Raw genomic sequence first — 284,736 nt, forward strand, 5'->3', positions numbered from 1 at the left:
CTTGCAAAATCAAATAAAATCTAAATAATAGTTTAAGAAAAAGGACATCCAATATTATTTGTATTGTTTGTACAAACAATGTTGGTGATATTTTAAGATTTTGTATTTTATATAAGATAATCTATTATTATTTTTGTTTTAAGATTTTGTATTTTATATAAGATAATCTATTATTATTTTTGTTTTTTGAACTTAGACATAATATAAAAAGTTGTATATTTATACTCATAGAAATTGGTTTTTATTGAGTTTAATAATGTAAATTTTAATTATTGTTAATGTGAATACACGCATAGCATGTTTCCTATGTCTTCTCGATCTGATCTTGCATCAGGTCCTTCATGTGATCTTATGATCATATAAAACGGTAAACAAAACACATTAAATTTAAATAATCACATACGAAAATATCATTAGAAGTTAACCACTTACCTTTAACTTCGATTGTTTTAGAAAACTCTCGGTGTAATCAGCTCCCCAAAAAAATATGTTCTAGTTACTCTCGCTCAGACCATCAGCCATCCATGGACACGACCATAAAACATGGTTTAAAGTTATATTTCCATCGTCATCATCATCATCATCATCATCATCATCATCATTATCATCATCATCATCATTCTCACCAACCTGTCTTCTCCTCTCAATCTTGTCAAGTTCCTCTAAAGAACCCAACAATAAAGTGTTATCTTCATGGACCCGGAAAGAGCTTTGAAAGAGACCTCAATGAGTTGTGTAGACGTTATTTGATATCACAATTGCCAAAGGTAACATTTTGAAACAATCTATACACTTGGAGTATAGCGTTGGACCCTACTCATCACTGTATCTGTCACATGTCTCTTTTCAAGAAATCAAGTTAGATATGAAACTTTCAATTTCTAAAATATTCTCACTCAAACATTTTAGTTGATGCGAATCTTAATGATCTTTTTAAAAAATGCTACTATTCAGTAGTTGTACAATTTTTTTTCAAATAATTTCAATTCACTATTATAAATATTAAAAATGTATGAACCAAAAGAGCTTATTGAAACAAATAGAATGCAAACACATGAAATTGTCTCGAGTATAGTTAAAAAAATTAGTGTATGAACGCATTAAATGTTAAACGATTGTGAAGGCGACACGTCAGCAAATTTAGAAAATCTAGTGTGAATGCATTAATTACGAATGCATCTCTTTTAATATATAGGGGATAATAAATATAAAATAACTTTCACAGAGATTTTATGTAGAGTAGTTATTCAAACAATATTACTAGGTGATTGTCCGCAAATTTTTGGTAGCTAACTTTAACATATTTTATTTATTAATACTTTTAAGTTTTTGAATATGATTTATGTAGTATTTAGTTAAATTTTCTTAACATCTTTTACAAATCAATATTTCATTAAATTGTTTTATAACATTATTGTTAGAACATATATATATATATTATTTAAATCTAAAACATCAACTAATGTGACAAATAGACTCACACTTGCAACTAAAGTATAAACACACAAAAAATTATTAAGAAGAAATAAAACAATATATATGTGAATTCTGTTGATTTAATAAAAAGTTAAGACTATAAAAAATTTCATAAATTTAGGAATATAGTTTTATTCATCATATTCTTCGTATTTTTATGATTTAGGTAATTTTCCGGGTTACTTTCTTTTAAATAAAATCAAAACAATTTTTTTTTTGTTTTTGAGATTTTGAAAAAGTTTTTGAAAATGATGAACTTGTAAGAAATTGATTCTGATTCTGATTGATAACATTTAAAACCTCTTAGGAAGGAAACTATACAATTATAAATAATACATACAATATTTACAAATTTTAAAATTTATGAATTATTTCTCAGAAGTTTTTGAATCGGTAGAAATATTTTCATAAATCTTTATCAATAGTTTCATAAATCCAAATGTTTTTATAACTCAAGAAAATAATTTGTTATCAATGATCAATAATTTAAAATCTTAACTTTAAATAATTTTATAAAGATTTATAAATATTTTGTAAACTCCTATAAATAATTTTATAAAGATTTTCAAAACTTCTATGATGATTTTATAATTTTTTGTAAACTCCTATAAATAACGAGAAATTATTCTTTATAAATGGTTTTATAAATATTTATAACATTTTGTATAGATCTTTATATATTGATTTGTAAGCTCTTATTAATGATATAATAATCATTATTGATGATTTAAAACCTAAAAATGATTACCAAATATTTATATATTTATATACTATTATATATCTGGTATAAATCATTACTAATGAATCAATATAAATGAATTTAAGTTTTTTTTTTAAATATATTAATTATCACAGATGATTTTAAACTATTTTAAATAATTAATAAACTCGTTATATGATGAACCAGTAGTTATTATAATATTTTTTAATTAAAATTATATGTTTTATATATGTATATCATGACTTATATAAAAAATAGAGTTTTTACGATTGTTTATAATAGAAAAATAAAGCTAGTATATTAGTTTTAGTAACAAGTTTTTAACAACATACTTCATATAATTTATAAATAGACAATTAATGAAAAACGAAATGATGAAGTATTAGATAGAATTTTCATAGTTGATACTATAAATGATTATGCATAAAACTATGTAAATAGTTTGGCAACTAACATTAATTGATCTGTGATTTTCTTTTTTAGATTCGATTAAAATAAATAAAAATTAAAAATTATCGACCAATGAAATTATAAGGACTTTTTCAGATTGCCATGACACGTTAGCAGAAGCCAATAAAATGACTTCTCATAGGATTAATACATGATCATTGCTAATATTTGCCCCTACTATTACATGGCAATTACATTTTTTTCCATCGTGTTTTCAAAGAAATCTTTACCCTTAGTTAAAGGTAGAATAATAATTCGCCAAATAATTTAACCACGTTGTGGTGGTCTAGTGGTCTCCACTAGAGGAGGAGTGCTCTGATGGTCCAGGCCAGGGTTCAACTCCCCCGGATATGGGTCCATGCTTACGATCCATTTGAATATCCGGGAGATGGTCTATCTGTGGGCTGCACCTCCCACCCGGAGGTTAGGTCTGTGTCTTTAATAGACCCGGGTTTAACAAAAAAATAATAATTCGCCAAATAAACTATCAAGTAACAACACAGACCGTAGATGGTGGGACCCCGTTTTCTCTCATTTTCTTTCAACCTTCTATCTAAAAAGTTTCACAAAAAAGCAAATCGTGATAAAGGGCCGGTGGTTCGACCACCGCCGGTCACCTCTTTTTCTTTTGTTTTTTGTTTTATGTAAATATCTGTTTAGTTTTTCGGCTTAGTCTGAACTCCTATTCCGTCTGCGGATGTTTTCTTCGGTTTAGCCGATCTAGATCATCGCTAGGCGATGTTTTTTGTGGTGTTTTCATATAATATTCCTATACTCTCTGGGCTTATATAAGATTCCGGCTGTTTCTTTGGGTTTTCATCTCCTCCTATGGTCATCCTCAATCTCTATCACTGAATGATATCAATCTTTGATACTAAAAAACTAAGCAAAGTTTTCAGAAAGTATAGAGTTTTGAGCTTTGCAGATTAACCTTTCCGGTTTTTGTTTCAACTTAAGAAAAGCCAAAGTTTGTTTCCAACAAATGTTTTGGCAATAGCTGGAGCTAAATCGATGAAGGTATTTGGAATTCTTCACATCCAAAGGAAGAGATCGGAGATTGAAGGAGCAGAGGCGCGAAGGAGAGTATTGATCTCAGATTCATTGAAAAGATGCTTGCTGATTATGAAAGAGGAAGAAACAGAAGAGATTGACAGGACAGGTCTTTCCGGTGGCTTCAGGTTGACGGCGTCGATGGCTCTGGTTCATGACGTCAGCGACTATTGTTCGAAGCATGGAAGACACGTGTTACCACGTGTAGCAAGTACAAGAAGCTGCTAGGGTTATCTAGATTTTGGGCTTTTCTCTCTATTTGGCTCTAATCTTTATGTTTTCTTCCAGTGAACCTATTTCAATGTAATCTGGATCTCTGTAGAAGCCCTATGGGCTCTTTCTTATGAATGGAAGTTTGTTGACAAAAAAAAAGATGGTGGGACCCCTAGCCATACCACGTTAGAGTAAATAATAATGGGAAAATTCCATAAAAATATCCGAACTAAATTTTGTTAAGCTTTTTAATACCCAAACTTTTTCACTACCCAGTTTAATACCCCAACTAATTATTTTACTCAATTTAATATCCAAACTTTTAAAATTGTGTCCACTTTAATACCCAAACTTTATTTATTTTAATAAAAATACTAATAAGTTTCAAATAAACGTTTAAAAAATCTCTAAAATTTACAAATAAACTCAGAAAATTCTAATTTTTTTGGCGTTTGAGAAATAAAAATAACTAAATAGTGTAAAATATTAAATTTTGTAATAAAATTTCTAAGTTTTAAATATTGTATTTAGTTTGTTTTCTAAAATCAAAAACGAAATTTATTTTTATCATTAAAATTCATTTATTTTTTGAAAAAAATAAATTTTCCATGGTTTATCTACCTTCTTTTCTAAATCTTAAAATAAAACTAGAATTTTTAATATTTTTTTCTTAGATTTTTTGAGATTTTATTAAGTTTTGTTTGAAACTTTTTAGTATTTTTATTTAAATAAATAAAGTTTGGGTATTAAAGTGAGTACAATGTTAAAAGTTTGGATATTAAAATGAGCAAAATAATTAGTTGGGATATTAAACTGGGTAGTGAAAAAATTTGGGTATTAAAAAGCTTAACAAAATTTAGTTCGGGTATTTTTATGGAATTTTCCCAATAATAATTGGTTTCTATTTTTTTGGTGAATCTATTATGGTTTTTATTATTATTGGTTTAACTAAGTGATTTTTCCGTGCTCATACACTAGTATAAATATTTATAAGGTAAGCATACAATAATTATTCATTTCTATTTACTTTTAGTCAAAAATTAATTTATAATTTATATGCATAATTTCATTAATAATATTATATTATTTTAATTAGAAATATGATCTTAGATATGTTATATCTAGTCGGTTGTGTTTTTTACAGTCGATTTAGTGATCAGTTAGATAAATTGGATATTTGGATTGCATATATTTCTCTGAATTCAACAATAACACTTTTTTATTTTAAATATATTAAAATTATTATTATTATTATTTTTCTTATTTACATTTACGTTGGTTGTTGCTTTGATATGTAAATATATTTGAAGAAGATTATGTATAGATATATGTGGTTAGATGAAATAAAAAATAAACTAAAGTGTCTAATTCCAAACTACATAAATTAATATAATGATAATACTCTAGAGTCTCATGCATATATATAAATTTTATAAAAGAACTAAATTGTAACAGTTGGTTAATATTTTATTTTCATTTGTAAATATGTTTTGAGTTTTCCTATAATTTACATTTAAAAAATAAATTATTATTATAAAATTATATAGTCTTATTGTAGTTAAATATATGATTTTAAATATAACATATATTATATAATCTTATTATAGTTAAAGAATCTCTGACGATTTCCACGGACAAAATTTTAATGAAATCCTCACAGATAATTTCTGACGAAATTCCGATGGACAAAATTCGATAAAATAATAGGATAATAATATTTAGAATTTTTTTTTTGCTAAATATATGATCTCATTAAAATTATAAATTAATAATTAATAATTATGATGTATATGAATTTTATATATAAACAAGTAAAGTATTTTATTGTTTATTAATCTTAAAATGAATCACATCTCTAATTTTTATTTTTTTTCATTTCAGTAATTTGGTGTTACTTTATTCGACATACATAAATGTATCAAACAATATTATTATAATATTGCGAAATAAAATATCCTTTCCTTCTTTTAAATAAAAAACATATTTAAAGTATAAGTCAAAAAATAGAATTGTTATTTAAATTAATAACTCTGTAAATTAATAAATTATAATAGAAAATATTAATTTATAAGGTTTTTATTTGTTTTGTTAACGAGAAGAAAAGGAAATTCGAGAGGAATTTTCCTTTTAGTTTTTGTCCTTGAATTGTTAAAATACATTCCAACGGTTAAGATGCATCCAATAAATATAAATGAACAACACGAGATCAAGTGCTTCGCGGAGTACGATAACTATTGTCTTCCTCTCTTCTAAAGGGTTGTTTTAGGGCTCGCTTACTGCGCTACACGGCTTTTAGGCGGCTGCCTCTTCTTTCTTCTTCTTCGCCTCGAACGTCTTTTAGGGTTTCGAATTTTTCTCGGCAATGGACCCTTACGGAACGGAATCAGTCGTGGATGAGGAGGAGAACCACGAGGTGAAACCATCCGAAGATCATGTTGAGGACGATGACGACAAATCTCAGCCTCAATCTGGCGGTGGCATCGATAGCGCTGGGTAAGCTTCTAGATTCAATAATTAGGATTTGGCTATTTTCTCAAATTGAGATAAGATAATTCAATTAGGGTTTTCAAAATTAATGATAGGGAAGTAGAAAAAGATTTGAACTTTATATCGATGCTGTTACTGATCGGTGAAATTAGGGCTAAGTTCTTCGTTTTACCCTTTAGAGAAATCTGGAGTGGACAAGGATTTAAGTTTAGTCCTGTTTATACATAGTGAAATTAGTCTTACTTATACGATGTTTTGTGGAATTTGTAGAAAGATATTTGTTGGAGGTTTAGCCAGGGAGACAACTTCAGGTTAGCTCTTTTTTGTGTCTGGTTGCCCACTTTTGTTAAAAGAGGTTTAGCTCTCTCGTTATTGTGTTCAAAGTTCAATACTTTATAACTCTTTTGTTTTTTTTAATCTGTTTGTGCAGCTGACTTCGTCAAGCATTTTGAGAAGTATGGAGAGATTACAGATTCTGTGATTATGAAGGATAGGAAAACTGGACAGCCCCGAGGGTTTGGTTTTGTTACTTATGCTGATTCCTCTGTGGTCGACAAACTTATCCAGGACAATCACATTATTAACGGGAAGCAGGTTAATATTTAGCTAACAAGCCTAAGTCTGTGTTCTTAAGTTGCGTCTTACAGTGAAATAACGTTTGATTCTTCTTTTTTTGGGCTGTTCAGGTTGAGATTAAGCGGACGATACCGAGAGGATCCATGAGCTCTAACGAGATCAAAACCAAGAAGATATTTGTTGGTGGAATCCCTTCAACTGTTGATGATGGTAAGACACCAGTCTTTTCTAACTTATTCATTTCTCTCATGTGATTCTAATGATCATGTCTATCTGTGAAGTAACTAATCTGGTGATTGGGGTATATGTAGATGAGTTTAAGGAGTTCTTTATGCAATTTGGAGAGCTGAAGGAACACCAGATTATGCGTGATCACGCAACTGGAAGATCCCGTGGGTTCGGCTTTGTTACATATGAAAGTGAAGACATGGTTGATCTCCTCTTGGCAAAAGGGAACAGAATTGAGCTCGCAGGGACTCAGGTAACAAAATGTTGTTGAGAGTCTAAGGCTTTTGTAGCTAAATCAGAACACTCGCATATCTCCCTCTGACATTGTTGTATTGTCTTATATAGGTAGAGATAAAGAAGGCAGAGCCGAAGAAACCAAACTCGGTAACAACCCCTTCAAGGCGGTTTGGTGACTCACGCTCCAACTTTGGCGGAGGTTATGGAGATGGTTATGGTGGAGGACCCGGCGGAGGATACGGTGGTCCAGATGGTCCTTACAAATCTGGTGGCTATGGAGGTGGCCGGTCTGGTGGCTATGGAGGGTACGGAGGAGAGTTTGGCGGGTATGGCGGCGGTGGATATGGTGGTGGTGTTGGACCTTATAGAGGAGGAGAACCTCCACTTGGGTACTCTGGTCGTTATGGAGGAGGAGCCGGTGGTGGTTACAACAGAGGTGGTTACGGCATGGGAGCTGGAGGAGGAGGGTACGGTGGTGGACCTGGAGATATGTATGGCGCTCCGTACGGTGAGCCAGCAGGTGGTTATGGTGGACCAAGTGGGAGTTACGGAGGTGGATACGGGAGCGGTGGTGGGTATGGTGGAGGAGGCTATAGAGGGAGCGGTGGTGGGTATGAGATGGGTGGTACTGGAGTTGGAGGCGGAGGAGGTTACCCTGCTGGCGGTGGAGGAGGTTACCCTGGTGCTGGAGGAGGAGGAGGAAGTAGAGGAGGGTATGGAGGTTCGGGACGATACCATCCTTATGGAAGGTAGAAAGTTCCATAAAAGCTTTCAATCTTCTTTTACTTGTTTGTTTCTGTCATGTATTGGTTATCAAGAATGATAGCTAGAGAGTAATACTGTATGGGTGAGAGAAGAGGCTTATAGGGTTTGATTCCCAGAGATTAGTTTTAATACATTCATAGATAATTGCCAGATTATTCTTTTTTTTTTTTTTTTTTTTTGCTTAGAACAAGACTTTGTGGCAACTAGATTTAGCTTGGCTGTCGAGTTTTGATTCCAATCTTACCAGTTAGACGTTTGTTTGTATTGTTGCGAATTTTTAAGAAGAAACCTTCTATGTCAATCCGAAGGTTTATGACTGTCGTCTTCTTCTTCCTTTTAAGTGAGAACCACAAATTAACCAAATAATATCTGGTGGTCAATCAATCATCTGCCTCGATTGTTTTTCGTGTTCCATTTTACGCTTCTTCCCCGGAAATTTCACCAAGCCAACTTTTCATCATCGCTTTGATTATCATCTCTCTCTGTGGCTCATTTCTTATCTCTGTTACATTAGCAGCATTTTGTGGGTTTGAGAAACAGAGATTACGGAGATGGCAACTCTAGTTGCATCTAACATCGTCTGCATCGGAAAAGTAACGATTCTCAGAAGCGAGTTTAATTGCAATCAATCCCTTTTTTTTTTAAATTGTCTTTCTGATTATTAGGTTGTTTGAAAAATGGAGAGATGTGCAGGTAGAGAGGAGATTGAAAATAGATTGCAGAAAGAAAGAGAAAGGAGGAAGAGATCATCAAAGCATTTCTCCTTATAAAGTCATTGAAATTACTCCCCCACCTAAATCTCTCGGCGTTCGTTGCCTTCCTCATGTCTGTCTCTCTCTCTCTGTCTTCTTCTTCTTCTTTGAATTGAGAATCTCAAGTCAAATTAATTTGATGGGAAAAAACTGTGTGATTTTGCAGAATCTTCAGTGCGGAGAGAACGTAATGATAGAAGGTCAAACGTACACAATCTCGGCGGTAACTCATCGATATCAGCTCCGGAAAGGTAAGTACGAGCCTAGTGAGCGACGCCTTGATGTTCTCTCCGCCGCTAGATACGTTTTAAACCTTTATTTCGACAATTTGCTCCAAAACTCTTGACCCCCTTTCCTTACATTTCCTTTTCCCTGAACATTAGTGTAATAAGGAACCTGTACGACGATGATGGATACTTGTTGTCATGATCTTGGTAATATTAATCCTTGGTAATATGATCTTGGTAATATAAATCCTTTAAAAAAAATGATCTTGGTAATATGATAGAATGTATTTATTGTTCATGCTAATCACTACAGAGTTACAAGAATTCTCAAGAGCTTGACCAAAGAGACAATGAATCAATCTCTCGCCTCTTGAGTCTAACTCACTCCTCAACTTTTATCCTTTTGTTTCTGATGCATTTTAAAACCAAGGGTAGAATGAACAATTAAACCAAACCGATTCGAATTAATTAAATGCACAATCAGGTTGACCAATCCGGTTAAGCTCAACATCAGATGAACTTTGTCACACCTCGATCAACACATATATCAACCTTAGAGATTAAGTGAAACTATACAGCCTCCGTGCCTTAGTCACGCAGAAAGCCAGGGAAAGATAACAGGGATGCGAATCGTTCGTGCTAGCTCCCCGATATATTACCTACTTTTTGCTGATGATAACCTGTTCTTTTGTAAGGCGGAACCCCGTGAATGTGAAAAAGTAATGAAAGTAGTCAAGAGATATGGAAAAACATCAGGCCAGTGTATCAATTTTGATAAATCCTCCTTACTCTTTGGTAAAAGGATCCCAGCGACTGAGCGACAAATAATTAAAGATACACTTGGTATTCAAAATGAAGAAGGAATGGGATCATACTTAGGAATTCCAGAGGATATAAGTGGATCCAAGTGCAAACTATTTGCTTTCTTAAAGGATAAGTTATCTCATAGAGTGAATGGGTAGACGGGAAGATTGCTCTCGAAAGGAGGAAAAGAAGTGTTGATAAAATCGATCTTATTGGCATTACCGACATACGTTATGTCCAGTTTCTTGCTTCCACTAGAGATATGTGAGAACCTTGCAAGTGCCATAGCACAATTTTGGTGGAGTTCTAATCCGCCAAAAAGAGGGATTCACTGGGCCACATGGGACAAGATGTGTGCACCTAGAGAGAAAGGAGGAATAGGCTTTCGCATGATCCATGAATTCAATTTGCCACTCTTAGTGAAACAACTTTGGCGTTTAGTTCAATTCCCAGATTCATTGGTGGCCAGAGTTTTATGTGTGGACGAGTATCACTGCGGCAAGAAAGCTTCTTTTATTGGGAATTAGGAACAAGGTCCACTCAGGATATGAAGTTAAGGTTTGGCAGGATCCATGGATCCCATCGATACCCGCTAGACCAGCTAGGGCCAGGGTCCCAGTTGTGAATCCGAACATGTTAGTCAGTGATCTCATTGATTTTCAGACGAAGGAATGGGATGACCAACTATTGGAGCAGTATGTAGATCAGGAGGACATTCCGATGATTCAGAGTTTGGCCATAAGCCCTACTCATAAACGTGATACATTCTGCTGGAGTTATACTAAGAATGGTCAATATACGGTCAAATCTGGTTACTGGGTAGCTATGAATATTTTGAGAACCAATGAAGAGATACAAGTCTTATAATCCAGTATTACCAAACTTCAGGCCTTTGCCTGGACAGTGAATGCACCTCAGAAGATTCGTCACTTTATTTGGCAATTGATTACATGACAGATAGCAGTTACAAGAAATCTTACACGACGCAACATGAGATGCGATAATTATTGTCCAAGATGTGCAGAACCAGAAGAGACTGCTACTCATGCAATATTTGAATGCCCACCTGCATTGCAAGTATGGACTTCATCATCTCCTCCATCTAATCCTCAGATGTTTCCTCTCCCAAGTGTCTATGCTAATATAGATTATCTGTTCTGGAGGAAGAATAGTATCATTGAGCCAGAAAATGATCGAAATCCGTACCCTTGGATAATATGGTATATCTGGAAAGGTAGGAATGACAAGTTATTTAGAGGGATAGATAGGGATCCAGTAGAGCTAGTCAGGTATGCAGAGGCTGAATGTCAAGCTTGGCATAATGCAAGGGAGACGATACCGAACTCTAAAGTGGAACAAAGCTCAAATCAAACTCAAGTCTTAAGCTTGAATGACATTTGTATGGTGGACGGCTCATGGACCTCTACTGATCGTTTTACCGGAATAGGATGGGTTTGGAAAGATAGTATGGGAAAGATCCAATTAATGGGGACGAGAAATTTGAGGAGACGAGAATCATCACTACACTCAGAACTCGAAGCTCTAAAATGGGCAATGGAGACAATGCTGCAACACTCGGACTGCCAAAGATTTGGGACAGACTGCAAGGATCTTATTGCAATGATAATGGAGCCACAGGCATGGCCAACTTTTTCTACGGAGCTAGAAATGATAAACACCTTGAAGATATGCTTTAGGGATTTCTCCATTCATTATATCCCAAGAAACCAAAATGTAGTAGCTGATTCGTTAGCTAGGACTGCTCGTACTTTCCATTGTTCTCTTTGTTACTTTGGTTGTTCTATTCCGGTCTGGTTACCCAGACCACCTCAAGTTTGAGTAATAGAATGGCCTTTCGATGTTTAAAAAAAAAAAAAAAAAAAACAGCCTCCCTGCATGATTCAGTCCGAGCAATCCTAACAAGACTTTTTTAATTTCTGCTCTGCGTGTGGTCATGACAACTAATAAATTAATAGCAAACAATTGAGACGTTCGCCAGGTCGTTTGACAAGTTCATCGTGAACTATATAATTACGAAATGTATGTAGCCAAGAATTTATGCCAAATCCAAATATGTTAAATTTTCAATCTTTGTAACTATGATTTAATTATATTTATCACCAGTGGTATAGAATAGATGTTTAAGCTGACATCATCACCAGACAATTAGCTTGCAGGAAAAATAATATAATACAACCGTTGACAAACGTGGCATATTTTTAACTAAATCAACTGTCTGTCACTAAACAATTAGATGACGAACGAGTCGCTTTGCACGATTCCGTCTGTCAAGTAGAGTTTACATCACCAACCTGTCTTGTCACAAAATGTGGGACCCGTACTCGTGTGTGCGCCTCGAGACGTGTTCGAACGATCGAATATTAAACGTTGAAGTTGCACTGCGTCCTCCATTTTCGAATCAGCTTCTTCTTCTTCAGTCCCCCCCTCTCTCTCTCTCTCTTTTGACAAATGACGAACGTTGAGAATATGAGCTCAGTTCCGGCGTCGGAAGACACGGAGTTCGGGTTCAAGAGGCCGGAGATGTACAGTACCAACATCGCTAACTCCATCACTTCGTACGGTCGCCATGTTTTCGTTCTGTACAAGACTCCTGAAGCTTGGATCTCGCACGTCGAAGAGGAAGGTTTGCCTCAGAGGTTCGCCACGTTGCTCAAGGATCGCAAATCTGATCTCCCTGTTCAGGTATATACACGAACGAACATTAGATTCGCTATTTTCAAAAGTATACACGTCTTTGATCTGACTTTAGGCGTTTTGATCTGATGTAGACGAAGCTGAATGTATGCGAAGGTGGCGGATCCGATGGAGATGTGTTGATTTTTCCGGATATGGTCAGATACAAGTGAGCTATCCTCTTCTAGGTTTTGATTCTCAGTATTAAACAGTTGACTAAAAGAAACTCGATTGACTCGTATTAAGGTTTCTGAAAAGTGGAAATTACATAAGCTTAGATTCTCCATTTATTGCTCTGCTTTCAGATATGAATTTATTAAGCCTGACGTCCGGGTTTTCGGTAGGATTAGAGTTGGTTCTTATTGGGTAGATGAGTTTTGATTTCAAATATATCCAATTCAGTTCCTGTTCCGTACGGGGTCCGTTATATTCTGTTCTAAAAATATCATTATATTCTTTTTTTTTTGTTTTTTGTTATTCAAAATTCGTCAAATTTACACGGATATATGTATAGTAACCAATTTTTTTCAAAATTATGAAAATTTAAAATTTGATATTTTAAATTTCATACAAAAATAATGAAGATTTTTTTTTACAAATAAAATTTTATTACAAATAAAAGAGAACATATATATCCAGAGTTTGAGAAAGTATTTTGGATCGGTTCTGGTTAGCATTTTTTGAGTCTATCTAAAATGCTCAGGCTTATGGTTGATTCTAAACGCTTGCTTTTATGCTCAAAAGGGGGATTCAGGACACAGAAGTGGAAAGTTTCTTTGAAGACGTGCTTGTGAATGGGAAGCCATGGAAGTCCGGGAGAGAAGAAAAGATATCTGGAACATTTGTGTTCGTGTGTACTCACGCTAGTCGAGACAAGAGATGTGGTGTTTGTGGACCGGTCATCTTAGAGAGGTTCAAGCAGGAGATTGGCTCCCGTGGACTATCAGACCAAATCTCTCTCAGGCGATGCTCTCACGTTGGACAGCACAAGTATGCTGGTAATATAATAATTTTCAGTCCTGATTCAGCTGGAAAGATCTCTGGCAACTGGTAAGTAAAATGTTTGGACAAGATGTAAAGAAACTGACAATGTTAAAGGAGGTTTATGCATCATCACATGCTTAACTTTAAATGTAGGTATGGGTATGTAACTCCTGATGATGTACCTGAATTGCTTGACCAGCATATTGCAAAAGGAGAAATCATTCAAAGGATTTGGAGGTATAGGTTTCAAACTCATGATCTTTTGGTTTGGGTTACATATATTTACTCTGACATACAAAACTCAAATATTTGTTTTTTTTTTCTGTTTCAGGGGACAAATGGGCTTACCCGGAGGTGTAACTGAGAAAGAGCATGAACAGAGAGTGGTGCCAAACGGTAACCCTGTAGTTGAGAAATTCACTGGAGGATGTTGCCAAGGAACAAACGGCAGCGTTTCGTGTTGCCAAGCCGAAACCCCGAAGCCAGAGCCAGTCAAGAAAGAAGGAAAGTGCGCCATATGGTTTCAGCCTCTTGACAAAGAAGAGATGTATCTTGGAGCAGCCGTGGTTGGAGCCGTTGCAACTATCGCCATGATTGGTTACACCTTTTTCAAGAGGTCAGGATAAATACCACCTAACCTTACTCTTCTTACTTGGCTATTTGATTCAAATAGAAGTTTTGTTTATGTTTTTTTATCTGTCATTTCATACCTTTTAAGAAACATACCAAACTTTTTGGTTTCTGGGAGTTTTTTTTTAATTCTCTTCCCTTATGTAGTTTTCATTTTCTTCCACGTTGTGTTTGTTGTTGTTCTTTCTATTTTGTGGTTTGGTGAAAATCTTGATGATGAGCCATATCGTATCTGAATGATATATTTCTTTGATATGGGGCAATTTCTTGGAACTTCAATAAAACTTTGATTTGGTTTAATGGACTGGTTCGTGTGTTGTTTGAGTTTGATTTGGTTCGTCATGGAACCTAGTTATTGTCATTCGATTGTACCGCATAGTTCATGTCTATGATTGGTGGAGAGGTCATGCTTCAAAATCAGTAATATCCTCTAGACTATATTTGAGAATTGATTTGTATATGTGTCATCAGTACAATTGTTCTCAACAAAAAAAGATGACATGGCTTTAAAAAAATATGACATGGCATCGATCTAATTGTGACATGTAAAATTTTATATATTAAGATTTATATTTTTGGTAAGATTTTTTAAATATGGTAATGACTATTTTCTATATACGGATTCATATTTTTGCAAAGTTTCGTAATATAGTAATAACTAATAAATTTTATATCAAAAATATTATTTTTCTACAAGTATCCAATTTGGTAATATTTTAGAAATATGGTAATAATAATAAGTAATTACTTTTCTATATCTATTAAAATAATATAATTATATATATATAAATAATAATTCCGAATTTAATTTTTTATCAATTTATGATTCATTTTTTTATTATCAAAATAAGTGTAGTTATAATTATATATTTATCAACTTATATATGTTATTCATATTAATGTATATATTTATTAGAAATACATATAAGATGACATCGATCAAATTGTGAGATGTAAAATTTTCTATATTAAGATTTATGTTTTTGGTAAGATTTCTTAAATATGGTAATGGCTATTTTCTATATACGGATTCATATTTTTGGCAAAATTTTGTAATATAATAATAACTAATAAATTTTATATCAAAAATATTATTTTCTACAAGTATCCAATTTGGTAAGATTTTAGAAATATGGTAATACTAATAAATAATAACTTTTCTATATCTATTAAAATAATATAATTATATATATAAATAATAATTCCGAATTTAATTTTTTCATCAATTTATGAATCATATTTTTATTATCAAAATAAGTGTAGTTATAATTGTATATTTATCAACTTGTATATTATTTATATTACTGTATATATTTATTAGAAATAATTAAAAATAAAACTTAACTGAATAAAATATAATATGAATAAAATAACTCTATAAATTTTTAATTATTATTATTACAATTTAAATAAAATAAAATTATAAAGTTAAAGTAAACTTGAGTAAATCAAACTAAAAAATTACATTATGGTTTTATTTTTTAACTAATAAAATTTAAATAGTGAAAATTGATAATTTGTTTATATAAAATATTTTTAAAATTTTTATATCTGCGCATGGCGCAGGAAAACTCCTAGTGGAATAAGAAAAGAAAAATATATGCCTAGTTTGAAAATTCTGCAACTCTTTATAGACACTAGAGTTTTTGTCCGCGCTACGCGCGGAAAATAGGTTTAAACAATTTATTTTTAGGATCGAGGTATTATAATAATATTAAGAATTTATTTGGTAAGTTTAACTAAGTTTTGATTGGATGTAGACCTTTTTAAAAGTTTTTTAATAGTTGGATATATAAATTTTCTGAAGAAATAGGTGAAAATAGATTTGGATGTACTTATTAAAGCTGAAGCATAATACATTACTTGGTGAGATATGAAGAAAAGGAAAAAAGACGTTAGAATTTTTTTTCTCTATAGCTTTGATCTGTCTTTATTTTTTTGTTTCGTTGAGTACGTGAAATTGCGGTTAAGATAATTCTTTCGTTGAAATTGTATTCGTCCTTTGAAGTGCTTGATGTATTTGATTGAATTGTCAAAGTAAAATCTTGTTGCAAGAGATTCTCACCGTCTTACGCGCAATTTATATATTTAAAATTCAATATGTTTAGGTGAACTGTTGTATTTTATATTATATTTAATTTTAATTTTTAGTATAATTAATGTGAAATGTTTTTTATTTTGGATGTGGACTAAATCATATTGATTGAAAAATATATATTGTATCATAAATAAATGAATAGGAAGAAAATAGTTCTCTAATAATGCACTGAAATATCATTAAAATCATGTTATTAATATGAATGTTCTGATAAAAAGATTATGTTATTAATGTAAAATCAATTTCTGAATACTGGATACTTTTTAATATGTTTGCTGGTGTAAAATTAAATTTAGTAAACTAAATTTTAATAATTTGTAACATAAAATGAATTAGAAGTATATAAACTAAAGTATGGAGGTAGTTGACAAAAGAAAAGAATAAGGGATTGGTTAAGCAAATCAAACTAAACATTGTTCTGGTTTTTTGTTTTAATTAAATATTTCGGGCTACATGTATATTTCAGTTTGAGTTTGGTTAAAATCATATAAATCAAAAAGTATATAATGGTTATTGGTTTGTTTTTAGTTAAAGCAAAGTAAAAATAATTTAAAGATAGTAGTGAGAAATTATGATATGAGAATATCGATATTAAAGTATGAGAATATAAAGTAAATATCAAATAACAAAAATAGTATATAAATAAATATATTAAATTATAATAACATAATATTTGATGTTATATTTCTTTGGATTCTTTATTTATCATATGGAAATGTTAAATTATGATTGGTTAATTTTTGATATTGACACCATCGTCTTTCGTATAAAAGTTTGACATAAAAATTTGACATATCTATTAGGACAAAATAGTGATTGTTTGATTAATTTTTGTTTCTTCCTTTTTACTTTAGGATATTTTCTGTTTACTAAAATGAAAATGTTGTTTTATATATTATTCTTCCTCAAATGCTATGTGATCATTTTTTAGTGTTCTGCACATATTACTCATTATTCATGTTTTGTCTATTTCAATTATTTCATAAACTTTTACTATTTGTGGTTTCTGTTTGGTTTGTGGTTAGTTTTTCATTTTTTGATGTTTTGTTTGCATAATGTTATCTTTTATAGATTCTAGTTTATTATGAGTGAATGCTGAAATGATATATAGAAATGGTGCGCTATTGATTACTTTTTGTTTTGTTTTGTTTTGTTTTGTCTATAGTTAATAAATTTTAGGGGGTGTATTATTTTGATAGATATTAAGTGTATTAATTATTTTTCTTCAACTTTTTTTTCAAGGAACTGATACAACTATTAAATGCAGTTTTTTCATATGTTGCTTAATTTTATTTTAATTTTCTATTTTGTACCACTATTTGTTATATTGAGTAAGGTTCTTATTCAGTTATCATATTTTATTATTTTTGATTTTAAATGTATTCTTTTCTGTCACCTTTAAATATATTTTATCATAGTGTTTATCGATTTAAATAAAACAATATATTTTAAAGTGATTCATCATTATCTTAGATGATTTAATTTATTTGATATATACAGAAGCATATTTATTTTTAAAAATATATTTTTATTATGCATTTTAAGTTTTAACATATGCAAGTTAATTATGACGACCACACCCTACACACCTTGATAAAAAGACGTCAGTTTGGTAACTGAGACTGAGCGTCCATCGACGGAGTACTTGAGAGCTTTTGAAGGGAATAAGACGTCACGGCTAAAGGAATTCTGGCGAGAATGATGCTCTGATGAAAGTTGTGGCAAGGAAGGAGGAGAAACATAAATGTCAGATTCTTAATCAAAGAAAGATACAACACATTTTGAGAGAGCAAGAAGGAAAATAAGACTGTGCATATGTGTGGTAGATTTTCATGGGATGGTAATCACCATACAGATTTAGTTATTGTTCTTCTTTGAAACTTTTATTTCAAAGACACTACCAACCCTTCCAGAAGGCACATGAACATCCTGCTGGAAGAAATAAGTTTATTATCCCGACAAATTTTAGTGTTCCCATTGACGACAGATTCGACCACTCACTTCCTCCGGAGATTCAATATCTTGAGTAGGCGTAGGAGGAAAGCATTTAGACTTCTTCTTCTTCTTTTTCGAGTTATCCAAAGTAAATGAAGCCTCCGAGTTATTGTTTGAGAGATTAGTGAAATCTTCTTCTTCGTTGAGAATGGAAGTCGATACTTGTTGTCCTTGTGTGATGAGAAGATTCTGAGGTTGAAATCCAACACACATTAATTTGTGATAGATTCCTTGAACTGTAAGTGAAAATTCAATCAACTTGAACAAAGTGTTCAATCTCATGTCCCATATTAAATATACAGAAGTTATAAAAACTAACATGCAAGTCAAATTCTGTATCCAGTGAAGATGACCCTTGCTCCTTTTGTATCTTTGAAATCTATGAAGAACTGATCAACCAACCCTTTTCTTTGAAGACCCACGATCAAAATAGTGCCCACATGTTTCCAGAAGGATGATAGCCATCCTGACACGGAAGAAATATCAGAGCGAATCCAGCACCTCTTGCTAACATCATAAAATTTCTACAACAGTCAATCAGTAAGACATAAGGAAGACTGAATATTAAACTTACACCAATGATCCTTCAGTGTATAAAGCAACCCGTAACATAAGTCAGAAACACACCAGTTTAGAACAACATATCATATCTGTGAAGAAATAAGATATACCTTGAGATTCCAGTAATATAAATCATGATACTAATCATATCCAAATCTCATTACATCCTGAATAAATTGACTTTTTAAATGACAATAACATTGTTTTGTGACCAAAAACAATTGACAATGACATTACAGAAGAAAACAATCTAGTACGAAGATGAAGACAAATATCTAATTTTTAGTGATTTCAGATTAGCTGATCATCGTTGAAGAACAAATCAGCCGGGACCTTTGCTGTGCATTTCGATGTTTCGTTAGCCATGAATATGGTGGGTTTTGAGTATCATGTATGTGGAGGTGAGGAGCAGGGAGAGTCGCGACTATTATATATATAGTGTAAGACTGTGGGATTCGAAGAGTTCGGTTGACTGAGTTACAATAATAAAGAGCTTTGATGGTTCAGAGTATGGACGTAAAGGCGGAGATGCAGAACGACTGTGGCAAGGGTTTGCGTTGGACGATGAGGAAAACGAAGCGAAATATCTCGTTAAGCTGGGATGAGTGGATGTCAAAAAAAAATACATATAAGCTTAGCTGGGCCACGAACAGGCCTTATTAGTTATCTGTGAGATTAAACTCGTTAGGTAAATGTGAATTGGAAGATTAGCTGTGACGTGTCACTTTGGTTGGTCTAGAATATCTCAAAATTAGTCCCTTTTATGGTTTAGAGAACGCAACGTTTATGGTCTTCAAAATGCAGTGGTAACAGGCCGTAAACAATAGAAGCCCAAAGTGATATAATGCAGATGACATGGATGATTGTTGAAATACTACTGGCTGATTTTTACATCCTACGTGGACACATTAAGAGAGCTTTATATTTGGCTTTTAGTATAGTACTGATATATTAAGAAAAAAAAATGTTTCATACCAAAGCTAAAACCGAAATTAGGAAAAAAGAAAGCCCAAGAACATTGGCATTAAGAAAAAGCAATAAAATGTATAAATTATTAAAAATAAAAGAAATGTGTATTTTGAAAATTCTCTAACTCAAAAGTATGTAACTAATAATTATAAAAATTTTAAAAGACAAAAAATTTAATACTAAAGTAAATAACGAAATTAGGAATAACTGCATTAAGAAGAAACAATAACAAATATATAAATTATAAAAGGAAACAAATGTATATTTGAAAATTATCTTTACTCTAATGGATATAATCAAGAATAAGCCATGTGAATATCAAAAGGTATTTAAGCCGGCTTGTTATGAGGAAACAAACAACATATGCGGAGGAAGAGATGGATGAGATTACATGAGGGGAATGGTTTGGTTGTACAAAACAGGGCTGAGTTTCATTTTTTTGTCAATGTATTGCCTTTTTCTAATGACACATTCAAATTGCTTCCTATTAAATTGCTTGCCTTTCAATTTCTCTGATTACATTATTTTCTATTAGTTTGGTTGTCTTTTGGTACATGGGAATATGACACCAAACGAGTCTGCAAAAGAAGTTAATAAGAGAATAAATATGTCTTCGTGTTTTGTTCATTTCACTTGATTGTGGCAGATATTTCTTCAACCTCAGATAGCATATATCTCTAAGGATTCTGAAAACAATGAAAACGTTGTGGTAGATGAAGTTAGTACGGGTTTTCATGTAATTTTCCCGAGTGGTTTCGATGATCGTAGATGCCTTAATCTAAGAAAACAGCATAATAACCTAATCTTGTTTTAGTGTGTATATGGTTAGTAACTGGGTTGATGTTTACTTTGATTAGTTTTATGCAGAGTAATCATCTCAAAGATAAATTCACAAAAATAGTTGTTGAATGTGTAAACAACAAATCACCAATGAAGATGATTGTTAACAAGACGCATACTACTAATATTGTAAGATATATTCTCATGCACATTCACTAGTAGTGCCCTCATCATCTGGTTTTTGTTTAATCTGGTATTAACACATAAGACTGATGAGAAGTCGAATCATAATCCACGTCATGCTAAAGAAAGAGACAATACAAGTTATGGAACAATAAGTATAACACTTTTTGCGGCCAACAACCCACTAAAAAGTAAGAATCTGTGAAAAATATCTGAAGAATGTTGAATGAGAAAACAATGAAATCGAGTTCAACATAGTTGTGACGAATATCCAGTAATCATAATCTATAAATAATTTTGTTGAAACATTAATAAGATTTAATTTAGGGGTAATGTAATATCTCACTATATGATTAGAAAATGGATGTTTATTCTAACATTTCCACTAGTAGAAAAAATTGCTATATGTACGATCAAATTTTGTAGCAATGAACTGATTTTCGTAGCGAAATGGCTGACTTGCTACCAAATGCTATGGAAATTGAATCGTAGCTATAGCATCGTAGCAAAATCGAAAAATCGAAACAAGATATTACCTTTTTGCCACGACAATTTAGTAGCAAATATTGCTATGTTTTTGCCATGAAATATTTGTGGCTAATTTAGCTACGAAATTAAACATTGCTAAAACATGTCTATTTAAAAAATAGTATAAATAAATAAATTACAAAATAAGAAAATTATTAGAAAAGTATATTTTATATATCAAATTGGTTTACAAAATTTAAAATGATTTATCGAACTATTAAGAAATAAAATCGGTTTAGCATACTAAACCAAATTAAAATAAATATCCTAATCTAAACCTAATGTGCCAAATAGCTTCTTCGTCTTTAACATTCAAGCCGGCTCTGCTCATGACCCACCACTGCTGCCTCCTCCATCAATCTCCTCTGCCTCCTTCATCAATCTCATGTGCCTCCTCCATCAAGGAGTTTTTTGTAATATTTACTTATGTAATGCTAATATGTTTATCCATCTATTCAATTCAACATATATTTGCACAATATTTACATCACATAACTCGTTTTTCATACTTTATAAGATAAAACCATAATATTCATTGTGACTGATCAGGCACATTCATTTGGAGAATTTATAATATTTCAATCCTTGAAAGTTGGTTATGATTCATGAACACTACCTAATATTGAGAATTTTCATAACCATTCTTTAAGTGGTGCCATCTTTTTATTACAAACCCATATAACAAATAATTGGACAAAATAAATATAATCCAATAAACTAAAGCCTATGGCCAGAAGAGCACAATCTTTCTACTTGTGAAACTAACCTAACACGCTGAGAAAAGAATTTCTGTGGAGGAAGAAGACGGCTAAAGCCATGAAAAAGGAAGCTAAAGCAGAAACATGAAGAAAATTTATGTGGAGAAAGAAGACGGCTAAAGCCATGAAAGAAGAAACTAAAGCAGAAACAGGAAGAGACAATGAAACCCTAAAAAAGGTATGAAAGAAGAATCGAACCTATCAATAAATTGACTAAAAAACTAGCTTATAGCCAACTGAACCAACTAATATTTTGTTAAATCTATCTTATTAAAACAGAAGTACACATATAGAATACCTCTTAGTTTTCAGTGTTATTTACAATTGCATGCCACTGAGAATTAAATTGAATTTCCTATTTTAATGCTTGTCTTTTTCAGTTATATTAATGTGTTTCTTTTTTTTTCCTATTTTAATGCTTGTCTTTTTCAGTTAGATTAATGTGTTTTTTTTTTCTATTCTATTTTAATGTTTGTCTTTTTAGTTAGATTAATGTATTTTGTTTTTTATTCTTCAACAATTAGTGATATTTTAAAAGTTTTCTTTTTTTTGTCAACTTAAAGTTGTCTAAACTATTTTAAAATATAAAAATTTGTCAAAAAATAAACATATAAATAGATAAACAATAATCAAACACCAAAAATATTTAAGATATATATTTATTCTCCATCCAAATATTGAAGTTCAACCTGTTTATTAATTTTTAATTTAGGTATTTTGGTTTACATTACTCAAATTTATATGTTTTGAGAAATTTAAAATATATATAAATTTTGAAAATTTTAAAATAATTCAAACGGGTTATCCATATTCGAACCGAACCCGCAAATACCTGAATCAAATCGAAACCAAAATTTATAAATATTTGAATGTTGCTGAAATCTTTAAACTCGGAAATCTCAAACCCAAATAGATTTTAACTTAATCAGTGGATATCCAAATACACATCCCTAACTTAGTAAATGTAAAATGATCAAATATTATAAATACATTATTTACTATAAATAAATAAAAATTAAAACAGAAAATTAATATCCGTGCGGTTGCACGGATCAAGATCTAGTTGGTCCTTAAAATATACTTATCTACACCAACTTTGAAACACATGTTTGATGGGCTTGTATTCAGGCACAGACCTGCTTTTGTGCCTCCTCCATAAAAGATTCCTTGTAATATTTACTTATGTAATGTTAAATACGTTTATCTATTCAATTCAATAAATAATTTGTCACAATATTTACATCACCTAACTCGTTTTTCATATTTTATAACATAAAATCATAAGATCCATTGTGATCAGGCTCACTGGTTTGGAGAATTTATAATATTTCGATCCTTAAAAACTGGTTATGAGTCATGAACAGTACCTCCGCTTTATGATTAAGAATCTGATCTCCATAACCATTCTTTTTGAGTGGTACCACTTTTTTATTACAAACCCATATAGCAAATAATTGAACCAAATAAATAAAGCCCAACAAACTTAAGTCTATGGCCCAGAATATCACAATCTTTCTATCCGTGAAACTTAACCTAACGCTGAGAAAAGAGTTCCGTTCCTGTGCTGTGGAGGAAGAACGAAGACGGCTAACATGAAAGAGGTAACTACAAGCAGAAACAGGAAGAGGAAGAGGCAACGAAATAGTAAAGAAGAGCCTTGCGAGTCACCCAAGAATAAAAACAACGACAAAAAAATGCAAAGAGATACCAAAAACGATGGAGGATCTTCAGCTCTGTCGAAACGACCTAAACCTTCCAACTTTCTCGACACGGTTCTCTCTCTTCCCTCACTCTCTTCTGTCTCTGTATCTTACATTTGATTGCCCTCTTGTCTTGAATGTTATACGAAAAATCTGCAGCTTCGAGAGAAACTATCAGGTGGGAACTTCAGGAGGCTCAATGAGAAGCTCTACACTTGCTCGTACGTTTACGGATTTCATTTCTCTCCGACAACTTTCCTTCAGTTTCAATAATCTTTTGTTTTTTTTCTCAGTGGAAAAGAAGCTTTAGACTATTTTAATGAAGATCCAACCTTGTTTGATATGGTAAACTCCCCCAAAAAAGAAAACAAGAATGTCATAATTGATCAATAACGAGTAATTGATTCTGTTTTTTTTGTTGTTGTTTTAGTATCATACAGGTTATCAGCAACAAATGACAAACTGGCCTGAGCTTCCTGTTAACTCCATTATCAATTGGTTATCGTCTAAAAGCTCTTCTTTAGTTGTCGCTGATTTTGGCTGTGGTGAGAATATTATATCTTATCCCCTGTGTTTTGCCTTTTCTGAAGTTGCTTTTACTTGGTTTATAAATCTGTTTACCTTTTATTTTTTTTTGGGTTATCAGGTGATGCAAGGATTGCAAAGAGTGTGAAGAACAAAGTTTTCTCCTTTGATCTTGTCTCAAAGGACCCATCTGTTATTGCCTGCGATATGTCTAATGTACGTTCAAATCCATTTATTTTATTTTTTCTTCAGTCTCGACTTTAATTGGTGTTTTTTTTGGTGTGTTCTTGGTTAGACTCCACTTGAGTCTTCATCAGTAGATGTTGCTGTTTTCTGTCTTTCATTAATGGGAACAAACTATTCTAGTTTCATCAAAGAGGCACATCGTGTTCTTCGTCCAAGGTATCTGCTTTCTTTCCCTAGAGCCTTCTTCATAGTTTTTATTTAAGACATTCCTTGGGTGTGTTCAACAGTGGTTGGCTTCTTATAGCGGAAGTCAAAAGCAGGTTTGATCCAAACAATGGAGGCGCAGATCCAAAAGACTTTGTGAAAGCAGTTTCTGACCTTGGATTTACCTCGTCTTTAAAGGTAAAATCTTTTATATTTACTTTTCTACTCTTCTTTTCTGAAGTTTCAACCCATTTCGTGCTTTATGCAGGACTTCTCGAACAAGATGTTCATCTTACTGCATTTTAAGAAGAAGGTTAGTAAAGAAAAGTTTCATTTAGATTCGGTTAGTCTCTGAGATTGGATCTGCGGTTTAAATATGTAACATTTTCTTTTGATTGTGCTTGTATAGGAGAAGCCGAATTCAAATAAGAAGAAAATCGAGTGGCCTGAGTTGAAAGCATGTTTATATAAACGTCGATGATGGGTTTATATGCTGCAAGATCACACACACTAAGAGTATGTTTCAGTCACTTTCTGCTGGGTTTATATGATGGAGGGTCACACTAAGAGTGTCTCTCCAATGTTGTTATTATCTAGACATTAGTGTTTCACCGTTCTTTATGAAGTTTTGTAAGAGTGAATCAGTCACATTGGTCTTTGAATTAAAAATGTTTTAGAATTTTGTTACACGAAGCTGTTTGGGCTGAGTTCTTAATCACCATGGGCTTTAATTGGGCCTAACCTGAATATGACACCCGACGCCAACGTGTACTATCTACACAATAATGGAGTCCAAATCAAGATTTTAATAGGGACCAAACTTATCTCTCAATTCACCATTTTCCAACATGATAGAAAAAACAAAAGAAGTGAAATAAAATATATATCGGTATTTTTTTAGTTGTTAATTACAACCATATGATCTCCTTTGAAAAGTACCAAAAGGACTGATCGTTATTCTTATATATATATGAGTTGCTCAGAAACAAGTAAAATTGAAAAAGGGTCCACATTTCTCACCCCACCGACGAATTTTTATTTCTCTTTTTGGACCACCATCTTTTATTACATGTACAATCTTTTTTGTCCTTTTGTCAATCAATCAAATGAGTGTTGGTTGTTGAAGAAAAACCATAAATAAAATACTTTGTTTTGTTTCTTTCTTTAAAAAGAGAAAGACTTGTTTCACTGCTCTGACGATCTAGGAAACTTCCTTTTTTATAATTAATTTGACTTTTGCCCGGTTTAAGATTTGTGTAAGTCCGGTCCTTTGGGTCAATTTCGGTGATTTCATTTGGTTTATGCCGACCAACAAAAACATGGAGAGAGACAAAGACAAAAAGAGATGAGATTTCTTGTCACTTTACTTGCACATAAAAAGCGAACATCTTTCGATCATTCAATCTTCTTGTCCTAAACTTATTGAAATCCAAAAAAAAAAGTTAAATAAATTCATATAAATCTCAAACTCCAACATAAAAAAAAGTAGGACTATTAATCATCAAGTTTTGACCACTTCTCTCCATCTGGGTTTCATCTTCAGTTCCCTTTTTTGTCAACTCAACTTCACCACCAAAGAGAGAGAGATCCCTTTTTCTCTTTGCTATTCAAAAAATTGAGATTGTTGTTTCTTTCTCAAGTCTTTTTATTTTTTTTTGTTACATTTATGGACGTCTCTTGATTTCGCTTTATAGTCCCCTCCCCTCTCTAAAAGCATTTTTGTTTGTTTCTGATTTGTACCAAGAATGATTGATCATCTAAAGAGTTTCGATTTGACAGGTTTCTAACTATAAAAAAAAAAGATCATCAAAATCTTAAAATCTTTTTTGGAAATGGGATCTGGAACTGGGTTTTACTCAGATCAATTGGATCCTAAATGGGTCGTCGATCCTCAGCATCTCTTTGTTGGTCCCAAGATTGGTGAAGGATCTCATGCCAAAATCTATGAAGGAAAGTAAGTTCATTATCTGAGTTTTTGACTTCAGTTATTGTTTCTCATTTTTCATGGAGTTTGATCTTCTTGGACTGGTTCTTGAACTTGTTTTAGGTATAAAAACAAAACAGTTGCTATAAAGATTATTAAAAAGGGAGAATCTCCAGAAGAGATTGCTAAAAGAGATAGCAGATTTGCGAGAGAGGTCTCTATGTTGTCCAGAGTTCAACACAAGAACTTGGTCAAGGTTTCAGCTTCTTTCTTTCTTGCTAAACAATGAGTATGGTTAGAGACAACACTACAAACGTTTCTGATTCAGTTTTTGTGTGCAGTTCATTGGAGCTTGCAAAGAACCGATCATGGTTATAGTCACTGAGCTTTTACTAGGCGGTACATTGCGTAAATACCTCGTGAGTTTGCGTCCAGGGCGTTTGGACACGCGTTTAGCTGTTGGGTTTGCTCTTGACATTGCTCGTGCAATGGAGTGTTTACACTCTCATGGAATCATTCATCGTGATCTCAAACCAGGTTACACAGTGTTAAAAACCAATACTACACTTTCAAGACTTTCTAAATTAAAAAAAAAGTTATTAATCTTTTTGGATTTTGCAGAGAACTTGATCTTGACAGCAGATTACAAGACTGTTAAACTAGCGGATTTCGGTTTAGCTAGAGAAGAATCACTAACCGAGATGATGACTGCAGAAACTGGTACTTATCGTTGGATGGCTCCTGAGGTACTAACCCATATGCACCATGCTGAAATATATATATTTTTTTCGTATTCTGCATAATTTGCTTAATCCCAAATTATGGTTTAATTTTAACAGCTTTATAGCACGGTCACGTTGAGGCAAGGTGAGAAAAAACACTATAACCATAAGGTAGATGCGTACAGCTTCGCCATCGTCTTGTGGGAGCTTATCCACAACAAGTTACCTTTTGAGGGAATGTCAAATCTCCAAGCTGCTTACGCTGCTGCATTCAAGGTTTTTGATTCTTTATTTATTTATTTATTTATTTATTTTTGATCAAATTTGATTCTTTATTTTCAAATTTCAAAAGTTTGAACCGTTTGTTTGTTGATTCCTACTGCTTGGTTCTTAACTTTGATTCTTGATTTGCGACTGTTTTGTTCTTGAATGTCAACCATTTTGAGTCTCGATGTTCAGCTGTATGTTTCTTGATACCAAGATTTGGTTTCTTGATTTGGAAACCTTTTGATTCTTGATCCTCAAACTTTCTATATTACCGGTGAAACTGGTTGTGTTTAACTAGATTTTTTGTTTGTTTTTACATTTTCTGGTTATTAGAACGTGAGGCCGAGCGCAGATGATTTACCGGAGGATTTAGCAACGATAGTAACATCTTGCTGGAGAGAAGATCCAAACGACAGACCAAACTTCACAGAGATTATTCAACTTCTCTTACACTACCTCTCCACGATCTCAGCACCTGAGCTTGTTCCTCCCTCAATCAAACGTGTTTTCTCATCAGAAAACACCGTTCTGCCACCAGAATCACCGGGAACTTGCTCACTGATGGCTGTTAGAGACGGAGATCAGATTACCACGGACGCAAACTCGCCGGAGAAAGAAGCTAGAGGAAGCTTCTTCTTCTGCTGCTAATTTAGATGATGATTGTTTTATTGGTTATAAAGAGAATTGAGAGACTGGTTTGAAAAAAAAATGTTCTTTATGATAAAAGATACAAAACCAACAGACTTGATGATCTCATACCAAACATATAGACTTAGATTGTATACCAACCTTGGAATCGTGCATCTTAGTATCTCTTTGGAAAAAAACTACTTAGATTGTATACCAACCTTGGAATCATGCATCTTAGTATCTCTTTGGAAAAAACTTGACCTAGATTGGTCAACAGATAACTGAGACACCTTTTCAAACATTGGGATTCATTTACTCAAGAAATAAAACATCTGAAAACATTAAACACTAAAAAAAAAAAGAATCAGCTAATTCATTTGCAATAATAAAAACTTATCTTCATGCTTGTAAAAATAAAAAAAACTTTACCTCCACAGTTTCATAAGTCAAGTTCAAAATCTGAACGTTTTTCAAACCATTAATCAGATTCATGGGATTGAAAGTATCTCCATGTTCGTATTGCCAGAAACCTTCCTCATACACATACAGAGATTGAGTTTAGCTTCAACAAGGAAACCGAGATTAACAGTTAGATATTCCTTGGGAACAAAGTCATAATACTCCAAGTAGGTGAGAGCAGGAATATCGAAGGAAGCCCATGTTGTCATACTCATAAGCAAGACCCCGGGGATCATCTAAATCAACTACAAGCAGAAGCGAACAGCAGAGATTTGTAGAAAATGGTGGTTAGATGGGCGATGAAGAATCTGATTAACGGTGATTGAATGGGGATAGGATATACATTAGTTTACAGAAACTTCCATCTTCGAAGCGAATTTGACGAGGAGGAGCTCTAAGCAGAGGCCAAGTAATACCCTAAAATGTATGGTAGCAAAATATCTTGGATTAAGGGAACTGAGTCAACTGCCGGGTATCGAACCCGGGAATACTTACCACTATACTACAACGACTTTGTTGTATCCTAACTGTTTTAAATATATGAAGAATATTAAATTCTCCTACATCTATTCTATTAATTTTCCAGCATAACCAATTGATATTTGCTGTGTCCATTTAAAATATAATTGAATTTAAATATAACTGCATCTATACTAATATTAGAGCATCTCCAACCCCACTCCGTAATTTACTCCAAATTGAGAAATGAAGTTGAAATTGGAGTGGAAAATGGAGTGATGACCAAAAAATAAAAGCATTACTCCATTGATTCTTGATTTGTGACGGTTTCATATTCTTGAATTTTAAAATCTTTTGAAATATTGATTTCCACCTTAATGATTCCAAGGTTTGTTTTTACATTTTTCGGTTAGAACGTGAGGCCGAGCGCAGATGATTTACCGGAGGATTTAGCAATGATAGTAACATCTTGCTGGAAAGAAAGATCCAAACGACAGACCAAACTTCACAGAGTTTATCCAACTTCTCTTCAGCACCTAATTAAGCTTGTTACTCCATCAGAAAACGCAGTGCTGGCACCAGATTCGCCTGGAACTTGCTCATTGATGGCTGTTAGAGACGTAGATCAGCTAAATAGTACTACGGACGCAAAATCGCCGGAGAAAAAAAAGTAGAGGAAGCTTCTTTTTCTGCTGCTAATTTAGATGATGATGATGGTGATTGTTTTATACTTTTATTGGTTTATAGAAGGGAAATGAGAGACCTTGACAAAAAAATAAAAAAAAAATAGAAGGGAAATGAGAAAAAGTGGTTTGAAAAATGTAATGAATGATAAATGTATCAATTTGGTGAAAGATTACAGCTTCGAATTATTGTTATAAATTTGTTGAAATTATTATGTATAGTTTTGTTGTGTTTTTCAATTACCAGCAGATATGAAGAAACAAAACATACAAAGGACTAAATTATATCCTAATGACAAAATCCTTGTTGAACCAACATAGATCATGTTTTTAACTTCCAACATAATTAACCAAAAAGTAGGAAACATTAGAGTTTGCTCCCTGGTAAAAACTCGACCTGGATTTTGCACTTGGGCGAAGCTCTGGGAAGCATCAGCAGGTCAGCCATGATTTGCAGCTTTGCTTTAGTTGATGTCGCACGAGCACGAACCTCCACCAGCTCGAGACATGACAACTTCCTCAAGAAATACTTCATTTGTTTCAAATCGTTGACATCACCATTGTAGCTGTTTATATTTAGGACCTTCACTGAACAAGACAATGAGAAATAATACTCTGATAGGCAGTCGCAAACCAATTTATCTCCAACGTGGAATTCCTTAGAAAAAAAAACAAATATTGAAAATATTCACAAATTACAAAAATTGGGATTCAAGACAGCAAAGTAACTTTAGTTATATATAATATACCTCGATGCTGAGAGACTTTAGATTTGGAAGTTTCTCCATTACAATCGTTAAACAGAAACTTTGACGAGGAGGAACTCTAAGCAAAGGCCAAGTAATATATATATATATATATATATACTAGGACAGGCCCGCCCTAACAGGCGGAATGTTACGTTGAAAATAATTGAAATAATTAGAGTAAATATTTAATATAAATCTTGATTAACTTAGAAGTTAAATACTACTTTAGTTTTGTATTTGTTTTTATATTTTTTGAAGTCTATAAAAACCCTGATATTTTGATAATTAGTTATGTTTTTTTCTCCTTGGGGTGGCTTTACATCAGTTCTTGCTTAGAATTCATGTTGTTGTACTGTGAGTACCCCTATTTAAAACTGAAATTGACTATTTATTTTCTATAAAGTACCAGTAATTTTTGGGTGAGTTCGTTTCATCTCTGAAATTGACTATTTAATTATCAGCCGTCATTTTGTTTTGTCAAGTAATTACTAATATCTAAATGTTAAGAAATCTATAAATTAAATTATGCTCTGAAGCAACTATAATATCCAGACTTATCACTAAATTGTTCAATGTGATTAGTTCTCCTTAATGGATTTTTTTTAAATAAAAACGTTGCCTAATTGTAAACACATAACTGGAGTAAACGTTCCGTTACACATAATGAATATTGTAATAATATTCTTTTACTACCTGTATATTTTTTAGAGATCATGTGATGTTGAATATTGTTTAAACATTTTAAACTCCTTTAGTGGAGCAGAGGACGTCCAGCGTGGTGTTTCGCGTGCATGTGAAGTTAGCTAAGACATGAACCATTATATGATTGATATACAATCTGACCGTTAATGACCCAAACACAAAGTCATTAGTGTGTTTAAATAGAAAATAGTAGTCTTTAAATTTGGTCAGTCACATTATAACATAAAGTATTTGAATAGATCACAAATCACATTATGTGATTTGTGCCGGAATGTTTAATCACTACTGGGCAACGATGAAACACCAGCGGCTTGGACGTTGTACATGTTTATCTATTTATCAACTGCACCTATTTACAAAAAGACTGTGGCCCGCAAGGTCAGGTGAATCGCGGCTGATCAGACTGGCCCGTAGATTATTAGCAAGAGACACCAAGTAATGCTCTCCGTTCCACTCCACCGTCTCGATTCCTACTTGACAAAGCCAAGGCAAAATCTAGTAAACATATACTTAAACCTAAAGGATATCATGAAATAATAAGCATTCAAAAATTCGAAGATGCATCCTTTAGCTCTAGAATAATTGGTACCTGGTACTATCTCAGTATTTAGGCCAGAGATGCAGCAGGTAGGTGCTGTAGCTGAGGTGATGCAGACATGAAAAATGAAAGCATCAACTTCGTCTATGCATTTCCTTGATTCTAGAAGTTGATGACCAGCAGAATAGTCATTGTCATTGGTACTGTCCTGCAGAGCTTCTTCTAGACCAGAGCCTAACCACCAATCCACACACTCGTCTAAAACAGCAGCCAACACAGTAGACGATGACGGATGATATAATAGAATCAATGGTTTATATAGTCTCGTCGAAATTTTCAGGATTTTCGCTACTCTGTAAATTTCTCCCAATGACAGAACCAAGCTCTTCCCTGTTTAACACATAATTAGTCAAAGGTTGATGAAAACGGGCGTAATACAAAGAGATTAATGTGATAATAATGGTCGGCACCTTGAGGTTTAGCTAGGATTTATTCTTGAACATCATTTCGAATCACCTGTTCCCAAATAGATGCAGCATGCCGTAAGTTATTGAGCGCAGGTCCTAGCAATGACTAACCAAGTTGTAGTGTATTTCGTTTGTTGCTCATATGAACCCAAGTTAAGGACCTTCAGGGTCAACATGTCATGTTTGAGGAGTTCCATCGTTGATTTCCAGTCTTTCTCTGCCTATGAAAAAATCATGTTTTAATTATTTCTTCCGAGTAAATATTTTACACTTAAGAATTGAAGGGTACAGAGAAGGTCGAACAGAACTTAACTAACAACAATCTCTGTCTGGAGATCTTCTGAATCAACTATTCGAAACTTTGGCTCTTGGAGAACTTTGTAAAGTTCAGTAATGCCAGATGATCTAGCTTGGAGACTTTCTACATTGACCCCACCAATAAAAACATCATTTTCAGCATGTTCTGCAGATCCTAGATGTGAAAACACCATTAAATTAGCAACGCTTATCTGTGAAGAGCATGCCCATGTTAAGCTTAATTGTAGAAGCAAGTTTCCCCTGTTTTTGTTTCCTTATCAAAATATATGCGTCCCAGACGTTGCCTTGATGAACAAACGACCTAAGTATTAAAGTAAATAGCTACATAATGTGATCTCCATAGTACCAGATAACATCATACGGATAGAGCAAGATAGTACCTCCGACCATCTTCGGGTTTATGTTTGTGGCAACAATCACCTTTGGATCAACATGCATGTCTTCAAGTTTTTTGTGCAACACAACAGCCTGAGTGTCAAATAAACTTAGAGTAAGCGACACATCACTGCAAGTTTAAAGGAAAAAAATCAAGTTATAATCACCAATCAACACTATCAAAATCTAGCAAGTTACAAAAAAACAAAAAACGAAAAAAAACAAATAATAATAATAGCAAACTCTTAACAGAAGTGATCTCACCTACAATGTCTACGGAAATGGAGAGTAATATCAGACGTCTCATGAATAAACCGCTACGAACCTATAAAACCCAAAGCCCATAATAAAACTATTGAATTAGCCATAACAACACAATTTCAGTAAGTCGACAGAGATAGGAATAGATGATGGGTTCGATAGGTGAAGCACTCACATATATATACGGATCTGACACCGTCTCCGAGTAAAGAACGCCTTATTCAAGATCGCGGAGTGGGCGATTGAATGAAGAGAAATTAAGACGAACTATAACTCCGCCCGTTTCATACATGGTGAAGCAAATCAATCGTCACTCGTTGCCGGCGCAGGAGAAGGGAGGAAGACGCATCATATCGGCCCAGTGTAAGGGTCGGAAGCTTAAAGCCCGACGGACACAGAATCAAGAAAGCCCATATACCAATGTTTTAAATGAAACGATGCGTTTAAGTAGAATGAACACGTGTCAACCTGTCGGAAGCTGAGTTTATGAACTGTCATCTGATGTGGCTTCATGGGAGGGATGAAAACAGTTTTTTATATATAAAGATATACATATCTCCTTCAAAGCCCTAAAGTGTATCGTAACAAAAATATCTTGCATTAATAATAAAGGGCACTGACAAATACCAAAATAACTAGCGCCGTTGCCGGAGATCGAACCCGGGTCACCCGGGTGACAGGCGGGAATACTTACCACTATACTACAACGACTTTGTTGTTAAAGTTAACAGTTACATGTCTATTGTCTTATGGTTACGATAAGGTTGATGCGTACAGCTTCGCCATTGTCTTATGGGAGCTTATCCACAAGTTACCTTTTGAGGAATGTCAAATCTCCAAGCTGCTTATGCTGCTGCATTCAAGGTTTTGATTCTTTGTTTTCAAATTTCAAAAGTTTGAATCGTTTGTTTCTTGATTCCTACTGTTTTGTTATTGAATGTCAACCGTTTGAGTCTTGATGTTCAACTGTTTGATTCTTGATTCCACGAACTGGTTTCTTTATTTGGAAACCTTTTGATTCTTGAACCCACCATTTGGATTCTTGATTTTCAAACCTTTTATATGACCGGTGAAACTGGTTGTGCTTAACAAGATTGTTTGTTTGTTAATGTACATTTTCCGGTTAGAACGTGAGGCCGAGTGCAGATGATTTACGGGCGGATTTAGCAGCGATAGTAACATCTTGCTGGAGAGAAGATCCAAACGACAGACCAAACTTCACAGAGATTATTCAACTTCTCTGACATTACCTCTCCACGATTTCAGCACCTGAGCTTGTTCCTCCGTCAATCAAGCATGTTTTCTCATCAGAAAACACTGTGCTGCCACCAGAATCACCGGGAACTTGCTCATTGATGGCTGTTAGAGACGGAGATCAGATTACTACAGACGCAAACTCGCCGGAGAAAGAAGGTAGAGGAAGCTTCTTTTTCTGCTGCTAATTTAGATGATGATGATGATAGAAGGGAAATGAGAGAACCTGGTTCGAAAGTTTAATGATTGATAAACATATTAATTTGGTGAATGATTAGAGCTTAGAGTTATTGTTACAAATTATAATTTTGTTGAAATTATGTATATTTTGTTATGTTTTTCAGTTATCACCATATATGAAGAAAACAAAACAAACAAGGTCTTAATGTCAACAAACATTGTATCCTAATGACAAATCCTAGCTTGAACCAACATAGATAATAATGTATCCAACTTCCAACATACTTAACCAAAAGTAGAAAACATTAGAGTTTGCTCCCCCTAGTAACTCTTATGGTAAAAACTTGACCTGGATTTTGCACTTGGACGAAGCTCTGGGAAGCATTAGAATGTCGGCCATGAGATTAACAGTTAGATACTCCTTGGGAACGTAGTCAGAGTACTCCAAGTAGGTTAGAGCAGGAGTATCGAAGCTAAGGGTGTCAAACTCATGGGTGAGACACCGAGAATCGACTCTTACGTTCTCCTCGTCAGTTTCATCATAAGAAAACCACTCCCTACGTCGAATAGTGAGCCTACGAAGGGTTGTGCTAGAGACTGTGGAGCACCAGTTCCACCGTTCAAACTCGACACCATCCATCACCAACTCCTCCAGCACAGGGGAGCGAGAAAGAATCGTCTTAAACGAGCAGCAACGACCGAAGAACCGAACAGAGTCGAGAAAGAGAGACTTGAGAGCTGGAAGAAAAACATCCGGAGGGAGAAGAGCTTCGATGACAAAACCAGACTCTAGTCTCATGGTGGAAACTGTCTCGCAGGTAAAAACATCATGAGGCAGTGAATAATGTCCTTTCTTGGGAACTTTGATGTGGAGCTCAAGAACCAAAACACCACTACGGTTCACCACGTGGCGGAGACACCGGTTGATAAGGTCTTCGTACCGAGGTTTATGTGTGCATTTGAGTGAGAATGTCCTGACACGAGAGCTTACGGGTAGAGCCAATACTTAGCGAGCCGTTGAAACGAAGAGAGAGTACGCCACCGTTTCGAGAGGAGAGTAGCGAAAGCAGCTTCCTTTGCGGAGAGGAAGGAACCAATGTGGTGAAGAATCTCATCTGGTAGACTACTTTTCAACAGAATCCCTTTTGCACTACTAATAAGAAGAAGAAACTCGATTCTAAGACTTTAAATCAACCAGAATCACTCACAAGGTAAGCTGAAGCGAACACCATAACTGAAATAGTGGTAGCGGCGACCTTACTGAACCGAAGTTTCCATTTTTTAAAGAGAATTGTGAGCAATCTTCAAAATCAAAACCCTCAAACGCAGAGCAGAGAAATATCTTGAAATTTGGGGAATGTCAAAAAGTTTCGCCGTTGCCGGGGATCGAACCCGGGTCACCCGCGTGACAGGCGGGAATACTTACCACTATACTACAACGACTTCGTTGTTATTCTTAACAGTTTCATTAGTTTTATCCAGTGTTACATTCTTTGATAAAGATATAAAACAAGATGAACATGTTACTATTGAGGAAGTGTCTGGCTGGGTTGCGTGGAAGTTTCATCGGACGTCCCGCTTTATAATCGGAATTGGAATTTTGTGAAATTTTGTGGCATTTCGCTTCCAAAACGTTTCTAAAATATTATCTTTAAAAACACGTTGAAAGCTTACAATTCCGTTTTGGAATTATACTTATGTTTTCTAAGATACAATATTATAAATCAATAAAAGATAAAATTATAGTTTTTAATTTATATAAAATCCAAAACTTAATAGTAACGAAATGAAATGGAGAGAATATATATATGCAAATATTAAAACTAATACTATAAATTATCTTTATGTATTGAGTTTTTTTTTAGATATAGCATATATTCTTATATTGTGTCAGTTATTTATGAAATACTTAAAATAATTAATATAATAATTTATTTAAATTTATTTTATGTGTATTTTCACAGTTTTAATATGAAATCATTTCAAAAGTATTATAAATGAATAAATGATTTATTTTAAATTTAAATCATATAATTTTTTAGTCCTAAGTTAAATAAAAATGTCTTATATATATATATTTATGGATATACGCTTCAACACATATTCGATTCTTAATTTTAAAAAAAAAAATTCGCTTCCACGCTTCTATACTCTTTCGCTTTCATGTATCCGCTTCCGTTTCCATGTAACATAGGTCATACGTGTATACACAAAGAATCAAACCAATACATGAGAATAGAAAGTAAATATTTGTTTAGTAAATGGGGGATGATACAAAGCAAAATCAAATCTTCCTAAACATAAATGAGAAATTGCCAAAAATATCATTTTCATAGTACCACTTTTCATGTTTACACTAACCACTTTTACCACTACTTTTAATGAAGGGTCTAGATTTAAAGGTTTAGGATTTTGGGTTTAGATTTGATGTTTTAGGGTTTAAGGTATATAGTTTAGGGTTTAGAGTTTAAGATTTAGGGTTTAGAGTTAAGGATTTAGGGTTTATAGTTTAGACTGTAGGGTTTAGGGTTAGGATATTGAATTTAGGGTATATAGTTTAGGGTTTAGGGTTTAGAGTTGAAGATTTTGGGTTTAGGGTTTAGAATTGGAGGTTTAGGAATTAGAATTTGGGATTAGAATTTTGAAAAACATATAAAAACAAAGATATAAGAGTCTTTATCATTTTAATAAATAAGGTATTATTGAAAATGTGTCTTTAGTGGTGGTAAAGATGAATAATGATACCTTGAAAGTAGTATTTTTGAAAATTCCCCAACATAAATTTATATCTCTGCCACAAATATTTGTTACATTCAGTTGACTTGAAATTGGATGCTTGAGGAAACCTTCGAGTGATTTTCGGATTTAACCATCACTAAAGGGAATAAATTACCAGAAATGGAAACTCAAAATCAGGCAAAAATAAATTCGGAGGATTCGAAATTGGCGATATTTTTTTTTCTTTTTCTTTTCTGGTCAAGAAATTGGCGATATTTCACCGATGGTTCTTTATTTATAATCAGATTGTGATTTATTATACTAGCCACTAATCGCAAGAGTCTCGTCTCACTGTTTCCGTTTCTTTTGGTTTCCTGGTTGGTTCATCATACGGTTATCTCGCGGAATCTCGGTTTGTTACCACTTTAACAATGTCGCAGATTAGAGGAAACAGTGTCAAACCGATGCTCAGAATTAGAGTTCCATGCTTTGATAACTCGGATATAATCAGAAGTTTGAACAAAACTCTGATCGGTAGGATAACGAATCCTGAGACTCAAAATGTTGGATCAATAGTTTCAGTGATGCCCAAAATCTGGAAACTAGATGATGGTCGAGTAACCGGTTCGGATTTGGGTTTGGGAAGGTTCCGGCTTGATTTCAAAAGAGAAGAAGATATTCTTGAAGTGCTCAAAACAGAGTCTTTCAGTTTTAACCAATGGATGGTGTCGATTGTAAGATGGGAACCGGCTGTATACAAAAACCACCCGTGTGATATAACGTTTTGGGTCAGTCTCGTTGGTGTCCCTAGGCATTGGTGGGAAGATCGGGTTTTGAGGAGAATAGGGGACGAGCTTGGTACGGTTCGAGAAGTTGATGAAGTCAATGCCATGGTTAAAGTGACTGTCAATGGTACTAAACCATTGTGCTTTGAAATACCAGTTCGATTCGAAACCAGTGGAGAGGAGGTGGATGTGAAGGTGGAGTATGAGAAGCTTTCTGGTTATTGTTCGACATGTTTTCGTCTTTCTCATGACAAAGAATCTTGCCCTGAAAGCGACTTGCGCAAAGAAGTTGAGGAAGAGAAAGATTTGAAGATGCATGCAACTATTTGCATGAATGATTGAACCACGTAAACCGTCAAAAGTTTGTTAACCCGGCTCGTCACCGGTAATAGATGGATTAAGCAAATCGTCACTTTCTTTTTAATCGTTAGTATGTATTGCTCAATAACGAGAGTTATCACCCATCTCTCGAATTTTCATATTTCCCTTTGCTTGAAGGAATTACGATTCCATTTTCTTCTCACTCGTATTGTTTCCTGTTTAAGAAATAAAACCTGTTTAATAAGATTGGCAGTTTTAGTTTGCCATTTTACAATTCGTGTGTTCTTAATTATTATTACATCAAGCGCTTAACTGTTCACATTAATGATTTACGAATATTGGATAGAAATCACCACATGACAGACAGTATTCTACTTTCTAAATTATAGTATAAGATTACGAAAAACATCCGCATGATGTCCCATGGTCAAGTCAAGGCCTCAAGGGTTAAGAAAGCAAGGTAAGAGCGAAGTAGAAGTAAATAAAAGTAGGAGTTACATCAAAGTAACGGTAATATCAAAATTACGGTGTAGGAGAACCATAAAGAAGAATGAGTGGACGTACGTGGTCTTCACACTTTACCGTTTCAGGCATGCGGAACAGTTGTAAGTGAAACTTGTTGCATATTCGCCGTATGCATGACACACGTGGAAGGCCAAAACCATGAATTATGCAAGAGGTTGATTATAATCTGATGAATTAGTGCATTTCAAAGCTGCACCAATCAGATCAGGGTCGCAATCCGAGCAGGTGGTTTCTTTTAACGCAATGATTGGTTGTTGGTTATGACTCGGATGCTTCGACAGTACATTGTCGAGAAGACATTGTAACTTTGATATTCTTGATATGTTATTTGAGAGGTTTTTTTATTGTAATTAGCTTATGACTTCTTTGAGAATCCTAAAAGCTAACTCACTCAAAGGTATCATCAATTAGCTTCTTATGGCATTAAAATGTTTGGATCTTCAACATGTTGAAAACAGATACTAAATAACAAAAACTCTGCTGAATCAAAACTTTATTTCGCAGATTCTTTGTTCAAGGCAGACCAAAACTTTGTAAAAAAAATCTATGTACTTTTAACCACAACGAACTTTCCAGTTAAAATGCTAAGAAAACCCAAGTTGATAAATTGTGGGTGCTAAGTTTTTTTTTGCTCCTTGCCAGTTCCTAACATACTCACAACTTTGGGACAAGGGATAAAAGAGTATGTGATATGTACCTCTACTACTACTTAGCTTCCTAGTTTCCTCGCACTTTTCACCGCGGCCACATAGAAATGCAGTCTCCAAAGCATTACGTTATCCTGAAACAAACATGTTTTCAAAGTTTTGTTATAATCATATGATTGGACCATCTGATCAAGAAATCTATGTCAGATTTTTTTGATAACTTACTTCCTCCTCCAAGTTGACTGTGACCTCATCAGAAAATTCTTTCCCCGAAGCTACATAGTGGTCTTTGATGATGTCAGCTACGCGTTTCAGATTTCCTCCAGGAAGCTCCTTGATTGATCTCTGAAGATCTCTCTTCTCGTCCCAGCTCATAGGTCTTCGAAAAAGAGTTAAAAAGACAACACATTAGTAACCATTTATGAAAAGAATGTCAAGGAAGGGAGTGAGGGAGAGATTACGGTAAAAGACTGCATTTTATACCTGCATGAAGTGGCCACATCGTCAAGAAGTTTCTTCGCTTGCTGCTGCATGTTGTTCAGCTAGCAAAGCAAAGAGAAACGCATAAATTTTGTGCTTCAGACAAGATATGGATGTAGCTATGCTACAGAAGAAGGAAAGATGGTTAGAGCATTACGCTGGCAAGTACATCATCCGTATGTTTCTTCACTATTTCATTGAAAAGACCAGGATCAGACTTCAAAAGTAACTGTACATCTTCCTTCACCTAAGGGAACAAATGTGAGGAACAAAAGGGACTTCATAAGCATCTATGGGATGAAAAAAAGCAAGAAACCGTAGCGGTCTCTCACCTCTTCATTAGTTACTGAGATTGATGGTTTTGTGTTGCTCAATTGAGACATTAGCTGCATGCTGCGAGCACGCGACTGCATCTGCAAAACAAACTCCAAAATATTAATGCCTCTCCTCTGAAATACAAAGCGAAGCATCAACAACAACAACAACACCAGATGTGGATTTTTGGAACAGAGTTGAGTGTTGTACCTCATCAACCCCAGGAAGGAGATCTTTCACGCACTGCCTTAACAAAGCTTTCAACTTGTCTCTTTTTGGACTTGAGATGCCAGCTCCTATAATTTCAGTAGAAGGCTTCGTAGTGTCCCCATCTTCATGAAGAGGGATCCTCTCTTCTTGAAACAAGAGCTCTGCGATTTGATCTCTGTAGCAACCCAAAAAGTTAGGTCCAATTGTGCTGCTATCCATTGAAGGAGGCGCTTCGTCCGCTGATCTTTTCGTCATAGCTGTGGACAACAAAAATCTCAAAAGTCTCAGACAAAAGCCACATGTAGCAAAATAAGAAACTCATCCTGTTGAGAGTTGACATTTGAAAGCAGCACAACCAAAATTCCTAGCGAGGCTACCATGAAAGTCCAAGAGAAGTCTTTTGATGAGAAGCAAGATTTTTTTGCAGTTTTAGGATCAATCAATGGACCAGGTTTTGCAGTTATACTAAATCTACATACATTATATTGTTCTTGTGTATGGATCAAAACATAAACACATAACTCTTCCCTAGAACCGAATAAATCATCAGCTGAATAGTTTCTTGAACCTGAGACCAACTGCCATTAGCAAGAGATATATCCAAATCATTGAATTTGGGGATGGACTTAAGCACCTATGAAAGAATGTAAAAAAAAATGCTCAAATCATATTATGGTCCCTGAGGGGAGAAAAGAGGCACAGAAAGCGTAATGTAGTAACCCTGATCGTGACCATAAGATAAGCATACGATTCAAAACCTATAATATTCAACATCTTAGCAAAACGAAAGTAAGAGAGATCATATACCAAATCATAGAAACAAGGGATGGACTTTAAACGCCATTAAAGACCGATCGAGAAAGAAAAAAAGGATCAAATCCTAAGGTCCTGAGGGTAAAGAGAAGCATATAAACCCTAATGCAGCAAGACTTTCTTTCACCATAACTTAAAAGAAGAAGCATGCAAATAAGTGTCACTACTCATCCATCAACTTCACAAGCGTAACAAACTCAAACAGATCAAAATCCACCATGAAACAGCATAATAGAATACAGAAACCGCTATCGATTTTCGAGCATCGCAATCGATACATAACGCGATTTCCAAATCGCCATTGACGAATAGCGAGTTTTTTTTTTTTTTTTTTGGTTACGGGTGCTGCTGAGACGAAAGAGAAGAAAAAAGAAGCGAGAAGGAGAGACTCACTGAGTGTTGAATCGGAGAGAGAGAGAGGACTCAGGAGATTGGAATCGGAGACGAGGAGAAAAAGAGAAAGTGAACTTTTACAGTTATGATGATGTCAGTGCAAAACAAATGCAAAGAGAGATACGAATTCTTCTCTCTCTCTCTCTCCAATTTGTTATTTGTTTCCACTCATTGGGCAAAGTCTCTCTTTTTCCTCTCCTCCATGGTCTCTTCTTCTGCGAGTTTGACTGCGTGACGTTATATTGTTTACGAATAAAACTGCGTGGCGTTTTTCGTGGTGGAGGTTGTCTTACTTACACGTGGAGCCTCCAAAATAAGCTACGTCTTTGTACATTACATGTCTAGTGTTTTTTATTTATTTGTCACAAGGTTGGTGGTACGCAGTACATGTTTAGGCATTCGGCGCTCCATGTTTTTGAGCTTTATTCCGTAACTATGATTGATTGTGTTTAGTTTTTTTTCTTCAAATTTCGGTTAGTTTCGATTCTATTTTTTATAGCGTTAAACCGTTACTTCCAACCCCGAGCAGTATTTTGACCATATTTTGAAATTGTACATTGCCCGCACAGGGTGCGGACCGGTCACCTAGTAGTAATTATTTCAGTTTTGGCTATTCCGTTTCTTCGATTTTATTTAAACAAAACTATTCAGTTTAAAAAAAAAAAAAAATCTGCTTAAATTTATTATATTAAAATAGAAATCACAACATCTATTTATGTGTGATATTTTTTTAAATGGACTATCACTAGAAAGTCATGTTTTATTTATTTTCTAATAATATTTTGGTATCATTACTAAATTTCCTCATATATTATCAACAATAATATGTTGTTAAAAAAAATATTATCCACTATAATAACTATTTCTCTATAAAAACGGACAGAAGCCTTTAAACTTTACTTTTATATTTCTTGATCCGTGCATTTCAATTATTTGAAAACACATGTATACAAAACATAAATACAAGATACACATTAAAAATAAAATAAAAAATAAAAATATCACACACTATTTCTTGACCCGCATTTCAATCTTCTATTTCTTTGTTTAGGTCAAATAGTTAAATAACTTAGTTGTTAATATTATTAATATATTTAGTTAATATATATAATTAGATAATCACTTTGTTTTTTTGGTTCAGTTCGGTTTAAAAACATACCAAATCGAACCATTTGGACTGACAAAAACTTTAACCAAATGGTTTGGACATATATTTTTGTTTGGTTTTGGTTGGTTTGAGTTTAGTTGGATCAGTTCGGTTTGGTTTGTTTCGGTTCTTTTGCCCACTCTATTATTGGTGTATTTATAAGATGTAAATTTTTTTAATAGATAAGATTTATATATTGCATGTGAACTATAAAATTGTTTGTGTTAGGAAATATTATATTAAACAGTTAGTAATATGATAAATAATATAATTATTTATGTAAAAATAGTTATGTGTGTTAAATTAAAATAATCACTCGCACAGTTGTACGGGTTAAGATCTAGTGTTAGTTAAACTTAAATAATTTGGAATAAAATTTGATGAGTACGACCAGTTTAGTTTGAAAATTTTGATATAATTCAAAATAAACTGGTATAGTTTGATTAAAAAAACATAAAACAGTAATAAACAAATTACCAAATTAATTAACTAACTAACATGTGAATTGCGTTTGTGAATCTTTCAAAAATAGCAAACAAACCCAGCAGTTCTGATTACAAAATTGAAAATACGACTGTGTTCCATCAAGCCAAGCCATTAAGCTTTGGATTTGGACCAAAATTTAGGATAACCAGGACCCTCTAAACAATCTAGAAGCTTCTAGTCAACAGTAACCATAAAAGAAAAACACAAAACGTTTAACCTCTACATCATAGAAGAAATACTCTTTCGCAGATGAATGGGACCATCAATAGAAATCAGGCTTTTGTGGTCACGGTAATGAACTATGTCATCAGGTTTAAGACGACCTATGCAGATTTGGTGAACCGTTGAAAACAGCGGAAACATCTCCAACCATCCACGATGGTCCAGAGTCTCATACACCTCTCTTGCCGTCAAAACACCCTTCAGTAAGCAATCAGACAAAAATAAACAGGTTAAACAGATACTAGTAACTAAGCCTATAGGTTCCCTTTAAGGAAACTTATGTATATATTTGGTGTCAAGTCTACCTGTAGCTTTTGCCCTTTTAGCATCTCTGCTTCAAGCTCATCAAAAGACCTGTTACGTTTACATATAACATCAATACACTAACTAGAAGCATTTAAAGTGAACCAGAGGTCACATTTGATCAACAAAAAGTTAAAACCTTTTTCCTCCGCTTCGGGCAAATGCTTCCGCAACTCGTCGGTTTCTTCCTCCCACTGTGATGGTAATTGAAACAATAGTCAAAAGGGGAATCACTGTAATGGTAAAGATAATTAGGGTTTTGTTCAGTCCTTACAGCAAGTTGTTATGACATCTGCTACACCGCAGCTCTCAAAGAAAGTACTGTCCTTAACAGATGGAAACAGAAGCTTGGAGAGTGCTTTCATCTCTCTTAGACCAATCCTCATGATTGCAGCCTAGATATGTTTGTAAATTATAAAAGTTATTAGCTTCAGGAACTACTCAAGCCTCTTTAAAGTAAACACTTCATTTGAACTACTTACCTTTGTGTTATTACCCATGTCCAAACCATCAACGAAACCCGTTGCAATAGCCACTATATTCTTCAACGTCCCACACAACTCTACTCCTTCAACATCATGTACCTATTTTTAACACAAATCCTCATTGTTACCTGACCAAACTCTATATGAGAAACATTTGCCAAATTCATGAGAAGAAGCATGAAAATTTCTTACCGGTGTGACCATAAAATAGGGAGTACTAAACAACTGAACCCATTTTTCAGCTATATCTCTACTCCCTCCATACCCCACCGTTGCTTCACTAAACTTCTCCATAGCAATCTGTATCATTGTTACTGCAGTATTAGTCACAGGAAATGTGAAACCAGAATGTATTGGATCATTTAAAGGATGATAAAAATTCCATGTTAAGAACCTCGTTTGCGATGTTAGCGCCCATAAGAACACAACAGTTGATACCGAGTTCCTTGGAGATGAGACTTGAGATCAAACAGGGACCTTCCTTCTTCACTTCCATTCCTTTGACAAGAGATATAGCCTCAACCTCTCCTGAAATCTTTCCCTTTAGTTGTTTGCATATACCATCCATGAACTGATGCGGTGTAACGAAAACCAACATGTTTGCTTCCTTCACTGCATTGGTTTAAACTCAACATTTTCAAGAATGTAAATGGATCATGTAAAAGGGTAGAGGCTCATCACAAACCTGCATTTTCAAGGTCAGGATCCGCAACAACATTTCTTCCTAGCGTAATCCCGGGAAGGTACTTAGCATTTTCCTAATCAAGAAACAAAGAATATAGTTACAGAAACGACCAAGCATCGAACAGGAGCGAGATCATCCCTTCTCCTTACATTGGTCTTGTTGATGACATTAGTGAGCTTTTCACCATTTGGTAGGACTTCCTCAAACACCCACATCCTCACTTCATCTGAAACGTATTGGGTTTTAATCAAAAGATTCATCAAACCATTGGCACATTACAATCATTAAAACTGAAAAATTCTGTATGCATGAAAGATTCAAATTCTATATATATATTGATATACATGAATGATGAAAACAACATTAAGATGACACAATATACCATGAAATGAAGGAAGCTTGAGGGCATTAGAAGCAATGAGCTTAGCAGCGACGCTTCCCCAACTCCCACTTCCGACGACGGTAACCCTAGATTTCGGATCACGACATTCACCATTTGCATGATCTTGTCGGGATTTCTGGAGGGAATGAGACATAGCGGAGAGGACAAACGAGAAAAGGAATGGGAAGGAGAAGAGGGAAGGAGGAAGATAGAGAAGAGTGAGGAACGGATTCGCATGAAAGATAGGAGATTGAGAGAGGTGACACGTTATAGAGAGAGACACGTACGTGTAGTAACAGCAATGCTTCCAATTCTATAAGGCCTTCAATGGTTTGATAAATTCAACACCCTACTTTTTAGTTTTAAATATTACACATCACTTTTTCTTTTTCCACATAGTTATTCATTAAAATTAATTAAATTATAGTAAAAATGTTTGTTTTTTGTTTTGTATCCAAATCAAACAATATTAGTATCTTATTTTAGAATATACTCCCTCCGTTTCTTAAAGAGTGTCGTTGTGACATTTTTCACACAGATTAAGAAAGTTGTTGAAATATATGTAAATTGTAATTAATTTTACCTCTTTGACCAATAGTATTTTAGATAAATAAAATTATTTATAAAATCAATGCAGTTTGCAATTAATTTTCAGCTGAAAGTTAGTATAATTTACATTGGAATTGTAAAGTGACACTCTTTGTGTAACAAGAAAATGAGCTTAGAGTGACACTTATTATGAAACAGAGGGAGTAAAAGTTAAGAACTTTTGATATAAAACAAATAAAAATTAGATTTATTTACTATACAAAATGACTTATAAACAACTAGGATGAAAAATAGATCAGTTATTTGGCCACTTAGGAAATAGCAGACAGTATAAATTTAATAATATTAATAAAGTTGAGTTAAACGAGAAAATTGAGAGATTTTCATTTAAAATATCATTTGAAAATTTAGAGCTTTATGATTAATCAAAAACGTTAAGAGTTTTTATTATTTAATTATTTTAAAAGTTCCAACTAAAACTAATTCATAGTTTTTATACATAGTGACAAATAAACATTGACTTTCTCAAAAAAAATATTCTATGACTCATAGCATCATTATTGGTAAAACTCTAAGCCAATCACCTAATATTTAATAAATAAAAATAAAAGAAATTAAGTTGGATATACTTCCTCCATCCCACTTTAAGTGGTGTTTTAGGATTTTTATTTTGTCCCGTTTTAAGTGATGATCTCACTAATCTAGGTAGAATTTAATATGATTTGAATTTTATGACCAATTATAAAATACTGTACTTTTTTATTATTGGTTAAATTAGTTTTATTTAATGTATTTTTATGTTACCAAGATAAACTATATAAAACTATGTGTTTTCTTAATTTATGTGCAATAACCTAAAACATCACATAAAGTGGACAGAGGGAGTACTAAAGAAGCAAAATTAGCAAAATACTTTGTTCATGTTTAGACCATTATGCACTTTTTATTAAATTCAAAACACATGTATTCTCCTTTTTTTTTGTTCAAACATAGGCCTAAGGCCTTTCATTCATTTAAATTAAAATAGATGGGTTCATATGGCCCAAAGGGCTTGCTTTGCCAACATATCAGCAGTAGCGTTTTCTAAACGAGGAATGAAAAAGAAAGAGATCGACTTGAATGATGCAGTTAGAGAGTAGATATCCATTAAGACTCCAAAGATCTCCATCTTCATCTCCTTCCTTCTGATTTTGTTGATGAGGGCTTGAGAGTCTGAGTGTATCGAGATTGACTCCAATCCGCGTGAGAGAGCAAAGTTTATGGCTGAGAGGACAGCCAAGGTTTCTGCCATTAGGGGCGAAGAAACAAAGTTCGCTGTCGCTGCATGTTGTGAAACCGAGATCAGATCATCAACGACCCAACCTAATCCTGCTTCACCCGTTGTGGAGTTCCATGCTGCATCCGTGAAGATAGTGCATCGATCGGGTTCTCTAGGGTTAGGTTCTGATCTGATCAAAGATCTCGGCGGTTTTGGCGTTTTGGACGGTTGGGCTAGTGCTCATTCTCTTGCGTCTGATAAGACTCGCTGGATTGTTTCTTCTGGTGAGAGGCTCCTTTTCTCGAAGATGAGTTGGTTCCTTGATTTCCAGAGGGTCCAGCAAATCCAAGCTGATAGTGTACCTGCTTCGAGACCTATTGGTGGTAGAGAAGGTAACTTTCTCGCTTTTTCCCATCCCTCTTGAAATGTATTGAAGCTTTGGGTATTGAGTTCAGTCGCTGTAGGGGCTAATTCCCATACTTTCTCCGCATAGGGGCAATGGAAGAGTAGGTGCGATACTGATTCCACTGCATTGCATCTTGCACAGAGGGGAGAGACTGGTATGTTTCTGATCGCGAATTGTTCTCCTACCGGTAGAGCATCATGTAAGGATTTCCAAATAAAGATCTTGACTTTCTCCATTGTTTTGATGTTCCAGACATTGGGCAGCCATTGGATTTGGTCAGACTGTGCTGGTGGCATAGTGTTTGCAGCTTTCTCTGTTAGGGATATGTAACCTGACTTTGTGGAGTACTCGCCTGAAGGGTTCTTAAGCCAAACCAAGGTATCAATAACTCTTGTTTTTCTTAGTTTGATGTTTAGGATTTGCTTCTTGTGAAACGGTAGTATTGCCTCAATTTTCTCTATATCCCAATCGCAGGAGGTTGGGGAGATGAGTTCCGATACTCTGAGGTGTTGTAGAGAAGCTGGAGCAGGTCCAAATGGTCTCTGCTGTTCATTATGCGATAGCCAGGGATCATTCCATAGATTAATCTCTTCCCCCGAACCTATCATCCATCCCAGTTGCTGAGTGAGTAGGTCTCTGCCTACCAAAACACTTCTCCAACCGTGAGATGCTGACGAAGTAGGTTGTACCTCGAGGAAAGCCTCAGTATGACAGTATTTGCCAAGGAGAGTTCGCGCCAGTAAGCATGTCGGGTTCTTTATGATACGCCAACCTATCTTCGCTAATAGGGCGTCATTGAATGAGGTAATTTCTTTAAAACCCAAGCCTCCTTTGCTCTTTGGCTTAGCCATTTTATCCCACGAGATCCAAGAGATCTTTCTTTTCCCCGGTTCCGAATCCCACCAGAATCTTGTTAGTTTAGACTTTATATTTGCGCAAACTGACTGGGGAATTTTGAAACATGACATAGCATGGGAGGACATAGGGGCTAGGACACTCTTTGCCATGATCATTTTGCCTGCATTCGAGAGAAATTTTGAGGACCAGCTAGCAGCTTTCTGTTGAATCCTATCAACCACCGACGCGAAGAGATCTTTATTGCTCCTGCCGAAGTGTTCTGGCAGTCCCAGGTACTTCCCGACTCCTCCCTCTTTTTCTATACCTAAGATAGTTTTCATATGAGCTCGTACCTCTGGCTTAATTCTTTTGGAGAAGAAGATCGATGACTTTTGCTTGTTGATTAACTGACCCGACACCGCTTCATAAGTTGTTAGTAAAGCTTTCAATGACTCTGCATTTTTCCCATTTGCCTTGCAGAAAAACATTGTATCATCAGCGAAAAGGAGATGATTGAGGCGTGGGCAGTGAGTGGCAATGGAGATCCCTTTCATTAGCCCTTTAGATTGCGCATCAAGGCAGAGCCCCGTCAGAACTTCAGAGCATAGGATGAAGAGGTAAGGGGACAGGGGATCACCCTGCCTAATCCCCCTTCCTGGTTTAACACATCCCCTCGTAGCTCCATTTATGATAAAAGTATAGCTAACTGTAGTGATACATTCCATGAGCCAACTGATTAGGATAGGATGGAAATTCATCTTCTCGAGCACCAAGCGAATGAAATCCCATTCAAGCCTATCGTAGGCTTTACTCATATCAGTTTTAATTGCCATAGAGTAGTGCTTTTCTGCTTTGGAGTTTTTCAAGTAGTGTAGCACCTCGTGAGTTATGAGCACATTATCTGAGATAGTCCTTTTAGGAACAAACGCTGATTGTGTCTCTGAAATGAGTGATTGCAGGATAGGTTGGAGACGTTTGGATAGCAGCTTGGATATGGTTTTGTAGTACACATTGCAGAGGGCGATGGGACGGTAATCAGCCGTCGTTTTAGCTCCTATGCTTTTGGGAATCAACCTCACTTATGTCTCATTTATGGTTCTCGGCATGCAGCCGGAGTTGAAGAAATTTTGGATTTCTCGGATGATATCATTGCCCACAACATTCCAGTTGGACTGAAAGAAGCAAGCAGAAAAGCCGTCTGGCCCTGGAGCCTTCTTCGAGTGTATAGAGAAGAGGGCTATTCTGATTTCTTCTGCTGAAGGTATCGATATCAGCCTCTCATTCTGTTCTTCTGCTGAAGATATTCTCCTACAATGCTATGTGATCCTATGATAGATTTGTTGTCAGAAATAAGAAGATATCACTATGTATATCTTGGTACAGTTACTAAACTTATTTTATACTTTTTTTGTAACACTACACTTATTTTATACAAAATACTGAAAAGGTAAAAATGAAAATTCTTTATTCACATATCTAAAAAATAGCTTTGTGTGTTCAAGAGACATCTTCTCCAACGAAAAGACATCCGCCCGAATCTTATGTAAATATCAACTCGATATAATTTTTTTATTTTTGCTAATTTCTAATTTTTTCCCTAGTTTGATCTCGTTTTTCTGTAAGTGTGAACTTTATTACCTTTTTATCTTTGCTAATTTCCAGTTTTCTTCCCAATTTTTTTTCTCACAATTTCACGTTCATGTTTCACTTATTTTTTTTTGTTTCTTCATATAGTAGAAGTAAAATATGAGACTTGGTTTATGTTCATCAGGGAACCAATATGAATCTCTTGGAGAGTTCATGAGTGTCACCAGTTTTCGAAAATTCATGAGTGACACCAGTCAAATAGTGTGCAACAATCTATTGTAGTGATTTCAACCATGGAAACTGAGTATATGGCATTTAGAAAAGCAGCTAAGTTACGAAAACGGTTTGGGTATAAATACTTGTATCTGAGTTGGGTGTTGATCAATGAGGTGTTTAATTACACCTTGATAGCCAAAGTTCAAGGTATGGGGGCTTTCAACCTTCAGAGTTCAGTGTACGGTATACTTTTTAAGATTAGGAAAAATACCTTTGGTGAGATAAAAATATTTTCCTAGAAAGAAAAAAAATCCAATTTTGAAACTAATACAAATAAAGATCAAAAGTTATAAATTTAATTATTATCATAATCAAAATACAAACCATTAATAGAATTTGTCTCAATTTTGTTTTACTCTCTTTAAATTCTTTGTTTTCCACTTTTCCCTAAGGTTTTCATTCGTGTTTGCTTACAACATTATCAATATGTAAATGAGTTTGCATCAAGGGGAACTGCTAATTCTAAGGGAAACTAATCTACGCATAAAATTATTGCATGCCCGGCCATTTGACCACCACTTACACGCATACCATGTTTAACCGAGTTACGCATGAAAATATTGGCATAGTCGTCTCACAAAATATAGAGTTGATCGTCTCATATTATATATCTGACATGTTCATATCCTGCCCATGGATATAAATAGAATTATTAGTTTTTTTTCTCCGCCAATTTGACAATTTCTACCTGTTCTCCGTTTGACATTACTGGTTTAATAAACTCTCAATTCAAAGTTGTCACTTAACAAGAAAACAAAACTAATAAACGCTACAAATATCAATGAACCTAATTCTAAAAACTGCGAAAACAGTATACAAGAAAAAGAACAGCTATTGACTCAAACTAACAAAACGAACACCTAGTTTTCAGTTACCAACCGATCTCCTAATAGCTTTTATAAATTCCCAATTTATTTTCCCTTTCTTTTTCATTTCATTTCATTTTCTCAATCGATCTCGCTCAATCTCGTAGAGAAACCTTACATACTAAACCACAGAGAGCTGCATCAAATTTTGTCTTTTTGTCGTGTACCTCTCATACACGCATACACTCACGTATTATACAAGTATACGTAAACTTATATATATATGGCTCCACGTTTGGCTTTCATATTCCTTCTCATAGGTTTTGCTTTAGCCGGTGGAAGTTACGCGGCCGATTCATCTTCACCTTCTCCACCGACCACAACGTCAACCACCACTGTAAAATCCCCCCCAGTGACTCCCGTCGGGAATAACTCAACGGACGGTACAGATTACTCAGATTACGAAGTCCCTGTAGATCTTGCGCCGGGAGGAGTCGAGGTCGTGGAAGATTATGCGCCGTTCGATACTGGTATAGGAGTTGATGAGCTTTCACAACCTGAAGAGGATTTAAAAAGTAAGGGAGATCCCGAGGCTACGAACTCGGCTTCTTCTTTTTCTTCTCCATCCTACTTTTTCTTTGTTGTTGTTGCTGGATTATTTTTATTTTGAGGCTTCGAAACGGTGTCGCTCTCATCTCACATTAGGCTAATCATTTAATTCCTCTGTTTCACTAGTATCATTTTATCTTTTAAAATTTGTTTTATCGTTAAACGTTTTCAGTGCACATATTTAATAAATTTTACAAGTTTTACCTCTATTTTTAATTTATTAACTAATAAAACTAAATAAAATTATATTAAAGAAGAGAATCATATATATAATTGAAAAAAAGACTAGGATAGCACCAAACCAAATTTTTTGTCACAAAAATAGCATCACAAGGAGAAAAATGACCAAAAGAAGTTTTATAGAAGCGTAAATATGCATTTATAACCTTTGAGTTAATTAATCTAAAACTTAGGGTTTAGAGTTAAGGAGTGAAGTTTTAGGAATGTGTTCAAATTTTTAAAAATAAAAAATTAAAATTAAAATTTTCAAAATAAAAAGGTGCTATTTTGGTCATTTTATTTTTTGAGTGCTATTTTTGTGACAAAAACTTAAAAATGTGTTATTTTAGAAAATTGTTTCTGATGTTGCTGGTTCTAGTATGGCTTAGTGATATTCCCTTCAGGGTTGGGACTACTCAAGACATTTGCTCCTTAGGTCAGCTCCATTGATATCGAATTCTTTCGGAAAGATGAAAGGAATAGACTCGTGGACATATATGGGTTTTAGGCTCTCTTTATGTCTTTGTTTTATTTTGTTTGGTTTATGTTCTTTGTCTTTGGTTTCTTATCGACACTATTTATCTCAATTTTCTTCGAGTTCAACCCTAAACTTTTTAATTTATATACTAAAATGTTTTATTTTATATAACATTTCGTATGCATGCATCTATCGAAAACATCCTAGACTTGTAAGTCTTTAAAAGACAACCTCTTAGTATATATATCGATTGTTCAACCCTAAACTTTAGATATTCAAAACAATCTTACCTTTTTTATTTTTTTATTTTCGAAATAAAGAATTTCTTATCTTAAATATACTATTACTAGGTAGAGACATGCGCCTTGCGCATGGTAAAATTACTGTCTTAACAAAAAAAAATCATAATTTTTTTAAAAAATATAGTTTCTAAATTCTCTTATAAAGCGTGAAATACCAAAACGCAATGACATGGACTAATATGTACAAAATTTCTGCCCGATTTATAATTCTATATAACTTATTAATCTAATGACTGTAGAAGAAATTCTTAGAAAGATAAACTATACAGATTTATACATAAAGCGAATCTCGCTGATTATCAATTTTCTCAATTGATTGATATTTAATTAAAATAAAAATTCAGAGTTATTTTACATGTGTCGACATTTCTCAGAAATACAAAACTGATGTAGGCTGGGAGAAAGATGAATAAAAAATAAAGTTTTGGTGAGCAGATCATTTCACTCCAATACTCCCTTCAATTATTATCAAAGAAATCCCAGCTTGACATCAGGTTAGCATCCTTTTTGGTTATGACCTATGTAATATTTTGTACTGGTCCATCATAGTAGGACTTCAAATCCCCAACAAAATGATCAATAGTAGTCATTTTAAACTTTAGCAAAAAAAAATCTTACAAAGAGACAATAAATAGTGTACAATTCAGATGAATGCAGTATGATATATAGGCCTTAGTATATATAGTGTTCTATAATGGCTATCAGCCCTAATCCTACATAATTTCAGCCAAAAATTTAGTTATTTACAAATTAAATGAATACTCGATCTTGCAGACCGAAACTTGCTCTTCAATCAAAGTAATCGAACAATTAATCCAATAAATTCCTTTAATGTTTGATCAAGTATTAAAAAGCGAATATATGATCTGAATAAATGGCAGATTAAATTTTCGTAGGTTTGAGTTGTAGAGCAAGAAAACGCAGTTAACTAAGCACAAAATATAAACGGTATATTTTTAATAAATGAGATTCACATTTATTAGAGGACATAACTAAAACTTATCTCATATGAAACCAAAACTTATACCAATTTTAATGGTGATTGAATACTATATATTTGAATAGAGCATGTGTATCTTTTAATTGCCGATCAATTTTCTTAGATTAAATCTAGGTAATTTCCTCTTAATTGATAGATTAAAGGCTATAGATCTTAAGACTTACATCACAAAATATAAACGGTATATTTTTAATAAATGAGATTCACATTTATTAGAGGATATAACTAAAACTTGTCTTATATGAAACCAAAACTTATACCGATTCTAATGGTGATTGAATACTATATATTTGAATAGACCAGGTGTATTCTTTAATTGCCGATCAATTTTCCTAGATAAATCTAGGTAATTTCCTCTTAATTGATAGATTAAAGGCTATAGATCTTAAGACTTGCATGAACAGTGAATGTAGCCATTTTCAAACGTCATTTTGATGTAGGATCATACTGCAAACATCATATGCATACATATTAGAAGTAAGACACATTACCTAAATGATAGTCATCATACGACAAAACATAGTGAACACATATATGGTAAAAACTTGTTTTGTAAGGAATCAATATTTTTCACAAAAATAGAGAGAGAGAGAGAGAGAGAGAGAGAGAGAGAGAGAGAGAGAGAGAGAGAGAGAGAGAGAGAGAGAGAGAGAGAGAGAGAGAGAGAGAGAGCCATAGAGAGAGAGCCATAGAGAGAGCCATAGAGAGATAAACAAAATGAGTTCGAGAGTAAAATGCAAAGAAAGAAATATAGAACAAGTTTGATTACACAAAAAATTTACGTACATAATAATTTGATTATATATTAATAATATTTATACATAAAACCTATGCAAAGAAATATATAAGTGTGATTACACAAATATTTACGTACATATAATTTGATTAGATATTAATAATATTTATTTTACTCGAATTAGATATTATACACAAAATCAGTTCTTCTTACATGGTTCAACGAATACAGCCAAGTTCTGTGGAATCTTTACATATTTGAAGTCAATGACCTACGAGGAAGATATGTTATTATACAAAAATCATGCATGTGAAAATCAAATTGTATAATAATAATTATATCTTTATACGCAAGTTCTTGCAAATGAATCAGAGTAAGATAAATCACACAAGTGATATGTATAAACTATTGAGACTATAGAAAAAGAAGTTTATGGACAAGCTTTTCAAACCTCAACAGTTAAGGATTTGTATAGACATCGAGCCATTCTCACTCCCACAAATGATGAAGTGGATAACATAAATGATTACATGCTTTCGCAGTTGCCATGTAACATGTTTTGTGTTTACTCTTATGTTCCAGTAAATTTTTACATGTCACTAAAATAAATGATTTACATATGTTTCTATCTCAGTGACGTCTATGCCGTAAAATCAGCACCACCGAGATTAAACACAAAAAAAAACACACAAAACCCAAATTCCAAACTATATATATACTTTCTAATATTTTCGAAAAATTACTGATCTAACCATCTCATTCCGCGCAAGGCGCGGGTTACTACCTAGTTGATAGATTAAAGGCTATAGATCTTAAGACTTGCATGAACAGTGAATGTAGCCATTTTCAAACGTCATTTTGATGTAGGATCATATTGCAAACATCATATGCATACATATTAGAAGAAAGACACATTACCTAAATGATAGTCATCATACGACAAAACATAGTGAACACATATATGGTAAAAAACTTGTTTTGTAAGGAATCAATATTTTTCGCAAAAATATAGAACATAATAAAAAAATTTAATGATAGTACTTGGCTTAACATTTTCATAACAACAATAGAAAATTGTGTCTAAGATGTGTCTTTCTTCTATTTTGAAAGACTGAATCTTTGCTGTGCATTCTTATAGCAAAGAATGTTTTAAATATAACACTAATAAAAAAATTGTATGAGAAATGATCCGTGCCATGCAGTTTAAACATATAATGTTTGCAAGACCTTACATAGAGTGTATTACATATAACAGTAATAAAAGAATTTGTATGAGTATTTTTTTTTTAAAGATTCTTGAAAACTTTGTTTGCAAGAATATAAAACAAATAAATGGTATTATGATTTTGGTTTGATGTTTCATCTATTCATAAATTTATGATCTGACTTATTCAGACTTATTCAGATTTATCTTGAATATGTTTGGGTTTGATGTGTCATCTGTTCATCAAGACCATTGGTCCAATTTTTAAATATAATAATCATTCTTCTTTCTTCTCTTTAATTAAAAATCTGAATTATAGGTTTATGTCGATGACTTCTGAACATTTCTCTGAATTAACTAAAAATAACTCACCGTTTGTTAATTTTCAGAAAAAAAACTCACAATTTGTTTTATTTTCGTGAGGCTGATGACTAACGATGACATGAGTTACAGAATGTTAAGAAAGCATGCATATAATAGTAATGTTGTTGATAATCAGGTGTAGAAGACCCCATAAAAACTATGCAAAAATACTTACAAAATAAGCATCATCAAATTTAATACAATATGGTAGTCCAATGGCAAATTTAGTAAATAGCCTAGTTATTAAAGAGTTAAGGTCAAAAGAATAAGAGAAAGTTTCTCATGATGACACATATGCAAAATGGTACACTTGTAAATAATTTATCTTTGTAAGATTATTTTTTTATTTTGCTTCTACTTTAATAATAAGGGGATTCAAGATGGTTATCTAGTTCAAAAGCCACGTCTTAGAATCGACACCGTGTTGTTGACCACCTATGTATTTTGGAATTAATACATCTTCTGGTATGTATCTTGACATGTGCAAACAACTTCTTAAACCAGTCGATAATGTTTTTTAATTATACGGTGTATATTCTTTTTTTTTTATCAAGTACGGTGTATATTCTAAGGAGATTTGTAGAACCTTTGCTCATTGTACTTTTCAGTTAGTTCTAAAATATTTGTGCTTTAAATAACAAAAAAGGAGTATTTAACTTTAAATTAACTATATTATAGTGCTCGTTTTGGTACTTCAACTACCACTTTATAGACAATTTGCTTTTGCGTTGTCGGCTTGCACGCGTGCGATATAATATTTGTACAGTTAACTTTCATTCATTTGAACCATATTATAATGAAAAAAGAACACAAATGATTGTTTCAAAAAAAAAGAACACAAATAATTATAACACAGAAGTTATTAATCTATATTATTAAAACAAAAACACTACAACTTCTTCTAGGTGGATTTTAAAGTTGTATCTTATGTAATTAATGCTATATTAATCTATTTATTATTAGACATATCTTTTTATAAATAATTAATATCAACAATTACCATAATTTTTTACTTCTTACCTTATTATTATATCTACTACGTATGTTTCCTTATATTGCATATATTTTACTATAAGCTATATACATCCACTAGCATATTATACTATAAGATAGAATATTAATAATACATCTACTAACATATAATACTATACGACAGATTACTAATAATACAATATATTATCTGTATTCATTAACTTGCATCTATCAATATTAGCAATACTATAAAGACGATTAACTCTATACTTTGAACTTATAAACCATGATATACTAATCTATAACAAAAATGATATTACTGTTACAAATTAGTTTTTATAAATTATATATAGCAGCAATTTGTTATATAAGATAATTTAATCAAGACCCAAATCTTTTTTTTCCTGTTCAGAAAAAAAGAAACCTACGAATATATACCATTAAGTTAGCCAAAAATCTTCCGAATAAATAGTAAATCTCACCAACCCAAAAAATAAATTAAAAATATAACAAAAGATATTATGTTTGTAATTTAGCTCACTGGGTCGGGTATAAATCTGTTCATTTCAGGTATGAGTTCTTCGAGTTCTCAACATTTGGATCTAAGTATGTATTTGATTTTTTTTTGTTCAGGTTGATTTTTTTTTGTTTCGGATCATTCTAACTTTTTTATATTATAAATCTTAAATAATATACAATATGTATATAAAATATGTGAATCAAAAGATAAATCCGGGCAGGCGCGCGGATGATGATCTAGTTAGTTGTAAAAGCATATTAACCATACATCTTCTCTAACCTACAAATAATTAGACCGATGTCTATCAGTCTATGTCACTCTGTGTACGTGTTAATTAATATATAGTATTTATATTATCATTTATAGTTAGGCATGGGAGAGATAGGTTCGTTCCGTTCAATCCTATAGTTCAGATAGTTCAATAATTCGGTTAGAGAAAATTATACTGAAAGTGACCAATTTTGGTTAGGATATGGTTTAGTTTGAATAATTTGGGATTTGCCATTTTTACCAAATCAAACACAATTTATTTATTTTTGTTACAATTAGATTAAAGTTAGATAAATTCAGTTACATTTAGATAAACTAGTTACTTCAATTAGTCCATTTCTTCAATTTTAAATTGAAGTATTTTTACTTAAAGTTGAGTATATAGCGGTATAAACTGATTTATGTTGGAAATAGATTGAAAATATCATTTAACTGATTGGTCTGAATGAACCCAACCAAACCAATATTTGATGCCAAATAAATAAATTCTTACTGTAATAATAGTTACTAGAATAGATGTCATTTGAAAAAAAAAAATGCTATATAGGGATATGGTTTGGTATATAAACCAATTAAGCCGATATACTAGTATAATTATATATAAATTATATAATATAATTAATAATATAAATATATTTTATTTACTGATATGATCTTCTTATTTAAAATGTTAATTTTAGTAATTTAGTATTTTATATTTTTCATTTTTATTAAATTAAATAAAACATAACTTTTACTCTTTTGTTGACAAGTATGTGTGCTAATATTTAGTTAATTATAATATGATGGATTACTAATTTTTATTATTTTCATTCTGTAAAAACTATTATTTTTATTAACTTAATATGTTTACTAATTATTTTAAATAATAAAATAAAATAAAATAAAAATGTCTATTTAATTACCAAAATATTTTCATGTTATATAAAAGCTGATATCTAATCATATGAATTAAAATTCATTCATATTATAAAAGATTAATAAATTTATTATTTTTGGTATAAAACCGAATAAACTGAAAAATCAGTGGTATATAGACCAAACAAAACCAAAGAAAAATGTTGTAATATGGTAATTACTTTTTATAAATCGAAATAACGAAAAAACCAAAAAACTGAACTGATATTCAGATTGAATATCTCGACACGCAGTAATTGAATTTTGAAGTCATATGATTATTAGGAATTATGACCAATATAACATTAAACACGACTAATATCCAAAAATATAGTTTCTTAATTAATGTACTAAGCTTTCTGAACTATAAACTTACTCAATTACTAGGTGTTTTCCTGTATCATGTGCAATAATAAAATTTTAAATTTAACATATTTAAAATAAAATTATATTAATATTCAAGATTTTATATTATTTTACCAATATTGTAGTATAAATTTTGCTTTAATTGAACATAAAATTAAGATAAAATAATAATTAAAAAAAATTAAATTATACTTAAGAATAGATATGTATATATTTAAAATTATAATCTTACATAGATTTTTATCTATTTCTTTTGGAAAAATATATTAAATAAAATTAATTAAAATTGATATAAATCTATATAATTATAAAAAATTACAAATGAACAGTATTTTTAGAATCTTTAAATATATATATAAAAAGTTAATAATATTACGGTTAAGCATTTATATTTTTTTAAAAAACTGTAAAACAATTTGAAAATACTTTTTACTAATAAAATTTTATAACTATAAATCATATGTCACATTTTTAAAATATTTTTAAATTATTTATTGTCATATTTGAATAGATTTACTTTAATGGTTATGTATAATGTATTTCTATATTATAAAAAGTTTACAAAAATATAAATAAACATTAAATGTAATTGCCCAAGTCACATTTTTTGTTAATCCATGTCATCATTTAATATGACATGTCACATTTATTTGGTCAAGAAGATTATGTAGATGATGTGTTAAAATCAATTGGCAAATAATGTATAGGGAATATGATGTGGTTATGAGTTATGACTCAATATCTTTGGAATCATATTTACGAAATTATACAGTTTTTAATTTTATCGCTAATGATTAATAAAATATTGATTTCACAGTGAAATGCTGAAACTTGCATACATCGAATGTCCTAAGTTACTTCCTTAAAAATAATGTATGTTATTTTTTATAAATCATCAATACAACTACAAGAACCAGTAAAATATATAAACAAAAGTTTTTGAAAATTCTCTTATATATTAAATGAGAAATCATTTTATTGACTTCTGCTAGACGTGTCACTCATACAGACAGTCTGAGTAAAATCCTTATAATTTCATTGGTCGATGATTTTTAATTTTTGTTTATTTTAATCAAATCTAAAAAGTGAAATCATAGAATCAATTAATGGTAGTTGCCAAACTATTTATATAGTTTTATACATAATCATTTATAGTATCATTAATAAGAGCTTACAAATCAATATATAAAGATCTATACAAAATGTTATAAATATTTATAAAACTATTTATAAAGAAAAATTTCTCATTATTTATAGGAGTTTACAAAATGTTTATGATGGTTAATTGGTTTTAAATCATCACAGAAGTTTTAAAAATCTTTACAAAATTATTTATAGGAGTTTACAAACTATTTATAAAATCTTTATAAAATTATTTAAAGTTAAGATTTTAAATTATTGATCATTGATAACAAATTATTTTCTTGAGTTATAAAACCATTTTTAGAATTTATGAAACTATTTATAAATATTTATGAAACTATTAATAAGGATTCTAAAACTTCTGAGAAATAATTCATAAAATTTAAAATTTGTAAATATTTTATGTATTATTTATAATTGTATAGTTTCCTTTTTAAGAGGTTTTAAATGTTATCAAATCAGAATCAATCGCAAAATATTATTTTCTTACAAGTTCATCATTTTAAAAAACTTTTTCAAAATCTCAAAAACAAAAATAAAATTGTTTTGATTTTATCTAAAAGAAAGTAACCAGAAAAATTACATCAATCATAAAAAATCCAAAGAATATTATGAATAAAAGTATATTCCTAAATTTATGAAATTTTATATATTCTTAACTTTTTATTAAATCAACAGAATTCATATATATATATATATTGCTTTGTTTCTTCTTAATAATTTTTTGTGTGTTTATACTTTAATTGCAAGTGTGAGTCTATTTATCACATTAGTTAATATTTTGGATTTTAATAATTTTTACTAGATTTTGATCCGTGTTTTCAAAGCGTGGATGTGTTTTCCTCTAAAAATTTCTTTTAAAATTATAATAATTTATATCGACATCTTGAATTATTATAATTTTCCATTTAAAAAGTATTTAATATAAGCATTTAATTATTATAATGTAGCTAAATTTTGGAATATACTATAAGAATTAGATAATCCTGGAAATATTGTTGATAGCATATTTGCGAAAAGTATATTAATTACATATGTATGTTTATTATATAAATATTATATAATTTGGTCAAAAAATGTATGCTAACCATCATCAACTTTGATGTTTCCAGGAGCAATATTTATTTAAGGTGCAAGAAATCAGTAGATGAAATGGACAGTGGTAGTTAGGGAATAAATTGGATTTAAAATGTGGGTTTACGTTACTCATTTCTGGTTAAACATACCAGTCCTATTGAAGAACTTTTGCATTTGTTATGATTTATACCGTATGGGCATACACTCAAGATAATCCAACTTAATTAACCAATAGCATGTGCCTACACTCAAAATAATTAAAACAAAATCGGTAAGCTTATAAATAACGTAAATACCCTTAATGAACTTATCGAATTATATTGAAATCAGTAGAAAAAAGTGACAGGTTAAGATAAAAAAAGCTATAGGATTCTGCTTTAATAGTATAGATGGACAGAAATTTGATCTACAAACCAATTAAATTATATGTATATATGTTCTAACAATAATGTTATAAAACATTTTAATGAAATATTGATTTGTAAAAGATATAAAAATATTTAACTAAATACTACATAAATCCTATTTAAAAATTTTAAAAGTATTAATAAATAAAATATGTTTAAAATTAGCTACCAAAAATTCAATTTAGATTTTAAAATATTAAAATATATTATCGCATGTTGAAAACACAAAATATTATATTATATCAAAATTTGTACCCGCAAATTTGCGGGCAACCACCTAGTATATATCGATTTGGTAACCATGTCTTGGACAATTCTTATAGTTTAGCAACAAAAAATTATAACATGTAAGGTCTTTTAGTGTTAGATTCTTAGGGTTAGATTTTAGATTAGTTTTTTCTTTGTTTAATGGACCTAAACTTACATATCAATGTTGATAATTTATACTTTACATATTTTGGTATTTGATACAGTAATTAACTGAGACTTTTTGGTTATCAAGTATACTTTAAGGTTCAAAGTTTGTCTTTTAGGATATAGTAGACGTGTAATAGAATACACTCAGTTTTAGGGTATATTAACGTCTTTTGTGGTCTACTAGGATTTAGGAGTACAAAAAAATTATTACATTAAATTTACTTTTTATGAAAAATTTCAAATCATATATTAAAATTATTACAATAATTAAAAAATTCTAAATTTGTAAATTATTATTAAAAATAAAGAATAAATAAAAAATTTAGTACACTTATTTGTAAGCTACCAAACCGGAAAAAGTTTTCAGATTAGAAATATCAAAATAATTTTAATTAATTTTATTTTTTGTATGAATAAATTCAAATGATAGTCTTCAAACTAATATTCAAAAACTGTAAGAAAGTATATTAAAATTATTAAAAAATAAAGAATAAACAACTATAATGAAATTACTATAGTAGATTTCCAAAAAGTCTACTAAGTAGACATACAATAAAGTTTACTCCAAAATTTTAATTTAGTAGATTTCAAAAGAAGTGTCGTAAAGTTTAATATAGTTACAATTTTGTCTTCATTTATAAATGAAATTCACACTATCTTTCTATAAAATGAGAAATTGCCAAAAATACCATTTTCATAGTACCACTTTTCATGTTTACACTAACCACTTTTACCACTACTTTTAATGAAGGGTTTAGATTTGAACGTTTAGGATTTAGGGTTTAGATTTTATGTTTTAGGGTTTAGATTTGATGTTTTAGGGTTTAGGGTATAAAGTTTAGGGTTTAGAGTTGAGGATTTAGGGTTTATAGTTGAGGTTTCAGGGTTTAGGGTTTAGGATATTTAATTTAGGGTATATAGTTTAGGGTTTAGGGTTTAGAGTTGAAGATTTAGGGTTTAGGGTTTAGAATTGGAGGTTTAGGATTTAGAATTTTGGATTAAAATTTTGAAAAGCATATAAAAACAAAGATATAAGAGTCTTTAACATTTTAATAAATAAGGTATTTTTGAAAATATGTACTTAGTGGTGGTAAAGATGAATAATGGTACTTTCAAAGTGGTATTTTTGAAAATTCCCCATATAAAATGGATGCACAAGTTTCTAGCATCCTCCCACTCTAAAATTCTCTTCCTTCTCTCTAAAACTCCTCTTTCATTTCTCTCTAAATTCTTTGAATGTGAAGAAATTTTTTTGTTTACTTCGTTAATTTTTCTCATGTCTTTTTCACAATATTATTTTGTCTTTGTAGGTATTATCTATCACTCATGGTTTTCATCTAAATATGTAAGTTTTAAATCTATAGTTTTTAAATCTTTATTTTAAGTTTATAGTAAAATAAAGTTATAGAATTAAACTATATGTATTTATTTTGCTACTATTTTATCTTATAAATTCTTTTTTTGAAGATTTTTTCAGATTTAAAGCTATTTTCACTTGAATTAGCTTTAACTTTTAAGTATACTTCATTAGAAGTCTACTTTAAAGTAGACTTCATTAGGAGATTCTCCACCTCCGCCGCAGAGAAGAACCAGAGATGAACTGGAAGAGAAGAAGATAGGAAGAGAGAAGATTCAAAGGAGGGGCTCTGGCAACCGCCTAAGAGGATGCGATGGCACCGGAGAAAATGACCTAGGGTTTTGAAAAACTAGAGAGATGTTTGATAGAAATATTTAGAGTGAGAGGTATGTTCCTCTTACTCGACAATCCACTTGATGCAGTTCCAGGAAATGAAGTATTGTTTTTGTAAGGCGTGATTGACAGATTATTAACGTAAGCATTATACTCGTTATTATCCAATTAACATTTATTTCAAAAGCATTTAGAAAAGCATTTACAAGATGCTAATGCTCTCCAAATGATATTTATTCAATGCTCTCATATACAGTTTTTGGTAGAGCATTTGGAGTTAGAATATATAAAAATTTAAAAATAATTATATATAATAAATTTTATTTCTATTTAATAATATAAAAATATGTTCTTAATGAAAATTATATATATTTTTAAAAAATTTGTGATTAAATATTTTTAAATTTTCAAAAAGAACAATATCTCACATTTAAAATATAATATAAATTATATAATTACACATATCATTCATTATTTTTAATAAAAACATAACATAATATATATCTAGATATTATGTATGGTAAAATAAACATATCTATATTATTCAGAAATAAATAAATTATATATCATATATTAATTTTTATGATAATATTATATATGAACCATTTACTGCTCTACCAATAAATAAATAATGATAATTTATATATAAATATATAATTTATTCATTTTATTTAATAATATGAAAAATTATATTTATATCAAAAATAAATTTCATATTTAAAATAAATTTCATATTTTAAATAAATTTTACATTTGTTTATTTTTATATAATAATATTTCATATTTAAAATTTAATTTGATTTATATAATTAAATAAGATTCATAATTTTAATAACAAATATATTATTAATATATATTGTAATGTAATATATATTATTTTAAAATAAATATATTATATACTAATTTTTATGATAATTTTAAAATTGTATACTGATACTGATTTACCAATCACTTTATAAAATTTTTTAATGAGAGTATACATCTTTTGCATCATACTGTCACTGTTTTTTCATCAGTTGTACCAATCGATGCCGTAAAATGAGAAAAATGATGTTAATGGAATGTTTGAGCTTAAAGAGTTAAAAATGGTTTTTCACGGTGGTTGGAGAAATTGATGATAGTGATATTATTGTAAATAAAAAGAAATATTTATGGTGTTTAAGATTTTTTTGTCATTTTCAAAAAAATAATCATAATGGCATTTTTATAAATATTTGAAAAACCTAAAGATCGTATGGAAAGATCATAGCAAAATATTGTTGACAAAAAAGGGTTACTTTGCATTTGACTTCAATTCTTGAGTCCTTTTCGCAAAACACCCTATATTTGATAACATGTAATTTTTTTCGGTAAAGACCCTGAATAGAATAGATGATGTAGATATTGATTATTTGACCCCGTAAAGCGAGAGAGAGAGAGATAAGGTAGAGAGATAAAGTAGATCTGGTTTGGGTTCGGTGTACGGCCGGCGCGTGAGCGATCGTGCCGTCGCCGGAGCCCCTCCTTTCCCGTTAGTGTGTTGCCTCCTTGCTTCTCCTTCGAGTCTTCTCCCCTACCGTCTTGTCTAAGCTCTGGTCCTGTATTTATCGTTCGTCTTTGTCTCGCGGAGGTGAACGACATCAACGGTGGCTCTGCGTCTGGAGTCAAGGGGCGGCAGTGTGGAGGGGCCTGGCGTGGTGAAGTCGACTTGTCAAGTATCCGGTGAAGATCTTTCTTGCCGTTCAGTTTTTGGCTCAGAGATGGTGGGTTTGGCTTTCTGGTTTTGATTTCAGCTACGGTGCAAACAGTGGATGTCAATGGTGCGATTGTGTGTGCTTGTTGTGGGGATGCGTGGTTAGCGCAAGAGGTCAACACCTTTGAGAAGACTCAGGTCTGTTTCGCTGTTATCTCTGTGGTTTAGAGTCCTTCTCCTGGTTTTGGAATAAGTGTTCTTTCCGGATTGTCTTATGTCTCTCTTGTCCTCGGTGGCTTCGGTGAATGGAAGCTTTTTAAATAGGTAGAAGCTGTTGACTCTCCGAGGAAGGTTCAGTTGAGAAGGAAGATTAATTTCCAAGCGTTTGTCTGTTTGCTTCTTTGTCGGTATATGGTGTTTGGCGTGTGTGTTCTGGTTTGGTTCCTTGGACTGAAGGTTCAGGTTATCTTGGTCTTCATTGTGAAAGTCATTGCATTGCTGTTTCTTACTGGTGCTGCTTGCGGCAAGTTGTCCGGCTCGTCAAACCCCGAAGTCTTATCTCTATTCTCTTCTTTACGGTTTGTGTTCGAAGACTGGATGCAAGAGTCAAGGTTAATATGTGTTTCTAGTAGTTTTTGTATGACACCCGTTGTTTGGGTTTGAGCTTCCCATGTGTGGGCTATAAGCTTCCGGGGATGTTAACGTGTTTCCTGTCGGATTTAGTTGTTCAGTCTTGTGTGTGTGTTCATCTTGTATGTTCCTCTGTTTCATCAATCAAAACTAGTTGGGAAAAAAAAGAATAGATGATGTAAGCTTTGAAACTAATTTTAAATTATGTATTTTATAACTAACCATTCGATATCTATATATATATATATATATATATATGTATATATGTTGAAATTACTATTAAAATGTAGTTTATTTTATCAATATAAATTAAACCAATGATTTTTGGAAAGTGGACAAAAATAAATCATTAGTCTTAAGTCTAAACTACTTATTTATTGGGAGACGAATTTTCCTGTCCCAGAATGAAAGAATGAGAAACATCCACAACCTCTAATATTTTAGGGTTTCCAACATCTCTTCAAACGTAACTCCCACAGAATGAAAGATCATTTCAACCTTAACATCAATTATTCTGAGTTAAAAGAATAATCAATTATATATTTGTTTTCCATGTTTTCCATGGTATATAATACGTTTTTGCGAAAACAGAAAATATTACATCACATTCTGAAACTGAAAACTATAATAGTATCGTGTATGCAAATACTTCTGCACTCAGAAACTATGATCTTCAAACATATAATTAATCACTCAATTCAAACCCTAACAAATGTGAGACAATATAACAAACTAACAAACATAAGAGCACAATTAACGCTGTCTTTAAAGACATCTATTAACATTAAACCAAATAAAAAAATAAAAAAAAGGAAGGAAAGCGTAGACACGCCTCTTGCGTAATGACCGCGAAGGCTTGTCTCTTAGTGCCACACGTCGAAATATCAGTGGCCAGTTGATCGGTTACGCGTAAAACGCGATCAACTCTGTTTCTCATTCTCTCTCTCTCTCTCTCTCTCTCTCTCTCTCTCTCTCTCTCTCTCTCTCTCTCTCTCTCTCTCTCTCTCTCTCTCGAAAGGTCTCTCTCGACGAAAGGCGATTTGCCGTCTCCATCGATTGATCTTGTCGTCTCCGTCGGTGTACCTTATCGGCGACGCCTCTTTCTCTGTCTCGCTCTCTCTTGGTGGTTCTCTGTCTTGGTAGTTCTCGCTCTCTCTATCTCTCTCTCTCGGTGGTTCTCGGCTTCTCTCTCTCTCGGTGGGTGTCCTCGAGGCGACGAAGCTCTCCTTCGGTGGCTCAGATCGGAGACGTCTCCTTCGGTGTCTCTTATCGGCGACGGAGCTCTCCTTCTGAGGCTCTAATCGGTGACGTCTTAATTGAAAGGTAAGCGGTGGTTTGTTTTTTTCTTGATTATGCATGTCTTAATCATGCATATTCTTAGTCTGATCAGTGGTTTTCTATGTAGTTTGTAGGTACTCTTCAAACCGGTATCTCGGTGGGACTTCTCGTTGAAGCTTTCTCTCGGTGGCTCACCTCAAATCGAAAGGTAAACCGGAACTTCTCTTGTTTCATTCTCTGTTTAAAAATAAAACAGTTTTGATGTTGATATGTTCGATTGATTTGGTTTGTTAATTAAGATGTTAATTAATAAAATGGATAGATCAAATATGATATGTTTGTAAGTTTGTTTCAATTAAGACTGATGGATCAATGTTTATTTGCTCTGTTTCTAACCTTGTTTTGTTTCTGTTCTTTGAGGAGTACAAAGAGGAGTACATTTGGTGGTAGGCCGAGAAGCAAGAGGAGTACATTTGGTGGAGCAAAACAGGTAAAAGTCTTCTTCTTTTGAAGTGATAACTAGGTTGTAGTTAATGTTTTGCTTAGTTGTAGGTTATGGTTGTGTTAGTAATAACTAGGTTTAATGGTTGAAGTGTAATAACTAGGTTTAATAAATTGATTCTCTTGTCAGGGTGGAGGATCAAGCTGAAGATCGAGTAAAGGTTCAATGGTTCAGAGGATCAACTTAAACACACTGCACAAATTAGGTTGGTGTTACTCTCTCTTCTCGTTAAAGAATTGGTGTAGGTTGTGGTTAGAATTAAATAGTCTAAAGCCATGGTTAAAGTAAGGATATGGTTGTGATAAATAGAAGTGATGGCTACCTATAATTGTTAAAGCTTAGTGTGATTAACGTAGTAGATATATATCAAATCTATAATTGTTAAACTCATGAATGCATCTGAACGCACTTCCCTCCTTCTCTTCCTTCTCGGCCTTCTATAAACTCACATTCCTCCTTCTCTTTATTTTCATCCCCTTCATATTCCTTCTCAACATCTCCCCGATGGATTTTAATTCAAGCCAGTCTTCTGGCTTTTTAGACTTACTAAACAGTCAACAACCACCTATCAATGAAAACCCAACTCAGTTTCTGAGTTTTCAACCTTCTCCAGAACTTGGAGGATCTGGATCAGGTGCTGAAATTGGTGAGGACCGTAAGCAAAGGTCGAAGTGGTCAACTGCTGAAGACCTCGTCCTCATCAGTGCATGGTTGAACACCTCCAAAGATCCAATAGTTGGGAATGAGCAAAAGGCTGGAACATTTTGGTCGAGGATAACCATTTATTACAATGCAAGTCCCAATGTCGTTGGTTTGGCTAAGAGAGAGCTAATGCAGTGCAAGCAAAGGTGGGGGAAGATAAATGATGGTGTCTGCAAGTTTGTCGGATGCTATGACATTGCAACAAAACATAGGACCAGTGGGCAGAGTGAAGATGATGTTCTGAAGAATGCACATGCCCTATTCATCAACAATTACAAGGTGAAGTTCGCATTGGAGCATGCCTGGAGGGAGCTTAGGAATGAGCGGAAATGGCGTGGAACTTCTGGAAGTACTCAGCAAAGCTCAGGTTCAAAACGAAAGAGGGTCCCGGAAGATCAATCTTTTCAGTCATCAGCATCTATGCCCAGTGTCAATGTAGAGAAAGAAACAAGGCCTATCGGTGTTAAGGCAGCCAAGGCAGCAGCAAAGGCGAAGGGTAAAAAGTCGTTGACTGAAGCAAGCAGCAACCTCCAAGAGGTGTTAACTTTAAAGGATAAAGTTAACAAGAGCAAACTGCTTGACAGTTTATATGCCAGAATAGAGCCACTAACTGAATTAGAAGTGGCGCTTAAGGAGAAACTGATAACTGAAATGTTATCTATGTAATATTCTAAACTATCAATGATATAAATTGATGTGTATTTCTCTATTTTTATCTATGCTTAATGATCAAGTGAATGTGTTAAATTATCTCTATGTGTATTTCTTTTAAAGTGTCAATGTTTAAATGATATGTCTGTTGTGTTTTTGAATTTCAGGGATCAACTAACCCACATCAACTAACACCTCTCCCACAACAAGTTGATGTTGCATCACCTGAAGTAGAAGTGGTGGAGATATCAGATGAAGAAGAAGTGGTGGAGATATCAGATGAAGAAGAAGAGGATATGGTGGAGTTATCACACGAAGAATACATGCGCAATATGGACAAATACAAGGCTTTGAGGTCTGGAATCAAGCTAGAGGAAGGAGAATCCTCACGGACTACATGAAGACAGCTTGTGTCTTGTCTTGTTTATGTTGTTTCTGTTGTGAATTGTCTTGTTATTTCTGTTGTGTCACTGACTTTAGTGTTGTCTCTTTATGTCACGGACAGGTAGAGGAAAGACAATCCTATGGCTTTTTATGTCACGGACTTTAGTGTTGTTGTTGTATTTGCCTCTTCTCAAACTCTATTTATATCTATCTTTCATATTCATCATCTCTCCATCGTAAGAACAACATACTCTATTTATACTTTCTCACCTTACTCATCTTTTACTCTTTTAAACATCAAAGCCATCTTTTTCTCATCAAGTTATTTCTTTAATCACTATATATGGCTTCTTCTTCTCAAAATACATTAGAAGCATCTTTTGATAATAAAATTGAAGAGCTCTTTGAGCGACATTGTGAGGAAGCCATTGAGAATTTAACCACTCTCACTATTCAAGAAGAACGAAAAAAAGAAAAAAACGAGTTCAGATCGAAATACATCGTGAAGAGGGCGATGTCCGTTTATGGCATGATTATTTTAGTGAAAATCCTACCTACGGTCATAACATATTCCGCCGACGATTCAGAATGAACAAGCCATTGTTCATGAAAATTGTTCATCGACTCTCAACCGAAGTTGAATTCTTTCGACAAAAGGTAGATGCTCTCGGAAGGCGTAGTCTCTCTCCACTACAGAAGTGTACAGCAGCTATTCGTGTTTTGGCATATGGTTCTGCGGCTGATGCTGTTGACGAATACCTCCGACTCGGTGACACCACAGCTCGGTCATGTGTGGAACATTTTGTGGAAGGAATAATATATTTATTCGGCGATGAGTATCGAAGAAGACCAACACCGGATGATCTTCATCGTCTACTTTATGTTGGTGAAGAACGTGGATTTCCCGGGATGATAGGAAGCATCGACTGTATGCATTGGAAGTGGAAGAATTGTCCTACCGCTTGGAAAGGTCAATATTCACGTGGTTCGGGAAAACCCACAATTGTTTTAGAGGCGGTTGCTTCGTATGGTCTATGGATATGGCATGCGTTTTCTGGATCTCCAAGTACCTTAAATGATATCAATGTTCTTGATCGCTCTCCTGTTTTTGAGGACATACGAGATGGTCAAGCTCCGCAAGTCACTTTCTCTGTCAATGGAAGAGAGTATCATTTGGCTTACTATCTCACCGACGGTATCTATCCGAGATGGGCAACTTTTATCCAATCTATTTCACTACCACAAGAACCAAAAGCGGCTTTATTTGCTAAAAAACAAGAAGCATATCGAAAAGATGTCGAGCGTGCTTTTGGAGTCTTGCAAGCTCGTTTTGCCATTGTTAAAAATCCAGCACTTTTTTGGGATGAAGACAAAATTGGAAAGATTATGCGAGCATGTATCATACTCCATAACATGATAGTAGAAAACGAACGAGGTCAATCCACTCAATATAATCTTTTAGAGTTCCGAGAAGGAGAAGACACCGGAAGTTCACATGTCGATTACACGTTTTCTATAGAACGAGAAACAGATATCGGAAATATAATGGATGCTGAAACTAGCATTCGTGATAGTCAAATGCATGAACAACTAAAAGCTGATTTGGTCGAACATGTATGGAATAAATTCAGACATGAGTATCCCAGCAACTGAGCTCATATGTTTCTTTCAAATTTCCCACCTTTAATTTACTAATTTTTGTTTTAATGTGGTTTATCTATGTTTAAAATATTTCTTTTTAATATGTTCTAATTAATAAATATTTTCTTTTTGAAAAAATAATTTAATTTTTTTTTTAATGTTAAGAACTCTAAATTAAGAACCTTGCATTGGAGCTGAAAAATTAAGTGTCTCTTAACTACAACCTCTTAATCATCATTAATTACTTAAAAATTGTTAAGAGTCACATTTTAACTCTTAGGGTTAATCATGCTCTAATACTAGCTCCTACTAAGAAATTATCCCATTTCTCTTTCAAATAGATTAGAGCTAATTAATCGATTGATTAATCAAATAATAAAGTAAGGAATCAAATTAGGCAGTAATTGGGAAGTGAAGAAAGACGAAGAAGTTTCAACTCCCTAAAAGCAGGATCTTGTAATAAAAAGACTTTGTCCCCATCCCCAACACCTATCATGTGTAAGTATTCTCTGTCTTCTCTTTCTTTCCCTTTGAACAAGAGTCTCTGCTCTATTGGCTCAATTCCACTCTTTATTGCTATCATCATCTTCAATTCACCTGGAAATGAAAATAGTCATAAACAAGTGATCGTTTGTATCAAAAGACGAACCAATTAATTTACAGCCAAACTAGAACAAATTTTTGTTTATTTATATCTTTGGTCAAACAGTCACTATCTTTTATGCTAAACTGAAAATATATATTAATCTGACACTGAACCAAATAACAGGATGACTACACAACTCATTGTATAGTCATCCTGTTTTTTGAACAAAAATGTAGCATGCTTATAGGAAAATAAAAAGAAATATATGATTCTTCATATAAGGTATTCTAAAATACAAAATGTTAATAGTTGTATTTTGAAAAGATAAAAAGTCAACTAGTTCAAATAATAGCATAAGTAAAAATGTTGCAATATATTATAGCTAGTCTTACTCTTACTACTTTTATGCCTACATGCAGAAAGTCAAGTGTTAAATTTTATACTTTAAAATTTAATACAGTTCTACCTGGAAAATATTATGCTTAGTGAATACTTAGTTGTTTAAGCTGGCTTCGACAAAAGCAACAACAACAGAAATATACCCTATCATTTTTTCAACAACAGAAGTATGCATGTGCTTCATCAAAATGTTTAATTTTAATATCCGAGTCCGAACATATATATATAGATGAACATATATACGTTCTTGTGTAGTTATTACCGAAAGTGGAGTTTGCATCAATGGAGATTTCATATGAAAGCTGAGAAACAGTGGAGACTTTAAGGCTGATTAAATCGTCAGTGTTGGAATCTTCTGATCTCTTCTGAACCAGCATCCCTCCAGGTCTCATCTCCCATTTTATAGTGTTATTGTTACATGATGATGATGATGATGATGATGATGATGATGATGATGATGATGATGATGATGATGATGATGATGACCTCTTGTTGTTGCTACTGCTTGTCCCAATTCTTCCACACCCAAACCCAATGCAAAACCTCTTTGGCATTAGCTTTCCCATTCTCTCTCTTTCTTTCTTTTGCTTACGAGAAGAAGAGAGACGTGATGTCTTATATTTATAGAAAAATAAGGTTTGGTACACACTTAATAAATATTCTAAGAAAATCATATGTTTGGAAAAGTAAATAAAGAAAAAGAACGTATAATCGTTTTAGTTATTTAATTTGCCCAAAAGACTTGTTAAAGTTATAAAATAATAGTTCAAATACTCTTTTATTTAATTAGTTCATTTTTCTTTCTTGTGGGTTCTCTTTCTCTAGGCTTCTTAAAACATTTTCAATGGTACACCAAAATTCAGAGTAACTCTAGTTTAGAATAAAATATAAAGTAAGTTTTTGTGTTTCACTGGAGATGCTCTTATGATTTTCTTCTTCCAGTCAAACATCAAGGTGTAAATTCTTGAAAAAAATATTATACAACATCTACATTTCATATATAGCTAACGTATGGTGAATCGGTGATTGGTGAATGATATCCAGTTCATTAGAATCAGAGTTCGTTTTTTGCTCAGTTTAGTTAATTACTGTTTTGAAAATAGAATTTCACGAAACTGAAACCATAGTCGAGTACGTACAATAGTTCATGTCAATTATGTATGGGAAAACAGTGTTCATGACTATTTTCATTTCTTATACTTACCTAGCTAGAAGAACAGTGGTTAAATCTAGTGTCTTTAACTCAACTGTAGTTGTTTTTAAAGACAATTCGAGAAGCTGCTCCTAAAAGTGCAAAAACAAAAACAAACAGAAAAGAAAGTCATACACTGTCAACTATTTTTGTAATTAAGGTATAAGATTCTTCAAGATCATCTTCTTTCCCGGAATTTGATTACCATTATATGACCTTCCTCTCTTTGTCCGTTTTGCGTGGTTTTGTTGTAATTCAGGAGTCAAATATCTTTGTGATTGATTTGTAGTCTATGACATCATGATGATCAAAAACAACCCTAGTGTCCATAAAGGAATCTAATTGTCTAAGAGAAATGATGACTACCAAACTCCCTTTTTTTCTGTGGTGATCTGTACAACTTCAACCTCTAAAGTTTCAGTTGTATAACTTTTTAGCAAGACTAGAAACACCAGGGTTACCCATTAGTTTAGATTACTCATAGTATATAGTGATACTCGGTTCCAATAATTTATAAATCGAAAAATCTGAACCAAAACCGACGAATATACCTAATTAGCTGTGCTTAAAATACTATTGAAAATGGCTGTGAAAATTCTTCTATTATTTCCTTGTTAAAGGTAAAAATGTAAATTCACAACTTTCCATCCACTTTATAAACCTATAAACTATAATTCGTGTCCTGTCGTAGTAAAGCGTGTGGATTCTTGTGTTAGTTAATAAGGCGTTGTTAGGTGAATAAAATCTTTTATATTTTATCTTCCTCTAAAGATGTCCCTTGAGGTTTACTTTACGATGGAGAAGGTCAGTTCTGTTAACCTTTAGGGTATCAACCCACGTGGGTCGAAAATTCATAAATATTACGATTTTGTTACTATATTGACTTGATTTAAAATCAATTATCAACTTTTGTAATCAATTAAAATTTTAAATTTAAACATATTTTTTAGTTAGTAAATTCTAAAATCTCTGCAGTATACCTTGAGTTTTGATTTTAGACATTTGTTCATAGATAGGAATCTACCGTGAATTATTTGAAATCATTTAAAATACAAAGAAATTTCAAATCCTTTGAAATTGAATAACACTAGATTTTTTTAATACAACTATAATTTTTTTAAAAGATTAAATTTTTAATTTGTATTTAGTTTGGTTGTTATCTTAGATTTGTAATCATCTTTTAGTAAGTTTATGTATAATTCAATATATGTTCTTTGAGAATCAAATGAAAATTAAACTATAGTGTTGATCAAGTCAAAGATACATAAAATTCTAGTTTTACAATTTATTTTGGTAGTTATAATATTATTTGAACAAAATAGACTGATAGTAAAAAAATATTTTCATTCTATAATAGTTACTATCTTTCTTAAAATCAATTTAAAAGGATACTATTTCATATTTAAAAATAAATACAATAATTTTTTTTAGAAAACTATTTTGAGAAATCATGTTATATAAACTATTAAGTTATTTAGAACATTAAAATAAATGCCAAAATATTTTCTTCTGAATTATTTTTGAGAAATCATGTTATATAAGTTCAATTTTAAGAAATATTTATATCATTTATGAAGTACAAATATAGATAAATTGTAAATCACAATTTAAAAAAATCATTTTGAAAAACATAAGTAAAATATCTCAGTAATATTCATTTTCTAAGTTATAATTTATGTTATTTAAATTATTTTTATTCCTTTAAGAAAAGAGCATGATATAAAGAAAATATTTTTTATATTATGTTATTTAGGTTTACGCTTTAGAAGGAATATTATTTTTCATATCAATTTTTTTAAAAAAAAATTTAAATTTTGTAGTTATTTCCTTTAGTAAATTTTATTTGGAAATAATAAAGAAAAGGAATCTAAAACTAAAAAAATATAATAGTGGCAATTAGATATAATATATGTAGTTCATTAAAAGTGATTTTGTAATTAACCTTCATAACAAATTAATAGTGCAACCTGTAAGAAAATGACTTCTCAAATAATATTAAATTAAAATAAATGCCAAACTATTTAAAAATTTACCAAAAATATCCAGTAGTATTATTTCTATATCATTTTTAGTTCATTAAATATATTTATTTTTATGTTGTTTAAATTCTTTAGTCCTTTGATATAAATAAAACACTTTTGCTACTTTTAAAATGTATATTGTGTTATTTAAGATTATGCTTTAGAAGGAATATTATTTTTAATTTCAAAATTATTTTTTGTGAACTTTATTTTTTTGAAATCATATTATGTATAATATTTTTGTGCTTTTAAATTTTATATTAATTTCTTTAATATTGTTTTTGGGGAAGAATATAAAGAATAAAAACTAAAAATAAAATTAAAAATAATATATATATAAACATTTTGGTTCATTAAATGTATTTATATATTTAACTGTGTTAAGAATTAGTGTTAGTTTGGCACATAGGAAAGTGATTTTTAGATAATGGGGATGATTGGTTAAGTTGTAACTGTAAAAAAATTACTTTAGATTTTAGTCTGTAGAATATTTTGTTTAGTTTTAAGGAATGTTGTTTTAAAATTTGTTACACCTGAAAAAATAGAGCTTTAGAAAATAAGGCTTTTGAAGCTATTTTTTAGTTTTGGTTGTAACTTTAGTTTTTTGGTTGTAGATTTAAAAAATCAATATAAAACATGATTGATGATATTTAGAGCGGTAGACAAAAATTAAAGTTAAAGTCATTTTCTACAGTACAATCGATCACCCCAATATAATAGAGATTTCAAATAACACTAATACTAATCTTTTTATTTTTATTTAATCATTGCAATGTACAAAACTAAAAGCCTTCAAATGTAAGGAAATCTACGAAAAGTATATGTTATAAATGTCAACATGATACATATGGATATACAACTCATTATAACCTTTCAGTTTCATGCTTTGTAAAGATAACACGTATAGAATTATATATAAACACATATTTATATAGTTAACAATAATATATATATCAGGTGTATCTAAATTTACTTTTCCAATTCATTACATGCCATGTTCTTTACTTCTTTTTTTTTTGAACGCTGATTTATTATGACAGTGCAACTATAAAAAATATTACATAGACAATTCGACAACCGACAATACTATCTGTCTTATGAGATCTACGCCTACACTACAAGAAAACATCGGTATTCTGAGGGACATTCCGAGAGAAAATGAATTCCTCGGAATTTCTGACAAAATACCGAGGGAATACCGAGGAAATGCGAAACTTGGTTTCCTCGGTATTTCCTCGGAAAATACCGACGAAATTCCGAGAAAAGTCAAGTTTGTCGGAATATTCTTATGGATTTCCGACGAAACCGTCTTCCTCGGAAAAAACCGACGAACTTCTGAGAAAATTTTATAACCGTTAGAGAGCCGTTTGGAGATTTTTAATATTCCGAGGAAATTCCGAGGAAGTAGCCGTTAGCGTCGGAATTTCCTCGGAATTTCCTCGGTCTGTCGCCAGGATTTCATCTATAAATACAACCACCCATCTTCCTCTTCATTCACTCCATTTCTTCATCTTCCCTCCTACTATCTTTACATACGAATTTGATTGAAAAAAATATGTCTTCTTCAAATTATTTTCTTTCTTGGATCGATCGACCTCATTTGGATCCGAACACGAGATTGCTTACGGAAGAATACCAACGAGGTATAACCGAATTCATGGGGTTAGTTCGCCAACTACCGGAAGCAGAAACATGTATGTTAAGATGTCCTTACTCTAATTGTAAAAATAGAAAGGTTATTAAAGAGTGGGATGTTTGGACTCATCTTTTATTGAGTGGGTTTACACGAAGTTACAAAATTTGGTATCATCATGGGGAAACTGATTATGAACATTGTAGTACTAGCGAACCTCAGCCGGCGGTTAGATTAGAAGAACCAATTAGAACGATGTAGATTATGGTGTAGGTACTGAGCAGATGGTAAATGATCATTTTAGAGGGAAAGATTTACCCAATGCAGAAGCTAGGAAATTTTATGATATGTTGGATGCTGGAAAGCAACCATTGTACGAAGGTTGCAGAGATGGTCATTCAGCTTTATCGTCTGCTACAAGACTGATGGGCATTAAAACAGATTATAACTTGGCTGAAGATTGTGTGGATGCGATTGCTGATTTTGTAAAAGGTATTCTACCTGAGGATAATGTAGCTCCAGGTTCATACTACGAGGTTCAGAAACTCGTAGCTGGTGTTGGTTTATCTTATCAGGTCATAGATGTATGCAGCGATAACTGCATGATTTATTGGAGGGCGGATGACCAGCGGGTTACATGCAAATTTTGTGGGAAGCCTCGTTATAAAGATACGGGTGGAAGAGTTCCAGTTCCATATAAAAGGATGTGGTATTTGCCTTTGACGGAAAGGTTGCAGAGGTTGTATCTTTCTGAACGCACAGCGCAACGAATGAGATGGCATGCGAAGCACTCAACAGATGGTGAGATTAGACATCCTTCAGATGCAAAAGCGTGGAAGCATTTCCAATCAAAGTATTCCGACTTTGCGTATGAGAGAAGAAATGTCTACCTTGGATTATGTACTGATGGTTTCAGCCCGTATGGCAAAAGTGGAAGACAATATTCTCTATGGCCAGTCATTGTTACACCATACAACTTACCCCCAAACTTGTGCTTGCGACGAGAGTTTTTGTTTCTCTCCATTCTCGTTCCCGGACCAGAGCATCCTAAGAGATCACTTGATGTGTTTCTTCAACCACTAATATATGAATTGCAACAACTATGGGCTGAAGGTGCTGAAACATACGATATTTCGTGTAAAGAAAACTTTCAAATGCGGGCAGTACTAATGTGGACAATAAGTGATTTTCCAGCATATGGTATGTTATCTGGATGCACAACGCATGGAAGGCTATCATGTCCATATTGTCAAGATAACAATGATGCTTTCCAACTAAAACACGGAAGGAAAACGTGTTGGTTTGACTGTCACAGGAGATTCCTACCACCTGATCATCCATATCGTAGGAGTAGGAATTTGTTTACGAAGAACAAGAGGGTGTTTGACAGTCCACCTGCGGAAATTAGTGGGAAAGGTTTGAAGACACAACTAAGAGATTTTGGTGCAGAAAAGACGCCAGACGTCGGTGGATATGAGCGTTTTCCGGTAGATGCTGTTGGAAACCTACATAACTGGCACAAAAAAGTATATTCTGGGATCTGCCATACTGGGAGGATCATTTGCTAAGGCATAATTTAGATGTCATGCATATTGAGAAGAACTTTTTTGACAATCTTATGAACACGATCCTTAACGTTCAAGGTAAAACAAAGGATAACTTGAAGTCAAGACTGGATTTAGTCGATATATGTGCTCGTTCAGAACTTCATGTTGATGAGAATGGTAGGGCACCTTTTCCCATATACCGACTTGATGCAGAAGGAAAAGATGCGTTCTTTGATTGGATTTCAAACGATGTGGAACTTCCAGACGGTTACGCATCTAATTTGCGTAACTGTATCGACAGAAAGGAAGGAAAGTTTATTGGCTTAAAAAGTCACGATTGCCATGTGTTGATGCAGCGCCTCCTTCCGTTTGCCTTCAAGGAACTATTACCACGAAATGTTCATAAAGCAATTGCAGGGATAAGTGTTTTTTTCCGCGATTTATGCACGAGATCAGTGACTCTTGAAGGTATTGAAAATTTGAAGACTAACATAGCCGTGATTCAGTGCAACCTTGAGAAGATATTTCCTCCCTCATTTTTTGATGTTATGGAGCATCTTGTTATTCACCTGGCAAGAGAATTGGAACTTGGTGGTCCTGTGCAGTATAGATGGATGTATCTGTATTAGCGGTATATGTTCCATTTGAAGAAGATGGTGAAAAATTTAAGTAGGGTGGAAGGTTTTATAGTCGCACAGATGATCAATGAAGAAATTTCAAACTTTGCCGAGTACTACTTTCCAGCAGAAGTTCAAACCAAAAACAGAAAACCTGCTCGGCATAATGATAGAGGCGAACGGGCAACATATCATGTTACGGTTCCAGACATTTTCAGAGATGTTGGACGACTTAGCGGAAAACCAAAGGACCGTCGACTTAATGAGCAGGAGCGCAATCATTTGCAAACATATTTGCTCACCAACTGCGAAGATGTTCTTCAATATGAGAGGTAAATAAATTAGCTTACAATTTTTTATTTTAACAAGTTCAAATTTAAATCTTAATTAATTACATTATCGTCATCATATGTACAGGATTTTCATGGCACAAAAGCGGTTTGAATATATATACGCCACAGAGGAGGAACTAGAAGAAATGAAGCAGAGAGAATTTGCTGGATGGATGCTTACTTATGTGAGTGCCTTAAACAAATTAAAATATCATTTATCACATATTTATACTAATTCACATTTATTGATATAACCTATATATATGTGCTATTAATGGGTGTCTGCTGGTTTGGCCAGAGGTGAAACATTTGACGATTGGATACGCGAGATGGTGGTTGGACCAAAATATGTTGTGAAGTCATATCCGAGATTTTGTACTCGAGGATATGCATTCACAACTCAAAAGAGGAGACGTTCGAGAACGACCTATGATGCTGGCGTTTGTTCTGCATCAGGAGATGATGTATACTACGGAAACATACATGAGATTATGGAAATCCAGTATTTGGGCATGGTTGGATTGCGGTGTACTATTTTCTATTGTGATTGCCGACAACACTCCAGATCGAGGTGTGAGAACATATGCATTTGGTGTTACATCAGTAAATTCGAGGCGAAAGCTGCAATATTATGATCCTTTCATTCTTGCTTCTCAGGCCGATCAGGTAATGATTCAGAATGATTCATCATCATATGTATTAATTTACAATTTTACTAATAATTTTTTAAATGTTACAGGTTTGTTATATCAAGTACCCCCGGGTTAGGAACAGAGATGATCCATGGGTAACTGTTACAAGACTCAACCCGAGAGGCCGAGTTCAGGGAAGTTCTGAGCTGAAAGACCCATTACAACCAAGCACATCCGCCAACTTAAGTGCAGCCGAAGATTTAGCTGGAGTTGGCCTTGTAGTCGATTTAACCGACTTCGGAGACGAAGCCGTCATTCACGTAGAGGATGAACCAGAGATTGGAGAGTTTCACCAAGATTCAGATTCAGATTCATCTGGTGATGATGACTCGGAAACAGATTAGCATAGATTTTTTTTTTTTTAATTGGAATACCTAGGAAATTCCGACGGATATAAGGTTTTCCTCGGTATTTCCTCGGAATATACTTTGTAGATTTAGGGGTTTGATGCTAGAGTCTTGTTCCTCGGAATATTCCGAGGAAATACCAAGGAAAACAAGGGTTTGCTCGGAAATTCTCGTTTTTTCCTCGGAATTCCGTCGGAAATTTCCGAGGAAATTCCGAGGAAATAGGGGGTTTTAACGAATAACACGTATATAACCTTTATTAAGTGTCTTAAGCAGATTATGAAGTAAAAAATTGATGTTTTATCCGATAAAACCAACTTTTACGATTGCATGAACGAAAACCACACAACATAAGATAAACACTTATACACTTTAATAAACGGTAAACGGAATACTTACGATTATTTTTGAAATTTTGTTATTTCATGGATGATGATCATCTATACAAAAAATCCTCAATGGTATGCATTACATTTGTATAAGAAATGATATCGGGCAAAAAAATCGATTTTTGAAACCCCAAACCCTGTTTCCTCAGAATATTTTCATTTACCCGGGCAACTTAGCCGCCAACTATTTTCGTGAAAATTAAATTAATGGTTTCCGAGGAAATACCGAGAGAAATCATTATTTTTTCCGAGGAAATTCCGACGGACTTTTTCCGTCGGACCCCTCATAATATTAGGTCTGGCGATCTCTTCTTCCCCATTTCTCTCTTCCTCTCTTCTCGCGAACTCCGCCGCATCTCTCTTCTCCTCCATCGATTTCCGGCGAATCAAACCCCAATCTCCTCAATTTCATTCCTCAATCATGTAAGGACCCTATCCCTCTCTTTTTTCTTCAAAAATCGAGTTTGTTTATGGTGTGTAATGATTTTTGTAGCTTTTTGTTAGGGTGAATGGTAGAGTAGTGTATTGAGAGTTTGAGTATGGTTTTAGGGTTTAGGATTGTGATTATTTGTTGTATTCAATTGATTTGGAATTTTTTTAAAGTTTTTATTAATTTTGTGGTTATAAAAATCGAATTAATAATTATGTATATATAATATGAAAACGTTTTTTGTATATAAAATCTATTTTTGTGATTAAAACAATTTTTTATTGATTAAAACTATTATTTGTAATTATTAAACATTTTTATTGATTAAAACTATTATTTGTAATTATTAAACATTTTTATTGATTAAAACTATTATTTGTAATTATTAAACAATTTTTTATTGATTAAAACTATTATTTGTAATTATTAAACATTTTTATTGATTAAAACTATTATTTGTAATTATTAAACATTTTTATTGATTAAAACTATTATTTGTAATTATTAAACATTTTTATTGATTAAAACTATTATTTGTAATTATTAAACATTTTTATTGATTAAAACTATTATTTGTAATTATTAAACAATTTTTTATTGATTAAAACTATTATTTGTAATTATTAAACATTTTTATTGATTAAAACTATTATTTGTAATTATTAAACATTTTTTATTGATTAAAACTATTATTTGTAATTATTAAACATTTTTTATTGATTAAAACTATTATTTGTAATTATTAAACATTTTTATTGATTAAAACTATTATTTATAGTTATTAAACATTTTTATTGATTAAAACTATTATTTGTAATTATTAAACAATTTTTTATTGATTAAAACTTTTATTTGTAATTATTAAACTGTTTACAGGTCTTATGATGATGAGCCCCTGCCTCCACTTCGACCTCGTCGTTCTTTATCACGAGGTCTTGGTGGTTCGGGGAGCCACTCTCGGGGTTCGTCCAGCCAACCTCGGGAATCCGCATCGCCACACAGCTCCTACCATACATCTCCCTCAGCTGCACCCGTTCCCACTTCTCCAGTCGTTCCGGGAGTGATGACTATTAAGGAGTTGGTTCGACAGCCCGGTCGTGACCATCTTCCTTATCTCACTCAGTATCCATGTGGTCATGGTCAAACATGGTAATTAAACGTCTTTTTTTCCATTACAATTTAATTCAGTATTAATAATTTGTTCCTAACATTAGGTTCGACCGATCCTCGAACGGGATCAGCACATGGATCGACGGTATGATGTACTCGTCCCTCGACAAGGGATATCGGACTTTCACGGAATTTCCTTACAGTTTGCAGCAGCTGTGGTTTCGTCAGTTTGCGGTAAGTATTCTATTTTTTTTTATATTTTTAATCATTAATATAAAATTTCTACTAATTGTATTTTTTTCAGCAAGAATTCAACTGGAATCCCGATGATACGCTGTTTATCTATAACAGCTTCGTCCATAAAGTTATGGACAACTATGGGAAGCAGATCCACGAGTGGAAGAAGAAGTGGCTAGTGAACAAGGTAAAATTTAATTTATTAAACAATTTTTTATTTATTAAACTATTTTATTTATTTAGTTAACTATTATCTATTTTTTTATTTATTAAAAGGTTCTGAAATCGATCAACACCAAGGTTTGGGAGGACTTGTGTGTTCATTGGAATAAGGAAGAGACGAAAGAAATTTCCTCCACCAACTCCACCAACCGCAAGAGCGATCGTAAAGGGAAAGGCATCTATAAGCACAACTTGGGTGCCCAGTCTATTGCCACTCTGGCGGATCGCATGGTAAGTTCAGTCTCTTTTTCTTCAATTATTTAAGTTTTGAAATTTTATTTTTTGTGTATTTCTTCTAATTACTAATGTTTAATTTATTTTTTTCAAGGCGGAACAAAATGATGGCGAGCCGGTTGATGATTACGAATTTTCCGAAGGAATTCCGAGGAACATTGAAATTCCGAGGAAATGTTTCCGACGGCTGAAATCCTCGGTATTTCCTCGGAATACCGTTATTCCGAGGAAATACCGAGGATTTCAGCCGTCGGTATACCGCTGTTTTCTTGTAGTGCTAATTGCATTATCTGAACCGTACTAGGAAGATTCACTCCTGACCGGATTTACTTGTACCATGTTGAAGATCTCTTGTACATCTTTATTTAGTTATCTGCATTAATAAATCACTCTCCCTGAAACCTGAAACATGAATTTCCTGTAATCTCCAAAAAATTCTAAACTATGCAATTTTTTGGAGATTACGGGAAATTCATGTTTCAGGTTTCAACATCATACATGCGAAATTCAACATTGCATAGTCTAGAATTTTTTATTTCCTTTCATACATGCGAAATTCTTAAGAAACCAGGTCAACATCATAAAATTACGATTACATGCAGTGTTAATATCACTAATTGACCTCTGGTTTCCAGACAACCTATGATCAACCTTAAGTAACAGAAATATTCTTTTGAAAAAAAAAATTAATTGCCCTAAAAGAAAACTAACTAACTGTGGTTTTGAGATTCTCACGAAAGCAATAAAGAGAAATGAAATCTTAGTCTCTTGGTCAAAAGACAGATATGACAGAAGATACACCACGCAGGTCGATATATCTGGTTCGAATTCCTAGAATCGTATATTACTGATATATCGTAAAATCTAAAACATACGACGGGATAACAACATACTCTAAAGTTATTTAAGAGTACATTATATTCTCTAAAATAACTCGTTCTTTCAAAACAGGAAGAGATTCCAGTTTTTCGAATCATACCAGAGGTCACACAAATTATTATATTAGCAAACTAAAGGAAGAGTACAAGAGTTTTTAATGCAGGAACGTTATGCGTGAGTAATTGGAGAATGTAAGAAGAAGAAAATCAATGTCTCATGTTTAAAAGTTAACAAACTTATAAAATATCTAGTGCGGTATAAATTTAAAGGGCAGCTGTTTATTGTAGGTGTGCGATATAACATATAGTTCCATTAACTTTTTGTTGTCCAAGTAGGTTTTTCGTTTTCAAAATGTTTGTAGAATTAAATCAGTATTGTGTTTCCATGTGTTTGTTTCACTATAATTAAGCTAGGTTGCTCGGAAGCGTCATCAGACATCTGCTTCCCGCTTCGAAACTGGAATCGAAATCAGAACCTTATGAAAACTTACGGAATCTCGATTTCAAAATGCTTCTAAAATATTTTCTTTAAAAACATGTTGGAAACTTATGATTCCGTTTTGGAATCACGCTTCCGTTTTTAAGACACAATGTTATAAATCAATAAAAAATATAAGATCATAGTTTTTAATTTATATAAAATCTAAAATTTAATATTAATAAAATAAAAAGAATAGAAATATACAACTATTAAAACTAATACTATGAATTATCATTATGTATTGAGATTTTTATTAAAGATATAGCATATATTCAAATATATTGTGTTATGAAGTACTAAAAGTAATTAATATAATAATTTATTTAAACTTATTTTATATGTATTTTCACAGTTTTTAATATGAAATCATTTCAAAATTATTATAAATGAACAAATGATTATTTTAAATTTAAATCATATAACTTTTAGTCCTAGATTTTATAAAAATCTTATATTCTAATATATATATATATATATATATATATATATTTATGGATTTACGTTTCCAATACGCATCTGTTTCCTAATTTTTTTAAAAATATATTTTTTTTTGAAACTGAATTTTTTTAAAATATTATTTTTGCGTTTTCATACGTTTCCGTTTCCACGTACCTGTTTCCGCTTCTATTTCCATGTAACATAGTAATTAAATTGCAGGTAATAAAATGATCATTATTTACAGTAAGATTTTAAAAGAACTATAAATACTACTCCGATACTAAAACCTAAGATCAGCCGCAAATAATTAAAAAGGGGACGTGGGAAATATAGAGTATGCAACATAAACTATTTCTTGCTGCACAAATAACTATATATCGTTTTTTAATTAAAATGTGCATGAAAATAAAGTATCGGTTGGAACACAAGGCAGATTCTTGTACGGTTCCCAACAGATTCGCTCATGCGGTCTTGCTCTTTTATCGCTATACATAAACAGGTTTGAGGTATAGTCTCCATCTGATGGACGTTAGGTTCTAGTTTGGGCTGGATATGGTTTATGTCTAGACTTATTAGTTAGAAGATTGTCTTGTTATGAAACTGGTTGGGCCTAGGCCCAGTTAAACAAAAGGACGTTACTAACTTACTATACAAGTAGGACGAGAAGAGTTTAGATAATAAAATAATTAAATATATTTTTTTGGCGGTCACTCAAGGAGATTACAATGAAGATGAGTGACAATGAAAATGTTTGCAGAATCAGTATTAATCATATGAAGTTCATGGAAGATGAGAGAGTTTGAAAACCACTACACTAGTATACAGTCTCGTCTTAAACTATTTCATAGCCTTGGCGAAATGTGAAATATGACCCTTTTACAAACATTTCTTCAACTTTTCTTCATTCTATTGCTTTGACCGTAATTAATTCTTCAACGAGTATTGCGTACACTCTTTTTTCATGACCTGAAACAATTAGAAAAAGAAGTATCAATTCTTTAAAAACGAAAAGACAATCACATAAAACATTTTTTTCTAACTTTAGTTGATGGAAATCATTAATAACTAATTCAAAATTCATGTTCTCCAAGACTTCTTTTTCAATGCATAAAATTGCTAAACCGTTCAATCTTTCTTGTGACATTGATGATCTCAAATAAGTTTTCAACAATTTTAGTTTAGAATAACATCTTTCAGCTGATGCAACTGTCAAATGTGTGGTTAGTAAAATTCGGTAAGCAATATCAACATTTGGATAACAACCCATAGCTTTTACCAACTCAAGAACCTGAATCGGTATTATTGCTTCATCGGACAAACTCCCCTGCAACATTCTTAACTCAGAAAAGATCATCTAAATCAACATCTGACGAATCGTCATCAGAAAATGTTTTATAAAAAATTAGTGCAACTTTTTCTTAATTTAACAACATCAAGTGATTTTATCTTCACTGAATTATATAAAAAACCAAAAACATTTCCAAATGTTCCCATTTCTTCAAATCTATCATTCAATGAAGTGACTGCCATATCCACAACAACAAGAAAATAATTGATTTTAAAAATCATCTTCAGATGTTTGAATTACTTCATTATGATAAGTTTCATCAAACTGTTTTTTTCTAAAACATGGACGCTTTTTGGAAAATATAGCATCAATATCCATCTCATGAGCAAGATTTTTAGCCATGTTCATACTAGACCTAAATCCATAATTTCTATATTTCTCAAAAAAGACATCACACCTTTTACTTGTTTCATGGCATTATCAATACATATGGTTTTATCTTGTAATTTCTTACTTATCATATTAATAGCAAATTAATTGTCGTACCAAATAACAATACCAAGCAAAAAATCAAAAATTTCAAGTGCATCAATCACGATTTTGGTTTCACTTTTTGAAATAGCATCATCACAAAAAATCAAAAATTTCTTACTTACCATATTACACTTTTTATTCGACTCTTCCATCTAGTATTAGACAAACTTTTTACTGTAAAACATGAAATATGCTTAAGTAAAATATCCCATCTTTTTGTAGAGCTCGAAAATAAAGTGTAAATGAGTCGCACAATCCCAAAAGAAAAAGCAGCTTTCATACAAGAATGTGCCATATCACTAACAACAAGATTCAAGCTATGACAAACACATGACATAAACAATGCTTTTGAATTAATTTCAAGCAATCGTTTTTGAACTCCTTGGTGTTTTCCTTTCATATTAGAACTATTATCATAACCTTGTCCCCTCACATTTAATATCAAGATCAAGAGACTTAAGAGCAGTTTGTAATTCATTAAACAAGCCTAGTCCCGATGTATCATCTACTTTAAAAAAACTCTAAGAAATACTCCTCAATTCTAATATTTTTATCTGACATGACATATTCACACATCGTACAATTATACTCATTTGCTCTTGATGACTCACGTCTGGTGTACAATCAAGGATAACAGAAAATATTCTGCTTCCTTAATAATACTTGTGATAGAAAATCTGACCTTGTATGCGAGAAGAGAAATTAGCTCGTTTTGAATGTTATGATCAAGATAGTGGTGATGTACCCCATGAATTTGGATGTGTCTTATATGATCCTGCATAATCACATCAAATTCAGCAATCATCTCAATCATTCTTAAAAAAATACTGTTACAATCTTGGTAAAGGTTCTCATTTGATCCTCGAAACGCTAAATTTCTTTTTGAAAGACATTTCACTACACAATTATTCTAATATAAAACTTGTCTCCAGCGTTATTTTTCTTTTGCAATCTCTTGTTGAAATTCTTTATCAAGTGTTAAATTATTTTGCTATCTAATTTTGAATTCATTCCAGGTTCTCATGTTAGCCATATGCTCCTCACTTTTTTCATGACCTTAGTCTATCACCAATACGTTTGCAATCTCTTAATCCTTCATTTGCTAATAAATTTATGTTTCCATGAGATTTAAACAACTTACAACAAAAACAGTAAAGTTTATCAACATGATTTGAGTAAATTAACCATTTTCTATCTACTGTCTCCCCATTACACAACTTTTTTAAATAATGCCTATATGCAAACTGCCTTTTTGTTTTTTCATCAATAGGAAATTCAAGATTCATGTCTCTTTTTGTTTCTTTTTCAATCAACAAATCCCTTGTTTTACTATCAAGATTATTCTAGGATCATAGATATCAAAAGGAAGAATCGATGGCTCATCAATATCAATATTTTCAAAATTAGGCGGATTTGACTCTTTTCATGAGATTCAACATTAGCTTCTGCTCTAGAACTCTCACTATTTGTGCTTTTTTCTTAACAAACTTATCTAAAGCCCCTCTTTGAATTTCTACAAATTGTTCATCACGTTTTCTTTTTTTTTCTCTGATCATTTCCAGACACCATCTCTTTTTAAAATAAGAGAACAAAGTCACCTGGATTTGATGAGTCCAAAGTACTTAACGAAACCCACCAACAAAAGTTTTAGAACTGCATAAAAATGGGTTCAAAATAGTTATTAAAAATTTCTGAAACAATAAACTAAAAGACAAATATAATTGATTAAACATATCTCTAAGGAAAAAAGGATTTCACTAACAGATTGATGAATATAATTTTACTTTTTGGTTTGTGATTTGTGTTACTAACCCAGGCTCACCGTTTCAGTTCTTGTGCTTCTTTTATTTTGTGAACGGCAAAGTGAATAATGATGAAAGTACAAAATTCTTATTGTTTTGTCTTTTGATAAATAGATTAGGTTTACTTAATTATGGGTTTTAAAGCAACAGACTAAGCCTTTTATTGATAATCTAACAAGTTGGAATGGACCTATACAACAGTACAGAAAAAATTATAGACCTATGAACCCATGTCAAATGCTCATGTTGCCATGGGTAAGAGCCGAGCCTGCTATTATATTTAGAGACCATCCAAAATATCTGCGATAAGCCATACTAGGAATATTTCCAATGTAACATTTTTTTCTTTAAAATAGAGTAAAATAGAATATAGAATTAAATGCTCAAATCTTAATCTATTTTCACTTCATAATAGGTATAAACAAACAAAACATAAATTATTCGTGGTGAAAAATAGAGTAGAGATAGAATATTTATTTTACTTCATACTCTATTTCACTCCATTTTAGAATAGAAAACAGAGTTGGGTTGACTATGCTCACGACAGACTCAAAAAGTAGAACATCTGTGCAATAATAGACTTCTGTTTTTCTCAAAGGTTTATAAACTTATTTTCAGATATATATTAATGTAAATCATTAAGATTTTTTTTTCTTTTAAAATTCTGATGAGTCTACTAATTGAAATATTGACTTGAGAACTATAGAATATTTGAAAACATTGCAGTCATATTCTAAAGGTATGAATGGCAACATACAAAGTAACTATGGGATAACTATAGTGAAATTTCAATAGTAATAAATTTTTATATAGGTACATATATATAAATATGTAGATATTTTTATTATCCCATTTATATTATTTTAGGAGCATTACTAGAAACTAACCTTAAGTTCATGTGTCATTATCAAAATTGTCATTACTTACGTGGGAGCTCTGGAGTTATACTCATACTATGTAATTAAAAACCATCTTCTCACTAGACTAATTACATACACTGCCATTACTCATTAAAATGTAGCTTATAATAATGTTTGAACATGTAATAAAACTCGTCTATATATGACTGCTATAGTTAAGGCGGGTCAAACTTAACCGATCCGAGTACGAAGAGGAACAATGCACCGTGCAGCAGATGAACATATCATTTAGCTACGAGTACGAAGATGAATTGTCAAACAGATCATATATTGCTTTAAAAAAAAATTGAATATAATAGATTTATGAATTGAAAAGTATTCAATTCAATAATTTTAAAAATATTGTGACAGATATTTGTTGAACAGATCATTTAATTTTGTGACAGACTAAGTGAAAACATTTTAGATCAGATTCAAAAATAATTAATCTCGAACATGTAATATATTGCTTTAAAAAATATTTATAACAAAGCTATTAGTGAAAATATTAAACTAAGAACTTTTTAAAAGCAATTTTTTGTTAATATTTTAATACTTCGATCATGATCAAATTATGCATAAATCATCTTTTACTATGTGAGAGGAAAACAAATGAAAGAGTTATGTACGTACTACAATATACTACATTGGAATATTTTTTTTTTTAATATTTACACCACTCATAAAACTATGCAATATTTGAAACTACATATATGTTCAAAATTATTAGTCTCAATTAGAATAGCAATTAAAATCGACAATGATTTAGGAAAATACTTAAAATATCCGTAAACAAATGCATAATCTTTGATTATGTCTTTCTTTCCACGCAAAATATGTATTCAATTCATTGATTGATTTTACAAACGCATCAATCAAATCTAAAATTTTAGAGTCAGGTTTGGAATCAATTCATAATCTTTACTAATTGAATTTTTAAAACCATCAAGTAATTTCCCTCGATTATAGTCGCTGAGAAACATGTTTCCATATACAATTCGAGATCCAAATTTTGCGTAATTTGAGCTGCGTTTTTTATTACAACATGTGTTAAGAAAAGTTTTAAAGTAAATTGTATCGCAGGTTTGGTAATATTAGTTAGTAAATATTTACTATAATTTTGGTGATTTGTGTTCATCATTAAAATCCCAAACATACAGCATTACATATATAAATACGCAGTGTCTTCAACACATTTTTTCACCATATCACTCTTTCCGAATCATCATTAACAAAACCAGAAATACACTAGGAAAACATAATTGGCGAACTTCTCTTACAGATTCACTTCCACGAACTTTACTTCAATCACACAAAACAAATAACACAATGATACACTAAAAATGAATCCTTTCTACTGTCAAGTTAACAATTGTGATTATAGTACTTTCAATTCCAGAGGACCAGTCTACACTTTACTTTTATGAGCTTGATATTGAGCTAAGAAGAAGATTAAGTTTTGATTTCAAGAGTGACGTGAAGAACAAGTAAAAAGCTCAAGTAATGAATTCGATTTAAAGGAAGTTATGAATGAGAGTGTTCTCAATCACAACCAAGCAGTTATTCAGGTTCGATGCAGTCCTATCTAGACTCGGAGAACTGGCTAGAACAACACACTGTTGTGTAGTTGTTCCTTTCACCGATCAGACTCAGCTCCTAAAATGTCGCTTGGTCTGAGATCTGATGGTGAACTTTATTGAATGATTCTGATTTGTTCACAGTGCACCTTAACATCTACTTTCGCGTGGCTAAGAATGCAATGTTCATTCATGCAAGATCTAGCAACCTATGACACTTTTGATGCATAGGTTAACCTAAGATCAGACGCTAGATGATCAGTTTAGCGCAAGCATTAAACAATGAATGAATTAAGATTTACTCAATGATAACCTATCTATGCTCAGTTGCGATATGCACTCTATCACCCTAGATCAATAGTCGACTACTCAATCATGATGCAGTGAATAACAACAGATAAAACTACAATACTCATGATCCGATTAAGAAGATAAAAACTAGGGTTCAAGTTGTTCTTCTCTATGAAAGAAGTGAAGCCGTCGCCCTTACAAAAGCTTAAATCCAAAAGTATGAAACTTGTCTTGTAAAACTAGCGTAGAATAAAATAAAAGGATAAGTCGCATTTTATATAGAGGCGCCATTAAGTAGAAAAGAGATTAGAGTAATTGGGTCATAATTCCCGAATTAGGAGTTTCCTTATTCGTCGGGAACAACCTTAGGACCGTTCCGCCTGGCTGTTCCGCTTGAGAACAGTCTCGGGACTGTTCTCCTTGAGTGTTCTCCGCAGGATTGCTCCAAAAGGACATATTTTCTTCATGCACCTTCTCTTAACTCTTCTACCAACTCCAGACCTGTAAAAGATCAAAAAGGATTAGACTGACACGGAGTAGAGACTTATATCAAATGAAAACATATATACAATGATGTGAGAAACACCATATATCACACAACTTTTAAAAAGCATCAAAGCATACTTTATTTACATGTCCACACTTTCGTTGAATCCCTTAACATGGATAATATGTAATATTTGTGTCTATGATTTTTACTTTTATAACAACTATATATTCAATATTATAATTTCTTTAACTGTATTCACCTTGCGAATGGTGCAAGTTATCACCTTTGGCAAGGCACATGTTAACTACATGATAAACGATGTAGTTTGTAAACATTTTGGTAGTTCCATTGTTTAAAAAAATCTATAAGAGATTCCTCCATAAAAAAATAAGTTAAAAATTTAAGGGAAATTTATTAAAATAGAATAAAAATTCACCATCTCTATCTCTATAGTATAATACAAACATTATTTTTGTCCTTATAGGGGAAAACGTCCATTTAATACCCAACATATTGTGATATGTTCAATTCATATCCGACTTATATGGTCGTATTAAAATGTACCTTGATTTTGGAAAGTTTCAAATAACATATCTAATGTTTGTTTTTGGGCAAATCATACCCAATCGTTACATCAGTTGTCATATCATTTAATTTTGTTAACATGAATGTTACGTCAGCTAATTTTGCTGACGAGAATGCTATGTGTATATTTTTAAAATAGTTGTTTTATAAAAATGTTTTTGTTTTTTTTTTTTTTTTAATTATTTAGTAAAATTAACTAAAATTAATTAAATGATTAAATTTTAATCTTATATAAGAGATATGTTTGTAAATGTTTTGAGCATATCACAATACGTCCTAATAAAAGTTATATATGTGTTATAATAATTCAAATTCAGTGCTAATATTACAATTGTGTTACTGTTGATTAATCATGATTATGTTCACTTAAAGAATTATGATATGTTAATATAAATTCGATAAAATGTAAATAAAATACTCTCCAAATGTAAGAATATGTTATTTACATACACACAACTAATATCGGTGGACTGCTTGGGTATGTTCAAATGTAAATACCATACGGTGGAGGTTGTCTTAAGACAACCGCACGCCAATATTTTGTTTGCAAAAGATTTGCCCCAATAAAACAGATCAAACCAAATCAACTAGTTGAACAACAATAGTCTTCTTTCTGAATACTTTAATTAAAAGAATGAAAGGTTCCGTATACATCATAGAAAAAGCTCTACACACCTTCTTGTTCAAAATACAAATTCTTGATCTATTTAAATACTTTAGTTTGAAAGTTTATTGGCTGTCATATTCAGTTTGATGTTTAAAAATAAAGTTCTTAATAATATTTGTAAAACTCTAACACCATAACTCTTCCTTGCTTTATACTATTATCTGATTAATAATTGAATTATAATAATAAATAAAAAACAATAATAGTGTGATTCAACAAAGTGTGTGTCGCTTAAGTGTCATTTGTTCATTGTCGTTTTCTCGTTTGCCTCTCTCAAAAGATAACGTACCCCAAGCAAAAACCATATTAGAGTTTGGCAGACAATGTACGACCTACAATGTACGTACCCCAAGCAAAAACCACATGGATATCATGTACACAACAATCAATGACGGTGAAGAAACACAAAATATTGAAAATGATGAACACGATGAAAATAATATTTCCAGAGAAAAAAGAAATCAGAAACTGGGACATATATACAAATAATTCGTGATCATATTGCTGAACAAATATGAGCTGCAAATCAATGTATACCTCGACGTCGTTATTAAACTCTACTGCAATCTTAACATTTATTTTCTATTGTGAAAATAATATTTTTATATATGTATTGTAATGTTCTTCCAATTATTTTATATATTATAATTTAACGTAATGTACATTTTTTTACATTTTTACAATTTAATAGTTATTCATTTACTTTTTTTTATTCTTTTTTTACTCTAATCCACTACCAATCACAATTTTTTTTCTTCTATTATCCTTTACTCTAATTTTCATCTTAATTTTCCTCCCAGTTATTTCGTTTTTATTTACTCTCATTTACTTTAATACTTACCAATCATATCCTATATAAATATCATTTCAAAAGGCTAATTAAGCTGTTGATGAAATGACACTTGACAAAAAGTATCTAAAGTTTTCTTTTTCACTTCTTTAAAAACATTTTATCATAAAACTCACATACGTGTCTTAAGTTTGAACGGTGAAGGTTGTCTTCAGACAACCGTACGTCAATATTTTATCTGCAAAAGATTTTCCCCACTAAAACAGATCAACTAGTTGAACAACAATAGTCTTCTTTCTAGATACTTTAATTAAAAGAATTGAAAGGTTTTTTTTTTTTTTGGTTAAAAAAAAGGTCGAACCCGGGTCAATGATGACACAATACAAATTCTTGATCTATTTAAATACTTTAATTTTAAAGTTTATTGGTTGTCATATTCGGTTTGATGTTAAAAAATAAAGTTCATAATCTATTTTATTAAAACAGAAACATTTTGTTGGACCTAACATTTATTTTGTAAGTTTTTAAATTAAATACACATTTATACTTTATAGTTAAACCTACATTAAATCACTAATGTTCCTTTCTTTATACTACTATCCATGTTTCCAAACAATATACTTATTTCTTTATACTACTATCAATGTTTCCAAACAATATATTTTATATACTACTATCAATGTTTCTAAACAATACAATAATTAATCTTAGTTATTTTATATCCATAATTTTCTCTTTAAATTTTTTTAGAAACGTAATAATTTCATAAATTGCAAATAATGAACTTTAAAATTTGGATTATAAGATTACAAATTATGAAACTATTACAATTTAAATCAAATTAGATTACATATCGGTCATCCATTAGTTCAATCGATTAGTCTCGGGTTTTAGTGATCTTTTAATATGAATATTTTAAAAACCTAAATTGAATTGTTAGATCTCTGAATTAACCGGTATAATCACAATCGGGTTGAATTTAAAAACATTGATTTAAATGCAAAAATATTTTAGATACATACTCTTTAAAAGTTACCAAAATATTTTTTAAGTTATTAATAAAAATTTTCATCTTAAAATATTCCGCGCTTCCAAAACGCGGATAAAGATCTAGTAATATTTGTAAAACTCAACCATACCTTTTTGTTGCTTTATGCCATTATCTGATTAATAATTGAATTATAATAATAAATAAAAACAATAATAGTGTGATTTAACAAAGTGTGTGTCGCTTAAGTTTCATTTGTTCATTGTCGTTTTCTCGTGTGCTTCTCTCAAAAAATATAAACGAGGAAATTAATTATTCGTGTTTTGTTGTTTCCCGTTAATTTTGTTTGCTTAATTGTGTTTGGTAGGGTTTACTCGTAGAGAACACGGTCTTCTTAACCTTAACAAAATCCCATGTGACACTCTCTCTCTCGATTATTTCGTGTCTTGTTCTTAAAAATCCTCGGAGGATACAAAGATTACTTCTTGTCGTTTCTGTGACAGTTTGTCTCTTTCTCTCTCTCCTTTACCGTTTCCTCTGATTCTTTAGGGTTCGTAATCGACATTTTGACCGGTAATTAACTGTGTAATGTTTTTTTTTGTAGAGAAGGAGAAGAAGAAAGTTGAATGGAGCCTCCAAGGGGAATCTTGTCATCTCTGTGGCAATTCATACTCTTCATTCCTTATTTCACTGGCTTACTCCTTCTCGGTGTTCTTAAAGGTATCAATCAACTCTCCGTTACAGATTTATTGTGTGGTTCGGTCCATTCATGGATTTGACTTAGTAACGTGATGTTGACTGACCTGATGATTTGGCTGCTTATTCTCTTTAATTGTCAATCTAAAGAGTCTCTTTCATTCATTAAGTGCATCTTCTACATTCACTTGAAATTAGAAGCAAGTTTCACCAAGTTTAGGGTTCTTCAATTCCAAAAAGTTCCAAACTACTGTCTATCTAAGAGAGTGACTTAGTAAATGATCGTTTCCTTACTCATTCTCTGTTTGGTTAGGAATCGTTTTCTGCCCGATTATATGCATCATTGTGGCTATTGGAAACTCTGCAATCATCTTAGGCCTTTTACCTGCTCATGCGTTTTGGACTCTCTACTCCATAACGAGGTTAGCTTCCTCTCTTGCTTTTCTCCACAAATATTTATATTCTTACTGGAGGAAATTGTAAAGTAGTATCTTTTGTTTTGGTTTCAGTGCTAAACAGTTAGGTCCAATCTTGAAGCTCTTCCTGTGCTTATGCCTTCCTCTCGGCATCATCCTCTGGCTTGTGGTTAGCATCGTAGGAAGCATCCTAGGAGGAGCTTTGTATGGCTTTCTTTCCCCAATCTTCGCCACTTTCGACGCTGTTGGCGCAGGAAAGTCTAATCCCTTCTTCCATTGCTTTTACGTAAGTTCATTTTCTTATTCCCTAAGCTTTTTTGTGAATCATTTGTTAAACCATTTATTCTGTATTGTTTTAGGATGGGACTTGGAGCAGTGTTAAAGGCAGCTTCACCGTTGTCTGCGACTTTAGAGATGTTTGCTTCCACTCCTACTTTTCCTTTATGGATGATCTTAGAACCTCTAGCGCCGATCATCATCACTACTATGAAATAAGGTCTGCTATACACAACTCTTATTATGTTTTTTTTTCCTTACAGTTTGTAACTTAGAATTATGTCTCAGGTTACTGCAAATTCCAGGGGCTGTGATAGCTGCGGTTCTTGGAATTCTTGTTGACTTCCCAATGATTTCACTCATAGCATTGTTTAAAAGCCCCTACATGCTGTTCAAAGGATGGCGCCGTTTGTTTCATGATCTCATTGGACGTGAAGGTCCTTTCTTGGAGACCATGTGTGTCCCTATCGCTGGCCTTGTCATCTTGCTCTGGCCTTTAGGTGTTGTGGGAGCCGTTCTAGGATCTGTTGTCTCTAGTGTCTTCCTTGGTGCTTATGCCGGTGTAGTCTCATATCAGGTTTGTTATTATCATCAAAAACCATCTGGTTGATTTTGAGAAATAAGTCTTTTGTGATTGTTTCTTCTTTGTCTCAACACACACAGGAATCTTCGTTTTACTTTGGCCTCTGCTATGTAGTTGCTTCTGTGTCGATTTACGATGAGTATAGCAATGATGTTCTTGACATGCCTGAAGGTTCTTGCTTTCCCAGGTTTTGTGTTTCTGTCCATTCATTTTACTTAATGAACATCTCTTGTCTCTCTGGACTCTAGAAACTTGTTTCTTTTCTTAAAACAGGCCAAAGTATAGAAGTAAGGAAGAGGAAGGTGGTACAGGTGGTCTTTCAAGACTAAACTCTTTCAAGACAACTCCATCAAGAGGAGGATCAAACAGAGGCGGCCCAATGGTTGACCTTAAGCCACTTGATGTAACTCTCTCTCTCTCTCTCTCTCTCTCTCTCTCTCTCTTTATTCAACATCTTTGGTTATTAAACTTGAAATCGTTGTTTGCAGCTTCTGGAAGCTCTCTTTGTGGAGTGTAGGCAGCACGGAGAGATTATGGTAACGAAAGGGATCATAAACTCAAAGGACATAGAGGAAGCAAAGTCTAGCAAAGGCAGTCAAGTCATCAGCATTGGCTTACCTGCTTATTCTCTTCTCCACGAGCTTCTACGCTCTATCAAATCCAACTCCACCGGTTTGTTACTTGGTGACGGTAGAACAGAGATAACAACAAGGAACCGACCAAAAGACACCTTCTTTGATTGGTTTCTGAATCCGTTTCTCATCCTTAAAGACCAGATTGAAGCAGCTAACCTGTCTGAAGAAGAAGAAGATTATCTGGGAAAGCTGGTATTGCTGTTTGGAGATTCAGAGAGACTTAAAAGCTCTGAATCTCCTCCTTTGACAGAGTTAAGAAAAGCTGAACTTGACGCCTTTGCTCGCAGGTAAAAATTGTAAAATGAAACTTCATTAACAAGTAAATGAATATTGTTTTGGTTTAATCATTTGTGTGTTTTTGGTTTTAAAAAGGCTTCAAGGATTGACCAAATCAGTGTCAAGATATCCAACGTTCAGAAGACATTTTGTGGAGCTGGTCAAGAAACTATCTAATGATCTAGACAAGAAACATGACCGGTTTGAAGGAGGCGGTTCAAGACCGGTTAAGAAAAAACCGGTTACTCGGATTTTCAGCCAGAAATCGTTCAAGAAAAAGACGACTAGTAGTAGCAATGGGTCTGATCAAGATTCTTCACCAAACCGTGGCTTAAGAGACGTTGATATTGTGTAAGTAGTAGTACTAAGTAAAGTGAACAGGAATTAGATCGAAACGACAGTTTGTTTCTTAGCTCTGTAATGATACACTTTATACAGATTCATTGTATATGAAACTGTTTTCAATGATCTAACAATTTGATATTACAAATGTTGAAAGACTCGGCTTTTCTTGATCATGTTCCTCAGAAACAGCAGAACCGTTTCTTCTGCAAAAGAATAGCAAAAAAACGTTTTTTTAACTTTTAGTCCTCGTATTTTTGGAAAGTAACGGATAAAGGCTAATGTTTTTTTGGTGCAAACTTAGTCCTACATATTGACAATTTGTTAAAAAGGAATGTTACCGTAGGTTCGTCTTGCCCTTTGTTGTTGTTATCACGGCGTTGCGACGGAGCACGACCACTAGCGTTTGTCTTCTTGTCGTCTCGAGCTTTAGCGAATATAACGGTGAATCCTTCGGCTGATGCTGGATCGTTCACGTCCCATTCTCCAAATTTTGGTAATGGTCGATCTTGTTGTTGTCTTTGTTGATTATTCTGAATTTTTTGAGATATTCATAAATAAACAATTGATTTTCTCAACAAACTTAATACAAAAACATTACAAGAAAATGAAAATTTCTAAAGACTATGGCGATTTGGATGTTAAAACGTAATTTGTGTTTGGATAAAAATGTGAAATTGTAAAATAACAAAGATCTTACCGATGCCATTCAACGATTTGTGCAAAAGATGAGATTTAGGACAAGAGATGATCTTCAGACAATGTGATTATCTTCTGCTTTTTGATTTTGGATGTTCTTTATTTAATAAACGCTTTGCTTACGTTTTTGTTTGTTTGATAGCGGATTTAATCAATGTTAAATCAGAAACAATGAGCGTTTTCTAAGGTTTAAATATAGGGAACGTTGTTTTTATTGTTGCAACTTGAAACTAAATCGTTTACAAAAAAAAAAAAACTTGAAACTAAAAGCACACGAGAAAACGGCTTGTATTGTTTGTCTTCTGTATCGAAACGGGACGTGTTCTCGTTCTTTTACTGATTGTTTATGTTAGACGATAAATTCATCGACTCAGATACTGCCACGTGTCGAATTGTTCTTGCACACTTCTCAACGCAGCACGCGCGTTTCAGAACATATCCGTTAGATTTTAGCAATATTTTGAAAACCGGACCGAACACCGATTTGATGAAGCTACTGGTTGACTGGTTAAACTGGTTAGACTGGTTTAACCGGTCGAACTAGGTTTTTATTTATATAAAAATGTATATAATTATATATTTATACTATATAATTTTACTTCTACATATAATACTTTCTCTATTCTTTTTTTATTAATCTATACTATTATTTATTAAGTGATTTTGCTTACTTGTCATGTTTTCCATGATTTTAGCTAATTTTGCTTATATGTCATGTTTTTATTAAGTTTAAGCTAAATTATCATTGATTTATTATTTGTTTTAGCTGAGTCACTAATTTATTAATTTAAAAAAATAGCTTTGATGAATCTTGTATATAAATAAAAACAAATTTTATTTTATTAATATTAAATTTATATGCTATACTAGTTTTTCTTATTTTTCATATTTTTATTAGGTTTTAGACTTTTAGATAGGTTATTAATTTATTATTAGTTTCTAACTATTCACTAATTTATTAGTTGAAATAATACCCTTACTGAATTTATATATAAATAAAAACGAATTTTATTTTAATGATATAGAGTTTATATGTTATATGCTATATTAAATAATTGATTACAAAATAATATTATAGAATAAAAAAGATAATTTATATATATATATATATATATTGTGTACCTATCTGAAAACAATATTTTTACTATAAAAGTTAAAAAATATTAAGATACAAAAAAAATTATAGTTAAATATTAGGCAATCAAAAAAAGTATAAATATATTTTCAAACTATTTCTAAGATATGAGTGTTTTAAAAAAGCTTAACACAATAATAAGTATATATTTTGATAAAAGCATAGTTGACATATATAAATATTTTGATGTTTAATTCAACTATTTAAAAACATAAATAATAATTTATTATGCTGATTTTAGATTAATAATACATAAATTAATAAGTATTTATAATAAATTTATGCCCGCATGTGCGGGCAAAACACCTAGTTCAAAATAAACAACAAAAATAAATCTGATTACTATATAAACTAAAAATTAAAATTAAAAAACAAATGATTTACAGCTAAAACAATCATATTTATTTATTTTTACAACTAACATTTCAAATTTTAAGAATATGGTAAAATAAAAATAGTATATGAGAGTCAAACATATATTTTCACATTTTTTCTTAGAAAAATAAAAAATCAATTAAATAGTGATAGTTGAAACTAATTATAAAATATTAAATTTTAGCTAGTAATAATTAAAAACACTTAACTATATGTTAATTTTTAAGAACCGGGTTTTAAAACTAAACCGGGTCACCGGTTTTATCGGGTTTTAGCCGATTTTACTGGTTTTTATCAAATCCGGGTTTTAAACCGAACCGGATTCGACTTCTTCAGCGAGTCACGGTTGGACCGGTTTGACCGGCCGGTCCAATCCGGTTTTCAAAACACTAGATTTTAGTACTGACTAGTCTTAAGCGGTATTCATAAACGATAAGGATTAATTTGCCTTTGTTCAATGGTTATCATCAATTTTCAACTAATCATCAATAGTTAATTAATTAAATTCTTAGCATCTTGATCACGATTCAGATTGCATCTTATTATGGCATATAGTTCTCTGTATAGTTCTCTGTATAGTTTGGTTAATAGCTGATCGTACACTAGTACATATAAATTGGTCTACTTAGATGAGTTATGTATATGTAAGCTGACTTTGTACATTTGAGATTAATTACTGAAAATAATGATGTTTACTCATATGGTATCAGAGCATAAATATTTTATTTTCTAACAATTTTCCGTTTTATTTTTTCGTCGTCGTTCACCATCGTATTTCACCAAAATCATCTCGTTCACCTCTGTTTCATTTCGATTTGCAGGCTTCATCATCTTCCTTGTGCAATTTCAACTTGACTAAGCTTTAATCCAAGAGTTTTGAGTTTTTTTATATCAATGGGAAACACAATTGCAAATCTCGCTACGTCGTTTTTAGCCAATTTTCCCAGAATGCGATTATCCTTCGTCTCCAACTGCGCGTGGCGTGCCTTCTGGCTCTCATCCATCGCGAGACACTCACGGAGTTCAGGATTGTAACATTCCTCTTCGCTCGATCACTTCTTCTCAATCAATTGATTTGAGGTATCTAATTCTCATGACAATATCCATTCGCCTTTATCATCTTCATAGTTCTGATCATCCTGATTTAGTTCTAGTTGGAGAACCTTTGAATGGAAATAATTATGGCGTTTGGATCATTGCCATGACAACTAGTCTTGAAGCTAAGAATAAGTTCGGTTCAGACGAAAAAATATATATGAGATTATCTTCAGAATACGCATCCAGAAAGGGGACAAACTGCCTGAAAATGCAGTTTGAAAATTTTAGAAATCTTTGTATGGTCTTAAACAAATCTCTCGTCAATGGTTTCTCAAATTCTCAATGATTCTTGATTAGCTCTTGCACCTCTCACCGCACCTCTAACAAGTTTAAAAGCTCTGTTTCTGGTATCTGGTATCTGGATTATGGATCAAAAGATTGCTTTGATGTTGAAAAAAAAAAGACTGCTTTGAAAAAAAAGATAAAAAGATAAAACACGAACATATATATAAAAACAACAACAAGAAGTGTTATACCATGTGGCTCTGGTTAATTACACGCTCACATAAACTGATAAAAGCCTAAGACTCCTGAAGTTACAGTTTTGCAGATAATTAGATTTCACAAAATAGAGAAATCAAAATGGCCTATTAGCTCAGTTGGTTAGAGCGTCGTGCTAATAACGCGAAGGTCACAGGTTCGAAACCTGTATAGGCCAGATTTTATAACTTTTTAGAAAATTTCTATTACACCTTCACCAACGTATTCCATCATCACGGTTTTTTAGTATATAGCATAATGGGCTTAGCATCAAAACCGCATTAGAGTTAGCTTCAAAACAAGCATTGCATCCTGAGCAGGAAATATGTACAATGTACAATAAACCGTCATATTTGCCTCTGCAAATCGCCTTTGTAATTAACTCGACACCAAGTTTCTCTTTTAACTGAAGCTGTATAGAACTCAGTAACAACAAATCGCCTTTGTAACTGAAGCAACAACAAACTTTTTTTCTTTTTGAAGCAACAACAAACTTGTATATAGACATAGTGAGTTAGCTTCTCTTTTAACTGCCAAAACCAAGAGAGAGTCTCTGTTACATCAAAAGGTCTTTGATTGTTCGTACTTCTACTACCTCTGCTTAAGACCAGATCCATTGCTTCATAAGGAATAATAGTGGATTGAGATTATAATTTGTATGTATAACAATGTTACTTGCTCTGAAACAAATAAGGAAAACGTCTTTTAAAATAAAGAATACAGCTTGGTTTCATTCACTACTGGATATACTGATAATACAATATCATGTACAGCAGACCAAATAGAAAAGTATAAGCGAAGCAACATATCCAACGGTCTTGCTCTGTACAAACCCACCAAATCATAACTCCCAATATCAACCATACATAACTGACTCTACTCAAGAACAAATTCCCAAGGCCGGCAAAATTGCAGACTTGTCGACCTTTAGAGACTGTTTCCACGGTTTTACATTGTATCTTCTTATTTCCGTTTTTGTTATTGTCGTTGTTCTTGTTTTTGTTACTGCACTCCACACGCAGAGTGGTGGTTTAAGGGGCTTATCAATGCTCAGAGGAGACATGAGATGCTTTGATGACATCCACGACTTCAGGGATGCAAGAAAAGGTGCAACCATAAACAACTTGAGACCAGCGAATCCACTTTCAAGCCCATCAAGCCGATGCCATGCGATCTGACTGATCTCCTTCTTCGTTTGCGGTGCAAAAGCTGTGTCATCTCTCACGCCAACCACAATGTAAAGCCGCACTCTTTTCTTTCCTTCGAATGTGAACTCGATGTATTCTTCTTTCTTAAGCATCTTCGATACATCAAACCCTGTCTCCTCAAGGACTTCGCGTATAGCACAAACATCATCTTCTTCGTTCGTATTCTTCTTCCCTCGTGGAAAGCTCCACCTGGATGATCGTTTCCATCCCTTGACCAGCAAGCAACGTTCGTATGTCTCGTCAAGGATAATCGCACCAGCGACCGGGACTCGAGACTTGTAAGCGAAAAAGTCGCTCAATATCTTATCCATGTTTGCAGCGTAAGGTCTCAACACATCAGAGTTGTTGAATAAGAGACAAGTAAACTCTCTCAAAGACAGCGACTTTAGGGTTTGGTCGTTTTCGACGACATTATCTTCGTAGTACCAGTGAGCGTTCTCTACAAGAAACATGAGTCGATTCAAAGACTGCTTTTCTTCCTCGGGGCCGTTCAAAACAAATCGACTGTAAAGATCGTCAAGAACTTTCTTCGACGGGAGTCTCGACATTGTTTTTCTTAGTGCCACACGGGTTCTTCTTACAACTCTCGAGAATCAGATTTTTTTTTTGTTGTATGAGAGAAGTAGTAGAGAACGAGTGCTAGCTCTTTGGCTGTATATTTATACTTTTTTTAACATCTGATATTTGTTTAGAAAATCTTTTTTCCTTTTTTAGGCGTCTTTTCCTTTTCAGAAAAAGGATATTTGAGAAAATCCAAAGATTTCCTCACACGTGCGAGATCGAGCCGTGTTGTTTTCTGGTCTCGCTCTTCTTGAATCTTGATCCTTGGCCAATTTTGACAAAACCCAAGATTTCCTTACACGTGTCAGACTTAGAGCCATTCACCGAACCAATTTGATGGTGAGAAGAAACAACACGACGCCTTTGATGTTTCCTGTTCTCTCTCTTCTCGAACCTTGGCCTTTTTTTTCTGTGATCTCTCTCGGTTTCTTTATGTTCGTGATTAGTTTATTTCCGTCGGACCTGTGTTTATGTACATGCAATCAGCTCTTGCATAATGGACAGGACAACGCACTGTACCTGATATTTTATGATAAGAAAAAACATCAATGCCTGCATTGTAAGAGTACTACTAGTGCACAATTTTCTCCTAATTTTTTAAAAAAGATTCTATGATTTTCCTTTTGTTTTCTTAAAACCAAATCTTGTGATTTTCATTGTTTTGTAACAATAACCAACCTGCATAGAGATGGTAAGTTGGTTATTCTCTTAACTGAAGCTGTGTTTGGAAGTGAAACTTTGATTAAACATACAAAGAGAAGTTGGAATCAATTGAGAAGAAGTGGAAGCAAGGAAGCTTGCCATACAAGAAGAAGAACAAAGAAGAAGCACAAGAAACAAATGAGCAAAAGAAGAAGAAGAAACGTGGAGTGTAAGAAGGAAAGGAAAGAGAACAACTAAAAGAAGAATAAGAGCGAAGAAAAAGTTCACGTACAAGAAGAAAGTCACTTGACGTTGGTTACAACAAATAAAGAAGGTAAGTAGCTCATTTCGATATTGACCATGTTTAAATTGACTCCAAACTCCTCACAAACCATAACTCCAAGGTGCTCAACAGTTTTGCTTGTGTCCAAAATAAGTAATCTACTTCCATTTTTTTATCAATATGAAATTTTCAACCGTTTCTTCCCGATGATTTCTAAAAACCAGAATAGATATAGATGTGCATTTTTAAAGATTTGATTGGCAAAAGTTTGGGAGAACTATGAAAAGGAGAAGAAGCCACAAGTTTTTTTCTAAACAGTGGTTGGCAATGATCAAAATTTAAAAAAAAAAAATAAAAAAGATTTAATAGATTTAGGTAATATTTTGTGACAGTTATTTCCTAGATTTTCAGATTTGGTTATGAATCCGGTAGAACGTACTTTCTACAACCGGTAGAATATGGATGAAGAGGTAGATAGTGAATATAGAGAAAGTAGACAAATGAGAATTTAGAAGAAAATATATTTTTCGAAGGAAGACATAAGAACATTTATTAGGGCTTATGATCTACCAGTTATTCAGACAAGAATATAAAATATAGATTATGTACTCTATCATAGTAGATTTAAATGTGTTTGGTGTATTTCGCATTCTACCATGTTTAGGTCGTTGTGGTTGTAGTAGATTGCATAATTTGAAACACCGTAGATGGTAGATCTGATATATTTACACCTTTAGACCATTTTTCAAATTGTTATTCCAAATATTTTTTTTACAAATTTTTTTTTATATATACACATACTTGAGTACTTCATGTTTCATATTTTTTTTTTATTTTTTGGTTTTCTAAATTAATTTATATGAATTTTTATAACTTGAAAAGGTAGTAGAAGTTCAAAAGTGGAAAAAAAAATTAATTTTGTTCCAAGGTTAGGTTTTTAGTTCTCTTTTCCCAAATTTTCCATTTTAGATCTCATTTTGGATTCAAATCATTTCGAGTTCGGTAAATAATATTTTGGTTAAAATATTTCTTACAGCCAGTTAAAAATAAACATGAAAGTAAATATTGAAAATATTCATGTAGGTTTCAAAAACTCATTTCATATATTTTCCGATCAGCTTTTGAAAAAAAGATCCGTTTGAATCACGTTTTTCAATTTTGATTTCGAATTCAGTTACAAATGCCCATACCTAGTGCTGGTGCTTGTCCAAGGGATTGAGGTATGGAGACAGATCGCAGACACTAAGCAACTTGAGAAATCTGTTTAAGTTTAACCAACAAACTCAAACCACACAGCACACCCACTGGAATCTCATTCACTAATGTGTGTTTTCATTCTAATAAATGTGCAAGCAACTCTGACTTTAGATTCATTCTTGTATTGATGTAACCCTTACAATCGTCAATTCTACAAACAGATAAGCTCAGAGAGAAGCTTTATTTTTGGAATAACTGAAAAGGTATTTGAGCAAAATAGAGTTATGATCAGTTCTGACGGGACAGAGCAAGAAACACGGTAGCCGCTGAGATTTGAACTTTGAGATCAGCAATATCAATATCATGCCCACCTTCCACTAGTCCCCACTTGTCCACCTGCTCGAAACGTGGGAAGAAGATTAGATACATTAGAAGCAAAAGGCTATATAATGTTTAGCAAGAGAGTGATAAAAAACAAACCTGTAAATCTTCTTCGAGTCTAATCAATTTAATTGCATCATCGATCTGCAACTTCCCACAGTAGACGCCAAGAGCAATTACTACAGAGTGCGCTGATGCTTCAAGCGCATCGATGCTGGCGAGTTCACCATCATTTGTCTTCTTAAGAAGATCCTCTACTGCTTTCACTAGCTTATCATCTTGTTTTCCTCCAAAGATGCTCGAATACACTTTGGGTTTGATCCCAAACTCTGATTCTACCCACTCGAGTAAAGGATCAATCCTCTCCACCTGAACCTCTGCAAAAGGCACACAAGCGACATAAGTTTATAAACTCCAAGTTCGTGGAGTTGAAGAGAAAGTGTTAAATATACCATGGACGTCACTAGTAAGATCGTTATCTTCAGGCGCTCGGAAAAAGACGAGATCTTGATGTAACTTTCTTAATAGATGCTCAAAAATCTTTGGGCGTGTAAGAGGAACTCTTTCAAGTGCCGTACATGCTAGTTTCATCAGCGGCATTGTGAATGGTCTGATTCCTTCTGCTAGCTACACACGATCATTATTGCATTCATACCAAGTCAGTCACCGCACAAACACTAAGTAGAATGACAAAAGAAAATGAGCAGAAAAAAAGGCCAGGCCTAATGCTTTAACCATCTCATGAACCAAAATCACTTCCACTAATCCAACTTTCAACCTATTGATCACATATAGAACTCAAAGCATTAGAGATTCTAAAGAACAATAGATTATGAAAAACAGCAGTTCTCAGCTTTACTTTTGTTTAAACAATGAAGAATTATTGATCAAACCACACTTTCCACTAATCCAATTTTCAAGCTATTGATCATATTACAGAACTCAGATCACAAAACCCTGAAGCAGATCAAACATTAGAGACTTAAAAGAACTCTAGATTACAAGTAATTTCAGCTAAATTCTATCAAATACTAAAACCTCTAATTTGTTGTTCATTGACAGAAAGATCTCAGCTTTAGGTTGAATAAGCAACGAACAGATCCAATTACAAGGACTCAAGCTAAATCCTAACAAACCCATCACCGATTAGCTCCAGAGCACTAGATACAATCCTTAGAGAAGCGAAAGAGACCGACTTTCGAAAAAGAACAAAAACCTGATACTCCCACTCAGCTGCAATGGCCTTAGCGAGAGCCAAAGAAGGAAGCTTGAGAGGTCTCTTCGAAGGAGTTTTAAGCGTTCTGTAATCGAGCATCACGGTCCATCCATTCCCATCGTCGGCCTCTCTCGTCGTCACCTTCTTGTAAAACCTCTTCCCCACGATCGACCCCGTCATGAAAGACGTCGGCATCGTCACCGAGTCGGAATCGCTGTTGTTCCGGCGAGCGTTGGGAGCTTTCACGAGGATGGGTTTCTCGTTCTCCTCGTCGAAAGTGAACGAAGAGGACGAGGAGGGAGAAGGTTCCGATGAGTGACCATCGGAATCGGGTTTACGAGCGGCGGATACTGTGCAGAATGATCGAGCACGGAGGACTCTAGCTGAATTAAAGGCTCTTCCGATTAACATCGCCGCCATTGATCCTCGTTGTCCGGTGGTGGCTTTGACCCGACGAAAATGGAACTCTCTCTCTCTCTCTCACCTCTTGCTTAGGGTTCTAGATCAGAGAGAATCAGAGATGTAGATCGAGTAAAACGTCATCGTATTAACGGAAGTGATAAACCTCTAGACCGGTCATAGTTTGAAAAACCGAGTCAAACCAAATGCTATGGTCGAAACCGAACCAAAATTTGATTACAAATACAAACCAAATGATGGTTCAAAATTTTTTTTTTCCGTTGCATGTTCTCTGCCATTTTTTGAACATGACAAATGTTTATTGTTATAGCTCCATTAAGGTCTTCATGACATGCATCAAGTAGTAAGTACATTCCACAGTCTGGAAAGATATCAAACACTTTTTTGGTCAGATACCCATTCAATAAAATCAAATTCTTATCAATAAAAAGTTGTTCCAAAAATACCTCTATGTCTGATCTATGTAAAAGAAAATAACAACTGGGTTCTTAACTTACATTTGCAAGAGAATCTAAATGAACATTTTCGCTAAATGGAATATTGATAATTACTGAAACGCTTCAAACCATTATGGAATAGACGAAAAACATTATGGAATAGACGATAATTACTGAAACGCTTCAAACGCTTCAAAAATTTGCATCAGAACGGAACTTTTTTTTTGAAAAGTTCCGTTCTGATGCAAATTTTTTTTTTTATCATCAAGTCAAGCATCGAACAGAGATAAAAGAAATTAATGTCTAGTATGGGCTAAAATCCGTTTTTTTTTTGGGTTTTTAAATTGGGGATAAGGAAAAAAGAAGTTGTTCGGGCCAAGGCGCCATCGAACATAGCCGTGAAAACCGTCAGGTTCACAAGATAATCATCAGTTTTAAACCCATCACGCCAAGATCGTGGGACTTAAATGTCAGAGTCTCCAGGATCCTGACACGTCATCAAATGGGACCCATAATTTTGCAAGTGTTTGTGCTTCTCTCATACTTTTCATTCAACGTTTAAGCTTTTTTTCTCAATCATCAATCTCCCTCCCTCCTCCTCCTCACAACAAATTTAGAAGCAAAAAAAAAAAAAAAAAGTCGAAACCGATCTATGGCATCGTGGAATTCGATTCCGCTAGAAATCTCGTACGAGGTCGTGGGATGGATCGCGTTTGCGTCTTGGTCCATTAGCTTCTACCCTCAGCTGATTCTCAATTTCCGCAGGAAAAGGTAAACCCTTTTTTACCTCCTCGTGATTTGTGTTCGTTTTTTGAAACTGAAATTGAAATTGGATTTCTCTTTCTCTTTCAGTGTGGTTGGATTGAACTTCGACTTCGTGCTGTTGAATTTGACGAAGCACTCGTCGTATATGATCTACAACGTCTGCCTCTACTTCAGCCCCTTCATTCAAAAACAGTACTTTGACACTTACGGCGATCAAGAGGTCTTGTTCCCTTTTTCTTCTCCAATTAAACTCTCTCTTCCTTTTTTTTTAGTGAAATTAAATCATTTTTTTTTCTCATTTATTTATTTATTTGCAGATGATACCTGTGGCTGCCAATGATGTTGCCTTCTCAATCCATGCTGTTGTTCTCACAGCTCTTACCCTCTTCCAGATCTTTATCTATGAAGTTTGTTTGTTTTCCATTCTCTTCTTTCTTTCTTTCTTTCTTTATCATCCTGATGGTTTGGTTTCTGTGTGTGACGTGTTAATAGCGTGGACCTCAGAAAGTATCAAGATTTGCTACTGTTCTTGTCGTTCTTGTCTGGGGCTTTGCAGCTATCTGTTTCTTTATTGCTTTACCTTCACACTCTTGGCTCTGGCTCATTACCATCTTCAAGTATATCCTCTTACTCCCTGCATCTCTTTTAATGCTAATAATGTCTGACACTTTCTGTATGGTTTACTGTTATATAGCTCGATTCAGGTTGGCATGACATGCGTCAAGTACATTCCACAGGCTAAGATGAACTTTACTAGGAAGAGCACAGTCGGGTGGAGCATTGGGAACATTCTTCTCGATTTTGGTGGAGGACTCGCTAACTATCTGCAGATGGTTATTCAATCTATTGACCAAAGTAACAATCTTCTCTTCCATCCATCATTAGCTTTTTGTTGGTTACCCAAAAATAAACTAAAACATTATCGTCTTTGTTCCAGATTCATGGGTAAATTTTTATGGGAACATTGGAAAGACTCTTCTCTCACTCGTAAGAAAAATCAATCAGTACCCTTCTTCTTCTTTTTTTTTGGATTCTTCCTCTTTAACTGTTCTCTGTTTGTCTCTACTAATAACTCTCTCTCTCTCTCATATCTTTGTGCAGATCTCAATATTTTTCGATATCCTCTTCATGTTTCAACATTATGTCTTGTACCCTGAGAAGAAATCCTCAAAATCTCCGGAAACTGGTGAGGAACCCAATGAACCTCTCATAGATCCTCCTCATGAACATGTTTAGAATCAAAGTCACACAAAACCCTTCCTTCTTAGTTCTACAGCCTTCCCTTTGCACAAAGAAAAAGTAAAAAAACTCTTCCGACTTGTAGTTTATCCACATGTTGTTGTCTTATTATTTGAATAATTTCAGTGTATCATGTATTAGAAACAACGAATATGTAATACTATCTTGAGTTTCTTGTAAGAATATTACTGTCCATCAAACATTAAAGATGAGATGAATGTCCACAACTGGTTTTCTTTACGATTTTCATCTATCAAATAAGTTTTGTGAGAATCTTTCTTGTCCTAGAGACTATTTTGTAATCTTGTAATATTAGTTGTTGGATCACTAATTATAAAAGGTTTTAGCTCTATATTTAAAAATATACAGTTGGCAAAAAGAAGATATATATATATATACCTCTTCTGCAAGAATAAAAAGACTCCAATAATTGTTATAGTGGAAGTTATCTACACAACTCACTTAGATTAGGTCCACAAGTTAACACTTTTTTGGGGTATTGTCTTTTGACTTTTTAGAGTATTCCGTGTCCCGCAAGCATATTCCTAAGGACCTATTCTTATTATATCATTCAAGCAACCTTTTTATCATCTTGTTCACCTCTTTCTTTCTTCTTCTTCTGTGTAGTAAAAGGTCTCATCAATAACCTCCAGAGATGAAGCGTGAAGGCAAGCAACACGGTATGGTTAGAACCTACAGGATCCTGCCTCCGTCTCTGAATCCAAGACCGCAAGCCAAGTTGGTCAACCCTTTGACCTGTCGTCCAACCGCCGGGCTATTCACCAAAGTGTCATCTAAGCCGACCAATCACTCCAAGTTCACCGGAAAATGTGGCCAGGCAAGGTGCCTTGAGTGCCATATGCATCCCATCACCAAGTCCAAAGTCAAAAGTAAAGGCTCTTCTAAGGTGAGATCAAATGATATCACTTACAAGATGCTGACCTGGCAGGTTGCTTCTGGTGGGCACAGACCCGGCTTGAATCTTTCCGGGTTCTCGGCTACTGGACTTCTTGATCTTATGTCTGATGATTATGGTTATGATCATGATTATGAATCTGATGAAGAAGAAGAAGAAGAGGAAGAAGAATACACAGGATGTGTTGTAGAGGAAATAGTGAATATACAGAGTGATGGTGATGGTGAAAAGGAAGAAGATGGGTCTCTTGATGATGATGTTGATGATGATGATGATGGAAGGATGAGCTTTTGTGATGTGGGGGTGATGATGATGGTTGATCATGTGGAAGTATTTGATGAAGGATGGTGTTTGGTTGAAGAAATGATGACTTAACTGATCTCTTTGATTTATTCCCCCAAATCATTGTATTTCCTTTTGCTTTTGTAAATTGTTTTAATAAATTTGGGGATGAATGATTATTATCTATGTAAATGTGATTTATTATTTAAAATCAAAAACTATGATTTGTAATTATAATAACTTCTGTAAAGTTGAAACATTTACTCTTAACAACTCTCAAACTTATATCCTGCAATCACATCTCAATGAACAACAACAACACAAACAAACATATTTTAGCTACTGTACACTCAAAGATTCTATTTTCTTTTACCATACTTGAATCCTGAGGACAAATCTTTAAGGCCAATAGAGAAGAGTCTATCTTTGTTCTCAGAGATTCCTCCTCTGTGTTTTGGTTGGCCCTTCTGTTTCCCTGACCATCTCAGGGTTGAAGCAAAGACATAGAAACGGTCTGGTTGGTTTCTTTTCAGTCTTTCTCTGAAAGAACAACACAACTAATGTCAGTCGTCACATTACATTACAAATAGAAATGAGAAAATGTTTCATTCTTCTAATTGATTTGTTGAAATCGAAATTTTACCTTCGAGTTTTGACTTTGAGCTTTAGTGTTTCCCATCAAAAGCCTACCATCACAAAAGAGTTACACAATTAGGAACAAGAACATCATCCACTCAAATGCAATTTGACACAAGAAGAGAAAAAAACAAAACGGGGCTTACTTCAAGAAACTAAATCTTGGACGAACTGATTTTTCCTTCTTCTTGATTGAATTTTCACTGCAAGATTTAACATAAAACAAATCAGATACACAGGACAAGTTCATTAAAGAAGACAACAATCAAAGTTCACCTTGTTTTCTGTATGATAACAAGCTCCATTGCGTTGTCTTGAGTTTCTGATGTAAACACCGACGAGTTCTTGATTACTGATTTTCTCTCTTCTTCTTTTTCTCCAACACAAGAGCTCTCGTTCAACACATCTATATCCTCTCTGGGATTCTCCTTCTGTTCCATTTCATCAAGCACTTCAACAACAGCACGTTGTCTTTCCGGTTCTTCTTCTTCATCATCTTTCTCAATACTCAACACCGACAACTCTTCTTCACTAGCTAGTTCATTTTCACAGCTCTCTTCTTCTTCCTTAACCAGATCTTTAGTCAATGTCTCCAAAGTGTTCAGCAACACCGCAACGCTTTCTGGTTGCTTTGAGTCATCGTCATCTGAGGAAGCTTTTGCTTTCTTGGCTTCTGCAATTTTCTTGTAATGAGCGTCAAAGAAAGCTTTCTTCTGAGCAACAGATCCAGGCTGAGAGTATTTCTCTGCTTCATCGACATACTTGTTGTGCGAGAAACTTGACCATTTTCCCCATTCAAGATTCTCTGTCGTGAATCTCCCAAAGGAGACTGATTGGCTAAGCGCACGATTCGTATTATCCTGCAATCCAACAAAGCATTAGCTAAAGCGCAAGCACAAACTCAGAAAGTTTCAGTGAATTAATAGGAAGATTCATACAAAAACATTCACAAATTTTTCCTCTCATAATCTATCCATAAATTTAATAATTTTCTTTATTCAAAACTGTCCGGGAAACATCCAAATTTACCCGGAAATTTTGTTATTCAGGAGGAAACAAATGAATCATAGAAAGGAAAGAAACTACTAACCTGATGAGATACATTACGAGAAAGAGGAGGAGCTCCGAACGAATATGAATGAAACAGAACTGCAGATTCACCCATTCCCAATCCTCTAAAGATTCTCTGAAAAATTGTTTTCTTCTTTTATGTAAGCCAAAACGGCTAATAGAATTCGAACGTTCGGAAAACAAGTTTTTAGATGTTGAAAATCTGTTTTGTTCAAAAATGGGTCCCACGAAACAGAAATAAAAATTTAAAACTCGAAACCCAACTTTGAGGTGATGATTGTTTTCCTAGTTTTTAGATTTTGGTTTCTGAATTTTGGTTTTTGGTTTTTAGATTTTGGTTTCTAGTTTTTAGTTTTTGATTTTTGTTTTTTGATTTTGGAGTAGATTTTGGTTTTTGGAGAATCATGAATGGCTGTTTTAGATTTTTTTTTAGTTTTTGGTTTTTGATTTTAAAATTGGTAAAATGAATTATTAATAATAGTAAAAAATTATTGAGAAAAATAATAAAATAGAAAAACTATCATCAAAACAGTCATCAAATTATTTTAATACAACAACTACAAATACAAAATAGAACTTTCAAAATCACATATTAATGCAGAAAATTTATAATACATATATTTATTAATAGTAACTAAATAGATTCAATTGTATGTGTAGAATTTTACTATATATGAATTAGTTTCATATAAAAATTAGAATAAAATACATATATAACTTCAAATTTTTTATAAATATTCATAAAGTTGTATATATAAGTCTACACATATGGTAAAGTAAATAAATAATAATAACTTTTTTCAAAACTAATATAATAATTAATATTTAATTTTTCAAAATAACAATCTAAATCTACACATATTGTATAATAAATAATAATATTTTTTAAAAAAAACTAACAGATTAATTCTATTTTTAGAACAATGACAGAAGAATAAAAATTATATTATTCAGCTATTGTATATAAATTTATAGCGAAATTTTAAAAATCCAAAATTAATTAAAAGTGTAACAAATTTACTGTAAAAATTATGTTACAAATATTGATTAAAAGATAACAAATTCAATTGCTTATAAAAGTAGTGTAGTTAAAACCTACACAAGTTTTTTTTTTACTAAAATTCTAAGGTTTATGTGTATTTTGTCTGTGTTCCGTAGAGAAAACCAAGAAAATGTAGATTTTAGATTTTAGGAAGAAAGTAGTGATAAGAGCCAAAAACTAGTTTCCCTAAAAAATAGGAAATCTATTTGATCAAAATCATGATTGGACAAAAAACAGTTTTTGGAAAATCAAAAACCAAAAACCATTTTAAAAACTACAAACAATCAAAGCATGAGTTTTTTTTTTTTTTTTTGCTTTTTGCTAACAACCTCAACTTTGAGTTCCTATTAGGAATCTATAGAAAAATTGTAAAACTGTGCTCAAATTATTAACCTAAAAGTTTAACCAAATACAATTATTTCTGCTCTGGTTGTTAACATGAAGTGGTTGAGAATTCAAACAAATGGGCAAACGATAGTTTCTGGTGATAAAAGAATTAAAAAGTGATTTTTCTTTGGAAACTCTGTACTTTTTAAACTGAATTATGAGAGCAATTCTAATGGAAGTCTCTTATTAAAAGTGCCTATTTTGATCCAAACAATTTCAGTTGTACCAAATACTAGATGAACAAATGATCAATCTTGAATACGATATAAATTTAACTATAATTCAAAAAAAAATTACCTTAACTTTTTAAAACGTGCCAAAATCTACATTGACTATAACAAAAGTTAGTTAACCGTTAAAAATAAAACGACTTCATTTTAATTAAATTCTTCTTTTCTAAATATACTAATTTCGAGACTCGAACCCGTGCACCTGAACTGAACCTGTGCACTCGAACCGTTCAAAATAGACACTCTAAGCCACTAGAATAGAGAAAATGTTTGATATAGTTACAAATTTGAAATTATATATACTACTATACTTATTCCATCTTCTCTAATTAAAACTCTAGTCATAATTATTTCTGATTTGTATAAAATATATTAACATGTTTTCTAATTATCATATCTTTAATGAATTTATTTTATACTATAATATAAATAATAAACTATTTTAAATTATAAAAATTAATATACTTAAATTTTTGGAATTATATGTAAAATTTTCTTATACAAATTATTTTAGTTTTTTAAACCTTGAATGTTAAATTTTATTTTAAACATTATTATAATATACTTGTGATATTTTGTTCAAAATGATAATTGTGTTAAAAGGTCTTTTACCTATCTTTCAATGAAATATTTTGCTCAAAATATTAGACACATTAAACAAGAACTAAAATATATAAAAACATAAAATATGTAGTATATTGTATTAATTTTGAACAAGAAAAATTACCATTCAAGTTTTAAAATATTAAAATAATTTATATGATAAAAGTTTATAAATATTCAAAAATTTAAGTATATTTAATTTTGTATAATTTAAATTATTTTATTATTTATGTTTTAGTATGACATAAGTTTATTATAGACTAGGTGATTTTCACATGCTCATGCACATATATAAATATTTACAAAATACATTATAATAATTTTATAATATTTTTATTTTAATTTTTAATTAATATGCATCGTTTATCTTAAATATTATTATTTTATTTTAATGAGATATATAATTTTGGATAAATAATATCTCATCTGTTTGGTTATTATTTGGATAGATTGGATATCATGTGCTTTTTTGATTCAACCATAATATTTTTGTTCTACATAAAAATTTGATTATTTTTTATTTGCATTTTATTTGATTCTTGTCTTAAATCTCTAAATATATTCTAATTGTTGTGAATGTGTGTATTATTAATGTCGAATATGAGCTCCTTATATAGAGAGTTACAATGTCTGAAACCCTAATGGGCCGGTTACAAGATGAGCCACTAATGGGTCAAAGCCTAGTAAGTATCTTTTGGATAAACATCCATCTGAACCAGTCGGTTCATAACACTTCCCCTGGATGTTGAATCCATCTTGAGTTCGCCAGATACCAAATCTTTTTTGGGCTCGTGATACACTTTACCAATTACTTAGTGTTGCCTCATTAAAACCTTACCAGGAAAACCCAGTGGGACAAAACCATGGTTAAGGAAAAAGAGTACAACATGTATCACTTCCCCTGATTTGTACCTCCGTATATGATCTTGAGGTTGGCGCATGAGTAGACTGGTGGGAATTTTATGGACGCCAAGTCTCTGAGCTGGTCTTCATAATGTGCACGTCCTGGACTGATAGGAAGGTCTCATGGACGTGGTGCTGATGTAGACATGGTGAAGAAGTCGGTTGACATGTCTTTGGTTGGACTCGTACTTCTTCATATTTGTTTTCCAACGTGTGCATACTTCTTGTTTGAGAACTATCCATGTATGAATCCAATTTATAACCTGTATCATAATCAAAAACAAAACCAAGCAAACACATCTTTGGGTTTGGTTAGTATAAAATAATCTCAAACATTAGTAAAAGGATATTTCAATCCTGTCCCATTGCCTTTATATTTAGAAATAACATAAGCTTAGTTCAATGCTTATGTTCGGATGTGTGTAACAAACACATTAAGGCAAGGCGCCAATGGCACTTTGGCAAGGGACATGTATGGCTTTATTTCCAATGTCTCATGGTTTGATCATTTAACAACATACTAGATTTTGACCCGCCCTTAAAAAGGGCGGGTATATTTTTTGTTGGAAATTATTTTACGTAATAAAAATTATGATTTTTGATAAATTATATATTTTAATTTTTTTATGAAATTTATCTTAAATTTACTTATATGACTTATTTTTGTTATTTTCAATATAACTAAATTTTAGAAGACTCAATAATAATTCTAACCCGTAATATGATTTTATTTATTTAAACCGAAGTTAAACTTATTTTACACTGACTTTTTAATTTAAATAAAATATTTTATATCTTCAACACTCTTGTATTGAAAAATTCATTTGTGCGTTGAAAATATAATCTATAAGTTTATTAAATTTAGTTTATATGATTTAGTTTTTATTTTAAATGAAACTATTTTTTAAGGAGTTGAGATAATTCAGACCCGTATTATGATTTTGTTGATTTAATCATTTGTTATTTCAATTTGATTTTATTTTGAGGTTTCATTTAATAAATGCTTTCAAATAATTAATAATGTGAAATATTTTTTGGAAAAATATGGTGCAAACATTTAGGAAACAAAATTTTCAAAAAAGTTAAGAAATAAATTATTTAAATGCTCTTTAATGTAATTGCAAAATAATGACTTTTGATTGATTACAAATAATGCTGGAGAAAAGATACATGCAATTTTTGTAATTACTTAGAAATTTCAGAGGCAGATTCATAAACAGTCATCTGTTTTAATAGTATAAATAAAATAATTTATAAATACATAAAATATATAAACATATTTGAAATTAAAATAATTTTTTATAAAAAAAGTCTTACGCCATTGTTGTTTATTTCTATAGTTTGACCCATGGCCGTATAAATATTTGCTTTCACTTCAATTTTTTTCTTTGTTCTAATGATAATATCTATCTATATATATATATATGTGTGTGTGTGTAAATTAATATGTATTACATAATTGTTAGTATATCATTTTAAAACAAATTTTTTATTTATTACTTTAAATAATTATATTATGTGATTTTAATCGTCTATTATATCATAGTGTATTATATAAAAATCTAATATTTATAACTAATTGGACTTTTATTATAAAAGTGTTATACTAACAATTTATAAATAAAATATTTTATATTTTATTTATATGATATATAGATTGATTTTGATGTGTGATTTTTATTTTATTATTTTTATTAATAAATATTGAAAATATTAAATGTTAACAAAAAATCTATAAAGAAATTTATTTTGGTTAAGATTCATTCTATTAAAGAAATCTATTATTTAAATTAGGAAAAGACATTAAATACTTAAATCTATCATTTAAATAAGGAAAAGACAAAATTCTCTACTATTTTTGTTACCAAACAAAATTTAATTTTTTTTTAAGATTTCTATCCCTATTACCAAACAAAAGCTTAAAGTACTTCTTCTTTAATAAGATAGATATGATCATACTGCACTTTGAAATTATTTAGATGTATAGTATTAAGTTTAAACTTAACTATAGTTTCACTTGTGAATATTTACATCCGGATGTGCCTTGAGTCTTTTCTAGACCAAGGAAATATGTCTCTGTCCAATCTAGGATCAAAGGATCCGTGACCTATCTCAGATGGTCTCATGACCATGTTCCTTCTTAGAATAAAATGGGTCAGTACTCGGACCAAGTGAAAACCATTCGACCATGAGTCTTGCATTGGCTTGTATCCGGACTAAGGCACAACTTTCTTGTCGTTCTTATGACCAAATGGGTCTATGTACAGATATATAGACTATGGGACTATGTTACCATACAGTGAGGCGAGCCATAGACTTTATAGTAAGCATTTAGGATCAATGAACCTTATAAGCTTCACATAATGGTTCATACCTATCGTTTTGACATCTTTAATCTATGCTTTATTTGATGCACAAGGATTTCATCTTTAAGTATATTTAAGATACTCACTTTGTAGTCCCAAACAATCTTTGTTTGTCCCAAATTTAATCTTTCCCAAAACATTCATTTCAATGCTTTCTTTAGATAGTCTTTTGGGAAGTGTCTCCAGAGGTTCCTAGGATATTTTCTTTAGATCAAAATATTCTTGTATACTCTAGTTCTCGAGAACTTTGTTGCATTAGACAACTCTATATCCTCTGAGACTTATATATATTTTCCAGTGGACTTATATAATCAGGCAGTTTACATCCTTGAACCGCAAGTATAAGTTTTTCTTATGTGCCAGACTTATCGAGGAATCTCAATGTTTGTTGCATCCACCATAAGGAGCTTATCTCCTTTTAATTGATTCCTGGTCTTTGTGATAATCCTTGTGCACATGACTATGCTTAATATTATGCATATGGTCGTGCCTTACATTAACTGTATCTCGCCATAGAAATTTCTTTCACAAAGACTGTTTTCTGTCCAACTGGTTTAGCATCTAGAGGTGTCCGTACTTATGGGACCTATCCTCCCTTAACTCCACGTCTACTTTCTTATTTGTTCTTAATCTCATATGTTTGAATGCATTCATGTGGACGTGGGTTTCATGATCCTCATTGATCTCATGATCTCAAGTGCTACATTGCGCATATTTTATCATTAGTTTCGAGTACTCGTTTGTTCCTTTGTGTCCTAGACATGACATATCTTATTGAGGTTTTATTATGTCCTTCAATACCCTGAAGTTTGGCGTCCCAAACATCATTAGGTACCTTAGGTACAACCATTTCTTATGGTTTCCTCATCCGTGATCACTGTTTTAGTTTTGTACATGTACATTTTGATTATGTCTAGGAGTCCCTCATCCACGGATTTGCACCTTACTTTAATATCCGAGGGATCTTATCTTTAGAACTTATTGATCTAACTTGTTTAGATTCAGTAGCAACTTGATTGTGTTCTCTTGAACATCAAATCTTATTTGGTGCATTCATAGCTGGTAGAAATGACTTAGTCATTCTATTCGGGTCAGGAATCTGGCAATTATATTAAGCTAGCTTTTGTATAAACTTTATGGACTTCTAGAACTCATTCTAGAGTCTGAGGATCTTGCCAATATAAGGATGTTTTGATTCCATATAATTTTCTATTATCCAGCTTCCCTTTAATGTTGGATGTTCGGATTCACTGAGGTGACTATCCGTGTTACCTAGCCTTTAAACAACTTGTCCGTGGATGGCTCAAGGTACTTAGAAACGTGGGGAACTTATATAATATCCAACATCTATTCCCATCCTCTCATCTTATATTTCTGTGGTGGAGCGATAGAATTTATAAGTGGCACTTCTTTATGTGCTAAGATGAGATGTGTCTGGCCTTTGACCCGTTTCAGTTAATGGGATGGGTATCAATGTTCACTTCTGTGTGTGTATGTCCATGTAGAATAAAAGGTGTGTTTTATTCTTATTCTTCCCCCATGGACATATCATACTCTTTGAGTGCTTAGGATGTGAACATATCAAGACATATAGTCTTTTCTTTGAAAGGAACTCATTTCTTTGCTCTTAGTTTCAACTGTATGGTGAAACATCTTTCTTTTACTTCTCATCCACGTCTATTCTTATGTATGTCCATGTATCATGGAGTGCTATACACTTACCCTCATGGACATTTCATGCTTATGAAGCACTTGGACGTGAGTTCATTGGCATATATCAAGACATGTAGTCTTTAAGGCGATTTATAAGGGACCTTTTCCTTTGCCTTTAGTTTACTTCTTTTCTATTCTTTTCCTTTCATTGTGAATTTTCACGTCTACATTGAGTCATGAGATGTTTTCTACATTCTCCATGATCATATAATGTTTATCAAACCCTTTTGAGACGTGAGCACTTTAATCTATATTCACTTGGACGTTTTGAAGTAACATGTTTTCCTTTATCTTTGGTTTAATCCGAATGGGATAAGTCTATCTTTGTTCTTGTGAACTCTTTGATGTTTCAATATTGTGTATGTCCATGTTACATGGAGTGATTAACACTTATCCCCATGGACATATCATATTTGAATACTTTTAGACGTGAGTTCACTTAGCTTTTACCAAGACTTGTAGTCTTTGCCATCATACAATCTTTTTTGGGCGGTTTCTCTTTAAGGAAACACTTTGTTTCTTTTGCCCATGGATTCATTATGAAACTATCCATTCATCAATTCTTAAGTCTTTCACTTATAAGAATGATTATTGTACACGTCCTCTCTTTGTGTACATAGCCTCAAATGTGAATACAATGCACACGACCTCTATATTGTACACGTCCTCTCTTTGTGTACCTTTGAGGCAATAGGATATTTGGTCATGGATTTTGTGTCTTAAGATGTCTGTGGTTTGATCCATTGTACATCATAAGGGTATTCACATGAATGGACGTTTTGTTTATGATATAAAAGCTTTCATTTATTGACTCTTTCAAAGATAGCAACCAAAGAAAGTGAATAATGTTTAAAGGAAAATAATAAGGTATGAAATAACTAAGTAAGAACACTAAGGGCTAGATGTCGAGTCAACATGTCTTACTCCATATGGTGATCTATTCTCTTATGCTTTGTTGGATCATCCTTTCTTGTGATCCATACGATCACACTTGTCATGATCCATGAGAACATCTTTGACAATTTTCCTTCATCTTTCCGAACCATCTTAGCTTTTCTTTTAAAGCTTTGCTGATAAAGAGTAGCTAGATACTTAGGAGTTCTGCATCTCTTAGCCAAATGGTTGTCCCAATTATTGCACAACTTAGACCATCCCCCATGTCCATATCCTCTCTTGACACGGTTGGTTTCTAGATCAGCCCTTTCGACTGGTAGTGCATTAGCTGGTGGTAATGGAGTTGGCCTCGTAAACTCTCTTTCACTACTGTTCATTAGCATTCATGATTTTGCTCAGCTTGCAACAATCTTGCTATTAGAGATGTATAGGTAGTGAAGCCCATTTCTCTATATTGTTGTAGTAACAATAAGTTGGTAGGGTGAAAGGTGGAGAATGTCTTTTCCTACATATCTTCATCAGTCACTACCTCACCACATAGTTTCATTTCGAAAACTATTTTGAGTAGGGCAAAGTTATATTCTTCCACAATTTTATAGTCTCGGAATCTGAGGTTGATCGATTCTCGTAAAGCTTTGGTATGTATAACCTCTTGGATACAATTTCTATTTTCTAGATCTGTCCAAAGCTTTGAGGGATCATCAGTCAGATATAGACTTTTGAGTTTTTCACAAATATGATGGCGAGTGTTCAGGAGTTCTCTTGCAATGCTATCATATGTGATGCATTCACTGAGTTCATCAGACTCAAGTGTGGTTTTAATATCTTGTGCCCATTGCACATATTGCAAGTAGTTTTCTCCTGAGATTATGATGGAGGAATTCGACATCTAAAATATTTAGTGTTTCTCTAGTTAGATCTTAGTAATATGTTCTGAGAGACTGATTTTAAAATCTAATTTTAGAGAAGTTTTCCATAAAATTCTATGAAATGGAAATTCCAGAAAAAAAATTATATAAAAGGAAACTTTTTAAAAATGGAAACTTTCTAAAAATAGAAACTTTCTAAAAATGGAAACTTTCTAATTTTTGATTTGGTCTATCAACCAAATTAGGGTTTATACTATCGATTGGTTTAGGGATTTATAAACTGATTTGGTTTAATGTTTTCACAATTCGGATTTGGTTTTTATAAGTTTCATAATCCGGTTTAGATTAGGGTTTAATAATTGGATATGGTTTAAAGAGTTTCATAATCCGATTCGGTTTGGGGTTTTATAAGTTTTAAATTTCATGAACTTTAGGGTTTGTTTATTAAACAAATTTGTTATATCAAATCTAGCAACCTAATGATTCAATCAACCAGAGTATACGAGTTCTCTAAAGTTCTAATCTCAACTTCAAACATTTTTCATAAAAATCGGATCAATCAAAATTAGGGTTTGATGACTTACCTTTGGATTAACTCGATTCGCTCCTTGGTTCCTTTGGAAATATTAACCTCAATTGATCTTACTGGGATCCTTTGTTTTCCTTAAACAAATTTATCAAAAAGAGTTAGTAAGATCAAAGATAATCGGCTGTAAACAACACTAGAGAGAAAAATTTGCAGCCTTAGGTTTATTTCTGATTTTGACGGCGCGGCTTGTAGCTGCCGTAGAGAACGCGTCTGATCACGGATTGAGGTGAGGTCTGCGGCGTTGGATTCTCCTCTTCAATAGCTTCAAATTGATATGTCGCACGTCTTCTGGATCGTTACGGTTTGGGAGAACGATCGATTTGAAGTTGAGTCAAAATTAGGGTTTTTGTGCAATTGACGGCGCGCACTAAAACAGAGCTTGGCGGGGCATCTGAGATCTGATCGACGCGTGGTTTATGGCTATGGATTCTTCTCTTCAATATCTTCAAATTGGTATGTCGCACGTCGTTTGGATCGTTATGGTTTGAGAGAACGATCTATTTGAAGTTGCGTCAAAATTAGGGTTCTTGACCAATTGACGGCGCGTACTAAAACAGAGCGTGCCGGCGCGTCTGAGATCGGATTCTTGCGAGGTTAGTGGCGATGGCTTCGTCTCGTCGAGATCTTCAGATTGATAGGTGGCTCGCCGTCTAGGTCGTTACGGTTAGGGAGATATGACTGTTTTAAGATGCGGCTAGTTTTTAAAGTTTTGGTGACCTGAGCTTAGCTCGTGCTGATAACGTGTTGTGAATGTGTGTATTATTAATGTCGAATATGAGCTCCTTATATAGAGAGTTACAATGTCTGAAACCCTAATGGGCCGGTTACAAGATGAGCCACTAATGGGTCAAAGCCTAGTAAGTATCTTTTGGATAAACATCCATTTGAACCAGTCGGTTCATAACACTAATAAGATTATATTAATATATATATTTTGAGAACCAGATAGTAAAGAAGAACTAAAGTGTTAATCGATTAAAAATTGCATAAATAATATAACAAAAGTATTAATTTAAAACCTCATACATGTATAAAAATTATAAATAAATTAATTGTAATAATTGGTTGATATCACTATAATATAATTTGAAAATTTCATAGCTATTATTAATATGTTGAGGTTTTTCTATAATTTGTACGTATAAAAATATCACTATAAATAAAAATTTTATATAAAATTTTGATAATTTTGATTTTCGATATTAAAATTTGGATAGGTCTAGTTACTTATTTTGTGCATATATTTATTCCAACTAAAATACAACTATTTTTAATATAATCCAGACAAATCAAACTAATTGTATTCAGTGTATTTAGTGAAGCCACTTTTGCTTATATAACAAACTTTCTCTGCGGCGCAAGAGACCGTACTATGTAAAATGCCACTAATAGTATTATAGGGCCCAAGGTTAGCCCAACATCTTTCGGTAACCTTCCGCTGCTCACACAATGAACCGTTTGCACAATTGCATCATGACGCGGATACGAAACCAAGTTTTTGAGAGAGTGGGTGATGTACCACACCGAAATCAGCGTTAAACGGTGGTTCACAATAATACGTCAAGACATATACTATATTTCTAATTTTAGATAGTGATGATATGATTATTGATTACCATTTTACTATTATCATAATTGTAATAAATTGTGTGTTTGTACGAGTATATCTATACTTTATAACCTCTTTAAATTAATAATCTATAAATTAATATCTCTATAAATTAATATAATTTCATAGTCTAAATTGAATTTTTGGTTCAATTAGTATCTCGATAAATTAATAATTTCTATAAATTAATAAAAAAATATTGGTTTGGTGTAGTCCCAACATTATTAATTTATAGAGGTTTCACTGTACTAATAAAGTTGACAAGGAAATTTCCACAGGCCTCCACCTCAGCACTCCTATACCCAAAACGCGACACGTGTCGACCAGTGAGCACACCTTCTTCTTTTCCTATTTTCTCCACTCTCGCGTCTTCTATTTTTCTTTTTCATGTGATTAAAACATGAGCTGTTGTGGGCTGTTTGATCATCTTGGGCCCAACTTTTAATTCGAAAACCCGATAGTTGTCATGTAAGCGTCTTCAGGTCTCGTCTTCTCGACGAAGTCGCCTCCTTCTTCTTCCTCTCCATTGAGTTCTGCAACGTTTGTTTCAACAGTATTCAATTCGATTTTCAATTCTGTCGTTACGCTCCGCCCACCTTTCTTCCCTCTCTGTCATTTAATTTTAATAAGAGCGTCCTGTGTAACCGATTGAGGCTTCCCCTATAAGTAAGGGTTATTGGAGAAATGGAGATTCACACAGTCGAGATGTGTGTTTTTGTTACATTTTGTTTTTATAGATATGATAGATTATTTTGTATCGTGTTTGTCATTTTTCGTTTCATACATTATTTTTCTGTTTCGTGTTTCTCAACTTTTATTTTCACTGATTTTGTTTTCTCCACAGACTCCCAATAACATCAAACATCAAAGGGTCATGGCAACCTCCCAGCTGTCACTGTAGTAAGATCGTAGTCAGTAGCCTTATTCTTTTTTTTTATGTAGTAGAGATGCTTCATGATTCTTCTCTGACCATTGTTCTGTTTTGTAGCAGACAAACAATGCTCTATATACATATTCTTTTCTTTTTTTGAGCAAATGTACATATTCTATTTCAGGTTTGATTTTCTGTGTTTTAATTTTACTGGAATAAGATTGAGAGATGAAAAACATTTGCCTTTGGTTTAGATACTGAGACCTTCAATAAGATTGTGTTTTAAAAAGAAAAGAACTTCAGTAAGACTTTTATATTTTTATTGGTTGATTTATTGTTTAGGTATCATAACACAGAGCTTTATCATCAATATCTTCGTAGAAATTTAGGGATGAAGTAGCAATATAAATGTTTCGAGTCATCATCAGCTTTGAAACTCAAACTTAACAGACGAAAAGCAGAGAGGGGAGTATTTGATTTTTCTGTATTTTCTGTCCCAATTTCAAATGAGATTTTAGGTTCTGCAACTATGAATAGCTGATGGCGTTGGCAAATATAATCACGAATCACCAGGTATCTTATTCATATTAAAGCTTCCCTTCTCATTTTCTTGATATTGATGCATTCTTACTAGGCCTGCGATTTTTGTCCGAACCGAATGGGCCGAACCGGACCGAACCGGTTTTTTTCGGTTTTCGGTTGGGTTCGGTTTTCAATTCGGTTCAATTCGGTATGGGTTTAAAAATTAATTCGGTTATCGGTTCGGTTCGGTTTTCGATTTTAAAAAAAAAAAAATTAAAATTGTAAAAACCGAAAATAACCGATAATAACCGAAAACCCGAACCGAAAATAACCGAATAACCCAAAAATAACCGAAACTAACCGAAATAACCGAAAATACCCGAATATTTTGGAAAAACTATACCGAAATTAACCGAAATTTTTTAAAATCGGTTATTTTCGCAAATAAAATTGAAAACCGAAAAAATCGATAACCGAACCGAACCCAACCGAAATTTCATTCGGTTTATTTCGGAATTTTTGTTTAAAACTTTGGTTAACCGAAAACCGACGGTTCGGTTCGGTTCGGTTTCGGAAAACCGAAGTCGCAGTCCTTAATTCTTACACCTTCCTTTTATTCACTTTTATACATCATTCGAGAAGTGATTGTTATGGAACGATATTCAGTGACCACACCCAGACTACTCAACAGTAATGGTGAACAATCGCATGGATAAGGTACTTTACTCTCCACACAGACACTGAATTTGTAAGCTTCCTGCCTCTTTAACACTACTATTACCAATTTTCAAACTAGCACTTTCCAACTATGCAGGGACACAGCCTATTGCCAGACTCCTTCACAAGAAATTGGAAGCTGGTGTTCTGCAACTTAGGGTGATGATAACCACCATCATCAATCCCAAGTTAGTAGGACAGGTAACCTCATTCTGGATAAGAATGTTAAATTTAAAACTTGAAAGCCACCGAAAAAGACCCGCACCGCAAGGCTTAGTTTCCTGCATGAGACACTAAATTGAAACACCTTTATTGTTTCCACAAAAAAAGAAACTCTGTCGTTTCCATCCATGCTTGCTCTCAGTTCTTTGACTTTATTATGTGCAAATAAGGGGTTGGAGTCTTGGACACTTAGTCCACCATAAGCTTTTGTCTCACTGTAGGTTTTGTTACTAAGTGGATTCTTTGACGTTTTAAATATAAGTTTTTATTGGTTTTCAGAGTCTATTTGTTATTCGTCCATTAAAAAATTAAGAGTGTTATTTCCACTATTTGTTTACATATACTCTTGAACCATCAAAACAGTGGTTAAGGCATTAAGAAGAATATGTATCAAAGAGACACCAAATATTTTAACTTCTGAGGAAACCAAATCTCTTAGAAGTCTAACTCTACTTCGTTAATATTGCTATACCTCTATATTTTTTAGAAGGACCCATACTAGACATTACTCTCTATTTTCCTCTCTGCAACAATTTTCTATTTCCCTTCTCACCTTCTACTACTCCTTTTTCCAACATGACAACATCATATTTCCCCCAAAAATCACATCAAGATCCTCCATTAACGCACTTCGATTATCTAGGCTTCCTCATGATATCTATAAATAATAACGGTGTAAAAGTTTCCGACTTCATGTTCTATCCTTGCAATACATGTTATCTGGATTTTAGAGCTAACTTCATACCATTGGATGTCCCACACATCTCTGATAGTGAAATATACAAATAATAATTATTTAGACGTTTATACAGCCTTAATTTATACACTTACACAATTTACTATCTTCCTTCGAACAAGATAGTCAAAAAAACAAACACAAGTATTTACATTTTTCTTTCTCGAACATCAACTTTACTTTATGTTTTAGTTTCAACTGAGTTTACTTTGTTGCGACTATTAGATTTTTATTCTATTTTTATTGAATCGATCAGTCACAACCACTTATCATATTTCACATAGACAAGCAACTTGAAAAAAGTAATACAATACAGTCACTAATCACTATTAAATGGATCAGAAAATATCATTTTCTTTCAACATATATTTATCTTTATATTTTTGAACATATTTTCTTTATTAAGACCATAACATAAATTGTAAATACATTTAAAAATAAAACATAACGCGCCGGAAGACCACTAGTCTTATATAATAAAGTTGAGTTTTTTTCTCCTTGGGGAAAAATGTCATGTGCCATTTTCCTTTTAATAATTAAAATCCTTTTCAACTTTATTTAATGTGTTTTGGTGTTAATTGTAATTATGTGTTAGTTTATTTTTGTTATTGACAATTTATTACAATGATGTTTTAATTTTGGATTGGAAGTTTAAATTATTATGAATTTTATGTCTTGATTTTTTTAGATTTCATAACTCTTATATTACATATTTTTTTAAATACTTTAAACTATTTATTAATATTTTGTATGTCAAATAAAAATACAAAAATGGAAACTAAATTTAAGTATTTTCAAAAAAAAAAAAACATAAAATAGATACATATCCAAACAATTACTTTATGTTTGAAAACATTTAAAATATTAACTTTAGTTTTTATTTATTTATTTTCATAACTAATATATTATTATATAATAAAACTAATTCATTTACTAAACTGCGGTTCATCCACGGTTGACCCAATGATACAGAGACCCGGTAAATCGTTCGGTTCAGTGTCCGGATCGGATGTCAAAACACTGGTTTATAGGATTTCTTTGTATTTGATGTTGGCGATGGAGAATGAAGCCTCTACGATTCTCCTTCTTTAACGCAATCGACGTAACCGTCATATAATCAATCTAGAAATTCCACTCATCCCACTCTAATAATGTTTAGTAATTGATGGCGACTCAAGTCCAAAAGACTAACATTTGGTCTATTAGTATTGCCACATAAACTCTATGGTATCTTCCCATGTTACACTATGCAAGGAAACCAATAACTTCCCTGATACATATTATCCGTGTTTACATTTTTAAAACCGTGAACATGATTAATATACTCTTAAAACTTAACTAAACAAAAAAAGAATCATTACTTCCAATCTGAGAGAAATTTAAAAACGTTGCTTGATTGCTAAAGTTATTTAAAATTGATGTAAACGACCCACCACCCTCACCATTAATCCTTTGCACCACACTAACCATTTATTGTCAAAACCATTACTAAATGCAACAAGTCAGCAAGCCCGAATGTCACAGATAGTTAGAAATTATCTTTCTCATGATCGTTATAGATGCTAACATCTCATTTACTAATTAACAAATTGATTTTTTACTAGGAATATTTGGTGAAATTGTTCCATCTAAACTATTAAAGAGAAAATACAAATAGTATTTAACCCTTAAAGTTGCACAAAAATTACAATAGAATGCCACTGGTGTTAAAACACTGTGTTTTGTATTTAAATTGAACCAAGCTTAATTTTAATAAACCGACACGTTGAACTTAAACCATTAAATTGTTGTCATAATTACAAAACTATTTCAAGGCTTAAGGCATACGTTCTAAAAAAAAAATTATACCGAAAATAATGTCTAATTATTAAACCATTACTATATCATACAATGACAGGCCAATAATTAAACATAATCATTTCTAAACCATCACATTAATCATTTCTAAATACATGTTTCCATATCGTACTATAACATTATTCCTCTGTTATGACATTGTTCTTGCTATTATAACTTTTTTCATCTTCGTGTACCTTTTACATACATCATGCAAGAAAAAAAAATAACGGCTTATGTTATTAATAAAAATTAGAAATCCATCATATCAGTTTTAAAATATGCAAATGGACTAATCTAATTACCTAAAAACATTGTTTTGTCTAAAATAATAATAAAATAAAATTTAAATTTTATATACATATTTCAAATCAAAATAATAATTTAAAGTTGATTTATATCAAAAATTTATTTGAAATATACATATATTCAAAAATTTATTTTTACTAAAATATTTTTCAGTAACCATTATTAAAAAATGTTTTCAATATATATAAAAAAATACAACAAAAAGATTAATTTCTTATACCAACTTAAATTATGGTTTTTATATTTTACATTAAACTTTAAGAATATAATATATATGATTATTTATAAGACAATACATATAAAATACAATTAATTATATGATTATTTATATGATGGACCAATACAATTAATTATATGATGACATATATATGATACATAACAGTGACTAGGGCTGGGCGTTCATGTATCAATTCTGGTTTGTTTCGAATTTGTTTGGGTTTCGGATTTCCGGGGTCAAAGATTTCAGCCCGTTCTTATATTTCTAAATTTCAGTTCGAATTATGACTAGGGTTGGACGTTCAGGTATCTATTCGGGTTCGTTTCGAATCTGTTTGAGTTTTGGGTTTCCGGAGTCAAATATTTCAGTCTCATTCAGATATTTCTAAATTTCAGTTCGGATTATATTCGGATCTTTGCGGGTTCAGTTCGGGTTCGGATAACTCATTTAAATTATTTTTTAAATTTATATATTTTGAATTTCTTAAAATCTATAAATAAAATAATATATTGTATATAAATCTGAATAGCATATGTCAGAATATCTAAACTTAACATATAAATTGGTTTGGTTTAAATTTTGGATCAAAAATCAATAATTATTTTAAATATTTCTGCTGTTTTGAGTGTACTTCCACTATATTAGATATTTATATTTGACTATTTTATATATTTTCAAGTATTTAAACCAACCTAAAAGTATCATATATATTCTGGATGTTTTTATATACATTGAAACTAAAAATAATTAATATATATATATATATATATATATAAGTATATAAAGCTTTTTCGGATATATTTTAATATCCAAAATACTTTGGTTCGAATTGGTTATGCTTTCGGTTGTCTAAATATCAAAATTTTGAATAATTTAGATATTTAATCGATTTTGGTTCAGGTTTGGTATTACTTTTTCGGATCGTGATCGGTTCGACTCTTCAGATTTGAATTTTTTATCCAGCTTTGATATTGACATAAGAAATAAATAGCAATATATTTCTGAAATATACACCCGCATGGACAATATATTTCTGAAATATATACCCGCACGGGCGTGCGGGTCAAAATCTAGTTCTGGTTAAAATAGAAGTTGTCCATTAAACAGAGGAGTTTAGGAAAAATTTATAGTTTTTAGCTAAAAAACATATTTAGATTCATATTAAGAGTCGTTGATATTTCTAAATAAGGGTGGACAAACAAAAATTTCGTTATGAACACACACAAAATCTTCCATTATAAAAAAACTAATATAGAAAATAATTTTATGTTTCTTATTTTAAGTTACATCTTTTTGAGAGACCTTGAAACTACAGTAACACATACAACTCGCACATCTATATTTTAAAAGTCAACATGGTAATTTTAAAAATATATATTAGATACTCACCAATTATTTTACCAAAATTGACACTTCACCCTTAATTTTTAAAAATTTATAAAATTTGAAACGTTTTATTACTAGTATTTGCTATTTAATTGTATTATACTAGAGTATTTGTTTAGTTAAGATATTAAACACAAATTATATTTGCTATTGAGTTAAGATGAGTTAGTCTGCCTATACTAGAGTACTAGATGATAACCCGCGCCATGCGCGGAGTGAGTTTTTTAAAATATGTTGTATTGAAATATTACAATTAGAATGCATCTTGTTATCAAGATTTTTTTTTACATTTGATTTGGGGTGGACATTCGGATACCATTTGGTTCAGTTTAGTTTGGTTCGGTTCAGTTATATTTCGAACTTTTGTGAGTTCGATCCGGTTCGGATCTGCGGGTTCGGTTTGGATTTGGACTCAGATAACTCATTTTATTTTTTAAAAAAAATAAAAGTCGTATATACTTTAAATTTATCAAAATATAAAAATAAAAAAAAATTATTTATAACATATAAATGTGTATAATGCAAGCAAAAATACTTAAACTTAACATAAATTTGGTTAGCTTCAATATTCGGATAAGAAATCAATAGATATTTGAAGTATTAGTATTTTGAATATCATTTAACTATTTTAATCATATATTTTAACTATTTGTAAATATTTTCAAGTATTTTGGACAACTTAATAACATTTTATATATTTTTAATATTCTTTTAGATATTAAATTCTAAAAAAATTAATATATTTAAGTATATAAATCTGGTTTCGATATATTCGATATCCGAAATATTTCGTTTCGGATCATGTTCTGTTCTAAAAAATATCATCTTAATAACATCTTACAATTTTTGGTAATTTATAGACGTTTTAAAAAAATCAAAATATAACATATATGAAAAATCTATTTTTTAAAATATGTTTAAGTGATTTTTTTTGATAATATTAATTAAAATAAAATGTAGAGGATACAAATTTTTTTATCAAATATTTTTGATTTGTAATCATTAATTATCATATATACGTTAATCATATTAGGTAATTTCGTAGCTTTTATTTAAGGAAATAAATTTACATAGCTTTTATTTAAGGAAAGAATTTAAGACTATTAATTAGTATGATAATTAGTTTAATAAAAAGTATAATATATATTTATATGGACCAACATATTTTTCTAAGGATTTCTGAGAATCATCCTAGTGATGACACGTGGCTACAAAACATGTTGTAATGTTCCAGGATTAATATATAGGGGATAGGGGATTTGTTGAGTTAAGATATTATACAGGTCTGCTTATACTAGAGTACTAGATTTTGACCCGCGCTTTTGAAGCGCGGGATATTTTACGATGAAAAATTTCACTAATAATTTAACAAATATTTTGGTTATTTTTAAAGAGTGTGTATTTAAAATATTTTTGCATTTAAATCAGTATTTTTAAATTCAACCCGATTGTGATTATACCGGTTAATCCGGAGATCTGACAATTCAATTTATGTTTTTAAAATATTCATATTAAAAAATTACTAAAACCCGAGACTAACCGATTGAACTGATGGATGACCGATATGTAATCTAATTGGATTTAAATTGTAATAGTTTCATAATTTGCAATCTTATAATCGAAATTTTAAAGTTCACTATTTTGCAATTTATGAAATTATGACGTTTCTACAAAATTTTAAAGAGAAAATGATAGATATAAAATAACTAAGATTAATTATTGTATTATTTGGAAACATTGATAATAGTATAAAAAATATATTGTTTGGAAACATTGATAGTAGTATAAAGAAATAAGTATATTGTTTGGAAACATGGATAATAGTATAAAGAAAGGAACATTAGTGACTTAATGTATATTTAACTATAAAGTATAAAAGTATATTTAATTTAAAAACTTACAAAATAAATGTTAGGTCCAACAGAATGTTTCTGTTTTAATAAGATAGATTTGTTGAGTTAAGATATTATACAGGTTTTTTTTGTTGCCAAAAGTTTTTCTATTAATATTATTATACAGGTTTTAATATTGATTATTTCCCCAAATACTACTTGTATTTGCTATTTAACACAAATTATATTTCATAGTTATTCATCAGCGTTTACTGCGGCACATCCGTAACTAACGTGATTCTCTTAAGAATTATAGCAAAGTAATAACGGGTTTAGATCTTTACTCACTTTTTAAACGATTATCCCCTTTTTTATTTATTAACCATTAGGAAAAATAAGAGCTTATTATATTTAAATATATACACTTGTTTTTAGAGGGTTTTCATAATACATAAACGCTTGTACCTTTTTCCTATCAATTTTTAACAATAAATAACGAATTGTCTCCACGTCTATTTTTACAATCATATAAATCTACACACAACTAATAATTCTGTGAACCAATCATCATCATAATTAAAGATTTTCTTGTCATTATGAAGCTAATACTACCCTTCATTGACTACCTAAAAGAGGCCATAAACATTAATTTACTTTGATGATAAAGATTTTTTTTTTTTGAAACACTTTTTTAAAAACACTTCTTTGATGATAGAGATAGAAACAATAATTCACTTTCAAAAACTTTCCAATTTTGCAAGATTTTTTCACCCCTTTCTCTTTTGCTTTTCTTTTTAAAATCCAAATTATTGGCCGCTTATGGGAACATGTAATACAGGATCAATTATAATCTTGATTAGCTGTCTTGATCAATGCATCAAAGCCGGCCAATCTTTTCTAAATAGATACAAATCTCTAATTTTAGTCCCAAATTAGTTTAAAGAAAACAAATCTATCTTAAATCAATAGTTTCCTCTCTCTATATAAACAAGTCTCGCAAATTACTCAACAAACAGCAACAAATATTTTCTCATTCATTCAAAGTTCAAACCAAAGCAAAACACAACTCTTTTTACGAAGAAGATGGTAATGATGAAGAAGATGTTTGTTCAGATCGCAGTTTTTTGTCTATTGGCTACGATCGCAGCCGTCTCCGCCCACGAAGGTCATGTTCACAATCACAGCCCGGCTCCGGCACCTGGACCGGCAACTAACTCAGCTGTCGTTCCAACCACCAACATGTTCGCCGGATTGGCTTTTTCTGCCGTGGCTCTTGTTCTTGGTCTCAACCACTGAGTTCATCACCACAGCATTCAGCGTTTCTTGTTTGGTTCAGTTTCTATGAGATTGTTCTCTTGACTTTCAATATTCATTTTTATAATTATCTTATTTGGTGAATAAAACAAAACTCCATTGGACTTGTGTTTTTCGGCTATGATTTGGATTTTGAATCCGATTCATAGTAAACGCCACACAAATAAAATCTCAATCTAAAAATGACGACGATATGGTTAACTATAACTAGATTCTACATGATGTAAATCTACGCATAACTTAGGAAAAGTTTTGCCGAACGATTAATTTTATATATAATAACCGTTTTTTGTTAGTGTGTTATTGTATTTAGATAATTAGAATACACTTATAAACCTACGCGACTCCAATGAGGATAACGAATACACTTAGAGCATGATTAACGGTAAGGAACTCTTAGGGGAACTTTTTTTTTTACTTTTTTTCTGATTTAAAAATAAATAAAAAACTAGAAAAGAACCAATTGCGGGTCACCATGTGTTAGTGGGATCCATGAACAGTAGCAACACTCTTCCAAACTCGACTCTTACGGAACAGGTAGAAGAGGCAGCCTTATGGAAATGGTGGGATCCGCATAATTTTTAAACTTTTTTTTAAGAGGCAACTATAAGAGCTGCATTTAATCATGCTCTTAGGGTGGTTGATTCTCACACCACTGATAATTCTGGTAATGTTTTGTGATCCATTTCTTGACTGGATTCTTTTTATTCTGATATCATATCGGAGTCGGTAAATCTTTGGTCGGAGTTAAATGTTACACGGGTTGCATCTACTACACATCATTAATCTCTGACGTGGTCTTTATGTCCATGATCGATGGCCATTTTCTATTGTTTTTGAATAAATTTTTGAAAAATCTTATTCCAAAACTTATGAGACGCTATCTTAACCAGGCTTTTATCTTCCTCCGAAGATATTCCGTCCGAGAAACTATTCAATGAACCGAAGGCAATTTGTTCCTTTTGACTATTGGAATTTGACAATGAAAGTCTAATGGTCAAACAAAAAGATTTCTGGCAACGAACAAGGAAGAATCTGTAAATGTTCATATTCATATACTATGATATGTGGTATAGTAATATGAGTAAAACCGGATTATTGATGAAACCATGGGAAATGCTATGGAGGAATCACTGGTTTGGAACTGAAGATGTAATCCTTTTGTTGTATGGTGATGTTCGTACAACAGTTGAAAATTGGCAATTTCAGTTTCTATTTTTTTTTGAAAGAATCAATGTATTGGATTCTTTATCGAAAGATACTTTCAAATTCAAATTTGGAATTGGCCAATGTTATACAACAAGAAGAATTGGTATTTGTAGCGAGTATACGATATGATGTTTGGAGCTTTGTCTTATGGATGATAGCCAGACATGGAAATCATATGAAATCGAGTGTGAATGTACAGAAGAAAACTAATAGAAGTAATCTGTTTGAATCTCGGAAAACAAGCACCACCTCTTATGGAGAAGCATCTTCAATCTGCACGTACAATGTGTTACTCTTCCTTCTTATTAATTATGTATTTCAATGTATTTCTTGTTATTGTTTATACATTCTATGTAATTTATATATATACATAAATTTAGTTGTTAAAAAAAAGAGAAAAACGAACGTACTAAAGAAGTAACATGTTGGTTATCTAATAATAGAGACGAATAAGTAAATGTGGGGGTTAGGAGAAACCCGTTCCAGTATAGTAATCATAAAGTTTACGGACGTACGTAGTAATGTAGGTTGTAGCACAAAATGAGAAATATGGATAATGATTGGAATGAGCTGTACTTTATGTTTAGGTATGTAGTATTTAAGTTGTAGATTTTTATTTGTTCAGGAAATAAAGTTTTTTACCGTTATTCTATAAAAGAAAACTAAAGCAAAATTAGCGGTAAATTTTATTAATCTATATAGTGATTAGATCAGTTGTAGCACACCGGTTAATTTCAGACTTAATTGTTTAAAATCCGGGTTCAACATCCGGAAGCAGAATTTTTTTTAATATACTTATCAATAAAAGAAAAAAAATAACACATAACAAACTCTTCTTAACTATCTATATTATTAAAACTGAAAGATAAAATAAACTAATTTTTAAACTAGTAGCTTAAGTTTGATTAATACCACCAGAAACTAACTAATCATAATTTTCAGCATTAATTATCATTTCTTTATATATAGTTACTCAATATATCATAACAAAAATTTCTTTGAAAATATACATCAATTAGTTTTATATATGGTCAATATCAATGATTATTTGAATGATAATATATCTTCAAATAAATTTCCTTAGAATCAATACTATTAAATTAGAATCATTCCCAACTTATACCCTTAATGAATATTTTAAAGTTTTCCAAAAATATCCTTAATGATATGATCAAACAAAAAAATTCATTAATGGCATTAGTGTCTTTTGATTTTATGGGCTTATTTCAATATTTAGATAGACTTGCTAACTAATTAAATGAGTTATATTTTTATATAATTAAATTCAAATTCCATAAATTTTTTAATATCAATACCACAAATTAAATTCTGCAATAATTTTAATAAGTTGATATTAGAGATTGAAATTTTGTAACTACACAGGATAAGACTTAATCAAAAATATTATTGGCCAGTTTATATGTTTAGCAATATTTTATATAAATTATAAATCTTTAAAATTATATAATAGCCCAAATAAAAATTTCGGATAACAATGTTTTGAAAACAGACCCAAACACTGAACCGAACAATTTATCGGGTTACTAGGTCATTGAGTTGACTGCAGGTAAACCGCGGGTGAACCGCATATTAATAAATGAATTAATTTTATTATATAATAATATATTAGCTAATAAAATAAAAAAAAATATAAAACTAAAGTTACTACTTTCTAAATATCTTTAAAACATAAAATAATAGTTTGTATATGTATATATTTTATGTTTAATAAACATTTAGAATACTTAACTTAACTTTTTATATTTTTATTTTCATTTGATATACAACTAAAAAATTATCTACTGGTTCAACCGATGGTCAACTGGTACCGGGTTTTGGGTTTTAGTGGATTTGAGCGGGTTTTTTTTGGGTTTTTAAATTTTGGGTTTTTTACAAAATCCAACCCGAATTTATTTTGGATCACCGGGTTTTCCGGTTCAACCGCGGGTCCGGATCAGATTTCAAAATACTGGATAAAACTATTGTTAATTTATTTACAAACATAAAACGGTTGTGGTGCATTTTAAATTTCGTCATACTGTACGCACTGTAAAAAACCCGCATAATTGAAATTTGATCATGTCACAGTTTATATAATTAAAACGAAAAATTATCAATCTTTTATATTGAAAAAACAACAGAAAAAATATCCGCCCTTTTAAGGGCGGATCAGAATCTAGTATACAATTAATTAACTAGATTATTACCCGCCCTTGAAAGGGCGGATATGTTTTTTGTTTTACATTTGTTTAGAAATTTTATTTCTCTATTTTTGTTTTTAGTCATATTTATGTTTTTATTTGTATAATATTTTTCTTAAATGATTAATAAGAGATTTGAATTGGATTTTTCTTAAATTATCTAACATATGAAAATTTGAATTGGATTTGTTTTGTTTAGATTTACGATTTCATAACCGAATATATTTTAGATTTGGTAACAACAAATTAGTATAATTTTTGAGATTCCAAGTATATTCGGAACTGTAATTATCAATCAATATAATTGTTTACATTTTCATAATTTCCGGTGACATCAATTATAATTGTTTAAATTTTATCTTTTTAACGATTTAATACGATCAATTAGCCATAATAATCATTCTTAATTCTGTTTCTATTTTTTAAATCTGTATTTATTTTGAATTACAATGGAATATAGTTAGAAATATTTATTATATTTTGATTTAATTTTACTATCGATTTATGTTCTATTTTTAAAAATAGATCGAGTAACATGGTATCTTATGTAGGTATATCACCATATAAACATAAGGTGAAAGAAATGGGAAAGAGAAATATGTCTATTGATAGTGTCATCATCAATTAGTTAAAGAAATATGTCATCCAATATTAATAAGTTAGTCTTATGTCGATTTTGAATAAGACTTAGTTGAAGAAGTATAAGTCTATCAATGGATGCTGAGATGATAAACAGTAGTTGGAAAAAGTTTGAAACGCATAGGACAAATGCAAAACATATGTCGAGAAGAAGTATTGTATTGATATCTCCGATAAATGAGATATGCCAAGTATAGTTTCTAAATTATCAATCTTACTTTAAAGCATCGATGGTTTTAATATATGATAACTGTTATTAGTAAATACTAAGGTATATATTTAATATTAGTAGATTAAGGATAAGTGGAAATAACAGAAATGTTAATTAATAGATAAGTCCCAACATTTTCAATAGGCCCAAAAAAAATTATGCCAAGGTAATTTTCAAATAGGACTCTATTTTAATAGAGTAGATTCTATCTGTAACTAATTTTATATATAAAGTAATACAAATAACAAAATATAAAATTGTTATAAAATCATTTTTACTTTTTCATAAATATGAAAGCATATCAATTTTCTGTCTAAACATAAGTAGTCAACTTATTTACCTATAATCACTATTTTCTCAAAAGTTTAAATAATAATATTCATGAATAATATAAAATTGAATAAAACAAATTAAAATTCAATTAATTAATTAATTAATTATTGTATTATTAATAATTTCATATGCGCTAAAAATATATTTAATACAAAAAAATATTTAATATTGTATAAAATAATATATAATAAAAACGATATTCAATATAAATAATAATTCAACACTAATATAATAACATTTTTTATCTTTTATGCCACAATAACCGTTTGATGTAAAAAAACAATATTTTTTTAGAAAAAGAAACAATATTTTTAATATAACAATATTTACGTATAATAAATATTTAAAATCTAGTTTCCTTTACACGTAAAAAATTAAATAAAAAAAAGAATCAATCTGTACTTTTCAGGGAAACCAAACACTAGAGAGCGATGCTTCTACCTTGGCTCTACACACGCAAATTCAGATCATCATTCATTCATCAAGATGAAATCCAATTACCAGCAAACCCCAAGATAAATTAAGAAACACCTTTGTTAACTTGGTAATGATTACAGAAACCACCTGTGTCGAGACCAATCGTTAAAGAAACACAAGTGTCATCTTCTTTGTCTGATTCAGGGCTTCTTCATCCTAATGCTCCATTAAAGCAGCTTCGGTTTCTGACAAAGGAGCTGCAAAAGTAAAGCGATTGAACACTGGATGCTTGTAGTATTACGATCTACGCATCAGTTTACAGAATATCAACAGAACGGTTTAATTTTTAGTGTGTTCTATTCTAATATTGTTAAGAGTACACTTCAACACAATGTGACTAATGTCATGTAAACACTAAAGAGGATTATAATGAACGTACCTAACAAGTCTTCGTAGGTATCTGATAACAGGGACGAGTCCATTAGTAATGGTGGGGAAAACACTTGATCTTCAACGTCGTAAAACGATTGTTGCGCATCAGAAGCTACACTGTTTGATCCAGCAACTGAGAGAAACCCGTTCCCGTTGTCGTAATCTTTGAACGAATCGAGGTCATCAAACGCGTCAGGTATATCGCTGTACTTGCTTCGCGCTAGGCTATGGGGAACATTGCGTTCAAGAAAGGAAGGCTCGCTAAGAGAGGTAAGTAACCTCGACCCTCTGTGAGGCAGGCCTTTGGTTTCTGACGGAAATCGGGAAAATCCTGCTCCTGAAAGAGGTACGAAGTAATGCTCGGAGCCTTCATCGGATTGACTGTCCCGTGATGATCCTGCTGAAGATGGGATCAGTAAAGCAGCTTCCCTTACAGATTTCTTCAGGTTCTGGACGAAAGAACTGTTGGTATCTGAAACCAAAATTAGAGTTGTAAGACAAAGGTATCTGTGAATGATATTGGCATCTTTTATATACTACACAAGTTTCGTTTTAGTTGAGAAAGAGATAGTAATTATGCAACAAACCAGTCTGCAAGTTGTCTGCTCGAGTTTGTGATAGTGGTTGGTCAGTAGTGATCTTCTCAGACAAACTTTCCATTTTGTTGACCTCAGAAGCCATTGGGTGTCGCCTTTGTCCATTTCCACCTTTACTAGAAGAAGTAGGAGTGGAGCTAAATAATTGTGGAAGCTTTAACGTGGGACTGGCTGAGACCTTCTCGAGCTGAACATTAGACATCGTCGAGGTCAGCTCAGCAACATCATTGGATACGCCTTCCTGTATTAAAAGGAGGAGAAAGGTACGTGAGCGTCTCTATCAAATATGCATCGGAAGAAAGTAAATGTTAACTAATCAAACTGTTACCGTAATTCTCCCACTCCCCTGAGATTGTAGAAGTGAAGCTGCTTGCCCTTTACTTCTCGTAGCTGGAGGTAACGTTGGGGGAAGATTATTAACCTTCTCAGTACATTCTAATATGGATTTCTGTATGGCTGGAGAAACTTCCTTTAATTGGTTGATGAGTACCTGCATATAGTGTGCCACCAGCAGTAAGAACCCAGAAAATATTTAACCAGTAAAGTCTGAGCTACATGCATAGGAAATTTTTTGTAGGCATGCTTCAAGAGATCCTATAAACAGTATGTTTTAAAAATATAACTACTCCATCGATCAAGTTTTGATACTCTCACAAGAGAAGCTGAATCAGAATACTCACAATTATTCATGGAACTCCGGGAATCTCCAATCAAACATACTGCCTTTTAAAAACAATACAGGATTGCCCGAAAAGCGGACTTTTAGTTTATTTTTTGTTACTGAAGCGGATGCGTGTATAAACTCTGTTTCCTCAATAAATTTCATCAAGGCCCTCAACAAAAGCATCGTACTTTCTATGTTTTGCATTTGACTTTCACAGTTGGGTAAATGCAACTTCTACCTAAGCCAACAAACAAGCAACACATTTACCTGAAAGCTAGCTAAATGTTGTTGATGTTCAGTCAAAGTTGCAGCCAACGATTCAACATGGCCATTTGCACCACCATCATTTGCAGTTCGTAAAATATCTGGACCTTCCCCGTCATTTGCTTTAGCCTAATATGCAAACGTAACAAATAAGTAACAAATCCATGGAACAAAAACACCTCACAGAGATAAAGAGTGGAGCATTAAGCAATGACATAAAGCGTATAATTAGACAGAAAGGTTTGAAGTACTTAAATATCCTCACAGAGATATGAGAAGACATACCAACTGAAGAGACTGTTTATGAATGCGCTGCAATGCGTGTGTCCAGCGCCTTATGATTTCCGCTACATCAACTGTCTGGTTGATTCTTCCACCTCTGTCATCTACTCGAGAAAGTGTTTCATCACTTGCTTGTGAGTTGGTTTCGAAACTGTCTCCTACAGAGTGCTGATCATGCATGTTTGCGTACGATCCATCACTTAGTTCTTTGTCATCTGCAAGTGATAGAGATGAATCATCTGAATGGGGAGAGAGCAGTTCTGCACGAGGAACTTGAGAACTCTGATCCATCGCTGCAAGTAGGGCTGATCCTGAAATTCGGTATCTACAGACCAAAGATCAGACGTCAGTATATTGGGAAGTAGAATTCAAACCGTGTGTGTCATAAGAGGCCAGTTACCTATGCTCCCTGTGAGCTATCAAATCCTCAATGGGACCTGATGCAAGAACTTCATGCTGACCTGAAGATAGTAAATAAAAATCAAACTATATAAGTCTCCTGCATAATTCTAAATTCCAAGTACTATTTCTCTGTATTTGACTCAAGAGAATGAATAGAACAACATAGAACCTTACCTTTACGAGCCATAATAGAATCCCACAGCCGAGTGGACTTCGAAACTAGATGAGAATTTTGGCTTGAGCTAGACACAAGGTCATCCCACACTTCCCCTTCCTGCTTTACTTTGGTTCTTAGATCGTTAAGTTTTTCTAGTTCCTGCTGCAGGTAAGCCTATGCCAACGAAACAGAAAATGAAATGCATCAAGAAGAGCCCGATATAATCCAGGCAAAACAAATCAGTACCAACCAACAAAGAAGAACATACCTCTTCAGCACAGAGACCACGGAACTCTGCGGTCATCTCATGGGCTAAATTAGACCACATGGCCTGTCTTTGAACCGCAGTTTCTGCGTCTTTAAGGAATCTACGACGCTCAAGCACAATCCGGGCCTGCAAACATAGAACCCACAATCTTGAACGGATCCACATAGAACCCATAATCTTGAAGAGAAACTATATGGAAACTACCTTGGTAACAGGAAGCAAAGTAGCTGCATGTGAGAAGGACACGTCAGTTAGCGAAGAAGGCAAGGGACTGGAAGCCACATCAGCAGGAAACGTCCGTCTATGAACTTCTCGTAACGCATGCAGTGAAAGTTGCCATAAAAGCTCCACAAACCTGTAAATCAAAACAGTACGTTCCCCCATTTACATATCACCACATCATCTATTGCTGCTAAAAATGGCCCTAGAGTTACATCCGAAACCAACCTTGGCCCACAGCAAGTGGCAAGTGATGAAACCCTAGAGTTACTCCTTGGTAATGCCCCTTGTGATTCAAGCTCGCTTATAATCCCTTGAACAACCTTTCATTCGCATCAAGAAACTATGGATTCAGTTAGCAAATCCCTCAGTGTAATCATTAGTTCTCAAAGCTAATTTTACCTTGCGGAAATCGCGAGATTGAGCCGAATCGAAAATTGGCCAGACCTTATCGAAATCCTGAGAGATCGAGAGGCAACAAAATCAATACGAGTGAATTCAAAATCAATAGAGAGGAATCGTACCTTTGAAGACTGGGCGGGTCCTCGGAGAGAAGAGAGGATGAAGTAGAGAAGCTGTTCTCCGAGCTTCGGGTTGGAATGGCGGAATAGCCCCACCCGAGGCGTACCGTTGGAGGATCCGAGTCCGATCACGTTCGGATCCAAGCCTAAGAGTAAGCAGTTGGTGTACATTGCACTCTCGAGCTCTAGTTCCCTCTCCTTCTCTCTGTCCATCGTCATCACCGATCTTCCTCTCTCTCTCTCTCTCTCTCTTTCGCTCCCCTTTTCGATTTATTGAAATCTCGATCGTAATGTGTTCTTTCCGGCGAAGTTTTTAAAAATAAGTCCCTGAGCATAAATAATTTGGGGAAATGTCCCTACATTTGTTTTTTGAAGCAACTCCCTACATTATTCTAAATATTATTATTTTTCAGATTTATTTTTAAATATAAAATTAAATCTTTTAAAATTTTTATAAGTATTTAAAATTATTTATAGAAGTTTGTAAACTCAACTTTAACCCCAAAATATTAAACCCTAATAATAATCACTAAACCTTAAATCTATATGTTATAGTATTTTTGAAAGTTGATATCCAATTTAGGGTATTTTAAACAATTTTTAAAAGATATTTTGTTTCTTTAAAGAACAGTGTTCAATACAAAATATTCAATTGTTTTAAAATATTTCATTAACCAAATTTAAATATGAATCAAGCCTTAATAATTTCAATATAAAAATCATATCTGACTAAAATTGGAATTTAAACAAAAATAAAGCTAAATCAAATTATCCATTATCTATCATGTTTTACTTTGGATACTATCATCCATATATCAAAATAAAAAATCAATTGAAAATTTGAAACCAAATCAAAATTCGAATTTAAATTACATATATTGTCTTGCAGCATGGTTTTTTTTTTCTTAAACACTCCAGGGTATGACCTTGCAGCATGGTTTGTAGACATATTATTAACATAATAGTATAGATTTGACACTATATAAAAAATGGTTTCAAAAAAAAATTTCCCAAAACATATAAAATAAAAAAGATGAATCCAACATGGATTGTTAATAAAATAAAAAAGAATCATGGGGTAAAATTATAGTAAACTAAAATTTTGGGGTTATAATTTGAGTTTAAGAGACTAGAGTACTCATTTTCTAAAATGTTTTTGACTTTATCCCAACGACACGTCAATTATAGGCATTTTCAAAATGAAGAAGCAAGGAGGCTAATGCTAATGTGCACCTACGGTATAATTAACAAATCACACATACTGTCTTTTTGTTCTGCCGTATTTGTTTTTTTCTCTAAAATTAAATCTCCAACGGTTGGATAATGACAGAAACTATTACTAGATGTTATTATATGTTATTCACTATACTAATGCCAATGGCAATACGATAATATTTCTTTATTGGTACACCAGAACCGGGTGGATTCAACGTTTCAGTGATCTCTTCCATCTCGATTCCCAAGGTAAGTTTTTTATTATTTTAATCTTTTTTTTCGTTTGACTTTCAAAAAAAAAAAATATACATATATATATAATCGAATCTATCGCGGGCCGCCACGTGTTGTGGGGCCCGCGGAACAGTAACGAGACGGTATCAGCCCAGTGATACTCTACGGCCCGAGTTCACAACCATTCTATTATTCTATTATTATTTTTTCTCGAAAAATGTGTGAATTCCACCTAAAATCTTTCGATGCACATGCCCTTAGTATACTTTCTCTCCATTATCCTTTGAATTTGAACCAAAGCTAAACACCTGTACGAAGTTGCTTGAATTTTCATTGTCGTGAATCCTTTTTTAATGTGATAATTTTGGCGCACGAGAAATTATGATAATTTGTGTATTTTTGGGTCTTTATAATAAAAAAATAGTATAGCGTATATAGAATGTTTTTGATTGCTCATCGTTTATGCCATAAGGCTAAATATATGCCCATGTATTTGCTTCAAGCTATATGTACCAATCAATAAATAATAAAATTGTAAATCTTTTTTTTTTCTTTTTAAATCTTCCTAAACATATTCATACTTGATATGTGTAACTTGCAGGCAAGCTTATCACAATACATTCTCTCAAGTTAGAGCGTGAAGATTAAACGAACGCCCAACTCCGAAAAAAAAATCACCAAACTCTCAATGTAGTAGGAACATGTATTACTCCAATCAACGATTCCTAAAAAAGGTGGTTGTTCTTGGACAATATGAAGGATATATATAGGGGTGATCCTACTTTTCCAGACAACTCAAATAGCCTAACGTTTGCCATAGCACTTCTTGGCATACAAAACCAAAGAATGAAAAGGTGCCTAAAACAATTCAACTCGGGAAATAACCATAGATAGCATCAATCTTTCGTAGAACCAAAACCAACATGTTTGTCTGCACATTCCATTTTTTCCAAATATTTTTGTCTTAGACACGGCTGATCATCTTTCGACTGGATGGATATTACATCAATCATACGAGTGCATATTAATCGGCATGAAAGATGATAAGAGTTGTATGTTTCACATGGTCTCATGATCAAACATGTGGCTTCACTCCACTACGTATCCTCAAAACTAACTCTTACATCAACTTAGTATTTGTGAATTTAGACAGTCTTGTGTTTATTTATTGAAATAAGATAGATCTCAAACAACGCAAGTGTTATAGAATTCAAAGAGCATTTTGGCCCAGCAACTAGTTTCTTCTTTTTTCTTCACAGTTTATCAGAAAACCAAAGAGCATTTCACCATTTCTTCACAGTTTCCCCATAACCTCTGCACACACAAAAAAAAAAACCCACAAGACGAAAGTATTCAGACAAATCTCACAGCAACAAGTTCTTCCAAGACAATAACTACATAAATCTAGATTGGGGTTTTTCCCACATACCATTTAGTTCTGATCAACGGTTCAGGGAAAAGAGCATGCTCTGGCCACCGGGCAAGTAAGCCACATTAGGAGATCTAGCAAGCGTAGCTGCAACCTCCCTCGAAGCCTCAATCCTCCTAAGCTCGATAAGTCCCATACCAGCTTTAGCCGTAGCGTCAGAGATCAGCTGCGCAGCTTCGCTCTCACCTTCAGCTCTTATAACCGCAGCCCTCCTCTCCTGATCAGCCTTCATCACCACAAACTTAGACCTCTCCGCCTCCTGCTGCGCCACCTGTTTCTGCTCAACAGCCTTCGAGAACTCGTAACCGTACGACAAGTGCGTGATTGCAACATCGTCGAGCACAATGTTGAAGTCTTTGGCACGTTTGATTAACGATTCGCGAACAAGCGCCGAGACGTGAGGACGCTCCGTGAGGAGCTGGTCAGCGTTGAACTGTGCAACCACGGCTTTCAAAACCTCGTTTCCAATCGAAGGAAGAACCTTCTCGTCGTACTCTAGACCCAATGTTTGGAATATGTATGGCAGACGCACAACCTTGTTACATTAATTAACAACAAGATCAACAACTCAAATACTATAATGTGATTAAAGCAGCAAAAAGATTCTAATAGTTAAAACCCTAACCCCTAAATCCAATTCCTGAGATTCAATCTTTGATAACATCTGCACAACCTCAAATCTCTGTGGCGATCAATCAGTCTTGAGTTTGAAATTATACCTCAGGGCGAGAGAGAACACGGAGGGTGAGATTGACCATCTGAAGATCCTTCGTACCGGAGATGGAAGAGAACGTGTGAGGCTTCGTGCGGATGTCGAAGATGTGGGGCTTCTGTAGAATCGGGATCAGGAAGTGAGTCCCTTCGCCGACGGTTTGATCCATGACTCCTCTGAATCGATCGAAGATCACAGCTCTCTCTCCGCCGTCAACGGTGTACAGCGACGTGTTCAGCACCGTCGCCGCCGTTCCAAGGCCGAAAGCCGCCTTCGCTAGGTTGGAGAGGAACGAAACCGCTGCTTGTTGGCTTCCCATTTTTCTCGAGACGTGAAGAACGAAGTGAGGAAGAAATTGAGACGACGACGAGAGGAGGTGGAGGAGAAGAGTTTTGTTAGGGTTTATGGATGCTACTATGGAAAATGCTTTAATGGGCCAAGAAAATTATCCAATAACATGAGGATTAGGCCCATTACGAACCCGTCAGCATTAGCGAAGATAGATTGGTCCACAGGAAAGAAAACACTTTACTAATACTTCAACATCTATTACATTTACACTTCAATAATCTCTCTAGGAATAAAGGTTTTGAAAAAATATCAATAGTTCACATGTTTTTTTTATTATTTTATGTATATATCTTCTTCTTTTTTTTATATATCTTCTTTTTGATTAAACTAATTTTCCTATATTTGAACTTACTCTCCAATAATGAAGAAACTGTTCAACATACAAGATATATAAAATAAATGGCTGAAAGAATCGCAACTACAAATATTAAATTATAAACACTAAAAGAATTGATAGAGTATACAACCTAATTAAGCAACTAAGAACACTATTAGTGCTAAAAAGTGATAAGAGGCTTTGAGAATGAGAGATTACACACCATAATCTATTATCCATAAATACTATAGCAACTAGTACATAAGCAACAACAGCAGTCACGGCTAAAAACATAGAGGCAAGGATGCATCAACCTGGGTTTAAAAAGCGTGTCAATGCTTTGCCAAGGAATGAGGTGACCTCTGGGGGGAGGGGGTCACCGCCTTGAGGAGGTGAAGCCTGGCTAATTCAAGCGAGGGTCGTTTCAACGTCACCTCAAGCCTTCTTGGAAGCCTCACGCCTCATCACATATCATTACGACATTACTTATAAGATTCCTATACAAGTTATTTTGTATTAGAAAAAGAGAATCATGATTAACGTATTTTATTCACTTTCTTTTTATGGTTCCAAAACTTAAATTCACGTAAAACCTAATTAATGCATTTATACTTTTAAATAAAGATCTTTTATGTGTGACTCTTTTACTATCCAAATCTCTTTTTTTAACACCATACTATCCAAATATATTTTTCTTTTTTCTTGCACTTCTGGGTCTATAAATCTTCTGCTTCTTGCTTCTGCTCTATTCTCTAAATCTCCATATTCTTTTCTTATCACCATTTCTACTTTAACAAAGCAAGTCGATCCAGCAAAAAAATATGCAACTACTGATCCTAAGAAGTTTGGCTGTTGGATATGTAAATTTTGTGGTAATGTCACAAATGGTGAAGTTTTATGTGTTAAAAACATCTGGTAGAAGGATACCCAACTGTTACTCTCTGTCTTAAAGTCCCATATCATGTGAATGAAGAAGTCAAGACTTTCCTCATTAACATGGTTGAAGCAAAAGATGCAACTTCAATAAAGAGCTTGATTTGCAGAGCATTAGTGTAAACATTATGGTCGTTATACTATACAATCAATATTTCTCACAAACCATTTAGAAAAGTATTTACAAAATGTTAATGCTTTTTACTCAAAGCTCCCATATAGAGTTTTTGATGGAGCATTTGCAGTTAAAAATATATAAATTTTTAACAATAATTATATATAATTAATTGATTTTTATTTAATAATATAAAATTTATGTTCATAGTAAATAAATTTATATTTTTTAAAGACAAAAGTTGTGACTAAATATTTTTAACTTTTAATAAGAACAATATTTAAAAAATAATATAATTTTATATATACACATATCATTCATTATTTTTAATAAAAACATAAAATAATATATATTTATATATATGATATATTATAAAATAAACATATCTAAATTATTTAAAAATAAATAAATTATATTTCGTATATTAGTTTTTATGATAATATTATATATGAATATTTACTGTTGTACCAATAAATAAATAATGATAATTTATATATGAATTATATATAATAAATGTATTTTATTTAATGATATCAATAATTATTTTTATATCCAAAAATTATTTTATATATAAAAATAAATTTTATATTTTAAATAAATTTTATATTTTAAATAAATTTTACATTTATTGTTTTTAAATAATAATATTTAACATTTAAAATTTAATTAAATTTATATGATTAAATAAGATTTATTATTTTAATAAAATATATTATTAATATATATATATATATATTATAATTAATATATAATATTTTAAAATAAATATATTATGTATTAACTTTTATGGTAATTTTAAATTATATACTATACATGTTCTACCAATCACTTTATTAAAAAAATTAATGAAAGCATAAAATTTATGCAGCATACTGCTTTTACAGCATACGGCTACCGCTTTTTTCAGTTGTACCAATCGAGACCAAAGTCAAAAGTTTTCATGTCATCCAATCTGAAGAAACGTAGAGTCATATGGACATGTTTGACCAAAATCTCGGAATAAAATCTTGGAAGACTTATGTGTAAGTCATCTACCGGAAGACTTCCGTGTAAGTCGTCTAGATAAAATTAAATATTGATGTTTTATTTTTCAATTACAAAATTAACCTGAAACGACTTACATGGAAGTCGTCTAATTACAATTAAATATTAAAGTTTTAATTTTTCGCTGGATGACTTACTTGTAAGTCGTCCAGAAAAAGTCAAATTTCTGATACAATCCGGTCAAATGCAAAAGTAACATGTTTATCCTAGACTACTTACAGGGAGGTCTTCTCTGGTCATTTCGAGAGATTTTTTTGCTAACAAAGAAAAGTGAACTTCCATATAAGTCATCTCTATAAACACATATAAAAGTCAATGGTAAAACTAACATCTGCATTGATCAGAAGATTTGCACGAAAGTCAGAAGACTTCCGTGGAAGTCTTCTGATGGACATATCTGAAAAAAAAATGATTTCATAGCTTCAACAAGTGAGATAACTTCCTTAGCACACAAAAGTCTTCTCCAAGCACACAAAAGCTTGTACGAAAGCGACCCACCAAGAATCATAAGCTTGAATGGCTCTATGAACCATAAAAAAAAAATTAGAATCAAAATCTTGGGTTTTTGGGGAAATATAGAGAGAAAGTGAAAGAGATATTGTTTTTAGTTCATAAGAAATGAGAAAGAACAAGTGTAAACCGATTTCATGTGCATTAAGAGTTTCAAATTGGTTATTCATGGTAGTTGGTGTATTGATAGCAATGACAATCTTGTAAATATTTGAAGATGATGAGGTTGAAAGAGTAAAAAGTCATTTTCAAAAAAAATGAAAAGAAAAAATTAAAGATATTTTTGTAAATAATCCAAACTTTTAGGATAAATAGGACAAAAGAAATTTCTAAAAAAAAAACATAGGTTAGTTTTATTTTTGACTTTGAGTTTTGAGTAAGTTTTTTTTTTTTTTTTGAAAAAGAGCTTGAGTTTTGAGTAAGTTTTGCAAATGTAAAATATAGTTATATATGTACAGTTGGTAAATAGTTTTTTACATTTTCAAATGTACGAAATAATTTATCAGTTTATAATTAGAGATGGATAATGTGATAATACAATCCAATTAGAAACACAAAACAAACTTAGTTAAGTACTTATTTACCTTCAAAATTTCTCGTTATACTGTTGTAAAAAATTTTGATAGTAAGAACACTCCATTTTTTTATTGAAAACTGCAATTCTGAGGAAATAAAACAAAAATATTTAGTTCCAAACTAGGTGATATCCGCGCCTTGCGCGGAATGAACGAACTAAATAGAGATTAAAATTTTTAATTTATAGATATTAGAATGATAAATGTTTTAGTCACAAATATTATATACATGTTATATAATGAAAGATTGAAGGACATTTTGCATATTATAAAAAGTAAGCTTTGATTTTTTTTTAAACTTGTGTAATTAGTAAGGTGTAATTAAAGTAAATTTTGTGAAAGTAAATCTATAAAAGTAATTTATAACTTATGTAATTGGTTAGGTTTTTGTTTAATTATTTAGAAAAACCTGTTTAATAAAGTATTTCAATTAAATCCCCAAAATTTTGTGTGTGATTTTAGAATCTAAATAAATTTATAGTAACTTTTTATATTAAACGAAACTAAAATGCGTTATGATGATTGCATATATCAGTTTTCTGTTTTTCAACATTGCATAAGTTACGGTCAAAATTAAATTTCCTTAATATGTATCTTCTCTTTGAATAATATTGTTTAAATTTGCATATGAAATTTAAATTAAAAAGTATTGTTGCAAAATTTAAGAGATTGCAAGAAAATTAATATGAATTTTTTTTGAATGGATTTTACAATTTTTCAAGATTTCTCATAATTTTTTATATACGACATTTGTTTTACAATATATAACAGTTTGTATTGTTCAGTCCCAAAATAAATGTCATGTATCCCATAAAATACAAAAATATATTTCAAAATAAATGTCACCAACTAAAGTTTTATAGAACATAATTATGAATCTTTTATATTTTCTAGTCCCTAAAAACTATCATGTATCATTTAGGAATCGTAATGAAATTTAATATTACATAAATATGAATTGGATATATTGTCAAAACTCTATCAGTTGTGACTGTATATCAGACTATCTTATTAATTTTGTATAAGATTAAAATCATAGATTTTTAGATAATTATAGAAAGTATTATATGCATATGGCAGAAATTAAGGAAATTCATATTAAAAATGATATTCGCCTTAAACTTAATCGGAAAAAGTTAAATAAGTTTCCAAATTTAATGTCTATCACCATTTATGATAATTTTGTAATCAAAATTTATTTTTACAAAAATTTAGGGATTGCAAGAAATTTAATATGGAATTCCTTTTTGAATGTAGTTTATAAATTTAGGGATTGCAAAAAATTTAATACGGAATTCCTTTTACTTATGAATGTTATAAATTGATCCATTTCTTACACGTTTTGATTTTTTCATAAAATTTCAGTATTATTTAGACTAAGCATTTTTTTTCCAAAAAGACACAATACAAAATAAAATAAAAAGATATTATCTAACAATCAATATTACTATATTTGACAATAAAATATTTATCAAAGTTGTTAGAGTATTTTAAATAATTAATATTTAGTTGGTGTTACAAAAATCAAATCGCCCTAAGAATCGTAAATATAAACTAATCAAGTTAATCATTTTGCCTTGACACACATTATAGAACGATGTGGAATCATTCAAAATATACATTTTCTTATATAAACATGTAATTACCGAGACATATGTAATTATAAAATCAATCAACTTAAATTATGAATAGATTGCAATTTTCAATATTTGTCCAATCAGATTAGGCAAACTTTCTTTATATAATTTTTTGTCGATAAAAACTCCATGATTTACCAATAACTACACGTCATTAAAATACTAAAGGATGATTTGCAAAAATCAATCAATTTGCCATTAGAAAATTCATCCTTCAATTATGATATAAATTAAATTCTATAATAGTTAAATATCAATATATTTTTTTTTCACAAAATATATATAGACTTACGTCAGTATAGCGTTTATTAAAAACTAAATATTTTTTTGCATTTGTAGATCAAGCAATAAGAATCTTCATACATTGTGTGAGTATTATTACGGAGTCTATATATGAAGATTCAACAGAGAGTACATAATAATATCGGTGATATCTACTAAGGAAATCTATATGCAACACCAAACATATAGATGGTACTAACTGAGGTTCATATTATGTATGTCTAATATGCAACTCTCCGATAATATATGTTTGGCGCCTACTTTTTATAATGTACTATTAAAAATAATATAGACATGTGATTAAGTCAAATGATAAATGTTGCCTTTATGGATATTCCATTTATAGATTTCCGAAACAGTCACACAACTAATACAATATTCTCTACAATTAATGTAAAGACACAATGGTATATAGATGAATAAAATGAAAGATATACTATATGTTTTAGGCAATGGCATGACATGTAATAAGTCTAGGTAAGAGAGGGTTTTTGAAAAAAGGTTGTGAGGAGAATTGTGGTGATGTCAAGTAAGCAATGGCAAACTTGTTAATCAAACATGATTGAAAGGTTTGTTTATAAATGGTCTCCTCGAATAATGGGAAAAATCGCATAAAAAACCTTCAAAGTGACACTGACTAACACTTTAAACCTCCAACTTATTTAACTAGCATATTAAACCATCAACTTGGCTTTTGTATCATAACAAACCTTCAACTTGGCTTACTTTTCCATCAAGTAAAGACTGAGACCTGATAACCTGTAATAGCAGGTGACATATTGTTTTTATTTTATTTCTATTTAATTAAAAAATGTAATCAACAATAAATAACTAGAAGAAACATTACAGAAAAATTCTTAAATTAAATTTAACAAAAATCAATATATTTTCTTAAAATTTTGAATTTTTTTATATGTAACTTTTGCAAAAAAAAAAGATTTTTTAATAAAAAATTTCAAAAATCTTAATATTAAAAAAATAAAAAAATATTTTCTTAAGAATTTATATACTTTTATTTTAAATGCAATTTTGTAAAATATGAATTTTTATTTTAAATAAAAATATATAAAGCTCTAAAATTTTATTTATAAATAAATAGTTAGGATATACCACCACTAAAAGTAACATTTTCTTCATATCACCATTAATAATAAAATTGTTTTTAAGCTTTAAATTTGATATATTGATATCTTCGAACGGTGATAATTTTTGACATACGGATAACAATTATTTTTTACACTATTGTCATTATCTATATAACTAAAAATGTTACTCTTACTAATGATATGACGAAAAGTGTTCATGTCGATGATGATAATGTTTTAAATTATTTAATTCTTGTGAGAATATTTTTAGCTTTTATATAATTTTTTAAAAAAAAATCATTTATAAAAAAAAATTTCGAAGTTTTAAATTTTTTTTGATTTTTATTAAATCTAGTTTTAGAATATTCCTGTAATTTTCTAAGTTTTATTTATGTTTCTTATAGTTATTTTTTGTTAATTAAAAAAAACAACAACATGTCACTTCCTACTACAGGTTACCAGGTCTCAGTCTTTACTTGATGGAAAAGTAAGCCAAGTTGAAGGTTGTTATGATACAAAAGTCAAGTTGAAGGTTAATATGCTAGTTAAATAAGTTGAAGGTTTAAAGTGTTAGTCAGTGCCAATTTAAAGATTTTTTATGCGATTTTTCCCTAATAAGAAGAGGATGTTATTATTTGAGCCATTGATTGCCGAATACCATTATTTTGTGACTTTAAAGTATCGGAGCAATACCATTATGTCGTCTAGCATAAACCTGCATGATCACACATGATAACGAAAATAAAATCTAATGCATAGTAGCATGAAAATGAAAGGTGATCAAATAAGAAGTTATAATAGTTTTTCACTTTTTCAGAAATATAAACCAGAAAATTCAGAAAATGAATATATGTATATATAGACATAATATTAAATCAAAAACAACAAAAATTAAATGTTAACATCGTAAATGTTCAGTGGCTTCGTTTTTTGGTTGGGTATGTCTTATTTATATATATAGTAAATTGATAAAGAGAGCGATTGGTTGAGCTTTAACAAGTGATTTTTCCTTTAATTTTCATCTGCAACCGTATAAATTATCAATCATGTTTTATCTAGTTATTAAAGCTAAAACCAAAACTTAAAAAAAATAACTGTAGGAGACTTATTTTCTAAAGCAAAATTTGTTGCTGTAAGAATATGTTTCCTTTTTACATTAGATGCAATTAAATCAAAAAAATTTACAGACTAAATTCTACAGTAAAATCTCTACGACTATAGTTCAACCAATCTATCCCCAAAGTTTCTAAATTTAAATTTATCTTTTGAACTAGGATGTGAGTCAAATTTAAATTGATAAAATATGCTGGTTTAGAGTAGCATGTGAATCAAATTTAAATCTGGATACATATAAACCTTCCAAGTGTTTTATCTTTGGATCAGTTACAAAAAAAAAGTGTTTTATCTTTGGAATGATTACGTTCTCGCTAGCTTATATAAGATTCATTATTAATTCGTCTCGCATACTATGAAAAAATATAGAGAAAATGACGGAGTTTACTTACAAAGTCACACGGTGACTTCAGCACGTTATCTAAAATGTCAAATGTTTCGGTGTCGAATCATACATGTTTGAAAATAGGAAAAATATCAATATACTTCAAAATTCTTGTATAAACTTTGTTTTTCTAATTAATATGACACATTCGAGAGTTGACTCGACTTTGTTGGCTTATAGTAAAGCCGTGAATAGTTTCTCCTCCTAAAATATATAAAATATTCAGATATTTTTGTAAGTTTTCTTTTTGGGCAAAAGATATTCGTGTAAGTTAGATCTTCAAACTACGCATAAGAAATAAGTAATTTGTTAGGCTTCTAAGTAATGGTTATGGATGATCGACATTTGTCGTTTAGTATACAGATAAATTTTCTCCACTAAGCTACGCTAATGGTCACCATTAAATTAAAAACTAGTAATAGACTAATATTACAATGAATGTAAGTTATACTCACAGCGATGCTTACATTCAAAGAATAGATTATAGGAAAGTACTATGTAGTGATGTTCCAGATCGATTTGGATGTCAATAACAATTACAGAGTCAAGCATTCTAATATAATACTTCGTTGACCATTCTGATTGGTGATGATCATTGATAAGAGTTTGTTTCATTCATTTCTTTTCTTCCTACTAGAGATTTTCACAAAAATTGTAAATTCTGAAAACAGTTTGGACTTCTTTTCTTCGTTATTAGGTCAAAAACATTTTGGACTTTAACCAAAAATACAAAAATACAAAAAATTTGGTGACCTCAAAAACAAATAAAATATGAGCTACTCTCTCATATGATATTCCTATCAAATCTCTTTAAAAATATCTCGGAGCAATGTTGAAGCAAGTCAGGTTCTTATGTAAACAATGTAGATGAATCGTGATGTCACTAATGGTGTAGCGAAGATTTAAGTTTTAGAAAACTAAAAAAGTTGAGAAAAATTGTCCAAACGAAACAAAATTGTATGGTTGTCATTTTGGTATTTTTGTCTACTTTTTCTCCATTTTAGATAATCTATAGACTTTTTTCTTTTGAAAAAATCGATGATCATCTAGATATATGGTATGATTGTAGCTTTTAATATAGAAATAAAGAAAGATATGAGGTGTTACATTGTAACACCTCATATTCTTTTATAATTTATGTGAATTAGATGTTAGGATCACAATTACAAATTTTTAGTACCAATTCAAAAAAAAAGTGCACACTTAAAGAATATTTTGTTAAATTGTTGTACCAAAAAGACGAAGAACATAAAATATAAAAAGAAAAAAATACATAATGATATATGTCAGCGAATCTCTATTTCAAATATCATAATCATAACAAGAAAAAGTATATTATATATATAAGTATATTTGAAAAATAACTAGTAAAATATATTATTTGTAGAAAATTCACTTATATTTTTATTGTGTTATCTTCTGTTGTAGTTAGCTTTTGTATGTTCAGTTAATGCTTGAGGTTAATCAGAGCACGCCTTCGACCCAAGCAGATGAAGCATGTGTTTCCGACCATCAACATAATAAGTATTTAAGCGGCCACATTTTCTTAAAATTTCTCTGTGGTCTGTTTTTCAAACGTACCCAATAGCTCTGTTGGAATCTGGGTTGGAGTCCACCAATGTGCATAATTTTGGTTTTGGCCATTTTTTTTCGTTTTGAGTTTGTGGTCTTGGAAAGTGCAGGACCGGTTCTGAAGTTAACCAGTTTTCTATGATTAAAAAGTTAAAATAACAAAAGAAAAAAAAAATTGGTTTTGAGTTTGTGGTCTTGGAAAGTGCAGGACCGGTTCTGAAGTTAACTAGTTTTCTATGATTAAGAAAGTTAAAAGAGCAAAAGAAAAATGTTTTTTTCTCGTATTCACCGCTATACGAACTGTGAATGCAACGGATAATATTCAATGGATAAATGCATGTAGAACATATTCCATGCCATGTAATTCATAAATGCTCACATGCGTTGGTAGGGTTAACATAACTTCTCCTATAATAGACACCAAGCAGTAAGCGGCAGACTGAAATAGTTTATTAAATTATTTATTGTTTATTATATAATTTGTTGTGTAGATTTTTTGGAATGTTCATTTATATATCTGTTCGGATTCAGTTGATGTATTCGGATATTAGATTTTTAAAGTTAGAAATTTAAATTATATTCGTATATTTATAAATTTTGGTTTAGAATTGGTTTGAATCATTGTGGGTTCAGTTCAGATTCGAGTTCGAATATTTTAATTAAGTATTTTTTAACAAAAATTAAAATATGTTTAAAATCCTCAAAATATGAAAATAAAATAATATAAAGCATTAAAATTGAATAATGTAAGACTGAATATTTAAATTTACTTAGATAATTGAATTTAAATATTTGGATGGGGAACAAATAAATATTTTCAGTATTTTGACATTTTTCTGTTATGTTGAGATATATATTTGTGACTATATTGATAATACTTATATATTTTCATATTTTTGAATATCTAGTTGATATAAATTTAAAAATATTAACCTATTTGAATATATAATTGCAATTTAAGATATTTTGGTATCTAAAATATTTTAGTTTGGATTAGATTCATGTCTGTTTATCTGGATATTAAACTTTTAGATCCGTGTTAGTACTTAATCAATTTTAGTTTGTATTTAATATTACTTTAAAATCTAGTTCGGTTCGGTTCTACGATCTAGATAATTCACTCAGACTTATTTTCTTCTACTAATATAAAATCAAAATAAATTAAATTTCAAACAAATATTTTCGGCTTATTTAACATATATAATTCTGGAATATTTTTTAATAATACCAATAAAATGGTTGGCCATTATGTCAATATTCTTGGACATGTTGCAAAATTGACGTAGTCTATAACTACTAATGTGTATTTTCTTATAAAAAATCTTAGTAAATATAATAAAACACGATACAATCGAGTGAAAACTGTTACATGTGCGTGGAATATAATGTGATCTCTACACTCATACCTGAATTATGTTTTTCTATCGATTTCACGAATCTTTTTTTAAGCTTTTCTTATTTCTTATTTTTTTCTAGTAATATGATTATGTTTCTAATTTTTGTTAAATGTGAAAATTCCGTAAAGAAAAATCATATTTGGCTGAATTAAAGATCCGACTTTGTGTATGTAGTGTTTTTACCTCAATTTTTTTTAATTCATAAACAATCACAATTATTTATTTCATTCATGTACAGAAGCATTAACCACGGCTAAGTTCGACAATATATGAAACTTTCAATTTCTAAAAACATTCTCTTTCGAGTATTTTAGTTGATGTGAATCTTAATGATTTTGTAATTTTTTTCTTTCAAAATGATATTATTTAGTAGTTGTACGGAAATAATTTAAGTTCAATAAGACAAAGGTTTAAAATGCAGGAACTAAAACTAAGCTGATTAAAAAAAATAGTGTGAACACATAAAATTCACTGCAGTGAAGTTTAAAAATTAGAATGTGAATATATTAATTGTCAAATGATTGTGAGGTCGGGTACGTCAGCATACTCAAAACGAAATCGATATGCAGCTACCACCTGTTCATTGCAGTGTGAAAACATTAAATTATAACTAGATTTTGATCCGCGCTTCGAAAGCGCGAGTTTTTTAAATTTATAAAAAAAAATAATATGAATTAGTATTTGGGATTTACATCCTTATTTACAAAGTATGTATTATATTGAAACAGAGAATTTGTTTTTAAATTATATAAATTAGGAGTTTGTTTATTTTAAATTTTTTATGTGCATTCTTATATATCTCTTTTTGAAGTCTGGAAATTTAATCTGAGTTAAAAAAAAAACTCAACCAAAACCGATCCAAAAATATTTGTTTGGTTCGGGTCCAAATTCATGGCAAAGTACATATTGGGTATTTCTTGTACATGCAGGTCTCAGTTGGGGTCTGGATCCTACCGAGACCTAATCGGATACTCAAAGTATGCAAAATATTTTGTGTGTATTAGGTATTTTTTGGTTCAACATGTCAGATTTTGGATAAAATGAGTTTAATCGGCCTTTTGAATATTTTTGGGCACTTTTGAGATTTTGGATGATTGTTCAGAGTTTGAATTTTTCTAGTTATCTGGTACCTGAGTTTTTTTAGGGTCAAATATGAGAACTGACTCAGATCCGGTATACACCAAAAAATTACATGTATATATATATATATATATATATATATATATATATATATATATATAAATTATAGATACAAACCGACCAAGATATGAAAGAAACAAACACGTACCTAACACAAAGATCTAAAATTCTAAATGCTCAAACCTACTCTCTCTCTCTCAATATATTTTGTGTATGTTTTATGAGAGTTACATTTGTTGAATTGATGAGAATTAAATTAAGATTTTAAGATGATTTTTAACTAATTTTATAGTACAAATATGTAGGAGTTTTAATATTTTAAACTTTTTTAAAATAATAAAATATTTTTATCAATATTTTTATAAAAGGTCACTGTAACGTAATGTATATAATTTTATTTTAACAGATGATTTGTGTAATGTTTTTATCAAATTTGTTTTTGTAAATATTTGGGAATATGTTTGACAGTTTAAATCACATTAAATAAAATGCTTCTTTTCAGTGGTTTAAATTTTTAGATTTTATTGAACGTAGTCAGAATATATATATATTAATAACATACAAATAAACATGGTTAGATGTCATCGTGAATATTGAAAAAAAAAGTTATATCAAGAACTAAAATGTTCATACGAAAATCAATATATGTGTTGTGGATTTTTAAACAAAAAAACCTTTCACGGAACCAAACTGTTAGCAAGACATGTTAAATATAATTACTGGCAGAATAATAGAGTGAGTTACTTTTTAAGACATTTTTTCTTTTTTTTAATATCATAAGACACTTATAGTTGGAGGCACACTTTCTCCTTCTGTAGCTTGTGCATAAAGACCTTTTTATCCCTCTCGTTGTGTTAAGAGAGATAAGTCAATTTTAATCATTTTAATATTATAATATTATATCTATTTTGTGGGAACCAATCGATCATGTAACAACTGTTAGATGAATAACGAGAATAAGAGTAACTTGTATTAAATAGTTTTTTTATTTTGTTTTATTATAATTATTCATTCCCTCTTCTATTTATATTTGTCTTTTCTCAAATTTTAAAATGTATAAGCAAAATGTAAATGTTACGATAAATTATAATTTTTTCTCTATATTTTAAGATCCATTTTCATATATATATTTTATATATTTTTAAAATTATAAAATTGCATAGATATAAAAAACGTGGACGAAAAATGTGGATATATATAAAATAACGAAACCAATAATGTGGACATGGATGAATATAGATGGTTAAGTTGTAATTCCTTAGAAATTTTTTATCACATCATATTATTTCATTTTTTATTTCATTTTTTATCACATCAAATTCCTTAGAAAATATCCATTATTATTTCATTTTATATCCTTTGTCAAGTGAGAAGACAACGGATATTTATTGAGTTTAGCTAGAAACAACACATGTTAGATGTTATTTAGTTAACTATTATTGTTTTTAATTATTATATATATTTGTTTTGTTTTTTCTTATTCTACATTATGTTTCATTTACTTTTATTTCAAATTTAAAAATATATAAAATAATTATAATTATCATATATATATTTTATATATTAATATGTATACTAAAAGTGTGGATATGGACAAAAAAAACAAGCATAGACAGAAAAGATGTGGACAACAAAATGTGGACAGCTTTATGGTAGCGATAGACTATTTTGTAGATCTTGTACATAAAAAGATAGATGAGTTTTGTTGATTGGAGATATGTGTGTACAAACTCAAATTAGAGATTAATCATAGCTTTTGTTTTAATAGTATAATTCTGTGGTGATGATCTTGTGAACAAGATATTGTGGACAACATCTAATTAACAAAAAAATGTGAACATCCCTTTCTTATTATTTGAGAAACACTTTTAAAAATAAACCTTACCTCCATGTGTGATTAACAACTTTGCCATTTCTTAGGTGTCAACACAACAATGCACCTCACATCATTTATTCAATAGCCCTTTCTTGCTTAGATTAATTACATGTCATGCCATGTCACATAAACCTACAAAGTTATTATAATATATGTTTCATTTTTTATGCATGTTACAACGATAGGATTAACTTAAATATTAATCCGTTCATTGTTAATTTATTATCACGTAGTTCCTGCAAATAAAGTTTGCAATAAAATGATATGTTCGTCCATTGTAGGCTTTTGTTGTTTTGTATAATGAAATTACAATTTATATATTTATAAAATAGACAATTTAAATATTTATTAAATGGTTTATCCCTTGATATTTTGACCAAGCATAATGTTATCCATGCAATATTATTAACTAACTTTATGGTCAACATTTTTATAATAAGATGAAATGCATTAAAATCCGACTGAAATAAGGCATGAAAATAAAGTTTGCAATCAAAATGATATATTTCATCGTAATATGTTGTTTTATATGATGCAAGGTTAATTTAAAAATTTATAAAACAGTCTATCCTCTTGATATTTCGACCAAACATAATGTTATCCATGCAATAATATTAACTAACATTATGGTTAACATTTTTATAATAATAAGATGAAATACATTAAACTCCCAACAAAATAAAGAAATGAGATAAATTATCGGCACCAATTCATAATTTTTGTTTTCATCTTTATGACTTTACAATTGTGTAGTCAATTTAAGAGGCTTTTGATTATGGTAATCCTCTTTTTGTAATTGATCATCTAATTTTTAAAATATTTGGAAAAATATATTGAATCACTTAAATTAAGGACCATCGCTTTGTATATTTTATAAATTTTCATAAATGATAATCATATGAATTAAACTGTTATATAAAATTGATGCTTTGATTAGTTTTAAAAAAAAAATTATAGGACCGACAAAAAATGTATTATGTTGTATTATACTGTTTCGTATAAATGGACATTATATATCTATCTACTAAACATAAAATGAATTTAAAAAAAATAATGTATTAGAACAACTAACTTCTGCATATCCATATCGAATAATTAAGAGAATTAGTGAATTGCCAAATGTATTATATTGTTTCCTAAAATACAAAATAGTTTTAATCAGCCATAAATTTCGATTCTTATCGCTATAAATTAGTAAATAGATTCCCAATCACAATTAAATGTATCCCATTTTGAATGGTGATTTTATTAAAACATCAAATCAGTCAAAAATACAATCACATTTTGCATAAACTATATTTCTGATACATCGTTTGTTTAAAGCTACAATATTTCTGATACATCGTTTATTTCTCATTGTAAAAAAAATATTTATTTTAAACAAACTTACTAATAAAAATATTTGTTTTCTCAACCTACTGAACCATATAATTTTTATGTGAATAACCATATCATTTTTGATACATCGAATACAAAAATATCTGTATTTGATTAGGTACATAATAATCGTATAACTTCAGTTGTTATATGAAACTGATGCTTTGATTAGTTTTTCTTTAAATTCATAATAGGACCAAAGAAAGAAAATTATTATGTTGTATTAAAGTGTTTCGTATAAATGGACATTAGATATCTATCTACTAAACGTAAAATGTATTTCAAATATATATAAAAAGAATGTATTAAAACAATGTAATCATTCACATAACTTCTGCGTATCCATATCTGAAATGCATAATTAATGAGATTAGTACATTGCCGAATGTATTATATTGTTTCCTAAATTACAGAATAGTTTCAGTCAGCCGTAAATTTTGATTCTCATCGTCATAAATTAGTAAATAGATTCTCAGTCACAATTAAATACACTCCATTTAGAATGGTGATTTAATCAAAACATCAAATCAGTCAAAGATACAATCATATTTTGCGTAAATTATATTTCTCATACATCGTTTATTTAAAACTATAGTTTCTGATACATCGTTTGTCTCTCAAGGTAAAGAAATATTTGTTTTAAACAAACTTACTAAGAAAAAAAATTGTTTTCTCAACCTACTAAACCATATAATTTTTTTTAACCCGGAGAACCATATCATTTTTGATACATCATATTATTTATTTTCTGATCCACGAATTTATATGATAATTATAATATAATACGTAGTCAATCATGATATGCAAAAAAATATATCATATACAAAAACTATGTTTTATTAGGTATGTAATAATCATATAAATTCAATTGTTATATGAACTTGATGCTTTGATTAGTTTATCTTTTTACATAAATCATATCAAATGTTTTAAATGTTCCTTATATTATTTTTTAAAAAAAATTGGAAAGAAAGACATAATCAAAGATTATGCATTATTTACGGAAATTTAATCTATTTTACTAAATTACTGTTGATTTTAATTGCTATTCTAACTGAGACAAATCATTTTGAACATATATGTAGTTTCAAATATTTATAGTTTTATGATTGGTCGAAATAAAAAATTAAATCGTTCCAGTGTAATATTTTGTATTAGGTACATGACTTTTTCATTAGTTTTCGTCTCACTTATGCAGAATTTGAACATGCTCTTTTCAGTATTAAATATTAACAAAGGTATCAATCATGTCTGGAATCAATTCATAATATTCACTAATTTTGTTTAAACCATCAAGTAATTTTTCTCAATTATAATCGCTGATAAACATGTTTATATATACAACTTGAAATACAAATATTGCCTAATTTGAGAGCTGTGTTTTTACTACAACATGTGTTAAAACAAGTTTTAAAGTAAATTGTACCACAAGCTTAGGAATATTAATTAGTAAATATTGCTATAATTTTGGGGATTTGTTTTCATCATTAAAACCCTAAACATACATCATTATGTATATACTTACGCACTGTCTTCAACACATCTCCTTATCACATCCCTTTTTTTCCGAATCATCATTAACAAAACCAGAAGTCGACTAGGAAAACACATATGGCGGACTTCATTAGTTTTATATCAGTTTTTATTTATTCTTTTAGATTTACTTCCACAAACTATATTTCAATTACACAAAACAAATAACACAAGTTTTAAAATACTTTGAAGCTTACTTTATTTATGTATCTGTACTTTCATTGAATCTCTTAACATGAATAATCTGTAATGTATGTGTTTATGATTTTACTTTTCTAATATCCATATATTCAAATTGTAATTTATTTAAGTTTTCTCACCATGCGCAAAGCGCAGGTTATCACCTAGTAGACAGATGAAAGTGAAAGCTCGTAAAATAAGTTCACTAGGATTTATAAGACCTGATATTTTACCATAATGATTGTGTATGATTTAATGCACAACCTCTAAACCTTCAACAATTCATGAAGCATTCCTAATAAAGCTAAAAAGAATTTTTTTATGATAACATAGGATTTGAATTGTTTAAGAGATCTAGTTGAAACTTGGAAACAAGAGAACAACAATATCACTGTAAAATTTTAGAGTGAAGAAATAAGATGCTTTCGATAAACCAAAAAAAATTAAAATTTTGTGAACACAAAGCTAAACGTGAAGAAATAAGATGCAATCAAAACAGTACCCAGAAACGATATGAAAAGGTTTCGGCTGAACTTGGTGAAGCCGCAGACTCGCCGGCGCAAGTAACTTCAGTCCAGAATTGAAACGCCAGCGCAAGATGTAGGTGGTAACTCTCCTCCGTCAGCAGCGCTAAGCTCTTCCCAGATGAAGACCCCCCAACTGAATCTGCTACCATCTAAATCCTCAAGTCTCTTCCTGTACGGGAGAATGAACAGGAGAAGATCCAGGGAGGAGTATATGTTGGGAAATCTGTCGGTCGCGAATAATCTAGGAGGGAGACGATGTACGCTTGAGATGTATCTATGTATAGAAAAAGTTTGGTGGTTAGTTATCAGTGAAAAAAAATCTGAGGAGGATCTAAAAAATAAGGCCTTTCGCGAGAAAGAAATAATAGTAAAATCTGAGAAGGATCTAAAAAGAAAAATCTGAAAGGGATCTAAAAAGACAAACATTTTTACAATCTAGAAATACTGTTTATGCGGAAGAAGCAAGAGAACAGAACAGATGATTGACAAAACTCCTATTTCGTTTTCCGGTGGCGTTTTGTCTTCACCAATCTTCACTTTTTTCTTTGTCTTCGGTTTTCTCATGGTTCGTCAAAGGGATGAGTCTAGGCTGGTGACGAACAGGTGTAGAGTAAGTAAGGTAAAGAGGGGCGATGAACAAACAAAGGAATTTCGATTTCGTCATGGTTCGTTACAGAGGATGAAAAGGGGCGATGAACAGACAAAGGAAATTGGAGAAAAATAATGAAAGACAAGCAGGTGGGGGAGAGATAGCAGAATCAAACAAGCCACGGTGGCTCTGGGTTCACGATGTTCACCGAGAATTGATGAAAAATGTATGGAGACTTTTGGAAGATTAGGGTTACGAAATAGAGAAATTAAAAAAAAAGGGAAAGTAGATCTAAGAGTCGAAAAGTGAAAAAGAGAATATAGTTGAATTTTCGAAATTACATCTAATAAAATATTATTTTATCAATTAGTTAGAGAAGATTTAGAATAAGAAGAGAGTGGTCGACAAAAAAAAAGAAGAAGAGAGTGTAGTTGAAGGGCATCTAAGACATTGTACATAGATAATGTGTGCCTCCAGCAACAAGTGTCTAAATGTGCAATTGAAAAGACACAATGTGTCTTAGAGAGTAAAAAAATCAGAATAATATTGCTTGTAGTTGTTGCATTCAATGTATACGTATCATTAGAGTAATTAATAATAATGTTATACAGTTAGAGAAAATAAAGGTAGGACTACAAAGTATTAATGAATAGGTGCAACAATCTTGAATAAGTAGATTTTTTCAGAATGTTTCTCTTTTAATAGTATGATGTTTCTTTTTTAATATATAAGAGATAAATAAATTTGCACACCAAAAAAGACATAAAAGTAATATTTAGATATGCCTTTTAGATCGTGTTCCAAAAAAGAATCCAATTGGAAAAAGTAGTATTGAATCTGAACCGAAAATGGTTAAATATACGAACGGTTTCAAAATTTTGGTATCTAAATAAATGAGACCAAACCCAATGCGAACCAAAATATTTTGGATATCCGAATATACTGAATCAGATTTATATACTTGAATATTTTATCTATTTCTAGACTTAATATTCAAAAAAATATCGAAAATGTATAAAATATTTTGAAGTTATCTAAAATATTTGAAAATATATAAAAATAGTCAAAAGTAAATATCCAAATAGCTAAACAATACTCAAAACAACAAAAAATACTTAAAATATATATTGATTCTCCATCCAAATATTCAAGTCAAATCAAATCAAATTTTATGTTAAGTTTAGGTATTTTGGCATAAATTATTCAAATTTATATGTTATATAATATTTTTGTTTTTAGATTTTGCGAAATTTAAATTATATCTGAATTCTAAAAAAAATTAAGATGATTTAAGTGAGTTATCCAGGCTCGAACCAAACCCGAACTTAAACTTTTAAATACCCGAATGGAGATAAAATCTTCAACACCGAAAACTCTAAACCCAAATAGATCCGAACCAAATTCGAATAGGTATCCGAACGCCTACTCCTATTCAGTGAATGTGGTTTATAAAATATAATAATGCATATAACCTAACTATACTATCAAAAATAAATTATGAAATTAGTCAACATACCGTGTCCTCCTGTTTTAAATTAATTTTTAGGTATACATTTCTATAAATAAATGTATCAAATACTAAACCATAAATAAAATAATGAAAGTCTTAAACATTTATGGTGATATTTTGGTATAGTTTTTTTTTGCTAAAAATATTTTGGTATAGTTTCACGACGGGTAGAAGTTGTTTTGATTTTCTTTAGCAAAAAAAAATTGTTTTGATTAGGAAAAAATCTGTTAGCGTATTAGGAAAAAATATAATACTTAAAAGAGGTATATTGTGTAACTGAATTATAGGGGATATTATATTTATTCCTAAAGAGAGATGTGAATATGTCCAAAACTAAACGACAACATTTATAAGTGGATAAAAAACAGGATTTTATTTTAATAAATTAGATTACACGTTGGTGTTGATTTAATTTTTAGTTTCTTTTCTTTCTTCTTTTTTTATTATTATTTACTGTTCATTTTCAATAGAAACTATACTATAGTCCTTCTTGTTAATATTGGTCAATTGACAGAAATATAAAAGTATTGAATCAAGTAACTGAGATTAACTTACCAACAACAAAAAAGTATCAAAAGAAAAATCACCGTATTTTTAGTAGAAAAGTGTTTTTTCCCGGAAAGCCAAGAAAAAACTTTCTACCAAAAATACAGTGACTTTTCTTTTGATTTTCTTTTGTTGTTTGAAAAGTTCATAATGGTTAGATGAGTAGTTGCTAAATTGACAAGTCATCTAATATAGAACTGGACATTTTATTCGCTAAATTTGATTTGATTCGTTATTCATTACCATTCGATCTGAAAGTTTCGTGTCTCTGTAAGTCTTCAAAAAGCAAAACAAATATTAAAAAAAAATATTCGTTAAAGACGAAGAAAATCATAAATACTAAAAATTTCATACTCGAATATCTGTTCTACTCCGCTTTATATATATATATATATATATATATATAGAGAGAGAGAGGGAGAGAGAGAGAGTTCTAAATATATAATCTATATAATATTATTTTTGATAAATTCTTTTATTAAATTACTTATAAAAGTCTTAAATAAAAAAGAAATATTAAATATTTATATAAAAAAAATCAAAAACTTAATGTCTTACAAAAATCAATTAATCTAAAAAATTAGAGAACATATAGTTTCATTAGTTTTTACTTTTTGTTTTATATTATGTAAATGATATTTTTTAACAAATTTATTAATTTCTTTTATATTTACTTGTATTGAACAAAATCGATGATATATTAGTAACATCCGTAAATATTTATAAATATCTGCAAATGTTTCGGATATCTGGATTTCTAATATCTATATTTTTCGGAATAAATCAAATCGAAAAATCAGATATCTATAAACAGAAACAATTTATGGTAGCTCCATACTCATCCATACACTATATACGCATCATAGATTCGTGTAAAGCTCTTATGGCTAATGTTTGACGCATGACTAGTTCAAATTTCAGCCCCCAAAATTTCAAAATCTGAAGGTTGTATATTTTTTCTCGTGAACATGATAAAGACCAAATATAATTTTTCAAAATCTAAAGGTTGTACCTTAATAATTTTAGCTATGTTAATCAATGATCAAGACCAAATATAATTTTTCTCGTGAACATTTTCTACATTGCTATAAATGTTTTATGCAGAACTAAATTCTGACTAATAAAACATTATCGTCAATGATCGATTCGAGTCATTACAGTCGTAAAACAGAGTCCAAATCAATCAACACTAAACAGCGAATGAGAAAGAAAAGTCAATGGAAGAAACCACTTGACCGAAGAGCAATAACGTGACAATTTTTTTTTTTAACGTGACAATATATAACCCTATAGAAAATGATAAAATAGAACGGAACCAGACACTTCATTATCTTTTATTTTCATTGACTCATCATTTATCTTAAAGTCGTCCTTCGTATCATAGGATACTTCTATGAACTCTCCTCGTTCACATATTAAACACTAAAACCAGTAAATTAATGGGAAATTGGGTTGTATAGCAAGGAAAAAAAGCATAATTAGAGAAGTAACCATTTTACCTACCAGACATATATACGGCGTTATCTATACATATTAATACTGTATTACCCTCTTCTATCAACCGGCTAACCTGTTAATAAAAATAAAAAAAATTACTTATTAATCTTCTAAAAAAAAATCGTGGTTTTTATCGATGGTTTACTCCATATCTTCTAGTCCACCATTTCGTTCCACATCGTCGCCAGCGTCAGATCGTCGGTCTTATCTGAGTTTGTTCCTTCTGAAATCTTCCATTGTTGCCATCATCTCTAATTCTGAAATCAATTACGAAAAGACGTCGTTACAAATCGAAGTGGTGAACAAGAGCAACTCGAACCTCTTTCCCTTCACATTGGCGCTTTGTCTCACACAGCTTCTTCATCAGATGCAGTACTTATCTTTTGTCTCTGTTAATTACTTAAAGTTGATCGGAGAAGATAAACAGTTTCTGTTATTGTGTTCTATTCTATTATATGCATATAGAATAGTATGTAAAATAATATGTATTTTTATATTTTATTATGCGATATATTGTGTTACTATACTATTTTAGTGTTTCCATTCCATTTGATTGTTACTAAAAAGTGCTATATTTTGTTTAGAAATATTGTTTGTAATATTCTTAAGTTCTCACAATCGTTTGAACATGTAAAATTATACTATGATCGTTATATAATATTATGTACTTTTTAGATTTTAACGTTTGGGTTTAGGGTTTATATTTGAGTTTAGGTTTAGTAATATTTAGAAGGTTTAGTAACTATATGTGAAACATATTTTGCTATTTCAATTTATGGTTTATATTTGGATTAGGGTTTACATTTAGATTAGGGTTTAGTGATTAGAATTTAGGGTTTATTATTTATAAGGTAAGGGTGTATGTTATGGATTAGTGCTATGTTATTTATTATATTCCATTCTATTTGGATTTAAAGTTTATCTTGGGGTTAATAGTTTATATTTAGGTTTAGGGTTTACTGATTAGAATTTAGGGTTTAATGTCCTATTGTGTTCATAAGTATATTTTGATAATTTGGGTTGAGGTCAACATTAACTTATTTCATGTAATCATACACATTTCACCAATATATACTATGCTATTTATTTTGTTCCATACTATTTTGGGGTTATGGTTTATATTTGGGTTTATGGTTTTTATATATATGGTTTTAGGGTTTACTGGTTAGGGTTTAGGGTTTACTATTTAGGAGTTGTGGTGGAACTGAGATAAGGTTTAATATCTAGGGATTTGGGTTGGATTATGTATAGTATTTAGTGGTTGTTGGTGGGATTATAATCCTATACTATTTAGTTGATACGGAATGGAAAATTTGTTGTATATATATGTGATCAATAAAACTATACGTGGTGGTTTCTTTTTCTCTCAAAAAACCATGACGTCGCTTAATATATAAACTGTAACTGGTAACTTATTAAAGGAGAGGGCATCACCGGATAAAATAGGTACAAAAAGCCTGACATTAAATTATGTCAAAATCATAGCTATATTTTTAATTTCACTTCAACAAAAAGCTATTTGGCCAATTAGCCCTAAATTAATTTAATAGATAAAAAAAAACACAGAAAAATAAAAAGCGGAATCGAATAAAATGCCTCAATTTTCCTTAATATGTCTTTCAAAAATTGGGTAGCCGAAATATAAGGTTTTTGATAATTTACTACCAATACATAATCATTGTTTGACAAAAAAAAATACTCCGTATGAATTGAAGTGTATGATCATTATTTTACTCCCTCCGTTCCATCAGAATAATTTACGTTCTATAATTTTTAATTTATTTTATTTTAATGTCAATTTATATTTTCAATAAATATATCTACTAATTGTTTTAGTTTTATCTTTATTTTTTTGGTTCATTAATCAATATATTTAAAAAAATGTATTAATCAAGACAAATTTAGAACAACAATTAATCTCAAACAGAGAGAGTAATAAAAAAATTGCTACACAAACAAACATTAAACTACTGTATTAGCTCCAAACAGAAAAAATAATGGCTTAAAAGGGTGCGTGAACCGAACAAGTGTGCGTACATGGACACGATATACGCAAGACGATTTCAAACCCGAATTTTAGTTAACCATATTAATACCTTTTTTAAAAAAATAACTTGTCATATGTATAGCATGATTCTATTATTTACTGTATATGTTTCGTGAAAAGTGTTGCTTTAATATTTTTATTGTTACACAGAAAATGTTGTTTAGAATTTTAACGTTATTCATATTTAGTTTAATTTAATATTAATTGTAAACTATTTTACAAATAATTTTATTTATTTTACATATTATTGATTAAATAGATATAATTATGAAAACATAAATGTATTTTAATCATTTTATTAATCTTTGTGGAAACTGATAAAATGAAATTTTACTTAATAATCGATCATAGACAATAAATGAATGATCAACTATTAGCTAACTAGTTTTTATATACTTCCTCTGTTTAATAGGAAATGCTTTGTAGAAAATAATTTGTTGCAAAATAAATGTTATTTAACATTTCAATACATAATTTATTAAGCTTATTTTTGTTTTATTTTTCTATTATTAAAATATAAGAAGATGTATGAGTAATGAAGTTTTTATATAGAAAATATATAAAATTAAATAATTTTTTAATCTGTGTTCATAAATATAGAACAACACGTAAAATGAAACGGAAGAAGTAAGAGGTATTTTGAAGTTTAGTTTATAAATGTTGAATAATATATTGATTTTAGATTTTTTTTTGCCAACTATATTGATTTTAGATTAAACTTAAGTTATTAATTGTTAGAGTAAATTTGTTTTGTAGTCAGACTAATTATAAAGATATATTTAATTTGAATTAATATAATTACGATAAGAAATAGAAAGAGGGTAATTTGTTTTGTTTTCTTTTTACTTTGAATTAGAAACATAATCAATTGTTGTCAAAACAAAAACGGTATGTTTGATAGCTAGTGATTATGTCATCCATATAAATACTCGTAGTCTCGTAGACAGATCCACAGACGGAAAAAGGGATAGATGATGTGCAACTCTCAAAATCACAATCAAATAAAACATTTGTTGTGTGTTTTCCACGATCAATAAATATATGGTTTGTTCTGACGTCTTAGAAGTCTGAACAGAAATTATAAAATTCCATGTATGACAGAAGCAAGACTTCCATAACGTTAGTTTGAATAACCCATGAAATTTTAAATTAATGCTAGCAACAGTTTTTTCTATTTTGTAAGAGTACTTTTTTGTCACTGTTTTTAGGAATACACTAGAGATTAATCCGTATGTGCCATAATAATGTAAATAATTGTGGGTTTTAATTTTTACTTTTTTTTATAAACTGATATTTGTTTTTATGATTAGTATTATTCATTTATATGTACCATAATATACTTAATTGTATAAGTATTTGAATATTTTTAGGTTTCTATACACTATAATCGAACATGAATTAAATAGGATAATATGGTTACTTTTGGTTATTTGATTATTTTTATTTTAAGTTTAGTTTGAATTTAAAGTACCCGAACTAAATCGATTTATATTGTTACGTTTGGTACAAATATCTGAATCTCTCTCAAATATATTAGTTTTTTGATATTTGTAAGTCTTTATATATCCAAATCGAATTCATTTGGATTTGGAAATACCGTATTCGAAACCCATATAAAATTTTATAATATCCGAATGAAGTCTAGTTTCAAAATTCAAAATAACTGATACCCAAAAAAATAACTCGTAGTTGAACATGTACCCAAATGTCTATGCCTAATTGGTAATGCAAAAAAGTAAAAAACATTGTTAACCATTTTGAATTCTTGTCATAAACAGAGTAATGTTATTCAAATATGTCGAATTATTCTAGTTTAGATATAAAATAAATACTGTCAAAATATTATAATAAATATAATTAATGAAGTTGTTAAAAATGAGAAGATAAATATAAAAGAGATTAAAAATTTGAAAATAAATAAATTTTGTTTTGTGTTTCTGTAATAAATGATGTCGATTTATTTAGTAAAGATAATAAATGAATTAGTTTAAATTAATTAAAATAGACTGAAAATTTGTAAAAAGTTACTTAAAATAGATAAGTATTATTTTGTATTAGTATTCATGTTTCTAAATAATTCGTATTTATATTGGTATCTTTGTTTTCAAATAATTTTAATTTGTACGTTGGATTTTATAATATAAACAACGTCTTAAAAACGCGCAAAATATGGAGATTGGCGTATGGTCTCGGTGAGAAAGGAACTCTCCCAGACACACTACCCAAGGTGAAGTTGACAGCGTTGACATCCTCTACCCAACGGTCCACAGCTTACCCCCCTTGCCAAGTTTAGAAGGTTGTCCACTAGTCTCTAGTAACCACTGCAGGAAAGCCCTAAAACTTTCCCCTAAGTGGCATCCTCCAGATTCAAACTTCAAATTTTGCTCAAGAACTAAGCAGATCTCTCACACTCCTCACCAAAATCCCGCAATCACCACAACTGCAAGCATCAAATCTCCTCATCCCACAACTACTAATCATCTCCCAAAGTTTCAAAATCGATAAGTACTCGGAGTCGACCTACACTCCTCCAGTAGATCTTCGATTCAAACCTCAAACTCCCCTCAAGATGTCTAGGCCAAACCGACGCCTCACTGCAGCAGAGAAAGGGAAGGGACTGGTAGTAGAAGCGCATGAAAGTCAAGTAAGAAGAATCAGAGCTCCCCCGCTGGACACCTCAGCCCTGATTAGGGAGAATGCCCTAACACTGATAGGACGACTGACTAATCCCCAGGAGCAACGAATCTGGGCACTCATTGCTTCCCTTCCAAGGAAGTGGAACGCCAGAGGAAGAGTGGTGGGCGCGGACCTAGGCCACAACTGCTTCCAGTTTCGCTTCGAAAGAGAAGACGACCTTCAAAGGGTCCTCGATAATAGACCCTACCACTTCAACTACTGGATGGTGGTGATTCAGAAATGGGAACCGGTCATCTCCGGAACCTTCCCCTCCATGATTCCCTTCTGGATCCGTATCAAGGGGCTTCCACTCCACTTTTGGCAGGACGCCATGATATGCAAGATAGGAAGGGACCTGGGAGAGTTTGAAACACACGAGCTGACGAAAACTGTAGCACGAGTCAGAGTGCTAGTGGATGGACTCAAACCACTGATAAAAGAGACCATTGTCGAATTTGATTCTGGAGAAGAATGTCTCGTTACACTGGAGTACGAACGATTGGAGAATCACTGTGATGTATGTCTCCTACTCTCACACAACAATGATTCCTGCCCCATAAAGGAGAAAACCACCAAACTGTTGATGCCGGCTAAGGAGACTGAAATGAAACCAGACACTCAAGACAGCTACACGACACCCTCTGCGAACCTGCGAGTAGAGAAAAATCATAAAGAGGAATTCCACCAGAGAGTGGACAGACACGGAAGGCCATATGGGGAGAGAATAAGCACCAAACAGACAAGGGTCCCCCCACCGATCATAGGAGAAAAAGAGGCTTACACTAGCTACAGACGAAGAGGAGAAACGTACCGCAGGGAGGAACCAAGCTATGCATCCCCCCAGTACGTTAAAAACCGAAGGCACCACCCTTATGACACCTCCCTCCGTAGAGCTCCATTCCCACAACGTGATATGCAACAATGGAGAGTCAGACAGGTCACTCCAACAGAGCAGCTACAAAAGACTCCCATGGAAACAGAGAACCAAAAAACGCCGGAATCTGCTAGAAGAGAGATTAATCAACTGGAGAGCGGCTCCCAACAGAGAAACCTCATCCCCACTAGAGAGGAGGTAATGAATGAGCTCCATGAGGCAACAAACTTGTACCTCAGTGTCAAAGATCCAGTAGAGGCAGCAGCACGAAGGGCAAGAGTCCTAGCTGGAGATGCTGTAGGAGAGGTTGAGGAAGCTGCCGACAGGATCATAGCAGCAGCGGAGGCAGCAGCTCTTCAAACCACGGTTCCCATCCCCAGGGAGAGAGTACCATCCATTGCTCCAAGCGAACAAGCTGTTCATGCATCTTTGGAGATTCAAGCTCAGAGAGAGGAGCCCCCTAGAGATGCAACAGAGGGTACCAGAAATACAGTACCACCAGTTCGTAGAGGAAGAGGACGCCCTGCAAAATCAAAAACAAAGTCAGCTACTCCAAGCCCAAAATATCTGAGAGGAGCGAGTTCGCGAAAAAGGAACATCTCTCGTTACCAGCGATCTCCCTACAGAAGCCAAAACGAACAGTCTGAGCCGACTGAGAACCAAGCAGAGGAAGCAGGCCCTTCTAGGACTCAGAACCCACCGATATCACTCATCCCAGCGATGACCAAAAGGAAGGAGGATTTTCGGGACGTGCAAAGCCGGGCTCCTTAGTCGTGGCGAGCTGGAACTGTTGTGGGTTGGGGAACCCCATAACAGTCCAGCGCCTAAAGGAAATCCATAAGAAGAATGTCCCTGACATCATCTTCCTTATGGAAACTAAAAACCCTGACAGTATGATCCTCGACAAATTGCAGTGGCTGAACATTGAGAAGTTTCACTCCGTTCCACCCGAAACACCAGGAGGAGGTGGTCTGTTCCTAACCTGGAGGAAAGACATAGATCTTACTGTTATCTCAGCAACAAAAAACTACATCCATACAAGCATACGCTACAAAGGAAGGCGCTTTAACACTACATTCCTCTATGGGGAACCAGACCATACCAAAAGAAATGAGCAGTGGAATGCCGTAGCTAATCTACAAGGGAGTCAAGGAGACCCATGGTTGCTAACAGGGGATTTTAACGAAATCGTCGATAACAGTGAAAAATGTGGAGGTACAATCAGAGCTGAAGGCACTTTTACTTCATTTCGAACATTCCTATCAGAAAACGAGTTGTTCGACCTAAAGTATCACGGGAGCTTTCTATCATGGAGAGGAGTGAGACATACCCACTTAGTGCAATGCAGGCTAGACAGAGCGATGTGCAACAGTGCATGGGCTGACATGTTCCCTTCATGCCGCAGTCAGTATCTCAGATATGAAGGATCTGACCATCGACCACTCCTAACGTTCCTGGACACCACAATGATAAAAGGCAGAGGCATATTCAGGTTTGACAGAAGGCTCAAGGATAATCCAGCAGTGAAAGAGCTGGTTAAAACAGTATGGGAAAGATCAGCCAACCTGGAGGTGCAGGAGCAGCTAGCTCAATGCCGCAAGGCGATCTGCAAATGGAGCAAGGAGTTCTACGAAGCAAGCAAGCAAGCGGTAGAGGACCTCCGCAAAGCGTTAGATACAGCCATGTCCAACCCAATTCCAGATGAGAACCTGATAGCAGAAATCAATACCAAACTCCTTATCACTTACAAGGAAGAAGAAAACTTCTGGAAGCAACGAAGCCGTCAATTATGGCTTGCACTAGGAGACTCAAACTCCGGGTTTTTTCATGCTACAACGAAAGTGAGGAAGGCAAAAAACAGGATGACGGTTCTAGAGGACGAAGAAGGAGTACCCTGGTTTGAAGAGGAACAGATCTCGCAAGTAGTGAGCAAATACTATGAAAAGCTCTTCACGGCTTCGACCTACAACGAGGAACAAACAGTTCAGGAAGCACTCAAACCGTGTGTCTCCCAGGAACAAAATGAAGCGCTGATTCAAGAACCATCACCTCAGGAAATTAAGGAGGCAACCTTTGCCATTCATCCTGACAAGGCTCCTGGCCCCGACGGCTTCTCAGCTAGCTTCTTCCAGGCTAATTGGGATACAGTGGGACCAGCGGTAGTGCAAGAGATACAGCTTTTCTTCACAACAGGCCACCTCGCACAAAAGATCAATCACACATATGTTAGACTGATCCCAAAGAATCTGGAAGCAAAGAGAGTAGAAGACTACAGACCTATCGCCCTATGTAACGTCTACTACAAGATCATTTCGAAACTCCTATCTATTCGGATGAAGCCAGTTCTCAGCTCAATTATTTCGGAAAATCAGTCAGCTTTCATTCCGGGGCGTTCTATATCTGATAACGTACTAATAACCCACGAAGTTCTACACTTTCTCAAGGGATCTAAAGCAGAAAAAAGATGTACTATGGCGGTGAAGACAGACATGTCAAAGGCCTACGACAGACTTGAATGGAAGTTCATCTCTACAGTCCTACTAAAACTCGGCTTTCATAGTACGTGGGTAAACTGGATTATGGAGTGTATTTCTACAGTGTCCTATTCCTATCTGATAAATGACAGTGTGTATGGAATGGTGCAACCTTACCGAGGTATACGCCAGGGCGACCCATTATCCCCATACATATTTATCCTCTGCGGTGAGGTCTTGTCGGGTCTTTGCAAAAGAGCAGAGCTAAGGGGGGAGCTGCAAGGCATACGAGTAGCACGCAGATGCCCACGAGTAAGCCACCTCCTGTTTGCCGACGACACAATGTTCTTTTGCTCAGCAACGAAAAAGAGTTGCGAAGCACTGCAAAGCATCATCCTGCGATATGAGAGAGCCTCAGGTCAAATGATAAACAAGACCAAATCAGCCATCACATTCTCTTCAAAAACTCCAACCCTCATGAGAAACGAAGCAAAAGCAGTTTTGGGTATAAACAGAGAGGGAGGAGAAGGGAAGTACCTTGGGTTACCTGAGAACTTTGGGCGCAGGAAAAAAGATATCTTCACATCAATAGTGGACCGCATCCGTCAAAGAGCAGCAGGGTGGTCCACAAGATTCCTCTCAAAGGCCGGGAAGCTCACTATGCTGAAGTCCGTACTCACAGCAATCCCAACCTATACAATGACATGTTTCATGATTCCGGTGAGTCTCTGTAAAAGGATACAATCGGCTCTAACAAGATTTTGGTGGGATGGAACGGATGATAAAAGAAAGATGTGCTGGGTCTCATGGCCGAACCTCTCAAGACCTAAATCAGATGGGGGTCTCGGCTTTAGAGACATACAGACTTTCAACCAAGCTCTACTTGCGAAACTAGCATGGAGGATCATTACAAACCCGGAGTGTCTATTGGCAAGAACCATGAAAGGGAAATACTGCCAACACAAGAGCTTCCTAGAGGTCTCACCACTGGCAGGATGTTCCCACGGCCTTAGAAGTATCCTCTTTGGGAGGGATTTGCTTAAAGCTAACTTGGGGAAGGCTATAGGAAATGGGCAAACAACAAAGCTATGGCAGGATGCTTGGATCTCCCTAAATGATCAAACGAAACCTATGGGACCCATCAAGGAAGACGACCTGGACCTACGGGTATCAGACATCTTAACATCCGATCTACAGTGGAACAAAAAGAGAATAGAGGAACTCTTACCATTGTACGCTGAGAAGATTCAGGGTCTACAACCGAGCTTGAAGGGGATGGAAGACACCTATATTTGGCAGCCGCTGGCAACAGGAGTGTACACAACACGATCAGGCTACAACTCTGCGGTCGGAGAAGCACAGCCTAGAAATGAAACCAGCAACATCAACTCGCAAGATTTTCACTGGATTAAAGACTTATGGGCCAAGGAGTACTCACCAAAACTGAAAGTCTTTGTGTGGTCCATCATCCAGGGAGCAATACCACTAGGAGAAAATCTGCAGAAGAGAGGTATGGGGTTAGACGTTTGTTGCCCCCATTGCAAGGAACCAGAAACCCCATTACATACCTTCTTTCTCTGTGAATTTGCGAGTAAAGTCTGGGCAAACATCCCGTTGAAGGAGACAGTTCACATAGCTGTAGGAGATTCTTTCAAAGTTGCAATCACCCGGTTCCGCCAGGCTATATGTCTCCCCCCAGTAGGGGTCTCGACAGATATTATGCCTTGGATTTGCTGGTCAATCTGGAAGGACCGCAACTCCCGCCTCTTTGAGAATCGAGGATCAACACCTGAGGAGATAGCAATAAGAGGGATCAGGCTAGCGAGAGAATGGAACCAAGCACAACAAGCAAATGAGAAAAAGGAGAAAAACTTACCTCGAGTGGACAATCAACAGAGACAACCGACGACGAATCTGATTGAATGTCGAACAGATGCGGCTTGGAATAAAGGAAAGAAGAGGGCAGGTCTGGCTTGGGTCTTCAACGGCCTACCAAACACTCTCCAGAGAAGTGGATCGACGACACAGGATTTCGTCACTTCCCCCTTGATCGCGGAAGCACTTGCGATTCGATCAGGGCTTTGCATGGCGGCAACGATGGAGCTCCCAAAGCTCAAAGTTTGCTCCGACAGCTCAACGCTCATAGCAGCAATCAACAACAAGTACCAGATGAAGGAAATTGTGGGTATCGTCAGAGACATCCAAGAAATCTCCTCTGGTTTCGATTTCATTAGTTTCACGCATATCTCTCGTAAGAACAATGGAGAGGCAGACTCTCTTGCTAAACAGGCCTTAGGGCTTTCTCTTTGTAATATTTAACCCATGTGGGCCGACATTGCCGTTTGGGCTTTATTTAAGTAATTTCGTGACAAAAAAAAAAAAAAAACGCGCAAAATATCATGTTTGGCAACATGTTGGCGGCTGGTCAACTACTCAACGCGAAAGACATTGCTGAACGCACTTTCTTGCGTTTCTCCTACACAGAAAAGCGACTTCCAATTAAATTATCTACGTCTCTATCTATAATAGTAACACAAGTAATTTTATATAACAAAATATTCTCATATATTTTTGACTCATAGTTTGATTCTTATTTTCTTTTCAAGAATATTTATACCATATACTGTTTATATATTGTGTAGGCGACAATTAAGACGACTTAATTGATGTGTGAACAAAGAGAACGGTGCTCTTCTCCCACTTTGTTTTCAGTCAATAAAGGATAGCTTATAAATCAAAAATATATTCCTTCCGTTTCTAAAAGATACTAGATCTTGACCCGCACGCCCGTGCGGGTGTATTTTCAAAATTATGTTGCTATTTATTTTTATATTATTAAGGCTGAATAAAAATTTAAATCTGAAGAACTAAACTGATTCCGATCCGAAAGAGTAGTACCAAACTCGAACCAAAATGATTAAATATATAATTGTTCAAAATTTTGATGTTTTAGAGAATCGAAACCGGATCCGATCCGAAGTGAAGTATTTCAGATACCAAAATGTATCCGAAAAAAAGATTTATATACTATATATATTAGATTTAATGTATATAAAAATATCCAGAATATATATGATACTTTTAAGTTGGTTTAAATGCTTAATATATATAAAAATATTCAAAAATAAATATCTAAAATAGTTAGTATACTCATAACACCAAAAATACCAAATAAGTATTGATTCTCGATCCAAATATTTAAATCAAACCAATTTATATGTTAAGTTTAGGTATTCAGACATATGTTATTCAAATTTATATGTAATATATTATTTATTTATAGATTTTGAGAAATTTAAAGTATATATAATGAATTTTAAAATTTTAAAATTAATTTAAATAGATTATATGAACCCAAACCGAACCCACAAAGTTTCGAATAGAATTCAAACTGAAATTTAGAAATATCTGAATGGGCTCAAATCTTTGATCCCGGAAACCCGAAACCCAAATAGATCCGAACCAAATCCGAATGGATACCCTAACGCCCACCTCTAGTCACTATTATTTATGAAGTCACTATTATATATCATAAATAGTCATATAATTAATAGTATTTTATATATACTATCATATAAATACTTACATATATTATATTTTTAAAATTTAATGTGAAATATAAAAACCATAACTTAAGTCGGTACATTAAATTGGGGTTTTTATTATTTTTTTGATATATATTGAAAACATTTTTTAATTATGGTTATTGTAAAATATTTTAGTAAAAATAAAATTTTGAATGTATGCATATTTTAAATCAATTTCTGATACAAATCAACTTTAAATTATTATTTTGATTTGAAATATGTATATAAAGTTTAAATTTTATTTTATGATTATATTAGACAAAAAATGTTTTTAAGTAATTAGAGTAGTCCATTTTCGTATATTTTAAAGTTGACTCAAATAGATAGTTTTTCATAATATAAAGTCTTCTAATTTTTGTTAATAACATAAACCCATTATTTTTATTAGTATATTGCTATCTATGTTTCCAAACAACAATATATTTTTATAATGCTAATCATGTTTCCAAACAAACCTGTTTTTTTAATTGATATCCATATTTCCAAACAAACTTGTTTTTAAACTGTTATCCATGTTTCCAAACAAATATAATTAGTACTTCAATTTTAATAATATAGAATTAGAGCTTGACGCGGACGTCTGTGGGTGTATATTTTACGTTTTTATCAATAAAATTTTGTTTTGTATAAATGATATATATTAATAATTTTAAATGTATTACAGATCTAATATAATAAAAATAAAAATTTAAACCTTTTTTGACCGACATTAGTATCATATAAACATATCCCCTATTTATAAATAACTAAACTTATATTTATATGGAAATAATATACAATAATCTATCATTAAAAAATTTAAAATGTGAGTTTAAAAATTATATTGGATAAGTTTATTATCAATAGGAGTTTATTTTCAATAAGAGATATATAACTATGAGATTGTATTTTTAAATCATAAGAAATATATGACTATGAGATTGTATTTTTAAAAAGAAAAAAATTACAATTAACATTTAAAAATAAAATGATTAATCAGTTTATCTCAATTTTTATCATATAAAACATTTGGATTAACATCTGTACTAAAATAAACATAAATTCTAATTTTATTGAATCGCTAGTTACTAACTGATTTATATAATAAATATGTTGAAATAGTACATGTATATACTTGTCTGTCTAAATAAATGGTTTAGATGATTCCATTATATATCAGTACTTGTCTGTCTAAACAAATTTGAAGTGATTAGTATCCGATATATTGGTTAATATCCATTTTTTCTGAATTGACAGGTGCAAGGAAGATTTTCATAAATATTGATCTTATGTTTGAAAGATTAGATTTATTCTCGAGCAATATTGCAATTATTAAATAAATAAGAAAACCGAATGGTTTTTACTCCAAACTGAATTTGACAAACCAACTGGTTTTGCATCGGAAAAAAAAATGGTTTTGCATCGAAGTATATTATGTAAGAAACCAAAAATATTGATATATATATATATATATTTATTTAGATTTTTGGTAAATCTCTGACCATCGTTTTAGTATCTCTTTCGGTAGAAAACGGTTGTTATAATAGTTTAGATTTGTGCTCATGTGAAATATGATTATAAGTCCAATTTATGGTTAGAGATGGTTAGAATTAGACATGTGAACTGGTTAAAAATGGTTAGATAAAATACAATTAGGTCCAGTTAAAAGTAAGTTATATTAAAAATGTTTAGCCCATTAAAAATTAGAACAAAAAAACGTGATGGGCTTAAAAATACTCAAAAGATTTTTAATTTAAAGCAGTGGCAGTCAATTGTAAATAATGAAATGAAGTGAGGGTTAATTCCCATTTGTACTTCACTTTTAATAGAATAGATATGTTATAAATTTTTCAAATTTGTTAAGAAAAATATAAAATTATAGTTATCAATGCATTATTTTTTTAATGAACTATTCTCCACAATTTTTAACCAATAAAATTTTAATAAATACAATTATATTTTTTTAAATATATTCAATTTGTCATTAATCAATGTATTAAAAACACAAAAAATGTATCTTTCTGAAACGAATATTTTTTCCAGAACGTAAATCTTTTCAAAATGAAAAGAATATAGCTTATACACAGACGAGTCACTGAATTACATCACCATTCATAAATTACGTGACACCTTTTAATATTTACATTTGCTAAACATACAAAAACCCGAATAGATAATAGTATAATAAACTAACCAAGTGCTTTTGATTTACTGGTAATAGAAATCCGACTGGAGTCTTCGCTTTGGGTTTGAGTCGTTTTAACCACTTTTCCGCCTATAATCATCTGTGTGCCCGGATAGAAGGTCTCATGGAGATAATTCTGGGCTTACTGCTTGGGATCCTCACGATCCTCGAATAAAAAAATAATAGTATTAATAAAACTTCGCTTAATAAGTATAGTATCTACTATCTAGTTCCTACACAGCTGATTTATACAAATTACCGATAAAGTTTGAACTTGTAAAATAAGCAAACTCCCTTATATGTTCAGACAACCCCATTTAAGCGACGAACCTAGGGATGCTATGTGAAATTAAATGCATAAATAAACTAGCTCACTTTAGTAGATGAATGAAGCTGAATAATATTCAGTTGATTAATTGATTGAACTTTAAGATTTATATTGTTAATTGCTTAAATATAGGAGGCTGGGAGCAGATTCCAGCTCACAAATCTTGTGCCCATCTCCACAAGTAGTTTGTGAAGTCAAACAAAAATTTCTACTTTTTTAACACACACACACCCTCTCTTTCTCTCTCATAATAGTCAAACTAATTAAGTGCATATATATGTTGTATGGGTGTTCTTCATTAGCATAATATCCCTGAGAAGTGTGAGAACTTGTTATAAGCTCTTTTCCTTTTTTTTTGAAAAAATTGTTAAGCTCTTTTCTCTCCTATTCATTTCTCTCTTCTCTATCTCTCTTAGTGTCACCATGGTATCTCAGCCTCCTCAAGATGATTATGTGAGTCTCTCTTTTTCCTATTTTGATTAAGATCTTGTGTTTATTGAATTTTGTTAAACAAAACTGAACTTTTAGTATTTTCTCATGAATGACACTAAAGATGGGGAGGGGGTCTATTTATTAAAATGATAAACAACGAGCCCTTCTAGTAAGAAAATATAATGAGAAATGAGGTTAATTTCTTTGTCTTTAGTATTGGCAGCTAAACTTCTTATTATAATTTTTTTAGATTTTTTAAAAATTGTGATGCTTAAACTGTTCTTCACCTTTTGTTCGTAAGTTAGATCTTTACCTTTACAGATACCGTACGTCTGGCTTTTCCAAAGTTTAGGGAACTTGTACCAACCTAAACCGCCGTCTAAAAAGATAAACAGATCTTCCAAAAACCAACCCTTATAGTTTCAGATGATCTCTCTTTTACCCCAGTATTTATTATATGTAATTTTAAGCCTCAGCCCGTTTTCAAAAAAGAAAAGAACTATTAAGCCAAAATAATAAAATTAGTACCGACATAAATCATTGACTTTTCTTCTTATTATATTATTTTTATGTAATAAACATATTAATCGTCGTGTATCTTTTTGGCGCGTAGTTTAGATCTTAACTTTAAGGTTCGTGCGTAACCACGGAAATAAATTTGAGACCAAGGGATCTTCCAAAATTCAACCTTATACTTTTCATTTGCTCTACTTCTGCCCTATAAGTGTTATCACATCCATCTTTTGAGCCCAAAAAATCACGATTTGAGCGAACCAACTTAAAAATTAACTTGTTTCTGCCAATTTTGTGAAATTAAAAACAGGATGAAAAAACAGCGAGACAAAAAGAAATAGACGCTTGGTTACCAATTACTTCATCAAGAAATGCTAAATGGTGGTACTCTGCTTTTCACAACGTCACCGCCATGGTCGGTGCCGGAGTTCTCGGCCTCCCTTACGCCATGTCTCAGCTAGGCTGGTAAGATATCCAACCTATACCGGATACTGACTTAAACCGGATCTATCAAAAACTAAACCAATTTTAATTTGGTTTTATAGGGGACCAGGAATTACAGTGATGGTTCTCTCATGGATCATAACACTATACACATTATGGCAAATGGTAGAAATGCACGAGATGGTTCCGGGGAAGCGTTTTGATCGCTACCACGAGCTCGGACAACACGCGTTTGGAGAAAAACTTGGTCTCTACATAGTCGTGCCGCAACAGCTGATCGTGGAGATAGGCGTTTGCATCGTGTATATGGTCACTGGAGGCAAATCGCTAAAGAAGTTTCATGATCTTGTTTGTGATGATTGTAAACCCATCAAACTTACTTACTTCATCATGATCTTCGCTTCTGTTCACTTCGTCCTCTCGCATCTCCCCAATTTCAATTCAATCTCTGGCGTTTCTCTCGCCGCCGCGGTTATGTCTCTAAGGTAATTGCTAAAACCGGTTGGTAATTGCTAAAAACCGGTTTATTAAACCGGTTATTCATAGGCCGGTATGGAAATTGGTACAAATTGAGAAAATTGTTTATATAACCAATAAAAATGAGGTGCTTTAACTTCCAAAATTTTCAAAGTTAAGAGTAAGAAAATGGTAATTAAATTTCTGTTTAGTTTAGATTTGGTTCAAACACTTTTGTGGAGAATAAACCATATATAATAATTTTGGTTCAGTTCAATTCATTAACCGGTTGTAAATAATTTTCCTTTGGTCTATAGCTACTCAACAATCGCATGGGCAGCTTCGGCGAGTAAAGGTGTTCAAGAAGAAGTTGAATACGGTTACAAAGCAAAATCAACGGCCGGTACGGTATTCAATTTCTTCAGTGGTTTAGGTGATGTTGCATTCGCTTACGCGGGCCACAACGTGGTCCTTGAGATCCAAGCAACGATCCCTTCGACTCCCGAGAAGCCTTCAAAAGGTCCGATGTGGAAAGGAGTCATCGTTGCTTACATCGTCGTCGCGCTCTGTTACTTTCCGGTGGCCTTCGTTGGATATTATATTTTCGGGAACGGTGTTGAAGACAATATCCTCATGTCACTTAAGAAACCGGCTTGGTTAATCGCGACAGCTAACATGTTCGTTGTGATTCACGTTATTGGTAGTTACCAGGTGATTAATTTAAACCGGTTTTAATCTTTTTAATATAAAAATTTGAATTGGCTGAATCTAAACCAAATCTTGTTTATTTATTTTTTTGCAGATTTATGCTATGCCGGTTTTTGACATGATGGAAACTTTGTTGGTCAAGAAGCTTAATTTCAGACCGACCACGATTCTCCGGTTCTGTGTTCGCAGTTTCTATGTTGGTAAGTTATGTGTATATAGAGAACTTTGAAAATGGTGTTATTTCGATCCATTAAACTGACTTTTTTCTTTTTTGGGTTTATGTAGCGGCAACAATGTTTCTTGGTATGACGTTTCCTTTCTTTGGTGGGCTCTTAGCGTTCTTTGGCGGATTCGCGTTTGCTCCAACGACATACTTCGTAAGATTGCGTTTTCTAAATTTTTTTTCTATTCGAGTTAGTTATTAATAATCTAATTTAAATACTGTTATTTTCTTCAGCTTCCTTGCATAATTTGGTTAGCTATCTACAAACCTAGGAAGTTCGGTTTATCTTGGTGGGCCAACTGGGTAAGTAACGTTATTATTAGTTTTTTTCTAGCGTTTGCAACCAAATCAATGGTTGCGTTTTGTGAAACTATTTTCTGAAAAGGAAAAAAAAATCAAATGAGGTCTGTTGTTTTATTTCAGGTATGTATCGTGTTTGGTATTTTCTTGATGGTATTGTCGCCGATTGGAGGGCTAAGGACGATCGTCATTCAAGCAAAGGAATACACGTTTTACTCGTAATTGCCATGTAATATGACTAAGCAACATTAATATGTGTTAAGTTTTTTTCTCAAAAAAAAAGAGACATTAATGTGTGAAGAAGATTTTAAAATATCAACATGACACATAAAATCAGTGGTCTAATGCATGAGTTCTGAATTTGAAATCACTTTAGCGTTTGTATTTGTGTGTGTTACTGTGTGTGTATCTTCTTTTTTTTATTTGGAACACTACTGTGTTTGTATCTATTACTATTATATTAAACAATATATTTTGCTGTGCCAGAAAACCAATATATTTTGCTCTTCTCTCTTTTCTAAGTGTTTGGTTTTATCATATGTAAGATTCTTTGTGTTCTCAAGACAAAAATGATATATTTCACATTCTCTTAAGTTCCATCATTATAACCCCTAATCATATCCATGGTTGGCAAATAAATTATTTAAAATTTGAGGATTGAGATTTTTATATGTTGCATATAGGCTATATAGCAACACAAATCAGAAGACTACAGATCCAAGTTAAGAAAGAATAATTAATTCGACACTTGATACATTACAAAACAATTTGCATGCATGTAGCTAGAAATACAAGTTCCTTGCTATGTGATGTCGAATATTATACACGAATAATATTTATGTATTTTTTTACTGGTTTATAACATATGTTGAGTCCTTGATTGAATCAAAATACGTGTTTAAGAATCTTTTTTCCTTTTTACTGAGTTTTTACATGGTTTAAATCGATTTGGAGAAAAGTCAAATTTAATACAAAATAAAAATTGCAGATGTGGAACTGTGCAGATATGTCAAAAGTTTAGCTAGAGATGAAATATTTTTATCGGTATATTGAGTTTCAATTTGGACAGAAAAAAAAAATTTGAATCAATGTTACTGAATACTGGTCTATTGTCGTTTATACAAGAAAAAAGAAATTTGGTTTCTTTATTTTCGTTTGGTCATACATGATTTTTGATCTATACATACTATTTTGAGTCCTTGTTTAAAGCAAAATTGAATCAATGTTACTAAATACTTTATTGGTTTGTAATCTTTCTGCCATTGATAGAAACTGATTTGTTCAAGCTCCAATACAACTTCTGATCTTCTAAATCAAGACTGCATAATCTGATTTTTCCATAACGACATGAGAGAAGAGGTAACCCCAAATAACAAACATGAAGTTCTCCTGATGCAAAACTCAAACCATTGCTGTAACTCAAAAGTTATATTTTTTGACATTCCAGCATAATATATTGTAGATTTCTCCATACTTATTTGCAGACCCGAGATTCTGCCAAAATAGTTAAAAATATCCACAATACTCTCAATTGATCTCAATGATTCATCTGTGAACACCATGATATCATCAGTAAAACTATGAGTTAAGCCAATATTCTTGCATTTAGGTGATAGCCCATAGTATGATCGGCAGCTGATTTATCCAGTAGCTTAGACAAAACATCATACAAACAACAAAGAGGTATGGAGATAAAGCACACCCTTGCCGCAAACCTCTTTCACTTTGAAAATATACATCTTCATTCACCTGAACTGAAAATGATGTTGTTGTAACACAAATAGAGATCCAGTGAATGAATTTCTTAGGAAAATTCATTGCCGTCAGCGTTTTAAACAGAAAGCTCCACTGAACCGAATCAAATGCTTTAGATGTATCATTTTTTAGAGCACCGCTATGGGATAGAGTAATTTGTGGTAATCCTTTACCAACTCAGTAGCCAGAAGAAGATTTTCAATAAGCAACCTTCCCTTCACAAATGTTGATTGATTGAGAGCGATGAAGTCTGGAAGAGTGACCTTTAATCCATTAGCAATGATCTTCAAATTAACCTTGTAGATGATATTACAGTACGATATTGGCATGTAATCTTTCATCTCCCGAGCTAATGTTTTCTTTGGTATTAAAGCTAGGATTGTTGTGTTTACTCCCTTTGGTAAGAAGCCTTTCACAAAGAAAGGTTGTACTGCAATAATAAATTTTACTCCGAACACTGGACATGCTGATTTAGAGAATTCAACAGTATACCCATCTGGACCCGGTGACTTATCAATCGGCATACCAAATATAACCTTTTGATCTCTTCAGGTGTGACTTCTTTAGTGAGAGCCATCTCCTCGTCTATGGAGCATCTATATGGGAGCAAAGTACGGAGTATATCAACCTCTACACTCTCTAGATCATATGGTTTATGTTGCAAGAATTCTATGAAAAAAACCTTCTGTTTCAGCTTTGTTTTCATCCTGCGTGTCACCACACGGCCATCACGACAGTGTATTTCCCGGATGGCGTTAACTGTTTGTCTAGTTGCTGCAGCTCAATGAAAAGTCTTGTTGTTTCCATCTCCTACACACATGCAATGTAGCTTATATTTTTGCTTCAAGAAATCTTCTTCCAGCTTAGACACATGCTCACATATAGTAAAAGCTCTGTTTTCACGATCCAAGTTTAGTGGGGAAGGGTTTTCCAGATTATCTTCTTGCTTTGTGCACATATCATTGTAGGCTTCTAAAGCTTTAATGGAGAGATTATCCATATTCTTCTTCTACAGTACTCTGATCTCAGGTAAGAGCCTTAAGCTTCTTAGAGAAACAATGTAAAATGATGTGGACATGAATATAGGCTCAGTACTCTCCCAGTACTGCTCGATCATTGGCCAGAATTCTTCTAACTTAGCAACTGCAATCACAAATTTAAATGGTCGCTTGGGTCGGTTAGTTTCTGGACGTAGTAGAATTCTGCAACGTAAATGATCTGAGCATCCTCCTCCTTCAAATACATTATAAGATTACATGAATAATCCATTCCAGTGATAATTAACCAATACTCTATCCAACTTTTTGATATTATTGTTTGTCCATGTAAAAAGTGGACCATGAGATCCCAAGTCCAATAGATTGCAGTGACGTACAACACTCTGAAAATCATACATACCATGAGTAATAGTAGGATTTAACGTGTGTAGAGAATGCTCTTCCATTTCCAAGATTTCATTGAAATCTCCCACAACCATCCATAGCTGTCTATAGTTTACATGATGGTTCTTTAGATCCTCCCATAATGATTTTCTCTCAGCTTATGTATTTTGTGCATAAACCACTGTGTAAAAAATATATCAGCACCATCATTCAGTTACACCGAAACTGTGATCAGTTGATCACTCCTATAAAGATGAGTAATTCTCATTTCAGGCCTCCACACCAACCATATCCGGCCTAAGTGATGATACTCATAATTTGATATTATATACCAGTCTGTGAAAACTGACTATAATATCCTACAACTTCTACCTTCCTTTACTCTCGTTTCTAGTAAACCTCCAAACAAAAATCTCTGCTCATGTACCCATTTCTTCACTATGGAATGTTTTATAGTTTTGATGAATCCTCAGAACATTCCAGAAGAAACCCAACATACTTATATCTTCTTAGTGTTCCTTTTCGTCCCTACAGTAGTTTTAATCATCATAGTTTTAGATTTAGTTTAAGGGTTTTGGAGAAACCAATTCGCCTTCCACCTTTAGAGAAGTTTTCTAAACCCCAATGAATATCTATTTAACTATTTATGCATTCTTCATGTATCTTCGCACATGTTTTATCATGTCTGAATATTATCTGTAATAATTATGGTTTCAAAAACTTTGATGAGAACGAATATGTAAGATTGTTTAATCAAAGAATCTACATTAGAGTGTTTCACTTGGATTATGTTTATTCCTTGGACTTGATTATTATATAGTTCATGATCTTGGATTAATTACATGAAATAGGAGTTGATTTGATTGCTTGAAAATAATTTTAATGAGCAAAGTGTTCTTAGCCAACGAGAATTGATGTAATTGCAATTGTGAACTTGGTGAAACCTGAACTTAATGCATATTTACTCTCTTTAGTTCAACATGAGTTAGTTATTTAACTTGTTAGACAGATTAATTAGAGCCACATGAGTAGAAATATTATACTGTCTTGTTTTAAGTTTTAGAATTATGCTTAATTGATTCTATAATAAATTATCTACATTTATTATCTGCTTTCTTGCGATTTTTAATGCTTAACTTATTTATTTTATAGTACCTTTTGGATATTTACTTTGTTACATACATTCAAGAAAATAAATATTTCTTTTATTATGTCATATTAATTTAATTTTTGTAGACTTGTTGTGTAACATTAGTTATTGTAGTTTCGATATTGAATTTGACGTGCACTTGCAGTATCTAATATACTAGTTGACCGGCCCGTACCTTGTACGGACATTATACATATTCAAATTATGCGGGTAGAGCTGGATCTGCGGGTCGACCCGCCTCGCCCGTCCCACCAACCCGCGGGTCACCTAGTTTTTTGACTCACAATTTTGATCCGCATGACCCATAATGAAAGATTCAAATACCTGCATCCACCCCGCCTAAATTTGCGGGTAATTTGCGGGACCCGCAGGTTAAATTTTAATAAAATCATTATTTTAATTATATTTTAATAATATTTTAATTATATTTTAATTATATATTAATAATTTTTGCAATAAATAATTAAAATTATATATTTAATTTGCATAATGAAATCGTTTAAGGAAATATATTATATTTGTATTGTCATAAAATGATATGCATTTATATGATGTTAACTTGTGCAAGTAATCAATATTAATAAGGTAAGTTAATAAAAACAAACAACCTAATTAAATACAAATCATTAAATCGCATTAAGCAATGTAATCAATATGATAGCAAGTAGGTGTACCTAAACAACAAAGACATATTTTCAAAAAGACATGGGAAACACTAGTGCGATTACATTGCTTAATGCGATTTAATGATTTGTATCTAATTAGGTTGTTTGCTATCATTAGAACAAAAGTTTTAATACTTTAAAAGAGAATTTATTTAAAGAGAATTTTCAAAAATATCACTTTGAATGTACCATTATTCATCTTTACCACCACTAAAAACATATTTTCAAAAATACCACTTTTATTAAAAGGTAAAAGACTCTTATATTTTTGTATTTATATGTTTTTCAAAATTCTAATCCCAAACTCTAAATCCTAAATCCTAAATCATCAATTCTAAACCCTAAACCCTAAACTCTATACCCTAAATTCAATATCTTAAACCCTAAACCCTAAAACGTTAACTATAAACCCTAAATCCTCAACTATAAACCCTAAACTATATACCCTAAACCCTAAAACATCAAATCTAAACCATAAATCCTAAACCTTCAAATCTAAACCCTTCATTAAAAATGGTGGTAAAAATAGTTAGTGTAAACATGAAAAATGGTACTATAAAAATGGTATTTTTGGCAATTTGTCTTTAATTATGAATATGATACTAGAAGTTATTTAATTAAGAAAATAAGTGTAAAATAGTATTGATATGAATTGTAAACAATAATTTTCATTTTTTATTAGTATTTAGAAATAATTATTTGATAATGATTTACCTTTTTCTGAAATTCTAATGGAAATGTAATTGTAAAAGGTTATATAACAGTAATTTTTCTTTTCTAAAGTCCTAAATAAAAAATTAAAAGAGTATTTAATAGGATTTTTATTTTTAATTGTAAATAAAAAAATATAAAATAGAATGTTTACCTTTTGTTAAAAAATCCTAGCAAAAGAAAAATTTAAAAAACTTATTTAAAATAACACTAACTTAGTACATAAGAAAGTGTATAATGTTGTTATTGACTCATTGGCGTTATTTAACTTTCAACTTCTTTTATTCAATTCTAATTATTATTTTGGGTTGGATTCAGTTTAATTTAAACTTTTAGGTATAATGTTTTATATATCCCTAAACAAAATTGTTAACAATTATGCACCATAATTATAAAGTAAAAATATTAACTTGAATTTATGTGTGAAAACGAGTTTTTAATTATTAAATAAATATTTCATAACATATACAAAAACAATCATAAAACTATTATAAAATAATTTATTATTTTATGTTCTTTATTAAATTAAAATATCAAACAAAACTCGTTGTAACGGACGGATTTATATCTAGTGTACAATATAATTTGGTTTGTAATGTTTCTTAGATGTATAACTTTCCTGATGGATCAATGTTTGAGACTGTTTTTAATACGAAAGTGAAAATTTATTTTGTCAAACGTTCCTTCAAATATCCATTCAGTGGATTTGAATATTTTTTATCGCATTTACCCATTCAGAATGGCTGAAAAATATCTCCAACATAATATTTGGGAAATAAAAAAAATGTAAACTTAACATTTCTTCAACAAAGATAATGCTTTCGGTAAATTAAAATATGCATACACAACATTTTTTTTATATACTATAAGAGATTTTCTGCGCTGTAAATAATAAATAAAATAGTAGAAGTTATTTATTTATAACCCCACACAACGCAGATCAGTATTATAGTGTAGAAAGCTAGCTAGGTAGAAAGTATAATATAGTTAAGTACTACCTACATCCAGTGAAATTTATGTTATATGCATGTGTGAGCTGTAAGGTTAGTCCATAAATCAATGGGGTCTGTCGTTAAAAGAAGAGAAAGAAAGAACCTTATATATAGACAGGACCAACCAAGACACCCCTTTCTATGACTTCTTCCAACCAAAATTGCCATCTGTTCACTTATGATTTCTTCACTCTACTATATTTTTATGTATATGATGTACTACCTTTACTCATATTGACATAAACAATCAACAAATAGTAAAAGCGAGGAAAGAAAAAAATTGAAATTTGGACCTTTCAGAAAATATGATTCATAAACAATAATTTACGATTGATTTGTTGTTGTGGGAACCATTGATGTGTAGTATGTAGATAACCAAATTCAAACTATCAATCACATATATAGGGCCGTATGCAATAATTTTCAAAGTTCGTTAAGATAGAAAAGAAAAAAAATTAACATCAACAAAAAAAATTGAAATAAATAAGACCGGAAACGTATTTTACTCCGAAATTGCATACTTCACTAATTAAGTAGCATTTTACATTGCTAGATAATATCTGAGTATATTAGCAATACAAAAAAGAGTGAAAGTATTTTATTAAATGAATATTTCAAATGAGACGCTTTTGAAAAACATATAAAACTCTCTTAACACATACTCCCTGTTTCCATATTAGATGATGTTTTGAAGAGTTTTACATGTTTCGAAATATATGATGTTTTGATATATTTATATTAGTTATTGTTTTATTAAAACTGTGTGATCAATGATGTTTTATAATCTTTCTGTTGATTGGTTGGATTAGTTTTAGTTTTTATTTTCAAGCTATTTTTAAGATAAAAATGTATTTCTTAATTCTTTTGTCATCATCCAAAAATATGTCCAAATTTATACGAACATCAAAACTTAATTATAATAAGGGATCCCTTATAATAAAATATTTTTATTGTTAAGTCTGGAACCCCCTCCCCCTATTTCAGAAACTCACCATGTTGTCAATTTTAGAGTATCCGGTAGTCACGACGTAAGTTAGAGTTAAAAAAACGAAAAAGATGAAAATAATGAAAATAAAAAGAAGCAAGAGAGATAGAAAGAAGAGTAAAATGTTTTATTTAAACAAAAATCAAAGTAAAAGTTGTGCATGTTTTTCTTTTTAGAATGGTAAATAGAATCAATTGGTGGAAATAACATTTCACTTGATCAGTAAGTTTGTAGTGAAATTTAGAGTAATGTAAAGTTTAGAGAAAATGTTTACTCCAAAATAACTATATAATGTTCACAGCTTTAGTTTGTAGCAATTCATCTAAAGTGATAAATGATATACCATTTCTTACGTACGTGATTTTTTATTCTATTTCTTTTGTTAACTAAATTTTCATTCTATTTCGAACATTCGTATTTTATATTTTTAGAAGTCATTCTGCTCTATGACATAATATACAATATCATGAATCTATATAATTTGATTATAATTGTTATCTGATCTCGAATATCTATTACTCCATTATTGATCATTTTAAATGCAAATTCTTGTCAGATTACTTACTTGCCTCACACATTTTCTTCACACGCTATAGATACATGAAAAGACATTTACATCAAAGCAACACCATTCTTGCTGACAAAAAAAAAATCAAAGCAACACCATTCATAATATTTGGAACACGAAATAAGATAAATCCATGGTGATATTTATAAATATCCAAATATTCTCATACAATAGTACTAAAAGCCGGAGCCGGATAAAACTCTGATGCAATTTAATCACAAGTCAAGTTAGTGTATATACATGCATGCATATAATATAATTAAGTTGATTTCATAGTGTAATGTTGCTTACCATTAGTTCTGTTTTCAGTTACCTGCCAAGAGTTAAAGCTGATTCAACATCTAATCTCCAAGCAAACCCACCTGATCCCATCCTCCATACATCACACGGCACCGTCGTCTTCACTTCCGACTCCAAGTGACTCTTCTCATTCATACACGTCGACGGATCATACCGAACCCTAACCCTGCATGTCACCGCACCGTATAACTCCACCATGCACGACAGCTCCTCCATAAAGTCCGTCGCCACCTCCAGCCACACTTTGATAGTAATCTCTGCATCGGGATCTCCCAACATATTCCGGTACGCCCGGTTAATCCAATACACCCGGTTTGATCTATCGGAAACTAACCAAGGACACGTGTCAGCATCTAGCATCCTCATCACCATCTCCTCTTCCTCGTTCATACGGCTTAGCTGTAGCTTGTGATGCCCTCCTAATTCAGTACACGTAGCATTCACACACTCTACCGTCACCCACGATTCCATCACCGTCTGATCTAGAGATGATGATATCCTTAAACATGTTCTTGGATCCATATCACTCTGATCCGTATGTTTCTTACCAGCTTGATGATCTGTATCCTTATCCGGAAACAACTGAAGTGTGAGGATATCGCTCCTATCCTCACCGCCTATCTCTTCATCAAGATCCGTCTTTATGTTCTCTCCATCGCCACAAGCTTTCTTATTACTACATATCATATATTTATTATTACTACTACTACCACTACTAATGTTTTTGTTCCGAACCCTAACATACTTTCGTTTAGATCTTCGGTTTCTTCCAAGGAATCTGCAACTCTTTGTGTCGTCAGAAGATTCGCCGACAGGTGGTTTTGGTGCGATTGGACGGAACCGTTGCATTATCTTGCTTACAACGGTCTTGTCTTGATCCGTAACATCATCGCAAACAGAAGCTTCCCGCTGCTTTCCGTAGTCTGCCTTCATCTCTCTCTCTCTCTCTCTCTCTCCGGTAGGGTTAATAATTTAGATGTTCTTTAATTTATGGTGTTTTGATGTACAAAGATGGACAAAAAGAGTTATATGTTGAGAGTTTGAAAGTATATGAGAGATAGAAGAGGAAAGTAAGGATTTGAACACGTGGCTAGGGCAAGTGTTTAGCGTATGAGAATAAATTATGTTATGATTGGTTTCGTATGTGTTATGTGTCCCTCATTAACGATGCATTTCAACGTATTTATGTCGAAGACAAAACTTCATAGTTCATATACGAATGGTTGGCACAACAACAAAACAAAAAGATAAAATTAAACGAACAGCCAATCAGAAATATATATATATATATATATATATATATATATATATATGTATTTGAATTACTATAAAATGAATAGATCATAGCACGTATAAGTAAATATTCGATATATATGAAGTACCAAGTAATATACACAATGTGAATGATTAACCGTAGGTTTTACTAAAAACCGAAATCTATATGATCAACGGATTACAATATCCATAGTTATACATATTTTCTATATACATACGCTAATTTGTATGAAAATAATTACTAACCAGAATGTAACTAACCTATTCCTGGAAGTGGTTTATAAAAACGGAAACTAGCTAACATCAATCTTGCTTAATAAGTATAAATTATACACATATAAAGTTAAATGATTGTATATCTATAAAGCTTACATAGTTAAGTTATTTTAAATTCAAATAATGCGATATAAATACGTAAGAGAGTTCCACGAAAATTGATAATACTTTGTCTTTCTACAAAATCAGTGGTTCGTTTTCTACCTCAGAACATTTTTATTAGGAAGTTTTTTCACTTAAGATTTTTGTAAATAAAATTTAAATATATAATTAAGATTTAAACTATAAAATGTTTAAACTAATAATGTAAGAACAGTGCTAGATAAATGTATTGAAATTATCTTAAAGTTATCATATATGAAAATTACCATTCTCTCTTTCTAATTATTATTTTGAAGGGAAAGACTAATCAATAAATTTTGATAGTGGATGCTTTTCAGATTTCAAAATTCAATTTCAATAAAAATGAGAGATTTTTTTGTTGATCTGAGATATCCGGAAATTCAACCGACTAATTTATGCGTGTCCGGCCATCGGTGCCAATCGGACATGATTGCTCACAGGAGAAATTATATATCGTTGCTGCCTGGCCACACAATGTGATAATATAGTCTCAACATATGAGACTTGTATAGCTACTTTATACTCGTTCAAAATAAATGTAGCTAATGGCTCATAAAGTTCAAACAGTCACACTGACATAAAATCATCTACGTGTATATATTATGTTCATATATCATATACATGCATCTGTTCGCTGTGTATATATGAACTATGGGCGTACGTATACATATATACATATACACACGTGTTCAGGATTATATCGAGCCAAACAAGTACAGGTAAAATAATAAAAAAGGGAACCAATAGTAAGAGAACTGTTGAGTTTTGAATTTAAAAAGCACGCAAGATATAATATAAGCGTATCTATCGTTATTTGGGCTTCGAGATTTTGGTCCAAACAGAGCGCTGGACCAATCAGCAGCAACCATCTATTCTACCACTATGGAAAAGCTAATTTCCACGTGGACTTTCTCCTCACCAATAGCGTCACTCTTCATTTTTCCCTACCACATAATGTGTATATAAATATAAAATTTAGGACCATTTCTGATAGGTTCATATAGAGATATGATTTGGGTTTTATTCTTTGATTCGTATCCATTATATAGTTGAAATTTTGCATAGCAATGACAAAGTAGTTAAGTTTAACTCGAGAGGAGACTAATCCGTTGGTTAAGCATTTGAATACCGCGTATTATATTGTGAATTTGTGATTCATGTATGTTATAGTTATACTAAAAGGTATAAGCATATAAAAGTTACCGTTAGCTATTAAAAAAAAATTAAATCATGACAAATTTCTGTCTGAGCTCTTTGCTCACAACCCGAATCCTGAAATAGACCGAATGATCATTAGAACATACACTTGCTTTTTGTTTTGAAACACATGCAAAAACACTTGTTTAAAGCTCAAAAACGATAAAGAAACCGAATGCCACTAAGTGTTTTCAAATTAGACATAATATATATAGTCTAATATAATGTGTTCTGGTTCTTTGTTTTTGTAAGCCTGGTACGCCTTTGTTAAGTATATCTTAAAAATCAATCAAACTTTAACTATAACTACATTACTTAAGTTCACCAACAGCTGGGTGCTGGCAATAAATCATTTACGAAAACCCTCTGATCTTCATAGTAGTCTATAATAGTGATTCTTATGGTGGCTAAATTTTTTTTTCCACACATTAGTTGTTTCGAGAAATAAAGACACGTGATAGGCTCTTGTTTGTTTTTCTCGTCAACCAAAAATTCTATCATAAAATCTACCAGCCGCGTCACAAGAACGTGACATCAACGCGCGGCTAGATTTATCTCTCGCTGACACTTGAACGGTTCAGATTAATAAAGTGGGACCTAGCAAAAATTTCTCCCAGGTATGGCATGACGTCAATAGTTTTAGAAAGATAATTAAAGAGAAAGGGCCAAAACCAAAAATGCGTGGAAGCTGATTGGTTGATGTCTTTGTCCTCTCAAGACGCCACGTGTACTAATCTTTCTCTGTGCGTGTTTGAGTGTTCCGTTCCATAACCACTTTATTTATTCCCTTTCTTCGACAGATCTTTTTGGTTTTTTAATATTATTTACTTTTCTTATAACTTTCGCTCAGCCAATGAGAGTTCTCCATATGTAGAGATTCAAAAGCCCACGAAGATTTTTTGATGTGATGCTAATCATCATTATTGGCTACTGCACAATGGGTATATCTAACATGCGCATGTCGACACATCTATATTCGATAACATCATCTCATCTAAATTTTTTTTGTTAGCAACTCTAAATAAAAGATTAATTAAGTAGATAGCAAAATTTAGTTACGTGAATGACTATGAGATTATCTTCAGGTAAATAGTTACAAAACGTTTGGTGAGAGAGGCATAATTATGCCCAGTAGTTATTATGGATTGCATGCAGTTTCTGAAAACTAGAAGTTTTATATATTAACCTCTCTTCCCTTTCTTTTTCTGTTGTTGTAACAACCCTATTGCAATAATGCCCTCTTTAAAAAAAAACCTATTGCATGAAGAAAATTGCCATTTAAACATGCTTTAAAATTTTTAAATATGCTTTTATGTGTATAACATTAATATGCAAACACCGAAATGCTATACGACTGTTCACACCGTAGTAAAATATACTTATTGTAAAATAATTTTTTAAAAACTTATTGCAAAACATTTCTTTACTAGTCAGTAGCTTGTGAGGGTAAAGTACATACATAAGGGGAGAGAAACGCGTTTGAGAGAAGCCCCGACGTCCGGCCGTGCGTCCGAGCGCGTGCCGGCGCCGGTGGCTCTCTTCCTTAGAGTTCCTGCCTAGATTTCTTTCTGTGTGCTTCGATCTGTTGTCCTATCCGATATACTTCCGGATCTGGGCTAGGGTTTTGCTCTGGGATTAGCTTTGCTTACGGCGAGCTTCTAAGGTGGCAGTTCTCCTTTTCTGGATTCGTGGTGAGGAAGCTGGACGGCGGCTAGTCGCGACGATCTTTGTTCAAGTCAGTTTTTGTTCCGGGAGGCGGAGGCTTCGTTAGCTCCGCCGTCGCCGACTAAGCTTCCGGGGAGCGGAGGCTCCCTCAGCTCTGCGCCGCCGGCTAAGATTCCGGGAGGTGGAGGATTCTGAAGCTCCATCGTCGTCGGCCTTGTTGTCCGAAGAGTGAAGGCGTTCTTGGCTTTTCACCATCGGCTTTTGGTTCCCTAGATCTATCATGGGGTTTGATTTTAATTTTAGCTGTATTCATGTTCTTGCGGTTTCATTCTGGTCTTGGCGGTTGAATCCTCATAGTAGGAGGAGAGATGTCTTCGGTGGTGAAGATGGTGAGGTTCGGGGCAAAGTCTTTTCCTCTGGTTTGGGCTCAAACGGTGGCGGAGGAGATCTCGTGATAACGATTGATTCGCTCCGATATAGTATTCACTTGAGGAAAAGGCTTTTGCGGTTAAGTCTGGTTGTATCTCATGGGTTTCGGTGTGGTCCGAAGACTCGATGATGTGGGCTTTTCAGAGGCGATTCCGGTTAATCTCCGGTGAGGTCGCCGGCTATTTGAGAAGATGAAGGGACTGAGTGACACGTGTGCTCTGTGCTGAAGATGGAGACACGTATGCTTGAAGATGGTCGACGGTGTCGACGTTGGTTACGGACAAGAGCTTTGCTTTTCTTTTCATGTATGGGCTTAGCCCATTTTAATCATGTTCTCTTGTTCGTTGTATTTGGGCTGCTGACATTGTTGTTTTCTTGTCATGGGTTTGTACTTTGTTTGTGTTGTTGGGCTCGGCCCTTTATATATATAAAATCTAGATGGGAAAAAAAAAAAAAAACATTTCTTTACTAGTACTATTTTGTCATGAAATCATTTTAATAAGTACTGTAATAGCTATTGATTTGAACGCATATACACCTAGGCACCTAGCTAGTCAAATAAATACATACATATTACGTATATGTGTGAGCGGCTATGCACATTTAGTGTACAACGTACTCCGTGTACGTCTACTAAAAGCTTTAATACATGAATGAACCTAGCTAAACGAATGCCATTTCTCAAAAAAAAAAAAAAAACCTAGCTAAACGATAAGATAAGATTGTTCAATAATTTAGAGACAGAAACACGTGTCAGGACCATGCTATATATATATCTCGAGAATATTGTGCTTAAAACACACATCGGATTCTTCTCTTTATATGAATTGTCACTTACCCATATTGGTACATACGGTTTATGTGTAGTGTAGGCTGGTGCATGAATCCATATATTTGTTACTACGTACAATAAGATAGTTCTCCAATACAGTTCATGTTATCAACAACCATATATTACACATAAATGGATATCTCCGTGAGACATTCGATCATAAGTTCAAATGGTCACATCTTAACATTGCTAAGAATTGCTTGTTTTTTTTGTTAAAAAATGGTTCTTAAGATCGCTAAAATTACGGGTGATATTTTATGGCATACGAATTTATGTCTCTAATACTGCTCCAAATATGATAATTTAACAAGAAGCTGAAAAAATCAATACAAAAGCAGCTAAGCATTGACATCTTTTTTATCGGAAGCTTTGCCAATCAATATTTGACATTATGGCAATTTCCAATCTATATATATATATCAAAAGTTTTCACACACAAATTATTCCGAAAGACTTGATTCTCAAGATCTTCCACATATATATAGCATTATATAATTTCGTTTCTCTTTTGTGATTCTTATTATTTCCCAAAGTTCAGAAAAGTGATTAAGGTTTGAGATTATGACCATAACCACATCTTGATTTTAATTAGTCTTACCTTCTTGCATCTCTAACTCAAAGCCAAAGAGTTAAAGCTGCAGCGGTGTCCAGCCTCCATGCAAATCCACCAAATTCCATCTTCCACACATCACACGGCACCGTTTTAGCATACTTCGTCTCTCGCCACGTGTATTCAAGCCTCACCTTACACGTGAAAGTTCTGTACTCGTAAAACGGCGCCGTTTGGTCAACCACCAACCACACAATAACTTCCGGCGACAACAACGACGGCTCTCCTCCAAACCCACCGTCTCCTGTTACAGTCTTCCGGTAAGCTTCGTTCACCATCACCACACGGTTCGAATGGTCGGATATAAAAGCAGGACACGTGTCTTTATCAATAGCATCCGCAATCTCCTCGTCCGTACAGCCTACCGCATGGGAAGCGGAGCCACCGTTTACGGACTCCACCGTCACCCACGTCTCCACCGGAACCTGATGCACCGCGTCATCTCCGCCGCTGAAGTTGCGCCACGTACCGGTTTTACAGGTTTCATCTCCGATTAATGTTTGTACCGTTGGACCAAGATTATTAAGATCCAAACTCAGCGGTGTAGATCTCTCCGGCATGAGCTGTAGCGTCACGAGATCTTCCCGACCATTCTCTGGATCTGTTGAGCTAGATCTAACGTCTTTCTTTGATCGACACGTGGCTTTATTGTTTTTAGAAACCCTAACGTACTTTCTCTTCGTTCTTGTCATGCTCGTGCTTCCGACAAATGGTTGACCAGTGGTCGTCGGCTTTGGAGCGATCGGACGGTACTTAAGCATGAGAGTATCAACAGAAGTCTTATCTTGTGCTTTACTGGCGCATCTTAGCGTCCTCCATAACTCCTGATCTTGATCCATCTCTCTCTCTCTCCCCTCTTTCGCTCTCACCTCCTTAACTATTCACAACATACACACTCTCTCTCTCTTTCTCTATAATTCTTTCTGTGTCTCTCCGGTGGCCGAAGAGATTAACATTCGGGAATAAGAAAAAGCCACGTGTCTAGGGCAAACATACGAAGACACTTGAATCAGTGGATGTGGTTATGTGCATTTACACTATTTTACGTCTTTTTTTATTGAACTTTTATTTTCCGATAGAGGGAAAAATAAACTATAAAATTTGTCTTCAACTTTGTTTTTTACGATTTATAGAAAATAGTTCGATTCTAACCAATAACTCGTAACAGTTTCTTTTATACTAGTTATCAGGATATGTTTGTCGGCATTTAACTAGTTAAGAAAATGTCAATCATAGTAGGTGTCGATACTGGCTAGATCTAGGGGTCACCGTAGCTTGTGTGATTTATTGGCTGAGATAGTTTTAGTTTTGTTAGTAGAATATCCTTAATACCAAAAGGGACATTCTACGAAAGGGTTAAGGGTATACCTAGCTAACAATTACAGGTCATATGCTGGTTCATAAGCTTGACAAATAAATTGCTCAAAAAAAAATCTTGACAAATAAAAATATTCTTGTGCTATATATGGGCTGGTATGCATATATATTATATATAAGAAAATTATATATTTGATACCATCGTAAAATCCACTGTCTAATATTGTTTTGTTTATGTGTATATATATATATTTATTTAAGTTCATATATATTGACGGGAAACTTATTTTAAATATCATATTAAGATTAAATACATTTGTAAGAAGTACCGACTAATCTAGGTATAATCCCGTCTAAGCTATATAATATATTAGACTCGTTTGGCTAGGGCTTATATTTTGCAAGTTATGAGCTTTGGTGAATAGTTTTTTTTAATAAATGTGGGGATCCAACTATTGAAATTAACCGACTAGTTTTACGAGATCCACGGAACTCTATGTATTCTTGTGATTTAAAACTAGTCCGGATTGGGGCTGAAGCTCCTTCAAAACCACTATTCCACCATCTCGTAGTTTCTTTGGTAAGTACTAACAATTTTTGTTAGTTTAATTAGTGAGAACTAACAAGTACACCAGCTCTACAGATAAAGGTGTATATGATATATCCTACATAATAATATATGTTTATTTATGTGCGTTTGCTCGAGTTCATATAGGCGTGAATGCGTACTCAAATCCAAGAAAGAAGCCAGAAAAGCTTGAAACAAGGCTGTCATGTGATTACTACCGTATTGAGTTGATGCGTGACTCTTTAAATCAAATATTGGGAATAAAGAAACTTGAAATAAGCTATCATAAACAGAATATAATAGCATAAGATAATTTTAATTAAACTATGATATATATGTAAGTATGTAACATTATAAGTGCATTATAAAAATTAATTAAAGAATAAAACAATTGGATATATATTATAGTATATCATAAAATTATCTTATACTGATGCCCTTTTTTTTTTAGTTTAAAAAAATAAAGGCATCAGTATAAGATAATTTTTTTTGAGAAAGGGCCTCAGTACAAAATAATTTTTTTTTTTAGTACAAAATAATTTTAAACGTTGATACTCCCTCTGTTCCTAAATATAGGATTTTCTACACTTTTCACGTTTATTAAGACTATAATAATTATTTGCACTTTATTTAATTATTTATATCATTTACACACTTTCCAATAACTGTCTACCAATAAAATTTAATCAGTACAACTTTTAATAAAAAAAGAACCTCAAAAGTATACAAAACTACCTTAAAAATATAGAAAATCTTATATTGTGGAACAAAGAAAAACTCCAAAAAATCCTATATTTAGGAACGGAGGGAGTATATGTGTAATATTAAAAGTGCATTATAATAATTAATTAAAGTATGAAACAATTGGATATATTATTTTTATAAACAGAAATCCAAGAGAAGTTCTGTTGTTAGTTAATACAGTTTCTCATTGTTAACCATCTTATAAAAAGTGTAAAATTATTTGTTCGCAATATTCATGTGGTATTCGAGATTTAAATACATATACTCTCTTCTTATAGTATGACATTTCTAGACAACATTGTACAAAATGTTGTTCCTTCCATTTTAGTTATTCGGTTTCAGTTTGGGTTGGATTCTGGATTATTCTAATTTTCAGTTTTATGTATTTGTAGAAACTGTACGGTCGCCAAATGGTTCGTTTAACATAATATTAGTTCTATACTTCTATCTCTCTAAGTAGTCTGGTAGATTACTCAGCAGCAATTGTTTATGTAAAATATCTTGGACTCGAATCCTATGCAAATGTGTTGAGATTCGAGATACATTACTTAAACTCTCCGTCTTAAGAACACAATACTTTATTGAAAAATATGTATGGTCGAAATCGATTAATATTAAACTGGAAGCACACACAAAAATATAAACGAGAATATAAGCATTAGGAGTATGCATATAATAGATCCCTCCACATACAATCATGTTAGGTTCGTATGATAGTTTAATTGGATGGTTATCCAAAGTAGAGTAGCCAATAATTCTGGGAACTGAGATGTGTGATTTGATTGGTTTTATTTCTCTTTATTATTATGAGATTAGTTATATGATAAAATGGTTGTGTGGGTTCCACGATCAGGCTAAAACAGCATCTGTTGTTTTTACCTTATTTCAAGACTCATATGGTCCTTCTCCTCCCAACCAATCAGACTGCATGAAGTGTCCTCCATTTCAAAGTCGAAAAGCTGTCCTGTCAGAGCACATTTGGAAATATATAAGTATAAAACAGCTATCCTTATCTACGTATCTATCAAATATACATGTGTCCTGTTTATCGTAGTGTAAAGTAATAAGCCAATAAGGCGTGTTTTTATTTTTGTTTCGTGGTTGGACATTTGATTTTTTTTTTTTGTGCAAAGGTTGGACATTTGATATTAATCCAAATCAAGATGACCGTTGTCCATTACAAGTAAATAACTGGCGTATATATAATTACGAGAAGATAGAATATATAGAAAAGAAAAAATCTATTATTATAAAGAAAATGTGTCTCTCTTCTCCTTCACCCACCTCATAAAATAGTTTAAGGTGGTAGCGACACGTGTCCGAGAAAATTTGTTTTTTCACTTTCGTTTGTTATTTTACGGGCTTTAACATTTCCTTAATATATGGGCTACAAATCATATTAGTTGGGTTTCTGAAAAGACACAGAAGGTCTCCGCCTTCTTCGTTTGTGTCGTCTATTGTTCTACGTTACGGAAGACAGATGAATCCAATTGTCGCTTTTAACACACTCATTAAAAAAATCTCCCACTACTCACACGATTTGTGATTCAATGCATCCCTTATTACTTCCATTTTGTAATTCTTCCACTATAAATTGGTAATAATATTCCATCGAAGTTCATATCGATCATATAGATTTCTAAACTTTTAGAGTTAAGAATTACTAACCCCGCTCTCTTTTTCACTGATTTGAAGGCGAGCCCGTGTACCTCAACCATCCAGCTTCGCCTGCTTAGGTTTGGAAGCAAAAGATGTGAAACGCGGCGGCGAGCTTATGGGGTAGACATGTTCACTGTCAAGGCAGAGATAATTTCGGTAAGAAAACTCATAATCATCAAACTATTTATTGAAAAGCTTGAGTTGACGTATTTGAGAGATGATTTTTTTGTTTCGTTTTATGGTTTTTGTTTGGTCCTTCTCCTTTTTAATATCCTCTTTGTACAGTTTCCGGGAAACTTTTTAAAATTTTTATTACAAGTGACTTTCTTCAAATTCCATCTTTTATCAGTTTATTAATAATGGATTCTGAGAAAAGGAACGAACTTTGTGAGATTTCACGTGATCTAAGTTAAAAAAAAGTGTCTACCTTCTCCAATTGTCATGAGTTTTGACTTTTAGTCAACCCTTTGTGTGTGTTTCTGCAGATACGAGCAGTGGTCTCTACGACCTTCACCTCTCGAGAATCATCACCATCATCATCAGCTCATAAAAGCGAAGGAGAGATACTTACCAAATCGAACGTTAAGAACTTTAGATTTCGCAAACTTTGCGGAGTTGCATCATGTTCGTTGCTTTTATAGTTCTTTCTTTTGTTTCCTGCTACTCATTACTGGAGCATGATATCACATTATCTTGCAGGATTTGAGAAAGTTTATGTTTTTTTGTGTGTTTGGAACTACCAGACACAGGTGGGTGTATAATTTTGTTTTTTTTTAAATCTGGATTCAGATGTACATATGTTCCTTCCAATGAAAAAATTGTGATAAGTAATAACCGAAATTGCAACTAAAATATTATTATCTTTATGTATTCTATGAGGCTTAGCAGTCTTTTCATAGATTTGTAGGCTGCTTTTATGGCGCATAGATCTTATTCTAATCTGAATCTTGCTTGACAATCCTCAGGTGACCGAAAGTCTTTCTAGGCGACCAAATTACCATGTAAACATTTTTTTTCTTCTGCGTTAGTTAAAATGTTTTACTCTTAGTTATAATTTTTTGTTGGATGAGTATTTTTTATTCATATCACATGCCAAATAGAGTGAAGAGGCAGAAGTAATGGCCACATTTTCAAATTTGTAGAATTATGATAAGTAGTAATGATAAGAGATTTTATTTGATAAGAAGTTAATTCATTTTCTGTGAAATGGCTATAGCTCATCAATCCTTGTTTATTTGAATTCCGACCGCTCCTCCTCAACGGTGGAAGTGTGATTGCCACTGATGAAGTTTCAGTTGAAGAGGAAACATCGATGCTTTTGTCAATAGGTAAAAGGCTCACAGTCTATGGATTCTTCATCAAATATAAGATCAAATTATACAAGTGGCGATGTATAAAATGGGATTACAGGTTCGATATCAGAGCAGCAGCCACAAGTGAAAAGAGAGATTTGTGTGACGTTAATCAAGATGCTTCTACTAGAGCTTGAAAAACCATGTAAGCTTCTCTTCAAGTTTGTTTCTTTCGTTGGTTTTACATCAGAGTCTTCCTTTTGGTATAATTAAAAACAGAGACTTATTTATTTTTGTATTTGAATGTTATTTACTCAGCTAATCTGAAGTATTACGAACCTTAGCAAGAATGTGAAACAATTGCTGTCTCGGGTTTAGTTGACTACCAGAACAAGGTAAGCGTCAGTGCGCCATTTACACTTTAAAGAAAATCGCATGCCTCTATTGCAGTTGAATGTGTTGGACATACTCTTTGCTTGAACCCTAGATGTGTCTTTTACTTATTCCATTTCTTAGACCATGTAATTATTATTTTTTTTTTACTTTAAATTTCCATTTTATTAAAAAACCCTTATTACAAACCCAAGACCCGGGCCAACAACTAAAGAAACGCAAAAGAAAATACTAAAAGCCTAGACGGCCCAAACCACTACCTTTAACCAAACCTGCAGAAGGCAAGCAAACAAGAACCAAAAATCTGCATCAAAGAAATCAGTCAAAACTTTGAAGCCACACCGCTAGAACCGAGAACTCTCCTGGCGCCAAAACCTGTCTGCGAGCTATAGGATCCAATCTGAGCCGGATAAGATGCTTGATCTCAGATATGATTGCACCCGGCGACTTCTCCACCGAAGAATGGACTCTACCATTTCTTTCTTTCCAAAGCAAATACAAAACTGCTTGAAAGATCAATCTCACCAATAGAGTCACATTAGCGTCTCTTGACGGAGCAGTCAACCATCTCAAAATTGCTTCAAATCCCTGTGGAGGGGAGATATGCAATCTATTGACAAAGAAAGTCCAAACCTGTGTGCTATAGGTGCAGTCAAAGAACAAATGATCCCTCGACTCGGCAAGTGAAGCGCACAGGACACAGTTTGCCGGGACCGTTAGACCATGTAATTCCCTATGGAATGTTTTTAATATATGCAGATCTGACCTTGAACAAAGGAGAGAAACTATAGATAGCTGCAAAATATAATGGATCTTGCTTGCGTAGCATAAACATGACTTATCCTTTCAGAATACTTGATGGTGTATTTTAAATCTTGCTTTCCTACTTTCATGTGACCTATGTTGTTTTTCCTTTCAGTAAGAGCATGACTGCTGCCATTCATGTGAGGATGTTTGTGACACATTTAGAAACAAAGGTTGGGATGTTACAAATCCAGATTTGATTGACAAGGTGAGTTGCTGATAAAACACGGCTGTAGGGTCATTGGAAAAAAAGAGCGGGAGGGAAGATAGCGACATCGCAGCTGGTGGACGTGGAGAAGTGCAATTACCTTACTGTTGATTTCTTAAGCTTCACGAGCTCTGGGAATGTCCACTGTTTTTTTCGGTTGTGGTCGGTGGTTCAGACATGGAAGAGACTTATGGTTATTTAATTTTTGTGAGAGGATTCTGTCTCCAAGTGGGATGGCATCATGCCTATCGCTCATTACAGCTACACAGTTTGTTCTGCTGTGTCTATTTTTGTATATGTTTTTGACCATTACCTTATGCATACGCTCCAACATATCAACAATATTTTTTTAGTTGTGATCCGGTTGACAAAAAAAAGAGTTATGTAGATCTTCACTCATTTCGTGTTGTCAAATACTTTTGTTAGTTGCCAAACACCTTTACTTCTTTTTTATTCGAACTGAAGCTGACTGAAAAAAAAAACTGACTGAAAACTGCAAAGGTTATCTACTCAGTTCCTAATAGAAGACATTTATAAAAAAAATTATAAACATCAAAACATTTAAATATAAAGAGGACAGAAAACATCTCGAATAGCTTTGGATAAATGTTCGATAAACACCAATTATTTTCAATTTGGTAAAAACAACTCGAATGGCTTTAGATAAGTTGGCTTTGGATAAGTGTTCGATAAACACCAATTTCATATACTAAGAAGATTTAAGCAAAAAAAATATTTATATACTAAGAAGATAAAATAAAAAGAAATTTATTAAATATCAATTTGACAGAATGCTTTGACGAATTTAATTTAAAAGGAACATATGCATTTTTTTAATGATGAAAGCATAGAGAGCTACAGATTTTCATATTTATTTGGCTTTTTTAATTTAATTATTTTCAACTTAAAAAAAAATCATTAGAAATTAAATTAGAATAAACTATTAAAATAATAATAATTATATTTAATTAAATCTTAATAATTAATTAAGTTTATGATGTATCAAATAAATAGTCAAACTTTTCGTGATACAAATATAAAAATTAGTTTTAGTAGAAAATAAATTCAATATTTAAATATATTTTAATTATTTGTATATTCATGGGCGGGTTTACCCTAGTAGTTTATATTAAAACGTGTAAGAAACAAAATCAAATGTATATGGTATATAGGCCCTGAAGAAGTATATTCGGTATCAGTTCGTGAGGTACTACAGGAAGTAGTACATGTGTGTGTCATAAAGATGGGCTGAGTTGGAGTTCGTGTTTTATGATGTTCGTGGGTTTGTTAAATTTGGAGAAAAATTAATATATTTATCAGAAAAATTATATTAAAGGTAAATGATATTACTTGGAGAGGAAAAGGCAAGAAAATTATTCCTTCAGAGAAAAAGAAAAAAAGAAAAGTTGTTTAAATTGCTTTTGGAAGAACTTGGAGAACAAGTTCTGGTTATCTATATAAGGAGGACGTGCCTCAATAGAGAAAGATGTCTCTGCTAAAAAGAAGAAAAGTTGAGAGATCGTTCTGGTGTTGCTTGTGTGATCAAACTTTTTGTGTCACTGCTCTGCGTTAGGTATTGACGTAGTTGGTAAAATACTTCCGAGAAGTGGAAGATTGAAGCCTAGACTCAGGGGGAGTTTAGCTCGGAATTTGGAGGATCCTGATAAACAAAAGTCTAGACTCTAGGGTGAGTTTTAGCTTAGGATTGGGCTAATCCTAAATGATTCTTATAATAGAAAATATTGGTGTAAAACTTTCTTGTTTTAGTAAATTCGAAAAGAGAAACTTGTGTCTTTTACTTTCTGCATTTTAATTCTCTGCTCTCGTTACATTAACAGGCCAGTGGTGGAAATGCTCAAATCTTTTATTTTTCTGTAATAAAGTTTGCATTTTGCCTTCCCGGTTCGAATTCGGGAATAGAAATGTAATTAACGTTTTCTTAAGTTACAAGTATATTTAGAAATGTAAAGCAACAAGCGAATGTATAAGGTATGTTTCTTTTTGTTTCATGGACATATGATATGTATACCCGAATCACCATATCAAGAATTTATTACTAGAATGGTTTGTTTTCTTTTCCAGATTTAATTTGGTTTGGTTCTTCATTAGCTTTATTGTAATTTTTTTTTGCCAGTCATTTTTAGTTCTAGCTTAGTTTGAATATTTTTTTTGACAACAATGTAAGTAACTATGGTCTATGTTCTTCTTATTCGGAAAACTAAACTGGAAGTTTAGAATCGACATAAAGCATAACAGAATGGAAACATCTCGTACCGCGTGCCAATTTGTCCGCACAAGATTATGTGCCTTCGTAATATGTCAGATTTTGAAGAAAGGAAAAAAATTTTACTACGCTGGAATTCCTTCAAATATGTAGAAAATGTCGACCATTCTTCAGATAAAGACACCATCTTCACCAATCAAAAGGCTGTCACAGTAATTACTTCTAAAAATTGAAAGTTTTCATACACTCCATAGTCCACTATCAAAGTTTGAATCGAGTTTTAGCTCAGTTTTATTAGAGTTTGGTTCGTTTGTGTTTGAATACTATTATTAAGTATCTAGAATTGGACAAACGTCATGCATACGCAGTAATTAATTGATTTTAAGAAGTTTTAACACATATCTAGATTCTGACTTTTAAATTGTACAATTTTCTTCATAAATAATAGATAGTATATATTTTAATACTTAGTTAATATTTAACTGATGTTAATATGAGTTTATAGTTTATATACATCAATTTTATTTATTGTTTTAGTTATCATTTGTTTTAGTTGTTTATATATATATATCTTACCATATATATTTACGTATATTTTCATACAAATAATTCACCAATAATTTATAATTTAAACTATAATAAATAAAATAGGTTAATTGCTTTATTTTGAAGCAAACGCTATGAATTGCTTAAGATTTTCTGTAGACTTTTCTATGTAGTTGTTATATGATCTTGATGACTTTTCTATTCATGATAAAAATTAGTCACTATATAAACATTTTTCATGTCTGATTGTTATACTAAAAATAGGTGAATGTTCAAAAAAATTAATAAAAAGAAGTGACTACCGAATTTTCGACAACTTTTTTTGCATAAAAAATTCAATATATTAAGTGACGGATTTCTAGTTTAAATTTTGAAAAGCTGTCCGATTATCTGTCGCATATATGACATATTCCGTAAAAAATCATTGGTTATGAAATACTTTTATAACAACTAGAGGTTTGACCCCCGCGAACCGCGGGGGAATTAATACTAAAATTTTAAATATAATTTGAATTAATAATTGATTTCTTATAAATTTGGTCACTAAAATTAAAATAATTATTTTGCTAGAATTAGGTGCCTTTAATAAGATGTTTCAATTATAAATTCCACAATTTCAGTAGATTTGTAAATTCCACAATTTCAATGCATAAAGAATAATATAGTTACATAATACATTTTGATAACTTAAAAATATGTGTAAAATTTAAATAAATAAATGAATTTGTAAATATTTTTTTGACTTAGTACATTTTGATATTACAAATTCATCTTACAAATTAAAAATTAAAACTTGTAAGATGTGTTTTTGACTTTTGCTTCATACATAAATATATTTCATTTTACATGTTACTATTTCAAATTGTCAATCGACACTTCAAATAAATAAATGAATTTGTAATGTATTTTTGACTTTTGCTTCATACATAAACTTAGGTTATTTTACCCGGACACAAAAATCAAAACCGAAACCGCCTGAATATACTTTACCCAAAACTGAACCGATAATTTACAAGTACCTAGTTGGGTCTAAAAATTTTATACCCGAAAGAACCGAAACCGGAAAAAACTGATCGAATAGATCCATGTCAAAGAGAACCAATCTGAATAGACTCAACCCGATAAGAGTCGATTTATATCCTACCAAAAAAAATGATCCAGGATTAGGACTCATTGTGTTCTACTTTATATTTTTGAATTAATGATTTAGTTGTCATAGCTTTTTTTGGTAATATTTATTATTATTTTGTAATATTTTAAAGTAACATTAATTTAAATGTCGAATTTAGAGATTATAATTTTTAATTTTAATTATTAATCATATATTTTGGTTATTATGCAAAATTTTTAAATGAATATGATGAATTTTGGATAAATTAAGTTTGGGAATTTTGAGTTTTTTTTGGGTTTTAAATATCCAGACCTGTAACGGAACATGTAAAAAGACATATATATTATATTTATTTCAGTTATAGATTCGACCGACTCGAACCCGAAATAAACCGTCCCAAACTCGAATAAAAATATTTCAAATATCTAATTGAGTAGTTTTAATTTTCTCTGGCCAACAATTGGATATTTTCCGTGGGATAATATAAATAAAATCTCTAAATTAGTTTTATAGTCTCTCATTAATTATTAGCACATCTCCAAACAGGCAGTTGAAAACAATGTAAATTCACAGTTGAACAACTATAATGATTTTTCTTTGGGGGGAGGGAGGGGCTGAGCAGGAGCTGGAATTTTTAACCAAACCAAACTTTCCAAACTGAACTTGCTGAACCGAATCAAAACAAACCAAAAACGTTGGTTTACGGTTATGTTCAGTCTGAGATTTTGGTTTGAAAGTTTGGTAAAAAAAGTTAGTTTCCGTTTCGGTAATCGGTTAGTTTTGTTTTCTATTTTTTTTTCAAATAGTACCAATCTTATCCGAAATTACGAACCAAACAAATTAAACCAACCAAAATCTGAATCGACATAACCGGACTAACCGATCCAAACTAACCAAAATCCATACCAAAATAGCAAACTAACCAAAATAACTGAAAATTTTTGAATTCTATTCAATTTAAATCAAAAATTTGAACAAACTAACTGAAAAGCCAGAAATTTTGGTAAAACTTTTTGAAACCAAACTAACCAAAAACCGAAACTTTTTTCGGTTCATTTTGGTGAGATTTCGACTGACCCGAACTAACTGAAGAAACCGAACCTGCAGGAATACCATCATCATCGAAAAAAGTGGTGATAATTATCACCAGAATAACGCTCACCGATACAACGATTGATCAACCCATAAGTTACTATTAGAAGACTTACTTTACTAAGATGATATAAAAGAAACTTAGATGATATCATCACTGATGCCGTGTCCTCTAATAGATTAATGAATGACAGACAAACCCCTTTTCTCTAAAGGAGCAAAGGAAATAACATCAACAAATATAATTATGTTGTACCTGGTAGAAAATCGAATGATGAAAATTCTAAATTTTGTCTGAAGGAAAGGATGCTCATAATGGTTTTTGAAAGAAATATGGGTTTATGATGAACAGTGAAAAATCATTGTAACCACATTTCAAATCCAACACTAAAACTACGCAGTGAAATTAGAGATAGAAGTAAGTGATGATAATAAAGTAATAACCAAATCAATTTCAATGGCAATTAAAATTGAAATTACTGCCAAAAAAATTTGTCTTGCAAAATATTTCTAGTTTTCCAGATTGGGGTTAGAGATAGATTTTCTTCAGATTGGGGAAGCTAGCGACACAAATAAATCAATTTCGAAGGTGAAAAGGTAGGAGATGTTTTTTCTAAAGATTGTGTTGTTTGGGAAGGTGACTATTTGGGAAAGGGTGCCAACCACAGCAGTTATTTCAATGACGTAAACCATTTAGAGTAAAACAACTTCATATCCATTAGATCATAACAATTAAACAAATCTGGCCATTGGATCAAACTTTTTTTTCCTATAAAAAAAGATGACATCACCTTTCACCAAAAACTGGTTTCCTATTATTATATATAGATTACAATTCCGACAGTTATTTAAAGTTCAAAATTCCATTCAAAAATTAAAAAAAAAACCGACAAGTTGTTTTCTGATGGAAGTTCCGTCAACATGTGTTCCTAAGAAATTTATCAAAATTTCGAACAAAATTAGTTTATTAAATTTTTTGTCACAATTTTTTGTGTTTTTTTTAGGCTTGATAAATAAATTCAACCCATACAATAACATGATTTCATTCCGGTAGTAATTTGTTTTTTTTTTCCTGAATTTGATTAGTTTCAGACTTTCAGTAAGTCTGGTTTGAGTAAAATTTTCACCTCTAACTAAAATTATTTTGGTTCATTTATGTTTAAATACTGAGTAATACCACTAAACTAGATGAGAACCCGCACCTTGCGCGGGGTAAATTTTTTAACTATGATGTATTTAAATATTATAAATAATATTCATTTTGTTATCTGTAATTTTTTTTACATTTGAAGCTTTCTAATTTGTTCCGGAACTCCAGCTTGGCCATAATATTTTCCGGTTTGACTTAGCCCAGATTTGAGTTGCTTTTTCTAATACTTGCGTAGGAAGCAAGGCTCACCACAACAAAGTCATTACTCCAATGATAGAGACGTCAGTTTCTATGGCTTCCCTGACATGTCCTGTATTAAGTGAATCTCCATATAATGATCTCTCACACTCATATCTGATCGGGACCCTTCTCTCGAAAGTCCATCTCAAACTGTGTACTTCTTCTTCTCCACCTTTGTTTCCTTCTTGTCTTTGCTCCGAGCTATTTATGTCTTCACATGTTGAGTGATTTCTCTTATTTTTTTCTTTTTTTTCTCATTTTTTACTCTAGACTCAGTTTTGCCTCCATTTTCACACGTCGTTTCTCATTTTTTTCCTCCTTTAGTTATATAACTTTACACATCGAATGACGTTCCGAGAATTGTTTAGATTTTTAAGGAACGTAAAGTTAGAAAACCTTGGTTGTTACATCGAAGTTGCTTCAATCGTTTCTTAAAACGCATGTGTTCATAATAGAATTCGGAAGTTACATCCATGGTCATCGCTACATGAAATTCAAGTTGCTTCTCGTTGATAATTATATTGAAGGTGAAACTGATAACTCTCAACAGACTATCCGAGTTGTATTTTCTACTCGAAAGTGATCGAGGAAGAAAGAAGCTCAAGTTTGGTTCGAAACAGATTGTTCCAGTGATATTCTTGATGGTTCGAAACATGAAGAATAAAGCTCGAGTAAAAAAATGATGTTCCGAAAATAGTTTAGATTTTTAAGGAAAATAATGTTTGCATTAAATGCATAATTTTGTGATAAACATTCTCTGCGTGACACGTAGGCGATTTTTTAAATAAAAGCTTCTCATGAAGCCACATCAGATATTATTAATTCACCGTTAAGGAAACTTTTAAAAATGGTTCTCATTTAATATATAGGGGATGAAATCATTAAGCATGTTTGTTTTCTTACAAAAATTAACATGCTTTTTAATGTGATGATGACGAGCATTTTTTGTATATATGCTTCTGTTATTCGATTTGATGCTTACAGACAGGCCTCTAATGGGTAACATAGATGATAATAGGCCCATTAGTCTCATGGGCCTGAAAAACAAGAAAGGTGTGTTCGTCTGTCACATCAATTTTTCTCTGGTTTCTGTTCTACTTCACCTTCCTTGTTTGTTCGCATCTGTCGTCGTCGCCACTATAGCTTGATCCTGTTGCTTGATTCTCCAGTGATTGAGCTTTCTTTCTTCTCTATCGGTGGATGCACGTGTTCTTTCACTTTTTATGTTTGATATATTCTTCGGATCTGTGCAGAGTCGAATTTTTAAGACTTTGGTCTTTCTTTCAGGGAGTTGATTGGGTACAAAAGGGTTTGATCAAATAGTTGTAAGAGGATGAGGATTTCTCAGGAGGAAACTTCATTCCCAATCACTCGTGAGTTTCAAAGACTGGCTTGTTGTAATTAGACTGTAACACTACTATAGGAGACAGACCGATGTGGAAGTTTTTTTTAATAATATAATATAAGCAGGATCTGCCGTGGTCACCAAGTTTATCAGCAAGTCTGTGCATCTTGCCACTCCATGTATCTCATCTCATACCGTGATTTGGTGGGTGTTGCCTACACAGAGGAAGAGGCAAAGGCAATGGATGCTGAGATCGAGGTTGTTGATGGTGACCAAGTGACGAAGGTGAGAGATGTTCACCCGATCTGGTAAACTCAGTCCTCCAATGAGTCAGATGCAAGGTTCGCCAATGGAGGAGCGTATCCACCTGATCTAAGTCTTATAACTAAGGTTTATGGGTGCCCATTCACCTTAATTTGTATACTTGTAAGAGAAGTCATCTTCTGTGCTCTAAACTAAACAGCTTTGTTACTTTCTGCCAGGCACGTCATAATGGCCAAAACTACGTCTTTGCTCTTTTGACTGGTTACTGTGACCCTCCTGCTGGAATTTCGGTAAACTTCTATATTTACTCTTTTGCCTTCAGTCTTCTTATTACAATTTCAGGTTGTTAAGTGTTTAAGAAAAAAATCATTTGGCAATGGTACAGATAAAAGAAGGGTTACACTACAATCCTTATTTCCCTGGTGGAGCAATCGCTATGCCAAAGATGCGTAACGATGAAGCTGTTGAATATGAAGATGGAACTCTTGCAACAGAAGCTCAGGTTTATTTTCTTCTGCTTATTGTAGACCTTAGAGATTTAATAGAGTTAATAGTCTATATTAACTTTACTTTTCTTTTTGAATTATTGTGTAGATGGGTAAAGATGTTGTATCATTCTTGTCCTGGGCAGCAGAACCAGAAATGGAAGAGGAAACTGGTAAGTTTCTTTGTTTAAAATGGTTCCATTTTTTAAGCGGTTGTTTTTATATTTGGGTTTATATGGTTAAGAATATGGATGGATTCTGGTTGGTACAGCTTCAGTTTTGGTTTTTGGAGATAGAAAAAATGGAAAAGTAGTGCCATGGCTGAGTCTCTCTCTTTAACGCTGTTTTTTTTACTGTGTGTGTGTGTGTGTGTGCAGATGGGTTTCAAGTGGATATTCTTACTATCATTGGCTTTGCTTCAAGCTGCATATTACAGGAGACTGAAATGGCCAGTTCTCAAATCTCGGAAGCTGGTTCTTGACGTCGTCAACTAATAATCCCCTGAAGATGAGTTTTTTTTTCTCTATTTCTTGTATCCAATTTTTTTTTTTTTTTCTTGTATCCAATTTATTAGACGAACTTTGCAAAAGCGGTTCGATCTCTTGCACACAATTCTGTAAAACGAATTACGTTCGTCTGCGTTTGATAAATTCATGTCCAAAATCCATAAAACCTTTTACATCTGTTATCGTCTTTTTCGTTTTCTTGTTTTTGTGATTTTCGTAGCTTTTCGGTTATACAAAAAAATTACATTTTCTATTATATATTTTGATTTTGTGAATTTCAACTCCACACTTTGTAACCATTTAAACGTATCTTTAATTTTAATTTGAAGATCATTGTACAGTCACTACGTGTAGTCACTCCAAAAATATTACAATGATATGCTCACTTCTTACATTTATATATTTGCAATGGAAAATTACATCACATAAAAAGGTGCCGTTGCCGAAAAATTGTAGTGCCAGTAGTTATTAATTAAATTTTAACTCAGGTTGTTTAATAATTTAGAAATTTTCTTTTACACTACTTGTATATCAAAACTTGCTGGAATGAGAGAATCGAGAAATTCAAACCGGATCTGCATGCCATACACTACACCAAGAGAGAAGAATTTTGGACATGATTGCTACTTCCAAATTCCCATCAAAGCCATGACATCTACCAAGCCCAGCTCCATATGATCAGAGATTGGAGGGGATGATCAGTCAGTACTTGACCATGCAGAAGTTGAAGCAAGTTGAGATCAATCCCATGATGGACAAGTTTCAAGCTGATTTGTATATGAAATTCGATAATGTAATCTCTCAAGTAAACAAGATGAGTCGGCAACTATAATTCATTGAAGAAAAGGTGCAAATTATGAAAACAAATGATATATACACAATGATATATTTTTTTTTTGATCGAACTTACACAATGATATATATATACTAGGACTACAAAGGAAAATAAATTCGGGTTTTATGGATGAAATATGAAAAGCTTGACTCGCAGGATGTCTGCTATGGTGAGCCTTGCAAATCATGTCAGATTCATCAATGCCAAAGTAAACAATGGAAGAAGTTTGGAAATCCAAAATCTTGATTAAAAGTTTGACTACCAATGTCTAAATGGATAAATCAGTTTATTGGACATTAGTTATCAAACCCCAAATTGTATTCAGTCCAACTTGTCTAAACCCAAAATGGACAATTCCAAACGGACGGTCTGCGGGGTCCAATTAAAAATCAATAACATATAAAAATTCATATTTAACATGGTTTCATTATCTTTTGGCGGGGAAAAGAACAATTTTATAGTTTTAGCGGAAAAACATAATTTTATGGTGTTGGTGAAAAAACGTAATTTCGCAGTTTAGGTAGGAAAATATTTTGTATGGTTTTGACCGGAAAACATAAGTTTACGATTTTTCCAGGAAAACGTGATTTTACAATTTTGACGGGAAAACAAAATTTATGATTTTACGGTTTTGGCGGGAAAACATGATTTTACGGTTTTGGCAGAAAAAATCATTTACGATTTTGGTGGGAAAACATGAATTTGCGGTCTTGGCAGAAAAATATAATTTTATGTTTTGACGAGAAAACATGATTTTTGGTTTGGGGGGAAACATAAATTTACGGTTTTGGCTGTAAAACATAAATTTACGGTTTTGGCGGAAAACATAATTTTACGATGTTGACGAGAACGTGATTTCACAGTTTTGGCGGGAAATATTTTGTCAATTTTGACAGGTGATTTCACTTTTTTGGTCGGAAAACATTTTGTTATTTTTAGGTGTTGACGGAAAAACGTGATTTTACGGTTTTGGCAAAAAAAACATGATTTAAAACGTATTTTACGGTTTTGGCGAGAAAACATGATTTCATGGTTTCGCGAGAAAATGTTTTTTTTTTGTGGTTTTGATGGAAAACATGATTTTACAGTTTTAGCGGAAAACATAATATTTACGATGTTGACGAGAGAACATGATTTCACGGTTTTGGCGGGAAAATATTTTGTCAGTTTTGACAGAAAACGTGAGTTTTGACAGAAAAACGTGATTTCACGTTTTTGGCGGGAAAACATTTTATCATTTTTGGGTGTTGACGGGAAAACATGATTTTACGGTTTGGTGGGAAAACATTTTTGCAATTTTGACGGAAAAATGTATTTTATTGTTTTGGCGAGAAAACATGAGGCGTGACTGGTTGGGTTGTAGGAGGTGACTTTAGCTTTAATTTTTACCTATAACCTTTAAAATCATCAATCATGTTTTATATTTTAAAGCTACATAAAAAATAGAAAAATGACTATAACAACCTTATTTTCTAAAGCTCCATCTTTTTTATATAGAAAATATATTGTTGTAGCAATAAATTTTAATACTATATCACTTAAATCTAAATCAAAAAATTTTACAGCCTAGTTCATACAGTAATTTTTTTACAGTTACACCTGAACCAATTATCCCATGATTTCACGGTTTTGGCGAAAAATGTTTTTTTGTGTGGTTTTGATGGGAAAATATGATTTTACGATTTTAGCATAAAAACATAATCTTATGCTTTTGACAAAAACACTATTTTCGGTTTTGACGGAAAATATGATTTTGCAAATTTGGCAGTAAAACGTATTTTTTATTTTCTGATTTTTATTTTCTAATTTTTCTTTTCAACTTAGAAACCCTATATTTTTAGGTTTATTGGACGTCGGTGTTAGCCCATCTAATTTGGAGTTAATGGGTATCAATCCTATTGGACAAGTTTAATTTTTGGGTCTAATATCGTCGGACCATTTTGATTTGGACATGGGTAATCCATAGTCGTTAAACCCATTTGACATCCCTGACCACGAGGACCGATGAGAGCTGAGCACATTGGTTGATAGGATATATGAAGTCTCACTAAATTTTCGTAGGTATAAACCAAATTTTGTGGTTATGCACAAGGTTTTGCCACAAGATGCCACAAAAACGTCTAAATTTGGACCATGTTAAAAATCAAAACAAAAAGCCATGATTTTGCTTTACAAAATTTCCTTTGCTAATTCTAACTACGAAATAAACCGTGCATAATTCGTAGCTATTTAAAAAAAAACATAATTAAAAAGAAACATTACAAATTAAATCAAAAGTTTTGAATGGTCTAACAGTCTTGATCAGTCTCCAGCAACTTGGCATAGACGATTTCCATCAAAGTCATTTTCAACGTATAGTTATTTGTCTGAAACTGAAAGATAAAGTGGAGAGTACTGGAAATGCCAATCAATTAGTCTACATTTAGCCCCAATTCTACGTTGCCTGACTTTTCCTACTACCGACACTTACGTTTATGTGGTATCAACAAAAACTGATATTTTTAACATTATTTTATATTTAGTACAAATCACAAAAATTTCCGCTAGGAAACAACTTTCTTTTCTTTCGTCCGATTCGATTCATACAAAACCAAAACTTGACAAAAAATAAAAAGAGTGCTTTACTCGTTTAGACACATTCTCTACTTTCTTTACAAAAAAGAACACAATCTACTTGAGAGGTACATTGTTTAAAAGAGAGAATTTTTTTTTGACTTTAAAGCCTTTTCTTTAGAGAAAAAGACTAGCGAAATTGTAAGGACAAAAGATTGATTGAGGAGGTCTCGTTAGGATCCAGCTGGCATTTGTAAATCCTCTAACCTTAGTTTTATAAGGAAGGCAACATGTAATATTTTTTTCTGAAAGACTGTATTGAAAAACAAAAGTTTTTTTTTTAACGTCTGGATCGATTATTATCGATTAATTATGCTTATAATAATGATAATATTACAAAGACGATTATACAGCCGACAATTCTACCATCTTGTGAGAATACACGCCTAACTGCATCTCTCCGAGCCGTCCTATGAGATCCATGTTTGATGGTACGCCCTGCACCAAGCTGAAGATCTCCTGTAATTTGTTTCTCCATAAGCTGCATAATTTGGTATTTTCTGGGGTTTGAATCCCAGACCTCCGGATGTAGAAGCATTACATGAACCATTAGTCAAACCATTGGACCAAGGAGGGCTTCCACAAAAACAAAAGTTTTATGACCCTAGCATATTTATTCATCATTGTTTCATATTTTGAATAAATAAAAATTTACCAATATATATGCATAAAATAAAATATTTTTTTCTTTTTATTTTGATATCCACATATCTACATGTAAGTTTTAATTAAATTTTATTAATTTAGTGGACACCTTTTCTGTGGATGTGGATGCATGTTTTGGTAGTCAAAAGTAATATGGATGTGTTATTGGTGGACAATGGGGTTGTGGTCAAAATGAGAGTTTCGTTGTGGATGTGGACACGGCGACATGAGGTAGTGAAGTAGTTATCATGATATTAGCTTCGTAGTGACCATTTCTGTCAAGCTTAGTTTGGTATGAACAAGCACGATGATAGGAGGTGGATGGATAGCACAAAGAACTTAACAATAATTAAGAAAACTTTACAAAGCTAGGAAAATATATTACAAAATGGTTTATAAAGCCAATCTAAGACGAGCTAACAAGTGCGAGTAAGATGATACAAGGAACCAAAACTCCATTTCCGACGAACACAGTGTATAACAAATCCTGATGTCCACGCCGACCGGCATGTTCGAAACCGGCCACAAATCCACCAACGTTTAATCTTCAAAGCCAGAGTCAACTCTCAAATCCTCCTTCGCCAAGCTATGCTGCTGACTCACCGCCATACTCGCCTTTGAGTACCGCACACACAGAATTATATATTACAAAGAACATAGAAGATGCCGGAGGAATCTTCACTATTATCCATATCTCATCTGATCACCACTTATCTGACCACTTCACACTTGCCACCACTCTCATGTCCACACCGACCACATCCACACAACCACTTTCCACACCAACCACATCCACACAACAACTGTCCACATCTTTGTCTCAAGCTCTGCAACTAGAGTTCCACTCAATTTCCAAGAAATACAGAGATCTTTGTTGCAGAAAGCTTGTCATTTGTTATGTTTCTTCCTCTTGGTAGCTGATGTTATAGCAACTTCTTAGTTATCTTTCTTCCTCTTGGAATTTTTTTTTCTTCCACTTGTCTAACAAAAGAAACACCATATGTTAACTTTTTTTCCTCATAAACACAAAATAATAGCATTGCCGTGTACATATTTAAATCCAAATAAGAAATACCATTGAGAATTGAAAGTGACTTACAAAAGAAGGTAATTTTGAGTAGATAAAAGAAAAAAAAATCAACAGAAACTACTTCTTTTTCTTCAACAATTCTTATTCATCTCCAAGCAAAAAAAAAAAACAAAGGAGAGCAACATGATAAATATTTATCAGTATCTGATAAAATCTTGGTACCTGGCAAGTCCTGTGGGTATACCAGTAAAGCTTCATCCTGAAACACTTGCGTGCACAAGTTTTGAAGTTGCGAAGATCTTTGTGAAAGTGGATGTTACGAAAGTGTTGCCTAAGGAGATGAATTTCACAAGGGGAGGAGAGGAATTCACAGTAGAGTTTGATTATCCGTGGCTTCTTTCAAAGTGCAAGCATTGTGATAAATGGGGGCACTCGGAGAAGGTTTGTGCTGTGAAGAAGAAAGGTAAAGAAAAGGAAGTTCATTCTGTTTCAAAAATAGTGGAAGAAAGTAAAGAAATGGGGGGAAAAAGGAGGCAAGTACAGAGATAGGAGATGGGAAGGATGGAGAGGGATCAAGTTCTAAAGATGGAGATGATATGAATGATGGAAGAGAGGTGGGAGTTAGAGAAGAGGCTTTAGAAGATTGGGCTCAGGTTCCACAAGGGAAAACTGGTCGCTCACAACCAAGTACTCTGAAGCATACAGTGAATGAGAAACAAATCTCTTCATCAAAGTATACTGTTCTGAGTACAAATGAAGAGGAGGAAGGTGAAATAGTGGAAGAAGAGAAAGGTAACGAAGAAGATGAGGGTAATGAGAATGAGAAAGTAGAGATATTAGAAGAAGATAAGATTGAGGATGGGTTGATAGAGAAGAGTAGAGGGAAAAACAAAGTAGTGGGTCAGAGAGGGAGGAAGAAAGGGCAGAAGGCAAGAGCTCGGGATGAGAATCCTGTGAGCAAAAGGTCTTCTCATCTTCATAACTAAAATATGGCAGGATTCTTTTGGAATGTGCGCGGATTTAACAAGTTATTGAAGCATTCCATGGTAAAAGAATGGGTTCGAGATAGTAGTATGTTGTTTGGTTGTGTGTTGGAGACAAGAGTAAAGGAGAGTAAAGCGGGGAAGATACTAAATACAGTGTTTCGGGATTGGTCAGCAATGACGAATTATGAATACAGTCAAGGGGGAAGGATTTGGCTACTCTGGAGAGACTCGGTGAGAATGACTCCAGTGTGTAAGTCGGATCAGTTTATTACATGCTCGGTGGGTTTGCAAAATGAAGAAGATTTTTTCTGTACATTCATTTATGCAAGCAATGCGGTGGAGGAAAGAAAGTTGTTATGGGAAGATCTATATGACCATCATTAATCTCCGATGTTTAAAGACAAAGCTTGGGTGTTAATGGGAGACTGCAATGAGATACTTGAAGGTGATGAAAGCTCTGGGTTCTCGAATTTAAGCAGGCCTCCAAGTGGTATGAGAGACTTCCAACGGATGGTTCTGCGTTGTGATTTATCAGATATGGGTTACCAGGGTCCGCTCTATACGTGGTGCAACAAGAGGGAGGAAGGTTTGATTTGCAAAAAGCTGGACAGAGTCCTAATGAATGGAGTTGCATTGAACAGGTTTTCGAATGGTTTTGCTACTTTTGAGCCGGGGGGCTGTTCTGATCATCTGAGATGTAAAATTCAGTTGCTGCCACCTGATGAGAAAATAAGGAAGCCATTCAAATATGTGAATGTTATTGGAAGTCTGCCAAGTTTCATACCTATGTTAAGGGAGTACTGGGAGTCGACTGAGGTGATGTTTCACTCAACTTCTGCCAAGTTTAGGTTCTCAAAAAAGTTAAAGAGCCTGAAACCTCTTATTCAGGAGCTGGGAAGAGAGAAACTGGGGAATTTGACAAAGAGAGCTCAAGAAGCCTATGATATACTTTGTGAGAAGCAGAAAAATACAATGGCGCAAGCTACAGATGTGAGTGTTCAGGAGGAAGCAGAAGCTTATGAGAAGTGGACGTATGTTGCTGGTTTGGAAGAAGATCATCTTAAGCAAAAAGCCAAATTGCATTGGTTGGAAGTGGAAGACCTTAATAATAAGACGTTTCACAGTTCTATTCGAGCTCGGAGAGCACAGAATGCCATTAGAGAAATCAGATGTTCCAGTGGTAGGAGGGTAGTAACTCATGGGGAGATTAAAGAAGAGGCAGAAAGGCATTTTTCGGAGTTTCTAAATCAGTGTCCTGTAGACTATCAAGGTGTGACTGTGGATGAGCTTAAAGAGCTACTGCAGTATCGATGTTTTAAAGAGGATAGCAGATTGTTGGATGCAGAAGTTACTGGTGAGGAAATTCGAAAGGTACTATTCTCCATGCCTTCTCATAAGTCGCCAGGTCCTGATGGGTTCCCATGTGAATTCTTCCGCACAGCTTGGCTAGTGGTTGGACATGATTTTATAGTTGCTGTCCAGTCAGTCTTCATGTTCACTTTTCTACCAAAAGGTGTAAACTCTACTATCCTTGCTTTAGTCCCGAAGAAAGAAGACTCTTTGGAGATGAAGGATTATAGGCCTATAGCCTACTGTAACGTGCTATATAAGGTGGTATCAAAGATACTGGCTAATAGGTTGAAGAGGATTCTGCCTGTGATAATAACTGAGAACCAATCTGCGTTTATTGAGGAGCGTTTATTAATGGAGAATGTTCTGCTGGCTTCAGAATTAATGAAAGACTATCATAAGGATTTGGGCTCGCCAAGGGGAGTGATGAAAATATATATTTCTAAAGCCTTTGACTCAGTTCAATGGGACTTTGTGTTGAAGAGTTTAAAAGCATTGGGAATCCCTGAGAAGTTTATTAGTCTGATCAAACTGTGTATATCAACGGCTTCATTCTCAATACAAGTTAATGGGGACCTGGCTGGATACTTTCAAAGCTTAAGAGGGTTGCGCCAAGGCTGCTCGCTCTCTCTATACTTATTTGTTCTGTGCATGAATGTGCTTTCAAAAAAGATTAATAGTGCAGCAGCGGAAAGGGCGTTTAAGTATCATCCTCGTTGTAAGTCATTAGCTCTTACCCATTTGTGCTTGGCGGATGATCTGATGGTGTTTGTGGAAGGTTCTAAAGAATCAGTTCAAGGAGCGCTATCAGTTTTCGATGAGTTTGCAGAGTGGTCAGGGTTGAAGATAAGTATTGAGAAGTCTACACTATATCTATCAGGGGTTTCTGAGTTAGAAGAGAGCAGAATCTTATCAAATTTTCCTTTTGCTAGAGGTGAGTTACCAGTTCGCTATCTGGGAATAACATTAATGACTAAAGCTATGAGACAGCAGAACTATTTTCCTTTGGTGGAGAAGATCATATGCATAATTAGTATGTGGACCAGTCGGTTTCTATCTTACGCTGGACGCTTACAGTTGATCAAGTCTGTGATAATGAGCTTGGTAAATTTCTGGACTTCAGTCTATCTCCTTCCTAGTAAATGTATAAAAGAGATAGAACGGGTTTGTGGTGCTTTTCTTTGGTTGGGCCCGGAACTAAAAGCTACAGGAGCTAAGGTAGCTTGGAGTGTGGTTTGTGGGGAGAAGGAGGAAGGTGGTTTGGAAATCAGAGAGCTTAAGATTGTAAACAGAGTAAATATTCTTAAGATCATATGGAGGTTTCTTTCGGGCTCTTCATTATGGGGAAAATGGGTAAAGGGCAACTTGCTAAAGCAGAAGCATTTCTGGGAAATTAAGGAGGAAACCCAAGTAGGGTCTTGGATGTGGAAAAAGATGATAAAAATGAGAGAAGTTGCTAGAAGATTTCATTAAAAAGAGCTGGGTAATGGTAGACAAACATCTTTCTGGTTCGACAACTGGTCTGGGAAAGGTGTTTTAATCAATCTGTTGGGAGAAAGAGGTATTGTAGACATGGGCATAAAAAGAGAGGCCACGGTAGAGGAAGCTCTCATGAGGGATAAAAGAAGGAGAAGCTATCGTTCAAGGGTGTTAAATGAGGTTGAAACAGAAATGGAGGCTCAAAAAAAGAAGTTGAGAGTGGATGTGGAGGATGTAAACATATGGAGGTGTGGATCAGGATACAAACAAAAATTCTCGACTCATGAAACTTGGTGGCCGTTAAGAAATACGAGGGAGATGTGTAGTTGGTCACGAAGTATCTGGTTTCCGTGGGCAACTCTTAAATTTGCTTTTGTTGCTTGGCTTTCTGCTAGTAACAGACTGTCAACTATGGATAGGATAATACAGTGGGATTCAGGTGCAGTAACGACTTGTGTGCTTTGCAAGAGGGAACCAGAGACTAGGAACCACTTATTTTTTTAGTGATCTTTCTCATCTCAGGTTTGGGAGTATCTAACGAAAGGGATATTGCTTTGTGACTATACAAATGTCTGGGCAAATATATTGGAGATCATTTCTGATGAGAGTATGGAGAAGAAGAAGAGGTTCTGTTTGAGATATGCTCTGCAGTCTGCGTTACATGTTATATGGAGGGAGAGAAATAAGATAAAGCATGAAGAGAAGCCAATGCCAGTTGGGGCAGTTATGAAAATGGTAGAGAAAGGTGTAAGGAACAAGCTGAGTGTGATGAAATCAAAAAGAGCAAAAGGGTGGGAGAATGGTTTACAATTTTGGTTCAGCACTAGACTTTAAAATGTTTTAGAAAATTCGAAAAGGAGTTAGAAGTATTTGTTTTTTTCTCATTTTAAAGGTCTATATTTGATGTAATAAAGATTTTTTTGATGAATAAATTTAGCATTCATTCAAAAAAAAAAAAATCTTGGTACTATGCAACCATATGGATGCTCTTTGTGATTCCCACTTTCGTTTTGTCAACTGATGAGCATGGCAAAAAATGCGCTACATGGTTTGGATGCGCCAATCAGAGAGAACTCAGTTATCCCTTTTGGACACCTGATAGAAAAGAGTGCGGCCACCCGGATTTTAAGGTTAACTGCAGTGGAGATTTTGCAGAGATAAGTATATCCTCAGTTAAGTTCCAAATCCTTGATGCCAAGTTTGACATCATTAGACTTGCCATAAAGGATTATCACAACAATCTTTGTCCCCGATACCCTGAGAATGTAACAATCAACCACGATGTCATTGGCTTTTCTACCGACGCCATGAACTCAATACTTTATTACAACTGCTCTGATCCAAGGGTACATGTTCCTCCCGGCTTTCAAATTAGAAAGCTAGACTGTAAAGATGATATTGGTGGGCATAGTTACTTTGTCTCGTCCGCTTTACATTCCTGGGATAGAGCTATCTTAGAAAAGTCAAGCGCGTCGTGTGAAAGAAATGTCACTATTCCTGTCGCCCGATCTGCCTTGAGGATTCAAGATGGAAATCCGACGCTGGAGGCTATAAAGATGGCTCTTAATGAGGGTTTTGAGGTTACAGCTAACAGTGAATGTTTGGAATGCACAAAATCCAACGGTAGTTGTGGTTATAATGATAGCTCGAGAGCATTCGTTTGCTACTGTGTGGACGGGCCTCACAAGGGTACTTGCGATTCTGGGATAGCAAAGACGAGTAATAATAATCTATCTGAAATACTTTTAACTTTACCTAATTTAATGTTAATATAGCTTAAGCTGGCTTTTTTCTCATGGTATTTGTTCATGCAGGTCTCTACGAAGCTGCAAAACCAAGTACGTGTCTACTCTTCCTTTCCTTTCAAGGAATCTAGATTCACTATTTCAATAAATTTGGATCTTAGTTCCGTTCTTCCACAAGATCCAGATCTCCTTCCTTCCTACGGATCTTACCTTTTCACATAAACTAGTTTTAGCTAACATGAATATGATTTATTTCACTCCTTTTTCTCGTGACCACTTAGAGAAACTTCCTTGAGTTTCAAGCCTCGTTTTAAAATTTGAAGTAAGTTCTGTCTTGAGTTTGAACTAACATATTTTCTCATGGTATTTGTTAATGCAGAACTCACTACACAACATAAACTAGGTAGGGTGTCTATTCTTTTACTTTCGAGGAATCTAATTTCCGTAAAGCATACCTACATAACCTAACAAAAGCCCTTGTCTTTTTTTTTGTTCGTCTCTAGGAATTGGATTCGGATGTGGATTCTTGGGTGCCACTCTTTTAGCAGGAGCTGTACTCTGTTTGATCTACAGAAGAAGAAAGAAGTTGGCAGCTCAATACACAAGCGAACATTTTACAACATCTTCAATTTATCCAACAATGGAAATGGGTAGGGGTCTATTCATTTCCTTTTCAGGAAAATAAAATTTGTCAAAACCTACGTAACAGAATAATCTTACAACTTCTTTTGTCTTTTTGCTTTGTCTCTAGGAACCGGAGTCGCTTGTGGTTTCCTGGGTTAGTTTCTAACTAATATCTTTTCGAACTCAACATTTAAAATTTCTTTTTGCTTTTCGCTTGTTCATGCTATTCTCATTAGGCTTTCGAAAGAGTGAAACTTCACACCATCCGAGGGACCACAAACTAAAGGCACTGCTACAACTAAAACAATACAGTTACGCACAAGTAAAGAAAATAACAAGATCATTCTCACACACGATTGGCACCGGAGGGTTTGGGACAGTCTACGGAGGAAACCTCTGCAACGGTCGTAAGGTTGCGGTGAAGGTTTTAAAGAATATCAAGAGCAGTGGTGAAGACTTCATCAACGAAGTCGCGAGCATGAGCCAAACATCTCATGTTAACATTGTTTCATTGCTTGATTTCTGCTACGAAGGGTCCCAAAGAGCAATCGTGTACGAGTTTCTAGAGAATGGTCTCTTGACCAGTTCATCTCAAAGAAGTCGTCGTTGAATCTAGATGTGAGCACACTATATGGTATCGCATTAGGTGTTGCTCGGGGACTTGAGTACTTGCACCACGGCTGCAAAACAAGGATTGTGCATTTTGACATTAAGCCACAAAATATACTATTAGATGACAATCTATGTCCTAAAGTCTCGTGAGAAAAGAGAAAGCATCTTGTCGTTGCTAGACACGAGAGGAACTATAGGATATATTGCTCCAGAGTTGTTCTCAAGAATTTATGGCAGAGTCTCCTACAAATCAGATGTTTATAGCTATGGAATGTTGGTCCTCGAGATGATTGGAGCAAGGAACAAAGAAACAGTTTAAAGTACTGCTGCTTCTGACGCTAGTTCGACTTACTTTCCAGATTGGATATATAAGGATCTTGTGAAGGGAGACCATACATGGGTAACTGACGATGATGCGACTAAAGAGGAAAAAGAAGTTGCAAAGAAGATGATCTTGGTGGGTCTTTGGTGTATTCAGCCATGTCCATCGAACCGTCCACCGATGAGTAGAGTTGTTGAGATGATGGAAGGAAGCTTGGATGCAATTGAAGTCCCTCCTCAGCATTCTTTACAGCTGTCTGCAGCACCTCTCGCGGAATCATCTTGGCTTTCCGAAGAGAATTCAGACTACTCTGAGGTATTGCTATGATCCATAAGTATCAAAGTTTTGTATGCTTGGTGTAGCCATGTAAATCTCACTGACAATAGCATGAAAGCCTGATTAATTTTCCATTTGAGCGGGGATAACAGATTTTTAAAGAGACTAGTCTTTTTTTAAGGTGGATTCATGTATTTTTCAGGATTCAAGTCACTAATCATTCTACAAGTCTACAGGTTTTAAAGCAAAAAGGCTAAAACTCCAAAAACCTAAACAGCTTTGATTCACAGATGCCTCTTAGAAAACCTAAACTGGAGAGAAGAAACCTAGTTATAGCGCTTTTTCAACAAGCTTCTTGTTGTCTGCTGAACCGAGAGAGAAGAATATCACTATATGGATGATCTTGCTTCACTTCCAAGTAACCTTTCGTCTTCAACACCTGTAATTTGCCCATATCAAATCAATTTTTTGTCTCCAAAACTTGAAAGCCAATAAACCCCATAAAGATAAACCGGACCAATAACTAGGTTTGACATACCAAAGTCTCGTAGAAGAGTCTTGCGCTTTCCTTCTGAGTTCTTCCTCTGCACAGCTCTAACAAACTCGCTTTTTCTTCTTCTCCTTTCTCCCTCTGTTCCAGAAACGTCTTCTCCAGGAATTTCGCCACATTCCTGTACAACACACAGACAGAAAATCCGGATATATATTTATCTAAAAATATATACAAAGTGAAGAAACTGAGATCAAAGATGTGAGTCTACCAACCTTGTTCTTGCTGACCATGTCTCTGCAAATCAGTAAGATACATCGTAAGAACACAGTACAACGAAACACATCAACATGCAGCAAACAACATAACGATCAGATTTTGATCCCATAATAAGTTGTCTATGTTTTTATGGTTGTAACTGTTCACAAAAAGCAACATATAGTTTTAAAAAGCATCAATCCATTTCTAACTAGTCAACTAAAAGCTGGGGCACTGGCATGAAATCATTTCTAAATTATCGTTTCAAGATATTGGATGCTTTCCATTCTTAGAATAAGAGAAGAAGGCAGGCAGTTTACCTTGTTGCAGGTCCTCTGTTTCATCTTGTGCATTCACCTGCTGAAGCAGAAGCAGAAGCAGAAGCAAAAACAAATGCTCAGTTTTATAACTATTAAAAAGGGCTTTCTTTTGCAACTGTCATATGATGCAATGGAGTAGTACCTCCTCGTTCATCAAAATTGCATCAAGGTCCCTTCTATCCTCGCAAATTTCTGACGGGTGCTCTTCAAAGGATGTGAAGGAGTTTCCAGGTCTTGTTTCTTGTTCAAAGGTCTCATGGTCGTTGAAATATCTCTTCGACATTGATTCCCTCACCGGCGTTTCAGGAGCAATCTCTACTTGCTCGGAGACTACTGGTGTTTCTGGAGCAATCCCTGTTTGCTCTGATGTCCTTGCTGGGGTTTCTGGAGCAAGCTGTGCTGGCCCCGCAGCCTTCGCTGGAGTCTCTGGAGGAAAATTTGTTGGATGAGCACTTCCAGCAGCTACGGAACTAGCTTCTGTCTCAGCTGAAACCTCTGTATTATTCTCTACCGTCTCTGGCACAGTAATTCTCAGCTCAGTAAGAGTAGCAGTTTGAGGAGTTTCCATAATTTCCCGACCATTCTCAGTCTGCTCTGAAGAAGAAACATCTCCACGACCTCCAACTGTTCTAAGAGAAGACCTTTTCATCCGCCCAGTGGTTTTAGCAGCTTTAGGAGTTTCTGTGGTGTTCTGTTCTTTAAGCTTGATGGGTTGACAAAAAAGTAACTGGAGATCCAAAGAACCATCTGTGATAGGATTGTAACAATCACTCAATCAGCAGTAGCACACACAACAATAAATAAAGGTACAGTAAATTCTGAGGTTTCACTTACATGGAATCAGAGGGTCCCAGGAACTTCTTGACGGATCGATAAAACGTTTGATTCTTTTCTCAGGATAGTCAGTATATGGAACTCTTCTCCGTTTTGCAACCAATGTACTCGGGTCTTCTATCATTTTTTTCATAACTCTACAATAAAAGAGAAGAAATATAACACACATGTATGGAACTCTTCAGATGATTATAATCCAAGGTTACAAAAAGATCTCTTACTTGCTCGGAATCATCACTTCATCATCTATCAGACATTTTCTCTTCCGTGAAACCACCCGAGAAGATTCCTTTCCAGCCGGCGTAGGAATGATCGAAAACTGATGGCTTGTTTCCCCTGTGTCTCAATTTTCAAAGTATATAAGATTAACACATTAAAAACACAACTAAATAAAAAATTTATTTCCAAAAAGGCTCCACCTTCAGAGATGTTCAGCCACGAAGCTGGTTTGGGAGTAACAGCAACTGGCGTATCTTTAGCATTAGAACCTTCACTCCACTCTTCTGAAAAAGTCTTGTCTGAGAGAAAACCTTTCTCGGTAACACTGTGTCTAACTTGATTTACTTCAGGAGTCTCAGATGGCTCTTTATGAGACCCATGGAACATGTCAGTGTCTGTCATTTCCTCATCATTATGTCCTCGATGTTTCTCTATGCCTTCAGGCAAGTCTTTATTTTCACTCACAGATCCTGGTTCTGGTTCTTCTCGAGTACTCATCTCCGGAATCTCTTTCTCCCTAACAATTCTTGAGGCGGCGCCAGAAGGTTGATCCTCACTCCCCTGAATCTCTTCAGGACTTTTGCATTCAGATGGTAGGGACCCGTCATGAGGCGTCTTTTCCCGACTTGTTTCCACTGATGTTTTCTCTGATTCTGAATTCTCCATGTGCCCGTCTCTATGTGGATTATCTCCTGGGGGTTCATGAGGATCCTCTAGTCTCTGCACAACGGTACATATGGTTTCTTCCTCTTGAGCTCTTCTGATATCTTCAGACGCTTCCAGTTTCCCAAGCATGTCATCTGATTCCGGATCCTCTAGTCTCTGCACAATGTTACATATGGTTTCTCTAGCTGTTGCTTCTTCGGATACTTGCGGTTCCACAAGCATGACATCTGATTCTGGATCCTCCTCATACCTGGATGCAGCTTGGGGATCTCTGGATGATTTGTTAGAGTTCAGTGGCTCTGCTTCAACAACTCTGACTGATGTTTCTCCACTAGCATATCTGTCATTTTCTGCATCTATGTCCATATCATGAGCAGAGCTCTCACTGCAATAAAAAATATAACAAAGAAAAACTGAGTCTGTGTCTGTAGATTACATGTAAACAGACAAAAATATCATACTCACTGTCTAGTATCAGAATGATCGGCAACAAAAGTTTCATGAAACGTAGACAGGAGGTCCTCCTCCATGTCGAACTGCAACTCCACAAAATAGTATCTTCATTACATATATTTCCACTTGTATACAAATGATCACAGAGAAATGGGTTCAAGCAACAATGTCAACATATACTATACTCAGTATTCTATCAGGTGAGAAGGCCATACCCTTTCATTATAGTACTGGTCCATGCTCTCAGTATCCCGACCAGAACCTCCATCTGTTCCATCACAATACAGTGGTTAAACACATGATTAACTTGAAAAGAGTTGGTACTTGTCAGTAGTAATTACCCTCTTTAAGTGTAATATCTTCCTGAGGCTTAACATTACCCCTGAGAATAAGAAACAAAAAAAAAGTGAGACTATAATAACGATCTCTACGAGGTACATTACTGTACAGGATTAAGAAGCATAATACCCGTGAAAATCATCCAAAACCCCAAGATCAAAAGCATCTAGCTCGAAACACTCAGGCAAAGCAATTGAGAAAAACCCCGTAGATGCAGCAGGCAAAGGCACATTAGTGTTGTTCTCTCTGTTCTTCTCCTTAGCCACAAACTCCTTTACACCGACCAAGGCTCTGTTGCAATCATGGAACAAAAAGTCCACCTTCTTGGAATATATTCTAACAACACCCAGAAGAAGATACGCTAAAACTCTGTATGCCAAGGTGTCCAACTCCTTTTGCAAGATCTGGTCTGTAAGATCCAAAAGAACATATCATAAACTGCAGTTAAGTACAAAAAGTTAAACAATAAATTCAGAAACTTTCTGATAAACAAATGTGAGTAAGACAAAGTGTATGGACTTAAGCCCAGCTGCTGAATCTATATGACAAAAAGAGTGTTTTTTTTTAACAGATTATGTTCTTATCTATCAAATTGCTATAAAAAAATCGAAACTTTATCCCTAAATAAAAGCTCAAAGGTTCATTCAGGCATTTTGTCAAACAACTAATGAGCAAAAACCAACCAACACAGAGAAAAATCAACAGAGGAGTCGGTTTTAATCTGCCAACTAATGAGCAAAAGAAGCAAACTTTGTGACTCATTCAAGTCATTTGCTTCTTCTTTTGCCCATTTGCCTGCAAACACAAATGAAAAGGAAACCCTAAGTTTCTATTTCGGGTAAGTTTAAACTAAACCCATTCAATCAAGTCTAAACCTTTAAAATCACCGAACAGAAACTTCACAGAAGGAAGATAGAAGGAAACAATGTGAGAGGGAAGAGGAGGAAGAGAGACAGACCAACGGAGGAAGGAATATGAGTGTCTTTGACTTGGGCTTTCTTGAGCTTCTTGTAGAAGTACGCAGCCACCCAAATCGCTCCTAAAGGTCCTTTCCTCGGTACGACGCATTGCTGCGAGTAAAACATTTGACTTTTGATCCCTTTTTACTGGGATTTAATTTTTTTTTTAAAGAGCAAAAGCTACGCAGATACTGAAACTAGGGTGAAGTGAGGAGGGAGAGAAAGCAACTGGATTACAAAAAAAATAAATAAATAAATAAATAAATAAATAGAAGTGGAGAAGAAATGGTAATGAAACGGTCATGCGGTGTACGAAACAAGCTTCTTGAAAACAGATCAGAACCTTTTTTTAAAAATTAATTACTTTGTTTTCTCCTTATCTTCTTGTTAAGTCACGCTTAATCCGTTTTTTTCGATTGCCTATGTATGCAACAACTTTAAAAAATTGATAAAAAAATTATATTGACAGAAAGGTACATCTAATATATTAATTTAGAGATTATCTACTATTTAAAGTTCTCATTTAAATTTTGGACTCTTTCATAGTTGTTGCTAGAATATATCATACCTCCTATACAATGCAACCTACCAACTTAAATTAAACCAAATCTTAACCAACATAGATTAGTTAAACCTAACCAGTAACACTTTTTTATAATATTTTTGGTTAATCTCTTAATATAATTAGATCATATAAAACTGAACCACTCTTAAATCAATGAGTTCCATATCATTCCAGACATAAGAAAAAAAATATCCGACTCATTTACAACGTAAGCATACAAAGACCGTGTATGCTTATGCTCATTGATCTTCCAAAAACCAAATAATTGTGGCATAAACTAACATAGACTCATGTTCGTATCACTAACTTTACTTCCATATATTTACTCTTCACCTACATCATATCACAACATATACAGTTATGCAAGAACATGATTTTTTTTTGTTCAAACAACCAAATAATGGTGGCATATGGTCAGTAGATTTTTTAAATATGTTTTTTATATATTACATTTTACGAGACTATGTGTATAAGTTAAAAGGTAAAAGATGTGACAAAGCAAATTATTATACTAAAAATGAAAGAAGATTAAATATAAACTAATAACAAGTACAACACAAATTATAACACTATTAAATTCTATATATATTTAATAAAATATTATATATATGTCTAATATGTGTATATATATATATAAATGTTACACAAAATATATATAATATTATATACACATATTATATATACCATATATTATTAATTGAAATTTGACAAATCAATTTCCGCCCTTTAGGACGGGTTCTAATCTAGTTTAATTTTATTTTGAATCAGGTGGTTTTAAAAGCCTATGAATTAGGTGATGGCATAAAGCCAAACCTTCTTAAAAATGCATTTCATATTTATAGATATATTTCCGTTTTTACTTTTATTGTGCATATTCCCTAATTGTGATTGTGGTAATATTAACGCTAATATGGTATATTTTTATTTACTAGATCTTACAAAAATAGAAGCGAATATTTTGAAAAGTTAAAAGATAAGAAGTAAATACTTGCTCACTTTGTGAGCTGGCCACTCTTCAGTTCAAATCTCAATGTTTCAAACATAATAGCGGTGGTAAAAAGAAGAGATTTTCTACCGCTAGGTCATTTTGTACAGCACGTGTACAGTTAAGAGTTTACGTGGCACTTAACTGATAGCGACCATTGATCCGATGTGGCACTGAGCGGACTTTCATGGTGGGCCGTTATTAAAGGCCCAATAAAGTGTTAAAAGCTCTCTTAAGCCCAAATCTGTATATGTCTGTCCCTCCTCTTCCGAGATCGAATCATTTCCTCCGTCTCCACCGTGCCCGGAGATTTACCTCCGACTTGCTGATTTCACGTAATACGGATTCCTCCGACTCTCAGTCGCAGACTCGCAGGTATTGTTCTCCAAACCAAAACCTTAGTTTAATTTCATTCATTTTTGGTCTATTGTGTAGAGTTCTGGTCTGTGGAGATGTTTGATTGACGACTAGTAGAAGGCAAAAGCAAAATCGAAAGCCGGGAGCTATTAATTAATTAATATTAATATTCTCACCTTTTATAAAATATTGTCAAAAATAGTCTAATGAGTGGGCGACCGATGAAATTACGAAACTACCCTCGGCTTGTGCTCCTAGAGAGTAAACAGAGTCACAGTCCCCTTGAACACATCAAAGGGTTAGTAATCTGGGGGGATGCCCTTTCGTCATCAGGAAAAGTACAAATCAATTCGATTATAAAAATGTCTCCTTTCACGCATATGTGCAAAAAAGCCATCAAGTTGGTGTCAACGACTCTCTTCCTTCTTACAAAAAAACATTCTTTCTTGAATCTGAATCTTGTGCAGGCAGGCGTGTGTTTCAGTGTTCTCGTTTAGAAAATGGCTCTTGTCCAGCGGATTCCCAGTTTCTCCTCCAATCTTCGAAACTGGAAGAGCACCAATCCGACAAACCACAAGCCTGTTTCATCTCTCCATTACAAAACCCAAATCACTGCCTCTTCCTCTCCCTTCACGGAGAAGCACTCTGCTGAGAGGTACCAGAGGGATCAATGGCTGTACAAGTCATCCACTCCATCCCCATCTCCACCTCCATCGCCGTCGTCGTCGAATCAGCGAGATGAAGTCTTTGTCAGGGAAAACGACATCGCATCGCAGCTGCCTGAGCTCAAGAAGCTTTTGGAGGTTCTGAGAGAGAAGAGGGAGAGTGGATGCAGAGGTGGTGACTGCGGAGCAGGAGATGTGTTTTTAGTCGGGACAGGACCGGGAGATCCAGAGCTTTTGACTTTGAAAGCTGTCAGAGTCATTCAGAGCGCCGATCTTTTGCTTTACGACAGGCTTGTCTCTAATGATGTTCTGGAGTTGGTTGCTCCTGATGCGAGGCTTCTCTATGTCGGCAAAACTGCTGGTTATCATAGCAGAACTCAGGTACAACATTTGATTGGCCCTCCTTGCTTAATGATTTGAAGTCTGAATTGATGGAATTGGAGGAAGAAGAAGTTATTTTTGATGTTGTTACAGGAAGAGATACATGAACTACTCCTTAGTTTTGCTGAAGCTGGTGCTACTGTTGTGAGGCTTAAAGGTGGAGATCCTCTGGTAACGGCTTTTTGTTTTCTGTTTCCTCTATGTTCCTTTCTTCTTTTTGGCTCCTTTGTAACTTTGATTTGATGTTTTAGGTTTTTGGACGAGGCGGGGAAGAGATGGACTTTCTACAACAGCAAGGGATCCGTGTTCAAGTTATCCCTGGTAATAATCTTCTTTCTTATGCTCACTCTCATCCTCCAAGCAACTGATTCTCTTGCACTTAGCTGTTATTGCATAGAACTTGTATGATTGTTGTGACTAAGCTAAGGTTATCTTACCGGATGTTTATGATTGATATTGTAGGGATTACGGCTGCGTCAGGGATAGCAGCAGAGCTTGGGATTCCATTAACGCATCGAGGTGTTGCAACTAGTGTGAGGTTCCTCACTGGTCATTCTAGGAAAGGAGGGACTGATCCTCTCTTCGTTGCCGAGAATGCAGCTGATCCGGATACGACACTTGTTGTTTATATGGGTTTGGGAACTTTACCTTCACTTGCACAGAAACTGATGGACCACGGTCTACCTTGTGATACACCAGCTGTTGCGGTTGAACGTGGAACCACTCCTCTACAGCGTAATGTAAGCAACCAACCAATATACTCTCTTTTTTCTTTCTATGGGACGTTACTCTCAAGTGTTTTAAAAGGGGTTTTGTTTGGGATGATGCAGGTTTTTGCTGAGCTTAAAGACTTTGCGACTGAGATTCAGTCTGCTGGATTGGTATCACCAACGCTCATCATCATAGGGAAAGTCGTCGAGCTATCTCCTTTCTGGCCACATTGCGCGAAGGAATCCTCCTGCCTTGTAGAGACCCGTTAGATTATTCGCTTCTCTATGTTATGGGTACAGTGGCTTACACCGACGTAATGGTGAACTTTTAGGAGTGAAGCTTGAAGAAGGTTGAGAGATGTAATAAGCCAAAGGAAGGCTGATATACTTTTCTTGTGTCCACGTGGAAATGTGAAGTGTTAGTTTGATTATTTTGGGACAAATGTCAACGCCAATTGTTTTGATGTAATAAACTAGCTTCAAATAGAGCCAAGTTTAACTTCATATTCGTTGCTGTTTATTGGTCTTTTTGGTGATGTTTATATTAGCACCGTTGATAACCACTTGACCGGTATTATTGTTACTCCAGCTTTAAATGTCTCTTTTGGTATTGAGTTGGAATGGCCAAAAGCATTGTTCCTTAATGGTATAACTGTTAGCTAAACTATTAGTTTAAATTGATAATCAACACTACAATAACATAAATGTCTCTCTAGCATTAGCTTTTTAAACCTTTATGGAAATGCCACGTTAATTAATGAAAAAAAAAACTGAAAAAAACATTACATGTTACTTGTGCACTTCAAATTCAAGCAACAATGAAGGGACATAAGTTATTGTATAATCGAGATTCAGTGAAAATAAAAAGCACACAAATTAATTATAAGAACACATTTTCTAACTAGAAATCTTCCAAACAATCTCTTAAAGATTTATTGAATATGTTGCAATCAAGAAAATGTAATTTGAGGTATTTTTGGACCAAATCTTTCAAGTGAATACAATTCATCTTCATATGGTTCAATTTTGCTAAGAAATCATGAAGACCAAACATATCAATAGAACATTAACAAGTTAGATAAAAAAGATATCGGTAGTTAACAAAAATTATTTTAAAGCAGGGAAAGATAAGACATTATTACCAATGGAGTATGACATCAAATTTTACCATTAATACCTCTTCAAATGATGAGAAATTCATAAAGTGGCTAATACCTATGAGATGCTTTGATTGGAAGGTGATAGATAGGAATTGAACTAAAAAACAGAGGGCCACTTACCTTATCGACCCAAGATCAAAAAATTATTAAAATTCAAAACAAAATTAAAGATAGATGATGAAAAGATGAAGACCAGCTTGATTTCATATTGAAGAAAATACTTCAAAAAATCACCTAAGCAAAAACAAAATCTGTTTAAAACAGAAAGGATAACTGATGATGATAAAAAATATCATATAAACACAACGATACTTTCTTTTCATAGATGTTGAAGCATGAAGAAGAAAAGAGAGAAAACTCTCTCTCTAAAAAGAAAAGAGGTTTATGATTTTGTTGAATCCAGATTTTAACATTTGCTGAAAGGAAGACATCAATATATTTTTAACAATATTAACTGGTTTGTCCTCATTTAGATAAATTATCCAAATTCAAATAAGTCAAATAATTTCATAGTTCGCTACTAACTCCTATTAAAAAAATTCATCGAATTTATCAGAAATATCCATTAGCAAGAATACTTAATTTTTGAGCCATTCCGCTCGAAATACAAGGAAGCAAAGATATGTAGGTGTTCATGCAGAATTTTTTTTAATTAGGTCTTCAGACATATGAAGAATTGAGAAGTTACTGGTTTGTCCCTTATTGTCGTGTTTAGAGTTGGTACTTCTGGGAAGCCTGATATAGATGATACTAGGGTTGTATCGGTAGGTGTCAGACAAAATAGACGAAGTATCTCTCAAAATTCCCACTTGTGACTGATATACAAAACACGAAATAATAGCGCGTGGAGAACGTGTATGATTAGGGCTGGGCAAAAAATCCGAACCCGAAAAATCGAACCGAACCCGAACCGAAATTGATTAAATATCTGAATGGGTTTAAAATTTTGGTATTTAAAGAACCGAAACCGAACCCGATCCGAACTTAAGTATTTTAGGTACCCGAATGTATCCGAAATAAATTTATATACTTAAATATATACATTATTTTATATATAATGTATATTAAAAATATTAAAAATATATAAGATACCTTTAAGTTTTCCAAAATACTCAAAAAATATATGCAAATAGTCAAAAGTAAATGTTTAAAATAGCTAAAGTATACTGAAAACACCAAAAAGTTAAATATCTATTGATTCTTTATCCAAATATTCAAAGAAAACGAATTTATATGTTAAATTAAGGTATTTTGACATATATGTTATGAAAATTTATATGTAATATATTATCTTTCTTATAGATTTTGAAAATTTAAAGTATATAATGATTTTTGAAAATTTAAAAACATTTTAAATGGGTTATCTGAACCCGAACCGAACCCGCAAAGATCCGAACCAAACCCGAACCGAAATTTAGAAATATTCGAATGGAGCTGAAATCTTTGACCCCGAAAACCCGAAACCCGAATGGACTGAACCGAAACCCGAATGGGTATCCGAACGCCCAGCCCTATGTATGATATTGTAAGCATATTTCTATAATATTATTTGAGAAGTCAATTTTCTATGTGTCGCATACTTCAGTTTATGTTTATGTCATTTTAAAAACAATATATTTTGTTATAATTTTAGTTTATTTAAAATAAAAAGTATTATAATTGAGTTCATATAAATATATGCACTCCAATATATATCCAAATAATAACTAAATAAACTGTAAAAATAACAAAATCGAATAGATATAACATAATTAGAATCATGTCTAATAAATTAATATAATATTATTAATATAAATTATACATACAAATTATAAATTAATTTAAAATTAAAAGTAAATAACAATCAATTATTATATATTTACTTTATAATATTTATATATGTGCATGTGCACGGGAAAATCACCTAGTATGTAAATAAGACAAAAAAATATTTTGACTTCTGGTTGTATACAGATATATTGGAACATACATGGTTAAGAGGAACATACAGTGTACTTAACCCTGTTTAAGTTGGTACAAACGATAAACATAATTAACTTACTAACGCGTCATTAAATAAGCTCTTTAGCTTACTTCATATAAAAGATACATAACATTACCAGTTCATATATTACAAACGTACAGAATAGTTATTGTTGATGAGATATACGATGGTGTCAACCTTTTCATCATCTTCCTCGCCAGAATAGACTAAGTTTGACTCGTCTGTCGGTCTCAACAGGTATTGATCAATAATGCTTTTACAAGAACCTGAAAACAGAAAACCTCAAATGAGTTCTTTATTAAATTACAGGAATCAAACAAAACCGGTTGAATAATAATTAATCCTGAAATGACCGCCCTATAATCCAAAATAATAATTAATCCAGAGAGAAAGAAGACATATCCGCCAGAAACAACCGCCATATAATCCAAAAAAATTGCTTTAACATAAAACTAAACAAAAAGGTCGATGCTATGTTCACTCAAAAAATTAATGTTTGATGCAAATCGCTTACATCACTTTGTTTGTCAACGTTTCTTGCATGACCAGTACTAAGAGTCTTTCTCTTTGATTTGTCATTCAGATTATCAACTTCTTCTTCGTTATCACTTTCAGAAGATGAACACGTTTCCTGGACAACTTCTGTAAGAGGGGGGACTGCCTCAACCATGACAAGATGTAAGGCAAGTGAAAATCCTTTCACAAGAATGGTGTTCTGTGAGAGAGCAATCTCGTCTCTCTCTTTGATACTGCCCATGAGCATGTCGAAAGCAAGTCTTCCCAACGGATTCGGAAAAAAATCGTCCAGATCTTCAATTGTTTCATCGTGTTCTCTACAAATTTTCATCTTCAAGTTAGTTGGGAGAAGAACAGAAGATAGAAGATAGAATCCCCAAGCAAGCGAATTTAATACGAACAAGCCTCTCTTTCACAGTGCCTCCTCAGCATCTTCATGACGGAAGCAACTGTAGCAACTTCAACTTTTCCAAATAAGGACGACCAGTAAGGTTTTTCGGATTTAGTTTCCTTGAGCTTCATCTTTGATTTGATGGAAAATTTTCCACATGCTAGTCCGGAGATGATTGCAAATTCTCTGAGGGAAAACCTTATTGGTTTACCGGAAAATTGGAACCAAGCTTCATGTTTTTTTTTTTGTTTTCAACTGCCTTGATAGTATATCTAGCGAATCTCCCACAAAAAAAAACTGGTTTGTCGACGATCTTGAGAATTTTTCCAAACGCAGATCTCCGTATAATATGTACTTCCTCCTCCTCCTACGCAGCAAAGATGCGGTTGATGGCTCCGGATGAGAGATACATGAGAACACGAACGCCAACTGGTTCTTCTCCCACTACAAACATCATCTCGGGAATCGGTTCGACTGGTTGTTCTTCCGGTGAATCAGGACAGTCGACTAGTCAGACAGAAACCATCAAGAAATTTTAAAATTCGCAAATATAACGATTTGATTCTACATTTTGTGAAAAATTTGTCGACTGATTCTTTTGTCATATGTCATAATAATTTTTGTTGAGATATTTTCATTGATCCCAAAAATATAAGATAATTATAACGAAACTATTTCAAATCGAAGTCGGCCTGGCTTTGACGGCACATTTGTCTCTTTGCCAAATCACATTTTCGGCCAATCAAATTATAATATTTTCACTTAATCGTAAAAAAAAATATGATTCAAATTATTGATGAAAATTTAATTGAGTTTCATATTAGATAAATATATTAGGGCAACTTTATTTCTCTTACATTGTTAATAATAAAAAAGTACGTAAAAACTAAATATAGATGAACTCATGGCTTCATTCAGTTGTTGCGATGAATTGCATGATATTACAACAACTGAATATGTCATGTTCAGTGACCTGGATCCATCTTTCCGGTGACTTTGATCTTCCCAGCGGCATCTCTTTGAATTTTTTTACCAGCAATGAAGTTGAAGAAATCTTCGAATGAACCTTTAAATCCTCCACTGCCCTGAGCTCCAGCATTGACTTCTGCTTGACCTTCTAGTAGTTTTCTTCCGTGATCTTTACCTCCTAGGTAAGGCATATATTTAGTGAAAACTTCATACAAGCTGTTGACTTTTCCACCAGCCTTAGCTCCAGTTTCGGCTCCTGCTTGATCTTCTAATAGTTTTCTTTCATGAGCTTTATCTCCGAGGTAAGAAATATATTTAGAAAACTCCTCATACAAGTTGTCGACTTTTCCACCAGACTGAACTCCAGTGTTGAGTCCTGCTTGACCTTCTGCTAGTAATTTTCTTCCATGAGCTTTATCTCCGAGGTAAGTTACATATTTAGAAAACTGCTCATACAAGTTGTTCAATTTTCCATCGGCCTGAGCTTCAGTTAACTCTCTTCCGTGTTGCTTACCTTCGAGAAAAGAACCAAAGAACTGGGAATACTTATCATACTTACTTTGGTCAGTACTGTTAGCTTTCTCATCTTCTTTAAGTTCTCTTGCATGATGAACAACTTTCTTCATCTTCTTCTCCTCAAAACCGTTAACTAGATCCATGAAATCATTGATAGAATTCCTGAAATATAGCATAGCATCACCGATCTTTTTCGATTCACGAAAGTTGATGCTAGCATCGGCCTTGTAATTATGTTTGGCTGAGATCTTTAGGATCGCCTTTTGAATATGAAGAAACCCTTTTGTAAAACCATCACAGCTTTTCACTAGCTTTAAAGAAGTTTTCTTGTCGACTTTACCGATAATAGTAGCTTGCACCGCTATAATCGCTTTGGTTGTTAGGGTATATTTGGTCTTGGCAATACCTAAAGCACCTATGATGCGATTTTCAGATTTGAAGAGGCTCTCAAGGTACTCTACATAGTCTTTGCACACTGTGAACATTGCCTTAATTTCAGCGGTCTTTGGGGAAAACTTTTCTTTATGGTTTAGGATCTCAGTGATTTTGGCAAAGGGTAAGGTCTGGAGTTCAGATACAGTTTTTGGACATAATGGTGCAGGAGGTGTGTGACTGGAAACAGAAAGAAACAATGACCCAAGGGAGAGAGTGAAAGCTAAAGATAACAACAGAGAGATCTTAGCCATGGATGAATTGCTTATGACAAGGAAATGTGAGAAGAAAAAAGCTAAAAGAGAAAGGAAAGATGGAAGTGTGTTTTTGATTTGAGATCTTGGAGAGTTATATATACTTTGTTCTGAAATTTTATATACTAATTATAGGATGAATAAATGGTTTATTTACAATAAAAAAACATTAATCGACAGAGAAATTAATGGAATTCTGTTTTTTTGTCCTTTTAAGAATTTTAGCGAATGTACAAGAAATAGGAGGACAATTGGTATCAGTTTCATCATATTGTTACTTAAGTTAAAACAAACAAACAAAGAATTGTTTTTGGTAAGAAACAGTAAAAAAGTTTACCTAGACAGTGTTAGGTTTTTAGTTTGTTTATATAAGTGGGCATTAGAGCACTCTTATCCACAGAACCCCACAGGGTTTTTTTAATTTTTTCTTTTTTACTTAAAAAAAAAAAATTAAAATTGCACCAATCGCGGGCCACCACGTGTCGTGGGGCCCGCATAATAGTGACAGAAACACACAGAAACAGTTTCTCTATCTGGGCCTTTTTCTCCTTTTCTTCCCATTTTCTCTGACTTTCGTGGACTCCACCCCCCTTTAAAACCCCTATTAGAGACTGCAATAAGAGTGCTAATAGTGTCAGATTTCCATCATAATGTTGGAAATGAGTTGAAATTTTTTTTAATGATATTGACGGACTTGCGTTGAATTTCTGCCAAAATTTTCTAACAAATTTCAGATGACCAAATTTAAAATCAGTATGAACAGAAAGAGACCAGATTATCGTTAAAAATTCCAACAAAAATATAAATTTCCAACGAAAAGATAATAATTTTGTCTGAGTTAGGAACTTCCGAGAAAATTCTGCAACAGATTTTTATCGAATAATCTATAGAATTTCATAGAAAATTTCAAATGGAAAATATATGGGCAAACAATTGTACTAACTAAATTATATCTTCATACGAATTAGCTTGTTAAATTTTAGTTATATTTGTATGTACACAAGTTATGGAATACACCTTCTTGAACCTTGGTTCTATATTTTGTCGGACACTAAAACATGAAGCAACCAATTTTCATAAATTCTCGGAGTCCTTCCTTCGTACCTTACGACATCTTCCTCCGCAGATCAGTTTCTGAAACTCCTTGCTGAACATAGATTAGTGCTTGAGGGACTCAATGTATAGGTCGTGAAAGCATTCTACAGAGTTTTCAGAGAGCTTGGATGTTAGTGCAGTGAGAACAGAGAAATAAAATACAGAAATTAAAAGATACAAGTTTCTCTTTTCGAATTCACTAGAATAAAAAAGTCTTAGACCAATCTTTTCTATTACAAGAATCCTTTAGGATTACCCCAATCCTAAGCTAAAACTCACCCTATAATCTAGACTTTTGTTTATCAAGATCAACCCAACCCCGAGCTAAACTCCCCCTGAGTTCAGACTTCAATCTTCCAACACTCTCGAAGTACTTCACCTACTACGTCAACACCTAACGCAGAGCAGTGACACCAAAGGCTTGATCACACAAACACCAAATAAAGATCTCTCGACTTTTTTTTTGCAGAGACAGATTTCTCCAAGGATGCACGTCCTCTTTGTATTCCAGAAGCAACTTTCCTTTTTCTCCTATGGAATATTTCTCTTGCCTGTTCCTCTTCAAGTAATATCATTTAAACTTAATGTAAATATTTCAGTAAATATATTACCTTTTCTCCACGCTTAACAAGTCTACAGACCTTACCCTTTTCGTTATGAAGCTCTAACGAGAGACATAACAGATGAGGAGATAAGAGCTGCAGCCTTTGCCATTAAAAGTAGCAGTGCTCCATGAGAAGATGGGATCACAGGAGTCTTCTACAAAAATTACTGGCATATTGTGGGACCTCAAATCATTGAGGAGGTACGAAGCTTCTTCAGGACATCTACTTTGCCTGCTGGATGGAACCACACACAACTATGTCTCCTGCCTAAGATCTCGAAACCAGAAGGCATGAAAGATATGAGACCTATAAGCCTCTGCTCTGTCCAATACAAAATTATCTCCAAGCTTCTATCGTCGAGATTAAGGCTGATCATGGGTGATATTATATCAGATACTCAAGGTGCTTTCGTGGAGGGCCGCCTTATATCTGATAACATTATAGTAGCACACGAGATGATCCATAACTTGCGAACCAAGGAGTCTATCAGTAAGCAGTACATGGCTATAAAAACAGACATGTCTAAAGCTTATGATCATGTGGAGTGGAACTTCCTTGAAACTTTACTGGAGAAAATGGGTTTTGATCGAAAATGGGTTTGTTGGGTGATGGCATGTGTATCAACCGTGTCTTATACAATCCTTCTCAATGGCAGAACTCATGGTTTCTTCAGACCGGAGCGTGGAATCAGACAAGGAGACCCCATGTCTCCATTCATCTTCATCATGGCAGCAGAAGCCTTGGTCAGTGTTTTGAACAAAGCGGAAGAAGCAGGACGTCTCAATGGCATCAAGCTCGACAAAAATGGCCCTGCAGTTCATCACTTATTATTTGCTGATGATAGTCTCTTGATGTGCAAAGCAGATATGATGGAGAGTGTGGAGATCTTACGTTGTTTGAAGCTCTATGGCGAAGCGTCTGGTCAACAGATCAATCCAGCGAAGTCTTCAATAATATTTGGAGAAAAGGTCCAAGAAGGAATGAAAGCTGACATAAAACAGATACTCCGAATTGACAAAGAAGGAGGTGAAGGAACTTATCTTGGTCTCCCTGAAGTTTTCAAAGGCTCAAAGAAACGCATCCTCAACTATATTCGTGAGAAACTTCAGCATAGACTACATGGTTGGTTCGCTCAAACCCTTTCCCAAGGAGGCAAAGAAATCTTATTGAAGTCCATAGCCTTGGCGCTTCCTGTCTACGCAATGTCAGTATACAAGCTCCCACAGGACCTCTGTTCTAAACTTACCTCTGCAATGAGAGAATTTTGGTGGAGCAATGGAGGTTCTAGAAGGAAAATGCCTTGGGTCGCTTGGGATACGCTCACTAAAAGCAAGGAAGATGGAGGGCTCGGCTTCCACGATATAGGCCGTTTCAACCAAGCTCTCCTAGGCAAGCAAGCCTGGAGAGTCCTCTCACAGCCTGACTCGTTGATGGCGAGAGTGCTAAAGAGCCGGTATTTTAAAAACTCATCCTTCCTAGAAGCAAACCTTGGCTCACGCCCTTCGTTCATCTGGCGAAGCATACTTCATGGACGAGAGGCCCTGAACTCAGGCCTACTCAGAGTGGTGGGAGATGGTGAACAAACAAATGTCTGGACATCTAACTGGTTGCTTGAGAATGTATCTCGTCCTCCTATGTATAAGCAAGACAGTGTCGTCGATCTTACACTTAAAGTCAAAGACCTGTGGCTCCCTAACTCTCAGGTATGGAATTCACAGATGTTTTTTGATACATTTACTGAGGAAGATGCGCTGAAGATTCTTCAGATCAAACCGGTTCCCAATCGGCCAGATACTGATGTGTGGGGGTTTACTAAGAACGGCATGTATACGACTCAAAGTGCGTATCGAATGCTGTCTGTGATACATGAAACAAGCTCCCCTGATTATAAGCCTCTGCCTCCGGTGGAGAAACAATTGTGGAAGAACATCTGGAAACTGAAGACAGCTCCAAAGATCCGCCATTTCCTTTGGAGGGCACTCTCAGGAGCCTTAGCAGTTGCAGAGCGCCTCCAATATAGAGGGCTAAGCAGCAATGCTACTTGCTTAGCGTGTGGACAAGCACAAGAGACAATTTGCCATGTCCTATTCAATTGTCCTACAGCAGTTGCGGCTTGGAACTTAGCAGGAATACAGTCTCCCCCCAATGGCTTCTCTCAGTCTTCAGTGTTTCTAAATCTTCATTTCCTGGTAGCGGGTACTAAGAAACAACAGAGTGAACAGAGTAACCTAAAAGCTTTTCCTTGGATTTTATGGAATCTTTGGAAAGGAAGAAACACTCTAGTGTTTGAGAAGACTCTTCTCACCCCTCACTCCATTATGGAAAAGGCGCTAGAAGAAGCTGATATATGGTACCAAGTACTACATAATGATCAGCCATCTTCAACAACAAACGCTTCACTTCCTACTCCTCCTAGAGCTTGGGCAAAACCTCCACAAGATATGGTCAAGTGTAATATTGGTATGGCTCGTGTGACTAACGGTTCCGTATCAGGTGCTAGCTGGATAGTCAGAGATTGGAAAGGAACACCTATACATCACAGTCGTCAGGCTCTGGCACATTATCCCTCCAAAAGAGAAGCTGATCTTCAAATATTATTGTGGGCAATACGAGCTATGGGAGACTTGCGACACAAGAAAATACTATTTGAAGCATCATCAGAAGAAATTCGACACTCCCTGCTGAATCCTCTAAGTATCCCTGAGCTCTCTCCGTTGGTACTACAAATCCTGAACATCTTGCATAGCTTTGAGGAGTGGACGATCTTTCATGTCTCGGACCAGAAGAACAGAGTGGCTAACGCGATTGCAGCAAGTGTCATCTCAGGTACTCGTACGCAGTCGTATGTTGCTTCTGGGGGTCCTCGCTGGCTTCATCAAATGATCCAAGACGATGCAACGGTTGCTTGATCCATCGGTTTCCAAAGGTTCTTGGCTACGGCCTTTCTCAACCTTTCTTAGTCCTCTCTGAACTTTTCAAATACCTACTGGTATTTTGTTAACTCTCCTTTTTCTCTTTCCCTTTGTTTCCCTTTTTTCATTAGTTGTCTTTCCTTCTTTTTTCTTTAGTATCCGTTGCTGTTGTCCTGGGGTTCTCCCAAAACTCGATCCTACAGGATCCCTTTTTTATTGAATGAAGTTTTCAGTGTTAAAAAAAAAAAAAAAAACAAGTCTACAGACATCACAAAACACAAACTCCAACCAAGTCCATCTTCATGACACTTGCACATACTACCTCATGTAGTGCTTCACGAACTGATACATAATATACATATTCAATCTTCTCCTTTTTTGACTATGCATGTGAACTCATTACCTCTAGAAAAAAAACCACGTCTTCACTGGAGAACCATTTCAAAGCTGGTCTGTTGAGACTTTCCACGGATAGCTGACAATATCTGACATCCTTCTCCTAAGCGGTAATGTGTGCCAGTGATCTTTTTTGTGAAAGGAGTCTACTTCATTGCGGTGAGAACATGTTCTCTCTCGAGAGCCAACATGTTACTTTGTGGATCTTTGAGATGATATCCTGCATCATGCTCTGGAAGACGACAGTTTTCCGTTTTGTTTCTTGGTTGGCTCCCTGAACCGTAGGGTTGTTTGTTTGAAAAGTCACCTTCTCGTTGTCTCGGGCTCGTCATCATCAGAAGCAGGTATCGTGACGGCTGCGGTTGCAATCGTTTGTTATTTTTTTGCAGTGACTTGTTGAGTAAGATGCTCCATCAATTAAAAAAAAATTCTCAATTGTATCTTTCATCATGGACATTATGGTGGAGGAATAACCCCCATGCTGGTGAGATCTTCTCCGGTCATCTTTTGATATTTCTTGGTGTTACTTTCTAAGTTCCCAACAGGTGACGTCAAAAGTTTAATCTGAATTTGGAACGTATTGGAAGTAAGCTTGATTTTGATGGTGAAAAAGCATTTATTGGTATGTGAAGATGTGGTTACAAAGAGAAAGACGATGAAACTATAAAGAATTGATCAACTAGACAAGAACAAATTAAATTATGAAAATCCTAATCATGTGCGGAATTTCTCATATGTGTAAATTCCTCTTTGCATCCTCTGTCTTCTCTTTTTATATCAGACTTTTTTTCCTTATTTTCTCCATGTTAGTGTATTTTCTTACGGCCTCTTAATCAAGTGGTTAGAGTGATGTTTTACTCGATGGATCTTGTCGTGTGATGTAATTCATCTTAACAGTATCTGCAATGTGAAAAAAATGTCTATACAATGTTGCATTGTCAATGCAACTGCTAACCATTATTTATTATTTTCATCTTTTATTTTCTGAAATAATATTTACATTTGTATATAGAAAACAATAAAATACATTATCACCCGAAGTAGGGATCAACACAATTTTCCAAACTTGACTCCAAAGTAGGGATCAACACAATTTTGACATAAAGAATACAAAGATAAATCTTAGTACGAATTTGCCAAAAGCGAGTTGCTGATATCAATCCAATAAGGCACATGTTTGACATAGGAGAAAATACAGTTCCTCGTTCGAGCATGTCTTGCAAGAAAATCTGCATGTGTATTACTGGATCTTGGTTGGTAGACTACATTGCCGTCTTGATAAGTAGCCCAAATACGGCTACTTGATAAAATATTTGTAATCAGTATTAAAAGTTAATTAAATTTTAGTGGCATTCAATTTTACTGCAATGTTTATAGTATCTTCTATAGATCTATCTTATTAAAACTCAATTACAAAATGAGATTGTTTGGTTACATGAATAGCATTTTTTAAATTCAGTGTGTTTGGCAACTTGGATTGTGGTTATATAAAAAAAAATGTTCTCGAAAATATCTTTCTGTTTTAAAAATAAAATCTTTGTGTTTATAATATATATTACGTATATAATGATTTATTGCTTTAAATCCAATTAGTTACTTGAATCGATGATTACCCGGTAATCACGTAAAAGAAAAACTACAATAGATACTTCAAATATTCCCTAACGATTTATACGCTAGATATTTTATCAATGTCTATGATTGTTCAGCAAGATATTCTAAAATTAAATAGAACTTCCCTAATTAACAACCCTTTTTGCGCAAACAAATTTAATAGCATTTAAGTTTGAATAACATATATTACAAAATATAAGATTTCGTCAAAAAACAGAAAGGAGAAAATATCGGCTGTACATCTATCCTCCCCATACATACAGCTTAACCCAGATTTCTTCTTCCATCTATATATACTGAGACTACAACTAAAGACTGCCCATCGACTTCTCACAGCAAACATGTCAAAAGAGATTAGAAAAATGTGTCTGATCAAGGATCTCAAACCTTACCGAGATGAATGGCGTCTAACTCTGAAACTGCTTAATTCCTGGAAGCAAAACACCAGTTATAGAGGAGATACTCTTGAGTGCGTCTTGGTAGACCAAACTGTAAGATAGATTTCCTTTTACTATATAGATACACACCATAAATTTCGAAAAAGAAGAACTAATGGTGAATAATATTTTACTCTGTTTTTTAAAGGGTGCTAAGATCCAGGCATCGTGCAAGGGATCTCAAATGTACTGTGTTCAGCGCTACCTACCTGTTGGTGAATGGAAGGTCATTGACACCTTTAAAATAACGGGAGTAGGAGTGGGTCAATATAGACCTACAAAGCAGCAATACAAGATGACAATCATAGGAGACAACAATAACCCCTTCTAATTATCGGAATGATAATCACTTCCTTGATCTGGCTAAGTATGAGGAGATTAGTAATGGAAAGCTGAAACCCCATTTCCTTATTGGTATGTGTACAAAACGATTTTTCTATATATATAATTGTTAACTATTATATACATAGATATCATGGGGGAGGTTACTGATCTTGGTGCAGTAGCTATTGTCCAAGCTAAGGAAATTGACACAAAACGAGTTCATTTCCGTTTACGTGATACAAGGTAGTTTAGTAATATAGCTGTTACATAACAGTTTTTACCTTTGGTCTCCTATTTTTTTATTAAATTTTTTTATTTTGTTTCAGTGGTCATGAATTGGCATGTTGCTTATGGAGAAAATATGCTGATCTCGCCAAATCACACAGTCTTCGGTGGATCTACCAAATTTCCAAATCGGATTATTCCATGTCTGAAATCGCCAATAACAGTACGATCTGCATGTTGAATACATATATAAACATATGAACCAAGATTTTCCGCTTAGTTATATGAAAATCGAGTTAGGGTTACAGTTGATACCTTTGTGTTAGCTCTCCAGATTGATTTAGAACCATCGATCATCTAGCTCTGTAAGATAGTTACTTTGATGTTGATGATTGTCTTTCTTTTTTTGTTCGGATTCGTCTGAAACAAATAGAGAGATCGAAGAAGATGGAGACAGATGAGAGATTTTAAAGTGACCAAATATGGGCCATTTCCTTATCAAAATTAACCAAATATATTCATTTAACACAAACAAAAGATTTGTATTTGTAACTATTTTTATTAAATTCACTTTTTTTTTTATTTTTTACATATCTTAAATAAAAAATGTAATATGGAATATCTCCATACATGATGAATAAAAAAATCATAATTTATGCCTTATTTATCTATTTCATATATGTTACTAACACAAAAAACTATGTTTTAAAGATATATCAAATATGTGTCATTATGTTTCTATTTATTTTTCGTTTAGTTTATTTGACACAAAATATCGGTGACATATTAGATTGTTAACACAAACATAAAATAACTCAATGTTACACAATTAACTATTACAAATACATCATTTACTATAAGCCAAAAAATTTAAAAATAAAATAAAAATTTACTATAAGCCAATCTAAAAAGATCTCTCATAGTTAATATATATATAAATATGAAACAAATAAAAGATGATGCATCAACATAAACTAATCTCATAAACGATCCAGAAAAAAAACGTTTACAAAAGACGCTCTATATCTCGAACTAATTATACAATTCTTTTTTACTAAGATAGATGCATACAATTCGTGTAAATAAATAATCCATAGTCCATAAGTGAAAATAATATCCGTCCGGGCTGTCGGGTCAAAATCTAGTCTATATTATTAAAACTGAAATACAAATTAGGTTTGTTTGGAAACATGGATAACAATTTTAAAAAGATATTTGTTTGTAAACTTGGATAGCAGTTTAAAAAATAGGTTTGTTTGGAAACATAAATAGCAGTTTAGAAAAAAGGTTTGTTTGGAAACATAAAACTTGTATAAAAAAATAATGTTTTTGGAAACATCGATAACATTATTTTAAGAAAATATTGAATTTGTATTATTAAAAAAATTAGAAATGTATTATATTATGAGAAATAATCTATTTTTGCAAATTTTAAAATATACAAAAATGAAGTAATCTAATTATCTAAAAATATCATTTGTCTAAAATAATCATAAAAACAAAATTTAAGCTTTATATATATATTTCAAATCAAAATAATAATTTAAAGTTGATTGATATCTTAAATTGATTCAAAATATACATATATTCAAAAATTTATTTTTACTATTAAAAAATGTTTTCAATATATATAAGAAAATACAATAATACAAAATCAAATTTCATATACCAACTTAAATTATGATTTATATATTTCACATTTAATTTTAAAATATAATATATGTGATTCTTTATATGATAATACATATAAAATACTATTGATTATATAACCATTATTAAAAAAAAATCAATATTTATAAGAAAAATAAAATACAAAGTCAAATTTCATATACCAACTTAAATTATGATTTATATATTTCACAATTAAATTTTTAAAATATAATATATGTGATTATTTATATGATAATACGTATAAAATACTTTTGATTTATATGTTTGCTCTATTTTTATAGGAAATAATATATTGTGAATTAGGGTAATAAGTTTTTTCTATGTAATCAAGGTAATAAGTTATGTCAATACTAATATTTTGGAAATGCATTTAAATATTATTTTTTTGCTAAGAGGGTCTTTCTTAATATGGCTGAAGGAATATTTACGTGATGAATTGAAAAACGCTACTTTCTTGAATAAAAGATTTGATAACATTTGAGTTTATATAATTCTTGAATTGATGATATTGAATTTTATAAATAATTGATGACAGTTTCTATCATATTTTTTTAATTTGATATTATTAAAAACTAAAAAATCAAATTAAAAATATAATAAAAATTTCAAATTTTCATATATGTTATATTTTGAATCAAAATAAAATGACTATAAATTACTAAAACTGTTTGAATCTCACATTAAAAGGGTTGTGATTAATATTTTTAATCTTTTTTTTACAAAAATATACAAATGATCATAAAACCATATGAGTATGAAGTCTTATTTAATAGATATTTTGATTGAAAATATAAATATATTTTAATATCTTTTTAGTTAAACTATATATCATATAACATACATAAAATTTAGTTTCATAATTTGTATTGAACAAGTATTAAGAACTTAAGATTTTAATTTCAAAAAATTTATAGAATTTTATAAATGATTATAAAATACTAAAATTATTAAATTTCAACACTAAAATGTTTTTGATCAATGGTTTATATTTTGTTATATCAAAGATACAAATGATCATAAAACCATATGAATATGTATTAAAAGTAATAATTTTTTTAAAAAAATATACTAAATTTCCATGTTTATATTGTATTCAATATATACAATTATTGTTTTATTATTTCATAATATATAAATAAATAACAGCATGTAAAAATTATATATATATATATATATATATATATATATATATATATATATATATATATATATATATATACAATTTTCATTACGCGCAAAGTGCATGTCTTAATCTAGTTATGATATTATCATAGGACAGAAAACTAACAAAAGTTCAAAGAAAAATAAAAACAAAAAATTCAGTCTTACCATTTTTGCCATCATTTTAATAGAATTATGATTAATTAAATTTCAAACAAAAACTAAATTATTTTAAAATCCTTTATTTTTAATTTCATTTTCTTCAAATCAATTATTCAATATACTCTCTTAAATAAACAAGAATAATTAGTAAATATCTTTTCTCTTTACCAACATAGTCAAACTTAATATCTAAGAGTACCCCATCAATGAATTTATTGGGGGGGGGGGGGGGGTTACACAAATTCCCAAAAAATATATTAAAATAATGTACAGTGATGAATCTGTTTTTCCCCAACTCTTCCCAGTGAACCTGTGTCGGGCGAGTTTATCACTGTTTTACAGGCCTCACGACACGTGGCAGCCCTCGATTGGTTCTATTATTATTATTATTTTTAAATCAAACAGAGAAAAAATAATAAAAAAAAATTATAAATTTGAACTCCAAGAGGAGATTCACTAATGCAGATGCTCTAAATGCATAACCGATCTAGATCTTTTAACCACAGTTTTTAACTCATATGTGATATTTTATTTATTTTTAATATTTTTTGGATAAGAAATAGTTTTTATATCTCTTAATTTAAGAAACGTTCTTAGTTTTTCTTAATTAAAATATAAGAAAAGATAAAAATCATCTCCTAGCCAAAACTAAGAATCTTAGTTAACATGCCCCATCAATATAGTAATATAGTTACAGCTCGCACTCTCTCCGCTCGAGCAAAGTGTACAACTCATGTCCGAGTAAAGTTATAATAATCAGCCGGCCGAATTCTTCGACTGCGTGCGAAGCAATACATATCAAACGTCAATCCTCAAATCAGATCTTCTAAAAAGATTGTGTTTTTAGTCGAATAGAAAACGTGCGTCAGTTCTATGAGTTATAAGAACTCAGACTTTGGACAAAAAAAAATCAGACTTGTCCAACGAAGAAGAATCTCATGGAAATATTAACTATGGCAATCCCCGAATCTCCCATGAAAGATAATTACTCTATTCCGGTGGATAATTCGCCGGAGAAGGCGGAGGAGAACGGTTCTGTTCAGGATAAACCTAATTTTACGTTCCCCTCTACTAAGAATATTTCTGGTATTACTTTTCTCTTGTCTGAAAAATCTCAACGTGATGCCTTTAATCAGAAAATTGTTAGGTTTGATTTATATCGTTTATCATTCGTCCATGTGATTTACAAACAAACCGTATCAATTTATTTGTTCAACTAAGTATATTTACATGTATATACACCATTTCGTACGAGAAAACGAAATGTTTGTACACGTTGATTTGCAATTGAACCATGGGCGTAGTTTTTTCATATAAACCAGACAGTATCGGACAGAATGGTTTCTCGAATGATCTTTTTACTTCACTGACCAAAACTTGGTTTGACGTATGCGTTGACTTTAAATGTGCAGAATCGCCAATAAAGGAGAATTTGGTTCGGGCGGCTACATTAACGACAGCCCCAAGTGAAATCTCACCGAGTGTAACTAAAGTGAAATATCATCGGTCGTTTTCCTCTTCTAAAAGAAGCTACGGTACATATTTTCATGATAACATTTCCTTGAAAAAAAAAGAAAAACATTTCCTTATAACTCGACCGTGTTCGATGTGATTGATACAAACGAACCTTCTTATCTCTTTGAATTGATACGGTTAATAGTTTGGAAATATCATGGTTCTAGTTAAGGCAGTATACAAGTAATTCTATTTAAAGCCAGTTTCTCATTGATTTTGTTTCCATGAATATATTTTTTGAATTTGTCCAAAATCAAGTCATGTTCTTAAATGGTTTTGTTTTCAATCATTGATTTATGTTCCCACTAAAATAGAGAGATTTGTTCCACTAATGGCTGCTTAAATAATGATTCAAATCCACAATAACATTAAGATTTTTTTTTTGTTTAATTTCAGACATATATAATTATATATAGAATTTGGGTGTCATTGTTAATTTCTAGTTGTAATTTGATGGGTTCCTGGTCTTCTGGTCTATTCCATTTCTTTTCTTCGAAAACATGGAGTGTTTATAGTTATGTAAGATCTGTGTCCCAAGGTGAGAGTTTTAAAGCGTGATTTCTTACACTTTAAATGTCTTTTTCTTCTTAAGAAGTCTTGATAGTTTGTAAATTGTTCTAATGTAACAGGAAGTAGTAAAGATGAAGCCTTCTTCGATACACATCAATGGTTACAATCCGATTCTGAAGATGATTTCTTCAGTGTCAATGGAGGTACGTTGACTATCACATTTGTCTCTAATTAATTATCAATACGTAATTAATTGATTTTTTTTTTGATCAAAAAAAATTTGATTTCTTTTAAATTCAACGTCAAAAAGGTTTAGAACAACATATTAGATTTGTGTAATGCTAAGCGAAATAATTTCTGTTAATAAGATTTGAGTTGTTGATCGTGCAGATTTCACTCCTTCACGTGGAAACACTCCAAAGTGTAGTTTTTCAGACAAACATCCTCGTTTTCACAACCCTTTGTTCGAAGAAGAGAAGTCTCGAGCAGTATCGTTTTCGTATACTCCAGCACCACGAAGGAAGAAACTAGCCGAGCTTTTTAGAGAGAGTATAAGAGAGCATCGAGAAGCAATTTTTGAAGAATCATTAGAAAGTCAAAGTGAAGTAAATAAAAAATCATCTGGTGATAACTCTGGTGAGCTCAATGTCATCGAAGATTTTGAAAAGGATAAATCTATGAATAACCATCATCGATGTCTTCCTAGATTATCTGCTTTAAAAGGAAGTTTAATGGAGAAGAGAAAGAAGAAGAAAACTCATATGACATAACACTGAAATTTGAATCTTTTTTTATTTATTTATTATAATAAATGTGAGCTCTGAATAATTTTGCACTGGTTATATATACTTGCTGATTTGCTATGATTAATAGCACACGACAGAAAAATATTTGGAGGAATAGAAGCTTTTGTCGATTTATTAATCGTTAGTTTTTGGATCATTTGTTGGGTCAAATTTGTAATGGCTAAAGCTTTTGCTCGGGTCTAGATTAGTGTCACCGGCAATTCTAATCAAAATTCTTGTTTTTTTGAGAAATCATATATTATAAGATTACTGTCACGTTTTTTAATTATTTATGAAATATTTAAACTATATGTTCCTCATCAAAAACATCGATGAAATCCAAAAAAAAAGAAAGAAATGATGTTTTGAAGGTAGTGGTGACAGTGTTTCAAAAAAAAAAAAGAAGGTAGTGGTGACAAAACACGCAAAGTTAATAAAAAGTTAATTTACTTTTGGACGCTTTGGTTTTAGGCAACATGTATCACGCACGAGTCATAGCAAGTGGGACTTACTTTGACTGGTACGAGAGTGGAATATCCATTAGTCTTCTAGTATTTCATATGCTAATTATTAGATTTTGTTTGAAAATTTTATACGCCATAAAAAATGTCTCTTTATGAATATTTTTTTAAAGGTGCATATAGTAAAAATCTAAAGTAATTTTTTTTTTAACGCTGGATTTTATTATTAAGCGGTAAATAGTTTTGAATAACGAGAACTATCAAAACAAAATTAAAAAATGGATACACACTTATAGGGATCCGAATTAAAATAACACACATCTTGCGTATGGATGACTAAAGATTTTCACATAAAAACTCTATCTTCGTATTAATCCAAATATACCACGCTTCAGACTGAATTAAAAACTATTGTCACTCTTTTTTAAATACTCCAGTAGGAACCACTAAGACAAAACAACTATTTATATTGCTCTATTACTGATAATAGAGTCAAAAAGATCATTATTCCATAGAATTTGATACTACTTTTTGAAGTAAGCATATTTTGCAGCAAGAATTCCATCACCATCACATGAGGAACTATCAACGATTGAAGTCGGTAAGACCCGTCGCCACCATCCGCAGTAGATATGTCAGTTACTTTTTCTAAACGGTTCAATTGAACCGAAACCTTTGTCTTTCCAATACAAAAGAACGATAATTTTTTTGTCAGATTTAAAATAAATTGGCGATCAAATAAAATAAATAACCAGAAATAAATCAGATTAAAGAAATAGAAGTAAAACGAATCAAACATACCGATGACAGAACTGTAAAAACCTCATGTCATCGGCTTAAAACTTTTTTTTTTCAACTATTTTTTTATTATGCCTCATGGGCTTAAAAGGAATACAAGTTAAGATAAAGGTCCAAACACATAACCCACTAAAATAAGAAAATACAACGCAAGAGTTATACGTGTAAACCTTAGGTTAACTCTCTGCTACGTGGCTTTCATTTATGAGTTGTGTCGTCTTCATTCCACCGCCAGTGAAACTGCTACCGCCGGTGAAGTTTCTTCTGGTAAACCACCGCGAGATTCAACGACTCTTAAATCTTGTACTCCTTTGTGCTCCTTTTGCGGTTTGTTGCCGGAATCAACTGTAAAAGCTTGACTAATCACCAGACTTTGAATCCAGAATTCACCGTCGGACCTAGAGAGCAAGGAATTTGTTGAGACGCCTTGAATAGGCCCCAACTCTGCTTTTCCCGTTCTACAAGACCCATCGGACAATCCAATCTTCTTAATCTTCGATTTTCAGAGAAACTTGCACTCATCTAATCCGAAATCTAATCGGTTAAGTGAAGATTAACTCTCTTAAATCAAAGATTGAGCATAACCAGTGAAAACCCAGACTTCAAAGATTCCGAACTTTTCTTCAAACGAGAAGAAACATTAAGCACAAGCAAAAGGTTGTCATCCAAAAGTTTATTGCTATCAACCCAAATCGGAATTATCATAAACCTTGAAGATCAAATCCGATTTGAGATTGAAAAACACCACAAAAGATTCGTCAAGCGAAATATATAATCCCCAAGGGAAACAAAAAAACTCGATCTATTGATCGAAGAAAACTAATTTACATCAAAAGACAACATAAATTTCTTCCCCTTCCGAAGATTTGTATGAGTGAAAAGGGGAAGAAGATAGAATTCTCTCTCTCTAGAAGAAGAGAGAGAGATCCCCTTCATCGGCTTAAAACTATAAAAAAAAATTCTTTTTTTTTCTTGACTGCTGGGTTTTTTAAAAAACTAATCTAAATAGTAGTCTCTTTCCTTCATTTTTTTACTTGATTAATTAATTTGATTATCCAACCACCAATATCTTCTCACAATATCTTTTCTGACAGAAACTATTATAAAACTAATATTTCTAAAATAATATTAAAAAATAATAATAATAACAGAACCCCAGGGTCTGAGTGAAAAGGGTTACTTTGCGTTGAACAGAATCATAGTCACTCGTTCCAGTCCTCAAAACGCTTTTTATTCTTCGCCGACAAACAACAAAAAAAAAAGAAGAAAAAAACCTGTAAACCACCGGTTCAATGCCGGAGAATTCTTCGTCGGTAGACTGCGCCATGGAGAAGGCATCAGGCCCACACTTCTCCGGCCTCCGCTTCGACGGCCTTCTCTCTTCTTCTTCTTCTTCTCCACCCAATTCCTCCGTCCCTTCTCTGTCTCACCTCCTTTCTGCTGTCCCTTCCTCTTCTTCTTCTCCTGAGTCTCCCAAACAGCCCTTCGTTATCGGTAATTTCATACTCTCTCTAATAAAGCCTTTTCCGTTACTTTTAATTGATTTTTTTTTTAATATATTTATGGCCTGGGTTTGATCAAATTTGGATAATTGTGTTTCATCTCTCGGATTTTTGAGATTTATGATTAGGGTTTCTTTATGAATAATATCATTTTTTGATATGTGATATGATGTGTAGGGGTTTCTGGTGGTACGGCGTCTGGTAAAACAACAGTGTGCGACCTGATAATCCAGCAACTTCATGACCATCGTGTTGTTCTAATTAACCAGGTTTTTGGGATGAGATTTAGCACCATCATCATCATCATCATAATCATATAAGAATTTGGAATTTGATTTGTTATTTTTTTTTCTTGTGTAGGATTCGTTTTACCGTGGTTTGACAACTGAAGAGCTGCAGCGTGTGCACGAGTACAACTTTGATCATCCTGGTAAGGCTCTGTCTTCGCCTTTGGATTTTTTATCTTACTACTTTGTTTTTTTTTTTTTGCTTATAAGTAAAAATGATTGTTCTGCAGATGCGTTTGACACGGAGCAGCTTTTGCATTGTGCTGAGACTCTCAAGAGCGGCCAACCCTATCAAGTTCCTATTTACGACTTTAAGACTCATCAGCGTAGATCTGACTCTTTCCGCCAGGTGCCTACTTTACTTTACTCCTCGATGATTTTAGACGTGTTGTTTCTACGTGCATATCTTCTATCCCTTTGAATTTTCATGCATAAAGTTTTGATCTTTAATATCGTTTGGGACATGACCCTGTATCAGGTGAATGCTTCTGATGTTATAATTTTGGAAGGGATTCTTGTTTTTCATGACTCCCGAGTTCGCAATCTGATGAACATGAAGATCTTCGTTGACACAGGTGATGATGACAAAATGCACTGTCTTTTTTTCATATATATAAATAGCTCATTTCTCCCTCTAATCCTCATCTTACGCTGTTAACTGGCTGTCAGATGCTGATGTGAGGCTTGCTCGCAGACTCAGGCGTGACTTAGTTGAGAGGGGCAGGGATGCCGAATCTGTCCTCGACCAGGTTCCTCTTTCTTTCTTTCAATTTTATTCTCTAGGATTGAACTGGGTTCCTAGTTAGGTGGCTTTGATCATTTCCATGTCTGAGAATGTTGTGTTCATTTTACAGTATGCAAAGTTCGTGAAACCGGCGTTTGATGACTTTGTACTTCCCTCTAAGAAATATGCTGACGTGATCATTCCTCGAGGAGGTGACAATCACGTCGCTGTTGATTTGATTACCCAGCACATCCACACAAAACTCGGGCAGCATGATCTCTGCAAAATCTACCCAAATGTTTATGTCATCCAATCAACATTTCAGGTTATCTTACTCTTGCTCTTTTTGATGCTTGAGTAAGTGTTCGTATCATCATAAGGTCATGATTGCAGATAAGAGGCATGCATACACTTATCAGGGAGAAGGACATATCAAAGCATGATTTTGTGTTCTATTCAGACAGGCTCATTCGTCTGGTATTTCTCTGTTTCATCTCTTGTCTTTCAACATCACTCAGCTTTCTTACGTTTTTAACAATTTTATTGCAGGTGGTGGAGCATGGTCTTGGTCATTTGCCCTTCACTGAGAAACAAGTAGTTACTCCAACAGGTGTGAGAGTGTAGTGCGTGACTTTACACACTAGCTTATTCATTTGGTTTAATTTTGCTTATATTTTCCTCTATCAGGAGCTGTATACACTGGAGTTGATTTCTGCAAGAAACTTTGTGGGATCTCTATTATTCGAAGGTGAGCCTTCTTGATTATTATTAATCTTGGAAGCCATATATGATTTAAATGATGTTTGCCTAAAAAGTTAATATTTTCTTTTTGTTAGTGGTGAAAGCATGGAAAATGCATTACGCGCTTGCTGCAAAGGGATTAAGTTAGGGAAGATTCTTATTCATCGTGATGGAGACGATGGAAAACAGGTCTGCTCATATTTATATATTTCTAATTTTAATGTATAATCTCGTTTTATTAAAAAGAAAATTTAAAGTTGTTCCTCTCATATACGAATCACAGCTTATATATGAGAAGCTTCCTCGCGACATCTCTGAACGCCATGTCCTGCTTCTAGACCCTGTCTTAGCTACAGGTGCTTGATCTCTTTTACGCTGCATATTCGGTTTTAGTCCTTTTTGATGGATTTTTAATTTCTCTAAACCCTACCTTCATGATTGTTGCTTCCTGTTGAAGGTAACTCTGCTAATCAAGCCATTGAACTACTCATTCAGAAAGGAGTTCCTGAATCTCACATTATATTCCTCAACCTTATCTCGGTGAGTGTTGAAGTCAAAGCTCTCTCTCTCTCTCTGTCTCTTTGCTTCTCTCTCTCTCTCTCGCTCTGCTAGTTATTATAACATTGCTTTGTTATAGGCGCCAGAAGGAATTCATTGTGTCTGCAAACGGTTTCCGGCATTGAAGATTGTGACATCTGAAATAGACCAGTGTCTGAACAAAGAGTTCCGAGTTATACCAGGTTTAGGCGAGTTTGGTGATCGTTACTTCGGCACTGATGAGTAAAACCATGAGCCACCACTAAAACACTGTGAGGGGGATGCAGCAATAAAGGACGCGTTTAGTGTCGAAATAGCTTAGACAGTAGTTGTAGTTGCATGTCCCTTCACAGAGCTTCTTGGTTCTTAATTCTTCTGCATTATATTTTCCTCCTCTTGTGATTTATCAAGCTCTTATTGCTAACTTCAAATTATTCTTGAAACACTTTGATTTCTGATTTTTTTTAATTAGTAATTTTCCGACTTGAAAATGATTGCGATCAGAAATAGGGATTTGCCGAACCAGACAAAAAATGTAAAATCAAAGAAATCATAACCAAAATTTTCTGGCTTTTCTAGCCAATTAGTTTTAGAATCTGATTGGGTGCTAACACGAGGGGTGGGTGCTTTCTGGCTTTTCTAGCCAATTAGTTTTAGGATCTGATTGGGTGCTAACCCGAGGGGTGGGCGCCTAACACGAGGTTTGTAAGTGCGGTTGCGTGAGTTATGAAGATGCACAGTTTGAAGATACGAGTGTTGCGATCAGGGGCTGAGCCAGCCAGAGTATTTACTGGGGTCAATATAGGGTCTGATTGGTTGCAGCTGTAGATTTATATTTTTGCTGTAGAAATAATGCTGTAAGATTTTGTGCTGTAACTGTAAGATTTTAGCTGTAAGTTTTTTTAAAAAGCATGATTGGTTAGTATTAACATTATGCATTTATACTAAAATTAAATTCTATTATACTAAAAGTAAAACTAGAATTAAATAATAATATATTAAAATTAAAATTTATAAGTTAATTAGTTATTTTAAAAATTATAAAATGATTATGATATAAATTAGTACATGTAACTTTTATTTCTATATGTATGTGAAACATTTTTTATTTATGTAATATATACATATATATATTTGCATAGTATTTGTAATATTTTGTGGATTATATATGCAAGAAATATATTATTATATTTATATTAATGAAATATATTACTATATAGAAAAGGAAACATACGTGGGTTGATACAAAAGAGAGAGAATATTTTCAAAAGCAGTTGAAAAAGTGCTCTAGGAATTTAGCTCTCCACAGCCATAAAAAAAGATAAAAGATAGATATGGCTGTGAAATTTAAAAATTGACCAAAGCTTGATTGATTTCATTCGAGTGCTGTGGGGAGAATTAAAGCTGTGTACAGCACTCACAGATTAAACCAATCACCCCCATAGCTATTGGTTTGAAAAATCTTGGGTTCAAACTGAATTTTAGCAAATATTAGGGGGTTCAATTAGTTTGTTTTCTACAAAATCATAGGGGTCAGTTGACTCCCTCCCTTAAATGTACCTCCGCCACTGGTTGAGATTATAAGTGTATTGAGTGATATGTCTTGTTTAGCGATTAAAAATTAGTATTCTAGATATTTATTATTCATGTACTACCATATGCATCAAGTTTTTTAATAAATTAATAACATTAACACTAATAAAAATGTTTAAAATCATAGTATTACAATTAAATATAATAATCATAATTTATTAAAAATTGTTTCTTGTATGAAGATTAAAATATATTTTAAACATTATTTTGTTTAGTTTATATATGTATATATAATGTCAAATAAATCACTGCAAATATTTTGGTTTAAAGTTCCTTTTCAACTATTTTATTTAAATAAAACGTCAAATTACAATAAAAGCATAAAAATATTAGAAAAACAACTAAATGCAAATTTTAAACTGGAGAACATTAGAGCATCTCCATGATTGTTCTGTTAAATTATAAATAGAAAAATATAATTACATCAATCACAAATTGACAAGTGCTCCATGAGTTTAAATGAAGTTCTTAAAATCTTTTAGTTTAGAACTTCTCTCTCCTCTTTTTTCAGTTTTGATTATTTTTAAATTTTTATTGTAATATAGCCACGTTACATCCCTCCATTGGATGTGCTTTTACAACTCTAATATTGAGATCCGAAGAAACTTTCTTCTAAAACTTCTCCCTAACAGAATATCAATTATGTTTCTCATAATACAACAGTTACATTTGGCTATCATCTTTGCTTGAAACTCTTTTTCGACGTTTTTGGTTGTATAAAATTGGCAAGATTTCAACTATGTATATATTCTGATAAAAATCCAATCTAATGATTTTATCAAAAGAAATAGCAAGTGAAATGCAAATTTTTATCTATTCTAACAACATCGTCGTACAAAAAAAAAATACATCTCGAAAACAAAACAATCAACATATTGAAGTGTAATCTCTACAAACGTTATATACCTTTCTGGTTGCATCACCACGACCAAATCCCAATTTTGATATTGAAATCTGATCGAGTATAAGATTATTGAAATCTATTGCATTGTACAACACGCAGTATAAGATTATTGCAAAGCTCCTATCTATGAGGATCAAACCGCTCCTTCACATGCTTATCTCACCATCCCAATCAGCCTTCGTGTCAGGGCGCTCTATTGGTGATAATGTGTTGATAACCCATGAAGTACTCCACTTCTTGCGACAATCTAAGGCCGAAAAACATGTCTCAATGGCAGTGAAAACAGATATGAGTAAGGCGTACTACAGGATCGAATGGAATTTCTTGAGAGAGGTTCTGACATGTATGGGCTTCCACGACGTGCTCATTGGGTGGATCATGGAGTGCGTATCGTCTGTCTCGTACTCGTTTCTAGTGAATGGTGGACCGCAAGGACATGTCATCCCATCAAGGGGGCTCCGACAAGGTACATAAGTTTTGGCGGGACTATGCAACAAGGTTCTCGATAATGGTTCTCTCCCGGGGTGAAGGTGGCCAGAAACTGTCCCCCCATAAACCATCTCTTGTTTGCCGATAGGGTGGGCGTTCGGGTACCCGTTCGGGTTCGGATCGGGTATTTCGGATTTTCGGGTATTTCGGTATAGGAGTGTAATACCCGTTCGGGAATTTCTTTACTTCGGGTCGGGTTCGGGTATTTTTAGTTCGGGTTCGGGTATTTCGGGTCGGGTTTTCGGATATTTAGATTTTGGAAAAAAATATTAAAATTTTCATTCTCAAGTTTTTTTGTATTTAAAAAATATAAATTTCAATTAACTGATTTTTTTATTTTCTGACAATCGAATGATTAATAAATTTGAAGATAACATTTTACAAATAAAAGATAATAAATTGATTATTATTTTTAAATTTTGGATGTAACTTTTGTTAATGCATGAAATAAAAATCTTGACATGCATTTTAAGTGAGTAAAAATTTCACCTTTTTCCAACTATATGTAAATTATCTAATTTTGAACTATGTGCATAATAAAAATAAACATTTTGAATAAAATTAAAGAAGTAAACTAGGAATATAGACCTAAGTATACATATGTTCGGTTATCTTCGGATATCCATTCGGGTTCGGGTATTACCCGTTCGGGTTCGGATATCCAATCTCTCCTAATTCAATACCCGTTCGCATATTTTGCTAATTCGGTTCGGTTTCGGTTCGGGTTTTTTCGGTCGGATTCGGGTACGGGTTCGGGTATCGGGTAAAATGCCCACCCCTAGCCGATGACACGATGTTCTTCGGAAAATCAAGCTCTACTAGCTATAAAACTCTCGTTTCGATCCTCCAACGGTATGAGTTAGCTTCTGGACAGTGCATTAATAGATCAAAATCGTCTGTCACTTTCTCCTCCAAGACGAAGCCAGAAGCGAAAATTAGAGTGAAAAGGGAGCTGAACATTTCCAATGAGGGTGGCATTGGGAAGTACTTAGGCCTTCCGGAGCACTTTGGGAGGAAAAAAAGAGATATCTTCGCCTCCTTGATCGACCGGATCCGTCAAAAGTCCCATGGATGGACGACTAGGTTTCTGTCTAGTGCAGGGAAGATGGTTCTACTAAAGACAGTGCTGGAAGCTCTACCTACTTACACTATGAGCTGTTTCAAACTCCCCAAATCCCTGTGTAAACAAATCCAATTGGTGCTTACCCGATTTTGGTGGGATATGAAACCTGAGCTTAGAAAGATGTGTTGGGTGTCGTGGGACAAGCTCACTCTCCCTAAAGGTGCAGGCGGACTCGGCTTTAGAGAAATTGAGCAGTTTAACGACGCGCTACTCGCCAAACATGCTTGGAGATTACTCAAGAATCCTTCATCTCTGCTAGGACAAATTTTACTGAATAAGTACTGCCGAGATGAGAGTCTACTCGACTGCTCAGCGCCTGGCTCGGCTTCGCATGGGTGGAGAGGGATACTAGCTGGCAGGAACATCTTAAAGAAAGGTCTTGGATGGGCTATAGGATCAGGAAAGAAGGTGAGAGTGTGGGGTGAGAACTGGCTCTCTCCGGTGGAACAGAGCGCGCCTTGGGGACCACCAACTCTACTTTCACAGAACCTTAAGGTTAGTGACCTGCTCCTGCCAAATGCTGAATGGAATGTGGAGCAGATAAGACGACATCTCCCTCACGATGAAGTGCAGATAAGAAAGCTGGTCCCTAGCGTCTTTCTGAACGATGAGCAAGTCTGGCTACCAGAGAAGAATGGTGTCTACACGACCAGATCAGGCTATGCCTCAGCTAAACTAAATGTCAGTGAGCCCCAACCTTCCTTTAACTGGAAGCATTGTGTCTGGAATGTTAAATGCTCACAGAAGGTCAGACATTTTCTCTGGAAGCTGAAATCAAATGCCCTGGCAGTAGGACAAACTCTGTTACGTAGAGGAATTCTCGCTGAAGGTAATTGTAAAAGATGTGGAGAGCTTGAAACAACATTTCATGTGATGTTTGCTTGCCCAATAGCGGAAAGACTCTGGAAAATGGCACCAGCGCTTCATGTTCCGACACCAGATTCTTGTGAATCAATGGGAGAGCTACTGAACCTATGTACAAAGATGACAAATCTTCCGCCAATGGGTCTGCTCTCCCCTTTATATCCATGGATTATGTGGGTCTTGTGGACAAGCCGCAACCAATTCCTGTTTGAGGATAAGTCTTTTTCTGAAGCAGATATAATGCTTAAAGCAATCAGGACAGCAAAAGAATGGCAAGCTGCTCAACCGATGCCAAAAGCTAAAACTGCTTCGTCCAAAGACTGCCCACCGCAAACAAACCAGCATCTCCAATATCCACAGGTTCCGCCAAATGCTCTGCTCTGCTATTCCGATGCTGCATGGAACAGTTCATCCTGCGATGGGGGACTGGGCTGGATAGCCACGGACGCAGAAGGCAGCGTCAAACTTCAAGGATCGTCTACTCGCCGATACGTTGCTTCTGCTCTGATGGCGGAGGCGTTGGCACTCAAATCAGGCCTCTCGATGGCCGTTGCTTCGGGGTACAAGAACATTATCTGTTATTCGGATTCTAAATGTCTAGTTGGCCTCCTCACAGACAAGTCCTCTGTGATAGCTTTGCAAGAGATCCTCCATGACATTGGTTTGTTGAGTAGATCTCTTAACTCTATCTTGTTTAAGTTTATTCCTCGCCTGCAGAACTCTGTTACTGATGCTATGGCGAAGGATGCTCTGTTTTTAGTTTCAAATTCCCCTAGGGAATTGTTAAACTCTGTTTCTGTATAAGTTATGAATGAATGAATAGAAGATTATATAATTTAGAGGTTGAAAGAAACCAAATCACATTGCATAACTAAAAGGTTGAAAGAAACCAAAATGCATTGTTTGAATCTGATTATAAGTCAAATAATAAGACTCTAAAATCTATATTTTCAGATATCAAATTTGGATTATCCAGCCCTTAATCTCTCTGGAGATAATTATGTAAAATGGGCCATGAACACTGCAAGTGTCCTGAAGATAAGAGGACTTGACAGATGTATCATCAAAGGCGAGTATGCAACTGAAAATGAAAAATATGGGGCAGTAACAATTATTCGCCAACATCTCACTGAGGATCTCAGAGATCAGTATCTAAATATTGAGAATCCTCTAGACCTTTGGACAGAGTTAAAATCCAGATACACAATAGTGTTATTACCAAAGGCTAGGCATGAGTGGATAAATCTCAGATTTCAGGACTTTAAGTCCGTAGATGAATATAACTCAGCTCTAATCAAAATCGTTTCTAAATTGAAACTATGTGGTGAAGAGGTAACAGAGGAAGATTTACTGGAAAAGACATTCCTCACAGCTGATCCAAGGGATCTATTGTTACAATATACATACAAAAAAAAAAAAGGTTTCACCACTTATACGAATTTGATCTCGTATCTATTACAAGCTGAGAAGAATAATGAGATACTAAAGAAAACCAGTGAGATGAGACTTCCTGAAGCCAATAAGGCTGGAGAGAATAAGGATGAATCCAAAGAAGCCACGTCCAGAATAATAAAGGGAATTGTCGGCTTGATTTATGTTTTGATTTGTTTGTCATTTACAATTTTATTATAAGAGTTTTTTTATTTTTATATTATCTTATTTGATTTGCTTTATAATTTCTTGATTGATAAATGACAAAATAAAAATTTAAAAATGAGTATAGTAATTAAAATTATCCGACCAAAGGCATTGCCTAAAAGAGGCATGAATTATTCACCCAAACAAAAGTCCCATTTGAGTTATAAAATTTTGAAAAATGAATGGTTTCCACATTGAACCAATGGGCAAAGGAAATATAAGTTCCTTAAGATTATAAAGAAAGTAAAAATTGCCCAAGGCATAAAAATGGCCGAGACTGTACTCCCAACTGATCTAAACTATGCTAAAAGATCAGTATGATAAAGGCAAAAGGCCTAGGTAACCAGATAGGTTGACCAAGAAATTTTATACACTTTATGGCATGACTGGACTAGCCATCCAGGTCTTTAAAATTGATGCAAAGATTGATATCGAAAAAAGGCACAAAAGAGTTATCCCATAGAATCTCACGTTGTGTAACATGTACACAAGGGAAACTCAATAGGCTATAATGTTCCAAGCATCTAAAAGATTTATAGCATGTTCATGAGGGGGAGAAATGACACTCCCGTGGTCCATGAACAACACTAAAAATTCGAGTGACATGGTCTATGACCATGATAGAACTTGGCCGAATTCTTTGTGATACAAAGATCACTAGCTAATGCTTGTGAACACATGGATTTACATGTAATAAAAATATGCATCAGGCCATATAAAGTGAGCATAGATATTCCCATCTAAGAATGATAAAGGGTCATGATCCAGACATAGACCATCCTAAGAGATTATGTATAGACCACCACAATAATATGTGCCGTCTAGGATGGAACCTCATAAGAAGATGAGATAAGATTGGGAATATATGTTGGATATGAGAATACTTTCTCCCACAATTTTATAAGAAACCTTGAGCCAAGTATGGGTGATCAGATTAAGGCCAGGTTTACGGATTGCATGATTAAATCCGACTATCCAACATCAGGGGGAGAAAGAAATAAGCTGGTACAAGTATAAAGAAATGGAATGGTATCAACCATCCTTGTCTTGGCAAGATCCTCGGACCAGAGAATATGATTTAAGACGTCCAAAGAAAGATCATACAAAGCTAGCTAAAAGAATGCCAGACAGATTAGACCCGAAAAGAAAAGAAAAAGAATGACTAAGTCATACCAGCTTAAGCACCACGAAATTAATGTCCTAGAAGAGACATAATCAAGTTGCTATAGAGTCTAAAGATAGACCAATATGTTCCATAAGATAAGGAACCTCGGAAATGAAAAGAAAGGTGCATAGAAATGACATATCTGAGGTCATAAGGGAAACCAGACCAGACATTGAGATAAGACTGCGCAGCTAACATCTAAGGTACCAGACCATGTAGTTTGGGACGCCAAACTGCAAGGTAATAAAGGTTCTTAGTAAGAATGAAATCTCTAATCGATTAGTTCATGTCTGGAACATAATGGAACACTATAAAAGAAGTGTCGACACATACATACACAAAAGATAAATATGCATAAGAAAATAGCACTTGAGTTTAAAAGATATAAGCAAGGATCAAAACCCACGAGAATACAAGAATGCATTCATAGATTAAAAGAAACTGTGGGGGTTTAAGAAAGATTCAAAGAATCTATAAAAGAGATGGGTGTATTGGCCATATATAGAAACACCATCTGATAAGATAAAACCAGTGAAAAATGGGTCATGTGTGGGAAAGGAAAAGAAATCGTGAGACATGGACTAAGGTGTTCATATTCCTATTTAAAGCATTCAAGGAATGGCTTGATTACACAAGGATACTCACAAAGACCAAGGAACATATTATAAGGAGATATACTCCTATGTGGTGGATGCTACTACAAATCCGAAAGTGATAAAGATCTGGATATAAGAAAAGAGAAATGTAGTAAGCAACATGATTGATCACTGGATAAAGAAATGATAAGAGTATCAGAAAGATGAGAAAATAAATTCTCATAGAATAGTTTTGTTCCTAAGCTATTCATGGACAGAAACGAAAGGCAGCTGCATATAAGGCATATAATGCATGTAAAGGATAAGATTAAGTAATACTTAGTGAAAGGAGTTCTATAAGAACGTCCCTGAACACTCCATGCATATATTATGAAGGAAATTCCTTGTGTTCATACTTAAAGAAAGGATGATTAGATTGATTGATTCTTGGACAGGCTATGATAAGAATACAATGATCTATAGTGGAGATGATAGCCATGAATATGTATTGAGATCTATGATCCAAAGTACCAAGAATAGAATGTGATATGGTCAAAAGAGAATAAGAGGATGAATCCATCAGATTCACGACCAAAGACCCATATCAACTAGGATCACGTCCGACCTAGTTCGACCTTAATCATCTTGGTTCTAGTCCAGCCCGTTCCGATCCGTTCCCTTCGGTCTTGTCCGACCTGAAACGTCCATAGTAAGGGGAACGGCATATTGATCCAAAAGTGGCTTAGTTTTGATGAACATCAAATTATAGCATGATAGCCGTTCATGAACAAGTTATGGACATATAATAAAGAAGGTTCATGAATAGTTTGGTCAAAAGCTATGAACGGGACACACACAATGGACATAGCATGATCCGAGTAGATCATGGATATATTAAGGCATTCATGGTCGAAATTTATCTAAGAAAGATGGACCATGTAATCATCTCGGTCTTGTTCCGGCCCCGTTTCGGCTCGATCCCCTCGATCATGTTCCGACTAAACCGGTTCCAGTGACCACTATATTCAAATCGTGGTATGGCTATGGACAAGGCATGTGTCCTTGGTCCAGGAAAGACTTTACATAAGTACTTTTAAGACTTATGCACATCCGACCAAAAGAAATGTATTGATATGATTGGCGCCTTGATATGGCAAGCCATACTAGGTCGGATAAGTTTTATGGATATGTTCAGATCATAAGACATTGATACTAAAGCCATACACGTCCCCTGCCATAAGTGTTATTGGCACTTTACTTAGATAAATTTGGCATGTCCGAACATGAGACAATGGGACATATGATCAATATATCCTAAGTTACCTTCTAAGGAACTAAAAGTTTGAGATTGATTTATACTAACCAAACCCAAAAGAAAAGGGATTGTTTGGTTTTAATAAATGTTACAGGTTTATACAAGGTCTCAAACAGGTTATACACATTTGGAGAATGATGAAGAAGCACAAAGTACTACAAGTTCAGTCATGAGAAATGTTAGCCGACTTCTTCACCATGTCTACACCAACTACACATCTATGAAGTATACCTATCCGTTTGAGACATGGCAACAGAAGGACCAGTTCAAGATTTGGCGCCCATGAAGCTAAACCATCAAAGTGTCCATGCGCCAGACTTGAAGAACGGAGGTCCAGAACAGGGGGAGTAGTATGTGTTGTACTCTTTTTCCTTCACTTCGGTTTTGTCCCACTGGGTTTTCCGAGTAAGGTTTTAATGAGGCAACATTAAGCACACTACAAGCTCTATATGGTTCTGGCATCCAAGGGGGAGTATTATGAATATTATGTTTATGGATGTCCAGCCCATTAGATATTTACTTGTAATCTTGACCCGTTTATAGCCTATTGTATTTAGGCTCATGTCGCCATGTATTTCCTATATAAGGAACACTTTGAATAATAAAACACACTTTCACAACACTGATCGAGTAATAATCAAATATATCAATTCTTTCAATTGAACCAAAACTGAGATTGGCCATTCCCTTCTATCTCCATGACGATGACAAACTGTGATGGTTTTCATAGCAATTGTTTCTAAAATAAAGTGGTTAAGATGAGTTCTTGACCACTTAATTCTAATTCTAGATTCAACACAATTAGAATGATTATCTTGTCATCGATCATGGCCATAAATTCCATAACGGAGGTTGCAAAAACAAATTGAAATGAAGACAAAGTACTCTTTGGTCTTTGTAAATAAATTTCTCTTCAACTAGAAAGAAGAACAAGCGACACATAAGCATCAAACTGAATTCGAATGAGTTTACAATTGAGAGAAAGACAATCACATTCTCAATCGCCATTCCGTCGCAGGGAGAGAGCAATTGTTAAAAAATTCTTCTGTATTTTAAAGTTCTTACAATATAAATTATGATATTAACTAGTGAATATAAACTATATGTGTGTGTGTGGCTATAATATTATAATATTTTATTAAAGTTTCTTTTAAAAGAAATAATTTTATTTATTCATTTGCAAGCACACATGTTAGATGAAACTATCTTTTGATTTTAGAGGTTTGTAACGATATAAAAAATACGAAAAAATTTATAAAACAATTGTGATTATTGTAAAACACTAACAAATGCAACCAAATGACCAATCATAACCAAATGACCAATCATAGATGCATCATCTGAACGGGCTTTGTGGTCAAGTGGCAGTGGACGGACCTGGGACGCCAACACGTTTCAGGTTCGATCCTCCTGCTATGCGAAACTAAGTCACATTGTTCTGTTCACCTAACGCGGATATGGGTCTATGCTTTAGGACTCATTTGAATGCCTAGGAGAAGGAGTCCATCTGCGGGCTTGCGACTCCCCCGGGGGTTAGGTCTGGTTCCAATAGTGACCTGGATTTAACCCTTTTGAAAAAAAAAAAAAAAAAAAAAAAAAACCAGTCAAGCTTTTACTCATAAGAGAGCCTCATTCCGTTAAAGAATTAATCCATGCAACCAAAGTGTCCTGCTAGCCAATGGACGTTTCGCTCAGTGAACGTTTGGTTCAGTTTTTCAAGATGTTAAGGATGTCCAATCTAATAATACCTAATAGATCCGAACCAAATCAAAATAGAAAATTTTGTTTGGTTTTGGTAATACTTCTAGACTTTATAAATGTTAATTTTAGAAACCATAGCATATAAGTATGGTTCGGTTATAAACTGATCAAATAAAACAAATAAAAATGATTAATTAAAATATAATAAATTAGAAAATATAAACTGTATTGACAGATTTTGTCTAAATTTTTTATGTTTTAAAATATTAGATTATCTAAAATTTTAGTTTTATTTATTAGTTGTTTTGTCTAAAGATAAATGTAACTTTGATTTTCTTTTAGTTTCATAAAATAAATGAATATAATTTTTGCTATTTATTCATTAACAGATTTTTGGCCTAAATCTTTTATGTTTTAAAAAATTAGATTATTAATAATATTTTCTTATATTAATATTTTAATGAAATCTTCATATTTTAGTAATTATTTTCATATTAATGTTAAATCGAGAAAATATTATATCTAACATGGAAAATATATTTTACGTGTCGGTAAATAAGGTTTCCAATCATATAATGTTACCAACCCAATTAACTAACATTCTGTATTCCCAAATTTTTCTTTTCAGAACTGGATGTCACATACCCAATTGTATAAGGTTATTTTACCTGCTGATTGTTTTCGAAACCATTCGATTATGTAGGAAAGGTCTTTGTCGTTTGGCTTGATAATGATTACGGATTACCTATTAATCAATTGAGTAATCGTAGAATAGTTTATGTAGGAAAAGCCTTTGTCGTTCACAAATACTGTTAAAATATAATGCGAACTTAAATTTATTAATTAGGTACTATCATGCTCGTGCATACGTACAAACAGGCCCGGCCCAAGCGGAAGCAGTAAGCGAAGGTGAATCTCTTTTTTTCAAGAAAAAATTCTGGGTAATGTTTTTGTCATTTTTAGATGCTATAGTCATTGTTATTTTCTGCTAGTTTAGGTTAAGCAATCATGTTACTGAATGTGTAAATGTGATAATATGCAATACATGATCTAACTCAAATGTTCATTTTTTTTTTTATAAATTTAACGAAAAACAATTAGCATTATTCATTGGTTTGAACTTTGAATACCAAAATCACATTTTCTAGTATTGAGTACAGTATTGAGTACAAGGCACACTTTCTAGTATTGAGTAGGGCCTCCAAAAACCATAAAACCATGGACCGGCGCTGCGTACAAATATACATAATAATATAAAAACCAGTGAAGTAATATTTGTTCACAATATTAGACCATCTCCAATGGTGCTTCATTTTTCACTTTTTGTTTCATTTTAAAGCAAATTTTACTCCAATGGTGCTTCATTTCTTGCTTCAAAATGAAACAATGAACAGTACTGCTTCAAATTTGAAGCAATACTGTTCATTGCTTCATTTTTGAAGCTGAACTTTATAAATTATAAATTGGTCCTTAACTTTTGTTTGTTCTTATATTTTGTTAAAATAAAATAAGTTAATCAATTTAACCCAATTAACTTTTTAATATTTATTTATTATATAATTTTATTTAATTTATAATATTTAAATATTTAAAAAAACATATATTGAATGAAAGATAACATTAAATTATTAATATAAAAGTGAAATACATGATTGATAACACCAAACTAAACATAAAATATTTATTACAACATAAAATGATACTTAATAATCTGGTAAATCACTTCCTGATCCACTAACACTACAAAAAAAGGTAGTTTTACATCATTTATTTTGAATATTTGCATTAGTTATAAATGATGTAAAAGAGTTTTACATCACTTAAATAAGTGACTCTGAAAGTGGTGATGCAAATAATTTACATCAATTCATTTAATAATTGATGCAAAAATATAAATTATTTACATCATTTACATTAATGATGTTATTATGTATCATTTATAATAAATGATGTTAGTTCTTACATCAATTATACTAAATGATGTAAGTATTTCTATCATTTAAAATAATCGATTGCAATAATTTGTATCACTTATAAATAACTGATTTAAATTTAGTATCAATTTTAAGAAGTGATTTTAAAAAATGTATCATTTACAATTACCGATTTAAAGTATTGTTATCATTTACTTTTAATTGATGTTACATTTATTTCAGTTTTCACAAATGATTCTAATTAAATGTATCACTTATAAAAAGTGATGAAAATATTTTTTATTTTCGTATTTATTATTAATATTAAAAATATTATATTTTAGAAAACGAAATTTTTTTAATAAAAACCCAAATCTGAATTACTAATTAATCTGCAAGCATCTGATTTACATAATTCATTCATAATACAAATTCATAAAACATAAATAAACAAACACTGCAGAAAAATGTTGCTAAACTAATGTTAATGATGATCACTAGCATAGTTTCCAACATTTGAATAGCCATGGACACCTGCATCATTCCGTTTCCTGAAATAAAACAATAAAACTTGTTATGTATCATATGTTTGTAAACTTATATATATATATATATTAACAGTTACCAAAAAAAAACTTAAATATACTATTTACCAGATTAGGATTCGATGGAGTTGGTATGTTTGCGAATGATGGGTTTGGTATGTTAGCAAAAGCTACTGCAAAACTTGCAGCCCATGCTCTTGCCTACATATTAATTTTAATGTATTAGCAATATACAAAAATATATAATGATATATTTTAACTTATAGACTATTATTATATTATTACCTGTTCACCGGTTGAAGTACCAATTATTTGTTGAATGAAAGTTGTCATTCCCTTAACTTGATCTTTTAGTTCTTTCACCTCTGTCTGCAGCCCAGCGACCATCTCGGAATTTTCTACCTCTTCTCTAGTTGCAGTACAACGTCTCACTAATTTTGATGGCGTGGGTCCTCGACCAACACAACGTACTCGTCCTGGACGCTCCGGACCAAAAACTTGAGCAAATTCATCATCCAATGTGGCTGTAGCATTGCTTGTGCCATGAGAATTTTGATTCAACAAAGTTCTAAGCGCTTCCTAAGAAACATGCAAAAAAGTAAATGTTAAACTAATTGGCAAAGAAACAATGAATGATGATTTTATATAAAACTAACCGCTCGTGTTTTTGCCTCTTCACATACAAAGCTTCCATCTGATTTCGTGCGCGTCTCAATAAAAAACTCTGCTCGACATGGAGTTTTTCCGGTTCTGATTGTCTTCATAAAAACAATAAACATAATTAATATAATAAACTAGTTTTATATCATAACTATGCATGTTACTTACTATGTCATTTCTTTTTCTTGAGAAACTCTTTCTTCCACATACATGAGGCAAAGTATTTTTTTTTTGGTTCTTTCTATTCCTCTCTTGCATTTTCTGCAATCTCAAATGTACAAATAGTAAATGTGCTTGATATAGAAATATACAACATATAAATGTACATTAAATAAATTTTACCTTCCATTTTTCAGTAAATCTCATGTGCACGAAATGCTCCCATTGTTCTTCAGGAACATTATTTGGTCGATTCTGCAATGTTTGAAGTAGATCATTTCGCTTGTGTTCTTTCCAAAGACGTAGTTTGACATCTTTGCATCTGCTTCCTAATGCACTCATCACATATCCTTGTCTCATCGTTGGATCATCAAACCAGAACTTGGACTGAAAAAAAATATCCAACAATTCATATATATCACTAAACACTACTTGATCAAGAAAATATATAGAGATGAATTGATGGCAGAAGCTACCTGAATAACATCCCACGCTTTTCTTTTAGTGTGAGTATTAACCATCCTCCAATCACTGTAATTGATAGGTAGCAAATTCACATCATTGCTTAATTGACCTAACCAAGATCCCAGTAAACCACCGGAATCCCCAGTTGGCTGACCGCTATTTTCATCAAATTGCACAATCACTCTACTGTTCTGAAGTTTCCATACATCTTTAGATGTCACCATTTTGCCTTCTACATTGCCCTCAGAATCTTATTGATAAACACATATACAATAAAAACGAATTAGTACATAATATAAAACAAAGTCTAGTGAGAAGACAATAAAATAGCGTCAAGCATAGAAAAATATGGCTTACAAGTTTCCACCATCTAATCTGTTCAGTAAAACAATAATATACCAAATGAAAGACAAATTGAAAATCATGCGTGTATAACTTGTTGACTAAATCTATAATTAACAATTTCCTTGAAAAACAATTTTCTATTAGTATTAAAAAAAGTGATCAATTTAGATTATACTACCTATCACTTGTATTTTCCATTTGAAGCTTTTACATTCTGGCGCAAGTGGAGGAGGCACATTGTAACTTGTTTCTAAATGCTGTGAATCATCTGGAGGTTGTGTCTCTGAATCCATGAATTCCATAATTCTAAACAAGATAAAAAAAACAAAGAAAACTTGTTATATTCATTCTTACAACTATGGACAATTTGAGAAGTAGAAGAAGACAAAAGACAAACTTAACTAAACATCACAGAAGAGATATAAATGTTTGAGAAAATTTTTGTTTTAACAAAGACGTTGAAACTCAGAAGAAGATATATTGTTCAAAAAAACCCAGAAAAATATACATTTGCAATACTTTTCTTTCGTTTTTGCAGAGAGAATCGTTTTGGAGAATCAAAATAATGCACTCAAAGCTAGTTCACTTTGAATTAGATTGAAGTATTCCAACTATTGAATTCGATCAAGATCAGAGCTACGTACCTTAACCGTCAATAGAAGCGTAGTGTGCCTACAAAAAATAACTAAACATGTATATAATTAAGAAATTCTATAATTAATTCCCGCTCGAGAAGAAGCGTAGTGGCGGGATAAAAAAACAGAGATTATTTTCACATATTTTCATGATGCATATGCATGCATATTAGTTTTAGACGTACGCACTCATGATTTATATTATTATATTTTCATAATGCATATGCATAAATCAAATCAGTGATTCAGTTTAAATTTGCCACTCCCTTTAATTTGCCACGACGTTGCTTCTGCAATATGTTTAAAAATTACAAATAAATTACAAAATAATATGTATACAAGAAAATATGGACAGACATTAATGCAACTAAAGTACTATACAGTACGTGTTATTCTTTTTTTTTCCTGCTACACAGATAAGTGTGATTCATGTTGTGAGATTGTGTTAATATCCACATTTTATAAAAACTGACTCAAATTTATTCGATCTATATAGTTATTTTGATTTATTAGATTATTAAGTAGTAATATATAATAACCAATTAATAACTAAATTGCAACTATTAGTGGAAAAATAATTTTACCCTAAACCCAAAAATACATTGTCACTGATCACTTACATGGTTTAAACAAATATATATATAATTACAAAACGCCACATTTAGTAGTTGTAAATAATTTACAAAATAAATAAGTTGCATGGACAACAGTGCAACTAAATTGCACCTGTTAGTGGCAAAATAATTTTACCCTAAACCCCAAAATACGTTCACTCAATTACATGGTTTAAACAAATATATATTATTACAAAAACGCCACAAAACAACTGAAACGATTTAACCCTTTCACCACTGAAGTAGATGTATTTGTATTCAGAGAGGTACGTACCTCCTAATTAATTAGGTATCAGTTCTTGTTTTTCTTCTTGGCTGAGTTCCCTGAAAGCTCTTGCCACTCTCCTCGCTGTATCTTCGTCTGGCCTCACCTTCAGCTCCTCCATGTCTGCGAACACCTGAAAGACAGAAACTGAAAATGAGTCTCACAAGCAAAGCTTAATGAGTATCGTCAGAACTGTCTATACCTCAATAACCTTATCTTGAAGGTCATGGTGGGCATACAAAGCTATCATCAAAGCTACCCATTTGTTCAAAGCTCCATAAACAGCTTCTTTTTCATTTGGGAGTCCAGAGAGCTGTTGGTTGAGAGATAATAAATCAACGTGGACTACTTCAAATATAAATATATTTTTTTCACACTTACCATTCGGACAAGATTAAGTGCTTTCCGGCCGGAGCCAGCAGAGTCATTCAATCTTGATCAGATTCATCATTCAACTGTTCTGAGCCATTTGAATCACCCATATCATATACATCTCTCGGCTGCATATGAATTGCAATATTCCACTCTAACTCAGACGGATCTTTAACGTAGTAAACCATTTTTGCTTGAGACGCCAATATATATGGTTCATCCTCTGCATTATCCCCAGTGTGTAACAAGCGTGAAAAATTTACCATATGATGACCATATGTATCTTTTTTATATCCTCGTTCCGTACGGGTGTCCGCCCATGTACACTTGAATAAAACAACTTTGAAAACTTCATAGTAGTTTAACTCCATAACTTCGGTAAGGTTGCCATAGTATGGAACAATTCCTGTTCTTGGGTTAGGATCACGAGAACTAGCATAGCTCATAGTCTCAGCAGCCACATAAACACCACTATTTTGTGTTTTCAAGTTAGCTTCTCTTTCTGTTGTACGGAACTTGCAACCATTGATATTATAAGCTGTGTACTTCAATACTTTATCGGATGGACCCAAAGCTAAACACCGTATATCATCAGTTATCCCATCTAACTCATTTGATTCTACTTTCTGTTTGAGCCAGTTAGCAATATCAAGATGCATTTCTCGATCAATGTCAATAGCGCGATGCCTATTGCTTTGATGAGATTGTTTCGTCAACAACTCATTTTTATATTTCCTAGACAAGCAATTAACATAACAAGTATATTAGTAAATTTTAATGAAACATAATAGAATTAATTATTCTTCAAAGAGATAAACTTACTCTCGTAATGGATCAAGTAGTTGACAGTTGATCAATACATGTCGATGTGCTTGTTGTCTCTCAATATGATTAAGAGAACAAACTTGACCTGCTCCAACAAATCTTCCATGGTTTGGGAAAACAAGGGGAAGTTCTGAATGTGGTCTAATGTTAGTATCAGCTAAAGGCTGATCATCAACGCGGCCAGTCCGAGTGAATCGTGTCTCTATATCATTGAGATACATTGAACAAAATGTTATACACTCATCAGCTAAATACTGCTCACATATAGATCCTTCTGGCTTAGCGCGATTCCGAACATATGATTTAAAGTATCCTAGAGTCCTGCAGGTAATTGAAACAAGTAAGGTTTCAAATGTGTATATATATATATATATATATAAATTAGTTAATAAAAACGCACCTTTCAATCGGATACATCCAGCGAAATGGAACTGGTCCACCAAGTTTTGCCTCTTCTGTGAGATGTACTATCAAATGTACCATCACTGTAAAAAAGGATGGAGGAAAAAACATCTCCATGCGACATAAAGTCACCACAATACGATCTTGTAATCTATCAAGCTCATCGATATCAAGAACTTTTGCAGAGATGTCTCTAAAAAACTGACAGATTTCGACAATAGTTAACGTCACATCTGTTGGCAGCAGATTTCGAACTGCGACTGAAAATAAATCTCTCATTATCACGTGACAATCATGGCTTTTTAAGCCTGCTAGCTTTCGACCACTAACATCAACACAACTTGATATGTTAGAAGCATAACCATCTGGAAGTTTTACATTTTGTAAGACACTTAAAAAAGTATCTTTTCCATGATTGTTCAGAGAAAAACACGCAGCTTGATACTTGTCATTATCATCAGGCCACAAGTCAGAACGTATACCCAGCTCACGAAGATCTCTTCTAGCATTCAGATTATCTTTCGATTTGTTTTTGTCATCCAACAATGTGTAGGCTAGATTGTCAAACACATTCTTCTCTATGTGCATGACATCCAAATTATGTCGCAACATTGTAACTTCCCAATAGGGCAACTCGAAAAATATACTTCTTTTCTTCCACTGTTGAGTACTAGATCTTCCAGTATCACTTCGATCTCTCTTTCTTCCAACTCCAACTAAACTATTTTTCTTTCCAAGGGTGACATCGACTTGTTGTAGTTGATGAAAAATTTCAGAGCCTGTCAATGTGGCTGGTGGATGTCTAGTTTCTATTTTTCCATCAAAATGTGTAGTATTCTGACGAAACCCATGATCTGGAGGAAGAAATCGACGATGACCTATAAAACAATTTTTTTTTCCATGGCGTAATCGTTGTCCGATTCCATCAAAATTACAGCTTGGACATGCTGATGCTGTATATGTATTCCAACCCGACAAATTTCCAAGACCAGGAAAATCACTAATTGTCCACATAAGAGCTGCTCTCATGTTAAAAGTTTGCTTTGTCGAAGAATCTAACGTTTCAATCCCATCAAACCATAACTCCTTCAACTCTTTGATAAGTGGTTGCAAGTAGACATCAATATCATTACCAGGCATGTGTTTTCCGGGGATAACCATAGAAAGGATCATTGATGTATGCTTCATTGACATCCACGGTGGAAAATTATAAGGAAATAATATCACCGGCCATACGCTATAACTGCTACTCATTGTACCAAATGGGTTAAAACCATCTGTCGCCAAGCCCAATCTGACGTGCCTTGGATCAGAAGCAAATTCAGGATGTTTTTGATCAAATTCTTTCCAAGCGCCACCATCTCGTGGATGACGAAGTTTACCATCATTGTTAGTAGCAGTTGCATGCCATTTCATGTGAGCAGCAGTTTTGGATGACATGAATAAACGCTGCAATCGTGGCTTTAGAGGAAAATAACGCAAAACTTTTGCAGGAGCTTTACTCTTTTTTTTCTCTGATTCAGAATTTGTGCTCTTTGCATTTTCTTTCCAACGAGAAGCTTCACAGACTTTGCAAATTTCTCTTTCTGCATCCGCCTCCCAATACAACATGCAATCATTTGGACATGCATGGATTGACTCATAAGTCATTCCTAATTTGCGAATAACCTTTTTCATGTCATTAAACGAATCCGGCAATTTGGCATGTGCAAATGCTTCTTTCATCAAATCAAGCACCATGGACATTCCTTTGTCGCTAATCTTGCACATACATTTGATATGGTATAGCTTTAGTATAAAGGACAACTTCGTAAACTTACTACATCCTGGATACAGCTCTTGATTATAATCAGCAAACAACTCATCAAAACTTTCTCCTTTTCCAAAGGTTCCACTTGAAGTTGATGGTCTATCTGTGCCCATTGGTTGACTGGTTGTTTCGTTTCCATGTTCACCAGGCATATTCATGCTGATATCAGGAAAAATGTCATCCAAAAGATTCAAAGTTGAATCCAATTCAACTACATTAACATCAGAAGGTAATCTTGCATTTCCCGTGATACACACTTCCTCTCCATGTAGTATCCAACTTGTGTAAGAACTTAAAAACCCATAGCACATCAAGTCACCTTCGATATCATCTCTTGACAAAGATTTGGTAAGAAGACAACGGTTACATGGGCATTTCATTATGTTTGCATTTGATCTAGTAAATGCAAAGTCCAGAAAGTGTTTCACCCCTAATCTATAGTCTTGGGATAATCGTGGTTTGTTTATCCAAGACTTGTCCATTTACACCTGAAAATTTTATTTGCACAATTTATAAGTTTTAGAAATTATAAATTTGACTTAAATTCCCAAATATTTCAAATCAATCAGTTTATTAGAACAATGAAAAAAATTATGATAATTGGTTGTTTTGACGGTGTAGAACATAATAAATCATTTATTTTGGTTGTTTTTGCTTTACTTAATAGATTAAATTTTTGACGGTGTAGAAAAATTTTACTTGTGCTATCGATGATTAAATATTTAAGTTTTGTATGATTTTCTTTTATTTCCTCTAACTACAAACACAGTTGTGAAAATTTAACTACTGATCTTGATTTTTTTAGGTAGAATATGTTTTTAGTCAAAAACAAATAGATTTTAAATATATTCAGTGTTTGAAATATTTTTAAAAAAATTTCAATACAAACTACATTCTGGAACTATATATAATGCATGTTAATAATTTAAAAATCACAATCTTTAATTTTAATAAGATACTCATTGTAGCTTTGGAGGACTATATATCTTTCTTTTTGATTAATTTATAAATATGGTAAAATTATTAATTCCATTGTTTAAACATCATTTTATAATGGAGATATTTTAATATGCTATAAAGTTGTTAAGAAGTATGATACAATAATTTATGAACTAAGTATAAGATTAAGATATATTAAATATTTTTCAATTGTATAAATATAAAACATGGCTACTATAAGGTTGTATGGATATATTATTATGTTTGCTCAATGTTATTGGGAGAGTTATCATTTTTTCTTCACGTGTAGTGTTAGTTTAGATTTACCTTTTTTGATTTTAAGAATATTAGTGTAATAAGCAATGATGAAAATAAACAAGTATTTTCACTAACCTCCAATAAAAAGAAGCAAATTCTTTGCTGTGAAAGCTTCTGTGGTATTAAAGAAATGAGAACCCTGACCCTAACCCTTGACGTACAATACTGTTTCCTTTGACGTAGAGATTTCTTTTTCCAAATCCAATTGTGATAATGGCCTAGAAATCTGACAAATAAATGAAAGCAACTCACAACATCAATACTCTTAAAAATTTGGTAGATGACAAAACATTAAACATTAACCCGTATAAAACTTACCGAACCCTTCAGCCTTCGTTTAGTCTCTTCCTCTAGGATATCTCTTGAAAGAGTAAGATAATTCTTTTGCATAAAGAGGCTACGTGCGTGATTGAAGTCTATCAGTTTCTACTTTCTCTCGTTTCTAGGTCAATC

The 284,736-nt window shown here is 32.9% G+C and overlaps 31 protein-coding genes, 4 long non-coding RNA genes, 2 other non-coding genes and 2 pseudogenes across 53 annotated transcripts; 21 read left to right on the plus strand and 18 right to left on the minus strand.

Annotated features, from left to right (window-relative positions):
* Window positions 1-6,146: 6,146 nt before the first annotated feature.
* On the plus strand, window positions 6,147-8,366 carry LOC108855490 (uncharacterized). The gene is made up of 6 exons (XM_018629334.2): window positions 6,147-6,403; window positions 6,668-6,708; window positions 6,828-6,991; window positions 7,084-7,183; window positions 7,285-7,454; window positions 7,547-8,366. Exons 1-6 carry the CDS (start codon window positions 6,273-6,275, stop codon window positions 8,189-8,191), a joined length of 1,251 nt encoding a protein of 416 aa, XP_018484836.2. The 5' UTR covers window positions 6,147-6,272; the 3' UTR covers window positions 8,192-8,366.
* A 143-nt stretch (window positions 8,367-8,509) lies between these two features.
* On the plus strand, window positions 8,510-9,409 carry LOC108855491 (uncharacterized). Its single transcript, XM_018629336.2, has 3 exons — window positions 8,510-8,796; window positions 8,897-9,028; window positions 9,122-9,409. The coding sequence occupies exons 1-3, from the start codon at window positions 8,755-8,757 to the stop codon at window positions 9,299-9,301; spliced, it is 354 nt and encodes a 117-aa protein (XP_018484838.1). The 5' UTR covers window positions 8,510-8,754; the 3' UTR covers window positions 9,302-9,409.
* Window positions 9,410-12,417: 3,008 nt separating this feature from the next.
* Window positions 12,418-14,600, plus strand: LOC108851585 (uncharacterized). Its single transcript, XM_018625040.2, has 5 exons — window positions 12,418-12,689; window positions 12,776-12,849; window positions 13,425-13,730; window positions 13,818-13,901; window positions 13,996-14,600. The coding sequence occupies exons 1-5, from the start codon at window positions 12,456-12,458 to the stop codon at window positions 14,288-14,290; spliced, it is 993 nt and encodes a 330-aa protein (XP_018480542.1). The 5' UTR covers window positions 12,418-12,455; the 3' UTR covers window positions 14,291-14,600.
* A 9,090-nt stretch (window positions 14,601-23,690) lies between these two features.
* LOC108851473 (ribosomal RNA-processing protein 8) lies at window positions 23,691-25,468 on the plus strand. Of its 3 annotated transcripts, none has more exons than XM_057009305.1 (9): window positions 23,691-23,938; window positions 24,026-24,087; window positions 24,160-24,211; window positions 24,297-24,411; window positions 24,513-24,607; window positions 24,687-24,793; window positions 24,841-24,979; window positions 25,050-25,094; window positions 25,191-25,468. In XM_057009305.1, exons 1-9 carry the CDS (start codon window positions 23,759-23,761, stop codon window positions 25,260-25,262), a joined length of 867 nt encoding a protein of 288 aa, XP_056865285.1. In that variant the 5' UTR covers window positions 23,691-23,758; the 3' UTR covers window positions 25,263-25,468. The 3 variants fall into 3 exon arrangements, with proteins under 3 accessions (XP_056865285.1, XP_018480415.1, XP_018480414.1); XM_018624913.2 differs by having other exon boundaries at window positions 24,898-24,979; XM_018624912.2 differs by having other exon boundaries at window positions 23,693-23,938; window positions 24,865-24,979.
* Window positions 25,469-26,165: 697 nt separating this feature from the next.
* Window positions 26,166-34,939, plus strand: LOC108849030 (serine/threonine-protein kinase STY13). 2 transcript variants are annotated; one of them, XM_057009304.1, is made up of 6 exons: window positions 26,166-26,735; window positions 26,829-26,961; window positions 27,047-27,242; window positions 27,327-27,451; window positions 27,545-27,703; window positions 34,463-34,939. In XM_057009304.1, the coding sequence occupies exons 1-6, from the start codon at window positions 26,614-26,616 to the stop codon at window positions 34,577-34,579; spliced, it is 852 nt and encodes a 283-aa protein (XP_056865284.1). In that variant the 5' UTR covers window positions 26,166-26,613; the 3' UTR covers window positions 34,580-34,939. The 2 variants fall into 2 exon arrangements, with proteins under 2 accessions (XP_056865284.1, XP_018478026.1); XM_018622524.2 differs by lacking the exon at window positions 34,463-34,939 and adding an exon at window positions 28,028-28,482 and having other exon boundaries at window positions 26,176-26,735.
* LOC130511756 (uncharacterized) lies at window positions 28,616-29,249 on the minus strand. The gene is made up of 2 exons (XR_008945256.1): window positions 29,127-29,249; window positions 28,616-29,028 (listed from the first exon to the last, which is right to left on the minus strand). It is a non-coding gene; the product is annotated as an uncharacterized LOC130511756 (long non-coding RNA).
* LOC108837673 (uncharacterized) lies at window positions 31,524-34,194 on the minus strand (annotated as a pseudogene).
* Window positions 34,940-36,140: 1,201 nt separating the features above from the next.
* TRNAD-GUC (transfer RNA aspartic acid (anticodon GUC)) lies at window positions 36,141-36,212 on the minus strand. Its single transcript has one exon. It is a non-coding gene; the product is annotated as a tRNA-Asp (tRNA).
* A 1,615-nt stretch (window positions 36,213-37,827) lies between these two features.
* LOC108839000 (uncharacterized protein At4g02000) lies at window positions 37,828-38,752 on the plus strand. Its single transcript, XM_018611846.2, has one exon. It carries the CDS (start codon window positions 37,919-37,921, stop codon window positions 38,612-38,614), a length of 696 nt encoding a protein of 231 aa, XP_018467348.2. The 5' UTR covers window positions 37,828-37,918; the 3' UTR covers window positions 38,615-38,752.
* Window positions 38,753-39,596: 844 nt separating this feature from the next.
* Window positions 39,597-42,148, minus strand: LOC108839001 (uncharacterized). The gene is made up of 7 exons (XM_057007766.1): window positions 41,977-42,148; window positions 40,771-41,027; window positions 40,578-40,658; window positions 40,403-40,492; window positions 40,249-40,307; window positions 39,991-40,144; window positions 39,597-39,899 (listed from the first exon to the last, which is right to left on the minus strand). Exons 2-7 carry the CDS (start codon window positions 41,023-41,025, stop codon window positions 39,828-39,830), a joined length of 711 nt encoding a protein of 236 aa, XP_056863746.1. The 5' UTR covers window positions 41,026-41,027; window positions 41,977-42,148; the 3' UTR covers window positions 39,597-39,827.
* Window positions 42,149-43,634: 1,486 nt separating this feature from the next.
* Window positions 43,635-45,944, minus strand: LOC108853062 (glycerol-3-phosphate dehydrogenase [NAD(+)] 1, chloroplastic-like). Its single transcript, XM_018626527.2, has 10 exons — window positions 45,687-45,944; window positions 45,454-45,530; window positions 45,305-45,377; window positions 45,014-45,231; window positions 44,812-44,919; window positions 44,617-44,718; window positions 44,409-44,529; window positions 44,274-44,328; window positions 44,137-44,185; window positions 43,635-44,029 (listed from the first exon to the last, which is right to left on the minus strand). Exons 1-10 carry the CDS (start codon window positions 45,838-45,840, stop codon window positions 43,829-43,831), a joined length of 1,158 nt encoding a protein of 385 aa, XP_018482029.2. The 5' UTR covers window positions 45,841-45,944; the 3' UTR covers window positions 43,635-43,828.
* Window positions 45,945-51,354: 5,410 nt separating this feature from the next.
* Window positions 51,355-52,223, plus strand: LOC108835829 (uncharacterized). The gene has a single exon (XM_018609052.2). It carries the CDS (start codon window positions 51,689-51,691, stop codon window positions 52,073-52,075), a length of 387 nt encoding a protein of 128 aa, XP_018464554.2. The 5' UTR covers window positions 51,355-51,688; the 3' UTR covers window positions 52,076-52,223.
* Window positions 52,224-71,824: 19,601 nt separating this feature from the next.
* LOC108852890 (BAG family molecular chaperone regulator 2) lies at window positions 71,825-73,115 on the minus strand. The gene is made up of 2 exons (XM_018626366.2): window positions 72,783-73,115; window positions 71,825-72,132 (listed from the first exon to the last, which is right to left on the minus strand). Exons 1-2 carry the CDS (start codon window positions 73,084-73,086, stop codon window positions 71,924-71,926), a joined length of 513 nt encoding a protein of 170 aa, XP_018481868.2. The 5' UTR covers window positions 73,087-73,115; the 3' UTR covers window positions 71,825-71,923.
* Window positions 73,116-86,186: 13,071 nt separating this feature from the next.
* LOC130510615 (uncharacterized) lies at window positions 86,187-89,056 on the minus strand. Of its 2 annotated transcripts, none has more exons than XR_008944300.1 (3): window positions 88,955-89,056; window positions 88,741-88,795; window positions 86,187-87,917 (listed from the first exon to the last, which is right to left on the minus strand). It is a non-coding gene; the product is annotated as an uncharacterized LOC130510615 (long non-coding RNA). The 2 variants fall into 2 exon arrangements; XR_008944301.1 differs by having other exon boundaries at window positions 88,965-89,043.
* A 6,530-nt stretch (window positions 89,057-95,586) lies between these two features.
* LOC108852103 (uncharacterized membrane protein At3g27390) lies at window positions 95,587-98,613 on the plus strand. 2 transcript variants are annotated; one of them, XM_057009748.1, is made up of 10 exons: window positions 95,587-95,733; window positions 95,836-95,951; window positions 96,241-96,349; window positions 96,437-96,629; window positions 96,703-96,839; window positions 96,908-97,196; window positions 97,283-97,389; window positions 97,476-97,605; window positions 97,691-98,124; window positions 98,210-98,613. In XM_057009748.1, the coding sequence occupies exons 2-10, from the start codon at window positions 95,858-95,860 to the stop codon at window positions 98,466-98,468; spliced, it is 1,752 nt and encodes a 583-aa protein (XP_056865728.1). In that variant the 5' UTR covers window positions 95,587-95,733; window positions 95,836-95,857; the 3' UTR covers window positions 98,469-98,613. The 2 variants fall into 2 exon arrangements, with proteins under 2 accessions (XP_056865728.1, XP_056865727.1); XM_057009747.1 differs by lacking the exon at window positions 95,587-95,733 and having other exon boundaries at window positions 95,752-95,951.
* LOC108839312 (protein NOI4) lies at window positions 98,498-99,326 on the minus strand. The gene is made up of 3 exons (XM_057009749.1): window positions 99,156-99,326; window positions 98,797-98,988; window positions 98,498-98,661 (listed from the first exon to the last, which is right to left on the minus strand). The coding sequence occupies exons 1-3, from the start codon at window positions 99,162-99,164 to the stop codon at window positions 98,638-98,640; spliced, it is 225 nt and encodes a 74-aa protein (XP_056865729.1). The 5' UTR covers window positions 99,165-99,326; the 3' UTR covers window positions 98,498-98,637.
* Window positions 99,327-102,346: 3,020 nt separating this feature from the next.
* TRNAI-AAU (transfer RNA isoleucine (anticodon AAU)) lies at window positions 102,347-102,420 on the plus strand. Its single transcript has one exon. It is a non-coding gene; the product is annotated as a tRNA-Ile (tRNA).
* Window positions 102,421-102,907: 487 nt separating this feature from the next.
* Window positions 102,908-104,062, minus strand: LOC108850674 (mRNA-decapping enzyme subunit 2-like). The gene has a single exon (XM_057007330.1). The coding sequence runs from the start codon at window positions 103,996-103,998 to the stop codon at window positions 103,123-103,125; it is 876 nt and encodes a 291-aa protein (XP_056863310.1). The 5' UTR covers window positions 103,999-104,062; the 3' UTR covers window positions 102,908-103,122.
* Window positions 104,063-106,295: 2,233 nt separating this feature from the next.
* Window positions 106,296-108,259, minus strand: LOC108849358 (uncharacterized). Its single transcript, XM_057006736.1, has 4 exons — window positions 107,731-108,259; window positions 106,967-107,141; window positions 106,614-106,891; window positions 106,296-106,529 (listed from the first exon to the last, which is right to left on the minus strand). Exons 1-4 carry the CDS (start codon window positions 108,148-108,150, stop codon window positions 106,422-106,424), a joined length of 981 nt encoding a protein of 326 aa, XP_056862716.1. The 5' UTR covers window positions 108,151-108,259; the 3' UTR covers window positions 106,296-106,421.
* Window positions 108,260-109,156: 897 nt separating this feature from the next.
* LOC108853945 (cystinosin homolog) lies at window positions 109,157-110,831 on the plus strand. Its single transcript, XM_018627421.2, has 7 exons — window positions 109,157-109,358; window positions 109,440-109,572; window positions 109,670-109,759; window positions 109,845-109,969; window positions 110,047-110,207; window positions 110,290-110,339; window positions 110,454-110,831. The coding sequence occupies exons 1-7, from the start codon at window positions 109,240-109,242 to the stop codon at window positions 110,586-110,588; spliced, it is 813 nt and encodes a 270-aa protein (XP_018482923.1). The 5' UTR covers window positions 109,157-109,239; the 3' UTR covers window positions 110,589-110,831.
* Window positions 110,832-111,069: 238 nt separating this feature from the next.
* Window positions 111,070-112,023, plus strand: LOC108838531 (uncharacterized). Its single transcript, XM_057009375.1, has 2 exons — window positions 111,070-111,087; window positions 111,219-112,023. The coding sequence occupies exon 2, from the start codon at window positions 111,247-111,249 to the stop codon at window positions 111,880-111,882; it is 636 nt and encodes a 211-aa protein (XP_056865355.1). The 5' UTR covers window positions 111,070-111,087; window positions 111,219-111,246; the 3' UTR covers window positions 111,883-112,023.
* A 30-nt stretch (window positions 112,024-112,053) lies between these two features.
* LOC108838532 (protein WVD2-like 7) lies at window positions 112,054-113,654 on the minus strand. The gene is made up of 5 exons (XM_018611456.2): window positions 113,516-113,654; window positions 112,702-113,285; window positions 112,572-112,628; window positions 112,433-112,475; window positions 112,054-112,329 (listed from the first exon to the last, which is right to left on the minus strand). The coding sequence occupies exons 1-5, from the start codon at window positions 113,588-113,590 to the stop codon at window positions 112,222-112,224; spliced, it is 867 nt and encodes a 288-aa protein (XP_018466958.1). The 5' UTR covers window positions 113,591-113,654; the 3' UTR covers window positions 112,054-112,221.
* An 11,521-nt stretch (window positions 113,655-125,175) lies between these two features.
* Window positions 125,176-127,318, plus strand: LOC108849593 (uncharacterized). 2 transcript variants are annotated; one of them, XR_001949220.2, is made up of 4 exons: window positions 125,176-125,408; window positions 125,546-126,145; window positions 126,737-126,811; window positions 126,909-127,318. It is a non-coding gene; the product is annotated as an uncharacterized LOC108849593 (long non-coding RNA). The 2 variants fall into 2 exon arrangements; XR_001949219.2 differs by having other exon boundaries at window positions 125,176-126,145.
* Window positions 127,319-134,249: 6,931 nt separating this feature from the next.
* LOC108852875 (arabinogalactan protein 24) lies at window positions 134,250-134,895 on the plus strand. The gene has a single exon (XM_018626349.2). The coding sequence runs from the start codon at window positions 134,433-134,435 to the stop codon at window positions 134,643-134,645; it is 213 nt and encodes a 70-aa protein (XP_018481851.1). The 5' UTR covers window positions 134,250-134,432; the 3' UTR covers window positions 134,646-134,895.
* Window positions 134,896-139,485: 4,590 nt separating this feature from the next.
* On the minus strand, window positions 139,486-143,767 carry LOC108855826 (AUGMIN subunit 6). Of its 2 annotated transcripts, none has more exons than XM_018629740.2 (13): window positions 143,482-143,767; window positions 143,360-143,416; window positions 143,186-143,280; window positions 142,943-143,093; window positions 142,739-142,864; window positions 142,488-142,644; window positions 142,312-142,372; window positions 141,915-142,236; window positions 141,633-141,758; window positions 141,030-141,191; window positions 140,693-140,942; window positions 140,113-140,577; window positions 139,486-139,918 (listed from the first exon to the last, which is right to left on the minus strand). In XM_018629740.2, the coding sequence occupies exons 1-13, from the start codon at window positions 143,695-143,697 to the stop codon at window positions 139,890-139,892; spliced, it is 2,217 nt and encodes a 738-aa protein (XP_018485242.1). In that variant the 5' UTR covers window positions 143,698-143,767; the 3' UTR covers window positions 139,486-139,889. The 2 variants fall into 2 exon arrangements, with proteins under 2 accessions (XP_018485242.1, XP_018485241.1); XM_018629739.2 differs by having other exon boundaries at window positions 139,486-139,930; window positions 143,482-143,766.
* A 2,232-nt stretch (window positions 143,768-145,999) lies between these two features.
* LOC108848296 (prohibitin-3, mitochondrial) lies at window positions 146,000-147,458 on the minus strand. The gene is made up of 3 exons (XM_018621618.2): window positions 147,076-147,458; window positions 146,357-146,891; window positions 146,000-146,241 (listed from the first exon to the last, which is right to left on the minus strand). Exons 1-2 carry the CDS (start codon window positions 147,385-147,387, stop codon window positions 146,370-146,372), a joined length of 834 nt encoding a protein of 277 aa, XP_018477120.1. The 5' UTR covers window positions 147,388-147,458; the 3' UTR covers window positions 146,000-146,241; window positions 146,357-146,369.
* Window positions 147,459-183,572: 36,114 nt separating this feature from the next.
* LOC108848609 (lysine histidine transporter 1) lies at window positions 183,573-186,897 on the plus strand. The gene is made up of 8 exons (XM_018622011.2): window positions 183,573-183,761; window positions 184,564-184,718; window positions 184,799-185,182; window positions 185,471-185,864; window positions 185,956-186,061; window positions 186,147-186,238; window positions 186,319-186,387; window positions 186,508-186,897. The coding sequence occupies exons 1-8, from the start codon at window positions 183,732-183,734 to the stop codon at window positions 186,604-186,606; spliced, it is 1,329 nt and encodes a 442-aa protein (XP_018477513.1). The 5' UTR covers window positions 183,573-183,731; the 3' UTR covers window positions 186,607-186,897.
* Window positions 186,898-194,759: 7,862 nt separating this feature from the next.
* Window positions 194,760-196,010, minus strand: LOC130510901 (uncharacterized). The gene has a single exon (XM_057007608.1). The coding sequence runs from the start codon at window positions 195,823-195,825 to the stop codon at window positions 194,902-194,904; it is 924 nt and encodes a 307-aa protein (XP_056863588.1). The 5' UTR covers window positions 195,826-196,010; the 3' UTR covers window positions 194,760-194,901.
* A 4,802-nt stretch (window positions 196,011-200,812) lies between these two features.
* On the minus strand, window positions 200,813-202,415 carry LOC108853797 (uncharacterized). Its single transcript, XM_018627240.2, has one exon. The coding sequence runs from the start codon at window positions 202,136-202,138 to the stop codon at window positions 201,305-201,307; it is 834 nt and encodes a 277-aa protein (XP_018482742.2). The 5' UTR covers window positions 202,139-202,415; the 3' UTR covers window positions 200,813-201,304.
* A 1,294-nt stretch (window positions 202,416-203,709) lies between these two features.
* Window positions 203,710-208,673, plus strand: LOC108831792 (uncharacterized). Of its 6 annotated transcripts, XR_008944078.1 has the most exons (8): window positions 203,710-205,525; window positions 205,624-205,743; window positions 206,073-206,336; window positions 206,553-206,588; window positions 206,804-206,915; window positions 206,998-207,084; window positions 207,198-207,274; window positions 208,192-208,673. It is a non-coding gene; the product is annotated as an uncharacterized LOC108831792 (long non-coding RNA). The 6 variants fall into 6 exon arrangements; XR_008944076.1 differs by having other exon boundaries at window positions 206,073-206,915; window positions 208,192-208,249; window positions 208,313-208,673; XR_008944075.1 differs by having other exon boundaries at window positions 206,073-206,588.
* Window positions 208,674-215,980: 7,307 nt separating this feature from the next.
* LOC108850675 (cytochrome c1 2, heme protein, mitochondrial) lies at window positions 215,981-217,424 on the plus strand. The gene is given in 6 exon segments (XM_057008196.1): window positions 215,981-216,024; window positions 216,118-216,382; window positions 216,475-216,546; window positions 216,642-216,758; window positions 216,851-216,914; window positions 217,119-217,424. Coding segments are annotated over 6 exon segments (666 nt in total). The 3' UTR covers window positions 217,223-217,424.
* An 8,572-nt stretch (window positions 217,425-225,996) lies between these two features.
* Window positions 225,997-229,977, plus strand: LOC108850676 (LEAF RUST 10 DISEASE-RESISTANCE LOCUS RECEPTOR-LIKE PROTEIN KINASE-like 2.1; annotated as a pseudogene).
* On the plus strand, window positions 226,279-227,019 carry LOC130511283 (uncharacterized). Its single transcript, XM_057008197.1, has 2 exons — window positions 226,279-226,629; window positions 226,708-227,019. Exons 1-2 carry the CDS (start codon window positions 226,279-226,281, stop codon window positions 227,017-227,019), a joined length of 663 nt encoding a protein of 220 aa, XP_056864177.1.
* LOC108855459 (sister chromatid cohesion 1 protein 2) lies at window positions 229,916-236,227 on the minus strand. Of its 4 annotated transcripts, XM_057006943.1 has the most exons (14): window positions 235,998-236,227; window positions 234,302-234,530; window positions 233,473-233,752; window positions 233,346-233,386; window positions 233,220-233,272; window positions 233,017-233,087; window positions 232,086-232,936; window positions 231,888-232,002; window positions 231,667-231,803; window positions 230,975-231,579; window positions 230,833-230,872; window positions 230,530-230,551; window positions 230,303-230,435; window positions 229,916-230,203 (listed from the first exon to the last, which is right to left on the minus strand). In XM_057006943.1, exons 2-14 carry the CDS (start codon window positions 234,426-234,428, stop codon window positions 230,108-230,110), a joined length of 2,571 nt encoding a protein of 856 aa, XP_056862923.1. In that variant the 5' UTR covers window positions 234,429-234,530; window positions 235,998-236,227; the 3' UTR covers window positions 229,916-230,107. The 4 variants fall into 4 exon arrangements, with proteins under 4 accessions (XP_056862923.1, XP_056862924.1, XP_018484795.2 ...); XM_057006944.1 differs by lacking the exon at window positions 234,302-234,530; XM_018629293.2 differs by lacking the exon at window positions 235,998-236,227 and having other exon boundaries at window positions 234,302-235,330.
* Window positions 236,100-238,469, plus strand: LOC108855460 (S-adenosyl-L-methionine-dependent uroporphyrinogen III methyltransferase, chloroplastic). Of its 2 annotated transcripts, XM_057006945.1 has the most exons (6): window positions 236,100-236,227; window positions 236,677-237,255; window positions 237,349-237,426; window positions 237,507-237,576; window positions 237,718-237,995; window positions 238,086-238,469. In XM_057006945.1, exons 2-6 carry the CDS (start codon window positions 236,710-236,712, stop codon window positions 238,233-238,235), a joined length of 1,122 nt encoding a protein of 373 aa, XP_056862925.1. In that variant the 5' UTR covers window positions 236,100-236,227; window positions 236,677-236,709; the 3' UTR covers window positions 238,236-238,469. The 2 variants fall into 2 exon arrangements, with proteins under 2 accessions (XP_056862925.1, XP_018464160.2); XM_018608658.2 differs by lacking the exon at window positions 236,100-236,227 and having other exon boundaries at window positions 236,575-237,255.
* A 4,512-nt stretch (window positions 238,470-242,981) lies between these two features.
* LOC108850679 (uncharacterized) lies at window positions 242,982-244,187 on the minus strand. Its single transcript, XM_018624170.2, has one exon. It carries the CDS (start codon window positions 244,185-244,187, stop codon window positions 242,982-242,984), a length of 1,206 nt encoding a protein of 401 aa, XP_018479672.2.
* Window positions 244,188-255,742: 11,555 nt separating this feature from the next.
* LOC108850680 (uncharacterized protein At3g27210) lies at window positions 255,743-257,584 on the plus strand. Its single transcript, XM_018624171.2, has 4 exons — window positions 255,743-255,875; window positions 256,202-256,324; window positions 256,934-257,017; window positions 257,205-257,584. Exons 1-4 carry the CDS (start codon window positions 255,743-255,745, stop codon window positions 257,582-257,584), a joined length of 720 nt encoding a protein of 239 aa, XP_018479673.2.
* A 2,457-nt stretch (window positions 257,585-260,041) lies between these two features.
* Window positions 260,042-263,140, plus strand: LOC108848706 (uridine/cytidine kinase UKL1, chloroplastic). Its single transcript, XM_018622136.2, has 14 exons — window positions 260,042-260,352; window positions 260,538-260,629; window positions 260,721-260,790; window positions 260,878-260,996; window positions 261,126-261,222; window positions 261,317-261,396; window positions 261,502-261,696; window positions 261,765-261,848; window positions 261,921-261,981; window positions 262,059-262,119; window positions 262,208-262,301; window positions 262,396-262,468; window positions 262,570-262,652; window positions 262,750-263,140. The coding sequence occupies exons 1-14, from the start codon at window positions 260,151-260,153 to the stop codon at window positions 262,894-262,896; spliced, it is 1,458 nt and encodes a 485-aa protein (XP_018477638.1). The 5' UTR covers window positions 260,042-260,150; the 3' UTR covers window positions 262,897-263,140.
* Window positions 263,141-279,633: 16,493 nt separating this feature from the next.
* On the minus strand, window positions 279,634-283,406 carry LOC130511284 (uncharacterized). Its single transcript, XM_057008198.1, has 6 exons — window positions 281,215-283,406; window positions 280,812-281,135; window positions 280,297-280,724; window positions 280,109-280,212; window positions 279,820-279,930; window positions 279,634-279,750 (listed from the first exon to the last, which is right to left on the minus strand). Exons 1-6 carry the CDS (start codon window positions 283,404-283,406, stop codon window positions 279,634-279,636), a joined length of 3,276 nt encoding a protein of 1,091 aa, XP_056864178.1.
* Window positions 283,407-284,736: the final 1,330 nt, after the last annotated feature.

The sequence above is a fragment of the Raphanus sativus genome, chromosome 4 (genome assembly GCF_000801105.2).
Source record: "Raphanus sativus cultivar WK10039 chromosome 4, ASM80110v3, whole genome shotgun sequence".
Classification (NCBI taxonomy): Eukaryota; Viridiplantae; Streptophyta; class Magnoliopsida; order Brassicales; family Brassicaceae; genus Raphanus; species Raphanus sativus.

What these genes read in the sequence shown, in the direction of transcription:
- LOC108855490 (XM_018629334.2), top strand. Translation starts at nt 6,273, where the DNA reads ATGGACCCTTACGGAACGGAATCAGTCGTGGATGAGGAGGAGAACCAC. An exon ending in ACATTATTAACGGGAAGCAG is followed by an intron (nt 6,992 to 7,083) that starts GTTAATATTTAG and finishes TGGGCTGTTCAG; the next exon opens with GTTGAGATTAAGCGGACGAT. An exon ending in CCCTTCAACTGTTGATGATG is followed by an intron (nt 7,184 to 7,284) that starts GTAAGACACCAG and finishes GGGTATATGTAG; the next exon opens with ATGAGTTTAAGGAGTTCTTT.
- LOC108855491 (XM_018629336.2), top strand. Translation starts at nt 8,755, where the DNA reads ATGGCAACTCTAGTTGCATCTAACATCGTCTGCATCGGAAAA. An exon ending in ACATCGTCTGCATCGGAAAA is followed by an intron (nt 8,797 to 8,896) that starts GTAACGATTCTC and finishes AGAGATGTGCAG; the next exon opens with GTAGAGAGGAGATTGAAAAT. An exon ending in GCGTTCGTTGCCTTCCTCAT is followed by an intron (nt 9,029 to 9,121) that starts GTCTGTCTCTCT and finishes GTGATTTTGCAG; the next exon opens with AATCTTCAGTGCGGAGAGAA.
- LOC108851585 (XM_018625040.2), top strand. Translation starts at nt 12,456, where the DNA reads ATGACGAACGTTGAGAATATGAGCTCAGTTCCGGCGTCGGAAGACACG. An exon ending in AATCTGATCTCCCTGTTCAG is followed by an intron (nt 12,690 to 12,775) that starts GTATATACACGA and finishes GATCTGATGTAG; the next exon opens with ACGAAGCTGAATGTATGCGA. An exon ending in CCGGATATGGTCAGATACAA is followed by an intron (nt 12,850 to 13,424) that starts GTGAGCTATCCT and finishes TATGCTCAAAAG; the next exon opens with GGGGATTCAGGACACAGAAG.
- LOC108851473 (XM_057009305.1), top strand. Translation starts at nt 23,759, where the DNA reads ATGAAAGAGGTAACTACAAGCAGAAACAGGAAGAGGAAGAGGCAACGA. An exon ending in GAGAAGCTCTACACTTGCTC is followed by an intron (nt 24,088 to 24,159) that starts GTACGTTTACGG and finishes TTTTTTTCTCAG; the next exon opens with TGGAAAAGAAGCTTTAGACT. An exon ending in TGTCGCTGATTTTGGCTGTG is followed by an intron (nt 24,412 to 24,512) that starts GTGAGAATATTA and finishes TTGGGTTATCAG; the next exon opens with GTGATGCAAGGATTGCAAAG.
- LOC108849030 (XM_018622524.2), top strand. Translation starts at nt 26,614, where the DNA reads ATGGGATCTGGAACTGGGTTTTACTCAGATCAATTGGATCCTAAATGG. An exon ending in AACACAAGAACTTGGTCAAG is followed by an intron (nt 26,962 to 27,046) that starts GTTTCAGCTTCT and finishes TTTTGTGTGCAG; the next exon opens with TTCATTGGAGCTTGCAAAGA. An exon ending in CTTACGCTGCTGCATTCAAG is followed by an intron (nt 27,704 to 28,027) that starts GTTTTTGATTCT and finishes TCTGGTTATTAG; the next exon opens with AACGTGAGGCCGAGCGCAGA.
- LOC108839000 (XM_018611846.2), top strand. Translation starts at nt 37,919, where the DNA reads ATGTCGCAGATTAGAGGAAACAGTGTCAAACCGATGCTCAGAATTAGA.
- LOC108839001 (XM_057007766.1), bottom strand. Translation starts at nt 41,025, where the DNA reads ATGACGAAAAGATCAGCGGACGAAGCGCCTCCTTCAATGGATAGCAGC. An exon ending in CGGATGATGTACTTGCCAGC is followed by an intron (nt 40,308 to 40,402) that starts GTAATGCTCTAA and finishes TTGCTTTGCTAG; the next exon opens with CTGAACAACATGCAGCAGCA. An exon ending in GATGTGGCCACTTCATGCAG is followed by an intron (nt 40,145 to 40,248) that starts GTATAAAATGCA and finishes TCTTTTTCGAAG; the next exon opens with ACCTATGAGCTGGGACGAGA.
- LOC108853062 (XM_018626527.2), bottom strand. Translation starts at nt 45,840, where the DNA reads ATGTCTCATTCCCTCCAGAAATCCCGACAAGATCATGCAAATGGTGAA. An exon ending in ATGTCATCAACAAGACCAAT is followed by an intron (nt 45,378 to 45,453) that starts GTAAGGAGAAGG and finishes TTTCTTGATTAG; the next exon opens with GAAAATGCTAAGTACCTTCC. An exon ending in GCCCGAAGCGGAGGAAAAAG is followed by an intron (nt 44,186 to 44,273) that starts GTTTTAACTTTT and finishes TAAACGTAACAG; the next exon opens with GTCTTTTGATGAGCTTGAAG.
- LOC108835829 (XM_018609052.2), top strand. Translation starts at nt 51,689, where the DNA reads ATGGCTCCACGTTTGGCTTTCATATTCCTTCTCATAGGTTTTGCTTTA.
- LOC108852890 (XM_018626366.2), bottom strand. Translation starts at nt 73,086, where the DNA reads ATGGGAAAGCTAATGCCAAAGAGGTTTTGCATTGGGTTTGGGTGTGGA. An exon ending in TGATGCAAACTCCACTTTCG is followed by an intron (nt 72,133 to 72,782) that starts GTAATAACTACA and finishes TTTCATTTCCAG; the next exon opens with GTGAATTGAAGATGATGATA.
- LOC108852103 (XM_057009748.1), top strand. Translation starts at nt 95,858, where the DNA reads ATGGAGCCTCCAAGGGGAATCTTGTCATCTCTGTGGCAATTCATACTC. An exon ending in CCTTCTTCCATTGCTTTTAC is followed by an intron (nt 96,630 to 96,702) that starts GTAAGTTCATTT and finishes GTATTGTTTTAG; the next exon opens with GATGGGACTTGGAGCAGTGT. An exon ending in TTGACCTTAAGCCACTTGAT is followed by an intron (nt 97,606 to 97,690) that starts GTAACTCTCTCT and finishes CGTTGTTTGCAG; the next exon opens with CTTCTGGAAGCTCTCTTTGT.
- LOC108839312 (XM_057009749.1), bottom strand. An exon ending in AAGGGCAAGACGAACCTACG is followed by an intron (nt 98,662 to 98,796) that starts GTAACATTCCTT and finishes ATTCTTTTGCAG; the next exon opens with AAGAAACGGTTCTGCTGTTT.
- LOC108850674 (XM_057007330.1), bottom strand. Translation starts at nt 103,998, where the DNA reads ATGTCGAGACTCCCGTCGAAGAAAGTTCTTGACGATCTTTACAGTCGA.
- LOC108849358 (XM_057006736.1), bottom strand. Translation starts at nt 108,150, where the DNA reads ATGGCGGCGATGTTAATCGGAAGAGCCTTTAATTCAGCTAGAGTCCTC. An exon ending in CAGCTGAGTGGGAGTATCAG is followed by an intron (nt 107,142 to 107,730) that starts GTTTTTGTTCTT and finishes GATCGTGTGTAG; the next exon opens with CTAGCAGAAGGAATCAGACC. An exon ending in GACTCGAAGAAGATTTACAG is followed by an intron (nt 106,530 to 106,613) that starts GTTTGTTTTTTA and finishes CGTTTCGAGCAG; the next exon opens with GTGGACAAGTGGGGACTAGT.
- LOC108853945 (XM_018627421.2), top strand. Translation starts at nt 109,240, where the DNA reads ATGGCATCGTGGAATTCGATTCCGCTAGAAATCTCGTACGAGGTCGTG. An exon ending in TCCAGATCTTTATCTATGAA is followed by an intron (nt 109,760 to 109,844) that starts GTTTGTTTGTTT and finishes ACGTGTTAATAG; the next exon opens with CGTGGACCTCAGAAAGTATC. An exon ending in TATTCAATCTATTGACCAAA is followed by an intron (nt 110,208 to 110,289) that starts GTAACAATCTTC and finishes TCTTTGTTCCAG; the next exon opens with ATTCATGGGTAAATTTTTAT.
- LOC108838531 (XM_057009375.1), top strand. Translation starts at nt 111,247, where the DNA reads ATGAAGCGTGAAGGCAAGCAACACGGTATGGTTAGAACCTACAGGATC.
- LOC108838532 (XM_018611456.2), bottom strand. Translation starts at nt 113,590, where the DNA reads ATGGGTGAATCTGCAGTTCTGTTTCATTCATATTCGTTCGGAGCTCCT. An exon ending in CTCGTAATGTATCTCATCAG is followed by an intron (nt 113,286 to 113,515) that starts GTTAGTAGTTTC and finishes GTTGGATTGCAG; the next exon opens with GATAATACGAATCGTGCGCT. An exon ending in GTTATCATACAGAAAACAAG is followed by an intron (nt 112,629 to 112,701) that starts GTGAACTTTGAT and finishes TAAATCTTGCAG; the next exon opens with TGAAAATTCAATCAAGAAGA.
- LOC108852875 (XM_018626349.2), top strand. Translation starts at nt 134,433, where the DNA reads ATGGTAATGATGAAGAAGATGTTTGTTCAGATCGCAGTTTTTTGTCTA.
- LOC108855826 (XM_018629739.2), bottom strand. Translation starts at nt 143,697, where the DNA reads ATGACGATGGACAGAGAGAAGGAGAGGGAACTAGAGCTCGAGAGTGCA. An exon ending in GTGGTCTCTGTGCTGAAGAG is followed by an intron (nt 142,645 to 142,738) that starts GTATGTTCTTCT and finishes TCGTTGGCATAG; the next exon opens with GCTTACCTGCAGCAGGAACT. An exon ending in AGGGGAGTGGGAGAATTACG is followed by an intron (nt 140,943 to 141,029) that starts GTAACAGTTTGA and finishes CTTTTAATACAG; the next exon opens with GAAGGCGTATCCAATGATGT.
- LOC108848296 (XM_018621618.2), bottom strand. Translation starts at nt 147,387, where the DNA reads ATGGGAAGCCAACAAGCAGCGGTTTCGTTCCTCTCCAACCTAGCGAAG. An exon ending in GTGTTCTCTCTCGCCCTGAG is followed by an intron (nt 146,892 to 147,075) that starts GTATAATTTCAA and finishes TAATGTAACAAG; the next exon opens with GTTGTGCGTCTGCCATACAT.
- LOC108848609 (XM_018622011.2), top strand. Translation starts at nt 183,732, where the DNA reads ATGGTATCTCAGCCTCCTCAAGATGATTAT. An exon ending in AGCCTCCTCAAGATGATTAT is followed by an intron (nt 183,762 to 184,563) that starts GTGAGTCTCTCT and finishes AATTAAAAACAG; the next exon opens with GATGAAAAAACAGCGAGACA. An exon ending in GCCGCGGTTATGTCTCTAAG is followed by an intron (nt 185,183 to 185,470) that starts GTAATTGCTAAA and finishes TTTGGTCTATAG; the next exon opens with CTACTCAACAATCGCATGGG.
- LOC130510901 (XM_057007608.1), bottom strand. Translation starts at nt 195,825, where the DNA reads ATGAAGGCAGACTACGGAAAGCAGCGGGAAGCTTCTGTTTGCGATGAT.
- LOC108853797 (XM_018627240.2), bottom strand. Translation starts at nt 202,138, where the DNA reads ATGGATCAAGATCAGGAGTTATGGAGGACGCTAAGATGCGCCAGTAAA.
- LOC130511283 (XM_057008197.1), top strand. Translation starts at nt 226,279, where the DNA reads ATGGGCATAAAAAGAGAGGCCACGGTAGAGGAAGCTCTCATGAGGGAT. An exon ending in TACAGTGGGATTCAGGTGCA is followed by an intron (nt 226,630 to 226,707) that starts GTAACGACTTGT and finishes TTCTCATCTCAG; the next exon opens with GTTTGGGAGTATCTAACGAA.
- LOC108855459 (XM_057006943.1), bottom strand. Translation starts at nt 234,428, where the DNA reads ATGTTTTACTCGCAGCAATGCGTCGTACCGAGGAAAGGACCTTTAGGA. An exon ending in GTTTTGGATGATTTTCACGG is followed by an intron (nt 233,387 to 233,472) that starts GTATTATGCTTC and finishes TCTTATTCTCAG; the next exon opens with GGGTAATGTTAAGCCTCAGG. An exon ending in GTGGCTGAACATCTCTGAAG is followed by an intron (nt 232,003 to 232,085) that starts GTGGAGCCTTTT and finishes ATTGAGACACAG; the next exon opens with GGGAAACAAGCCATCAGTTT.
- LOC108855460 (XM_057006945.1), top strand. Translation starts at nt 236,710, where the DNA reads ATGGCTCTTGTCCAGCGGATTCCCAGTTTCTCCTCCAATCTTCGAAAC. An exon ending in CCGTGTTCAAGTTATCCCTG is followed by an intron (nt 237,577 to 237,717) that starts GTAATAATCTTC and finishes TTGATATTGTAG; the next exon opens with GGATTACGGCTGCGTCAGGG. An exon ending in CCACTCCTCTACAGCGTAAT is followed by an intron (nt 237,996 to 238,085) that starts GTAAGCAACCAA and finishes GGGATGATGCAG; the next exon opens with GTTTTTGCTGAGCTTAAAGA.
- LOC108850679 (XM_018624170.2), bottom strand. Translation starts at nt 244,187, where the DNA reads ATGGCTAAGATCTCTCTGTTGTTATCTTTAGCTTTCACTCTCTCCCTT.
- LOC108850680 (XM_018624171.2), top strand. Translation starts at nt 255,743, where the DNA reads ATGGCAATCCCCGAATCTCCCATGAAAGATAATTACTCTATTCCGGTG. An exon ending in CTCTTCTAAAAGAAGCTACG is followed by an intron (nt 256,325 to 256,933) that starts GTACATATTTTC and finishes CTAATGTAACAG; the next exon opens with GAAGTAGTAAAGATGAAGCC. An exon ending in TTTCTTCAGTGTCAATGGAG is followed by an intron (nt 257,018 to 257,204) that starts GTACGTTGACTA and finishes TTGATCGTGCAG; the next exon opens with ATTTCACTCCTTCACGTGGA.
- LOC108848706 (XM_018622136.2), top strand. Translation starts at nt 260,151, where the DNA reads ATGCCGGAGAATTCTTCGTCGGTAGACTGCGCCATGGAGAAGGCATCA. An exon ending in GTGTTGTTCTAATTAACCAG is followed by an intron (nt 260,630 to 260,720) that starts GTTTTTGGGATG and finishes TTTCTTGTGTAG; the next exon opens with GATTCGTTTTACCGTGGTTT. An exon ending in CCGAATCTGTCCTCGACCAG is followed by an intron (nt 261,397 to 261,501) that starts GTTCCTCTTTCT and finishes TTCATTTTACAG; the next exon opens with TATGCAAAGTTCGTGAAACC.
- LOC130511284 (XM_057008198.1), bottom strand. Translation starts at nt 283,406, where the DNA reads ATGAAATGCCCATGTAACCGTTGTCTTCTTACCAAATCTTTGTCAAGA. An exon ending in GTGTACATGGGCGGACACCC is followed by an intron (nt 280,213 to 280,296) that starts GTACGGAACGAG and finishes GGGATAATGCAG; the next exon opens with AGGATGAACCATATATATTG. An exon ending in TTCATATGCAGCCGAGAGAT is followed by an intron (nt 279,931 to 280,108) that starts GTATATGATATG and finishes CTCAACCAACAG; the next exon opens with CTCTCTGGACTCCCAAATGA.